The sequence below is a fragment of the Gorilla gorilla genome, chromosome 2 (genome assembly GCF_029281585.2).
Source record: "Gorilla gorilla gorilla isolate KB3781 chromosome 2, NHGRI_mGorGor1-v2.1_pri, whole genome shotgun sequence".
NCBI lineage: Eukaryota > Metazoa > Chordata > Mammalia > Primates > Hominidae > Gorilla > Gorilla gorilla.
The window spans coordinates 9,134,375-9,379,656 of record NC_086017.1 but is presented as its reverse complement, the minus strand read 5'-3'; the positions used below and the strand labels follow the sequence as shown (position 1 = coordinate 9,379,656).

At 46.1% G+C, this 245,282-nt stretch overlaps 2 protein-coding genes and 1 long non-coding RNA gene across 13 annotated transcripts; 2 read left to right on the top strand and 1 right to left on the bottom strand.

The window, feature by feature from the left end:
- Positions 1-10,972: 10,972 nt before the first annotated feature.
- LOC134756370 (MORN repeat-containing protein 5-like) lies at positions 10,973-25,964 on the bottom strand. The gene is made up of 4 exons (XM_063703508.1): positions 25,816-25,964; positions 18,935-19,082; positions 16,079-16,190; positions 10,973-11,361 (listed from the first exon to the last, which is right to left on the bottom strand). Exons 1-4 carry the CDS (start codon positions 25,860-25,862, stop codon positions 11,141-11,143), a joined length of 528 nt encoding a protein of 175 aa, XP_063559578.1. The 5' UTR covers positions 25,863-25,964; the 3' UTR covers positions 10,973-11,140.
- Positions 25,965-26,049: 85 nt separating this feature from the next.
- Positions 26,050-227,805, top strand: LOC129532709 (NADH dehydrogenase [ubiquinone] 1 alpha subcomplex subunit 8-like). 9 transcript variants are annotated; one of them, XM_063703550.1, is made up of 6 exons: positions 26,064-26,208; positions 33,337-33,500; positions 37,491-37,656; positions 135,933-136,029; positions 143,443-143,576; positions 160,822-160,953. In XM_063703550.1, the coding sequence occupies exons 1-6, from the start codon at positions 26,158-26,160 to the stop codon at positions 160,936-160,938; spliced, it is 729 nt and encodes a 242-aa protein (XP_063559620.1). In that variant the 5' UTR covers positions 26,064-26,157; the 3' UTR covers positions 160,939-160,953. The 9 variants fall into 9 exon arrangements, with proteins under 9 accessions (XP_063559623.1, XP_063559620.1, XP_063559622.1 ...); XM_063703552.1 differs by lacking the exons at positions 135,933-136,029; positions 143,443-143,576; positions 160,822-160,953 and adding exons at positions 227,515-227,572; positions 227,666-227,805; XM_063703553.1 differs by lacking the exons at positions 135,933-136,029; positions 143,443-143,576; positions 160,822-160,953 and adding an exon at positions 41,379-41,699 and having other exon boundaries at positions 26,050-26,208.
- LOC129532309 (uncharacterized) lies at positions 193,983-224,481 on the top strand. Of its 3 annotated transcripts, none has more exons than XR_010132723.1 (9): positions 193,983-194,230; positions 203,681-203,876; positions 206,860-206,925; positions 209,071-209,129; positions 210,216-210,731; positions 215,223-215,345; positions 217,355-217,846; positions 218,691-218,755; positions 224,391-224,481. It is a non-coding gene; the product is annotated as an uncharacterized lncRNA (long non-coding RNA). The 3 variants fall into 3 exon arrangements; XR_010132722.1 differs by lacking the exon at positions 224,391-224,481 and adding an exon at positions 217,196-217,312 and having other exon boundaries at positions 217,650-217,846; positions 218,691-218,910; XR_010132721.1 differs by lacking the exon at positions 224,391-224,481 and having other exon boundaries at positions 218,691-218,910.
- Positions 227,806-245,282: the final 17,477 nt, after the last annotated feature.

The window sequence follows — 245,282 nt, the reverse complement described above, 5'->3', positions numbered from 1 at the left end:
AGTCCCAGCTACTCAGGGAGGCCGAGGCACGAGAATCGCTTGAACCCGGGAGGTGAAGGCTGCAGTGAGCCAAGATCGCGCCACGGCACTCCAGCCTGGGCGACAGAGCAAGACTCCGTCTCAGAAAAAAAAAAACAAAAAACGCTTTGAGAAGCTGCAGAAGCGGCTCTGCCTTTGACCCCGAATGGGCATCTTTACTCGGGTCCATCATCCCCACAAAGACAGGAAATCTGATGCCAAAAAAAAAAAAAAAGTCATTCCAGGTGTCAGTAACCAGGCGCTGCCTCCAGCCCCGCCCCGCCCGCCGCCCCGCCCCGCCCGCCGCCCCGCCCGCCGCCTGCGCCAATCCCCGACGGGCCCGTCTTCCAGCCCCTAAGCGGTCACCTCCTGACCTCTAGTGGCAAGCGCGGGGAACTGCGCCCCGGCCCGTCCGCCCGCCGAGCCCGGGCCGTGCATGCCCTGCCCGTTGTTCCTTCGCAAGCCGAGTGAACCTCCCGATGCATGGACTCTGGCTGTCGTGGACGCAGACTCTCGTGCACTGCTTAACCCCGTTTTGCTGCCATGTGACGGCTGCAGACACTGTCCTCAAACTGCAGTCCCACAGACAAGTTTTGTATTTTGGTCTGACCTACCCGAAGGTGTCCTTTTTAAGTCTTATTTTTTAATATTTATAATGACATATAATCCAAAGTAAATGGAAACTTCATATTGCGATCTCATTGCCTTGGCGAGACTCTCACCTTTTAATAGATTTGAAGGGGGTGGGGGCGGTGGCTCACGCCTGTAAGTCCTAGCACTTTTGGAGGTCGAGGTGGGAGAATTGCTTGAGGCCTGGAGTTCGAGACCAGCCTGGTCAACATGGAGAAACCATGCCTCTACACACACAGACACACACACACAATGACAATTAGCCTAGCGTGGTGGCACACACCTGTAGCCCCAGCTATTCAGGAGGCTGAGGTAGGAGGAGGAGGATCGCTTGAGCCTGGAAAGTGGGGATTGCAGTGAGCCGAGATCACGCCACTGCACTCCAGCCTGGGCAACAGAGGGAGACCTTGTCAAAAAAAAAAAAAAGAAAAAAAGAAAAGAAAAAAAGATTTGGAAGGGTAGGAGGGGAGGGTGGAAAGACGGAGGAAAAGGCAACTGAAACCTACTCCGGATATAGTCTTGTTACTCTTCACCAGGAACCCATTTGAGGTAGGCCCTCAAGTTACAGATGGGGAAACTAAGGCCCAGAGAGGTTAAAATACTTTTACAGAATCACACGGCTGGTCGATGGCAGAAGCAGGATTCAAACTGAGGCAGCCCAAGACATTTTGCACCAGGACCTGTCGACCATGCTGTTGTCCACTCATCCAACAAACAGCCGTGGGGTATTGACTAACGCCAGCCCGTCTGAGGCTCCAAGAGTCGTACATTTTGGAAGGTAATTTAAGACATGTACTGCTTAGGTTTGGAGGGAAAAAAATAAACCTTCCTAACCACAGATTAGTGTATTAGGACTAGTAGCAATCCCCACACTTTCTATTTTCATTCCACCTTGTTAGAAAATGTCGATCAATTGTTGAATACAGTTTATTGTACATCATTCTTTAGGTCAGAAATTTCTCAAGATAAAAGCCTTTGCTTTCTAACATCGACTAACGAAGAAAATGTATGTCATTGAATATGCAAACCTCTCAATCTCTTTCCTCTATGTCCCCCTTCAGGGTCAGGGTCAGGGTTTAGGGTCGGGGTTAGGGTCTAGGATCAGGATTAGGGGTTAGGGGTTAGGGGTTAGGGTTCAGGCTTGGGTTCGTACTAGGTCCGGGTCCAGGTCCGGGTCAGCGTTTCGCATTTAGTCAGGGTTTGGTGTTCGGTTTTGGCCGGGTTAGGTGGGTTAGGACTCGGGTCATAGTTTTGGGTTGGTGCGGTCGGCATCCGTGCTGGAATTTCCTTTCTGGCTGTCACCGTGACCGTAACCTGTATTCTGGCTCCACTGCTCTCCCCTGTCTAATTATCAGGGCTCTTTTCACCGCTGGCTCCATTCATTGCTCGCTCCTCCTGCTTATCTCTCCTGTCCAATCTGCAGAGCTCCCCACCTTCTTGTTCCGCCCTCTTTTCCCTAACATCCAATAGCAGCCTTCTCCACAGTCCTTGCTCCTACCACTCCTGTCTCTTGTCCAATCAGCAGGCTTTACCAATGCTTACTCAGCCCACTTCTCTCTCTTGTCCAATTGGCAGGGTCTCCTCAGTGCTCGCCCCACCTACTTCATGCCCGTCCAATTGCAGGATCTCAGTGCTAGCCCCGCCCGCTTCTCGCTCCTATCCAACCAGTAGAGACTCTACCAGTGCCCACCCTGCCCACTTCTCTTTCTTATCCAATGACAGGATCTCCTAGTGCTCACTCCGCCCACTTCTCTGCCCCATCCAATCAGCGAGCTCTGCCAGTGCGTTGCGTTCCTGTCCTTTGGGGAGGGAGTCCGGGGTCTCTCGGGGAAACGGAAACGCAGGCTCAGATGTGCGGGTCCAGTTTCGAGGCAAAGCGGACAAAGCGCTCTTCCAGCACACAGTGGTTTTGTGGGGCAAAGGCCGCGCGATTCTGCAGGCCCTGACCCTGCAGGGACTCAGGATGGCCCTGGGCGCTTTGTCCGGGTGGAGCAAGGGGTCGTGTGCGGGCGGCTGCGCAAATGGCCCCGCCGGCACCGCGCGGGCCCGGGTATGGGGGCAGCCTGGGGAGGCAGCGCCTGCGGGTGCCGCCCACGCCGAGCGCTCTCTGCCTCCCCGAGCACTCGCTGCGGACTCCAGGGCACCGTGCACCGAGTGCCATACCTGCTGTGCGCACAGGGGCTCGGCTGGGCTCCCGCTCCCTCTCTCGGTGGAATGAGCTGTCAGAGCCGCCTCTGCGCACTCCCGTGCTAAAGGAATGGAAACTGGGCTCCATGCCCCGGGAAAAGGGTGTTTGGCGCCACCAGCGACTGGCAAACCGGTTGCACAGTTGCTCAGCTGTCAAGCTCATCTGAAGGACAAGTCCCCCGACCCCCAAACAACAAAACCTCCAGCCCGGCTGGAAGGCGGAGCTGTGGCTGCTCATTTGCAATCCGAGGTCACTGTGTGGCAGGGCCAGGAGCTGAGCTGGAGACGAGGGCATCGTGTGGCAAGAGGAGGGTTCAGTGAGTATATTTGAGAGGTGAACCAAGCACCAGGATTTGGGGTGTCTTGGATTAGTAGTAATGGATTGTTGGTTCAGACCAAAGACCTGCGAAGAAAGCAAGAATATTTGGATGGCCCCGTGGCAACAGCCTTTTGCAGCCAGCAGGGCTGCTCTTGCTTGCTGGGAAGGAGACTGGCACCCGGACGGAGTCTCACTAAGCCTCCCCTCCCATCTCATCGCTTGCAGAGGGACGTGAGGAAAAGGGGCCTCCACAATCCCCAGAGACAATCCAAGGACCGTGGGAGCCGCTGGCCTTAGCCTCGGGCTTTCCTGGAGCAGAGACAGTTTCAGAGCCACTGGCTGCCAGGTACTATCATCCCATGGCCATGGGACCAGCTCGTGATCAGTTCCTCTCCCTCCTCAGATGGAGACTGGAGCGTGGAGTGGGTGTGCCGGTGCCAGGGCCCCGACACGGGGACAAGGTCAGACCCCAGGGATGGGGAAGCCACCAGCAAGGAGCCCACGTCAGGGACTGGGGTTGGGAGCTTCCTCTGACCCCACACTGCTCCTGCACCCTGACTCATCACCTGAGTTCATGTCTGTTTTGCAGAATGAGGGGACAGACTTCGAAGGAAACACATGCAGGCCTGACACCTAAAGAGAAAGCCAGCTGTCCCTGTGGTTTATTTCTAGTATTTTGTCTGATTGCTTTTCAGTGAGTCAGTGATAGCCAACGTCTTTAGTTCCTAGTACGTACCAGTGCTGTTTGAACACTCTCCCTGCGCTCTGTGCTCTTCCTATGATGAAGTGAAAACTTCATGTAAGGACAGGAAAAGTGTATCCTGGCCAGCTGTGGGGCTGGATCCACGCGGGGTCAGCCCATGGCATGTTTGGCCATCACACCATGCTCACTTCTGCTCCTTCTTTTCCTTGTACTGTTATGACATCAGCGTCTCTTCTGAGACCACCTGTGCCTGCTCATATTTAGGCCTGATACTGCCCAGGTGTGTGACCCTAGGCAGGTTCTCAAACGTCTCACCTGTAAAATGGAGATGGTACTAGGACCTTCCATGGGGTGGTCGCGAAGGTTAAGCGGGGGTGGTTAGCCAAAGCCTAGGAGCATCAAGGAGCACCATTGAGACACAGTGAGTATTTGTGGAATATTAATTCTTAATTCTTTAATAATTCTCTAATGAATTATTTACTTAATTCCTTTAGGATCAATCATCATTTATTCAGTCAACTGTTAGGCTCTAATCATTTTCAGTTAGGTTAGACATAGCATAGGGTTATGACTGTTAGGGTTAGGGTGGGGATTAAAATTCTATATGAGATTTGGGTTGGGAAACAGAGTCAAACCGTATCATCAGTTCAATATTTTATATTAAGAGTTACAGAGATGTTGAACTCATATTCCTCATGGAGGTTAAAAACTCTATATGATGGTGAGAAGTTGTAGTTAGAAAATTTATTTATTCTATAAATTTATCTTTGTACACTAAGGACCCGTATTCATTAAACTAAAATAAAATATTCTGAGAACTGTGTGATGTGACTAAGCTATGACCATACCAGCTCATTTAATCCTTACCAACTGATAACTATAGTGCCCACATTTTGCTCATGAGGAAACAGAATTAGAAAGATAAAACATCTTGCCTAGACTCCCAGCTAGCAAGTGACCTATGCCAGGCTTGAGTCTACGGACAGATCTGAAGTCTTGGACTTTTAATTACTATTCCTATTCAAGTCTATCATTTTGGATGTATTTTCTGGGTGACAGGGTGAGACCCTGTCTCAAACAAAAAAAGAAACCCAAAAAGTTTGTTTGTGAAGAAGGAGGAAAACTAGTTTTATGTGGTGTCATCAAGAAGTGAGAAAGGAAAATGTCTTGATCATAGAGCATGATCTGATACTTTAAAAGTTGCCGAGAGGTCAAATAATGAAGGCAGATGGGACCTTTTGAGCTTACTGGTGACCTTCATATGAGCAATTTCACTGTTGGAGATGAAGCCATGTTGGTGTTCAGTTACTCAACATTATTCAACATCCCTTCATGCTAAAAACTCTCCATAAACTAGGTATTGATGGAACGTATCTCAAAATAATAAGAGCTATCTATGACAAATCCACAGCCAATATCATACTGAATGGACAAAAGCTGGAAGCATTCCCTTTAAAAACTGGCACAAGACGAGGATGCCTTCTCTCACCACTCCTATTTAACATAGTACTGGAAGTTCTGGCAAGGGCAATCAGAGAAAGAAATAAAACATATTCAAATAGGAAGAGAGGAAGTCAAATTATCTCTGTTTGCAGATGACATGATTTTATATTTAGAAAACCCCATCGTCTCAGCCCAAAAACTCCTTAAGCTGATAAGCAACTTCAGCAAAGTCTCAGGATACAAAATCGATGTGCAAAAATCACAAGCATTAATATACAGCAACAATAGACAGAGAGCAAAGTCATGAGTGAACTCCCATTCACAATTGCTACAAAGAAAATGAAGTACCTAGGAATACAACTTACAAGGGGTGTGAAGGACGTCTTCAAGGAGAACTACAAACCACTGCTCAAGGAAATAAGAGAGGACACAAAACAATGGAAAACCATTTCATACTCATGGATAGGAAGAATCAATATAGTGAAAATGGCTATACTGCCCAAACTAATTTATAGATTAAATGCTATTCACATCAAACTTCCAGTGACTGTCTTCAAAGAATTAGAAAAAACTACTTTAAATTTCATATAGAACCAAAAAAAGAGCCCGTATAGCCAAGAGTACCCTAGGCCAAAAGAACAAAGCTGGAGGCATCACGCTACCTGACTTCAGACTATACTACAAGGCTACAGTAACCAAAACAGCATGGTACTGGTACCAAAACAGAAATATAGAACAATGGAACAGAACAGAGGCCTCAGGAATAACACCACACATCTACAACCATCTGATCTTTGACAAACCTGACAAAAACAAGCAATGGGGAAAGGATTCCCTATTTAATAAATGGTGCTGGGAAAACTGGCTAGCCATATGCAGAAAGCAGAAACTAGACCTCTTTCTCACACCTTATGCAAAAATTATGTCAAGATGGGTTAAAGACTTAAATGTAAAACCCAAAACCATAAAAACCCTAGAAGAAAACCAAGGCAATAGGGTTGGGGTTAGGGTCAGGGTCAGGGTTAGGGGTTAGGGTTCGGGTTAGGGTTAGGCCAGGACCAGGATCCCAGATCACCTATCCCATCACCCTGAGCCCATGTCCTTCACATGCTTCTCTCTCGCATCATCTTTCCAGAAGTATCTCCTACCTAATCTGACCTCCTTTGGCCTCTTCTCTATATTTAATCAAAGAAGTCGTTTTAAAGAACAAATGAGTTACTATGTTACCTGCCTAAAGCCTTCCCTTGCTCCCCACTGCCTTAGGGTGAAAGACAACCATAACCTTTGTCCTCACCCCCCCACCTCTTGGGCTTCGTCTCTTCCCCTTTGTCTCCTTTCATACTGTTAGCTCATGCTCCTGAATTAATTGGAACTCCCTATTTATGACGTGTCTTCTCCCAGCTGTAATCCTTTTGCACATGCTGTCCCCTCTGCCTTTAACACTCTTACCAACCCTGCTGCATTTGTCTGTTCTTTTTTAGGTTACCGAGTAGATCTTTCTTTTTCCAGGTAACCTCCCTGGCTTGCTGGCCTCCAGGGTAAAGTAATCCCTACTGAGTTCTCTGGGAGCAACTCTATGCTGTTATGATCTGTGTTACCACCAGTTTCTCCTGGCTCCTGAGAGAAGGCTGGATATAGAAGATAATGCTGCCATCCATTAGGAGAAAGGGAATGCTGTATGGAACCCAGCAGTTCTCCAGGACACCTCTTGGTACTTCCACTGACCACAGTAAACGTTCATAAAAAACTAACCCAACCAACTAAATAACCAACAAAGGCAGGACCACTAAGGGTTTGGACCCTTCAGGAATGAAGGTTTTGATCACCCTACTGGTAAAAAGCCAGAACAATGGAAGGGTGGGCTCAAGGCAAATGGAACCTGGGATGAATAATGTAAGAAGGAATTTATGAATATTAACTACAGCATTGTGACCAGTTACAGAAAGAGAACTATAGTAGTGATACAGTTTTTTCTCCTTGTTTGTATGTGTATGTCTATCTGTATCTATGTCATCTATCTTTCTATTTATTAATCTATATGCACATTTTGTTTTGTTTTGTTTTGAGAGGGGGTCTCGCTGTATCACCCAGGCTGGAGTGCAGTGGTGGATCTCGGCTCACCACAACCTCTGCCTCCTGGGTTCAAGCAATTCTCCTGCCTCACCCTCCTGAGTAGCTGGGATTACAGGCATGCATCACCATGCCCAGCTAATTTTTGTATTTTTAGTAGAGATGGGGTTTCACCATGTTGGCTAGGCTGGTCTTGAAATCCTGACCTCAGGTGATCCGCCTGCCTTAGCCTCCTAAAGTGCTAGGTTTACAGGTGTTAGCAACTGCACTCGGTCTGTTTTGTTTTAAGAGATAAGGTCTTGCTGTGTTGCCCAGGTTGCCCTCAAACTCCTGGGCTCAAGAGATCCTCCTGCCTCAGCTTCCCAAGTAGCTGAGGTTACAGGCACAAGCCACCATGCCTGGCTAGCATATTTGTTTTTATTAACTAATTTTTTCTTTTGTTTCCTCTTTTATCCTTGTTATTTTATAGAAGGATTATTGGCAGGAGCTTGTAGGTTATAAACTCTTCAGGCAGAACTGCCAAGGAATAACCTCACTCAAAAGATGGGTGCAGTGTGTGTTGGGGCTTCCTATCTCCCCTCTGTGGGAGAAGGGGAGAGGGTCTTGTGTTAATATGAAGGATGCATTGAAACTTGTTATACAAAAAATATACATTTATTAATGTAGTACAGAAGACTTAATATCTGTAGAAGAATGTGTGTGGATGCTGAGCAACAAAAGGGGTGGCTGGGCCAGTGAGAAGCTATTGACACCTGGTTAGGTGCAGTGTCAGGTAATTCCAGCACTTTCGGAGGCCGAGGTGGATGGATCACCTGAGGTCAGTAGTTCAAGACCAGCCTGGCCAACATGGCAAAACCCTGCCTCTGCTAAAAATACAAAAATTAGCTGGGCATGGTGGCGGGTGCCTGTAATCCCAGCTACTTGGGAGGCTGAGGCAGGAGAATCACTTGAACCTGGGAGGCAGAGGTTGCAGGGAGCCAAGATCGTGTCATTGTACTCCCGACTGGGCAACAAGAGTGAAACTCCATCTCAAAATGAAAAAAGAGAAGCTACTGACTCTCAGCTCCAAACTGAGCCTTCTATACTTAACTTGGCAATGGTGGGACTGGAACTGTCTGAATTACATTAGTTTTGCCAGCTGGCTCCTTGTTAGGGGCTGTCAGGCAGACAAAGATACACTCCTTTCTGTTGTCTTTGTTGTTCATGCCAATGTCATCTCATCAGTGTCATTTCACTTCCAGTTTCCAGTTTTTTCCACACTCCTAGAATCAGCTTCATCTCTCTCTTCAGAGGCTCCACTGGGCAGTGCTCCCCCGCCAGAGGTCTGGGTCCCAGCTCTGCAGAAGCCCTGATCTGAGCTCCCAGGAGCCAGCCCCAGCTGGTCTCTGCTCAGGTGTCTGGGTTGCAGGTCCTGGGGGGTCCCTCTGTTGACCTTCTAGGTTCTCACAACCTAATCTCTTACTATTGTCCCCAGTCCTTGAGGGGGTGCCTGCATCCTGCAGTTACTTTCTCTGTTACCTCAATGTCTTCCTTTGCTTTTCTAGTTCCCTGGTAGCCACCAATTTCCTGATATTAAATTCTTTCCATTTTTCTTTTTATTTTTTGAGATGGAGAATCACACTATCACCCGGGCTGGAGTGGAGTGGCGCTATCTTGGCTCACTACAACCTCCGCCTCCCAGGTTCAAGTGATTCTCCTGCCTCAGCCTCCTGAGTAGCTGGGATTACAGGCACCCACCACCACGCCCAGCTAATTTTTTGTATTTTTAGTAGAGACGGGGTTTCACTATGTTGGCCAGGCAGTCTCGAACTCCTGACCTTGTGATCTGCCTGTCTTGGCATCCCAAAGTGCTGGGATTACAGGCATGAGCCACGGCGTCCTGCCTCTTTCCATTTTTCTAACTGAACTCTTAGTGATACAAGATAATGCAGAGTTCCTTCTCACACGGATCCTACAGTCCAGTGGGAGAGACAGATATTAAGCAAATAATTACATTTAATTATGTTGAAATAAGTGCCATGAAGGAAAAGTACAAAGTTTATTAGCATATTAAAGGCCCTGAGAAGTTCTGCAGTAAATAAGCCTGGTTAGCATTGTTTAGGGCAACATCTCCTTATTTTATTTGACCAAGAAACTTCATGGTAAACCTATTAGCACCCAGCAGAGTTAGCGTGCTACATAGTAGTGCATTGTGCAAATGGAAAAGGGAAGTCATTGAAGAAATGTGAGCTGGGGGACTTGGAGTGTGAGCATTTGCCATGTTCCTCCAGTAGCATCCAGTGGGTTAGGGGCATCTTAGCTGCAGGATTCCAGTCATAGGATCAACTGACAATTCTCCTTGCTCTTTTCTTTTCTTTTTTTCTTTTTTTTGAGACAGAGTCTCGCTCTGTCGCCCAGGCTGGAGTGCAGTGGCGCGATCTCGGCTCACTGCAAGCTCCGCCTCCCGGGTTCACGCCATTCTCCTGTCTCAGCCTCCCCAGTAGCTGGGACTACAGGCACCCGCCACCACACCTGGCTAATTTTTTGTATTTTTAGTAGAGACGGGGTTTCACCGTGTTAGCCAGGATGGTCTTGATCTCCTGACCTCATGATCCGCCTGCCTCGGCCTCCCAAAGTGCTGGGATTACAGGTGTGAGCCACCGCGCCCGGCCTCTCCTTGCTCTTACTCTAGCCCCATGAGGCACCTTTCTGGTCATCACCGACTTACTGAGTAAATTTCCCTATAGGGAGAGGATGCTCTCATTCACCAGCACAGATGTTCTGGTCTACCTGGCAGTTTCTTTCTCATTATAGAGCAAGGTTTCTTGACCTAGGTCTTTAGAGGGACCATCCACCCCTTAAGACTATCTGCAAAATGTGTGTGTGTGTGTATGCATGTGCGCGTGTGGGCGCACGCATGTGTGTGTGTGCATGCATGGACATTTTTCTGGCAAGAGGGTCCATATCTTTTGATATTCCTAGTGGGAGTGTGACTTCAGAAAAGGATAAGTTTAGGAATCACTGCATTAAAGGAAAATGTTCTATTATTTGTGTATTGATCTCCTGTGAGTGTGGTCACTGTAAATGGTTTCTTCTCCGTCTGATCAGCCTTGTGTTGACTCACCAAACTGAGGTTCTGGATCCTCCAAGGTACCTACCCCCCTGGCTAAAGGATGAACCAACCTTCTTGGACCTCAAGGGATCACTCCCCTCTAGGCCGTTGCCTGTGTCATTTCCTCTCACTGGGAAACCCTCTCCCCAGGCCTTGTGGTCAACTCCCAGTTATTCTTCAGGTCTCAGCTTAGAAGTCATTTCCTCCTTGAAACCTCCTCTGACTAACCGCTTCGGGATTTGATAGCCCTTATTTGTGCTCCCACAGCTTCCGTCCCACCTCTCTGGGGCCCCTACTTTCCCTTCCCACAGGACCATGTTTTTCCCTTCATTGTGTCTGTTCCATGATACAATTAACTGTTTATAGTACTTCTCTGCCACTTTTAGAATGCAAGCTCCACAAGGAAGGGGGGCTGTGTCCAGCTTTGCTCTGCTTTTCCCCCAACACCAAGCACAGTGTCTAGCATATATTAAGTGCCCATTAAAATCGAAGGAATGCATACAAAAATAAGTACCTTAATCCTTTCAGTGCGACATTTATGTGCCGTCACAGCTAGACCACGAATGTCCTTTTACCTCACTCTAGGACTATGTACAGATTTGCCAGCCACGAGAAGTCCAAAAAATAAAACATCCAGGTAATCAACTTTCATCTTCTATCAGCAAAAGCTTCTTTCTCGTCAAGTGTGTGCATACATTTGTACATACAGATGCACATACTTATATGTGGGTGAAGAGAAAACGTGCTGCAGTGTCGGAAGAAACCTACCTGTGTTTCTTAGAAAGCGGTTCCTATAGTCCTTGACTACCCTCGTGACTGGGTTATAGAAGCCATCTCCACAATCGTAATAGCCCCTGGGGATTTTTCTAGGTGGGTCCATATTGGTGAGTTGAGCCATACCTTGAAAGAACATAATGGGCAATTAGTTCACCATCAAGGTCAAATCCAAACCCAGTGTTCCCATAAGGTCCACTTGTGGCTGGTGGCTCATGTGACTATCTGGCTCCCCTGTTGAACTAAATACCCCCTACTCAGGGCAAGAAGCAAACCCAGCAGAAACGGTGCCCCAAAGGAACTTTCTGAACATGGCTCTTGGGAACAGGGTCTTGGGAACGAGACCCTCTGTCTTCTTGTTCCTTTGACCCCATCCTCCTCCATTTCTTCGGATACCATGACAAAGGGCACAGGTTCTGAAGTTAGACAGATGCTGAGGGTAAGTCAGAGTTGGCAAATGGATAGGAGAGCATCAGATCCAGAAGAGGGGTGGCATTCAAAGCGTGGGCAGAGGCCAGAGGCATGGATCCTTAAGCCCCACTCTGGAAACCTTGTAGACCAGAGCACGTATGAAGGAGAACAGCAGAAAAGAAATGGATCAGGTGGACAAGGGGCAGGTGGTGGAGAACTTTGACTCTTGCCAAAATTACCACGGTGGCTGCCACTCATTGAATGTTTATTATGTGCCAGGCATTGTGCTCCTCTTTTATTTAATCCTGAGAGCAACTCTGTGGCTCCATTTTACAGATAAGAAAACTGAGGCTCAGAGAAGTTAAAGTAACTTTCCCAAGGTTATCCAGCTAGGAGGCAGTCCAGCTCTGGAACCTGTATGTTCAGGTGCCAACATCAGGAGAGGAGACAGCCTAGGTGCAGCCACAGGACCAGGGACACTGAGATCTCTGGGAGAGAAAGAAGATTGAGTGCACCTTTTAGGTCATGCACGCTAGGTATGTGTATCTTGAAACGCCATGGCTCAAGTAAAGGGAGAGGTTGGAATAAATAACTTCTCAGGTTCCTTCTAACTATAGTTGCTATAGTTCCTTGTTCTCTAGACTGAGAGCTGGATGCCCACTGAGCACACAGCACCACGCCCACAACCCAGAGTCTTGCACACAGTAGGAACTCTTGTGTTGCTTAATGACATGCCTAACCGTAACCCTGACACTGACCCTGATCCTAAACCTAACCCCATATGTACTGGCTAATGACTACCGAGAACTTACTCCATGTCAAGCACTTTACAGCCATTCTCTCACCAAAGCCTCATGCCAATGCCTATCTCACAGATGCTCCAAGAGGTCACGGGGCACTTTTAACCCTCACCCTGCCTTGCAGGCAGGACGAGTTGCCCTAACAATGCCAGCCCCGAGAGGTAAAGTGTGGAGTGACAAGGGAAGGAAGTAGCTACTTAGAATCAAGTTGCTCTTCTGAGGGTCACAGGAGAAGTAGGGGAGAGCCAGGCAGGTTCGGGGAGAGCCAGGCAGGTTCGGGAAAAGCCACCACGAGACTGGCAGAGGCTTAGCTTTAGCAAAACCAGCCATTGTGTGAGAGCTAAGGCTTAAGGCTGAGGGCTTTTTGCCTACAGCCTTAATTGGGGTGAAGAGCCCATGGCAAAGTCCAGGCCTCCCATCATAACTAATCTGGGAGGAGTGATTTGCAAGGTTCTCAAGCTGCAGCTAGACTGGCAGCTCTTTGAAGGGAGAGATGATGTCCTCTTAACTCTGGTCTCCCTGGGTCCAGCCAGTGTCTGACATACAGTAGGAGCTTAGGAAATATTTCTTAATGTCATTGCCTTAACTCCCCTAAGCACATACTTCACCCTGCACTGTGATGTCAATATCATTATCCCTGTTTGACAATAACTCTTTAACGAGTACCCACTGTATGCCAGACAATGTGCTAGGGCCCTGCCCTCATGTTGCTCACAGCTTGGGAAGACGAGCTGAACACTCACGATCCAAGCCCTGGGAGGAGGTCATGGCTGCTGTGATATGCCACAGGGAGACCTTACCTAGTGTGGGAATTCAGGGAAGGGGCTCCCAGCTTCAGGACGTTGAGCTGAGACCTGAAGGACGGGAAGGAGTTATTTGGGTGAAGTAAGAGGGTTAAAGTATTCCAGGCAGAGAGAATGGCAGGAAAAAGTGTGGTCTCTTTGAGAAATAGAGAGAAAGCAAGCATGGCAAGAGGGGAGAGAGAAAAACCTAGAAGGGTGGGTAGCCTAGGATGAGGCTGGGACATGAGCAGGAGCCAGAGAATGTCACTGTTTCTGAGAATTTGAAACCTTATCTTGAGGGTATAGGGAGCACTCAAGGGGCGGGGTGGGAGGGAGGCAATCAGATTCACACTTTAAAAGATGTAAGCGGCCGGGCATGGTGGCTCACGCCTGTAATCCCAAGTTAAGGAGGGAAGGTTGCTTAAGGCCAGGAGTTCTAGATAAGCCTGGGCACCACGGCAAGACCCATCTCTACAAGAAACTTAAAAAAAAAAAATTAACCAGGAGTGGTGGCACATTCCTGTAGTTCCAGCTACTTAGGAGGCCAGATCACTTGGCAGGAGGATCGCTTGAGCCCAGGAGTTCAAAGTTACAGTGAGCTATGATCATACCACTGCACTCCAGCCTGGGCAACAGAGCAAGACTCTGTCTCAAAAAAAAAAAAAAGATGGAAGTGACTGCAGAATGGAGAATGACCTCAAGGGGGCCAAGTGGGGATCTCTGGACTCAGGTCATCAAGGGGAAAGATGATGGAGGGCTGGAACAGGGCAGTGGCAAAGAGTATGAAGAGAATGCTGCCTGGCACATGGAAGTGCTCAATAAATATTTGTTGAATAAACAAATAAAGTCTATATTTCAGAGGTAAAATCCATAGGACCATTGCACTTAGGGGGCAGGGGAAGGGAGGATTAGGCTTACCTAGGTGGATGGGCATGACATTCAGTGAGGCAGCCATCACGGTGGGGGTGACAATGAATTCAGTGCAAACAAGTTGAGAACGACCAATACAGGTGTCAGGGAAGCTTGATGCAGGGATCTTAGGCTCAGGGATTCTGATTTCAGTTTAGAAGCCGATGGTAGTTGAAGGCTTAGAAGTGTATCAACTTGTTCAGGAAGAGCATATAGAATGAAAACAGAAAATGCCTAAGCCAGAGAGCCCCGGGAACCTCAATGTGAATAACTGGGGGTGGGGGGATGTTGAGGAGGCAGTGGCAAAGAAGCCTGGGGATAGGAGGAAAATAGCAGAGTAAGTGTCAGGAGGGCAAAGGGAGAGAAGGCGGCTCACCCAGTCAACTAACTGACCCAAGGTCATGAAACTGGGAAGGGAAGGAGATAGGGGTTTGAGCTCAGGTCTGCCTGACTCCAGTGCCTGGGTGCTTCCTGGAGGCTTCTGCCCTGACGGAGGTTGACTTGTGCAGGCTCATCCAGCTATAGACAGAGAATGCTAGGACTCAAACCCACAATTTCTGGCTCCATGCTCTGTCAACCACAGCTCATGGTCTCTCACAAGCTAAGTTGGGATTGTTTTCATAGTATACAGAGTTGTTTCCCCATCTGTCATTTTGGATATATTATCTCTGCTGTGCCAAAAACTACACTCTTCTTTTTTTATTTTTTTATTATTTATTTTTTTTTATTATACTTTAAGTTCTGGGGTACATGTGCAGAATGTGCAGGTTTGTTACATAGGTATACACGTGCCATGGTGGTTTGCTGCACCCATCAACCTGTCATCTACATTAGGTATTTGTCCTAATGCTATCCCTCCCCTCCCTTCGTCTTGAGGCTCACCTGACCTGGAACACGTCTCAAAATTTTAAGGTGCCACTCTCTGAATCCAGACTTATAGTCCAAATGTAGCCCTCCGTGATGAAACACGGTTTTTGCAGGGAGGTAGCATGATACAGAGGACCTCAGAGAGGAAGACTGGGCTGCCAGTGTGAGCTCTGCCACAGGGAACCATGTCTGAACTCCACAGCCTCAACCTGGAGTGACATGGGACTAGGAAGGCTGACTGGGCAGGGTCATCTGGACATTAGGGAGACAAGGATTACAGAGAGCCTCCCCCAGCACCTGATACACAAAGCACATGCTCTGTCAGTACTGCTTTCGTCCTTAACTCTTTCTTTTTAAAATATTTACATAATTTTAGTGTTATAGTAGGTACCACGAATAAGAACAGCTGACATGTACCGTGCACCCACATGCATTCAAGGCATTGTTCTAAACACCTGACATGAATTATCTTATTTACAACAATCTTGGGAGGTAGGTGATGCTGTTGACCCCATTTTGATTTTTTTTTTTTCTGAGACCAGAGTGTCGCTCTGTCGCCCAGGCTGGAGTGCAGTGGCGTGATGTCAGCTCACTGCAAACTCCACCTCGTGAGTTCAAACGATTCTCATGCCTCAGCCTCCTGAGTAGCTGGGATTACAGGCATGCCACCATACCCGGCTAATTTTTGTATTTTTAGTAGAGACAGGTTTCACTATGTTGGCCAGGATGGTCTGGAAGTCCTGACCTCAAGTGATCCACCCGCCTTGGCCTCCCAAAGTGCTGGGATTACAGGCATGAGTCACCACGCCCAGCTGATTGACTCCATTTTGAAGGGGAGAAACTGAGGCACAGTGGGTAAAGTCCCTTGCCCATGGTCCTCTGGCTAGCACAGTGGAGCTGAGATATGAGGACTGGCCTTCCTGGCTCCAGGACCTGGCTCTTTTGTATTCTTCTACGCCTGCTCAGTTCCTCTTCCCCTTTAAGTTACTTCAGTAGGACACAGTCCACTTATCCGAAACTGTGTTAGTTTCCCTCTCAGTTTGGGTATGAAGGAAAGGGTGGGTGCCTGGGTACCTGCAGGCTTCAAGCCATTGAGGATCTCTGTGTAAAACCTCTGATCATAGCCGTCGCAGTAATGCCAGTTCTTCTCATCATAGTGCAGCCCATCTGCGAAGGTATATGTGCCCTGGAAGACAAGGAGCACACATGTGCATCTGAGGAAGCTGAAGGCTTTTGGCCAAGAGGTTCAGATATCAAGGGAAGTGGGGGCCTTTCTGATGGCTGCAGTAAAGAAGTGGTAACTATCACAATTACTATGGTTGTGACGACAAGAGGGAATGGGTATAAGTGCCGAGCCCTGTCCCTGCCGCTCAAAGTGGGTGAACTCACTTTGGCAGATGAACTTGGGCAGATGACCCACTCTCTCTGGCCCTTCATTTCCTCATTTGTAAAATTAAGTTAATGATAGTGTACATAAAATAGGGTTGATTGAAAATTCAATGAGATAGCACACTTGAAGCATTTAGCACAGTGCCTGGCTGTGATGGTTGATTCTGTGAGGCAACTTGACTGGGTTAAGTGAAAGGGATGCCCAGATAGCTCGTAAAACATTTCTGGGTGTGTTCATGAGGGCGTTTCTAGAAGGGATTCACATTTTAATCAGTGGACTGAGCAAAGAAGTTCCACCCTCACCAAAGTGGGTGGGCACCATACAATCCGTTGAGGGCCTGGATAGAACAAAAAGGCAGAGGAAGCGCCAATTCCCTGTCTCTGCTTGTGCTGGGACATCCATCTTCCTTGCCCTTGGACATCAGCATTCCTGGTTCTCAGGCCTTTGAACTCTGACTGGGACTTACACCATTGATCCCCCTGGTTGAGGCCCTTGGGTTTGGACTGGAACTACACTAACAGCTTTCCTGGGCCTCCAGGTTGCAGAGGGAAGATTGGGAGGCTTCTTAGCCTCCATAATCTTGTGAGCCAATCCCTAATATAAATCTCTTTCCATACATCTCTGTATATCCTATCGGTTTTGTGTCTCTGAAGAACCCTGACTGACACACTGACACAAAGTAAGCCCTCAATAAATGTTATTATTCTTTTATTATTATTATAGCTGGAAAGGTCAGAGCCATCAGCCACGGCCCTTTGTCCAAATGCATACATTCTGCCTTTGCTGCCTTACTGCTAAAGGAAGCCTCAGGATGTAGAAATTGCATTGGCCTGGGCATCAGGAAACACGGGTGGAAATTCCAATGATACTATTAATTCACTGTGTGACCTCGGGAAAGTCACATCCCCTTCCTGGGGCTTAGACTCTCCAAGCTATAAAACAAGGAGCATTTCTTAACCTTTTTTAGGTCATGAGTCAGGCCCCAAGATGCTCTTAGTGAAACTGATGAAAGCTATAGATGCTTTTCCTGGAGAAAAACTTAGTCCCCTTTACACAGAAATTTCTGTATGTAAATCAAGAGGTTTCAGTGACTCCCTGAATTCTATTCATGACTCACAAATACCAGGGGGTAAGAATCCTTGGATTAGGTAAGTTATAATGATAGTAGCAGTGATGGTGGTAATAAGAGCTAACACTTATTGAGTGCCTCTTGTGTGCTGGGAACTTAGCAAAGTGTTCACATATATATATTGAGGTGCCTTGTACTATTGTGGTAGGCTGAATAATGGTCCCCCAAAGATGTCCCTGTCTGCTGCAACCTGTGAGTATGCTACTTTACATGGCAAGAGGGATTTTGCAGATGCAATTAAATGAAGGATCCTGAAGTGGGAAGATTATTTGGATTATCTGGGTGTGCCAAATATGATTGCAAGGTTCCTATGAGAAGGAAATAGTAAGGTCAGGGTGAGAGAAGATGAGATGACGATGAAAGCAGAGGGATGAAGGGTGGCGTGATGATGAAAGCAGAGGTCGGAGTGATGCGTGGCCATGAGCCAAGGAATGCAGGCAGCCTCTAGAAGCTGGAAAAGGCAAGGAAACAGGTTTTCCCATAGAGCCTCTGGACGGAATGCAGGCTTGCTGACCTATTTCAGACTTTTGAGCTCTAGAACTGTAAGATAATACATTTGTGCTGATTTCAGACTAAATCTGTGGTAACCTGTTATAGTACCAACACATAACTAATGCAACTAACTGTCCCGAGTTGATAGGTGAAGAACTCTCAGGGAGGTGAAGTCGTGGGCCTAAGATCAGGCAGTAAGTGGTGTAACAGATGCAAACTCATCCTGGCCTCTCCACAGATCCTTCCAGATCTAGAGGGAGAGGATTCTAGAGCCCTGGGAGATCCAGAAGCAGGGAGAAATTAGCCGGGCATGGTGGCACATACCTGTAATCCCAGCTACTCAGGAGGCCTAGGCAAGAGAATAGCTTGAACCCAGGAGGCAGAGGTTGTGGTGAGCTGAGATCACACCACTATGCTCCAGCCTGGGCGACAGAGACTCGTTTTCAAAAAAAAAAAAAAAAGGTCAGGTGCGGTGGCTCGCACCTGTGCACCTGTAATCCCAGCACTTTGGGAGGCCAAGGCGGGTGGATCACAAGGTCAAGAGATTGAGACCATCCTGGCAAACATGGTGAAACCCAATCTCTACTAAAAATACAAAAATTAGCTGGGCATGGTGGCGCATGCCCGTAGTCCCAGCTACTCGGGAGGCTGAGGCAGGAGCCTCGCTTGAACCCAGGAGGTGGAGGTTGCAGTGAGCCGAGATTGTGCCACTGCACTCCAGCCTGGTGACAGAGTGAGACTAAAAAAAAAAAAAAAAAAAAAAAAAGAAAAAAAAAAAGTTGGGGGAGTAGGGGAGAAGCAAAGAGAAGAGTGAATGGAACGAGGTGGGCACCAGACAGGGACGATGGGGCGCCAGAGGGTGAGGCTCTTCTTGCCCGAGGATCTCTCCTCCACAGCACCCGCCCCCCCAGCTGATCACCTTTATGGCCAATCCGTTTTCCCAAATGGCGTCGTATTGGCTTCCACTGGGGAGGTACATGGTTCCTTCGCCGTGAAACATGCCATCCTTCATTTCCCCAACATATATTGTTTCGGTAGGGAGGATATACTTGGCTTTGCCCTCCATCCTGTAAAGACACAGGGAAATCACTGAGCCCTGTGTGACAGCTGGAGGATCAGAGCTGGCAGGCAACAGAGTGAGCAGGAACCCCGTTCTCAGCATTCTCATCCTTCTCATCCCAGCAGTACTCTGCTGAAAACAAAATTTTTGTTTTGTTTCCCTCAAAAGCTCAAAAACGAAAAGAGGGGAATAGAGTTTGCTCTGTTCATTCTCCCCTTCACCTAGAGGCTCACTCTCACCTTGGAGTTCACACTGCTCCCTGAAATAAACCCCCTTAGTAGGCCCAGAGAGTGTAGAGATGTGCCCAAAACCACACACAGTAAAAACTGTGGACACTAGAGCCCAGGTTTTCTGGCAGCTGGTTCTGTGATTTCTCTGTCCCCCATGACCAATCCATCCTTTCCTATTATGCCACAAGTGGAATATTAGGGAAAATATGAAATTTAGAGACAGGAGTAAGGGTTTGAAGCTTACCACCATTATATATATATATATATATAAAATCGTGGATATTGATATTGGTTGGCTGTGTCCCCACCCAAATCTCATCTGGAATTGTAGCTCCCATAATCCCCACATGTCATGGGAGGGACTCAGTGGGAGGTAACTGAATCATGGGGGTGGGTTTTTCCCATGCTGTTCTCATGATAGTGAATAGTCTCATGAGATCTGATGGTTTTATAAAGGGCAATTCCCCTGAACATGCTCTCTTGCCTGCTGCCATGTAAGATGTGCCTTTGCTCCCCCTTTGCCTCCACCATGATCGTGAGGCCTTCCCAGCCATGTGGAACTGTGAGTCCATTAAGCCTCTTTCCTTTATAGATTACCCAGTCTTTGGTTATGTCCTTACAGCAGCATGAGAACAGACTAATACAGATACTTTCCCAAACCTCTTTGCTTGTGCCTCCCTCCCTTCCTTCCCTTCCTTCTTTCCTTCCAAACAGGTATTTACAGAGCACCTACATTTTGTCAGGGACTATGCTGATGGTCCAACTTGCTGAATACAACACAGATTCAACAGTGATCAAGGCAGATGCAGTCCCTGTCCTCGGGGGCTCACAGTCTAGTGGGTGACAAAATTGAGTGATTATACAATGTGTGATAAGTGCTATGCAGGAGGAAGACAGGCTCATACAGGAGAACAAGGCAGGGACACCAGCTTGACCAGTTGACTAGCTTCTTTGTTTTGTTTTTTGTTTTTTTCCCAAGACCAGATCTTGTTCTGTCTCCCAGGCTGGAGTACAGCAGTGTGATCATGGCTCAATGCAGCCTCAATCTCCTGAACTCAAGTGATCCTCCCACCTCAGCCTCCCAAGTAGTTGGAACCACAGGTGTGCCCCACCACGCCTGGCTTATTTAATTTTTTTTTTTTTTTTGTAGAGATGGGGTTTCCCTATGTTGCCCAGGGTGATCTAGAACTCCTGTGCTCAAATGATCCTCCTGCCTCAGCCTCCCAAAATGTTGGGATTATAGGTGTGAGCCACTGCACCGGGCTGACCAGTTTCTTTATGGGTGAAATGGCTGCAATTAATACAGGTAACATATAACGATTTTCCTAGTAAAGGGCCTGACATATAGTGAGTGCTTAATAAATATGCTTTCATTCATTCCTTCTCCATTCCTCCTAACAAGCTGAAGGCTCCTCTCCTAACTCTGACCTTTTTAAGGCTTTTGCTAGTACCTCTGTCGGGATGCGTAACACTTTCTATCTTGTTTTGTAATTAGATATCTTATCTCCGGTATTTAAGAAAAGCTTCTTTAAAGGAAGACTTTGGTATCCTCAGCTCCTAGAACCACTAAGCAGGTGCTTCATAAACGTCTCCTGAGTAAAGAATGAAGGAAACAGAAAGAGTAGTCAGTGAACAGAGTGGATGACAAAGTTGTTGAGATAACTGAGTGAGACGATGGTTGTGAAACTATAGCAGAATGCCCGGCATAGAACAAGAAATTGAAAACTATTTCACTTTTATTCTAGTGCAAGACATGGGGGGAAGGGAGAATTCCTCTTCTCCTTCCCTCCTGTACTCTTTGCTTGAGCTCACATCTATCATTTCTAAGCACCATCTCCATATTCAAGTTCTACACCCTTCTCTGAGGTTAGACCCCACCCCTTTTCTTACCTCGAACTGGACATCACTGTTCAGACCTCTCACAGACATCTCCAACTCGCCTAAAACAGAACTCATCTCCTCCTCCCCTAAGCAGCACCTCCTTAGAGTTCTCTATTTCCATGAATGGTATCAGAATCCTCTGGTTCAAGGCCAGGAGCTGGGCCCAGGGCTGGGGCTGTAAGCCATCTCTGGACGGGACTGGAGCCAATCAGCTGCCAACTCCTGGCAGTAAAATCCCCAAACCTCTCCTACATTTTTCTCTTTCCTGCAGCTTCACTGCTTCTGCCTTGGCCCAGGGTTCTGCTGCCTCCTACTGGGACAACTGCAGTGAGCTCTGAGCTGATCTCCCCATCTTCACTTTTCCTGCTTCCCTCCTCTCTGTCCCTCCTTCTCTCCTTCTCCTCCCTTCTTCTTTTTCTCCTTCACTCTCTCTCTCTCTTTCCCTTCCTTTCTCCCTCCTTCTCTTCCATTTTAAAAAATTCATTCAAGGCGAAAAGCCTGCCTTCTAAATTCAAAGTAAGTTAAAAAGAAGAAAAAAACCACTTTATAGTGAAGGCTTCAATCCATAATAAGGATATGATTTCCAGATCTCAAATACCTATCAATTAGCTGGGCATGGTGGCGCATATCTGTGGTCCCAGCTACTGGGGAGGCTGAGGTGGGAGGATCGCTTGAGTCTGGTGGGGTGGACATTGCTGTGAGCCAAGACTGCACCACTGCACTCCAGCCAGAGCCCTCCAGAGTGAGACCCTGTCTCAAACAAACCCCTCAAAACCTATGATTCATTCATTCATTCATTCAGCCAACATTTACTGAGTCTCTACCACACATATGCATTATGAGGAGAGTTACAGAGATGAACTCTGTAACTTTTATTTCCTGATGCTTGGCCCTACCAGGATCTATCAGTGGTTCCTCCACCACCAGAATTGTGCATGGTATTGAAATTTCTTTGCCAGAGCACAGACCGCCTGTCCAGCTTCCCTTTGCATAACTCCTCTGGGCACAACCCACTCTCCTGCCAAACTGAACTGCCAGCTCTACTCCATACGTGCCCTCTGGGCTATTGCTCATGCTGTTCCCTCTGCCTAGAAACTTCTAGAAAAAGAATTCTTCACCTTGCATCTCCAACCACCTAAATCCTACCCAACCTTCAAGGCCCATTTCAAATACTATCTCTTCCACGAAGCCTTTAAGGACGGCTCCGACTGTATGTGGCCTCTGAAGGGCCCCAGCAGCAGGGCTCTATTGTAGGAAGCACGTGGGCTTTACAGTCTGATCGACCTGGGTTTTAATACCTGCTCTGCCAAATGCTAACTGGGTGACTTTGGGCAAGTTTACTCCGAGCGTTACTTTTCCCATCTGTAAAACAGTATAATGATATCTATCTCAAAGAGTCCCTGTGAAGAGAAGATGCAGGCAAAGCCACCCAGAGCACAGTAGTTACTACATAAATGCTATGGGCATCCCTTCCTCCCCTGTGTCTGTAGGTCTCTTCTGGCACTTACCTTGTGGTGCTTTGGAGTGGAGTTATCTAGAACTCCATTGTGCGACTACTCCAAAGAAACCATAATATTGAGGTCAGACAGATACTACATTAACCTTTTTTTTTTTTAATATTCACACGTGGTACAGGGAAATCATGTCTCTTTTAAGGTTTTTTTTTAAGTAGATTTATTGAAGTGTAATTGACATACAATAGGCCACGTGTTTAAAGTGTACAATTTGACACGTTTTGACATCACCTGGGAAAACATTATCACGATCAAGACAAAATATCTACTCCCCACAAAAGTTTCTGCATGCCTTTCTGTAATACTTCCTCCTTGCCCCTGCCCACAATCCTCATCTCTAGGTGACTACTGATCTACTTTCTGTCACCATAGATTTGCATTTTCTAGAATTTTACATAAATGGAATCATACAGTGTCTACTCTTTTTTTGTCTGGCCTCTTTCACTTAACATAATTTTTTGAGATTCATTCATGTTGTTCTGTGTACCAATAGTTCACTCCTTTTTATTGCTGAGTAGTATTCCGATGAATGGATATACCACAATTAGTTTCTTCATTCCCCTGTTGATGACATTTGGGTTTGTTTCTAGTTTTGGTTATTATAAATAAGGCTGCTATGAGTACTTGTATACATGTCTTTGTGTAGATATACACTTTCATTTCTGGGGTAAATACCTATAAGTGGAATGGCTGTTTAACTTTTCAAGAAACTGCCAAACTTTTCCAAAGCAGTCGTACCACTTGATGTTCCTATCAGCCATGGAGAGTCTACATAAACTTTTTAAACCAAACGTTAAATATCAACTTCCTACTGTATAGAGAGGTTACTCTATTCATTTAAACTCCAAGAGGAAAATATCCCCTCCCTAAATTAAAAAAAATCGATTGAGTATCTACCATTTGTAAATAACACCCATATATGATCATTACATATTCCTTGAAACACTGCTGCTGAATGTGCATTGCTTTCCCATTTTACAGATGAGGAAACTGAGATATGGATGGTTGATTAAGTGTACAACAAGCAAATGGCAGACTTGAGCCCAGACCTGTCTCATGCTCTCATTACATGCTGAAATTTGAGATGCCCCAAATAGAATTCTAGTTAACTGTTGTTAAAAACACAAAATCAATACAGAATAACACATATCCAACTTATGAAAAGAAGTATAACAAGTGAAAAACTGCTGACTTCTTGCTAGTTATGGGAAATTGGGAAGCCCTGTTCAGGTCTGGGAATCCCTATTGTGGTTACAGAGGTACCAGACAACCTCAAGCAAAGGCCAAATTCCTAGGGCCAAAGCATGGAAATGGCTGATTTGGCACAAAAACCCAATGAAAATACACAGAAGGCCAAAGGCAAATGGTTGAAAGCCTTCCCTCTTTTACCTTGTCTGTGTGTTTCTCTCTCACCCATATACAGCCCATCAAAAATTAATGTAGTTTCTCAACTTTTTGTGCCTGAAATGCCCAATACCCCATCTCTATCTGCCAAAATTCTACCACCTTCACTGTAGCAGGGCCTTGTGAAAAGTAAGAATGTGGTTTGGACAGAGGATTGGGTTCAAATCCTGACTCTGTTACTTCCTAGCTGTGTATCCATAATGGTGGGCCAGTCATTTTGCTTCTCTTAACTTCTGTTCCTTTATTTGCAAGGTCAGCCTGAACTATCTCACTGAGTAGTGAGAGGGAGTACACACCAAGCACCTCTGCCACTTACCTGCTGAGTAGGATAAGTGTCTCAAGCCCTGTAAGGGTCACCTTTGTTACCTGGAAAGATAATAACATTTTCCTTGCAAAATTGATGTAATGATTAGAGAGATAGCATCCCATAGCATTCCTACCACCCTCTCTAGGAATCTATCTCCTATCCCTGTCCAGACCACAGATCCCTCTTTCCTATTAACTCAAAATGCCCTGGAATTCCACCAACTTGTGAATACAGAGCCCCAAGGTGGGAGTGCTTCACAGTCCCGACAACTAGCACTGGTTCAGCAAACCACTTCATATCGTCCAGCCTTGGTTTCCTCAGCTATAAAAACAGAGATTCCACTTTCTTCATCCAGGGTGGTTGGCAAAAAAGAGTGGCCACCTCTGTGTTTCCTCTGCTTCTCTCTACTACAGCTCTTATCACACTGAATCGCAGTTATCTGTTATGTCTACTTGTCCCATCATGTTTGAATGAACTTTCTGAAGACAGGGATTGTGCCCAGAGTCAATTCCAGGGCCTGGTACTCGGTAGCCACTCAACATTGTTGAATTGCTGGGCACGGTGGCTCATGCAAGAGGATCACTTGAGCCCAGGAGTATGAGACCAGCTTGGACAACATAGCAAGACGCCGTGTCTACAAAAGGCGTTGAAAAATTTGCTGGGGGTAGTGGTGCACACCGGTAGTCTCAGCTACTTGGGAGGCTGAAGCGGGAAGATTGTTTGAGCATAGGGGGTCGAGGCTGCAGTAATCAGTGAACAGGCCACTGCACTCCAGCCAGGGCAACAGAGCGAGATCTTGTCTGAAAATAAAACAAAAACGAGAGAGAGAGAGAAAGAAAGAGAGCAAGGTAGGAAGGAAGGAAGGAAGAAAGGAAGGAAGGAAGGAAAAGAAAAGGAAAAAAAACTGTTGAATTGTTTTTTACTACTAGTCCACTACACTGATTTGTGTATAAAATCCTCTATAATAATCCCTAGATCGTGAACTCCTCCTGGAAGGAAGCGACCGTGTAGATTCAGATTAGCCAGTCTCTCTTCCCTAATCTTCGTGTTTGTTTTTATAGCATTTACCATTATCTGTAATTATTTTATCACTTATTTGTTTATTGGCAATACATCTCCAACTGGATTATAAACTCCCTAAGAGCAAGGATCTTGACATTTTAAATATTCCTATGTTTAAAACTGGCAGATAGCACACACACACAGTCGATGCACACACACATATAAGTATATATGGAATGAATGCATCTCAGCTTTGCTGCTTGTTAGATACGGTCCTTGAAAAAATTACTCGGGCAAGTTTGTGAAAGTGCCTGGCACAAGGTGTTTCGCAGAAGCAAAAAGCCGTCTTTTTCCAGTCACAGCTATTCAAGGTATAGTAAGTGAATCAAATGAGCCCCTTACCTCCCATCTACATATTCCCCGATATATTTGCTCCCTGTGTACTCCATGGCGCCTGTTTTTAGCTTCCAGCTGTTGGGATCCGGAGTCTCAGTGGATACGGCATCACTATGACAACCTGGAGGGGTGGGCGGAGCCGAATCGGAGCCCCACCCCGCTGGAGGCCGAAGAGTTCTCGGTATTGCGCACGCTCCCTCGCTCGTGGTTGGGCAGGGCAATACGCCTGCGTGTTGCCAGATGCGCATGCGCAGGCGCCGTGTGGCGCTCGGCGGTCGAAAGGGTAGTTCGAGGAGACCGGGGCGACGCGGCTGAGGGCTTCTCGTCGGGGTCGGGGCTGCAGCCGTCATGCCGGGGATAGTGGAGCTGCCCACTCTAGAGGAGCTGAAAGTAGATGAGGTGAGGCTATCCGGAGGACAGGCAAGGGAGACATGGGGCTGCGGCTTCTCGGGCCTGGGCCTAGCCCCGCTTGGGCTCCGCGGATCCTGGGACCCGGGCCCCCCTCCCCAGTCCTCCAACGCATATACAGGTCGACCCCCGGAGGTCCCCTCCGCAGCTTTGGGAGTCGCCTCCCCTCTCTACCCCACCCTGTCGCATCCTGCAGTGGCTCTAGAATCCTCCCCCTTTCGCCCTCCACAGCGACCTGTTTCTCCTTCCGTGAATAATAGTGATACATTTTATTAAGCACCAACCAGTCATTTTCCTTAGCTTATGTCGCTTAATCCTCAAACTTGCATGCGAGGTGAGTATACAACCCTAGGGGCTCACAGTCGAGGGGGACGGTCACCTACCTTAAAGTGGTATCACCGGTGCAGAGTGCATAGAGTGGGGTGAGGAAGCCGCGGGAAAATGAGACAATATTGGAGCGTGCATCTACTCACAGCCTTGGGAAGGTGTTTGGTAACAGGACCCATTTAAAGCATTCGTTTATTCAAGAGATATCATTTGAGTAATTAACGTGTACACGTAACGCTGGAAGAGATATACTTCGTGCTTTCATGGACTTTACAATCCAGTAGGGAGACAGACACATAAAGAGGCAGTCACAGTACAATGTAGTTAGTGCTGTGAGAAGTGAAGTAGAAAGATACCCTACTAATTATAGCTAACATGATCAAGTCCTTTCTAGATACCAGGCAGGATGCTAATTACTTTCCATGCATTAATTCATTGAATCCTCCCAGCAACACTATAAGGTAGGAGATATATATATATATATATATATATATATATATATATATATATACACACACACACAATTGGTCATATATATATATATATATACACACACACACACACACACACACACAATTGGTCGTAACGTTATAAATAAGGAATTAGTCCCTGAGAGTAGAAATGATTTGCCCAAGGTCACGGAGCTCGTAAGTAATAGAGCTGGAAGTGAACCCAGGTCTGATTTTAAAACCAGTGCTTTTCCACTATATTATGGGTGAAAACTCACAAGAATGAGACGGCCTAGCAGAACTTGTGTGTTTAGGGAGCCAAGTACAGTTTGATGTGACCCTAGTGGTGGTGGTGGGAAGCAGCAGGTGCTGAGCCTGGAGAGGCAACTCGGGCTGAGATAGGACTTGGAAGCAGCTTCTACAAGGCCAGACCAAACAGTTTGGACTTGATCCAGTAAGGGAGGTGGTGGGAAGAGGTGGAAGGTTTTAAGGCAGAGGAGTGTCATGGCCGGGCTGGATAGTAGAACAGGCTGTATTAAAGGAGAGGAAGGCCAAGACTAGAAATGATGTACCAGCAATGATATACCAGGCACTATGTTAAGTGTTTTGTTTGTTTGTTTTGTTGTTTTTGAGAGTCTCGCTCTGTCGTCCAGGCTGGAGTGCAGTGGCGCGATATTGGCCCACTGCAACCTCCACCTCCCGGGTTCAAGCGATTCTGCTGCCTCAGCCTCCCGAGTAGCTGCGACTACAGGCGCTCATCACCACACCCGGCTAATATTTTGTATTTTTAGTAGAGACGGGGTTTCACCGTGTTAGCCAGGATGGTTTCGATCTCCTGACCTCGTAATCTGCCTGCCTCGGCCTCCCAAAGTGCTGGGATTACAGGCGTGAGCCACCGCGCCTGGCCATATGTTAAGTCTTCTACCTGCAATGCTTCATTTAATCTTAGATGCCTGTGAGAGTGGCAACTGTTATTTTCCTCAGAGGAAGAAATTATTAGCTATGTTCAGGGACTTTATTATATTAAAGTGACATTTACTCTGAGGTGGCAGAGGGGAGCTGCCATGTGGCCCCCACTCTTTTGTTCCCCCCCCGGTGAACCACCCCCCTGCCCCCACCCCATGTAGCTGGGTTAATCTTGAGTTGCTGTATTTCTTGTTGCAATTTTTATTAGGTTCAACAAACATCTGAAGTTCTACTTCATACAACTGATGTATCTGAAATACATTTGCCTTTACTCTTCACACAATTGAATGAACATACGAATAATTACATAAATAACTAAAATACAAGACAAGGTGTGATTAAATACTATGAAAGGGGGAAGATGTGGTTTAGGAAAAGATTTGAAGTTGTATCTAAATTCTAGGCCTACCTGCCGGTCACCTTGATTACTTGATTTTAGCATTTGCAGACACGGTTATTTGTAAGATGAGGTGACCCCAGCTATAAAATTCTCTGAAACTATAAAGGGAATAGAGAAAGCACTTTTTGGGCATAATGTAAGACATGACTAAATGGCATATGAAGAATGGCATTTATGGGCGGAGATGAAGAGAAGACCCCTCTAAGTGAGGGTAGGGTCCGAGCAAAAGTAAGGAGATGGGAAAATGCAGAGAGTCAAAAAGGAGTTCAGTGTTTTGAGAGAACAGTAAATAGTCCCTTTTTGAAATGTTGCGGGTGAGAAGGGTGGAAAGATAGTTTGGCTCCAGAAGCCTTTCGGTACCCGTTAAGAAGTTGAGGCTTTATTCTGCTGTTAAGGCTGAATGAGAGTTTGGTTGCTAATATAACAGCAGAGTAAAATAAGAATTGTCATTTAGGGAGATCATGGTAGCAGCTGTGTGAAGAATGGATTGAAGAAAGAAAAAGAAAAGCAGGGAGACTGGTCTCAGTGGCTCTTAAAATTATTGAGAAAGATGTTAATGATCCCAGTGTAATTGGTGCTTACAGAGACTGTGCTTACAGAGAGCAAAGAACAAGTATATCTAGAATTGATCAGACTTAGCAATGGATTAGATATTGGAGGTAGGGAAGGTTGAAGAATCAAAGTCAGATTTGCAGCGTGGCAATAGTACTGGTGAAGCCAGAAAAAGGAGCCCGTTTGGAGAGCGAGTTAAATACATTTTGGACCTCATTGGCTTAGGAGTTATGACACATCCCCATTGAAAAAGCAGTCAGAAGCTTTGGACTGGAAAGTCCTTGGACACATTTGATAATTTTGAGTAAAAACAAAAATAGCTAATATTTATGGTGTGCTTTCGATGTGATAGGCACTGTTCTTATTATTTTTATATATATTAACTCATTTAATCTTCATAACAGTTCTATTAAGTACTATTCTCTGTTTTACATAAATTTAGGAAAACTCAAGGCATGGTATAAATAAAGTACTATAAAAAGAGGTACAGACGTAGTTTAAGGAGACAAGGACAGGACTAGAAGGTTGATTGGCTCTAGATGGTGACTTTGTCTCAGTTTCCACACCTGCAGACTGTGTAGCCCTGCTGTGCAGTGAGGCTGTTGTGAGAATAAATGAGAAGGATGTTGAAATTCTGTGTTGTTTGAGACAAAGAGATCTGAATGAATTTGAGACGATATTCATGGTAAACAGCTGTGAAAGGATGTTGTTTCTGTTGGAATTCATCAGTCTCAGTGAAGAAGCAGGTGAGGGGATATGGTGACATCTCAGGCTCATCCACCTCAGTGATGGTGATATAATGGGAAGAAGCCTGGTTGGAGGTCACAATCACTGTGTTCTAGTTCTGGGGTTGCCACTGACTCACTGTGTTGTCTCTAGCACATCCCTCTTTTTCATTAATTATGAAACAGACTCAATGTCTTCCTTTATTTTCCTGTGACAGGGATGGTGTTTTATATGCTCAGCAACATGTGTATACCTTCATTTTGATAAGATTTCCACATTTGTAGGGAAATAAATAATGTGTCAGGCTTTTTGGGCCGTATAGTTTTGGGCCTTTGAATAATTGAATCAGCCAGTTAAAGCTCTTTTAAGGCATATGACAAGTAAATATAACTAACTTAATTATTAAAATATATTAAGCTTTTAGAAAAGTTTGAGTGTTAGTTTTTATTCTCCTAGCTGTTTATAGGTAATAAAACAAGCAAATGTGTGCCAGTTTACCTAAATAAATTCTTTTATTTTCAAAAACTTTAATACAAAAACTTTACAGATTTTAAACATAAATTTATTAGAGTCATCATGGCAGATTTCACTTATGTCATAACTTTATCTTTGATAATTATAACAGTTGCACTATTAATAGACATAGTCATAACTTTATTCTCCTTTCTGTAGTGTATAGATTAATTACTCTTGTCATCTTTCCTTGCCTTTTATTAATAACCTAGCTGCATAAAGTGCATAAAAAATAAAATTACAGCTGGGCATGGTGGCCCACGCCTATAATCCCAGCACTTTGGGAGGCTGAGGTGGGAGGATCATCTGAGGTCGGGAGTTTGAGACCAGCCTGACCAACATGGAGGAACCCCGTCTCTACCAAAAATACAAAATTTGCCGGGTGTGGTGGTGCATGCCTGTAATCCCAGCTACTCAGGAAGGCTGAGGCAGGAGAATCACTTGAACCCGGGAGGTGGAGGTTGCGGTGAGCCGAGATTGCGCCACTGCCCTCCAGCCTGGACAAGAGCGAAACTTGGTCTCAAAAAAATAATAAAATAAAATTACAGACTGTTCTCACACAACAATTTTTAATTTTACAAATCAAATTCAGTAGTGTATTAAAGCATAATACACTGTGACAGACTAGATTTTATTCTAGAAATACATTGGATCAGTTTTACAAAATCTGTTAATGCTCTATGTTACATTTATAAATTAATGAAAACAAAGCCTAAAAATTTTAGTCTTTTCTGGTATAGAAAACAACAGTAAAGCAAAACTAATTAGAATTAGAAAGAAGCTTTCTTAACAAGGAATATCCAAACAACTATATTCCAGATACCAACAGCAAATATTATACCAAACTTGCTTTTAATTTTAGAAAAAGGGAAGGTTGTCTGCTGTCATTGCTCTTCATCTGTATTGTCCTGAAGGGGTTGGTTAAAGCAATAAAATAGGAAATGAGAATAAGAAGAAAAAAATAAAGTAGCAGAAGGGAGACAGTTTTTATTTGTAAATGGCAGTTTTTCTGTTAATCTTCTTGAGTTTTGTGTCAGAACTAACAAGAGTTCAGTAAGATGGCTGGAGAGAAAATACAGTATACAAGTAAGCAGTAAACAGTTTGAAAGTCTAATAGAAAAACTATCCTGTTTAGATAGTATCAAAAGTGCTAAAATACTGAGGAATAAACAAGAAATGTTCAAGGTCCCTATAATGAAGGAAACTAGTTTTAACCAAAGGACAAGAATGACTTGACTATGAATAAATGGAGAGAAATACTGTGTTGTGGATGAGAAGGTGTGATTGATGTATTCATATCTGTTTTCTAATTATTGTATCCCCATTTTCTAGCAAAGAGTGGGTGCTCAACAGCTACTTGTGCTAGACACTATTTTGGGTGCTTGGTGTGTACCGTATTCAACATTATATTTAATTACCATAGCTTAATATAGGGAGAATTGATATCTTTACAGTAGTGGATCTCTGTTGAAAACAAAATCCCTTCCCTCTGGGAGCTTATGTTCTAGTCACACACAGACCACTCAGGGGCTCTTAAAATTATTGAGAAAGATGTTAATGACCCCAGTGTAATTGGTGCTTAATACAGAAACTGTGCTTACAGAGAGGAAAGAACAAGTATGTCTAGAATTGATCAGACTTAGCACATGAATGCTAAGACCAGACCACATGAGTGACCACTGATGACAGCTTATATAAGATGATTAGAGAGAGGCTCTCTGAGGATGTGAAGTTTCAGCAGGCACCCAGTATTATAAAAAGTGCCCATTGTTCCCTAATTTAACATATAACTAAATTTAATACAATTTGAATGCAAATTATTGGGGGAAGGTGTTCATCTGAAAGAATAGCCAAAAAAGTTTTGAAAAGGAAGAATGAGGAGGATGGTTCTCCCAGATAACAAAATGTTATCTTCAGTGACAGTAATTAAAACATTGTGGTATTGGTATAAGAAAAGGTAGTACAGAAAAGGGACCACAGGTCTCTTGCTTAAGCAGCTGTTTGTAGGCCCTGGACAGTTTGCAGTTCTCTCTGAGCTGGCTATATCTACACTGTGTATCTTCTCAAGAAAATATCACTAAAATACTATTGAGCGAAACTGGTGGGCATAGTTAAAGGGATGGCAACCTTGGATATGCTCTGATTTTTAAAAAATTTGTAGATTTTAGTACTTTATTATTAGTTATTACTAGATGGACTAGATGGACTATTACTAGACGGACTAGATGCTCTTTGTGATCTCTTCCAGCCTCATCTTCTGTGACTCCGTAGTCCTCTGGGAGTTTTATTTATCCTTTAATTTAATTTAATTTAATTTTTTTTTTTTTTGAGACAGAGTCTTGCTCTGTCACCCCGGCTGGAGTGCAGTAGCATGATCTTGGCTCACTGCAACCTCTGCCTCCTGGGTTCAAGCAATTCTCATGCCTCAACCTCCCTAGTAGCTGGGATTACAGGTGTGCACCACCACGCCAGATACATCTCTAGTATCTTTACTAGAGACAAGCTTTCACCATGTTGGCCAGGCTGTTCTTGAGCTCCTGGCCTCAAGTGATCTGCCTGCTTTGGCCTCCCAAAGTGCTGGGATTACCTGTATGAGCCACTGTGCCCAGCCTTATATATCTATTAATTTTATTCCAGCAGCAGAAACTCAGCAAAGCTCTCCAGAGTTGGTTCCTCTCCCTGCATCCCAGAAGACTTCATCCTTCTCTACACCCCTTTTCTCTCTACCATAAATAAAGATTCTATTAGGGGTGCCATTTCTTCTGCTCTAAAATGGGAATATTAATCTCTTCATGAGACTATTGTAAAAGTGAAGAAAATAATATATGTGAAAGAGCTTCGTGTTCTCTAAATCACCATAGATTTTAAAGAATCGCTGGGCGAGGTGGCTTATGCCTGTAATCCCAGCTACTTGGGAGGCTGAGGCAGCAGAATCGCTTGAGCCTGGGAGGCCGAAGTTGCAGTAAGCCGAGATCGCGCCACTGCACTCCAGCCTGGGGGATGGGAGTGAAACCCTGCCTCAAAAAAAAAAAAAAAAAATTATTATTATGACAGTGTTTAATTTTCTTGGTAAAGTCAGAACAGTGCTACTTTTGTGTTCTCTATTCTGACCCGCATGAGGTAAAGCTGAGAAAGTGGTATTCTGGTTCACAGTCTGTGGCCTTTGTCCCATCTTTCCTTTCCTAGGTGAAAATTAGTTCTGCTGTGCTTAAAGCTGCGGCCCATCACTATGGAGCTCAATGTGATAAGCCCAACAAGGAGTTTATGCTCTGCCGCTGGGAAGAGAAAGATCCGAGGCGGTGTTTAGAGGAAGGCAAACTGGTCAACAAGTGTGCTTTGGACTTCTTTAGGTAAAAATCTTTGGTATCAGTGCCTACTTGGTTGAAGCATAAAGGTTTAAATGAATAAGTGAACAGCCAGCTAATAATCTGGATTTTATTAGGAAGTACATAGGCTTTGAAATCAGACCAAGGTAAAACATTCAAAGGATGATAATTATTTTTGGTTTTGTTTTTATTATCTGGCAAGTTCTTTTATCTCCATGAATCTCAGTTTCCAAATTGTAAAATAATACCTATCTAGGTTTGCTAAGCAAGTGACTGGTGACCATTTTTGCTACAGCAAGGGGAAAGTCTTTTTGCTGTGAAAAATTTGAAAAGGCACGTAAAACAACCTATCACAGTCCTTTTTAAGCAGGCATTCACTAGGTTTTGTCACTACTACAGAACACAGGTATGATGGAAAGAAAACTGTATTCGGAGTTAGGTTTTAGGTAGGTCATTGTGCTTGATACTTAAGTAAAAAAAAACTAAACAGTGTAATTGTAGGAAAATGTTTTAACAAGCATATTAGCACTCTATTTAAAAGGAGAGAGAGTGAACTCAAAGGAAATTGGCTCTTGTAACTCTGAAGTCCAGAAATAGGGCTGGCATCAGGCAGGGCTGGATTCAAGGGCTTAAATAATTTCACAACTACTTGATGTCTTTTTGCCTCTCCTCTTTTCACAATCTCTTAGTCCTGGTTTTCTCTGTTGACCTCATTTCAGAAAGACTCTCACCTTGCTGTACCAAAAATGGCCACCAGCCACTCGAGTTGCTGTTCTGTTGATACTTGCTTAGCAAACCTAGACAAAGTGTGCCCTTTATCCAGAAGTGAGCAGAAGCTCCTGAACTGAGTCTAATTGTCCTGGCTGGCGGACTTCGTATACGTATCATTGCATCACTTGTGCTTCAGGAGATAAAAAGCTCTAATTGGTCAGGCCTGAGATGGGGAGTGGACTTAGCTTCATCCAAACCACATTGCTGAGAGACAGGGAGGGGTTGTTCCCAAAGGAAAATTAGAAGGATGTTACAGAAGAATGGGGAATGACTGCTGGCTAGGCAGAAACCACCGATGTCCACTACAATGAAGTTAGAGAAAAAAAATAGATACCTTAGCACAGTAGCTGCTTTCCTCCTTTCTTGCATCTGCTGTCTCTGTCCCTATGCAAAGATATTTTTGTGGTTATAATCATAGTATGTATACATTGAGAAATTCATTTTTCACTTGATATTATTGGAAACATTCTTCGAAGTTGCTATATAGTCTTCATGATCATCTTTTTTTTTTTTTTTTTTTTTTTTTGAGACGGAGTCTCACTCTGTTGCCCAGGCTGGAGTGCAATGGTGTGATCTTGGCTCACTGCAACCTCTGCCTCCTGGCTTCAAGCGAGTCACATGTCTCAGCCTCCTGAATAGCTGGGTCTACAGGCCTGCGCCACTACGCCTGGCTAATTTTTTTGTATTTTTGGTAGAGATGGGGTTTCAGCATGTTGGCCAGGCTGGTCTTGAACTCCTGACCTCAAGTGATCAGCTCTCCTTGGCCTCCCAAAGTGCTGGGATTGCAGGTGTGAGCCACCGCACCTGGCCATGATCATCATTCTTAATGGTTATATATTATTCCATCAGTGGATAAACCAACCATAACGTACCTGACCAATTCCTGTTATTGAACATCATTGTTGATTTCAGTTTTTGATTATTTTGGATAAATCTGCAGTGGTTACCTTTGCGTATAGATCATTTTCATCAGTTAATAATTCCTTGGCATAAATTTCCTAACAGTGAGTTTACTCTATAAAGGGCTTTGAACATCATTATGGCTCTTGAACTGTATCGCTTTTTTTTTTTTTTTTTTTTTTGAGGTGGGGTGTCGCTCTGTTGCCCAGGCTGGAGTGCAGTAGCATGATCTTGGCTTACTGCAAGCTCCGCCTCCCGGCTTCACACCATTCTCCTGCCTCAGCCTCCCGAGTAGCTGGGACTATAGGCACCCAGTACCACGCCTAGCTAATTTTTTGTATTTTTAGTAGAGACGGGGTTTCACGATGGTCTCAATCTCCTGATCTTGTGATCCATCTGCCTTGGCCTCCCAAAGTGCTGGGATTACAAGTGTGAGCCACCGTGCCCAGCAAATGCTTTTGTTTTTTAAATGTTGGATCAATTTATGCTGTCCTCAGCGCTGGATTCTGGTATGCATAGTATTTAAATATTTGGGAGGTGCAAATATTTAATTTGCAGTATTTGGGAGGTGCAAATGTTTCAATTTGCATTGATTTGATTACCAGCGAGATTGAGTGTGTGTGTGTGTTTATTTAAACAATTTTTCTTTTTTTTTTTTTTGAGACAGAGTCTCACTCTGTCACCCAGGCTGTAGTGCTGTGGCGTGATCTTTGTTCGCTGCAACCTCTGCCTCCTGGGTTCAAGCGATTCTCGTGCCTCAGCCACCTGAGTAGCTGGGATTACGGGTGTGTGCCACCTGCCTGGCTAATTTTTGTATTTTTAGTAGAGATGGGGTTTCGCCATGTTGGCCAGGCTGGTCTTGAACTCCTGGCCTCAAGTGATCCACCCACCTTGGCCTCCCAAGGTGCTGGGATTACAGGCATGAGCCACAGCATCCAGCCTAAACAATTTTTATTTTCTAAGAGAACTTTTGCAAAGCATTTTTTCCATGGCCCAGTGGTAGTACATTTTAAGGAATGTTTGGATTTCACAAATTCCCAAGGTGCCTAACTGCCTCCATAGAGGAATTTCTCACTGCTGAAGTTGCTGGTTTTAGGCATTAGTAGATAATTGTTAGGTATGGGTAACAGGGTCCAGAACAGGGATCCGTGCTACTAGAGTAGTGGCTTGCAGCCCGTCTGCTGCTGCTGCGTTTTGGAGGAATATAAAACTCCCATTGGAAATGGTTGCTTTCTACCAAAGTGATTCTTGAGTAGAAGTTATGTGGGTGCAGGTTATGCTTAGTATACCCGGAAGGGAAACCTAAGAAGCTGGTGACGTTGGTGGACCTCTAGGAGAGCAACTGAGTGGCTTATTGGGCAGGGTGGAAAGCAGATTTTTCACTGTATACTTCCTTAAGCCATCTCTGAGATCCTTCCTTCCTGATCCATGTTAAACAAGATTCATGTGAGAGTGTAGCTAGATTTCTGGAGTATGACAGGTAAGCACTTAAATAATAAAATTATTATTTCATTGGGAGAAAGAGGTGTTCTGAATTTCACTGCCTCAAGTATGGCTTTGACATAAAATGATGGTATTTTATTCTTGCTTGAACATGCATACTAGCAGGGTTGAATGATAAGATAAGGAGGATTTTGCAAAAAACTGAAACTTATTCTTTTTATACACAGAAGTTAAATTTTCTCTAGCGATTTTTGATGGCCACAGAATGAATTATATGCTAGCCTGCTTCTTAACAGAGAATACCAAATATAATATAACTTTGTTCTTGATAGCAAGGATTAATATCTATTTTTGTTCAATGCGTAAATAAAATGAGGACCTTGAGCTTTTGAGGAGTGGAGTACAGTTTGTCTTTATACTGAATGATCCCAGGATCTTCTGCTTGTTAGTTTGTGTATTTGCTTTTTATAATTCTGTCTCTTCCTTTGCCGTTGTCTGTCGCGTTTGACTTCTATCAGCATGTCCATGATTTAATTATGCCTCCTTCTCTTCTAAATTTGCTAAGCTGATACCCTTAGAGGAATTGGATCTGAAGAAAAGAATAAATAGGCCCCAAGTAAGGAGTTCCCCTCTGAGTAAAATAGGCGTGCATTAGGCTACGCTCTTTTCTTCTTACTATATAAAGAAATTAGGTTTTCTACCTCAGAAATCTTTTTTGTTTACTAACTTGTTCTCAAATTGAGGATCCTGAAGTTGTCTTGTAAGTGAGGTAAGAATATGTACTCACATACCTTTCAAAAAGCAAGGCTATGTATTTGAGATCTGTACCTATTTTTTTCTCACTTTTCTGTTTTTCATTGTTTTGCAAAGAGATGCCCCTAACCCAGCTTTCTTTTCCAGGCAGATAAAACGTCACTGTGCAGAGCCTTTTACAGAATATTGGACTTGCATTGATTATACTGGCCAGCAGTTATTTCGTCACTGTCGCAAACAGCAGGCAAAGTTTGACGAGTGTGTGCTGGACAAACTGGGCTGGGTGCGGCCTGACCTGGGAGAACTGTCAAAGGTAAAAAGGCTTCTGCTGGAGGTCTCACTTTCTGACTCGGGTGGGATAAAGGCAGGAGGTGGTCAGCAAAGGGTCTCTGTAAATACAGATATGATGTAAGAACTTACCAGATTTACCAAACATATTAGGCAGTGATTATGCACAATCCAGAAAGGAATTTTTAAAAATAGAAATATTTCTGGCCGGGCGTGGTGGCTCACGCCTGTAATCCCATCACTTTGGGAGGCTGAGGTGGGCAAATCATGAGGTCAGGAAATCGAGACCATCCTAGCTAACATGGTAAAACCCCGTCCCTACTAAAAATACAAAAAATTAGCCGGGCGTGGTGGTGGGCGCCTGTAGTCCCAGCTACTTGGGAGGCTGAGGCAGGAGAATGGTGTGAACCCGGGAGGTGGAGCTTGCAGTGAATGGAGATTGTGCCACTACCTCCACTCCAACCTGGGCAACAGAGCGAGACTCCGTCTCAAAAAAAAAAAAAAAATTTCTTTAGGCCTTCTAGCATGTGCAGATTTGTTTTTAGTTAATTAGCTAATTAAAGAACAGAAGGGAGTAGAGAAAGATAAAGTATTAGTGAAACACTGTCAGTTGAAAACATTGTGGAGGTTATTGTGGAATTCACTGGGGAAATAGGATCAGGCTTATGCCACATTTTTCAGGAACATATCTAAGATTTTTTTTTAAAAAACTACATTCTTGTAGTTTTAAAAGTGTTTCTCTTTCTCCTATATTTCCTATCTTAGTTGTGACACCACCGTCTGTTGAAACATCAGAGCTAGAAACCTGAATTCTTCATTCCCTACTGATTCCATGCAGTCATCACTTCCTTTAGATTAGCATCTTCTGGAATTTTTTTTTTTAATCCTCTCATTGTTCCTGCTGCTGTTATCTTATTCTTGGACAGGAGTTCTTAACCTGGGGTACATGAATTTCTGGGAGAGGAGGGTGGATCAATGTGGGCTTTAGATGAAATTGAAGAATTGAGGATTAAATTACACCTCCACAAGAAGAGTGATCTGTGTGGAAAACAAATCTTACGTCACTGTGTTTTTAAAAACTGTACGGGGACTCTGCATTGCTGGTGAGATAAAGCATCTTCTCCATAACATGGCATGCAGGCCCTTTATGATCTGACCCATCCCTGCTTCTTCAGCCTCAGCTCCCTCCGTTCCCCGTGGGACAGCACAGGTAGCAAGGCATGGAGGAAAAAACTCAGGTCTCACTCTCTCTCCTAGGCTGGAATGCAGTGGTGCAATCACAGCTCACTGCAGCCTTGACTTCCTGGGCACAGGTGATTCTCCCACCTCAGCCTCCCAAGTAGCTGGGACTACAGGTGCAGGCCACCATGCCCAACTAATTTTTGTATTTTAGTAGAGACAGGATTTTGCTATATTACCCAGTCTGGTCTTGAGATCCTGAGCTCAAGCAGTCCTCCCACCTTAGCCTCCCAGTGTGATGGGATTACAGGTCACCATACCCGGTCTAGTTCCCTTCTCTTTGTGTATAGCATCTGTGAATGGTTGGATTATAAGCTTGGTGTCATAAGTAATAATGTAGCAATTTTTTTGTCTTTTATATCTGGCTTGATTATTTTCAGATACTTTCTGATGTACTGAACATATTATTTTAAATAGTTGATAATTCTAGGTTGGAAAGTGGTAGAACTTATACATGTAACAAATAAAACTACCTTTTCTCATTTCTGACTTATGAAAGAAGAAATAACAAGTCATGCTAGTAAGAAAGCATATTTATTCTTGAATCTTTGTATTAACATTTTTTAAAACTCTGTGAGATAAAAAAAAAATTCTCTTAACTCTTTTCAAAAGTGTATTTCTCAATCAGGTGCCATGGCTCACACCTGCAATTCTAGCACTTTGGGAGGCTGAGGCAGGAGGATCGCTTGAGCTCACGAGTTCAGGACTAGCCTGGGCAACATTTTTTTTGTTTTTCTTTTTGAAGTGGAGTCTCACTCTGTCACCCAGGCTGGAGTATAGTGCCACGATCTCTGCTCACTGCAACCTCTGCCTTCCGGGTTCAAGCAATTCTGCTTCAGCCTCTTGAGTAGCTGGGATTACAGGCACCCGCCACCATGGCCAGCTAAATTTTGTATTTTTAGTAGAGATGGGGTTTCACCATGTTGCCTGGGCTGGTCTTGAACTCTGACCTTAAGTGATCCACCTGCCTCAGCCTCCCAGAGTGCGGGGATTACAGGCATGAGCCACTGTGCCCAGCCAGTTTCATAAATGTCTTTAATTCCTTAAAGGAGCTGCAAATACCAGGGAACCACTAGTGGATCATTAGGAACCATCTGTACTTATGACAGGGCGGTGGGATAACTTTCAAAAGCAAACAAACAAAACTAGTAGGCTTGAAGACTTAGGTTCCAGCTTTAGCTCTGACATTAGTGTGTATCTTATCTTAGGCATGCCAACCTCCCTGGTCTTCATCTGTGCACTAGAGATAATAATGCCTCATAAGGTGGTTATAATAATAATTGTGTGATTGTATACACAAAAGCTCTGTTCCCAATAAAAGGTTTCTGAATTTATACATCTAGGAAGATGAATCTGGTCATTTTACATGAGGTGACTTAAGAGTTCAGACCAGTAGAGGAATAATCAGAAGACTGCTGACAGCTGTGGCCTTATGTCTTCTTACTTCTCTGGGCCTATTTCTTTATCTTGAAAATGACAGCAGTTTCTGCTGGCTTTCCAGTTGAGATTTTTGTGACCATTGGGGGATGCTGTGAGTGTAAATTATCTCTCTCCCTGTTGCAGTTTAGTACTTCACCACTCTCCTGGCTTATTGGCTCAGCTCCCCAGTATGGGTCTTGCCTCTCTCCAGTTTAGCTTTCACACTTCCCAGCCTACAGAGATGGGATTTAGTTACTGCCGTGCTTCAGTGGCACCTGTTAACCATCAGGTTAAAACGCAAACACCTTTGCATATCATTTAATACCCTTTATCATGTGGCCTGTCCACCACTGTAGTGTGGTATTAAGAAGCACAAGCTTTGGAGCAGGCATATCTGGCTTTGGGTACGATTTCTTCCACTATTAGCTAGGTGGCCTCAGGGAGCCCCTGCAGAATGACCTCATAAGAGTGAAAATGGGATGGAATCATGTGCTCAGCATCATTTCTAGCAATAAGTTCTTGGTGAGATGCTTCATCTCCCTCCATTCTTCATGCAGCCTTTGATTCAGCCATTCTGAAGACATGCCTGCCTATCTTCATATGTACTCTTTATTTGGAAAGTCTTTTCCTCCCTTGCCTTTCTGACTGGCTCCTGCTCAGACTTTAAGCTAAGTCTTACCTCCTTAAAAATATTCCAGACCCCCAGCCTTCAGGATGGGTTAGATGTGCACAGTCCTTGCTCCTATAGAGGCAGTTCCTGTCTCCATCATTGCCATTAGGCATCAGGGTAATTTGGAAATCTTGGTTGTTACTCCTGGCTTTCTCCCTCACTAGACTGTGATCCCCTTGAGGACAGTATCTTGTTCCCTTCTGTATCCCTAGTTTCTACCACAGGGAATGACATAAAGTAGGCTTTCCTGAGTGTTTGTTCAACGATTAAATAAGTCTGAATGTGATTTGCTGGGAATTTAAGTCGGGGAGCAGTTGTAGCAGTGGGAGCAATGAGGAGACACCAGGAGGTACGTTGATGGTTACAGATACCTCCACCCTAGCTTTCAACTTTGCTTTTGCCCTCTTCACCCTTCCCAGGTCACCACAGTGAAAACAGATCGACCTTTACCGGAGAATCCCTATCACTCAAGACCAAGACCGGATCCCAGCCCTGAGATCGAGGGAGATCTGCAGCCTGCCACACATGGCAGCCGCTTTTATTTCTGGACCAAGTAAAGATGGGTCCGTGGCCCACACTCAGTCATGTGCCCAGACAATGACTGATGAAAATGCCCATGCAGTTTGCATCGACTGATAGTGTGTTCTTTCTGGGTTCACAAACATTAACAAAAAAGTTAATTTATGTGACTTGGCAGTTATTCTATACCATTTCCTGTCCATTAAAAATTTTAAAGGAAACGGTTGTATTTTATTATGTTTTATGTGACCTTTTGGCCTTTAAAGCTGACTTCCCCTTGCTTTTTCTTCTTGTGGTCCTGCCTGTTCCTCTTGCTTTGCTTTAGGCACTCGCTCACGTGGCTGGGGATCCCTGTTAGAACAGGCAGAAGTGGCCATGTGAAGGAAAGGCTTTGTTACTTTAGGCAGCTCCTTGGGGTGTGTCTGTGTTCACACATTTTGAAGTCTCAGCTCTCTTTCCTTCCATCCAACGTCTTAGGCAAATAGATTTCTCTAAAGGTCATACAAGGGGAGCCTCCAGGATAGAAGTGCAGAAACTTCTTTGAGGTGTGACTCAGGGAATGGGAGGGGCCCCTAGCAGGGTCTCATGCAGTCTTGCTCAAAAACTTCCACCACTTCCCCTTGATATCCCATCCTCAAGCATTATAACCCAGATGTTTTTCCTGATAGACAAGGGAGGTGGAGGCTGAGCTTCCAGCTCCAAAGCCAGGAAGTCTGGAGGTCTGAGTGTCAATTCCAACCTTGGGTGTGTTCCTTAACCTCTTGTGAGAGGTTGAGTTTGAGGACAAACTAAAGGGCACATGCTTATCTACCTCCTGGGCAGGTTAAAGCCACAAGTGTTTATAAAGCTCTTTGGTTCAAAGCACTATTACGTCTTTTTTCCCCTTTCATTCAATTCCTTTTTCACTACTAGGCTGTTTCCTCCACATCTGACTGGGTCATTTTATGCCTTCTGGTTATGGCTTTAAATTGCCTGTGACCCCGCATAAGTCTTCTCAGCTCCCTGGGCCTTGGTTACCTCTTTGCAGCACTCTAAAAAGCAAAGCAGTTGGACAAGAGTCTTTGTGAAGGCCCTTCCAGCTCATTGTAGATTTTCTAAGTGGGGAGATTGCTGTGAGGCACCAGGCAGATGAGGTGCAGGGTCTGTTGCCTGGCGTGCTAGGACAGTTCAAAGAAAAAGCACTGTGTGATCTGCCATGCCCGCTTCTGCACCTGGTGCTGACCCCACAGCCGGAAGCATTTTGGATGCTTCCAGCAGAACCCCCACCTGTTCTGCAAAAGTTACTTGCCAACCAACTTTTGCCTCAGATTCTCTAATGAAAAATAATACTTTTTTTTTGCATTTTTTTCAATAGCTGAGACAAAACCCACTAACCTTTTGGTGGCCAAGTAATTGGAATTCACCTCTGGTGGGTAAGGTATGAGCATGGCTGCAGATTGGTGTTTATATGATACTTCAACCCACATGTTGCTTCCTAGGTTCCTTCTGCAAAGGAAGCTGCGCCTTGCATAAATAATAATATTGTGCACTGTGCTAAGTGCTTTACATGTTTCACCTCCTTCAATGCCCAGAGTCCTTTGAACGAGGTACTACAGGTCATATTCATTTCACAGATGAAGGAAGTTAAAGTTTAGCGAGAGGTTAAGAAGCCCCAGTCTGATATATAAGAAGTGGTAGATACAGGATACAAGTGAAGATTGTCTGGTTCCAATGGCCACACTCCTATTCTTCAAAGCCATGAGTGGTTCTCAGCTTTGAGTGCACATTGGAATCACCTGAGAGGCCTTTAAATCCTGAAGTTTGGATCCTACCCGCAAAGATTCTGTTGTAATTGGTGTGTAGTGTGGCCTGAGCTTGGAATTTTTGAAAGCACTCCCGGCCCATTCCGATGTGAAGCCAAGGTGTAGAACCACATCCTGATTTTAGACATGAGGAAGCAAAAGTACAGGAGGCTACCTGCTAGTAAGTAGTAAGTGGCTAAGCTGAGATTTAAACCCAGATACATCTGATTCCAAAGCCCCTACTCTCAAAATAAATGGGTGTATATGGAGATCCTAATAAAATGATTTTGATTCAGTAGGTCTGCGGTAGGTCCTGAGATTTCTAATAAGCTGTTTCTTGGTGCTAAGGGCACTGGTCCATAGATCACACGGGTAATGAGGGAATAAACCATACCGTCTTTCTGAGAAGGATCTATGACTAATTTACCTGCTGCAACTTCTAGCACTGTTCACTCCCCAAATGTTAATTCACCTCTTTAGAACCAGAGCAACGCATCTTGAACTGTTAATGGTTTCAAATTCAATTCTAGGATGTAACTTTTGCCCAAGTTGGACAGCAGTTCTTGCCTCCCCCCTCCCCACCTTGCTTTGAATTCCTTGAACAAAGAAACTAACTTTTGGCTTTCCTGTACTCTCGATGGGATTACACGACATCATAGCCTTCTAGGACAGAAGAGTCTAAGTAATTAAATATAATAATTTCTTAAGTCTCTCACAACAAGTGCCTGTCTCAATTTCAGTAGGTAAAAGGTCACAGAACAATTGGAAAGCAGTTAGTGGGAAGGATTCCTGAACAGGACTTCAAATAATAGAAACTCTTCCTGGTGGTTTGGCTTGAGAATAATGAGATGAATTCCTTATATCCCCAAAGGAAATTTATCTGACTCCTTTCCTCTGCCAAGCCTGTTCCTGTCTTCCCTATCTGAGTTAATGGTGTCTCCATCCTCCCAGTGTCAAATAACCTGAGATGCATCTTTGACTCTTCCGTTTACTCCAAGTTCCAATCCAACATCAAGTCCTGTTGAGTTTCTTCTGTAATCGCTCTCATTTGCTACTTCCTGTTTTATCTCACTGTCACTTTCCTAGGCTGTTTTTGTTCCCCTTGCCTGGATTATTAAATGACTTCCTAAGTGGTCTCCCATTGCCATCTCCCTCTCCAGTCCATCCTCAAGTTTGCTCCACGTGCCTCTGCTACTCAGAAGCCTTCAGGGGCTCACAAATGGCTGCTAACTAAAGCCCAAATCCTTACTGGCATTCTGACACTCCATAACCTGGCCCTAGCCTAGCCCATTTCCCCATCATTATCTTACTTCTTCTTATGTAGCCTATACTCTACAACATGCTATTCATCAAGAATTTTTAGATCTTCACGAACGCTATCCCCTTGCCGGGAAACAGTCCTTCCCCATATCTGCCTCTTGAAAGTCTACCCATCTCTAAAGGCAAACACGAATGGTGTCTTTCCCAGGAAGTAGCCCCTTCCTACAGCCAAAAATGGTCTTTCCTGCCCCTTTGTTCCCATGACACAATGTAGTATGATGGTTGGGCATGAGGGCTCTAGAGTTGGGCTGTCTGGATTTGAATCCAGGCTCTGGTCATTTAATGGCTGTGTGACCCTAGAGAAGATACTTAACCTTTCTGTACCTTATAGTCCTCATCTGTAAAATAGAAGGGGAAGGAGATGACAGTAATAGTACCTGCCTTCTGGGATGGCTATGAGTATATAGTGAGTTACACACACAAAATGCATAGTAGAGGGTTGATAAATGGTAGCATTGTTATAAGACTGTATTTGAGTAACACCTGTCGTGACCCTGGCTGTGTCTTACCTCTCCTGTTCTCAGCGCTGCAAGAGTTGGACTTCTATCTTATTTCTATTTCTATATCCTAGTGCCCAGTATATGACAAACATCCAGGAAATGATTAACTGTACACGAAGTTTACCTTTCCAGAGGACTTCCAAATCCTTTACGTGCTGTAAAACCACAAACAATAAATTACTTGTAGGTAGAAATGCGAGTAACTCTTTGAGGTTAAATTGCCATCTTTGTAGATATCAAATCCTAGCTGAAATGCTTTGGATATAATAAAGGAATTTTTTTATGCCCTGAAATGGATCATGACATACTTGTGCTTTAAAAAGCTGCTTCTCCTATTTAGGAAGTCTCAGTTTGAGGTCGTGATGCCTTTATGTGTCCTGATTATTTGTGATGTGTGTCACAAGTAATTTAAGTAAGATATTGAAATTTGCAAATTTATTTACTTCTAAAAAATAAGACAGATTCCAGAGACTAGGGAGTAGCTAAGTAAGATGTCCCAGGCTTCATGTATGAAAACTGGTAGATCTGGGAAACAAAATGAAGATTGTCTGTGTGCTTGTCCTTCAAAAGTATTAGAATCTCAGCATTGGATACACATTGGAATCACCCAAGGGGATCCTGAAATACTGATGTCTAGATCTCACCCCCAGAGATTTGGATTTAATTGGTCTGGGGTCAGGCGCGGTGGCTCACGCCTGTAATCCCAGCACTTTGGGAGGCTGAGGCAGGCAGATCACCTGAGGTCAGAAGTTCGAGACCAGCCTGGGCAACATGACGAAACCCCGTCTCTACTAAAAATACAAAAATTAGCTGGGCATAGTGGTACGCGCCTGTAATCCCAGCTACTGGGGAGGTTGAGGCATGACAATCATTTAAACTTGGGAGGTGGAGGTTGCATTGAGCTGAGATCATGCCACCGCACTCCAGCCTGGGTGACAGAGCGAGAATCTGTCTCCAAAGGAAAAAATAAAAATTGGTGTGGTGTGTGGCTTCGACATACAGGCACTGTAATAAGTACTATCGCTCTTGCTCATTCATACTCATAAATACTTTGTTCAGTTGGAGAAAAGGGGGTGTAGTTGCAGCTAGAACTCTGGAAGCACATTAAGTAGTTAATTCATTCAATCAACATTGATTTTGCAGCCTGCCTTTCTAGACATGGGTAGTGAACAAGACAGGGGCCCTGCCCTCGTGGAACTTCCATTCCATTGGTGGAGGCAATAAACAGGCAATTCAAAAACAAGATGATTTCAGGTTGTGATAAATCCTGAGAAGGAACCAAACAGGGTTAATATAATAGTGACTAGCTAGGGGGTGAGGGAACGTTTAAGAAGACAGGCCACAGAAGGACTCTCAGAGCAAGCGCGGTTTGAGCTTCCTCCTGGAGTGTGAAAAGGAGCCAGCCAGTGAAAGAGTGGATGGAAGAGTGTCCCAGTCTGCAGGAACAAACCTTTTGGCAGGAGCAAAACCCCAAGGCAGGGCAGGGCTCACTTTGCTTCAGGAACAGAGAGGAAACTCGTCTGCCTGGAACGTGGTTTTGTATGGAAGAGCCTAATGCAGGTCACAGCCTATCTATAATACTTTCACCTTTATTCTCATGGGGACGTTTCCTGCCATAGGTGTCTCTGCAGTCTGCTGGGTAAAGTCCAGCCTCCCCAGTGTGACAGTCAGTCTCCTTACAGTGTGACTCAGAGCGCTCCAGCTTCATCTCCCACTACTGTCCCCCCACACTCCATCCGTGTTGAGCCCCACTCTGTGCCTTTCCTCTTGCTGTGTCCTCTGCTCAGATGGTCTCCCCTACCTCTTCTTGGTGATCTCTTTCTTGGAGATTCAGCTCACATTTTGTCTCTTTTGTGAAGCGGCTGTCAACATCCCCACCCCCAGCAAGAGAATCACCTCTTCCTCCGTGTTCAGAAGCACCCTGCGCATGACCTGCCTTGTATAACACTCCTTGGGAGCAAGAACTGCATCTCCTTTGCAGTTGTATCTTCTCCTTCGTGTAACAGCAGCCGACACATAGTGCCTGATAACTGCTTGTTGAATGAATGCAGCACAGCCATCACCTCTGCAAAAGAGAGTAGCCTAGTTAATCGTTCAATGTGTATCACTCTATACAGAATAAACACCAGGGCATTTTCTATGCAAAACGAGGCCCGGGATTTTACCTTAATGATTAACGCCATTGGAAAAGATGGGAAACTTGCAAGCTTTTTGCTTTTGTTTTCTCAAAAAGGAAAAAAAAGAAGCCCAGAAATCCGTGTCACAGTCTCAGTAAAAATGCTGTCTGTGAACTGAAGGGAGATGGTTGCATAAAAGGTCAAATTAGGCTGCGGTAATAAGAAATATAAATTACATGCAAGAAATATAAATTGCATGCAAGAAATATAAATTGCATGCCAGTATTCCTTTAATTTGAGGGTTGAATGCAAATTAAGCAGGCATGCCCTTTCTGGAAGCCTTGTTTTAATCAATTCTGCTGCTCTGATGGAAGAGTTGATGCTAGAAAGAAAATGATAATACTGTTCCTTTCCCTTGCTCTCCAAAACTAAGGTATTATGTCATATGACAGTGGTTTGACTTAAAGGCTTTATTTATTTATTTGATTGTTGAACACACAGCACCCTTGGGCTGCTGTGGTTGTTTCCAAGGATCCTAGTGGTGAATTCATACCAAAGAACTTTCCAGAAAGTCCTTTAGCATCTTTTCTTCCATATCACTGTGATGGGCAGCCGGGCAAAGAGGAAAAGCAAGCTGGGCTGCTATGCTGGGCTCCGTCTCTGACCTTGTTATGTGGCCTTGGCAAGCCACTTTCCCCTTTCAGCCAGTTTCTTTAGCTGTAAAATAAAGAGTTGGACCAAGTAGGTATCCAAGCTCTTTTCCATGTCAAGAAATATATGAAACATAGTTTCTCTATTAGCCAGCTTGCTGGGGGAGACAGTGGAGTTTTCATATTTTCTTGAAATAGACCTAATCACCTGGGCAATTCATTCCGGGAATTTCATTAAAATGAGAAGAGCATTTTGGGCTTCTGTTTTAAATAGATCACCCACACTGACATTTGAAGGACAAGATATGGAAGAGATTCTAAGATTTTGTCAACCACTTCCCTCATTAGAAATCATGTGGCTAGGCACGATGGCTCACGCCTGTAATCCCAGCACTTTGGGAGGCCAGGGCAGGTGGATCACTTGAGTTCAGGAGTTTGAGACTAGCCTGGCCAACATGGTGAAACCCCATCTCTACTAAAAATACAAAATTAGCCGGGTGTGATCGTGCACACCTGTAATCCCAGCTACCCCAGAGGCTGAGACAGGAGAATCACTTGAACCCAAGAGGCAGAGTCTGCAGTGAGCGAAGATCACTCCACTGCTCTCCAGCCTGGGCGAGACAGAGTGAGACTCTGTCTCAAAAAAAAACAAAAAAAAAAAAAGGAAAGGAAAAGAAATTGTTTCATGTAACTTTGTTGGCGTTTGAGGCTGAGTTTGTTTAGAGGATTATTATGAGGGCTTTGATCTTAAAAGTTAGAAGAGAAACCTTTTGGAGATCATCCACTACTTGAACTGCCTTTTGATTGGGCCAAATTCGATCTGAATTTCTCTGCCCTCCAGCATTCAGGCTGGCTGAAACTGTGGCTAGTGCTATTGTGTGGAGGAATGGATCGGGAAGATTAAACTACAAGAGTGGGGAGCAGTGCTTGGGACCTTGGAGGAGACCTGAGCATCAGAAGCCTAAAGGGCAGGAGTGGGATCAAAAACTTGACAGAACTGAAGCAGAAAGTTGGGAGATAAACACCCAAATACAAATAGCTGCAAAGGCAGCCGGGCGCGGTGGCTCACGCCTGTAATCCCAGCACTTTGGGAGGCTGAGACGGGCGGATCACGAGGTCAGGAGTTTGAGACCAGCCTGGGCAACATGGTGAAACCCTGTCTCTACTAAAAATACAAAAATTAGCCATGCTTGCTGGTGGGCGCCTGTAATCCCAGCTACTCAGGAGGCTAAGGCAGGAGAATCACTTGAACCCGGGAGGCAAAAGTTGCAATGAGCCAAGATTGCACCACTGCGCTCCAGCCTGGGTGACAGAGCGAGACTCCGTCTCAGAAAAAAAAAAAAATCTACGAACGCTATGAACTGACAGTTTGCAGAACAGAGCATCAGAATGGCCAATAAACATGTGAAAGATGTTTAACCTCAACAGCAATTAGAATAATGCAAAGTAAAACCATAATAAGATGCCATTTAATTAGTTCAGCAAATGTGTAAAAAGTTGATAATATTGAGTATTGACCCAGAAGTGGGGAAATGCATACTCTCCTATGCTACAGGGAGGAGTATAAATTGTTGTATTGATACATTATGTTTGGAAGGTAATTTGGTACATCTATCAAAATATAATGTGTGTACCATTCCTGACCTGTAAACATTCATACCACAGAAGCACTGATTCAAGTACGTTAAGCTGTGTACAAGGATGTTCATTTGGCATTGCTTGTAAAAAAGTGAAGAGAGAGAGAGAAAGAGAGAGAAAAAGCTTCTGTTCATTAGTAGTGAACAGTAAATAAGTTGCAATAGAGCCACACAATGTGATCCCGAACAGCCGTGAAAAGGACGAAAGTGACTCTATTGACATGGGAAATTTCTATGAGGTACAGCTGTCTTGTATGTCAAATTACATGGTGATTATTTGTTTACTGTTCTATTTACCTCCCTTTCTTGACTTGAGCTTCTCAAGGCAGGGACTATGTGTATTTTATCTCTGGCAGAAGCAGAATTAAAACCCAGGGCTAGGCCGGGCATGGTGGCTCACACCTGTAATCCCAGCACTTTGGAAGGCCAAGGTGGGAGGGTCACTTGACCCCAGGAGCTCAAGACCAGCCTGGGCAACATGGTGAAACCCCACCTCTCCAGAAATGAAAAAATTAGCTGGGCATGGTAGCACGTGCCTGTGGTCCCAGCTACTCGGGAGGCTGAGGTGAGAGGATCCCTTGAGCCCAGGACTTCAAGGCTGCAGTGAGCTGTGGTCACGCCACTACACTGCAACCTGGGCAGCACAGCGAGATCCTGTTTCTAAATAAATAAATAAATAACCCATGGCTGTTTGGCTACAAAACCCGGGCTCTTTGCTTCCCTCTTAGTTATCAGTTTCGAGTTGGTGAATTGGATGATTGGTAACGGAAGCATGAGGAGAGACAGGAGAGAATGTGGAGAGTGAAGTGTCTCGCCCAGGCCATGCAGCTCTAAGCATATCACAGTCCAAAAAGCCACTCTGTCTGGTGACTCATGAGACAGTTGAGTCTTCTGTCAGACTTGAGAAACACACTTAACTTCTCTGAAGTTTATTTTTCTCCTTTGAGAAATGAGAATAACAACAGTGCTGCCCTTCTGGGGTGGTTTTGTAGATTCCATGACAAGATGACTATACATTGCCTTGCACCACTAGGTGTGCGGCCAGTGGGACCCCTCAGACTGACAAGTGCCCCCAGCAGGCGGTTTTGAGGCAAGGTGGACAGGCAGAGAGCTTTTCCAGGCAAGAGGGAGGGGCTGGCAGAACACAAAGCCCCAGCCACAGGCTGTCTGAATGGAGGCCCCCAGCACGGTGTTCCCTGTGAGTCAGCCTTGGGCTAATTGGTGGACAAGGGCGTTAATGAAAAGGCCGTGTTTCTTGACAAAAACATCCACCCAGCTTCCAAGCCTGGACACAGCTTGAACCAGTTGTGCAGCTCTCCGCATTTGGGGAGGATTCCAGCCTGCTGGTGACGTGAGCAGGCAGTCGCCCTCTCGTGCCGGGTGAGGGCTCTGACCCATTGCCAAGTCCAGTGTCAGGAATGGTCCGGTGTCAGAGGACTGAACTAACTCATGGAGCGTCGGAATTGTGAGACCCCCAGAGAACCATAAATTCCCTTTACTTCACAGATGGGGAAACTGAGGCCCCAAGATGGGAAGGGTTCAGATAGTAGTGAAATTAGGATTGAGCCTAGACTTCTGACTCCCTCACTGTGGACTACCTGTGTGGCTGCAACTCAATATTAAAAGTTGTGCAGAGTTGGATGCCTGCACAACTTTTAGAGAGGATGGACTCAGAGGCAGGGGAGCAGTGTGAGCAAAGATATGAAATGGGCCTGTAGAAGGCCATGGTGGAAATGATAATTACTGGCGCTTATTAGGTACTTGCTGTTTGCCGAGCACTGCACCAAGGGTTCTACGTTTATTGGCCCACATGTTTCTCACGACGACTTCATGAAATAGGCGTTCCTGTTATTCCCGTTTTATGGATGAAGAAGCTGATGCTCGGAAAGGTTATCTCATTATCGCGGGTCACACAGCTATATATAGTAAGTGGTAGAACTGGGATTTAAACCCAGTTTTGTCTGATTCCAAAACCGTAAGTCTTAACCTACCATACGTAGATAATGCATGCGGAAATGCTTGACACTTAGTAGGCATTTGGAAAAGGTGAATTGACTCTGAATCATGAAAACTGTCAAATCACATTTTTCAAGCCTACCACATGCCAAGCGTTTCCACGTGCGTTATCTACGTGTGGTGTGTTGGCCACCAGCCCTACTATGTTATTACCTCCTTTGATCGATGTGCCAGCTCTGCTAGGTAAGAATCTGTTCCCCAAGTTTTAGATGGAGAGCTCAGGCCCAGAGAAGTTAGGTGGCCTGCCAGCAGAAACACAGCTGGCTGGTGGCAGAGGCATCAGACTCAAAGAGATAAGCATAAAGGATGGCCTGGCCAGGTCTCAGGAGGTGGGGAGGGATGGGGTAGGACCAGGCGCAGGGCAGCAGCCCCTTCCTGGCTTCCTGACAGCGCTATTGTTTGAAGCCGGTTCTTGGACATCCAGGAAATGGGCGACATCACTCCCAACAAAGGGGAGGAACCTGCTTGAACGTCGCAGCTCCACCTCATGCGCTCGCCCTGGGGCTGGAGATGGGAGCCTGGCCAAGGCTGCCTGACCCTTCAGCTCAGCCAAGCCACCCAACCCCCATCCTCAGATCTGGCCTGTTCCCTCTCCTCTCTGCCAGTCCATTCCAAAACTTCAAGCCCTGACCAGCAGACCTGCCTGCCGTAGAACGCATCCCCTGATGCGTTCTCCACTGATTCCCCTCTTTCTGAGAGCCTCTGCCTCCTAGAATCCTGTTGGGTGAGAGTCACCTTCCACCATGCCTCATGGTTGGATAGGAGACTGCACCTTTAATTCTAGGTCTCAAGCCTGGCCTCAGTTTCCTCATCTGTCTGGAGGCAGAGCTGGTCAAGTGGGACTGGCCTGGGTCCTCTCAAAGGGCTCTTTGCCTCTGTACTTCTGAGTCTAAGCACATTTCCTGCCTGGATAAGGAGGAAGCAGTGCCATGGACAGTACCTGGGGTCCCAGAAAGAGGAGAGAGAGGAATTCCAGGTAGCAGAGCTGTCACTGAGAGGGGCACCAGGCAATTAGGTAAAGCAGAAATCAAGAATGGTCTTTCTACTGGCATCTGGGATCAGAGGGACCTGGCTTCAATTCCCAGCTCGGCCACTTATTTATTAGCTGTGTGACCTTGAGCAAGTCACTCCAATTCCCTGAGCCTTCATTTCCTCACCCATGAAATGCAGGAAGTAAGGTCTACTTTGCAGAGTGGTTGTGAGGATTAGATGGAACCATGGGCATGAAAGGGGCCTGAGGCTAGTGGCAAACGTGGTGCCTTTTCCCTCGCTAGGGGTGACTTTCCCAAGGACTGGAGAGAGATGGAGAAATAGACACTGCAGCATCATGGTGAAGAAACTCAAGCCCTGATGGAGCTGGGAGAACAACGACACTTCTATTTCCAGTCTCTCCAAGAGCATGCGTGAAGCCAGGCCCATCTGTCTGTGGGAGAGGTCTGTGCCATGGTATTGGGCAAACTCACAGGTCACCGTAGCCCAGGACTGCAATGTCCCAAAAGCTTGTCTTGATCTAGACTAGGAACCACAGCCCAGCCCATGCGAGCAGGATGTACCCTTAGGGTCATCTGGCTTATCCTCTAATCTAGGGGACTCAGACACAGCAAGTGACCCCTTGCCCCAGTGCCCCTCCCCCAGGTCACACAGCCAGTCAGGATTGGAACACAGGCCTCCTGCCTCCAGCCCAGGGCTCTTTCTATTGAGGAGGGACCTGGGATATAGGAGGCCCCCCCACCTCCCCAGCTCCAGCCTGAGATGAAGGCCAGATTCTTGTCAGCAAGTGGAAGGGAGGCAGGGTCACCTGTGTGTGCTGGCAGAGAAAGAGCCATCCCAAGCACCATCCTTCCCAGTCTTTTCCCTGGAGCTCCCCAGCAACCCCAGCCTTCTCCCACCACCTCCTTCTCTCCACCTCTCTGACCTTGGGCTCTTCTTCTGTCAAATTGACATGAAAAAAGCTCACCTCAAGGGCTGTTGCAGACTAACAGATGGGAGAGCGCCCTAAAACTCGGTAAAAGCAATGGATTGTTTCAGACCTTCAGTTTCCATGACAGCATTAGCTGAATATCTAATACATGCCACATTATTGCCCCAGACCCCACAGAGACCCTGTAAGAGAGGCATCTCATGGGTGAGGAAACGGAGGCTCAGAGAGTGGAAGGGATCTATCCAAGGCCACACAAGTTGTTATTTGGGACTGGAACTCAGTCCCTGCTTCCAGTCCAGGGGGCCCCTCTCCCAAACACCACACCGTTCCAGCCTGGCAGCCCTGCCATCCTGGATGGGAAGAGAGAGGACCAGGGTAGGAAGGGTGGGGGCCAGGGGGTTAAGAGATTCCCCCATGCCTCTTCCCCCCAGCCTCAAATCATAGGGAACGAATCTCCAGGAAGCCCAGCGGGTGGCCGGGTCCCAGCACTGATTGCAGGAGATGGCAGGAGGGCCCGGCGGTTGCCATGGTGACTTCCTGAACCGCAGCGCCTGTTCCTGCTGAGGCTTTAGGAAGTCAGACATACCTGGGCAGCCCCTGCCCCCGACTGGGCCTCTCCGAGGAGGAGGAGCACTCAAGGGAATGCGGCGTGCCTGCTCACAGAGAATGTGCATACACGTGTGAGAGCTGTGGCAGTGGCAGGCGTGTAGCTGCAGCATGCACACAGGTCTAGGACATGGAGACCCACATGTGTGGGCGCAAACCTGCCCGACAGTGCGAGGAGCCTTTAAGGGTGAGAACAAGCCTACTGACATAGGAATGTGAGAAGGGTGTTCTTGGCAGAGGGAAAGGCAGGGTGGTGCTAGAGAGCATGCCGGGAGCTGCTGGCAGGAAGATGAGGTTGGCAGGGCCAGATCATGGGGACGCTCTGCATACTGGGCTAAGGAGCTTGGACCTTCACCTGGAGGCACTGGGGAGCCAGTGAGGGCTTTGAAGCAGGGAAGTAGCGTGGTTGGACCTGAGATCCCTCCAGCAGCCCACGGAGGATGGGTCAGAGGTCAGCCTAGAGGCAGGGAGGTCAGTGTGGTGCCGATCTTCCCTACCCAGCTCTATTCTTTTTCCCCATTAGCATTTACACCTTCTAACATATACCATATACTTGTCTTCAGTTTCTTGTTTATTCTCTGTTTTCCTCACTGGGATGCCAGCTCATGAGAGCTGAGGGGTTTGCCTGCCTCGTTCACTGAAGCGTATCAAGGACCAACAAGAGTGCCCGGTACACCGGGGCTCAGTAGATACCTGCTGAATGAATGGATGAGGCCTGGACTAGAGGAGTGACCTAAGGGAAGGAGAGAAGTGCTAGGGGGGAGTGAGGTGTGGAAGGCGAATTGACTGGTTGGGGTAAAGTGGAGGTGGTGGACACACGGCTGAGCCCCCCAGGGGCTTCTGAGTTGGCGGCTGTGGCCCTATGCAGGTGCTTTTCTGGCTCAGGAATGAGACCATGGGGTGATTCCAGGATCCAAGAGAAAAGCATAAAGGATGGCCTGGCCAGGTCTCAGGAGGTGGGGAGGGATGGGGCAGGACCAGGCCAGATGCAGAACTGGGGGCAGGATAGGGGAAACTGAGGCAGATGCCCCATCCTGTGCACTGGATCTGAGTGCACTGGGAGAGACTGGAACTCAGTCCCTGCTTCCAGTCCAGGGGGTCCCTCTCCCAAACACCACACTGCTCCAGCCTGGCAGCCCTGCCATCTGGATGGGAAGAGAGAGGACCAGGATAGGAAAGGCGGAGGGTGGGGGGCTGGGGTCTGTAGTGTGTTCCAGACCTCTGCTGTCTAATAGAAACGTAGCACAGGCCACAGAGGCATGCCACGTGTCAGTTTACATTTTCTAGTAACACATTACAAAAGTAGACAGAGATGGGTGAAGTGAGTTTTAACTACATATTTTACTGAACCTCGTATGTCCACAATATTATTTCAACCTGTTATCAATATAAAAATTAAATGAGATATTTTACATTCCTTTTTTAGGGGGTACAATGTCTTCAAAAACTGTTGTGTATCCTACACTTACAGCACACCTCAGTTTGGACTTGCCACATGTCATGTGCTCAGTAGCCACATGCGCCAGTGGCTGCTGCATGGGACAAGGCAGCCCTGGGCCCTGGGTCCCACCTGCCAGGAATGAGGCACTGGGAGGGGCTGAGTCTGCAGAGGGGCCTCCAGGGCACCAGCTGATTGAGGCTGGGGTTGGGGAGAAGGCAACCACATGGGCGATGGAAGGCCTTTTTCCTCTGCTTTCTCTTTTGTCAGTTCACTCACTCACTCACTCAACAGACTTTTAATGAACACTTACTATGTGCAGGGCGCTATGCTAGGTGCTAGGTCTGGAATAGTGCATTGGCGTGGAGTAGTAATTCTTATTAGGATACTATTCCTCTCTCATAGATGAGAAAGCTTAGGCTCAGAGAAGTTCTGACTTTCTGGAGGTCACGTAGCTGGTAACCCTCTGAGCTCTTTCTCCTGCTCCATGTTGCATAGATAACTGAGATATAAGTAAAGCCTCCAAGAGGGAGGAGGTTGGGGATGAGGTAAGATCTACAGAGGGATGTCCCCAAGGAAACTCATGCCTCTAGGTCTCTACACCTCCTTAGAGACCTGGTTCCTCCCCCTCCCACTCAGTTTTCTCTCTGCTTGAGCTTTGATGCTCCCCGGGGGCCTCAGAACCAAGACTTCCTGAGGAACTTGAATTTAGACCATCTTCTTCCTAGATGACAGTCCAGCAACCCTGCAGGAGGTGGAGTGACTGGTTACACTGCTGATCTGGCAGCTCTGGAGGCTGGACTCGGAGCAGCCCAGGTGTCCCCAACTGGAAGGCCCGTCCCCACCAAGGCAGCAGAAGAATGGGAACAGAAACAGGAGTACTTGAAAGAGTGGATTCAAGTCCTGACTCTTTTTCTTCCCAGTTGAGGAAGAACCTTGGGGCAGAGGCTTTGACCCTCTGGGGTCAGTTCTGTCTCCATTACATGGGCAGAGTAACCCACCTCCCAGGATGAGGGCCCTGAAAGCAAGTGGTCCATTAAGGAAAGGTCAAACAGGGCTTGGAAAGGGACTGTTTTTCAAGAATGACAAACTCGCGTGAGTTTTGCTTAGAAACACTGACTTGGCTGCCTCCAGCAGGTGGGGGCCTGGCAAGGGTTCCTCATGTGTGAAATCTCTGGAACACGTTTCTGGGGTCTAGGGTCTGGGTTTAAGTCTGGCCTGCAGGTGGGAGGGTCTCTGTGCCTTCCTTTCCTTCATCCTATTGTTTACTAAGCACCAAGTACCGACTGGGTGCCCAGTGATTAAATAGCTCTTCTTTCCAGATGAGGAAACTGAGGCACAGAGAAGTCTGGTGACTTGCCTGAGGTCAACCAGCCAGAAAGTGGCAGAGCTGGGTTTTAAACCTTGGTCTCCTCGTCCAAAGCCATTGCCTCTGGCCTCTGCCCAGCACTTGGAGATGCCAATGGGCTGTTCACCAGGAGTCACTCATGGCAACTGCCTCACAGACGGCCTGGGTCCCTCACAGACAGGGGTCAGCTGTGCATCATGCATTGGGACACGCAGGAGCAGGGAGGCTGCCGGGCCGGGGAGGCAGCAGGGCCAGGCGCGGCCGGATTCACAGGTTGAAGACTGTTCCTCTGGGCTTCCGGACTCCGTGCCTTCCCCCACAGCCCCTTCCCGGGCCGCCTCCCTTCCTGGCCCGGTGCTGGGGTTGACTAGCGGGTGGGGTGGCATCCGGGCTGGGGCTAGAACTGTGAAGAGGGTGTCTGAGTAGAGACTGATGGCCTGTCAGTTGGCTGCCAGCACATCCTCAAATTCTTTGTCTCTGTGTGAAGTGGGGACTGTGGAGGGGGCAGGGGTTGGGCACAGCAGAGGAGGAGGATGCCGGGGTGGGGGCAGGAGAGGGGCATGGCGGGTTGCGGGAGGCCTCCGTGGTCTGCTGGTGCTTATGCTTGTCGGCGGTGTGTGTCTTCGGGAAGTCAGGTCCTTGCCCCCTGCTTTGGGGCCAGAGACAGGAGTTCAGATCCTAGCTCTGCTCCCCACTTGCTGGGGGTGGGGGGGTCCCAGGCCTGTATCGTTCCTGTTTCCAGTCCTAGGCCTCTGTTTCTTCATCCATGCGATGGGTCTATCCAGCTCTGACCTGCTGTGATCTCTGTAAATCTGAGCTGATTAGAACATTTGGCCCTGAAATTCCAGAGGCCTTTAGGCTTCCCTGATGGAGGGAGCATGGGGCTGAGTCTCGGTGCTGTCAGGGAGGCACTGAGGGGGCTGGGGGTGGGGTCAGAGAGGTGGGGAAGGTGAACCCTCCCCACTGCAAGGCCTGGCAGTAGGGCAAAACCAGGCTGCTTATCTCCCCAGCCTGGGCACCCTGGATGACTGTGCTGGGGACATGGGGCTGATGGAGGGGTCGCCAGTGAGGAGGTGGAGAAGACAGAGATGTCATCTGTCCTGAAAGACACAGCCCTTCAGGGCTTCCTGCCCTCTCTGCAGTTCTTGCCAGGTCACCTGGGCCCCAAAGACCCCACAGTTCTGTTCACCAGCCCCCTTCAGTCCTTGTCACCTGGCTACTGCTAGGCAGCCACACTCAGCTCCATGATCTCACCAGCAGCCAAGTAGCTGAACACACCGTCACAGCGCCCCCGCCCACACACACACACAGGCCCAATCCTGTGGCACAGTCACACATGGGCTTGTAGAGTTATAGGTGCCCCCGCGTGCACAGCCCTCCTGGGAGCCAGCACGGGAGATCACGCATGCGTGCCCACCCCAGCGTGTGGGTGAGCCCAGGGCTGTACCCAGCCCAGCTCTTAGAGAACCACTCTGAGGCCTCCCTAGACAGAGTCACAGGAGCCGTCCTAGAGGGGTGGGGGTGGTGACGGGATGAGAAGCTCTCTGTGGGCCTCTGATCCCCTCCTTTAATAAAAGGAGCTAGAAGGCCCCGTCCTCAGCACCCCACCCCCCAGCCTCAGCACCCAAAGCATCCATTATTCCACCCGATGCCCCCTCTAGTTCTGCGGGGTGAGTGCGCTGAGCACATCTTACAGAGGGCAAACTGAGGCTGGGGAGGAGAAGGGGGGTTGCCCAAGGGCAGAGCTGGTGAGGTCAGAAGCAGAATTGCAAGCCGGGGCGGTGGGCCCCCAAACCTGTGTTCTCTCAGGCCGCCCACCCCCATCTGCCGGGCTGGGGTGTGGACCCCGAAGCGTGCCCCGGGCCCCCTCCACCCCAGCACCCAAGGGCCTCCCGGACACAAAGCCACCTGGCGGCGCTCGAGGGGGCGCGCGTGGGAGCGCGCACGGTGGCCCGCGCCTCCGGCCAAGATGTTCCCTCTCCGCGTGATTGACAGGCTCGAGTGCCGAGAAACAAAATTGTTTATGCGCTAATGAATGAGGCCCTGATTGCAAGATCCTGTTTGGAAAATTATAGTGCGGCGGCGGCGGCGGCGGCGGCGGCGGCCCAATTACAGCCCGCGCTGCATATTCATTTCGTCTCTCCTTTGCATCGAGATGAACGGGCGCCCCGCGCCCTGCAAAGGCAACGCCAAATTTAGTCCGAGGTTCAGCACTCCTCCGCGCCATTGTCTGCCCCGGACCACCTGCCTCCTGCCGGCCTGATTGCCCGGGAGGGCGCGAGCAGGGAGGCCAAGAAAGTTGTCCCTACCCCTCCTCCTGGCACCCCCTTCCCTCAGTTCTCTCCGCTCGACTCCCCGTCTCTGTCTCCCTTCCCCTCCCGGTGTCTCTTTCTCCCTCTGTTCTCTCTCTCCTTATTCTGTGCCCCACACTTCCTCTCCTCGCTCTAGGCCTCTAACGGGGTGCATCACCGGTCTAGAATGTCAGTCGCTGTCCCTCCCCCTCCAGCTGCACATTCCCTGCGTTCCTGGGTCCCTGGGGACAGCAGGGGCAGTAACGGGGACTGTCTGCTCCTTGGAGGTCACAGAGGTATGAGGCGGGTCTCAAGACCCCTGCCTTGGCTGTGAGCATGGGGTGGCTTGGCTCGTCCCCGCAACCAAGCTGCTGGGGAGAGAGGCCCCTCCCTGCCCGCTGCCTCTGCCGCCTCCCGCATGCCACCAGACCCACTTAGCCTGCGGCGCAGGCCCCTTGGCTGCCCAGGCTGCGCCCTCACACCTCCCTGCCCTGCACATGCTGTTCTCTTGCTGGCACGCCCTTCCTGTCTTCCCAGACGCATCCCAAGTACAGCTCAGAGCAGCCTTCTCCTGTCCCCACCACCGCAGGCAACAGGACAGCTCCCTCCCAGAGCACGCTGGTGTCCAGGCATGTCCTGCAGGTACAGCAGCAGGCAGGGTACACTGGCATCCTTCTCCCGGGCCTGACCAGCCTGGGGGCTGCCGGTGAGTCACCAGGAAGCTCTGGTGTCCAGCTCAAGGCTGATCAAACGGACACCTCCACTGTGATATGGGGGTATAGTCTCCCTGTCCTTGCTGTATGGTGACGGTGGGCAGGAGGGGAGAGGAGGCTGGGAGGGAGGGACTGGGGGTTTGCAGCACCTGGACCCCACAGACCAGGACTGGCCCTGGGTTCCAGACAGTGACAAGGACAACTAACTGGTCCTTGTCACTGGGTCATTGACTTAACTGACAGGTACCTGAGGCCCGGTCTGGCTGGAGGCTCATGGTGGGGGTGATGGTGGCGAGGGCTCTTCAGAGGATGGCCGTGCTCCTCCCCGTCCTGCCTGGGGCCCCACTGAGTAACCAGGCATCTGCACCCCTTCCTGGGATGGAAATTGGGGTATTCAGACGTGAGCAAAAATGGACAACCACATATACCAACTGGCCTAGACAACCCCCAACCCTGCCGCCAGAGACACACAAAGTAATAGACTCCCACAGTCACATACACACAAACATAGACACGCAGCCTCTCCTTGAAAGACCCACGCAGCCTGAGACACAAAGGCAGGCTGGCCCCTGGGCGCGTGTGGGGCAGCACTGCCCTCTGGCGGCTGTCTTGGCAATCTCTCTGTCAGGCTCTGGCTAGCTTCCTAGAACCACAGCTGAGCCACGATGCGGGTGCCCAGGCCCAGACCCAGAGAACGCGGACTCCCAGGGGTGGGATTTCAGGGAGGAAAAGGAATTTGTGTTCCTAGGGTCGAGGGTCTTTTGAGTTCCAGTTCCCTACCCCAATCTGCATGTACTGCAGAACATGTGAGCAGAACTTGCTCACAGAAGGACCAGTCCAGGGATGGTGAGGGGGCGGAGCTCCTTATCATGGGAGGAGTACGAGTTGGGCTGGGACCACTTGCAGATTGGTGGCCTTTAGTGGCAGAGTGGACAACTTCATAGGCCATCACCAGCTTGAAGAGCCCTGGGAGGTATGTCTAGTCTTCTCCTACTTCACCCCAGCCCAGCCACTCTCCTGTTTGGTTTGTTTGTCAGTCATCAAACTCTGACAGCATCTCAGCACCTCGAACAGCAGGGTGAGATCCTGGGTGGCGGGAGATGAGGCTGTGGAGGGTGGCCAGGCCACCCCTTGGAGGTCTTTGAGGCCAGTATTAGGTGTGTGGGCTTTATTCTGGGGGACAGGGATCTGGAGACAGGCCCAGACAGGGAAGCGACTTGGTCAGATGGGCATGTGAGCACCAGCTAAGGAGGCAGGAGGGCCAGACAGGAGGGATGTGGTGGCCTGGACCAGGACAGGGGCAGGAGTGAGGTGGCAAGAACGACGCAGATCCCGAGCTATTAAGGAGATGGACTTGCCAGGCTTTGGTGAGGAATTGGCCATGATGGGCATGGAGCCGGAAGATGAAGTTACCTTGGGGCATATCAGTGCTGACAAAGGGGCCTGGGGGAGAGATGATGAGTCTGATGTGGCTCTGAGAGCCTGAGAGCCTGAGAGCCAAGGGGATGTCTGGAGAGGATGTCTGGAGAGGTATCAGCCTAGAGCCTGAGAGCCAAGGGGATGTCTGGAGAGGTATCCAGGAGGCAGTTGAAATCAGGCCTGGAGATATTCACTTGGGAGTTGGAAGGTTACTGACAGGTGGTTGAAGGCAGTGCACAGCTGAGGCCACCCAGGAAAGTTCCTCAGAAGCCCTAAGCACCAAAGATATGGTGTTCCCCTCACCCCCATGAGTCAAAAAGAAGGAGTCTAAATTAAATTATAAAATGTAACACTTATATGCCTTACAAAACTCTTGGCCTGGCACGGTGGCTCACACCTGTAATCCCAGCATTTTGGGAGGCCAAGATGGGCAGATTACCTGAGGTCAAGAGTTTGAGACCAGCCTGGCCAACATGGTGAAACCCCATCTGTACTAAAAATACAAAAAGTTAGCCGGGCATAGTGGTGCATGCCTGTAATTCTAGCTACTCGGGAGGCTGAGGCAGGAGAATTGCTTGAACCTGGGAGGGAGAGGTTGCAGTGAGCCGAGATCGCACCACTGCACTCCAGCCTGAGCAACAGAGTGAGACTCCATCTCAAAAAACAAAAAAAATAAAAATAAAAATAAAAACAAAAAAACTTTTGCAATCATCACATCCATGGGTTCACAGAAACACATTTTCCTCCTCGTCTTCCTTGTTTGATGCTCCTGGTCTGATGGTGCCCTGAGGTGTCTACCTGCTTGCCGGCTAGGTGGCCCAGCTCCAAATCCAGGCAAAAACAGGAGGCTCAGGGGGCACCAACAGGCTGGGACCGAGGGGGAAAAGATGCCCACAAAAGAGAGAAGGAACACCCAGGGAGACTGGAGGAAACCCAGGAGAGTGTGGCATCACTGGGGCCAAGGAAGGAGGGGGTTCCAAGAAAGAGGACATGATTAGTCATGTAGAAAACAAAAGGAGGCACGGACATGAGGACTGAAGAGGGGGCCCGGATGTGGCTGTGGGGCTGCCAGGCAGGCTCAGTAAAGCAAAGCTGGTCACCTCTCCACGTATCTCTGCTCAAGGGGGCCAGCCTTTGGTGGGGACACTCGGGTGCCCTTTGCCCTTGAGGAGCCTCCGGACCTACAAACAAGGAGGGAGTAAGACCCTGGGGTAGGGTTGAGGCGAGCTGACCTCAGAAGGAGAAAAGGAGACCAAATATTTCAGTGGACTCAAGGCAGGGGGCGCCTCTGGGTGGCAGTCCCTCCTCTGACCACAAGGGGGCAGCATAAAAACAGGTCCTGCATGGGCTCAGGCTTCTGTAAGGAGTCGGCTTCCAGATGCTGTTTTCATCTTGATGCGTCCTTGGGCTCTCTGGGCCTCAGTTTCTTTCTCCGCAAAATGGGGCAGTTGGACATCATATTCTCTTGGACTCTGTTGGGATCCCCTTCATTTTGCATCCCCTTACTGCCTTCCCAGCCCAATGTGACACCCCCCATCTGACCACAATAAGTGTGTAAAGTGAGTAAGGTCAATGGCACAGGTATAGCATGTAGTGAGAATACAGAATGCTAGCCCGAGGAGGCCTACAGGCGTGTGCAAGGTTAGTTGAGTGAGGACAGACCATCCCATGAGCTTGGGTTAAACCTGCCTGCAGCGACGTCTGTGAAGGTGGCCTCTGCTTCCTCTTACGGGGAGTACTGGGGTGGGGGTGGGGCTGCCTCTGCCTCTTCTGTCTGCCCCCAGGGCAGAGCTCTGGCTCTTTGTCCAGGCTCCTTGTTCTGCCACTGTTTGCCCTCTCTGGGACATGTCAGCACCTGTGCCCTCTTTGGGCCTCAGGGCTCATCGAGACAAGGAGGGAAAGAGCATGAGAGTCTCCTCAGCACTGCTGGTCCTCAGGTCTCTGAGGCAGCCCCGCCCTATCCTGGGATGCCTCCCAGTGCTGCCCTGTGGGTCTGCAGTCCTTTGGTGCCAGTTGGTGGGAGGGGCAATGTGAGGGTCACGACAGTTGATTCCTGGCTCTGGGCCACCATCAGATCTTCAGAGGGGCTGGTGTGCTGGTGGCTGCTGGTGGCCTCAGCTGGGGACAAGGAGTCAGGGTTGGAGCCTCTTTCCATGTCTGACAAAGTGTGGTTTTAGTTGATCACTGCTGGTGGGTGGCAGGGAAGCTGAAGCCAGGGCGGGAGCAAGAGGTGGCCTGGGGAGACAGTACCTCCGTGGAGGGCCCCTTCCCCTCAGAAGCTGGGCCAGCCCAGGGCAGCCGAGGACAGTGACACAGGAGAGCACCCACGGGCCAGTTGTCCGGTGCCAGCTCCCCGGCTGTGTGACCTTGGGCAAGTGGGCAACCCTCTCTGAGCTATGGTAGGGAGACCTATCCAGAATTCAGGAAAGCATGTTATAGGCCCAGGGCAGCCCTGGTATTGGGGCAAAGAAGGGCAGGCACCCCTGGGTCACCGACTTGTCCTAGGGGTCCAGTCCCCGGGATGTGGCCTCTTGGAGCCCACTGGGTGTCTAGGGGAAACTGAAGATGGATCTGACTCAGTTGGGTCCTGGTACCAGCATTTTGGCTTGGGAGTGGGAAAGGGTAATAAAGGACTCTACAGTCACAAGAGCTTGGCCGCTGCCTGGACAGGCAGCCTATGCAAGTCCCCTCCTATCTCTGAGCTGCCATTTCTTTATCTTTCTGAGTTCCACCTGGGGCAGGACCTTCAGCTTCCCAAGTCTCACCAGACCATCGCCTCCCGGGTGCCAGGCTGAGTTGGCTCTCAGGCCCTCTCTTTCCCAGGTGGGCCTCGGGTGGTGCCAGGTGCCACAGGAGCTTCCGGTTGGTGCAGGGAGCTGGCTGGCATGGGCTGTCTGAGGGCAACTGTCTCGGTGCTTAGCTGAGGCCTCATCGAATGGCACCTGTGGCCCGGGCCAGCTGGGATGGGAAAGGGTGGTCTGGCCTCCACCTGCTCAGCTCACTTGCCCACTAGCCACTCTCACTTGAGCCTCAGCCTCATGTATCTGCTGCTGCTGCTGGAGCCCAAGGGGCTGGGGCCATGGCTGGGTGCCCCAAAGACAGGAGAGAAGGAGGTGCTGGGGCCTAGCGCCCTGGAGGGGACAGCTAGAGACTCATCAGGCAGGAAGTATCTCCTCTTCTTGATTCTGATCCTTCACCCACCTATGTCAGCCTCACACCTGTACCTGTGCATCTGTGGGGCAGCCTTCCCCACCTGTGGTTTTCTCCACTTCTGGAGCCCTAGAAGAATATGTAGAGCAGGCTTGGGGTGTGGCCGCATGGAGCACCCCCAAACTGCCTCTGGTCCCCAGGCTCCGGCTTGTGCTGTCCCTTCCCGCTGTCTGGATTTTGGCCTGTCCGTGGGACCTTGAGGAGCCTGGAGCCTGGAGCTGCCAGCTCGTCTGGGCCCTCCAGGCTCCAGGATCTCTGGAGGCCATGGGTGGGGCTGGTGCTGGCCTTGTTGGTGTTGCTCCTGCTGGAGTAGTGGTGCCCTCTGGCATCTGTGCCTTCCACGGCAGGTCACTGGTGCCATTTGCCATGTGCAGTGGGTGCTGGAGTCTAAGCTCATGGAAAACTTCCAAGGCCTGGGCTATGGTCCTCATGGCGGTGCGGCCTGCCTTGACACACACAGAAGGGATACATGCACTAGTGTGCATTCAGGGGACACGTGAACACACCCCTCATATTCAGACAGGTGTAAACAGCTCAGCCACACAAGTGCAGACACAAGCTCCAGCAGACTCACACATGCAGCCACACATATAGACAAGGTACAGGTGTAGCCAATGTGTGAACATTGATAAGTCTGTCAAGGCAGATATGTGCACAGTCCGGAACACAAGACGGGTAGAAAGGCAGACCTACAAATGTGCACAGATCCCTGCCAACAAACATGCATATCCATATATGCACATATGCATACACAAGCTGTCATGGGCACACTTACAGGGGAACATGCCTTACTCAGAGCACAGAGCACTTCTCCAGGCCTCCCTGCATCCACAGCAAATGGGGACACATGTCCTACCCCTCAGCATGCAGGGAAGGGCTGGGGGAGGGAACTTCACCTTTTCTTAGACCCATGGCAATGGAAAGTGGGCACCATCTTGGGTGATGTAGCCAAATGTCTCCTGTTCTGGGAGTCTCGGCACACACAGAAGATTCTGGAGAGGAGGGGGAGGTGCAAGGCATGATCCACTTCAAGCAGCCACCAAGCCCAGTGGGAGCTGGGTCGCTGGGCTTAGCGAGACAAGAGCCCAGGGGCCGAGGCTGAGCTGAGGAGCCTCCAAACCTGTAGACAGGGTCATGCAGTACTAGGGGCGAGCCTCATCCCCTGCAGCCCTGGCCTCTGCAGGGACAAGGGAGAGGAGAGGGTACGTCTGCAGGAGGGATTGTGGATTCAGCCTCCCATGTAGGATATGAACCGACTCAGGCTGAGAGCAATCAGAGATCCCTGGGTTTGTCATGGCGCTGGGGTCTCCTTAGGACATCAGAGCCAGCTGTTACCTGCAGGGAAACCATCCAGATATATTTAGATACACACATACTTAGCATTGCATTACAATTGCTGATAGGATTCAGCACAGTACCATGCTGTACAGGTTTATAGTGTAGGAGCAATAGGCTATGCCATGTGGCCTAGTTGTGCAGTAGGCTACACCATCTAGGTTCATGTAAGTTTGCCCACCAAAATTGCCCGGTGACACATTTCTCAGAATGTATCCCCATATTTTTTTTTTTTTTTTTTGAGATGGAGTCTCACTCTGTCGTCCATATTTTTTTTTTTTTTTTTTTTTTTTGAGATGGAGTCTCACTCTGTCGTCCAGGCTGGAGTGCAGTGGCATGATCTCGGCTCACTGCAACCTACGCCTCCCGGGTTCAAACAATTCTTCTGCCTCAGCTTCCTGAGCAGCTGGGATTACAATCACGTGCCACCACACCCAGCTAATTTTTGTATTTTTAGTAGACATGGGGTTTCGCTATGTTGGCCAGGCTCATCTCGAACTACTGACCTCAGGTGATCCGCCCACTTCGGCCTTCCAAAGTGCTGGGATTACAGGCATGAGCCACTGTGCCCGGTTGTATCCCCATCATTAAGCAACGCATGACTGTGTTCATAAGGTTGTGCAACCGGTCCCACTATGGCGCTCCAGAACATTTTTGTGACCCCACAAGAAACCCTGTGGCCATGAGATGTCACTCCCCATTCCGTCAGCCTCTGCAACCACTAATTCACTGTTCGTCTCCATGGATTTTCGTATTCTGGGCATTTGGTAGGAATGGAATTAGACCTTATGTGGCCTTCCGTGTCTGGCTTCTTTCACTTAGCATAATGTTTTCAGGGCTCTGTGCCTCCGGTTTATAAGTGAGGACACTGGCCCAGACAGAGGGAGTGACTGTCCAAAGTCACATAGCAGCCAGGAGTCAGGCCCCTACACAGTGTTGGCTTTTTTAGGACCTCAGCCTTGGTCCCTGGGGTTGTGGGCTGTGGACAATGGAAGAGGTCACACTTCATCTAAAGGGGCGGCTATTACTCAGCTCTGCCTGGGACAGAATCCAGGGTCAGCACTGCCTAATACTAAACACTGTAAATAATGATACAAATGGCCAGGCACGGTGGCTCAAGCCTGTAGTTCCAGCTACTTGGGAGGCTGAGGCAGGAGGATCACTTGAGCTCAGGAGGTCAAGGCTGCAGTGAGCCATGATTGTGCCACTGCACTCCAGTCTGGGTGACAGAGAAAGACCCTGTCTCAAAAAAAAAAAAAAAAAGTTACAAATAACACCAGCTAACATTTTGCATGCTTCTTTTGTGCCTGGTGCTGTTCTAAAGAAGTGCTGTATAGGCACTTTCTTATTTAATCTCCATGACAATCTTGGTGAAAGTGCTGTAATTATCCCCGTTATGCAGATGAAGGAAGCAGAGCACAGAGAGGTTAAGTAACTCAGCCAAGGACACACAGCAAGCTAGTGGCGGAGTTAGGATTGGAACCCAGGTAGTCTGACTCCAGAGCCCCTGCTCTTACCCACCTATACAGATGCATTCCTTCTTCCAGATTTGTAAAGGAAGGCAGTAATACAGATTTTAACGTGAAACCTCATAAGTTTAAATGTTTCCAAGTGTTGACAACTTATGACAATTGTTTTTTGACACCGTACAGGCTGCAGGCCCTGAGCCTGGAAAGTTTTGTTTAATACAAAGGGAGAGGGCCCTCACCTTTGGTTTCTTCCTCAGCATCACTGCCATTCTGTCCAATACCACTTGGTCATCTTCTCCCTGACATTTCTTGCAGAGGCAGAGAGAGCCTGCCATTGGGCATTCAGGTCCCGCTGAGGGTCATGCTATAGCAGACAGCCCCGTGGCCTGGTGCTGGCCTTGTGCCTGGTGGTGTGACTCTGGGCCAGTCCCTTCCCCTCCCTCAGTCATTCTTTTCCCCTCTGCAACCTGGGCAGGGAAATTTCTCATGGGATTAGATGTGATAACTGGCACAGACTAGTCATTCAACAGCCATGGTTTTTTTTTTTTTTTTTTTTTTTTTTTTTAGAGAGAGGGGTCTCACTATGTTGCCCAGGCTGGTCTCGAACTCCTGGCCTCAAGTGGTCCTCCACCCTTGGCCTCCCAAAGCGCTGGGATTACAGGCATCAGCCACTGTGCCTTACTGCCATAACCATTAGCTGACCCAGAAACAACAGGAGATACAACCTGTTGTATCTGCATAGAGGGCCAACATTTGGGTTGCAGAGGTTTGTTGAGACTAATAATACCATTTATTGAGCACTGAGATAATTCCAGATACAGTGCACATTACATCCATTACCCCATTCAGTCCTGCACTTTTCAAGCCCTGGAGGCCAGCCATTAAGGTTATGGGCCTAAGGTTTGAGCTGGGCGGCTGATATGGTTTGGGTGTGTCCCCACCCAAATCTCATCTTGAATTGTAGTTCCCATAATCCCCACATGTTGTGGGAGGGGCCCAGTGGGAGGTAATTTAATCACGGGGGTGGTTACCCTCATGCTGTTCTCATGATAGTGAGTGAGTTCTCACGAGATCTGATGGGAGGGACTTTCCCACCCTGTGCTCAGCACTTCTCCTTCCTGCCATCATGTGAAGAAGGATGTGTTTGCTTCCCCTTCCATCATCGTTGTAAGTTTCCTGAGGCCTCCCCAGCCATGCTGAATTGTGAGTCAATTAAACCTCTTTCCTTTATAAATTACCCGGTCTCGGGCAGTCCTTCATAGCAGCGTGAGAACGGACTAATACAGCAGCCTTCTTAGCTGTCAGACCTTGGAGAATTACTCAGCTTCTGAGTGTCTTTATTTCCTTCCCCAGAATATGGGGAGAATAATACCCACCTTTAGGGAAGCAGCAACGATACAATGAATTTAAACTTAAAACATGTGTAGCACTTAGAACAATTTCTCACATTCAGTAAACAATGCAAGTTAGCTTTTGTCCTTATCACAATTAATTCCCATTTTACTGATGGAGAAACTGAGGTCAAAGAAAAATAAGCGACTTGTCCAAGGCAGTGGTTCTCAACAAGGGTGATTGTACTCCTGGGGGGCCATTTGTCAATGTCTGGAGACATTGTGGTTGTCACATCTCAGGGGGTGCTGCAGGGATGCTGCTAAATACCCTCCCGTGCATGGGACACCCCGGCAGCACAGATGTTTCTAACCCAGAATGTCCTGGTGTTGAGGTTGAGAAGCCCTGATCTAAGGTAATGCAACCAAAAAGTGACATAATCAGGGTTTGAACCCAAGCTGGGGGCTCCAACCTTGCACTCTACCGCCCTTGTCATCTCCCTCCAGGGTGAGTCCTGGGCAAGGCCAGCACTGTCTGGAGCTGAGTGCCAGCTTCTGGAAGGCCAGGACTGGGGTAGTCACAAATCCTCAGCGTAAGTCCTCACTCACACGCATTGCTTCTGCACACAGGGGCTTCGGTGAGGCAGAAGGTGGGTATTTAGGGTTGATGTTACCAGAGGGCAGACTGTGGGGAGTCCAGGTCTCACAGCCCAGCATGTCAGAGCTGCAAGCATCAGAGAGACCATCCGGTTCTCATGGGACAATGGAGAAACAGAGCTCCAAAAGAAGGTCACACAGCCCAAGGTCAGGAGCTCAGCCAAGATTGAACCCCAGCTTTGGAAGCCCACCCCAGACCTTTCCCTAAAGCCCCTTCCCTTTCTACAGTGACCAGCAGGTACCAGGAAGCAGAGATTCATGGAATGCATGAGGTAACCTACCCCATTGTTGGCAAACCCCACCCCCTCTACCATGTATCTCAAACCCAGTCATGTGGAGAGAGCTTTGCACAGCAAGAGTGATGCTTTTCCCGCAGGCCCACTGACTCAGGGCCTCTGTGTGGGGCGTGAGTGGCTCTGAAGGGGCTGCTGGCTAAATGGTAGCCCTGGGGTCACTGGTTGGACAGCTGGCAGGGAGAAGATGCCTTCCTCCCGTAAGCAGCCTGGGCCACAAGCCCCAGAGAGCTGGCAGAGGAAAATTGGCCTGGCATGGTGCTTCTGTCCTGGGCTGGCTGGTGGGAGGGCTGCAGACAGACCCCGCAGGGTTCGGTGGGCTTATCTGTCCAAGCGCTGAGTGCCTCCTCTGTGCAGCCCCAGGAACAGGGAGCTCACAGTCTGATGGAGACAGACCAGGAAGCAAGCCTGAAGGACTGGGGTTATGCAAGGGGACAGCCAGGGTTTGGGGAGCACAGAGCTGAGAACAACTCACGTTTTCCTGAGGAGAGGCCACTGGAGCTGGCTTGAGGGGCAAGAAGTGGCAGTGGAGCAGAAATACCAACTGGAAGGAACGGCAAATGCTGAGACAAGAGCCAGGAGAGGGAGGAGCATGTTTGGGGCAGCGGAAGTCTATTATGGCTGCACAGAAGGTGGGCAGCTGGAGAGGCAGGTGCTGAAGAAGGCTCCAGTGAGCAAGTGTGGGCTTATTTTAAAGGAGGTGGGAGCCACAGGAGGTTCTTGAGCAGGAATAAGCAGGTCAGAAGCTCATCCTGTGATGGAGCAGGCTAGGATGGGTGGGAGGCACCAGCCCCAGGCCAGCAGGGCAGCGAGGAGGCTGGCACTGCACATCGGGCTGGGAGGATGAACCCTGACCCAGGGCAAGGGCAGGAAGAGGGGAGCTGAGTTCATAGGATGTATGACTCAAGGCCGCAGTAGGGGAGGATAGGAGCCTAGAGTGCTTCTCTATCAGGCACATGGTGGCTGTGCAGAAAATGGTCATATCCAGAATGGAGTGCTCCCTGCTCTCACCAAGACCTGGCCTCTGCAGCAGAGGGGGCGAGGGGTCCATCCTCCCCCAAACTTCAGAGGCCAGGAACCATGGCCAGGACTGGGGTAGGGGTTTGGAACATTTTGGAGAAAATGGTGGTTTTCCAATCACTAGACTCAGGCAGTCTCTGCTTTTTTGGCTGAACAGAAGGTGACAATAATGAGAAGAGAAAGAATAAGAGAGAAACAGAATCTGAGGCAGAAACAAAGAGACAGACACAGACACATTGGGCAACACAGTGAGAAAGATAAGTTGCTCAAAACATTCTAGAGCACACTGAGACAGAAAGACACAAAGACAGAGAGAGACATAGAGAGAGATAGAGGCACACAGACAGAGACACACAGACAGAGATGCAGACAAGGATGCACATGGAGACTCTGCTGAGAGAGGCAGAGACTGGGCTGCTGTTTGGCCACTCCTCCAGCCGAGGATGCTAACCCTGCCGGGACCTCTGCATCGGGAGTATGTTGGTGGGTGGTGACGGGGACTGCTGTCTCCTCTCTGTGTTGCGCTGAGCTAGCCCATGCCTCCTTAGGTGCCTCTTCCCCATCAGGACCCTCTCTGTCCAGGATAGCCCCACTGAGATTTGAAAATGGAGATATCCATTGAATGCCCTGTCTTTTCAACTACAAATTTATTGAGCACCTACTGTTTGCTAACCTCTATGCCAACTTTGCCTCCTTAAGCCTTCCAAATAACCTTGGTCAGGAACTTGAGACTCAGAGAGGTTAGGCTGCTCACCTGAGGCCACACAGCAAGTTCATCCTGAGATAAAACTCAAACTCACATCTGGCTGACAATCCAAGGATTTTTTTTTTTTTTTTTTTTAAGACAAGGTCTTGCTCTGTCACCCAGGCTGGAGTGCAATGGTACAATCTTGGCTCACTGCAGCCTCGACCTCCCAGGCTCATGCGATCCTCCCATCTCAGCCTCCTAAGTAGCTGGGACTACAGGCATACATCACCATGCCTGGCTAATTTTATTTTCTGTAGAGAAGGGGTTTCACCATATTGCCCAGATTGGTCTCGAACTCCTGGGCTTAAACAATTCACCCGCCTCACCCTCCCAAAGTGCTGGGATTATAGGCATGAACCACCATGCCAGGTGTGATCCAAGGATTTTTTTTTTCTATTGCTCCACTGCTCCATGGATTTAAATGCCTCTGCCTCAGAATGCTTTGGTTTGTCTCAGTATTTTCAGGTGTTTTTCTCCTCTCCCATTTCCCAGGTTTAGTTGGAAAGGGGGGGAACATGGAGGGGTTAGGAGTAGGTGTCTGAGGTCGAGGGGCCTCCTGTGCCTTCCAAATTGTGCCTGGATCCTTCCACGGAAGCCTGGCAGCTTCTCCAGGTGCCCCCTCCCTCCCTGCAATCCCCTGGCCTCTTAAGAAGCTGGAAGAACAATTGCTAATCAGCTTCTGAGAGAGACAGGAATGAATGGAGGAGCCAACAATGAGCCTCAATTACTGGCAGCTGGTCCCCTCCCCGTGCGGCAGAGCCTGGCTCCTAGCTCTCCTTCTCAATTCCAGTTCTTCCTTCCTCTGCCTGATTCCTTCACATCCTGATGGAGCCACAGGGGTTGAGAGCTGACTTCTTAGGCCCCCTTCCTTCACTCATCTCCCCATAGTGAGGTCTCCAGAATGCAAATCACATTCTCATCTCTGAGCTTTTGTATACCCTACTCCTTCAGCATGGACAGCCCTCCTCTATCTGGCAAACTCCTACCCATCTTGCAAAGACCGGCTTCCATGTCACCTCCTCTGTGAAGCCCTCCTGTCAGAGGAGTTTGAACCAGAGCAACTCCATCTTGAGTAGGGGCTACGTGAAATGAGGCTGAGACCTATTGGGCTGTATTCCCAGATGATTAAGGCATTCTAAGTTACAGGATGAGATAGGAGGTCGGCACAAGATACAGGTCATAAAGACCTTGCTGATAAAAGAGCTTGCAGTAAAGAAGCCGGCTGAAACCCACCAAAACCGAGATGGCAACAAGAGTGACCTCTGGTCCTCCTCACTGCTACACTCCCACCAGCGCCATGACAGTTTACAAATGCCATGGCAACGGCAGGAAGTTACCTAATATGGCCTAAAAAAGGGAGGCATGAATAATCCACCCCTTGTTTAGCATATCATCAAGAAATAACCATAAAAATGGGTAACCAGCAGCCCTTGGGGCTGCTCTATCTCTGGAGTAGTCATTCTTTATTCCTTTACTTTCCTAACAAACTTGCTTTCACTTTACGCACCTCCCTGAATTCTTTCTTGCGTGAGATCCAAGAACCCTCTCTTGGGGTCTGGATTGGGGCCCCTTTCCTGTAACACTCCTAGACCTTTCCCACTCTTCCCAGGCAAACTTCCCTCCCTGGGCTCTCATAGCCATGTCCACGCTGTAACACTCATGGCATGTTGTGCCCAGGACAGGGCATGGCCATACAGGCGGTCAGCATGGCAGCATGACGTTATGGGAAGAGCACTGGGCCTGGAGCTTAGTGAGTTCCAGCTGCGGCTCTCACTTGGCGTTGGGCAAATCGCTAGCTTGTGCTGCTTCTCCATCCTGACCCACCTCTATCTGGCTACCATCCCCTTGTCCTCCAGGTCTCCGACCCTCCCCAAAGTCCACCTTCCCAGGGTTCCCTTTCCTCTCATCTGCTCTTTAGGAACGACTCACTCAGGGTCCCTGGGCTCCCTCTGGGCGGCGGTCCTGAGTGCGTGGTCACTGCTGCATCTCCAGCACATGGGGACAGATGAATGACTGAATGGAACGTTGAATGTCTCATTTGTTAACTGGGGGTAGTAGTAATTCTGCCCTCCCAGGGCAGCTGTGGGTATGATCAAAGTTTGCTTTTTGCTGACTCTCAGTACACGCACTCTAACTATGCTTGTAAATGTTTATTGAGGGGAACTGAATTCCCCCAAGGCTGTTCTAATGGGATTCCCTCAGGCAGAACACCTGGAGAGTTCCCCAAAGGAGCAGCCTGCATGTCAGGATGGGAGGAGGGGAAGGATGGGGAGGTGATGAAGCTGGGAGCCACAGGCCCCAACATCCAGAGAGAGCAGGCCAGGACAACCCAGAACTCCAGACTGAGCCCCGAATTACAGCTGCTGCGGATGATCAGAACAGGGGAGATGGAGGGCCCTGGCAAGTGGCAGCTCCCACCCACACCAGGCCAGGAGAGAGGCCGGACTGGGGCCTCTGTGCTGTTTGGGCACCCGGTGCCTCCCCCAGCATGGCCCTGGCTCTTCTCCTGGTGTCCTCTGTCTTTCCCAGTAACTCCCTGACCACAGGGCCTGGTATTCTGGCTCGTCCAGCAGAAAACCCTGCCCATGGTGGGCAGCCTGCAAAGGTTCCTGAGTTGACTGGGTGGAGGACTGGCCAAGAAGGATGGAGACCACAAAACCTGGGAAAGGGGAGGGGCCGCTCGGCTGGGACAGAAAGGACAGGGTAGGGATGATAGAGTCTGTCTCAGGGTAGCCCCTGGCCTAGGGCTGCTGCCGCCAAGAGGGGTCTCCCCCACAATCCGAAATGCCTCTGACAATCAAAGCACAATGCGAAGTGGGAATCAGAAACCAATAGTATTCCTAACAGTCATTATAATAAAAATGTGTATGTCAGCAATTGACATTTGCAGGACACTTTGTGTTTTATTTCCATTTCTTCCCTTGATAAAAACTACTCAAGGTAGGCATGGTTGGTCCTATTTAACAGGTGAAGGAACTGAGGCTGGGGGAGGGTAGGGAAGGGTTGTGATGGGGAAGCACAGAGGAGTCCCTCACCCAGGGGCCCCAATCCCTTTGCCAGGCCTGGACCACAGCCCACTGGCCAGAGGTTCCCCTCTCCCTGAATTCTGTTCAGCTTCCTCGGCAGCTGTGGTCTGGGGTTCAGTCTGGAATATCGTTTTTTTTTTTTTTCATGGGGGCTCAGGCACTTTCCTCTGAGTCATTCTATGGACTGCAGCCAGAGGATGGCACCAGCAGTGGGCCAGGGTGCCAGATGGGCCAGGGTGGGAGACGTAGCTTGTGGAATCAGACTGACTGAATTTGAACTCAGGCCCTGCTGCTAACTGGGCCAGCTTGGGCAGGTCGTGGAACCCAGCCAAGGCTCAGGTCTCTCATCTGCTGGGGACCATAACGGGGCCCCCTCATCCCTTTGCTCAGGCTGCTCCCTTCGTCAGGAATGCCCTTCCTGCCTTGCCCACCTGGGTATGAGCTCAGATGCCAGTCCTGTGGGCTGCTTTTTCCAACCTTCACTTAAAAATGTTCTCTCCCTCCCTCCCAGGTGTCCCAGGAGCCTGAACGTCCTGTCCTCAGCATGGTTACTGTGTGCCAGGCACTGTGCTGGGCTCAGAGCAGGAACCAGTGCCCTGTTTCATGGAGCTCACTCTCATGCCAATGTGGGAGGCTGTTCAAATGCCATGTCAAGTGTGATGAGGACAACAAGAAGGCCCAGGGCGCTGGGAGATCTACTCTGGGGTTCAGGGTTGGCCTCCCTGAGGAGGGGACTTTGGAGCAGAGACCTGGAGGATGATGGAGTTGGCCAGGGAGGATGATGGAGGTGGCTAGGGAGGATGATGGAGTTGGCTAGGAAGAGGAAGCTTTGGGTGTCATGACCTTGAGGAGAGAGGCCAGCATGTGGGAGGAAGTGGTGTTTGGAGCAACGGCCGGGAAATGGAATGTGAGGATGGGGTTTGAAGAGGGTGGGGGAGCAGATCATCCAGGGCCCATGAGCCACCTTAAGGTATTTCTGGGGGCCAGGGTTGTGACCAACTGAACTTGGGGTCCTCAAAGCACAAGCCATTTGAAGATTGAAAGCAGGTGGCAGCTCCAGGGCCGGGCAGCGGGGCATACATAGATGTGGGGTCGGGGGTTGCAGCCTGGCCAGCCACCTTGGCTGCCATGGGTCAGGTCGGGTGATCCTGAAACCCCCAGACCCGGTCGTCCAGGACCCCAGCTGAAAGGAATCCCAGGTTATACCGTGCTGTGGGAGGGAGGCTCCCAGCTGGCCAGGGGCCCGTCAGAAAACAGAGGCTGAAGCTTGGAAGGGCAGGTGGAGCAGAGCTGGTGGCAGCAGAGTGGGCTCCGGGCAGCTGGCACTGGGCAGAGCTGCAGAACAGCTGGCCGGGCCCCGCTCATTCTTATTTTCTCTGGGCGAGGCAGATACAGTCCCTGCTCCCATGACTGGCTTGTCAAGCAGTGGCCTAGTTTCTCTATGGTAGAATGGCGATGGTCTCGGTGCCCACCTCACAGCACTGAGCGAAGGGTCAATGTCAATGAGGTGGAGCCCGTCACACTACCACAGCACCCGGTGCCCAGGAGGTGCTCAAAAAGCATCCCCTGTTGCTTCAGACTGGGTCTGCTCTCAGAGCTCATGGCCTCTTGGGGGAGCCTGCCCTGCCATGAATAAACCTGAGACCAGGGTCAGAGAAAGGGATGCAGGAGCTCAAAGGAGGGAGCATCACTCTGGCTCAGGCAGACATAGGGAGAGAAAAGGAGGTGCAGTCAGGGTAGGCTTCCTGGAGGTGGTGTCCTTGAAGCCTATCCTTGCAGGGTGGATAGGACTCCCACAGGCAGACATTGGTGGAGGCAGCCCAGGAGAATGGAAGTGTGATGCTTGGGGGCCAGTGTGGGCAAGAGGATTTGTCTGTGTCCAAGTGCCTGGCTCAAGTCTGTGCTTGCTGAATGCAACAGAGGCCTGGGATGCTGGGAGGAACCTGAAAGGTCTCTCATGCTGCCTCACTTTGACCTCCAAATAGATTTGACCCTCATATTAGAACCAGAAATGGGATGAGGTCAGGGGAGTGGAGAAAGTGAGAGGTATTAGCAGACACAGGCCCCTATGTCACTGGCATCCCCTGTGCAGAGGGCTCCCCTTCAAGCCCCGCCCACACTCCATGGGGAGTGACAGGTGGGCAATAGCATGGGGCTGGTTGGAAACCCCAGCCCTCAAGCACCCTTTCCCTGGGGACCAGGCCAAAGCCAGGCCCAGGAAGCCCGTGGCCAGCTGTCTCTATTCACCTGTTGGGGACGTGTCCTGAACTGGTTTGGGGTGGTTTTCTTGGAAAGGCTGTATTTTGAGGTGGTGGTGGTGGGTTGTTGCCGACCTGGCCTATCTTTTTGGGACTCTGGGACTGGGTATCCTTGAAGGTGGTGGTGCTGGGGGCTTAGTCAATTCCCCCTGCCTGAGGGCAGCCTGCCTGAGGCAGGGCCAGGTGGGACAGGCCTTGGTTGCTATGCAGTTCCTCACTGGACCTCTTCCTCCTGGTGCAAAGACGGGACCTTCACCCCTGGGGTGCCCAAGCTGTCCCCTCACCAGGCTTCCTCCCTCGCATGCCAGTGCCCTCCAGCTGCGTTCCTCTTGCCGGCCTCTGTTGCCTCCTGGCTCTCCCAGTACACCCTGCCACCTCCTTGCCCCACCCTGCACAGGTACCTGGCTCCCAGGTTGGGGGAAGAGAGGATCAGTGGGTGGCAGCACGCAGCCTCAGGCACTCACCAGGAGTGGGGGCTGGGGGTGGGGGGTGCCCAGTTGATCTGCTCTGGCCTTCCTGACTCCTCTCCTTTCTCCTCGCTCCCTCCCGGGACACCTGGCCTTTTAAGATTCTTCCTGTCCTGGAGCTGAATATGCATCCCCAAACCTCTGGACTTGGGCCCTAGCTGCATCCAGGGCCCAACAAACTAATAAAAACATCAGTCACTTAGAGATCGGATGTTATGGACCTGGCCTCTTGCTAACAATTTTACCTGAACTGTCTGGTTTAATCCTCAACAATTTTATCAATCCTATTTACAGACAGAAAATCGAAGCTGGAAGGTCAGTCTGTTCCCTTGCTCCATGGCTTCCTTTGGAGGCATACAGACTGTCAAAGACCCTCTCCTCCCTGAGATTCCTCAGCCACACCCGGCTTCCTCTCTCTCCCATCCTGTCTCCTCTGAACAAGCAAATTCCCACAGGTTTTCCCTACTCTGCCTGGGCATTTCCCTGGAGCTTCTCTGGCTCCAGAAATATAGACCAGGGAAAGTTGAAGACAGGGACAATATCTGACAACCCCAACATCCAGGCTATTGTCACACAGCACTGAAGCAAATGCAGGCTGGAGAGGTCTCCACTGCTCCGCAGACATCTCAAACCAGCACTCCAAGACTGAGCTCACTGTTGTCTCCCAAACCTGCTTCTCCTTCTGGTTTCATTTTAGCCAATAACACCATCCATCCATCAGTTGGGCAAGCCACAGCCAGGGAGTCCCCTGGACTTCCACCCCTTCCTCACCTCCCACCTTACTTCCCACATCTCTAGGTCTGTGCCCTTCTGTCCATCCCCACGGTCCAAACTACCCCACACTGGAAGCAGTGCCTGGCACGCAGTGGGTGTTCCATGAACATGTGTTGAATGAATGAATGCCTAGTTCAGGCTCTGGCCAGCTGCCTCCAGACTCCCTCCCTCCAAGTCTTTCTCTACTCAGTAGCCAGAAACACATGGAAAAGCTCGACCTAGTCCTGTCCCGCTCTGCTTCCAAACCTGCAGTGCTCTGCCGCTGAGTGCAGGCTTTTGCTCACACTCACTCTCCAGGCTTGCAAGACCCTGTGTCACTTGCTGGCCCTGCCTGCCTCTGAAGCCTCCCCCGTCCACTGCTTTATATGGATGTCCCACATAACACTGTTCTTTTTGGCCACCTGCACCAGGCTGATTCACACTTCTGTCTTTGCACGAGCCAGCCCCCCTACCTAGAAAGCCTCCCCACCTCTCCCCATCTGCCTGGTGAGCTCTCCCTGCTGCAGATGCCCATTCAAAGGTCACCCTGGCTAAGAGGCCCAACTTGACTGCCCTGTTTGTCTATTATATCACTTCAAGCTCTGCCGTTATTTATGGATGCACCTGGCCTCTCGGTGGACAGAGAAAATCACCAGGCCCCAGGGGCCTTGTCTTACTCATCCCTGTGTGGAGCTCCCAGCACAGGCCTTGGCACAGAAGGCCGGAGTGAAGGAAGCGTCAGTTGAGCCTGAGGCACCTGGAAGGCCAGGTACTGGTGCAGGAGCATGCATTATGTACCTTTATCTTGTCCATCCGGTTCACCCCTTAAACCAACAAGGAAAAGGATTTCTTCTCAAATTGGGCCACTTGGGAACACTTGGATTGATTTTCCTTTGTTTATTTTTATTTTTACTTTTAACTTGCTTTCCAAAGTTAGGTTAGAATTGAGCTATCAGTGGTGGATTTTTCCTAGCACAATTCCACTGACACATTTCAACAGCCCCTGCTTCTTGACCTGAGTGAGGCATCTCTCTTGATTGCATGCAGATGATTGCTTTGTAAAATATTTTTAAACCCTGACAGCTCTCCAAGAGAGAAGGCTGTTGTTAGGAGAGTGCGGTTACTTTCAATTTCTCTCGACCTTTTAGGAAAAGTTGTTTGAAATTTAATGTTTATTCTCTGCCTTCACAGAGTCCTTGGAGAATCTAAGATGGTATCGTGTTGTCAGTTATTTTCTTTCTAGCTTACTGCTGCACAAACCTGGCCTTTATTCTGTTACCTGTAGATAGAGTATGGTGCATCTCCTCTTCTTCCAGTGGCTGGCATGTGAGTCCAGTGAGGGAGACGGGAAATCATCCCCTAGGCTTAGTGGTGATGGCACAGGAATGCCTGGTGCATGGAGCCTGGCCAAAGACGCCACATTTCCCTATCATCTTCTTTACCGATTTGTAAAATGTCGGTATAGATAACAGAGCTCTTAAGGGGTGATACAGTTTGGCTGTGTTCCCACTGAAAATCTCATCTTGAATTGTAATCCCCATAATCCCCACGTATCAAGGGAGAGACCAAGTGGAGATAACTGAATCATGGGGGCAGTTCTCCCTTGCTGTTCTCATGATAGTGAGTGAGTTCTCACGAGATCTGATGGTTTTATAAGTATTTGGTAGTTCCTCCTGAGTTCATTCTCCTTCCTGCCACCTTGTGAAGAAGGTGCTTGCTTTCCCTCTGCCTTCCGCCATGATTGTAAATTTCCCGAGGCGTCCCCAGCCATGCTGAATTGTGAGTCAATTAAAACTCTTTCCTTTATAAATTACTCAGTCTTGGGCAGTTCTTTTTTTTTTTTTTTTTTTTTGAGACGGAGTCTCACTGTCCATCAGGCTGGAGTGCAATGGTGCGATCCCGGCTCATTGCAACCTCCGCCTCCTGGGTTCAAGCAATTCTCCTGCCTCAGCCTCCTGAGTAGCTGGGATTACAGGCGCCCGCCACCACGCCCAGCTAATTTTTGTATTTTTAGTAGAGACAGGATTTCACCATGTTGGTCAGGCTGGTCTTGAACCCCTGACCTCGTGATCCACCTGCCTCGGCCCCCCAAAGTGCTGGGATTACAGGTGTGAGCCGCTGTGCCTGGCCTTTGGGCAGTTCTTTATAGCAGTGTGAAAACAGACTAATACAAAGGGCATCTGTGCCAAACTCTTCATTTGGCATGGGAGAAATGAAAGGCCAGAGGGTGTAGGGCCAGGCCACGGTCTCTCAGTGAGTTAGGACATGGCCAGGAGGTGACTGTATAATACAATGGTGGAATGGAAAAAACACAGACTTAGCATGGACAGACTGAGGCTTGAATTTCAAATCTGTCACTTACTCACTGCGTGGCTGAATAAAAGCCTTCCTTTGTCTCAGCCTCAGTTTCCTCAGTTCTAAAATGGAAACCGTAGTAATCACCAGCATTTGTAGAGCGTTTTTGTGCAGGTGCCATATGTATTTCAACTCACTAACTTTGCACAACATCATTCTGAGGTATTATTGTTATCACCACAATTTTAATTTTTATTAACAACAATTTTTTTTAAGATGAGGCCTCCCTACATTGCCCAGGCTGGTCTTGAACCCCGGGGCTCAAGTGAACCTCCCACCTTGGCTTCCCAAAGTGCTGGGATTATAGGTGTGAGCCACCACACACCCGGCCCCACTCCACTTTTTAGACGAGGAAAGCAGGGGACAGAGAAGTTATAAAACTTGCCCAGGGTTGTAAAGAAGAGTGTAGATTCCAACCCAGGCAGTCTGACTACTCCGTACCGGGGGTCAGCAAACTTTGGTGGGTGGACCAAATGTGCCCCAGTGCCTGTTTTTTTTTTTTAAACAGCGTTATTGAGATATAATTCACATACTATACAATTCATGTGTTTAAAATATACAATTCGTGGTTTTTAGTATATTCAAGACTGTATCCACCACCACGATCTATATTCATCATCCTGAAAAGGAAACCCTTTACCTCCTTTTTTTTTTTTTTTAGACAGAGTCTCGCTCTGTCGCCCAGGCTAGAGTGCAGTGGTGCGATCTCGGCTCACTGCAGCCTCTACCTCCTGGGTTCAAGTGATTCTCCTGCCTCAGCCTCCTGAGTAGCTGGGACTACAGGTGCGTCCCAGGTTCTTAGCCCTGGGACTACAGGCGTGACCAGCCTGGCCAAGATGGTGAAACCCCGTCTATACTAAAAATACAAAAAATTAGCCGGGCATGGTGGCCGGCTCCTGCAATCCCAGCTACTCACGAGGCTGAAGCAGGAGAATTGCTTGAACCCGGGAGGCGGAGGCTGCAATGAGCCGAGATCACACCATTGCATCCCAGCCTGGGCGACAAGAGCGAAACTCTGTAACAACATCAACAACAACAACAAAACAAAAACAAAAACAAAAAAGAAAACAAAAGAGACGCGGTGGTTCTGCTTGTAATCCTAGCACTTTGGGAGGCCGAGGCTGGCAGATCACCCGAGGTCAGGAGTTTGAGAACAGCCTGGGCAACATGGCGAAACCACGTTTCTACGAGAAACACAAAACTTAGCCGGGCGTGGTGGTGCATTCGTGTAGTCTCAGCTACTCGGGAGGTTGAGGTGGGAGGATCCCTTGAGCTCTGGAAGTTGAGGCTGCTGCAGTGAGCCGGGATCGCGCCACTGTACTCCAGCCTGGGCGACAGAGAGAGACCCTGTCTAAAAAAAAAAAAGAAAAGAAAAGAAAAGAAAAGAAAAAGAAAAAATCGTTAATATCCTCAACTCGAGTGGGACTCTATAGGGGGCTTACCCATGCCCATGACTTCCCCATCCCATCGGGAGCTCCCTGAGAACAGGGAAAAGTGCCTCCCCTCTTATCTGGGGGCGCTCAAAGGACCAGCAGAGGGTTTCTTCAGCGGAACACTCTCTGCTCCCCTAGGGCCTGGGCTGCTCACATCCATCGCACTGAGGAGGGTCCCATTGGGGGGCGCCTCCTCCGTCCTATCGAGTTATCCCAGCGAGAGTTGGCGGGGACTGAGCCTCCTGCTTGAGGTAGTTGTTTTTACTCCCAGTCCCCAGGCTCACGAGCCCCACGCGCGCTCAATCTGCCCTCCCGCTTCTCCTCGCCACTCCGAGTTCTGCGCCCTCGAGATCCAGCGCATCCGCGGGGTGGGCGGGTCCTGGCGGCTCTTTGCCCTCTTCCAACATGGCCGCCGCTGCGTCTGTGACAGGCAGGGTCACGTGGGCAGCCTCGCCTATGAGGTCGCTGGGGCTCGGCCGGCGATTGTCCCTTCCCGGACCCCGTCTCGAGACGGTGACTGCCGCTGTCAACCCGAGCCTGAGCGATCATGGCAACGGGCTCGGGCGGGGAACGAGTGGCAGCGGCTGCAGCGGCGGCAGTTTGGTGGCGGGCTGGGGCGGCGGAGCGGCGGCGGCGGCGGCGGTGGCACTGGCACTGGCCCCGGCCCTGAGCGCCATGCGGCGGGGCAGCTCCGAGAGCGAGCTGGCGGCCCGGTGGGAGGCGGAGGCGGTGGCTGCGGCCAAAGCGGCGGCCAAAGCTGAGGCCGAGGCCACAGCGGAGACGGTGGCGGAACATGTCCGCGTGGACGCGGGCACGGCCGGGGAACCGGAGTGCAAGGCAGGGGAGGAGCAGCCCAAGGCCCTGGCTCCGGCCCTGGCCCCGGCGCAGCCCAGTGCGGCTGAGGAGGGGGACACCCAGGTCCTTCAGCGGCCGCCGCCCACGCTGCCCCCGTCCAAGCCGAAGCCGGTGCAGGGCCTCCGCCCGCACGGGAAGCCCCGGGGCAAGGGCCGAAGCTGCAAGCGGAGCTCGGGCCACGGTTCCAGCGAGAACGGCTCCCAGCGGCCGGTCACCGTGGACAGCTCCAAGGCCAGGACCTCCCTGGATGCCCTGAAGATCAGCATCCGCCAGCTCAAGTGGAAAGAGGTGAGGCCCGGCCCGACCCGGCCGCGTGGGCACAGTGGGGTGGACAGGACGACCTCAGAGGTCTCGGCACGGCCCAGGTCAGGTCGGCGGGCGAGGGCTGAGCTCCTGCGGTGCACCACGCTCGGGCCTGCTTGTCAGCCGCAAACTGCTCATCCTTCAAGGCCTACCCCCCAAAATCACTTCCTCCAAGAGGGCCCCCCAGACCCCTCCAGGTCAAGTTAGCCACTCACTCCTCTGCCTCCCTGCAGCTCTTTTTATGTCTCAGCCATCAGCATTTGCCTCTGCTTGTAGATATGTGTACGTCTGTCTCCTCCACCAGCTTGTGAGCCCCTGGGGCCCCGGACCCGCTCTCTCACTTCTTCATTGAAGTTATATTTGTTTAGCACTTGCTGTGTGACTCTTGGGCAGAGGAACAGTTTTTCTTTTGGAGGCAGACAGGCCTAGGGTCTCACTACACTTTGCTACTTAGCTGTGTGACCTTGAGTAAGTTGCTTCACCTCTTCGGCCTATTACCTTCTCTGTAAAGTGAGGCCAATTATACTTATCTCATCATCTTGTTAGCATTAGAAGACTCACTGCTTAGTGTTTTATAGCACAAGTCTGCAATAAATGGTAACTTACGTTACCACCTTCTCCTTTCTCTCTTCTTCCACCATCATCACCATCACCACCACCAGCACTACCACTGTCATCATCATCAGTGTAGGCACTGTATTTTATATTCCAGGCTTGGCTTACAGCAGGTGTCAGTAAGCAGTGAATGAAAGGGTGAATGAAGACATGAGTTATCATCCCTGAGCCCATTTTAGACTGGCAGGGGATGGGATGTAGCACCAGTGACTCTAGAGGTGTCTGTTGCAGTTGGCTGAGTGGATAAAGCCATTTGACTTTATTTGCAGCATATTGGGTATTTAATGTGCTTTCAGGAGTGTCAGGAGTTTGATTAAGGATAGCTGAGTGTGGACACAGCCAGTGGTAACAGGGATCTGCTGCAGGTAACAGAGGACTCAGGTTCTTAGCCCTGTGCCTTGGCTATGGTAGAAGCTTGGTAATGGTTTCACTAAGTTGGAACATACAGAGAGATGGCCACAGAAAGGACTGATGTGGTCAGAGGGTTGATGTCCCAATAGGAAAAAGTGCATTTGGTTTGGAGGGACGTCAAGGATCAGGCAGAACCGACTTCCAGGTGGATAGGGGGTAGCCGTTGGGGAAGTCTGACTCCAAGTGTCTGGGCCCCCAGCCTTGGGGCTTGGGATTCAGAGGGGAACTTTCATGCTGGGGAAACTTGGGGAAAACAAAGGCAGGCTCTCAGTTCTAAAGTATCTGGGTTTCTAGGCAGGGTCCCAGGTCCAGGCCAGAGATATGAGGGCTAGAAAAGGCACAACTGGACAAGTTGTCAGTGCCGTGGTCTTAACGAAGGGAGAATCCAGCAAATGAAACCAAGCTATAAAGTCAGGCTAGGCAGATTGGCCCAAGTGGGGCCTCCACTTAGCTTATCCCTGTGGGAGAGAGAGACATGAAGCAGGCCAGATCTTGTTTGCTAGGAGAGATGGGGCCAGATGGACTAATACATCCCAGCCCAGGTTCGTTCACTCATTCCGTAAATGTCCACTTTGGAGGTGCCAAGTTCTTTGCTGGGCCCTGGGAACCAAACATACTTAAGATGTGACCCTTGCCCCCAAGGACTTCATAGTTCAATAGGGAATAAAACACAAGTAAAGGAATAATTGCGGTCATTACAGGTCATTACATTGCTGCTGCATCCTGAAATGCTCCCTTTTCATTTATTTGCATGGCTTACTCTTGTCACTTCTTTAGATGATACCTTCCCCATCAATCTCCAGCCCTTGGTATTTATTTATTTTTCCATAGTGCTAAACTTCGCCAGGCATTATATTATGTATTGCTTGTTTATTGTCTGTTTCCCTCACTAGAATGTAAGCTCCATGAGGGCAGGGGCTTTGTTTTGTTTATTGCTGTACCCGCAGGTACTTGGCACATAGAAGCTGCTCAATAAATATTTGTTGAATGAATGAATACATTATGTGATGAGTGTTTCTGTGTGAAAGTAGAAATGCTGCGGGAGGTAGAGGAGGGGCACCCAGGGAGGACTTCCTGGAGGAAATAAACCCGAGCTGAGTTGTGAGTGCTGAAAATGAACTGGAGTTATTTAGGGGCATGGACTTTGGATCCCTGGTTGCAGGAGTGGTATGGGCAAAGCAGAGGCCCTTTCAGGACTTTCAGTATGGCCGGATCATAGCCTGGGAGGTGGAGTGGTAAGAGATGGGGCTTCAGAAATGAGCAGGGATCAGATCATGTGCCATGCGATGGGATTTGGACCTGTTTGGGGGAGGAAGGCTATGTGAGCCATTAACAGAATTTTGACGTTCTTCCATTTATCAGGGCAAGTCAGTTAAACCCTTGAGGCCTCAGTTTGCTTATCTGTAAAGTAGGGGTGGGCAGAGCTAATTCAGCGGTTTCCAGTCTTTCTACTTCAGTAGCCGCATAATGGTAATGTTGATCTACATGAGACTGTTGCACTGGTCGACCCCAGTGGGTAGGCTTTTTCCAAGGCACTACCTGTAACTGCTTCTTCCACCTCCAACCCTGCCTTTTTTTTCCCGCTCAGAGAGCACATTGGCATATAGGTGGAGACGTTTATTCTAGTATATTTTAAAACATAATTCACTGAGTGTGGTGGCTCATGCCTGTAATTCCACCTACTTGGGAGGCTGAGGTGGGAGGATCACTTGAGTCCAGGAGTTTAAGGATGCAGTGAGCTATGATTGTGCCGCTGCACACCAGCCTGGGTGACAGAGCAAGACCCTATCTCTCAAAAAAATATTGAAAATTAAAAAAACAATTCACTTGCAACAATAAGACTCTACTATTAGGCTTTTGATTATTACTGTCACCCTTCCTCATTAGTGCATGAAGTCCTGAGGGCAGGGGTGGTATCTGACTTATGTCCCTAATGCACAGCATATTCTAGGTGCTCAATAAATATTCATCAAATGAATTATGGAATATTTGCAACAGAGCTTACATCACATCTTGACACCCTAGTGTGGAGGTTGAAAAGTGCCAGAGTAGCTAAACTTTAAAGTTCCTTCCTGCTTTAAACTATGATTATAGTATTCTTAGTACCTCCTACAAAGTTGACTGTATGAAAACTAACATATACATATATCCCTGGTACTAACAAAGTGCAAACACATGACCTTCTTATGCCTGCCTTTCCCCATCTGTTATGAGGTGATATTGGATGAGATCATCTTGAACTCCCAGCGCTGTTTTAGGAGCAAGAACTTCTACTGGGGGCTGTGGTGCAAGGGTGTGAGCAACAGTATCTCTTGCAGGCCATGCTGTGTTGCTGTGGGTTTGGGGAGTACTCAGGTGGCTGGCTTTGGTGGGAGTGGATGAGTAGCCCCGGTAAGAAATAAGGTCATGAACACCAACCAGAGTGAAAGCTGTGTCTCCTTTTATGGGTGCATAGTGAGGAGCTGTATATCACCGTCCACTTTAACAGGGTAGGGCTGAGCCAGCATGTGAATTCAGAAGTTTGCTCAGCTGCAGGGCACACAATCTCGCTTCCTTTTTCACTTTTTTTTTTTTTTTTTTGAGACAGGGTGTCGTTCTGTCATCCAGGCTGGAGTGCAGTGGTGCTCTCTTGGCTCACTGCACTCTCACTACAACCTCTGCCTCAGAGGTTCAAGCAGTTCTCCTGCCTCAGCCTCCTGAGTAGCTGCGATTACAGGCATGTGTCACCATCCCTGGCTAGTTTTTGTATTTTTAATAGAGATGGGGTTTCACCATGTTGGCCAGACTTGTCTTGAACTCCTGACCTCAAGTGATCTGACTGCCTCGGCCTCTCAAAATGCTGGGATTACAGGCGTGAGCCACCACCCCTGGCTCCTTTTTCACTTTTCCTTATTCCACATATGTTTAACAACAACAACAACATGATAATAAATCTTTATATAGCTCTTACTCTGTTCCAGGTGCTGTTTTAAGTGCTCTACGTATATACAATTATTTGATTCTCCCAACAACTCAGTAAAGTAAGTGCCTTATTGTGTCCATTCTGCAGATGAGAACATGGAAGTACACAGAGGTTAACTTACCTGAGGCCACATAGCTAGTAAGGGACAGAGCTAGCATTTGAAATATGCATTCCATTTGAAACCAGGCTTCAGTTGTGTGCTCTCTATTGGTAAACACTGGGCTGGAGGTCGCAGATGTAGATGTGAACAGGATACACTCCTTGCCCTCCAGGAGCTCCTGGTGTAGAAGGAGGAATACATGCAAACAGACAGTTACAGTTTGGTCTGGGAGTTGAGTGAGTCAAGGATGTTCCATACAGAGTAGGAACAACAAGGCAGGCAGTATGGACCAGGTTTTACATGCAGGATGGGATGATGGCAGCTGAGGGAGCATATAGGGGAGTGGAGAGCGATGAAGAAGCCAGATCACAGAGCATGGTGAAGGCCATGCCAAGAAGCTTGCGCTTCTGACTGAATTTAATCACAGATTGCTTGCCTTATATAGACCCGGCCTCCCTTGCCCACTCTCCTTCAGTCCCAAGTGAACCATGCCAGCCCTCAGATGATTCAGTTTGCAGTCATACCCGTTCTGGCCGGGTCTAATTTAACTGTGTCCACAATGTTAAATTTGTTTCTGAAAGGGAAGGATCACAGATGTTAGCTCTGTAAACTTGTAGACAAGACTGGAGTTACTCTCAAATAGCAAAATCATGTTTACAGAGTCACCACTGAAGTTGCAACATGAAAGAAAGGCATGGTTTCTGGTTCACCACAGATGCTCAATGTTTATGGATTTGTATGGTCTTCTTCCCGTCCTGTGAAGACTCCCCATCTCCCGTGGATTCTTCTGTCATTTTGCTACCCTCATTAAAAAACACCTTAGAGGAAAGACACCATAGAGAGTAGACGCCACTTTTGTTGTGAGCTGCCCTCTTTGGAGATGTAGGTTGTGTTTATGTGCACAGTGGTGCCATGGCCACCAGCTAATGTGAATGAGGGCTCTGAGAGATTTCATAGCGGGACATTTGTTGATGATAGTTTGAATAAGCCCCTGTCCCGAGATCTATTACAGTATAAAGTCTTTGTTTCAGAGACTCCAAATCATGCATTGTTCCCTGAAATTTATCCAGCCTTTCTTTAGAACAAGTATACACTTACTATATTGTCCTACTTACAACTTGTATAATATTAGTTACTGTTTATTAAATAGGGGTTATGTGCAAGGCATTGTACTGTTTTATGCTTGTGAAAAATTGTATTGAGAGGCTGAGGCACAAGAATTGCTTGAACCCGGGAGGCGGAGGTTGCAGTGAGCTGAGATCGCACCACTGCACTTCAGCTGGGATAACAGAGTGAGACTCTGTCTCAAAAAAAAAAAAATTGTATTGAGTATTTACTATGCATTATTTATTTAATCCTTGCAACAACCCTCTAAAATAGACTGCACTGTCATCTTCAACTTACAGATGAGGGAACTGAGGCTTAGAGAGGGGCCGGTACAGGGCCAGCCCATGGCCACACAGATAACCAGTGGCAGAGCCATCCAGGGCCTGGGCTTGTAGCCAGTTTTCAATCATATACCTTCTTCTTTGCTAATCCTTTGCAAAAACCATTGTGCAAGGAGATATTCTATTATCATCACTATCATCATTACTATTCTCAAGTAACAGCAGAAGAAACTGAGGTGGGCACAGCAAGTAAGTGAGAAAGTCAGGGTTCAAACGGTAGCCTTTTTTTGTTCCAAAACCCACTTTTAAGTGTTTTATGATTCTCTACTTCTTAACCTTCCCATTCCTCATTTGACCCATAATTCAAGTCACCTTGGAGTTGGTCAGAATCAGGAGAGCAATAATGCAAATAGGACTTAAAATAAAGCACACTGAAATATATCCTGCCTGGCAGAGGGAGCATTTGGTTCCTGCGCCTTCCAAATCTTGTCTTGCTGCTGCCCACAGGGGAGATGCAATTCCTGTGCCATTTGACTAGCTGGGTTGCCTTCCTCATCTGTGGAATGTGAGCCTGCTATTTGAATCTTTCTGTCTCGGATTCCTTCTGGAAGAAGGTAGAGTATAAAGTGAAATATTGGGTAGTCTAATCTTTCCTCCCTTTCTATTTTCAATGATCGCCATTGCAACTTACTGCCCATTTTAAAAAGAAGCACCATATTTAAAACACTATATGCCCTACTCCATCAAATGTTCTCCTTCCACAGATACATTATTTTAATGTCTAATCTATTGGAATTTTTCCTTTGCAAGTTAAACTTGTCATAACATAAAAATCACAATTCACTACCACTGTTATTTGAACGATACAATCCGTGTAATAGCTTCATGAATCCACACCAACTCCTTAAACAATCCTTTAAAAGACAATAAATTCAAGGGGCTCACATTCAAGCTCTATAACTCCTATAAATTAAACTCGTGTCTGTGTGTTTTTAAGCAGGTGTTGTAATGGTTAGGCTGTTTTCTGTGTTATAAAACATACAGTGTATTGTGCCACAATTTTGGTAGTGTTTTGGATTCTGGTTTTGTATCAGCAGAAGTTTAAGGGAAAAATTTAATCATGCATTTTATTTTTTATTTAAATCTGTTCTTGAACATATTGTAAAAGTAATTGACCACTGTTTAAGTGCCTTCTCTCAAGGGGAAGTGTTGTATTTTGTAGTTGGCATGGGCTTTGAAATCAGACAGATGTGGGTTAAAATCCTTGCCTCTGATTGCTTGTGTGACTAAGCTCTGTACTAAATACAGAACCTCTCTGAGACTCAGTTTCTTCAGCTGTAGCAATGGGCTAGTGCTATCTATCTCACAGAATTTTTGTGAGAGTAAATGAGGGAATGTATGTAAATTGACTTAATCCAATGCTTGGCACACTGTAGGTATTCAGTGTTGATTGTTTTCTTTCTATCATGTAATTACAGGCTTGGTTATTTGATCTATTTTTTCTTAAACAGGGGGAAAATTTAATATAAAATGTAGTCCATATATGTATGTTATTGGTTAGTCAGAGCAGGTGTGACCAGCTAATTTGACTTATCTAATAGATATTTTGAGATCTACTTTGTGCCAGGCTGTATTTGGGATCTTGGGGATACAGCAGATGACACAGCCACTCACAGATGGCTGCAGCGTAAGGGACAGTTGCATTTTGGGTGCATGTCAACTTGATGTAGTCTAGGCTTAAGATGTTAAAAAATAACACTGATTTCATGTTTTTTTCTTTTTAAATCAATTATACTTCTAAAGTTTCCTGAGTCTAATTGAATGTTTTAAAGTCTCCATTCTGGACCTGGTGCCTATGTCATACTTTGTTTTTTTGTTTGTTTGAAATGGAGTCTCGCTCTGTTGCCCAGGTTGGAGTGCAGCAGTGCGATCTCAGCTCACTTCCACCTCTGCCTCCTGGGTTCAAGCGATTCTCCTGCCTCAGCCTCCTGAGTAGCTGGGACTACAGGCGCCTACCACCATGCCCAGCTAATTTTTGTATTTTTGGTAGATATGGGGTTTCACCATGTTGGCTAGGCTGGTCTCGAACTCCTGACCTCAGATGATCTGCCCGCCTCAGCCTCCCAAAGTGGTGGGATTACAGGCGTGAGCCACCGCGCCTGGCCTGTCTCATACTTTGGTATGTTAATTATGTACATCACCACGGGAAACTCATTTTAGCCGTTTAAGTGACATCAGTATCTTGACTTTGGGTTTCACAGGGAAAACAGATGTTCTTCTACATGAAAGTACCCACCAGCTGTGTGGAAAAGATACAAATTTTCTGGGTCACACAGTGGCTCCGTGCCCCTGGACAAGTTGCTTTACCTCATCTCTAAGACTGAGTATAAAATACTAGCTAGTTGTTGTGAGGATGAAGCCAGAAAATCTTAAAAGTGCCTGGCACTTTAAAGTAAGAATACATGTTGGTTTGACTTTCCCTCTGGTGAATCTCTATGACATCTTAATTAAATTTTGTAACAGAAAAATGGATGGTGTGAACAGGCAGATCAGCTTGCCATCCTCTAATTAGGTTTGAACCCCTCCTTTCCTTGTGGTTGTTCCTCTGAAGCCGAGTCACGTCCCCGAGATTCCTCCACAGAGGTTATTGTTTTGCTGGAGAGAACGATTAGGTTTCTCTATTCCAGGAGGACTTGCATCTCTCCTTCCTCCTCGTATCAAATCGTGCCTTGCCAGCTGCTGCCGCTGCCGTTTGCATGCGTGTTTGTTCCCCTGGGTGTTTCTGAACCATTATCTAGTAATTTTTATAAATGCTTTATAAGTCCTTGCAGGCATTTCTGGCGGCTTCCTTCCCTCTCCCATATGCTTCTCTGTCATCTGAATAAAACCTTCGCACCCTTAATGAAGCTGGAAGAATGGGCAGTTTATCTCCTGTGTAGTCTTCCCTGGGTACGGTTTTGCTTTTCAAATAAGTTCCTCAGTACATCTGCCTAGAACTCTGATGAAGGCCAGTTTTCCTATTTTGTTCTTTATACTCATAGGGAGATTCTATTTCTCATTGTGTCAGAACTGTGGGTTATTGGAATTTTAAAAAACAGTGGACAATTTTTTGGACATCTTAGATTATGTATACATAACTTCGTTCCAATTCCAGAAATAATATACGCTTATAAAAATTTATACTGTTCCCAAGCATATAAAATAAAAACTGGAACAAACCACCTACCCCATCCCCCTCCCTTTCCATCCTCCCCTCTAATTCCACTTCTGAGAGGTGACACCAGAATCCCAATTTGATATGTATCTTTACAGACTTCTTTCTTTTTTTTCGAGATAGAGTCTTGCTCTGTCAGCCAGGCTGGAGTGCAGTGATGCAATCTTGGCTCACTGCAACCTCTGCCTCCCGGGTTCAAGCAATTCTCCTGCCTCAGCCTCCCAAGTAGCTGGGATTATAGGTGCATGCCACCACACCTGGCTAATTTTTGTATTTTTAGTAGAGACAGGGTTTCACCATGTCACCCAGGCTGGTCTTGAACTACTGACCTTGTGATCTGCATTCCTTGTCCTCTCAAAGTGCTGGAATTACAGGTGTGAGCCACCGTGACTGGCCCAGATTTTTTTCTTATTCTTGTACATATCAGGATGGCTAAGTTGTGCTATGGTAAGAACCACAAAATAGCAGTGGCTTAATACAACCAAAGTCTATTTCTTGCCCATGCTATGGGTTCAATGGGGGCTGGTGGGGTTGGGGAGCAGGGGTCTCTCATCATCTTGGTTATTGAGATCGTGGTCTCCCATTGTGACACCTGCTTTCATGAGTCACTGAGGGAGGGAAAGAGCATGTGGTGGTGAATTTGCACTGGTTTTTAAAACGTCTACCCAGAAGTGATGCATCACTTCGGCTCACATTTGATTCGCTGAAGCAAGTTACAGGGCCATGGCTAACCTCAGAGGGATGGGGGATGTGCAATCCCACCGTGAGGGTGTAAAGAGGAGAATCAGGCTATTTGGTAAACTGTGCTAATTACCACCATGATATCACATGTAGAGATACAAATATATGCTGTATATAAATATAAATATACACATATTTTATTTTTTCTTTCTAGAGAGGGTCTTGCTCTGTCACCCAGGCTGGAGTGTAGTGGTGCAATCTCGGCTCACTGCAACCTCCACCTCCTGGGCTCAAACCATCCTCCCACCTCAGCAACCCTCGCCCCCCAGGAGCTGGGACTACAGGTGCACACCATGCCCAGCTAACTTTTTATATTTTTTTGTAGAGACAGCATTGTGCTATGTTGCCCAAGCTAGTCTCCTGGGCTCAAGTGATTCTCCTGCGTCGGCCTCCCAAGGTGCTGAGGTTACAGATGTGAGCCACTGTACCCAGCAGCTATTTCATTTTTTAAAATGCTGCAGTTATACCATATAGATAGTGTTTGGCAACTGCTGTTTTAGCAGTACCTCATATACATCTTTCTCTGTTAGTATATATAGATTCATTTCATTTTAACAACCTAATAGTCCATTTTATATACCACAATTTATTGACAGTTGTTGTTTCTACGTGTTTTCTTTGCTATTACAAAGAGTGGTGCAATTAACATCACCCTTCAGACTCTTTTTTTTTTTTTGAGACAGAGTCTCACTCTGTCACCCAGGCTGGAGTGCAGTGGCACTATGTTGGCTCACTGCATCCTCCACCTCCCAGGTTCAAGCAATTCTCGTGCCTCAGCTTCCAGAGTAGCTGGGATTACAGGTGTGTGCCACTATGTCTAGCTAAGTTTTGTATTTTCAGTAGAGATGGGGTTTCACCATGTTGGCTAAGCTGGTCTTGAACTCCTGACCTCAAGTGATCTGCCCCCTCTTGGCCTCCCAAAGTTTTGGGATTACAGGCGTGAGCCACTGCACCTGGCCTTTTCAGACATTTTAAGTGTGTATTTGTGCAAATACTTCTGTAGAATAAATTCCTAGGAATTGTTGGATGAAAGGGCATATGTGCTTTATATTTTGATTGTTACTATCAAATTGCCCTCAGCAGGGTTTGAGACTGCCTGTTTTTGCATATCTGCTCCAATACTATATACTATTCATCTTGTGTATCTTTGCCAGACTGACAGGTACAAATGTGTTCTTTTAATTTACATTTCTCTGATTGTCAACAAGGTTAAACTTTTTGCATAAGTTAATTTGTCATTTGTCTTGCTTCATCTGTGAAATGACTGAATCTATTTTTTGTTCATTTTATCTTTTGGGTTGTTTTGTTTATGTTTTTTCTTATTGGTTTGTAAATATTATGGTTACTTTTTATCTCATATGCATTGTAAATATTTCCCCCTGTTGGTTATTTAAATGTCTACCAAATATTCATTTGCCTTGCATGATCCACATTACAATTAAAAAATTTCTTCTTCTCATTCGCTAAAAACAGTCCTTAATTACTTTTGACTTGTTAGCTCATGAAGGCAGAAGAAACACATAATTCTGCCTTCAGGTGCTATGAAATACCTAGTGAATTAAGAGATTGTGTGGAGAGGCTTAGAGTTTTCCATATCCATGGAACTGGATATTTTATATGAAACTTTCACATAGATTTATCTAACATGACTTTGACTTTGTGCAGTAAGTATGGTAGATTTCATTATTTCTGTTGTACAGATGTCCCTGCATCTATAGATTTGGGTTTGAATCCCCACCAGGTATTAGTTCTGTCACATGGGGCATCATGGTACTTAGGGGGTTATTCCATGTTAATCATATATGTAACATGTATGGCAAAGTCAGTACGCAATCAGTGTTTGTTCTCTTTCAACTCTTCCACTCTTCAGAGGTGTTAAGAGACACACAGCTTAGATCTAGAGGCTGGCTCTCCTGGCTCGTAGGCCAGGTCTTTTTCTGGTGGACTGTATTGCTCCTCTGAAGAGAGTGTGAGTTCCTGGCCCCTTTAGAAATAAGAACATCAGAGTTAGTGTTTACATAAGTCCTTCAGTGCAGGACTGGGCTTTGAGCCTGGATGTTGGTTTTATTTAAAAAGCACATTTCTCACTTATATAAATAATCCTTGTACATTGCTTAAAAATTTGGAAAAAATATTTTTAAAACATTTATAGTCCTACCATTGAGATGGAATGACTGCTTTCACGTTCAAGCATTTCTTTCCAGTATTTCTTCTGGGCATATATATTTTTTTGTTTTACAAATCTGATACAATTTTATTGTATCATTAACATTAATGCCCACATTATAATTTAAACATTTTTCCTTGCTATACAACTTTTTGTTAATGTCATTTTAATTGCTGCAAAATATTTCATTCAGTGGGTTGTATTTCATTATTTATTTTCCTGGTATTAAATGTTTAGATTGAACCCTCTATTAAAAATTATTCAGGAATGTGCTTCCTTCCTATATTTCATGTTCTTTTCTTTTTCTTTTTTTTGTCTTTAGAGACAAGGTTTCACTCTGTCACCCAGACTGGAGTGCAGCAGCATGAACATAGCTCACGGCACCCTTGAACTCCTGGCCTCAAGTGATCCTCCCACCCCAGCCTCCAAACTAGCTAGGACTAAAGGCGTGCGCCCCCATGCCAGCTAATGTTTGTATATATATATATTTTTTTGTAGAGATGAGGTCTCCATATGTTGCCCAGGCTGGTCTTGAACTCTTGGCCTCAACGATCCTCTGGCTTGAGCCTCCCAGATTGCTAGGATTACAGGTGTGTGTCACTGCACCCAGCTTATTTCATATTACTTTCTTAAGCTAACTTTCCAAAAATGAAATAATTAGACCACACGGAATATACATTTTAAGGCTTTTGGAATATATGGCCAAATTGCTTTCCAAAATAGTCTTAGCAATTTATGCTCAGCTCTGAGGGTTCCTATAAATACTTACTTTTGAAGAATATAATGACAAATACTGGAGAAGAGAGTGAAACAAATGAATCTTCTCCAACCTATGGGCCCTGTCTTCACCAAATACTTAATTCTAATCATCAGTGCATAGTTCAAAGTGGGGCATTTTGATATGGCTATTTTGGTGTGGCCATTATGCCTAATTTGAAACAGCCATATCACAATGTAAACTCACTCTTTTTAACATTCAAATAATGTATTCAGTAGACATGCTTGGCTTTCTCTTTATCCTTGACCTTCTTTTTTTATTTTTAAAATAAAAAGAGGTGGTGTCTCACTATGTAGCCCAGGCTAGTCATGAACGCCTAGCCTCAAGTGATCCACCTCGGCCTCCCAAAGTGCTGGGATTCTAGGTGTGAGCCACTGTGCCTGGCTCATCCTTGACCTTCTCATTAGTTCTAACTCCTTATGTCATCCCTGATCTTCTACCCAGAGGTAGGGCTTAAGCATTTCACATACTTTGGCAGTTTTATTGCCAAAAGTTTTGATAGGTGATTTCTTTTTTTTTTTGGAGACAGAGTCTTGCTCTGTCGCCCAGGCTGGAGTGCAGTGGTGCGATCTCAGCTCACAACAATCTCCACCTCCTGGGTTCACACCATTCTCCTGCCTCAGCCTCCTGAGTAGCTGGGACCACAGGCGCCCGCCACCATGCCCAGCTAATTTTTTGTATTTTTAGTAGAGACGGGGTTTCACCGTGCCAGCCAGAATGGTCTTGATCTCTTGACCTCATGCTCCACCCGCCTCAGCCTCCCAAAGTGTTGGGATTACAGGCGTAAGCCACTGCACCCAGCCAGTTTTGATAGGTGATTTCTTAGGTTTTGTCAAAATATTTCTGGAGTTAAAAAAAAGGGGGGGTACATTAAGAGCTGCATTAAAATGTCATATGCTATCATTAGCTATTAGGGAAATGAAAATCAAAACCACAGTGAAATACCACTTCATACCTATTGGGTTATCTATAATAAATAAGACAGATAGTACATGTTGGCAGGGATGTGGAGAAATTGGAACCCTCATACACTCTTGATGGGGCTGTAAAATGGTGCAGCCATTTTGAAAAACAATTTGGCAGTTCCTCAAATGTTAAACATCCTAGCAGTTCTCTCCTGATATATACCCAAGAGAAACCCAAGAGAAACGAAAACATATGTGCACAAAACAACTTGTACACTAATGTTCATAGTAGCATTATTCACAATAGCCAGAAAGTGGAAACAATCCAAATGTCCACCATAAGGTAGTATGCAACCTGATGGAAGCTGTAACAGTACTCTAAACTTTCTTCATAAGAATGACCTTTGTTTTTTTCAGGGAAATTTTGAATATTTTCCTGAAGAACAAAGTTCAGACTCCTTATGAAGGCTCCATATGACGCTTTTCACAACCCAAGATGCATTATGTCTTGGTGGGTGTAAGCATGAGCTCTAGACCTACACAGATAGGGGTTTGAAACAACTCAATGTGTAACTTTTGGCATCTTTTGCTCTGAAACTCAGTTTCTTTTTCTGTAAAATGGGCATAATACAACCATATTTCATGGAGTTATTTATTGCCAGCATAAAAAGCTATAATCATGTAAAGTGCCAGGTACATAATGAAGACTCAGTTGAATACTTAAAAAAATTAACACTTGGCCCTAACCTTCTCTAGGCTTATTTCCCATATTCCTTGAACTTTATGCACTACTGACACCACACTGCATGTGGTTTGCTTGAGCCTTCATGCTGTGCTATTCCTCTTGACCTTTGTTCATGTTTTTCCTCCTCTGAATGCTCCCTCCCTTTGTTTGGCTACCTTTTTACGTATCCTTCAAGAATTAAGTTTTACCTCATCTTTTCCATATATCTTCCCTGACTCCCACACACATGCCCCAGGCTAGGCTAAGTCCCCTTCCTTGGGTCATTTAGAGTATTTTATATGTATCTCAATTTGATTAGTTTTTTCAAAGAAGCAACTTTTGACTTAATTGATCATCTCCATTGTATCTTTTTTTCTATTTCATGGCTTGCTGCTCTTTATTACTTCTTCTCTTCTACTTTTTGAGGTTTATTTTGTTATTCTTTTTCCAATATTAAGTTGGCTGCTTTGCTAATAAAAGCACTCAAGACTACAAATTTGCCTCTAACTACTGCTTTAGCTACACCTATGAGTTTTATTATGCAGTATTTAAAAAATCACCTTGTAGTTCTATGTATTTTACATTTTCATGAAGATTTCTTCCTTGACCCATGGGTTATTTAGATTTGTGTTTCAAGAACATTTCTAAGCAAATAAGGTTATTTCTACTTATCTTTTTGTTATTAATTTCTAACTTAATTTCATTGTGGTTAGAGGATGTTTTTTCTTTCCTTCCTCCCATCTTTTTTTTTTTTTTTTTTTTTTTTTGCAGGTTTTTGCTTTATGGCCTAATACATGGTCAGTTTTTGTAAATGTTCCATGTGTGCTTGAAAACAACATGCATTCTCTAGTTATTGAAAGCAATATTTTATATATGTATGTTAGATTAACTTATGAATTGCATTATATAAGTTTTGTAGCCCTGATTTTTGTCCAATATTTTACATATGTGTGTTAGATTAACTTGTGAATTGTGTTATATAAATTTTATGGCCCTGATTTTTGTCTGATCTATTAAGAGTTATGTTAAAAATTTCTTCTGTGATTGTGATTTCATATCTTTTTTAGTTGATTTTTTTTCTTGTTCATTTTCTCCCTGCACTAGTCTGGAAGTTACATATTCTATTTTTATTCTTCTATTGATTATTCTAGAAAATTTAATATGTGTGTATAATTTCACAAAGCCTAAGGTTACTGTCTTTATTCTCTTTTTAACAACACAAGGATCTTTAGTATGCTTTTTCATTTTGGCCACATCACTTCTGACATATATGCATTTGTTGTCCAATATTTTAGTCCTATCTTATTCTTTTTTGAACTTCACAAATTAGGCGTTATTGGTATTTTATATAGTCTGTGTCCTTTTGAGTTACCCACATTTGCCATTTTCTTTGTTTGCTGTTCTATTTTACAACTCAGACCTACCTTCTGGGGTGATTTCCTTTCTCTTGGAAGTATGTTTTAATAAACTCAGTTTTTATTTGTCCAAAATTACCTTCATTTTCTCCTCGTTCTTGAAAAATAGTGTTGCTGTACATACTGTTCTAAGTTGATAGCTATAGGGTCTCAGCACTTTGAAGATATGCCACTGTTTTTTCATTTCCATTTTGCTGTTGAGAAGTCAGTTGTCAGTCTAACTTTTTCTTCTGCTAGTAAAATGTCTTTCCTTCTGGCTGTTTTTAAAATCCCTTTGTCTTAGATGTCTTCGCTGTCAGTAAGACATTTCTAGGTGAGGATTTCTTCTGATTTATTCTTCTTGGGATTTGTTGGGATTCTTGTCTCTGAGGTTTGGTATCTTATCAATTATGGAAATACTGTCTCTCATCCACTCTTTCTCTTCTGTCTTTTTGGAATTCTGATTTAGATGTTAGGCCTTTTTTTTTTTTTGATGGTGATCTTATGTTCCTTGGAACTTTACTTGCTGATCATTCTTTGAGGCTTAGGTTTCAAGTTAGAATCTTCCTTTTATACAGATGCCTCAGGGGGCTTTACTACCCAGAACACTTAAAACTACATTTTTTGGTGTTAGACTTTTCTTTTGGTTATAGGTGTAGGATGAATTCTGACTCCATACTTGGATAGGAAGGTATCATGGTTAGACATTCTGAGCAGAGACTTATTCTTTTTATTTCCCCTTTCCTGAGGCAAGGCCAAAACACAGAAGGTTTGCTTCCAGTTTCACCCACTGAGGATGTGGCATTTCAGAGGGCCTGGCTTGGTATGGGAATTTCCAGTCTAATTCTTGCCTTGCCAGCAGACACTCGGGGGCCAGACCACATGCAGAGGCCAGACCACTGCCAACATGTACAGGGAGCAAGATAACTACACTTTTAAAAAGATCGCTCTGGTTGCCTTATGGAGGATGGCTTACAGACGGCTTGAAGAGTGGAGGCAGAGAGGCAAGTTAGGATGCGATTATAAACCTCAGGAGAGAGGTGTTGGCCCTGGGACAGACAGAATGGTGGTGGATGGGGAAGATTATTGATTAAGATGATCTGTCTCTTCCCATAGACTGTAAGAAACCCAGCCTCAGGGTGAGTATCATCACAAAGATGTTTTTCATCTCTGAGTCCTTCCAGTGCCTGGCACAGAGAAGGCATTCACAGATGCTGATTGAATTGAACTGTGGAATCAATAATGGTTCTAGAGCTGATTTTTTTCTACCTTCTAAATGACTATTTTCCTTAAAGGGAAATTACATGAAGGGATTCCAGGCAGTGAACTCATGCCTGTCTCTGGCATTGCGAAGCCCAGTCCAGAAATAGAGAGCCAGCTGTTTGTAAGCCCAAAAGCCTTAGGTTTTGGAAGGGTTTACTTTCCATGATAACATAGCTTTCTTTAGCCTGTGCACTTGTTCCTTACTTAAGGAGTCTCAGACTCTGCTTGAGATTACTTACACAAAACCTTACCATCTTACTGGATTTTTATGGCATTTTCTTAGAAATTACTAAACTTTATGACTCTCTAGGCAGGTAGCAAAGATGTTCCTCTAATGATATATTACAGCTATGAAAAATTCTTCCTCCTAAGGCGTTCTTTTTGGAAAAATGCTCTGTGTTTAGAGAATGAAGGGAGAGGCAAGTAGTTCCTGCTGTGTGACAGTTTAATAAGCTTTAGCTGGTCACTAAGAACTGTTATTCTAAGAATGTATGCAACACTTTTCCATTAACTGTGCAGAAGTATTTCTAGAAGGTATGGTAAAATAAAGCATATATATGTGATTTTTAACTTTTGAGGCCTGGAAGTTCTTTATTATTCATTCAACAAATATGTGTTGAATGTCTGCTGTGGCCCAAGGCTTGTGCAAGGCACGGGTCATCACTATCAGACACCATCCCTGTGATCCCTACTCGCCCATCGTGTTCTTTTGTGTGAATTAGAAAAAGGCACCATTCCTCAAGGAAAGAATATTAAATTCGTCAATATAGTACTTACATATCAATAGCAAATTTGTTACAACAATGGATTATTAATGATAAATAAATGTTGGTTATTAATATTTATGTAGCATTGTTGATTTGAACTTGAAATTCAAAAATATTCTGCCACAGTAAGCAAACAGCAGATTATTGAATTACAATATGAATGTGAATCTGATACCAATCAGGGATTTTTAAAAAAATTTAAAGGGACTCATCAATCATCTATCAAATGTCAAAGCAGATCCCTATTTAGAAACACAGACTATTTTAGATATGGTTACATCAACAAGGTCTTTTTTTTTTTTTTTAAGAGACCAGGGTGTCTTGCTGTCTTGCCCAGGCTGGAGGGCAGTGGCACAATATCAAATTCTTGGGCTCAAACCATCCTCCTACCTCAGCCTTCCAAGTAGCTGGGACTAGGCGCATGCCAACCCACTCAGCTATTTTTTTTTTTTTTTTTTTTTTTTTGTAGAGACGAAAGTCTTATTGTATTGCCCAGGTTGCTCAAACTCCTGGTCTCAAGTAATCCTCCTGCCGCAGCCTCCCAAAGTGCTGGGATTGTAGGTGTGAGCCACCATGCCCAGCACATGGTCTCTTGATTATTGAATTTGTCAAAGGGGAACAATACATATTGGCTTATTAAAATAAGACATGACTGCCATTGCCAGAAAATTCTTGTTGTAAATAAAAAAACCACCCAAATATAAAATCATCTGATGTTAGTTTACAAAACCAAAATATTTCTCAATTCCCAGTTTAAATCAACAAGTACCTTCATGATGACAATATGTGTTATACAATAACTTACTTTGTTATCATGAATAATCCATTTGTTATACAGCTTATAATTATAAAAATATTCCATATGTTAAAGTGTTAAAGATGTTTACCTGTGAACAGCATCATGGCACTCTTTTTTTTTTTTTTTTTTTAAATTGAGACGGAGCCTTGCTCTGTTGCCCAGGCTGGAGTGCAGTGGCACGATCTCGGCTCACTGCAACCTCCGCCTCCCAGGTTCAAGCAATTCTCCTGCCTCAGCTTCCCAACTTGCTGATATTATAGGTGCACACCACCACACCTGGCTAATTTTTTGTATATTTGGTAAAGATGGGGTCTCACCATGCTGGCCTAGCTAGTCTCAAACTCCTGACCTCAAATGATCCACCTGCCTCAGCCTCCCAAAGTGCTGGGATTACAGGTGTAAGCCACTGCACCCAGCCAGCATCATGGCACTCTTGTACATGACTTAAAAAGCCACACATGGTGGCCTTGGATGCTCTGTGCTGGGGGAAGCAGACGTAGCTGATGAGTCCACTGTGGGCTGCTAAGAGCCCTATTGGAAGTATGTACAAATATGGTGGGTGACAGAGGAAGGCAAGATGAGGTCAGCCTGGAGGTAGAGAAAGGCTTGTGTGAATGAGAGGCTTCTGGGCAAGTAAGGTCCATGGCCTTTTTAACATATTTTGGCTGTAAGTAGCCTTTAAGCCTTCTTTCCTGGTTCTGGCTACTTTCTGGATACATGAGATAGCTGTGTTCCAGATTGGTGAGGTGTTTCTATCTTTAGATAGACTGTCTGATCTTCTTTCTGCCTGCCTACAGCTTCCCCTGTCTTCAGGTCTCAGCTTAATTCTCACTTTCTTTAAGAAGCCTTCCCGGCTCCTTCCTTCCCCACCTTGGGTTGATGCTCCTGCTTTGTGCTCCTTCAGACCCCATCATAGCATGAATCAACTTTATTGTGGTGATTGCTTGTATGATTTTCTTTCTTTCCCACAAGATTTTATTTTATTTTATTTCATTTTCTGAGATGGAGTCTCACTTTGTTGCCCAGGCTGGAGTGCAGTGGTGCAATCTTGGCTCACTGCAACCACTGGCTCCCAGGTTCAAGCGATTCTTGTGCCTCAGCCTCCCGAGTAACTGGGATTACAGGTGCATGCCACCATGCCTGGCTAATTTTTCATATTTTAGTAGAGATGGGGTTTCACCATGTTGCCCAGGGTGGTCTCAAATTCCTGATCTCAAGTGATCCGCCTATCTCAGCTTCCCAAAGTGCTGGGATTATAGGTGTGAGCCACCACCCCTGGCCACCCACCAGGTTTTAAATTCAACAAGTGCAAGGGCCACATCTGTCTTGTTCATTATTGTTATTATTGGATCCTCATACTGCACAGTGCCTGATAGATGATATAATCAGATTTTGATAAATATTGGCTGAAGTAATTTTCTCATTCATTCCTCAAACATTTTCTAAGCCCTTACTTTGTGCCATGGACCCTGCCAAAAGCTGGGCAAACAAAGAAATGACACCCTGCGTGTCCCTTCCCCAGAGAGCTCCCTCTCTGCTTATTACTATCCGGTGTAGGAAGCGCGATGTTACAGGGAAGGAGGAGGGGAGGGACGGCTGGCTTAGGTTAAGGGTCAGAGGGGTTCTCCTCTAGGATGCACCTCTGAGCTGGATCTGGAGGATGAGGGGTGAGCCAGGGAGCAGGGGGCAGGGGCTCAGCATGGATTGTGGCATGGTGGCAAGCGAGAACACTGGGTGTTTAGGAGACTGCAAACTTTTATTTTTTTGAGACAGAGTCTTGCTCTGTTGTCCAGGCTGGAGTGCAGTGGCACGATCTCAGCTCACTGAAACCTCCACTTCCCGGGTTCAAGCAATTCGCCTGCCTCAGCCTCCCGAGTAGCTGGGATTACAGGTGTGTGCCATCACACCCTGCTAATTTTTGTATTTTTAGTAGAGACGAGGTTTCACCATGTTGGCCAGGCTGGTCTCGAACTCCTGATCTCAAGTGATCCACCCACCTCAGCCTCCTAAAGTGCTAGGATTACAGGTGTGAGCCACCGCGCCTGGCTGACTGCTAACATTTTACTCCAGCTGGATCACAGGATATGGGAGGAGAGTGAAGGGAAGGGATCAGAGAGGTATGCAGGAGCCAAGTCATACAGAACTAAGCTGCAAGCAGAGACCTCTAGGGAGCCATTGGAAGGTATCTATTTTAAACTTTTAGAGGCTGGGTTTTGCTATATTGCCCAGGCTGACCTCGAACTCTTGGGCTCAAGTGATCCTCCTGCTTCAGCTTTCTGAGTAGCTGGGATTATAGGTGCATACCATCATGCAGGCCTACACTGGAAGGTTTTAAACAGGGGTGTGTGTGTGTGTGTGTGCGTGTGTGTGTGTGTGTGTGTGTGTGTGAAAAATCTGATTTGTATATTAGAAAGACCCATCGGGCTATGGTGTGGAGTGTATTTAGGGGTTGCAGTGGTGAGCTGGAAGTGGGGACACCCTCCTTGAGGGCAGAGAGCATTGCTTCCTCCTCAGTCTCTAACATCTGGTGAGTAGCTGGTGTCCAGTAAGCACTGAAGTGATGCTTTATGATGGAGTCAATCTGCAGAGACAGCAAGGTAGGATTCAAAAGTCCTTTATTGCAGAATGGCAGCAGAATCACTGCTGTCACTTTACTGAGTCTCCCGCAACCCTCTGAGTGAGTAGGGGAATAGCATTAGTTCCACTTTTCAGGCCAGGTACCTGATCAGGCCTGACCAGAGGACATGTCCCTGGTCACACAATCTTTGTGGGTGGCAGGTCAAGCACCTTCTCCTTCATCCCGTGCTGCACCTAGGGGCTGGGCTGGGGGGCGGCAGCAGTGCTGGGGAGGGCGAGGCTTGCTGGTGTCTCTCCTCTCTAGGGACCACCCTCCTCCTTTCTGCTGAGGGAGCGGCCCAAAGAGGCATCTCCAGGTTTCCAGCCACAGAGGGCCATCTCACATGTCCCCTCCAGGCAGTGGTGCCCCCTTTCTTGCATCTCCTTCCAGGCAGAGAGAGACGGAGACCCAGGGGGCAGCCGAAAGCTGTCTTCACCAAAGCAGCGGGGAGAGATTTGTGTGCGGCTCGCATTCTCATTGCCTGGGTATCATGCTGCTATTTAATAAAGGCCTCATTGCTTGAAGGGCCATTAAGTAACCAATGACATATTTCAACCTCACCGAGGAGGAAAACGCAGAGTTAAATCAAATTCAGACCGTGTGGAAGTAAAATCCTAAAGAGACTATTCACATGCACACCCTCTCCTAAGGGGAAGGGAACAAGCCATGGGGTCCACTCTAAGCCAGGCACTGGATAGATGCTTTCACATTAGTTTTCTTGCTTAAAAAGTTCCAGCAACACTGACAAGCAGAGACTGTGCTGTCAGTTTTGTAGGTGAGGAAATGGAGTGCCCGAGACACCGGCCAGTTAGAGGTAGAACTATCCTCTCAGCCCTTGGTCTCTGATCACACGGTGCCTGCTCCTTCCATGATACCATGCTGCCCTCCTGTGGAGCCTGTCCTCTCCATAAGACAAGCAGTGATTGCTTTTCGTGCCAAGGCTGAATGGCAGGGAGGTCAGCAGCCTGTGCCCGTGTACACCGTACACCGCCCGAAGGTAGGAACCCCTCGGTCTGCCTCCACACCCTGGCACGATGCTGCACACACAGCCGGATGAAGTTTGGTAGGTTCTTCCTGCCCTGAGGAGGGGAGCGCTGGCCTTTGCTACCCTCTCATCACATTCCTTTTGTCTGTCCTTCCGTCTCCTTCATTCCTCTGTCCCCTCAGAGACACTCGTCCAGCCCTACTGGAAGATCATTTTGAGTCCATCCCAAGACGTTTGCTGGGTAGTAATGAGCAGGTAGATGAATCAGGTTGTGATTCTTCCTCGGGGTGTCACATTTAAAAGGAGACTCTGGATGACAACTTTGTCTGCAGGGGCCAAGGGGACAAGGTATCTCAGGTGGGATGAGGGCTGTAGAGTTGATGTTCTCACACTCAGTTTTTGCTCGTGTCCTGGAAAAGCACCTCAAGCCCTCCCTAGCCAGCCTCACCCCTGCCAGGCTTGCCACTGCCCCCACCCCCTGTTGTGCTGTGGCCTAACAGCCCGAGGTAGTTGTGCCACCAACCTTTGCTCACACAGAGCTCTTGGCCTGGAATAACTTTTGTTACCCTGACTCCCTGCTGGCTGAATTGGAGCCCCTTTCAATATCCAGCTCAGTTATGATATCCATCTTGAAGCCTCACCTGCCCTGCAGAAGGAGCCACTTCTTCCTGTCTTGTCAGAGCCCTTGGTGTGTCCCTCCCTCTATATGTTGCTCTTCATGGGGGATAATGATTTGCTTAAGAGCCGTGTCTCTCACTAAACCCTAAGAAGTTTGAGGACAGAGATAGTGTTCTGTTGTGCGTGTGTGTGTGTGTGTGTGAGATTCTCTATGCCTGGCCTAGAGTAGGTGCTCAGGAAGGGATTGTGACCCAGGAGAATGTGAGAATGTATAAGGTGGGGCCAGCGGTGCCATGATGAGCAGGAGCAAGTCCAGTCCTATTATTCTCCTCTCTCTGTCCTCTGGCCTCCTTCCAGGAAAGGCTGTTTTTGTGTGGGGTCACACTGCTGGGTCTTCTCTGGGGCTGTCCAGCAGGGGTGTTCATCTACCCTCACCTGGGAGAGTGACCAGACTGCACTACCTCGGAGTCCCATCCCTTCTGGCCCTTCTTTTGTTGTTGCTGTTGTTTTTTTGAGACGGAGTCTCACTCTGTTGCCCAGGCTGGAGTGCAATGGCGCGATCCCACTCACTGCAACCTCCACCTTCTGGGTTCAAGTGATTCTCCCGCCTCAGCTTCCTGAGTAGGTGGGACTACAGGCATGCTCCACCCCGCCCGGCTAATTTTTGTATTTTTAGTAGAGACGAGGTTTTGCCATGTTGGCCTCAAACTCCTGACCTCAGGTGATCTGCCTGCCTCAGCCTCCCAAAGTGTTAGGATTACAGGCGTGAGCCACCATGCCCAGCCCCTTCCAGCCTTTCTTGTCTTCTGTCCTGAACCCCTGGCTGACTAGCAGTGAACAAATGAAAACTGGACACGCACGCTTTGCTTTGAAATGTCTCTGACCTAGCCTGAGGAGGTAGGGCTTAAGTACTTGGGGAGTCTCCCACTGCACAGGTAGGGACCATGCTATTCATCTCTGTATTCCCAGCCCCTTAGAACAGTGCCTGACTCACAGGAGTTGCTCAATGATGATTTGTTGAACACAAAGGGGTTTTGCATTTCTTGGTCTCTTGTTTTCTTTGTTCACTGTGTGTATTCACTTGAGTAGGATAAACAGTTGTAACGAGTAGGCCCAAATGTGTAAGGTCTCAACATCTGGAAGTCTATTTCTTACTCTTGTGATATGCACCACTTTCACCTTGGCAGGTTCATCATTCAGGGGCCCAAGATCCGTCCATCTGTGGCTCTGTCATTCTCTGGGGTCTCTGCATCACCCACACCCAGGCAGCAAAAGGGGACAGAGCATGAAGGAGCACATACAGGAGGTTTTTATAAGTGAGCCCAGGAAGTGGTGCATGTCACTTCTGTCCCCATCCCACTGACTGGAACTCAGGCACTTGGTCACACCCAAGTGCCAGGGAGACTGGGGAATGTAGCCCAGTGTTTTGTCCAGGAATAAGAGGAAATGGATTTCAGTGAACACCCCCCAGTATCTGCCACAATGCAGTGTAGAAAAAGCGCAGGATTTGGAGTCAGCCAAAATCACCTTCAAACCCAGGCTCTGCTTCTTACTAGCTGAGTGCATTTGGGTGAGCGATTTAACTTCTTTGAGCCTTAGTTTCCTCAGCTGAGTGATGGGGTATAATAACCCCCACCTTAGAGGAGGGTTGAGAGATAATGTTGGAACAGTCTCAGTGGTACATAATAAGTATCCAACAGTATAACTATTACTATTAATACTATGTGGACTTTTATCTTTATTATTACTGTATATCCCAGTTTTATTGATTAGCAATTTAATAACATGCACGTGATAATGAATTTACATAGTAGACCAGTACATCCCACCTATAGTTCCCTTCCTCAGAGGCAAACCACCTGGAGCAGTTTTCTTGGTCTGTTTCCAGAGATATACATATCTAGGTATATATTGTATAAATAGCCCTTTTTATGTACCTAATGTTTTAATATAATCCACTCGATTCTGTACCTTTTATATAATTTAGTAACATAACTTAGCTATTGTTTTGTATCGTTATATATTGATTTACTGCATCCTTTTTCGTGGCTACATCACATTCCATAATACAAATGTACCATCATTTACTTAATTAATGCCCTATTGACACACCGTTGGCTACTTACAGGGTGTTACCACCGTATGTAAAGCTGCAATGACCATATCCTTGTATATATGTCTTTGTGTACTTGTGTAACAATATCGTAGGATGAAAATCTAGGAATGACATCATACATTTAATTCTCTTCAAAACTAAGGTATAAAATTTGGAATGTTTTCACTCTGGTAACTATTGTGGAGTGAAAGAATTAGGACTTGAGATTTGGCTTGTCATAAGAAGTGGGAAATTAAGTACATTGTTTACATTTAAAACCTTTTGCTCAGGCTGGGCATGGTGGCTCACACCTGCAATCCCAGCACTTTGGGAGGCAGAGGTGGGTGGATCACGTGAGGTCAGGAGTTCAAGACCAGCCTGACCAACATGGTGAAACCCTGTCTCTACTAAAAATACAAAAATTAGCTGGGCGTGGCAGTGGGTGCCTGTAGTCCCAGCTACCTGGGAGACTGAGGCAGAAGATCTTGGCTGTAGTGAGCTGAGATCGCGCCATTGCACTCCAGCCTGGGTGACAGAACAAGACTCTGTCTCAAATAAATTAATAAATAAAAAATCTTTTGCTCACATAGAGTTTTGTATCCTCTTCTCATGGTGCCTTGGATTCAGATTCTGCAGCAGTAATATTGGCAGATTTATAAACCAATGCAAACCTACTCTTAGTGAGTTTATCTTCCCACATGAATAAGTTGTCTACCAGCTTTCCAAAGCCCATACCTGTCAAAGAAGTCGGATTCACCGTAATAGAAACAAAGTGCCTCTTTTGTTTTTGTTTTGAGTGGTAGAGAAGCAAACACATTTGGGGACTTTTCTGTGTTAGGGAGTTTTTATAGGTTATTTTATTAATTCTTGCAAATCCTTTGAGGTGCAATTATTATTCCTGTTTTCCAAACAAAGAAGGGGATGGGTTCACAAAGCTTGAGTGACTTGCCCAAGGTATGCAGAACTAGGATTTGAACTCAAGTCTTGATGTCATTATGATATGGGCTGGCTTTGTGTCCCTACCCAAATCTCATCTTGAATTGTAATCCCCATAATCCCTATGTGTCAAGGGAGAGACCAGGTGAAGGTAATTGAATCATGGGGGAAGTTTCTCCCATGCTGTTCTCATGATAGTGAGTGAGTTCTCATGAGATCTGATGGTTTTATAAGGGTCTCTTCCCCTTTTGCTTGGTACGTCTCCTTCCTGCCGCCTTATGAAGAAGGTGCCTTGCTTCCCCTTCTGTCATGATTTTAAGTTTCCTGAGGCCTCCCTAGCCATGCTGAACTGGGAGTCAAACCTTCTTCCTTTGTAAATTACCCAGTCTGGGGCAGTTCTTGATAACAGTAGGAAAACGGACCATACTACTCTGGACTTAATTAGGGGATTCAGCAGAACATTCCCGGATATCAAATAAGTTTTACTGATTGTGTAGACATTTGCTGATTTGCAGTGCTTCTGAGAGATTCTGTGGCCTCTCTAAGCTTAGTGGAGAAAGGGAGTCATGTCTGTTATGGCCCCAAACTTGGTTTTTAGCATGCTTAGTCCTAAAGTCATGGATCCAGCAATTCTCAGGTGACCAGTCCTGTCTTCATGGTCAGCTCTGCTGGTTTCCGTCTTTCCATGGTCTCCACCCCTTAGTTCTAAGGCAAGATTGCTGTCTATATGACCCTGGACTCTGGCTCAGTGATTTTTTTTTGTCCTTCCCTGTTGTCTCCCACTCCACCCCCTGCACCTTTGATTAAATTTCTCTTGTGTCTTCTCTCTCTTAGTAAAGGGAAATCATTTAAAGCACTTTTTAAATTGGATGACATTATTATTACTAAGATGACCTATAAACCCTACAACCCTACCACCACCACCACCACCAACAACAACAACACTCTGCTCCCCAGTCCACCAGCCTTTGAGCTGGTGTCACTTCAGTCTGTAGTCTGCTATCATTTTTGGAACATGCATTCAGTTCTTACAGCTTCCAGGAAATCTATTACCTAAGAACAAAATTAGCACATTAACGCTCCCCCTCCTTCTACTCCACCCCCATTTAAGAACGTCCTACCCAGAGAACCAAACTGTAATTCAATTCACTCTACACTGGGAAGGGCCTGTTTTTCTGCAGTATAGCTTAGAATCAGTACTTTGTGGCTGTGAATGTCTCTTTTTAAGATTTAATATGTCTTTATTAACTGCTGATTGCATATTAGTACAGTCCCTCTCTTGCTGGGCTATAAATTCACTCTAGTTTTATTATTCATTGACAAACATTTGTTAATGACCTGATAGTGTCAGGCCACCCCCTCCATTATCTCACCTATTCCTCAGAATAAGCCTATGATGGAGGTAATCATTAGCCCCATGTGCAGTTTGGGAAAATGCAGCTCAGAGAGGTTCATTAATTTATCTATGTTTGTCTAGTAAGTGGTAGGTCTGGGATTTGAACCCGGGTTGTTTGGATTCTAAATCCATAACCTCTCCCAGCTGAAAGCCAAGGCTTGTAGTTTCTTATTATCTTGCTGCTTCCGTGAGTCTACTCAAGTCCTTAATTAGTGATGACTGGAAATTAGTAGTGTGTTACTGAGCCTCCTGGTGTGGGAATCAGTTTTGTTTTGACAGAAGTCACATAACCTATACTAAGGAGACATTACTTAATCCAGAATGAGAGACTGTAAAAACCCATAGGAAACCTGGAAGAAAGGAGGGGCAGCATTTTTATTTGACTGGCTGGCTGATTGACCTCTAGAGGTGTTTATTTTTTACCCATTCCTTTTCTTCTTGCAAGGCTAAATTACTTCGAGGAACTCTACCCAGTTCTTAAAATTGGCCAGGAGATTGCAGTTAAGTAAACGATTGTTTTGGGTTTTAGGTTTCCTGAAGCCATAACTTAGCATCTCCCAAACTTGTCTGATCCTAAGAATCACCTGTGGCATTTGTTAAAATGTGATTTCCCAGTAGGGATGGGACCTAGGGACTATTTATTTTTTTTTTAACAAGCCCCTTTACGTGATTCTTCTGATCAACTAGTTTGGGAGACACTGAGCGTCACCACTGGGAATTTGGTCCCCTTTGTGGACCATCCTCTTTAGAATTGAAGCACCAAGGCTCACATTGTCTTACAGTGGAGGGAACATGAATTTTGGAGTCAGAAAGCACAGGTCTGAGAACCCCAAGCTGCCCCTTATAAATTGGGTTAATCTTGGACACATGACTGAGTGTTCTAATCTTAAGACCTCTGTGTGCCATTTCCTCTGCCTAGAAAGAAAAAATTGTTCTCCTTTCTCTCCCCACCTCTTCCCTCCTCCTTTGTCTTCTTACTCTTCAGCTTTCAGGAAAGCATTCCTTGATTCCTCCCAAGCTGGGTCACTCGTAATTATTTTTGTCATGAGTTCTTGTGTCTGTCATCCCCCACTAGATTCTAAGCTCAACAAAAGCAGAAACCATGGCTCTAATGTTTATTATTGCACACCCAACACCTAGCACAGTGCAGTGTGAATGACTCAGAGTCTAATTTGTTTCATCTGTAAAATGGATAAACGCTATTGATCAACAGGCGTATAGGGAGATTAAAATACTGAGCATGAGAGCAACCAATATACCGTAGGCATCTAATAAATGTTAGTTTTTGCCTTCTTTTGAGGAACTCATTTATGATTATTGTGCTGAATAGAATGGATTATAACCAAGGCTTTGAGGGTCTTTGCTTGACCCGCTATCCTAAAAAGTTTCCAGTATTTTTAACATTTTAGAATTTAGCCTTCTTTTCCTCCCCTCCCCCTAAGTCAAAAGAAAGTTTTTCACTGTCTTCTAACTTTGTTCTGGTGACCCATTTTGAGGTCTTTAATAATTTTACTTGATTTCCTGTGGATAGCATATCTTTAAGATTTCTTTATTCAGTTTGGTGCTGAGAAGGAAAATGATATAATTGTAGATTAAACTTAATATTTTAAAAAGATTATGAATGGCAGAATGGATATGAAAGATAGGTTTATGGAATCTCTTTTCCTGGAATTCTTTAGAAGAGAATAAGAACATTGATGTGTGAAGAGTCTCTCTAATCCATTATGAAATCCAGGCTGATATTAAGTGAACAAAATTCAGAATTTTATTGTTTCCTAACACTTAGGAATACCTTTCAGATATATGACTGCCTTTGAAATTTAAAGGGTATGAGAAAGACTTGCTGTTAATAGGCTCTTCCTTCCATACATTGGCAAAAGGAGGCCGCCCCATTGCTAGGGTGACCAGCTGTCCTGGTTTGCCCAGGACTGAGGGGGTTCCTAAGACACTGGACTTCAGTTTTAAAACCTGGACAGTCCTGGGCAAACTGGGATGGATTGGTTGGCCATCCTGTTCTTGGAGAAAGAATTGGAGCAACAGTGAATTAAGCATTAGCATGCTTTTCTGTTGTTTTAAGAAAAAAACAGGAACCATAAGAAGTTAAAATTGCCTTTAAGAAATTCTGTGAAAGTTTTTGAAAATAAATTTTGCTTTTAAAGCCACTAAACGAAATACAGGTGATCTTAAATAAATGTAATGGTTTTTGCACCATTTTTGAACTCAATAATAGTGATTTCAAAATAAATAGTATTGTATTTTAAAACGCAATCTTATTTTTTCTGTACCTGAATGGCTACAGCTAGTGACTTGTTTTCTAGCATTAATATAATTTTCACTGATATGTTTTGAATAGTTCATGTTTGAAGTATTTTCTTCCAGTTAAAAATCAACAACAGATCTGATGTTATCATATATGGATCTTCAAATAGGTCGATTTTGAAGTAAGGGTCTTAACTCACCTAAGTTTTATATTATTTAAATCTCACAAGGTAAAATGTAAAATTATTTTAATATGTATTTATGCCTATTTTGTTCCCCAAAAGTATGTAAAATGGCTTTCAAAAAGACACACATTGTTATAAGTTTTTGGTTTCTTGACATTCAGGTAAAAAAAATTCGGGCAAAGGAGCAATTAAGATGATATAATAAGATAAACTCAGGCCAGGTGCGGTGGCCCAAGCTTGTAATCCCAGCACTTTGGGAGGTCAAGGTGGGAGGATCTCTTGAGCCCAGGAGTTCAAAACCAGCCTGGGCAAGATAGCAGGGTCCTGTCTCTACAAAAAATAAACAAAATTAGCCAGGCGTGGTGGCATGCACCTGTAGTCCCAGCTATGGGGGAGGCTGAGGTGGGAGGATTGCTTGAGCCTGGGAGGTCAAGGCTACGGCGAACAGTAATTGTGCCACTGCATTCCAGCATGGCTAATAGAGTGAGACTCCATCTCTTAAAAAAATCTGGGGAAAGTTAATATCTAGAAATGCATAATATATCGTGCCTGTAATCCCAGCACTTTGGGAGGCCGAGGAAGGTGGATCACCTGTGGTCAGGAGTTTGAGACCAGCCTGGCCAAGATGGTGAAACCCCATCTCTACTAAAAATACAAAAATTAGCCAGGCATGGTGGTGGGTGCCTGTAAACCCAGCTACTTTGTGAGGCTGAGGCAGGAGAATTGCTTGAACCTGGGAAATGGAGGTTGCAGTGAGCCAGGATCATGCCACTGCATTCCAGCCTGGGCAACAGAGCAAGACTCCATCTCAAAAAGAAAAAAGCATAATATAAAGATCTTGCACAGTTCTTATAATGGGATACAGATTTGGTTTGGAGCTCTCTGGTTACCAAGGAAAAACAGAAATGTACCAAGTCGTAAGTCATATCTATCAGATCAAATAGAAGATGTTGAAGAGAAGCTTGGCTTTTCCTAGCACTGAGGCTGGGAGAAACTCCCCCAGAGGGCTTCATAAAAGAGCCCCTGTGTGATGTGGTGAATAGCATCCTCCAACAGCCTCCTCTGATCAGTGCAGCGTCACGGTTTTGTAAGAGATCGAGCCCCTCAGTGCACTCTGAGGTATAATAACAAAGTGCCCATGAGATTGGCTACTATATTTAATATAGCGGGATGTGCCCAGGGTGTGCCCCCATGGGGCTGTGCCTTAGACTCCCCTGGTGAGTATTTTAACATTCAGATCCCCAGTTCCCTGACAGGATTACCTGACAGAGAACCACCTATTCAGAATTTTCAAAAGAAATTCAAAGAGGAAACCCGAATGTCTAATAGACACTTGAAAAAGATAATTCAGCTGGGCGCAATGGCTCACACCTGTAATCCCAGCACTTTGGGAGGCCGAGGTGGGTGGATCACAAGGTCAGGAGTTCAAGATCAGCCTGGCCAATGTGGTGAAACCCCATCTCTACTAAAAATACAAAAATTAGCAGGGCATGGTGGTGGGTGTCTATAGTCCCAGCTACTCAGGAGGCTGAGACAAGAGAATCGCTTGAACCCAGGAGGCAGAGGTTGCAGTGAGCCAAGATTGCACCACTGCACTCCAGCCTGGGTGATGGAGTGAGACTCCATCTCAAAGAAAGAAAACAAAAAAAGGAAAAAAACGTTTTGTTTTACTAGTCTAATCATGAAATGCAAGTTAAAATAACAATGAGCTATCATTTCACATCCATCAAATTGGCAAAAATATTTAGCAATATTTAGTGGTGTTAAAAATGTATCTACTCTTCAACCCCAAAAATTCCACTTCTAGAGAAATTATTGTCCGTGTGCTCAATGAGATACAATAAAGATGCTTATTACAGTGTTCTGTGTAATGGAAAAATTGGAAAGCACTGAAATTCCATCACTAGTGGGATGCATACATCAATTTATGTATAGAGGTTGAATTGTGCCCCCCCCCAAAAAAGATATGTCCAAGCCCTAACCAGTATCTGTGAATATGACCTTATTTGGAAATAGTCTTTGCAGATGTAATTAAAGATCTTGGGATGAGATGATCCTGGTTTTAGGGTGCATCCTAAATCCAATGACAAGTGTCTTTATAAGAGACAGAAAAGGAGAAGACAGACATATGGAGAGGGGGGCCATGTGAAGACGGTGGCAGGGATTGGAGTGATGTGTGAACAAGGCAAGTGATGCCAAGGGCTGCTGGCATCCAACAGAAGCCAGGAAGAGGCATGGAATGGATTCTCCCTTGGAGTCTTCAGAGGAAATCAACCCTGCTGACATCTTGATCCTGGATGTCAGGTCTGCAGAGCTGTGAGAGAATAAATTTCTGTTTTAAGCCACCAAGTTCATGGTAATTTGTTATGGCAGCCTTAGGAAACTAATACACTGATCTTCTCCCATACCCCAGGAATACCTGGAAGAGGGCATAGTTATACAGTTCTTCTTCAACAAGAAAATGGACCGTTGGAGCTAATAATCTCCCACAGTGTAGTTGAAACAGTCTTGTCCTGATTTGAGGCTGAAAGAGCCCTTGGAGACCATGTAGTCCAACTTCTCCCCCCATTTTACAGATGAGGATACCCAGAAAGAGGAAGTGGTTTGCACAAGACCTGGAACTAATGGGTTTGAATCCAAGCGGCAAAACTTGGATTCAAACCAAGGTCTGATTCCTGTGTTCTTCCCACTTCAGTCAAGGCACTGGCACTAGCTTGTGTCTGGTCCTTTTGGATCTATATGGCAGCACGGGCTAGAGGAAGGAGCTCAGATGTTGGAACTGGAAGGCTTAAGTTAACGTCTTGGCTTTCCCATGCTCTACCAGCATGGCAGGGAGCAGGCTATGTAACTTCTCTAACCCTTATATTCCTCTTCTGAGCAGTGAAGCTAACCTTTTCTCCTAGAGCACTGGGATTTCTGGATGGCAAGGCTCATATAACAGACTACATGTGAAAAGGTATTTATTAAATTTTGAATCACTATACAAACAGTAGCTATCATCATTGTCATCTAGTCTAGCCTCAGGAAAGTGAAAACTCAGCAAGTGTGGTGGGAAGAATTGTAAGATGACCTTGAATGATACTCTGCCTTGTATAATCCTCTTCCCTTTGAGTGTGGGTGGACCCTGTGTCTGTGATAAGACATCGCCCCTGTGACCATATTACACTGTAGGGCAAAAGGGAGATATCCCTGGGGCTGATCTAATCAGGCCAGCCCTTTCAAGGAAGAGTTTTCTCTGGCTGGTTGCAGAAGAGGAAGTCTGAGAGATGCATTCCAGCCAGTCAGGAAGAAAGCAGATACCCATGTTATCAATTACCTATGGGGGTCACTATGACAAGCAGCTGTGGGCAGTCTCTAGTTGCTGAGTGTGGTCCCTGGCTGACAGCTAGAAGGAAAATAAGGATCTCAGTCCCGCGGCTGCAAGGAGATGAATTCTACCAACAACCAATGAGCACAGATGATGACCCTGAGCCCAGATGAGTGCCACAAACCCGGCAACACCTTAATTTGAGCCTCGTGATAACCGGAACAGGGAACAGAGAAACCAGTTACACCACGGTGGATTCCTGACCTAAAGGACTGTGAACTAATAAATAGGTGTTGTCTTCAGGCACCACATTTGTATTAATTTTTTGTGCAGCAATAGAAAGCTAATACAGGTTACACATTTTTTTTCTGGATCACAGAGCATTAAGTGCACGTGTGTACATGTCTGTGTATCCCTCCAAGAAACTTCAAGCTTCTCTAGGGCTAGAGCTGCATCTCATTCATCTCTAGAGTCATTTTGGCTGGGTTTGTTCCTGGCTCTGCCACTTATGAGGTTGAAAACTGAGGCAAGTTACTTGACGTCTCTGTGCCTCAGTTTCCTCATCTGTTAAATGGGTATGATAATAGCGCTTACCTGTAGGGTTGTTAGGAGTTTTAAGTAACTTCATACATTGAAAGTGCTTAGAGCCATGCCTGGCACATAGTAAATGCTCAGCAAACATGGCAATAGTGATTTTATTTTATATCCCAGCACTTAGCCCAGTAGCTAGCACGTGATAGGCATTCGATTAATGTTTGTCAAGTGGATGAATGAATTAATTAGGACTGGAATCTCAGTTTCCTGAGTCGTGATCCCGCAATGTTTCTATTAATCATTATTTGCAACAGGACACAGGCTTTTCCAAAGCTAAGTTGACTGGCTTGGTTTCTTCAAGGTGCACTGAGAAAGCATCAGATTTATCACAGCATGGAAATGCAGAGGTGTGTGAGCCAGTCCCAGAGTGCTTAAGGACCTGCAGGCTGTGGATGCTGACTGAAAGCCGTACGTGGCCTAGCTCTGCCTTAATAGACCACGCCAGCTGATCAGGGTGACACACACTTAATGCAACTGCCTCATTATCTGGTCACCAGGGAAATGCCAGCTGTCATTGCCCACTGAGCTGGGCCATCAATCAGTTTGTTCTGAGTTCATTAAGTAAATTAAAAGATATTGCTTAAATACTTAGTAGAGGAGTAACAGCTCTCATGTTAAGGAGCTAGTGAAAGCACTGGATTTGGCCACAGCTATTAGCTGTGTTGAGCTGTGAAAAATGAGAAGATTTGGAACTTATAGCTCAACATCAGAAACAAAAGGAGGCTCCAAAATTTGATAAAGGTGCCCATACGCGCTAGTCCCCTCTCCCATCATATTTGATCAGTTATTGCTGATGATACCTTTTAAAATTCTAAACAGCAGAGTGGACTCTCCCTCTTGCAGCCGGGAGCTGGCCCATCCCTCTTGAAATTAGACCCCACTGTAGTCATATATTTCCTTTCCCCTGTGGTGAGGTGGACATGAACGTTATTGTTAAATCCTTGCCTGGAGAAATGAAGGACCAAATCTGAACATGACAGCTGTAGGCTTGAGCAGTTTCACATTAAAATTGGTCTTGAGGCTTATGGATTCTGTCTCCACTGAGTTCCCTGTCTGTTGCAAAGCCCCGTGGGCAGGCTTTCCTCCCTCCACATGGAGCTACATGCCATTAATTCCTCTAGCATCTGTTTCATGCCTACTCCCTCCCAGGCACTGGGCTAGGCACCAGCAGTATGGAAATCATGAAGGTGTTCCTGCCTCGAGGAAACCTATGATCATGCTCCTCATGGTCCCGTGCCCACACCACTTTCCTGGCTTCTAGACTTGGCAAATTCTACCTCACCTTTGACATTTCTTCCAAACCACACCTTTCCTTCCAGCAGAATAACTCATGCTCTGCTTCATGCTCCTGTAGCCCTTTGGCCCTCACCTGCTAGGACGTGGGTGAATTTGCATTATCATTTGTTTACAAGTCCATCCTGAAGACAGGGACTGAGCCTTATTCTTTTCTGAACCCCTCAGTGCCTGACACTGAGTTGATGCATAATAAAGTGGGCTTGAATGAGAGACTAAGTTCATAAAAGGGCATAACTATTTTTATGTAAGATCTGTAGGAGGGTGGAGGTGGGGATGGAGCCAGAGAATAAATGTGCTTTTTAAATACCTCTGTTACCACCAGAGGGAGAGGTGTGTTTGTAAATATCCCTTTATGTAAGCCTTTTGGTTCTGTGGTCTCAAGGCCAAAGAGAAGCTCAGGGCCTTTCCAAGTGACTTCTCAAAATTTTAAGATGTTTTTACTTCAATTAAAAGTGGATATGATTGGCGGGGTGCAGTGGCTTACACCTGTAATCCCAGCAATTTAGGAGGTTGAGGCAGGCGGATCACTTGAGGCCAGGAGTTGGAGACCACCCCGGCCAACATGGCGAAACCCCATCTCTGCCAAAAATATGAAAATTAGCCAGGTGTAGTGGTGGGTGCCTGTAATCCCAGTTACTGACTCCGAAGGCTGAGGCAGGAGAATTGCTTGAACCCGGGAGCTGGAGGTTGCAGTGAGCTGAGATTGTTCCAGTGCACTCCAGCATGGGTGACAGAGTGAGATTCAGTTAAAAAAAAAAAAATGTGGATTTGAGCTTGAATCGTGTCACCTTACAGCAGATCACTTTCTATTTTCTATTTTTCCCTGGAACACTTTGTCATTTCTTGTTCTTTCTTACTGGAGGTTTAGGAGTGGTAGTGGGAATTTATTCACCGATTTAAATCTACAGGCAGTAAAATGCCATCCTCCCTGAACACCTTTAATACAATAGTGGGGTTTAATGCAATATTTGTTCTTGGTGCCCACTGTCTAGGGCAGCTGAAAGGAGTCTCCTTCCCTTCCCGCCTCTGGCTTTGCTGTTTCTCAGCAATCACTCCAAGAACACATCCACCCATTCAGCACTTCTTTCCTCTATGATTCCTCTGTGAAGCAGACACGTGCCCTTCTTGCCTTGGCTTCTCTCTACTCCCATTCCTGAATTTCCAGTTCCTGTGGGATACCTCTGATTGATGTCCTGTTATCCCCTCTAGCTCAGTTCTTCTAAAAGTTAATTTTTTCTCCCGTTTATACTCCCATTCCCAACACTATTGCATTAGCGGTTCTGTTGGTCACTGATATCAGGAGGTGAGGCTTGACATAGGCATGGACACCCAGGTGGAAGATGCAGTGCTTTGAGTGGGAATGCTGTGGCAGTCTGTTCAGCACTCTGGAGAGCTCCTAGGTGGGGCCAGGTCCCTCCCCTGACTCTTCTCCCAAGAATGGGCCTAGGAACTCAGTACACACCCCATCATCACCGCAGTTCTATGACAGTTAAAGGAATCTCATCCATTTCTCCTAGGCTCAGTTCCATGGGGCCTAAGGATTTAATGAGGCTGGGTTCTAGTCCTTGTTCTACCACTTAGTGGATGCAGTACCAGAGGGTTAAATAAACCAGTTATTTAATTGCTCTGAGTTTAGGTTTTTCACTTAGGTAAAGTGAAAATAATATATCTACCTATTTCGTAGTGTTGTTGTGAGAGTGAATTGAGATAGCACGTGTAATATACACAGCACATAAATATTAGCTACCATTTTCATTATTATTACAGAAATTATTGGTACAATATTAATTTTTGTTAATATGTGATTGTATGACTGGAGTCTCTTGTGGCAGTGGCACATCTCTGGGAATTTCAGGCTGGGTTTTGGGATCAGGAGGAGCAAATGAATTTGGAGGGGGCAGAGCCCAGTCACCTTTAGTTAGTCCTCTAGGAGACCTCTTCTCTCTCCCTTGGGTACGTTATTTTGGCAGCAGTGGATACATCAGGCTCAGCACAAGTCATTGTCGATTGCTGGAAAAGAAGAGCAGCCCCTTGCAGGTTTGCAGAATGGGGGATATCCTGCGTATGGCAAATGGGGAAATAGGCTTGAAGAGGTCTGTGAATGCCCGAGGCAGCTCCGCAAGTTAGTGGCCACACACAGGACCAGCAGCTTGGGCTCCTGGCTTCTCGCCGCTCAGTCTTTGCCCATGCGGTTTGCTTCCTCCTGAGGGAACACCCTCCCTCCCAGTCTTTTGGTAACTTCCCTTTTTTTCGTCAGGAGTCAGTTCAAATGGCTTCAACCTTTCCGAGCCTTGGTTGCTCCTTCTGTGAAATGAGGATATGATGGCTGTTTACAAGGTGGTGTGGAGCTCTGACTGGAAATTTGACAGCATAGGTAAAAAGCTTGGCTGAGATGGTGACTGCAGGCCTTATTTATCTGACTGGTCCACTGGTTCATTCATCTTCCTATGTTCCCCTGTGATGGTTAATACTGAGTGTCAACTTGATTGCACTGAAGGATGCAAAGTATTGATTCTGGGTGTGTCTGTGAGCGTGTTGCCAAAGGAGATTAACATTTGAGTCAGTGGGCTGGGAAGGGCAGACCCACTCGTAATCTGAGTGGGCACCATCTAATCAGCTGCCAGGGCATCTAGAATATAAAGCAGGCAGAAAGATGTGAAAATCCTGGAATGGCTTAGCCTCCCAGCCCACATCTTTCTCCCATGCTGGATGCTTCCTGCCTTTGAACATCGGATTCCAAGTTCTTCAGCTTTGTGATTCGGTCTGGCTTCCTTGCTCCTCAGCTTGCAGATAGACTATTGTGGGACCTTGTGATCATGTGAGTTAATACTTAATAAACTCCCCTTTATCTATCTATCTATCTATCCTATTAGTCCTGTCTTTCTAGAGAACCCAGACTGATACATCCCCCCTTCAGCTTTGCCTGTCACCACTAACCCTCTGCTCCTGTGTGTGGAATGTCTGAGCATTCCCCGAGCATACTGCCTGGCTCAAAGGCATGACTTGCTTATGTGTTGAATAAATGAATTTATGGACTGGCAACACCGTGGTGCCTTTAGACCAATGCTCTGGTGGGACTTTTTATTGGGGAAAGTACTGAATTGGACTGGGTTCCTGGATAGCTGGGGAAAAGCTGCCCTAAGAGAAGTCAGGTGCGACTCTGGATAAAGTTGTCTGATATCCTGGGTGGGAGGTAAGTGTTGCTGAAACGGAAACCTGATTTGCGTTGTTTCCATTTCAGTTAATAAACCATTTAAAGTTTTGATGTGGAAGAGTCTAGGTAATTTGAGGCCTAGTGGTGAATTGATGTAATTTACCAACTGTGAGAAAGTAGAGAACTGGGAGATTACTGTTGATAATTTGCAGGGTATAATGGAGTTCATTTATAATTTATAATTGATATTGGGGCTCTTTTCCATGGGCTGAATTATGATGGAATGGAGTAAGAGTCATTTAAAGAGATTATTTTGTTGTTTGTATCACCCTCATGAATTGGAAAGTGGAAAGAGAACATAGTGCTAAATTGGTATCTAATCTTTTCAGAGCTATTTGCTAAATAAACTGGAATTTTAATTAAAACTGCAAGCCAAGAGGTAAATCGCTTTAGAAGTTTGTGAAGTTTTTCTTTTTCTGTTGCCTAATAATATAATTACTACTAATAAAGATTCTTTATGGGTGGGAAATTAGATAGCAGAATAAATAACTGGAGGAGATTGCTATGGTACGCTGAAATTATGAAAGGGGCAAGGTTATCTTCCCCTCCTACTAATGGGTTTTTTTCCTCCCCATTGTTAAATTGTTTGGTAACAATTTTGATCTCATTAAAAGTATTGCAATCACAAGCGGAAGCAAGGCGGACGATGGGCCTCACCACCGCTCTTCCAGCTTCCATTCATATGAGTCAATTATAATGAATGGATTTAATAAAAAATACAACATGCTTTGGTGATTAACTCAGTGAAGGATGAATGGCACGCTTACCCGGGGTATCATATTTGCAATAATGAAGAAGAAGTGAACAGGAAAAGGAAACTTCATAGATCACAAGAATTGCTACTTTCCAGCAAAAGGTTGTTAATTACTTATCCTCTTGCTATATTTATTGGCTCTATTAGAGGATGAGTAATTATTGTGTTCCCGGGAAACCCACTGGAGCCAGACGGCGCCTTTATTACATGGGAAGGCTCTTCAGAGCGCTAGTTATCTCCGTGGGAGCCTCTCCCTTCAGATTCCCAAACGACTAGGAACCTGGCGGAGGTGAGACAGGAAGGTAGCCCACGGGCAGTAGGGAAGGGCACTGTGAAGTGTGTGAACTGTCAGAGCAGTCCTTGCACGCGGAGCCATGACTGCCTTTACTCTCCCACGCCTTCCCCCAGCCCTGCTCCCTGCGCATACTTTTTTCTGGGCCCAGTCCCCACCCATGCTCCCTCCCCTTTCTCCCAGCCTAGGTCAGCTTCCTTATGGTCCTGGCTGCTCTCAGTCTCTCTCTACTCCTCATCCACTCTCCATTCTGCCCTGGTCTGACACAGCCCTGCTTGGGCACTTCCTCCACCTGCAGAGTCAAGCTCCAGCTCCGCAGCTTGCCCTGTGAGCCTACCGTGATCTGTGTGGGCTGTGTGGGCTGCGTGGACCTCTCCAACTTTGGCTGTTCCCCTGCCCCCCAGGCTTCAGGCACGTGGGACGTCTCTGCTGTCCTATAGTCCTCTGCCTGATTTCCCTTTGTCTCTTCCTTTGCGAAGGCCTACTTCACGCCCTGCTCCAGTGGCCCCTCCTTGGTTAAGTTTTTCTCATCTAGACCAGAAACCACTGCTCCTCCCTCTGGGCTCTCACACAGCACTTTGACACGCAGAGTGCGTTTGCAGATGTGTCGACACATCTGCCTCTACCCCGACCCAGCTGCTGGATTCCTGGTGGACCAGAGCCATGCTTGATGGACTGTGTTTCCTGAGGTGGGTTTGTGGAGGGCCAGCTTCTGCTTTCTCTGCCAGCAGGCATGTCTGGGGACTCTTCCTCTCTGCCTTTCTCACCAAGGGACTTAATTAGGTGAATAATCCAGGAGGCTTGCTCTCAATATTCTCTAATTGGACTAATTTGACTCCTACTGTCTGCCAGGCCATTCACAAACAGACTTTCACCTATGCGGTTGTTTTCACCTTTACAACATCCCCTGTGAGGGAGGCTCTGCTACTCATCTTTCTCAGATGATGAAACCCAGGCCCTTAATAGTTGGCAGGGCTGAGATTTGAATCCAAGTTCCTGAACTCGAGGGAAGGAGCCTTTCTGCACTTGTGGGCTTTCTCCAGAGGTTACGTGCCTACCCATGAAGACTCACATGGCTTTAATACCCTGATTGTACCATGTGCACATTTAAACTTAGGCTAGTCCTGCAAAACACCCCCATCTCCTAGCTCTTTTGGGTAACAGAAAGATGGATGAAGGAAGAGTTTTTAAAAATCTTATCAGTCAATAAGTATGAGGTGAAGAATGATAGGAAAGAATGGAAGAGAAGAAGAAACCAGCATTTTTTGAACACCTGCTATGCATCAAGCATTGTGTGCCAGGCCCCGTGCTAGGTGGTCCAAACATACTATTAATCCTTGTAATAACCCAGTCAAGTCGACATTATTGTTCCCATCGAGGAAACAGGCTTGGAGTTGCTCCCACAGGTGGGCTTCCCCACCAGCCCCATCCAAAGACACTGCAGTCGGGAAGCTGTCTGGTCCCTCACTGGCATGGGGAAACTTTTCTCACCAGCTCCATTTTCCATAGGCAAGAGTGAGCCTGGAGTCTTCCTGAGCCCCTCAGTTGGGGTGGAATTTCTCCTCTGTCTGGGGAGCAATGGTGTTCACTGAGATGTGAGCAGCAAGGCAGAGAAGTGAGCGGGCCTCCCTCTTTCAGGCCTGAAAGGGACATGCCTTCTTTTGATGTGCTCACATTTGGCAGATAGAACTGTGTTCCATCTGGTCACACCCTCCAGGATTTCATCAATTTCCACCAGTATTTTCTTAGTCTGCTTTTTTTCTCGATTGAGGAAGAGTGATAGTTTTTTTTTTTGTCCACTCTTGAAGGGCAGTTGCTTAGTTCTTTCTTTGTCTTAATTGGCCTCTTCTGGACTTTCCTGTGCTATGTTTTTTCTTTTATGATTTTTATTGTTATGGGTTCTTTCTAATTTGGTCTCGAGGTCTCTCTGTTGAGCATGGCCACAGGCCAAGATAGCCAGTCTCCAGGAGAGCCCTGACCAAGGGGAAAGTTAGGTTTGGGTGTGTGTCAGATGAGACACAATGAGGAGGTGAAACAGAAGAAATTTATTACTCAGAGGATCCAGAGAGTTTAGGGGCATTGACTGGGGACTCTCTGGAAGTCTGGAGGGGACAGAGAGCTCAACCAGCGAGTGGGAAGTGAGAGCGAGTGAGTGAGCAAGAGAGAGACACAGAGAGAGAGAAAGAGAGAGAGAAGAGAGACAGACAGACTCTGGTGTTGGTGATTAGGTTTTGTTGTGGTCAGCAGCTGTGGGTGTGTTGGGTTTTGGGTCCGTGGGATGAGCAACAAGCAGGCAGTATCACAAACAACCACATGGGAGGAAAAGTTTTAACTAGGCCAAAGGCGATGTGGTATGGCTGGGTTTCAAATAACTTATGCTAGACCACAAAATGGATGTCAAGGCAGAAACTGCAGGGTATGTTAAAGAAATTTATGATATCTTCTTTGAAGTGTTTGTCACAAATCTCTGCTGTATGTGCTCATTTCATCCATCCATCCATCCATCCCCCTTAGTCGAATTGAAGGAGTGCAGTCTTTGGAGATAAACCAACATGGCTTCAAATTCTGGGTTTGTCACTTATTAGCAATGGGATTATATTTCTTTATCTGCAAAATGGAGGCATTTATGTAAGATACCTGGCACATTGTTAAGTACTCAATAGTAATTACTATATTCATTATATTATAAGGATATATTAATCTTAAATTCCTGCATTCTCAGAACATGTTCTTTCTCTGGGACCTTGCTCTGAAACTGAAATGGTGCATTCATTATCTATTGCTGTGTAACAAATTTCCCCAAAACTAAGCAGCTTAAAACAAAAACATCCATGATCTTACACCATTTTTGAGGGTTAGGAATCTGAGTGTGACTTAGCTGGGTGGTTCTGGCTTAGGCTTTTTCATGAGGCTACAGTCAAGCTGTTGGGCAGAGCCGCAGACCCTGAGTACTTGACTGTGGCTGACGGATCCACTTCCAAGCTCACTCACATGGCTGATGGCAGGTGACTTCGGTTGCTTACCACGTGGGCGTCTCCCTAGGCATTCCCAAAGCAAAGGGGGAGTGAGGAGACTAAGGCAGATGCCGTAGTCTTTTTATAAAAATATCCTAAATATCAGAAGTGATGGCTTATCACTTCTGCTGTATGCCATTGGTCATCTAGACCAAGCCTGTGACAATGTGGGAGAGGACACACAAGGGATTGAATTCCAGGAGGCAGGGATCACTGGGGACCATCTTGGAGGCTGCAGACCACAGGTAGGGGAGAGGATAGAAAGAAGAATAAAATGTCTCTCCCCTGAAGCATCCTGTCAGGTGAGGGAGGCCGTCATGTAAACATTAATGCCCCGTAAGACAGTGGCTATATTACTGGCACCAACAGAATGCCAGGGGAACATTGGAGAGAACTCTATTAACCTGCCTGAAGGCATCATGGAAGGTTTCCCAAGTGCACGCACACCGCAGTGTCCTTACTCAAGAGCTGTCCTAATGACACGCGATATTTGGTTGGCGTCTTTTTAAATTGAAGTTACTTGTTGAGGTGATTTCCTTGGACATTAAAAATAATAACTTGTCTCATATTACAGCAATGTACTGTTTACAAAATGCTTTCCCATGTGTTATCGCAGTCCACATAACAGCCCTGGGAGGTGGACAGGTTTTATTACTATTGTTTTTCTCAGTTGTAGCTGAGCTGCGGAAGCAAAGTCACTGTTGGAGTCTCTGAGTGGGGTGTGGTGGGTTGGGGCTTGAGCTGGGGTCTCGCTGGTCCACGCTTGGTACCTTAGCCATGACAGCACCTTTCCTGTGTTTCCTTTGAGTACTTTGGACCCCTCATCTTAGAGCAGCCATTTGGACCATTTCCCCCCTACAGATGCATTGCACACAGACTTGCTTATATCAAAGCTTATTTGCCACCTTTATCCTCAGTCAGTTGAAATGCTTTCTGTTCATAGAGAAGCTTTATGAAGAAAATCATTTACAAAGTACAGAAATGTGAACTGTGCTTTCATCAGCATTCACTGTGAAATTTCATTTTGCAAAGTCCCCAGGGGGACTTGAATTTTCTCTTTGGGCCATTAGAAGAGGGACCCGAACATCAATTCCTTAAACACAGATTTGCTCAAAGAACATTTAACAGCTTCAGTTGTCGTTTGAACGTGACTATTTTGCAAGTTTGTTTTTAGTTCTTCTGGTCAAGAGGGAAAAGATTTCGGGTCCATCCAGGTGTATACTCTGGGGGAGGAACTTTCTTTGTGACAAAGATGGTAGCATGTAGGGTGAGGGTTACAGTTATTCACGCGTGACTAGTAAATAAGACTATAGCAGTCTCCAAAAAGACATCTGTAGTGCTTAAGTGCATGGGCCTGGAAACTGCGCAGACCTGGATTTGATCCTGCCTCTGCCCTTAATATAATACCTCTGTGACCTTGGGAAAGTTATTTACTCTCCTAGCAGTTGGTGCCCTCATTTGCAAATAGGGTTAATAGTAGCACCTATATCATAATCTTTATTATAGGGTTAATAGCACTTTTATCATGTTTGTGGATTAAATAAGGTAATACATGTAAAGTGTTTAACACATAGACATAGGAACAAGCATTACCTAAATGCTAATGTTAGTGGTGATGATGATGACATGTATTTGAGTGGCTGCTCTTTGTGAGTTCATTTATTCATGAAACATTACTGCAGGCATTGCTAACACTGGTATCTGGGAACAACTAGGGGCTGTAGGGAGTCTTTGAATCTCCTAAGCTCATGTGGAAGATTTTGTGCATGTGCGTGCATTTTTTTTTTTCTGGCAAGAATCTCAAAGGAATTTATGACCTCAGAAAGGTTAAAAACAAAGCCTACAGGGTGCTGAAGACTTGGTGTTAGGGATACACTGATGATCATGGGCTTTCCTTGTGCTTAAGGAGTTTGCAAAGTGGCCAGGTGGACAGATGTACAGACAAGATGTTGCAGAATGGCCTGTGATGGGTGTAGCGACAGAGGCCACAGACAAAGAGAGCTGAGAGATCATCATCACGGAGGGGGAGTGGATGGGCAAGCCCAGTCAGAAGATCCCAGGCGGAAGGACATGAAGAAACCCAGGCCACCAAGTAATAAAGTGCTGTATCCTTAAAGGATCGAAAGTAGTCACAGTGACAGTGCAAGTGCCCAAGAGTTAAGTGGCCCAACTTGAGGTGGGCAGGTTGGCAGAGGGGAGTCTGTGAAGTGTCTTTCAGATGAGGCTTGGAGCTTAGCCTTGATCCTGTGGTCGGTCCACGGGGAGGCATTGAAGAGTTGTAGCAAAGGAGCGATATGGTCAGAGCTGTGTTTAAAAATAAAAATCTGGGCTGGGTTCAGTGCCTCACATCTATAATCCCAGCACTTTGGAAAGCCAAGATGGTAAAACTGCTTGAGGCCAGGAGTTTGAGACCAGCCTGGGCAACATAGCGCAACTCTGACTCTACAAAAAGTAAAAGATATAGTCAGGTGCTGTGCCATGTACTTATAGTTCCAGCTACTAGGGAGGCTGATGCAGGAGGATCACTTGAGGCTAGGAGTTTGAAGCTGCAGTGAGCTATTATCACACCACTGCACCCAGGCTGGCTGAAAGAGTGAGACCCCATCTCTGAAAAAATAAAAATAAAAATAATGAAAATAAAAGTCTCTCATCCTGCTGTGTGTCAGGTAGACTAAAGAGGAGACCCTGGAGGAAGGGAGATGGGGGAGGAGGCTGGTGAGAGATGAGGCCCTGAAGTAAGGCAGAGGCAGTGGGGATTCAGGAAGGAGAGGAAATTAAAAATAAGCTAGGAGATAAGCCAGAGGGCTTGCTGCCCAGTGGATGTTGAGGAGGGAGAAGGTGACATGGGTGATTCTCAGGATTATGGCTTCTAATTTTCCTGTGGGCCTGGGACCTGCCAGATACCTGGTTACACCCCACTGGAGACCTGAGACATGCATATCAAATTGTCCCTAGCCCTAGAAGTGCATAGTGTTAATGAGGGAGATAAGGATTACACATGAAATAACTAAAGAACAGCACAGGCACATCCTAAGCATAGTAAGGGAATCAGGAAGGTGATGGTGTGAACTGGAGTGGTTCCAAAGCTCTCTGTGGCGTTATATCAAATGAGCAGTTTTTAATGTTCATCTTGTCTGACCTCTCAGCTTCCCACCACTCCTTTAGTCTTGAAACACTTTTCCCTTGCTTTTACAACATGTACTCTCTCTCTCTGTGGTCTCTCTTTCCCAGCTGGCTCGCTGGGTTCATTCTCTTCCGGGGAGAGGGGGCGGGGGCATGCTCCAGCACAGGGTGCAGCCCTACCTGAGCTGCCCCCTGCTGAAGTCTCATCTCCACCACTTCCCTCTTGTCCTCTCTGCTGCAGCCACCCTGACCCTCCATCAGGCTTTGCCTTGAGCCAATGACAGTCCTACCTCTGTGCTTTTACACATTTATTTTCTGTCTGAACACCCTTCTTCCCTCATCTCCTAGTCAACTCCCATTCTTCCTTCCAATCTCAGCTCAAATTGCCCATCCTCAGGAAAGGTTGACCATTTTATTTATTACCCAAACTGGGATACATTTGAAAGTGCAATGGGTGTTATGAATAATAACACCAGGACAACAGGCATACGCTGGAACCTTCTGGACAAATGGACAGGTGGTCACCTGACACGGGGTGGCCTTCTCAGGCTCCCCAGATGTGACTGGGTCTTCCTGTGCCCTCGTTGCTCTCTGGGATTCCTTCCACAGCCCCTACCATGGTTTATAGTGATACCTTTGAGCACCATCTGGCTTATCATCTTCTCCCCCGTGGACCGTATACTCCGAAGGCAGACATTTCCCATTGTGTTGTTGGCTCCTGAGACCCTTTGGTGCATAGGAGGTACTTAATCAACACCTAATGAGTACCTGAATCAATGATGGAACTCAGATTGTGTTGTTGTTCTGTGGCATGTACTAAGCCCTTCCATTTCCATATCTTGGTTGGTTCTCCTCGCTATCTTGCCACGTTTCCTCATCTCTATCTCCTGAGGATAGAGGCTTAATTACAATCTCACAGTGAGTGCCAGAGACAAGTCTAGGACTCTCAGGTCTGCTGATCCCAAATCCAGTGCTTTTTCCAAAAGTGTCTGAAGAAGAGAAAAGGAAAGATGACTACCAGATTTAGAACCCGGGAAACTGGGAGGATGGTCGGGACTGGAAAAAGATGGAGAATGGGGATCTGAGAACCATTTGTCAGCTTTCAATGCTCCATGACAATCTGAACAGCATTCTATGCTGCAGACAGCTCAGAGTAGAGCCACAAATGGCCCCTCAGCTGCAGGGGGCGTATTAGTCTGTTCTTGCTATAAAGAACTACCTGAGACTGGGTAATTGATAAGGGAAAGAGGTTTAATTGGCTTATGGTTCGCAGGCTGTACAGGAAGAATGGCTCTGGAGGCCTCAGGAAACTTACAATCATGGAAGAAGGCAAACAGGAAGGAGGTGTCTTACATGGCTGGAGCAGGAGGAAGAGAGAGAAGAGGGGGAGGTGCTACACACTTTTAAACAACCAGATCTCGTGAGAATTCACTGTCACGAGAGCAGCAAGAGGGAAGTCTGTCCCCATGATCCAATCACCTCCCACCAGGCCTCTTCTCCAACACTGGGGATTGCAAGTCGACATGAAACTTGGGCGGGGACACAAATCCAAACTCTATCAGGGGGCTTAAGTAGATGGTGTTTTGTTTTTATTGTGGTAAAGCATACATGATATAAAATTTACCATTTTAACCATTTTTAGGTGTACAGTTCAGTGGCTTTAAGTACAATCACACTGCTGTCCGACCATCACCGTCATGCATCTCCAGAACTTTCTCATCTTCCCAAACTGGCACTCTGTACCCATTAAACACAGACTCCCTATTTCTGTTCCCTTCAGCCCCTGGCAACCACCATCCTACTTTCTGCCTCTATGAATTTGACTACTCTAGGTTCCTCAGATAAGTAGAATCATACGATATTTGTCTTTTTGTGTCTGGCTCATTCACTTAGCATCACATCTTCAAGGTACATCCATGTTGTAGCAGAATTTCCTTCCTTTATAAGGCTGGATAATTTTCTATTGTATTTATATACCATACTGTGTTTATTTCTTCATCCACTAATGGGCACACCTGGGCTTTTTCTACATTTTGGCTATTGTGAATAATGCTCCTATGAATGTTGGTATATAAATATCTGTTTGAGTTTCTGCTTTCATTTCTTTTCTTTTTTTTGAGATGGAGTCTCACTCTGTCGCCCAGGCTGGAGTGCAGTGGCGTGATCTTGGCTCACTGCAACCTCTGCTTCCTGGGTTCAAGCGATTCTCCTGCCTCAGCCTCCCAAGTAACTGGGATTACAGGCGCACCACGATGCCCGGCTAATATTTGTATTTGTAGTAGAGACAGAGTTTCGCCATGTTGGCCAGGCTGATCTTGAACTCCTGACCTCAGGTGATCTGCCCACCTCGGCCTCCCAAAGTGCTGGGATTACAGGGGTGAGGAACCACTCCCAGCCTGCTTTCATTTCTTTTTGGGGATACACCCAGAACTGGAATTGCTAGATCGATCAGCCAGTAATTTTTTTTTTAAACTACACAGCTTTCTATATTCTTAATGTGCAAGGGTTCCAATTTCTCTATATACTTGTCAACACTTAGGTCCTGTGATTTTTTTTTTCTTTTTTTTTAGATAGGGTCTCTATCATCTAGGCTGGAGAGCAGTGGTGCAATCATAGTTCACTATAGCCTCAAACACCTGGGTTCAAGCAATCCTCCTGCTTCAGCTTCCCGAGTAGTTGGGACTACAGGCATGCCACCATGCCCAGCTAATTTTTCAGGTATTTTGCTGTTGTTGTTTGTTAGATGGGGGCCCTGCTACGTTGCTCAGGCTGGTCTTGAACTCCTCCCGCGTCAGCCTCCCAAAGTGCTGTGATTACAGGTGTGTGCCACCTCGCCCAGCCTGTTTTTGATAATAGTTATCCTAATGGGTATGAAGCAGTTTCTTATGATTTTGATTTGCAATTTTTTAAATGATTAATGATGTTAAATATTTTTTCATATGCTCATTGGCCATTAGTATATCTTAGGAGAAATGTCTATTCAGGACTTTTGTTCATTTTGTAAGTGTTTTTTCATTGTTGAGTTGTAGGAGTTTAAAAATATATTCTGCTCATCATCACTGGCCATCAGAGAAATGCAAATCAAAACCGCAATGAGATACCATCTCACACCAGTTAGAATGGCGATCATTAAAAAGTCAGGAAACAACCGGTGCTGGAGAGGATGTGGAGAAATAGGAACACTTTTACACTGTTGGTGGGACTGTAAACTAGTTCAACCATTGTGGAAGTCGGTGTGGCGATTCCTCAGGGATCTAGAACTAGAAATACCATTTGACCCAGCCATCCCATTACTGGGTATATACCCAAAGGATTATAAATCATGCTGCTATAAAGACACATGCACACGTATGTTTATTGTGGCACTAATCACAATAGCAAAGACTTGGAACCAACCCAAATGTCCAACAATGATAGACTGGATTAAGAAAATGTGGCACATATACACCATGGAATACTATGCAGCCACAAAAAAGAATGAGTTCATGTCCTTTGTAGGGACATGGATGAAGCTGGAAACCATCATTCTCAGCAAACTATCGCAAGGACAAAAAACCAAACACTGCATGTTCTCACTCGTAGGTGGGAATTGAACAGTGAGAACACATGGACACAGGAAGGGGAACATCACACGTCAGGGACTGTTGTGGGGTGGGGGGAGGGGGGAAGGGATAGCATTAGGAGATATACCTAATGCTAAATGACGAGTTAATGGGTGCAGCACACCAACATGGCACATGTATACATATGTAACAAACCTGCACGTTGTGCACATGTACCCTAAAACTTAAAGTATAACAATAATAAAATAAAAAAAGAAAAGAAAAAAATATATTCTATTGATCTATTATCAAATATATGATTTTCACATATTTTCTGCCATTCTGTGGGTTACCTTTTCACTCTGTTCATAGTGTCTTTTGATGAAAAAAGTTTTTGATTTTTATCTTTGATTTACCTATTTTGTTTTTTGTTGGCTGTGCTTACGTTGTCGTATCCAAGAAATCATTGCCAAATGCAGTGTTATGAAGCTTTTCTCCTATGTTTTCTATATTTCTAGTGTTATGAAGCTTTTCTCCTATATTTTCTTCTAGGGGATTTAATAGTTTTGGCTCATATGATTAGGCCTTTGATCTATTTTGGGTTAATTTTTGTATATGGTATAAGGTAAAGGTCCAACTTCATTCTTTTTGCCATGGATATTCAGTTTTCCCAGCACCACTTGTTGAAAAGACTGCCCTTTCTCTATTGAATAGTCTTATCATCCTTGTTGAGAATCATTTGATCACACCTGAGAGGCTTTATTTCTGAGCTATCCTATCCCACTGTCCTCTATATCTGTCTTTATGCCAGTACCACACTGATTTTTTTCATTTGTTTTTATTTTCATTTTTAAAGCATTTTTGGTTCACAGCAAAATTGAGCATATGGTGCAGAGATTTTCCCCCACCTGCATTGATGGCCTCCGCCACCATCAAAATCCTGAATCAGAGTGGTGTGTTTTTTACAACTGATGAAACTACATTGACATGTCATCATCACCCAAAGTCCATAGTTTACATTACTCTTCACTCTTGGTGCTATTCTATGGGTTTTGAAAAACGTATAATGACATGTATCTACCATTATAGTATCACACAGAGTATCTTCACTGCTCTAAAATCCTCTGTACTTCACCTGTTCATCTCTTCCTCCCCTCTGGCCCCTGGCAAATACTGATCTTTTTACTGTCTCTGTAGTTTTGCCCTTTCCAGAATGTAGTTTAGTTGGAATCATACAGCATGTAGCTTTTTCAGATTGACTTATTCCATTTAGTAATATGCATTTAAGATTCCTCCATGTCTTTTGTGGCTTGACAGCTCATTTCTTTTTAGCACTGAATAATATTTCAATGTTTGGATATACTGTAGTTTATTTATCTACTCACCTACAGAAGGACTCACCTACTGAAGGACATCTCAGCTGCTTCCAAGTTTTGGCAGTTATGAATACAGCTGCTATAAACATTCATGTGCAGATTTTTGTGTGGATATAAGTTTTTCAACCCATTTGGATAAATACCAAGGAGAACTAATTGCTGGATTATATAATAAGAGTATGTTTAGTTTTGTAAGAAACTGCCAAACTGCCTTCTAAAGTGGCTTTACCATTTTGCATTTCCACCAGAAAGGAATGAGGGTTCCTGTTGCTCGACATCCTTGCCAGCATTTGGTGTGTCAGTGTTTTGGACTTTGGCCATTGTAATAGGTGTCTGGTGGTATCTCATTGTTATTGTATACACTATTTGATTACTGTAGCTTTGTTTTTGGCATCAGGAAATGTGAGACCTCCAGCCTGGGCGCAGTGACTCACGCCTTTAATCCCAGCACTTGGGGAGGCCGAGGCAGGTGGATGGCCTGAGACCAGACTGGCCAACGTGGCAAAACCCAGCCTCTACTAAAAATACAAGAATTAGCTGGGTGCGCTGGCATGTGCCAGTAATCCCAGCCACTCTGGGGGCTGAGGCGGAAGAGAAAGAATCACTTGATCCAGGAGGCAGAGGTTGCAGTGAGCTGAGATTGTACCACTGCACTCCAGCCTGGGTGACGGAGGAAGACTCTTGTTTCAAAAAAAAAAAAAAAAAAAAGGAAGTATGAGAACTCCACTTGGTTCTTTTTTTTTTTTTTTCAAGATTGTTTTTGCTATTTGGGGTCCCTTGTAATTCCATATGAATTTTAGGGTGGATTTTTTTATTTTGAAAAAAAGTTATTGGGATTTTGATAGAGACTGCATTGCATCTGTAGACCATTTTGGGTAGTATTGACATCCTAACAATATTAACTCTTCCGGTCTATGAGCATATGATATCTTTCTGTTTATTTGTATTAATATCTTCTTTAATTTCTTTTACAAATATTTTATAGTTTTCAGTGTACAAGTCTTTCACCTTTTTGGTTAATTCCTAAGTATTTTATTCTTTTTGATGCTATTATAAATGGAATTCTTAAAAACATGTCCTTTTTGGATTGTTCCTTATCATGTATGAAACACAGTTGATTTTTATGTGTTGATTTTGTATCCTGCAACTTTGCTGAATTTGTTTATTACTTTTAATATTTTTCTGTGGAATCATTAGAGTTTTCTACATATGGGATCATGTCATCAACAAACAGATAATTTTGCTTCTTATTTTCTAATGTGGACACCTTCTATTTCTTTCTCTTGCCTATTCTGGCTAGAATTTATAATACTATGTTGATGTTAAATAAAAGTGGGCATCTTTGTCTTATTCCTGATCATGGAGGAAAAGCTTTAAAGCTTTTAGTATTTTACCGTTGAGTATGATGTTAGCTGTGTAAGCGGACAGTTTTTAAAGGAGCTTAAAAAGAGGTAGGATTGTGAAATCCTGGGACTTAATTAAAATTATATCCCCCATATTCCTAGCACCTAGTCTGGCATATAATAATTACTGAGTGAATGGACACATTTTTAAAAATGGTAGTTTCTCAAAACTGAATGAGCTACAGGTGCCTCTAAAAGGAGGGGCAATTTGGTATTCATGAGGGTGGTAAGCATTGAAGAGTGATGAAAAAGGAGATAAGAGTCATTGGGTTGCCCACTGACAAGGTGTTTTTTCCTCATTGTGGGCAACAAAGCAAAGCCACTTTACCCTTTGCTTGGATAGCCTGCTTAATTCTGGTTATTTTCTCCTTCTCTATATTAGCACTTAACAGCTAGAAGAAAATAACATATGTTGTATCTCATTGTATTTATGAGTACTGAATTAACTTACAGCCCATTGCATAAAAAGAAAATGAGCAAAATGCTGTAAATTATAGATAGAAGTTGTTAATGTGAGTAGAGTGTACAACATATGCCTCACTGTGCACGGCTTTGAAATAATGTGACTGATTTAAATGACTTGAGGCTGGCTTCATTTTAATGTGGAATGGATGGAAAGCATTGAGTCACCACCATTTCATTAGTAAGGCTATGTTCTTCCATTGGACCTTGGCCCCTCAACTTGAAGTATATAAAAATTCTGATTACCTATAGTCCTAGAATGGGAAAATCAAAAGATTTTTATTTAATATGTTGGCATATCTATTCGTGTGCACTTTTAACAAGCAAATTCTGAATATGAACTAACATGGCCTCCCTTTTCTCCTTTAACAAGGTCATCTGAGTTACAGATTTAAAAAATATGTTCATTAAATGCAGAGCTTGTTGATAACTTTGAGAAGCAGCAGGATGTAGTGGAAAGAACAGGCCCTTTTGTCTCGGTGAGAAATTTTCTGGCTGCAAATAATTGAAACTCTATAGCTTGTGCCAAACAAGATTTTAGAAGACCAAAAAGGTGTTCTCAGGATACAAGGCTATCTTACAGGCTCACGCGGGTCTGAGGCCACTCAGTCTGAGTTTCTAGGGCCATGTTGTCTCATCTCTGCTTTCCCTCCCACACCTGCTCCTTTCTTGTCTCTCAGCAGACTGGCTGTCTCTGCTCCTGTGCACATAGCCAAGCACAGCTGCCCTGCCCTGGCTTTTTATCCCTGCCAGTTCAAGGGCCAGCAAGAGGCTGCCTGGCATCTCTGATTTCCAGATTCCTGGAAGAGAGAATCTGGTTATCTCATCTTGAGTCAGATGACCACTCCTGATTTGTTCATTTATTAATTCAGGAAGACTTTACGAGTTTTGGGAACTGTTTCAGGCACTGGGATTCATCTTACCCTCATGGAGAATATGTGTGTGTGTATGTGTGTGTGTGTGTGTGTGTGTGTGAGAGAGAGAGAGAGAGAGAGAGATAAAGGAAGAGGGACTCTGAAAGCTTATTCTTTTGGGCTCGGTTGAGGGTTGTAATTTTCAGAGGAAGGGATGTATGGGCTTGGAATTTGGATAGACCTGGACTCTAATCATGGTTCCTCCCCTTACCAGCTCTGTGTGACCCTTGGGCATGTTAAATTACCTCTGTCAGCCCCAAGTTTTGAATCAGCAAAATGGGAGTAATCCTTTATAGGGTAGTTATAAGGATTAAAGTGAAATGGTGCCTGCAAAGCCAGGAGTGTAGTATCTGCCACATGTAATCAGAGCTCTACCACTTGGAACAATTTATTAAACCGGTTTGAATCTGTTTCCTCATCTGTAAAATGGCAAAGAATATCACTTACCTCATATGCATATTATAAGGATTAAACCATGGTAAGTACACCAGGGTGCCAGGAATTTGTACATAATGGATACTCAGTGTGGTCGCTGCTCTTCTTATTCTTATTGTGAGTCACATTTTTTCTCTTCTAGTTCCCATTTGGCCGGCGCTTGCCTTGTGACATCTACTGGCATGGAGTTTCATTTCACGACAATGACATATTCTCTGGTCAAGTGAACAAGTTTCCAGGTATCTGCTGTTATTGTTGACATTTAAACATGTTTCTAGGGCCAAGTCTCAGGTACACTCTTCTACTAAAACATGACAGTTATTTTTGAGATCAGATTTGAGGACTCTTAATTGGGAATTGCTGTGTTCACTAGCCATTAAGGGTTTAAGGATTGGAGACAGGCTTTTAAAAGTTCAAAGACAGGCTTTCTTGGTCTAATGCCACTGGTGGAAGAACATGGTTTCCACTTTTTGGGTTATACATATAATATGGGGTTCTAATGAGAGGAATATATTCTGAAAATGAAAAAATAATAGAACATTTCATTCTTGCGGGAAACAAAAGCACCAAAATTCTAGGCATATGTCATAGAAATGGGGTATCAGCTTCCCTTTTCTTTAAGTATTATATTTGGAGGTACCATTTTTAAAACCAAATATACTGGTCTCCATATTAAGTACTACAGGCTGCACACAGCCTCTGCCTTTTACCTAATGACATTATCTCAGCAAGACTTATCCTGCAAGGAGAAATCTTAGTGCTAGAAAAGCATCATAGCCAGCACTAAGATATCCCTCTCACTCCACTACCAACCTCCCAATACAACTTTTTTGTTTTGCATTTTAATCTCTACCACTTTTCTGAGATGGAGTCTCACTTGGTCACTCAGACTGGAGAGCAGCAGCACGATCTTGGCTCACTGCAACCTCTGCCTCCCAGGTTCAAGCAATTCTCCTGCCTCAGCCTTCCGAGTAGCTGGGATTACAGGCCTGTACCACCATACCTGGCTAATTTTGTATTTTTAGTAGAGACAGAGTTTTGCCATGTCACGTTGGCCAGGCTGGTCTCGAACTCCTGACCTCAAGTGACCCACCTGCCTCAGTCTCCCAAAGTGCTGGGATTACAAGCGTGAGCCACTGTACTGGGTCTCTTCATTATTTTTGATGGCTGAATGAAGAGGATATTTAAGATGGTAGGACAGCTTAGGGAGAAGGAGCACTGGATTAAGCTGGGTATGATGCAGTCAAAGGGCCTTCCACTTATTTTTTAAAATGTTAATATATTACACAGACCATATTGTAATGCCATAATAAATACTTTCTAAAAACAACATCACCCTGAATCCCATATCTCATTTAACAAAACAGCAATATGAATATTTCTATATTTCCTCCCAAACCTTAAGCAAGTTTACTCATCCTTTTTGCATGGTTGCAGTCCTGGTGTAGTTGCCTAAATATACGGTGTTTTCTCTTAGTATTTTATCAGTTTTACCTATTTTAAAGGGAGAATCAATTTACTCTTTCCTTGAAATTCTATCCCACGTCTTTAAGAAAACGCATTGCAGAAAACACAATAGCCATATGTTATACACGGGGTGGTAGTTATGCCACATCCACTAGGGGTTTTCACCTAAGCATGCAGTCTTACAAGTTCACTACGATAGGCCACACTTGGCTCAGATTCCCTTAGAAGGATACAGGGCAGGAAACACGGCTTGCTGGACAGTCAGTGTCAAGCATTTCTCTTCAGTGGAGTATTTGCAAGAGTTCCAGAGACTAGTCTCTGGCTCCTCAAGTGAAAGCTCGGGTGCAAAAGGACAAGATCCACATTGGTGGATATGAGTCTTTCTTGGCTTAGATGCCCCAAAGAAGCCAGTATCTCTTAGAACTGCTCCATAGTATGCCTTCTAAGGTCCCAGCAAGGGTCATATTAAGTTACAAGAATCATTGCACTCAGAAAAGCCTAGAGCTATGACTTTCTACTAGATATTTATGCAATTTACCAAATCAGGGATCATTTTAACCATATGCTTTGTTGCCTAGTAATTCAGCTAACATTCTACCTTCATTGTTTTCTAGGGGAACTGAGATAGAAAGTTAACCCAAGGTCAAATTTATCCTTAGAGAAGGAGAAAGGGTTTTGTTACAGAACAAGAGTAATTCTTGCAGCCAGAGTTCTTGCCCAACAGTTTAATGGGATAGCTATTATTTTTTGTGTCTTGCTGCTCAGAAAAGGATGCTTTGTGATGCCACTTAAAGGACTTATTAGGATATTGGGAGAATACAGTTTGGAAGAGAAAACGCTTTGAATGAGGACAGAGTTCCTAAGACATGAATCATCAAATGAGGCTTCATTTACATTTTCCCCATTTGCTCATGCCTCATCTAGTGGCTCAGAGTAGGAAAGAAGTAGCTATAGATCTACATTTGGAATACAAATTAGAAATATAGAATGAAGTACCCACAAAGGATTAGTTTTATAAAGGTGATAGAATGATATTCATTCCAAAGAAGCAAGTTTGCCCCATCCCATATTCCACATGCTGGTGATTGGAACATAGACTTTTCCACATTACTAACAGAAATTAATTAGTTCTAATGACAAAGCAGACTCTTGAACCTCTAGGCAGAGGAACAGTGCTGCCACACCCTCTACCCTGTGAAAGGTAGTAATCCTCAGCAGAGGGGTAATTCCAGAACAGTCTGTCCTCTGATACCAGTTTGTGTCCAAGCTTATCTTCTGTCTCTCATATATCTCATTATTCTAAAATGCACTTTCTATGCATTGTATATTACTTAGGGTAAGTTCTAGTGGATATCCCAGGCAAGTATAAACGCTTTATGTGCTGGGTCAACTGAGAACGGATATATACAGATGGAAGTGATTAATTTTGTTTGTGTCAGCACATTAGATTTTAGTCACTTTTCTATGGGTAATTTCCTGGTTCAAATTACATTATTATATTTTGGCTGATGAATTAAGACTTTCTATGAAAATAATCTGATTTAGATACGTCTAAAGAAAGTAGATTATTAGATATGTCTACTTTCTTTAGATGTATCTAAATCAGACATGTCAGATTAGACATATCAGATTTAGCTTTAAGAAAGTCCAAAACTGTCCATTCTCAGGTTCTGAGCAGGTCTTTTGCTGAGTTTCAGGGCCTGAGATGTATGGCATCACATGGCAGGTGGTACCTGAGAGCCCACCTGGGGAGGGGGCTTTCTGCTGGAGAGGGAGGGAGCTTCAGTGAGGAACCTGTGGGGACAGCCATCTGTCAAGCATTGGTCTGGGCTCTGGGGCTATAAAGACACAGAGAAAGGCATGTAAAGAGAGAAGACAAATACAGCCTAGGGGCTATGCTGGAGGAAGCTGGAATGCTGTGGGGGTCCGGAGCAAGGGCAGGCAACCTAACCCAGATTTGCCCAGGGAGCAGCAGGGTGAGAGCTCCTGGAGAACAGGACTGGCATGGAAACTGAGCCTCCAGGATGGATGGGCCTGATCCTCATGCCAAACAAGGGAGCAGAGTTGGTGCAAAGACAGAATGCCTTCAGCATATTGCTCGTTCAGCGAAGGGCAAGTGGCCCACCATGGTTAGAGGGCATCGAGTGAGCAGGGCAGGGGAGGGGTGATGAGTAGGAACCCAACTACAGCATTGTTAGAGCCTGAAGGTCATGGGGAGCCACTGAGGAATTTTTAAGCCAGACAGTGACACGGGTCAGCTTGCATGTTAGCAAGATCAGCCAGAGGGACACATTAGAAATGAGATGGCTCAGAGAAGAAACAGAGATGTAGCTCAGAGTCTGCTGCAGCATCCACCCAAGAGATGAATGAATTAGTGGCAATCAGAATAGAGAGAACAGGATGGATCTGAAAGGATTTATTTGTTGTTTGGTGGTTCTAATGTGTTTTTGCCAAGAATTATTGTTATAAATAATATTTTGATTGAATAGCGCTCCAAGTATAGCTCAGTTTTAGTTTGTTTTGTTTTACATTAACTGGGTTAAGTAGGGCTGCATGGGCAAACCTGAGATTGAACTGTTATGCTGTCAGTTAACTTGAATGGGATGAGACCCACCAGGCCTTGAGACTCCAGCGTAGCAGACAGAAAAGCCCAGGCCTCAGAAGGAGGGGCGGGAGGTAAGCCCTTGGTGTCAGAAACTCCCACCTGAATTAGGAGGTTTTCCCAATCGATAGGGGAACTGCCCTCATAGGGACATCTAGGGATAGACCTTATTGAGAAACCTAGGTGAGCAGTCAACCTCAAAAGGAGCTGTTAGGTAGCAGGACCCCAGACACTGGGCAAAAGTCACAGACAGGAGGATTCCAGCCCTTGCAGGGTGGGCTTGAGGGGAACAGAGCAGAGGTTGGAGAGAGGAGGGGCATTGGAGAGAACAAAGAAAAGGACGCAGCTCTGCATTGCTAAGGCAGCCACTCAGGCTCCAGGAGCAAAAGATAAGGTCACCAATATTTGGATACAAGCAATAGAACACCGGAAAAATGGGTAAAATCCTTCTTATCTGATTGGAATACAAAGTCTAGGTCAGACTTTTAGCAGAAGGGAGCTGGGGGTTAGACCTAGAGCTTCTATCTCAGTTCAGAATTGGTCCTAGAGCCCAGGGAGGGGACACAGGTGATGAAGGGTCAGGTGCTGCAGCTGCTTAGGGAAAGGGGACAGGGCCTGGAGCCAGTAGGGCCTGAAGTCAGCAGAGCTGGCCATGACCTTCCTTCTCACAGATTTACTCTGGGAACGCGTGCCCTGGATCAGCTAGAAACCCTGCTACGCTTCTCAGGGTCATAATGGAGAAGATGCCACTCCCACACCTGTCTCTGAGCCACCTCCAGAGGTGGAGATGCCAGAAGCTTCCATGTGGTTTCTAGTGAGGGGCCAGAAACTCTTTCCCCGGTGGCACTGGATAGGAGTACAGCTTAGATATGGAGGAGCAAAGGTTTGGTGCTAAGTGGATTGAGAGAAGTCTATACGCATCCCTCCTGGAGACAGGCATTCAGGCAGGTTTGGAGTGAGCTGCCTCCGGCCTGCAGGCAGGAAGTGCCTGGCTTCCAGGGGTGCTTCTTAAGTTGGCCATTTTCAGTAGAAAACTGCCTGGAGACATGAAGGTAAACTTGGAAACATCTATTAGCTGGTGTGGGGCCTGATGATGCACATTACAGAAGGAGCCATTGCCGATATTAAATGAATATTGACTGAATTTGCTGGACATAGATTTTCACAAAACTTTTCTGGAGCACCCAGACTGCCCTCAAGTACCCACAGCTCTCTGTGTTGTGTGAGCCCTTCTGACCTGCTGAGGGATTTTGGAAGAGAACATTCCCCCGGCACAACGACTTTAAAGTGCAGAAAATACCACAACACTATTTGGTCAGGAGGCATCCTCTACATGGAGTAAGGTGCTGTATTACAGTTAGTTATGAAGGCTTTAAGTTCAATACGGTAACTAAAATGTTAGTAAACCTCAAGCAAAAGGATTCCAAAAAAGTTGAAGTTTTGCTTTGTTTACTTTATGGTCAGCTCTAGTGTTTATAATGCAACAATTCTAATTTCGAGGGAGAATAAAAGGAAATAGCTGTGATTTTCCAGACTCCCTTCTTGGGAAGCTCAGAACAGTGTCCTCAGTGAGTTTTCTTGACTATTGAACAGTCTGTGTTAGAGCACAGTTTATTAGTGCTTTTTAAGCTCCTTTATTTCTTACTTAATCCTTCCCTACATCCTTCTAAACAACAACTAAGACCTGGGCACTGATGTCTTGAAGCTGGGATCTTTAGATTTATTGCACTTTTTAATATGCTGATGGAAGCAAGAAGTTGGTTCTTAAAACTTTCCTTCCCAGATGTTTACCCTTTTCTTCCTGAACGTGGGAATTTAGAGGAAACTCATTCATTCTGACTGCCCATTTGGAATGTGTGATAATTTGGGCATGCCAAGCTGACATGGAACTTTGTATTTTCTATTAAAAATAGCTTTGCCAAGCACATTTCTAGTATCAGTAATGGAACTGTTTGGTCTCTTTCAGGGTAAAGGCCATTTGTAGCCGCCATTTTTGGCAATGATATTTGTCTTAAGAAACAAGCATGATAGCCGGGTGCGGTGGCCACGTCTGTAGTCCCAGCACTTTGGGAGGCCGAGGTGGGTGGATCACCTGAGGTCAGGAGTTCGAGACCAGCCTGGCCAACATGGTGAAACCCCTTCTCTACTAAAAATACAAAAATTTGCTGGGCATGGTGGTGCACACCTGTAATCCCAGCTACTCAGGAGGCTGAGGCAGGAGAATTGCTTGAACCTAGAAGGCGGCAGTTGCAGTAAGCCAAGATCATGCCATTGCACTCCAGTCTAGGCAACAAGAGCGAAACTCTGCCTAAAAAGAAAAAGAAAAAGAAATAAGGATGATGCCAGGCATAGTGGCTTACACCTGTAATTCCAGGGCTTTGGGAGGCCAAGGCAGGTGGATGGCTTGAGCCTAGAAGTTCGAGACTAGCCTGGGCAATAGTGAGACCCTGTCTCTACAAAAACAAAAACAATACAAAAATTAGCCAGGCATGGTGGCACACACCTGTAGTCCCAGCTACTCGAGAGGCTGAGGTGGGAGGATCCCTTGAGCCTGGGAGGTGGAGGTTGCAATGAGCTGAGATCATGCCACTGCACTCCAGCCTGGGCATTAAAGCAAGGCTGTGTTTCAAAAAAAAAAAAAAGAAAAAATGAAATAAACATGCTAAAATTGATAATAATTTTTACCTATTTGCTTAAAATTTGCTACAATATATAGTACTCAGTTTCTTCTCTTGTCAGAGTTACTAATGATGTTACAAGAAAGAAAATCCACCAACCTTTTTTTTTTTTTGAGACGGAGTCCTGCTCTGTTGCCCAGGCTGGAGTGCAGTGGCTCGATCTTGGCTCATTGCAAGCTCTGCCTCCCAGGTTCACGCCCCCACCATTCTTTTAATGTTTTATAACAGTGAGACATTTCAATTCCCTCTGGGCAAATTAATGAGATAGGATCAATGTCAGTGTCAGTCCTTATAACTGAGGAACTCCTACAGATTGCATTTTTTCCCTTGAAGTATAAATTATGGTATTCTTTTTATTTCCTGTCCTTCATTCAAGGAGACAGATTTTATGCTGAAAGATGTGTATTTTCCTATTCCATGCCTTTAATACTCATGAAACAGTAAAAGAAATAAACTTAATTAAACCTCTCATAATGTAACCAGAGTCCACTAGATGATATTCTCTAGGGTACAAAATGGAAGGAATCCCAGAAGCACGTAAGGTGGCCCCAAATTAAAGAAGGTATTAAATTTTAAGTGCAAGATATAAATGCTTCCCTATTCATTACCTAAGGGGGTGACAAAGAATAAAAGAATAAACTAGGTGAAAACTCATTCCTTCAAACTGATGCTTCATTTTTATAAAGAGAAAAGAACACCCGTCTGTTACCTCAAGTTTTTCATTAACTCAGTAGTTCTTTCCAAACCATGAGTCACCGCTGTGGGGAACAACTCAGACCTTTTTTAAAAATCCTGCCTGAAAAAGAGAATATGTCGGGTGGGTGGTTTTAAAAGTCCCGAATAATGGCTGTTTTATAGCTAGTAGCCCACTGTTGTTAAAACCTCACAGCGTCTCTTCTCCCCAGGCATGACGGAGATGGTGCGTAAAATTACTCTGAGCAGAGCAGTGAGAACCATGCAGAATCTCTTTCCTGAGGAGTACAACTTCTACCCTCGCTCATGGATTCTGCCTGACGAGTTCCAGCTCTTTGTTGCTCAGGTAGATGGCACTCCGTCCCCATGACCCCTGAATTATATTATGGTTGCAACTGTGTCCTGGGTCCTGTGTGCTGGGAGCTGGGACAGGGGGTCCCAGGGAGCTGCGACTAAGGGAGCATCTTAGCAGTACACAGTAGGTGTTGGCGGCTATCAAAACAGCTTGCAGAGTTGAACGAGTAGGGTGACAGGTAGGTAAACTGAAGAAACGGGTCTTGACACAAGGAGACAGCCCTAAGGCGGATATCAGAGCTGGATCATGGAGTCAGGACGCTGGGGAGCCGGGGAGCTGGAGCTGGAGCAGGTGGTTGGGCCCCCAGGTAGGATGGGGCCGCTGGGGGAATCCTGGAGCCGTGGCCTCGCCGGCTTCCTGTGGCCTGAGATGTGGGAGGTCAGGCTCTGTTTAAAGGCCAGGGAGCAGGTCTGACAAACTCATGGGGAACCTTTTTAGTGTTTTGCTTTAAACTTGTTCCAGAATCAATTGTCAAGTGACCCATTCCATCTCGAAGCACCAGGTTTGAGCATGTAATACACTGGAGCCCTCACCACTGATTGTGAAGTGGAACTCAGAATTGCCATTTTTGTTAGCCTTTTAACAGTTTCATTTAGGATCCCTTCAAAGCCTTTGTGTACAAGTTTCACAGTCTGTCCCATAACTCTGGGGTAACTATACAACCAATGCCTGTCTAATTGTGATAAGGCTAACACCATTTACTGTTCCTGCTATGTTCCAGGCTTTGTGCTAGAAGTTTAACATTTTTTATTTATTTTTATTTTTGTGTTTTTGAGATGGAGTGTTGCTCTGTTGCCTAGGCCAGAGTGCAGTGGTGCGATCTTGGCTTACTGCAGCTTCCGCCTCGTGGGTTCAAGCCATTCTCCTGCCTCCGCCTTCTGAGTAGCTGGGACTACAGGCGGGTGCCACCACACCAGCTTTTTTTTTTTTTTTTTTTTTTTTGTATTTTTTGTATTTTTGGTAGAGATGGTGTTTCACCATGTTGGCCAGGCTGGTCTCGAACTCCTGACCTCAAGCGATCTGCCCGCCTCAGCCTCCCAAAGTGCTGGGATTATAGGCATGAGCCACCACGCCCAGCCCACATTATTTCTTTTAATCTTCACAGCAATCTTGTGAGGCTGGTTTTATTATTATCCCCATATTATGGATGAGGAAACTGAGGCTTTGAAAAATTTAGCAACTTGCTTGAGAAGTAAGGTTTGAAACCTAGAGCTATTTCCAAGGCATATGCTTTCTATAGTCTATTTTATTGCCTCTGTATTGTTTTGGTTTTAATATTGAATTATAAAACTTGTAATAAAATTATCATTTACTAAACACAAAAACAGCTTGAAGTGATAATTTTTAAAGGAAGTTTTCTCTGAGATGGTGGTCACATGGGTTTATATACATTGCTTAAAATTCACCGAACTATTAACTTAAAATGGATGCATTTAATTGTATGCAAGCTATGCTTCAATAAAGTTAATTTTAAAAGATAACTCTCAGCTGTTCCTCATAATTACCCCCCCCAATGTCTCTCTTCTGTGGCTCTGCTCATGCTGTTGTTGCTATGTGGAATACCTTTCCTTCCCAGCTTTGCATCCAACTACAGTCATGAGTCACTTGACGGGCACACATTCTGAGAAAAGTGTCATTGGGTGATTTCATCATTGTGCCAACACCATAGAGTGTGCTTACACAAACCTAGATGGTATAGGCTCCCACACATCCAGGCTATATGGTATAGCCTATCGCTCCTAGGATACAAACCTGTATAGCATGGTACTGGACTTAATATTGGTAAGTCTTTTTTGTATCTAAACATAGAAAGGGGAAAATACTGTATAAAAGATGAAAAATGATACACCTATGTAGGATACTTCCCTCCACTCCCCACCGTCTCAGGCGAAAGGGTTTGGGGTCAGGTATGTTTATCCTCCACCCCCACCATTTCAGGCGAAAGGGTTTGGGGTCAGGTATGTTTACCCTCCACTCCCCCCGTCTCAGGCGAAAGGGTTTGGGGTCAGGTATGTTTACCCTCCACTCCCCACCGTCTCAGGCGAAAGGGTTTGGGGTCGGGTATGTTTACCCTCCACCCCCACCGTCTCAGGCAAAAGGGTTTGTGGTCAGGTATGTTTACCTTCCACTGACTTTTCAACTTCCGGCTCCTTCATTGCTCCAAAATCCTAACTACCGCAAGGAAAAAACACACAGAGAGGCCGCAGCACAGAATCAAGAGACATGCAAGATTAAACTACACGCCTGACCACACATGAACCCTGGCAGCATGGCACAGACACAGTGAGAGACACGAACATGGGGTCAAGCCCACGCATACGGTGACCAAAGGAACTCCCAGCTTGGTGGCTCCCATTATCCCAAGGGCCTGCACCGAAGCAGGTGAAACCCACAAGGGCCCTGCACCTATGTCCACTGAGGCATAACCTGTGAACCAAGTCCCACATGAGGGTGTGGGTCCCCCAGAGTACACTCAGAGCCACTTGGGAGCATCAGGGAACACACCCACTTGGGTGACCAGAGCTTGGTTGAAGACCCAGCTCTGCTGTAACCAGCATTGAGGCTGGATTTTCACCCCAATCTTCAGGCTGCAAAGCCGACATGCATTCCACAGTGGCAACCCACCACCTGCTTTGGCCTAGAGCTACTCTGCATCTGGAAGCTGATGGACAGTGAGAGTTAGCCTCATCAGTGATAGGAAAAAATGAGCCCAGAGTCCCCCTGGGGGTGCCTGTGGGGCTGAGAGAGGCTCTGGAGGGAGGTGGATGAAGTCCAGATCTGGAATTCTGCACTCCCGCCTCCTGAGCTGCCAGGACTCTGGACTGCTGCCCTCAGCAGGAGTTGAAGCAGTAGGACCACCCACGGTTCTGCCTGAGGTCACCCTCTGTTCTTGGTGGCCCTGGCAATCAGAGTCCCAGGCACTGGTCACCTTTCATTCACTCATTTATTTATTTAAGACAAAGTGTGGCTCTGTTGCCGAGGCTGGAGTGTAGCGGCACCATCTTGGCTCACTGCAACCTCCACTTCCTGGGTTCAAGCAATTCTCCTGCCTCAGCTTCCCAAGTAGCTGAGGTTACAGGCACGCACCACCACATCCAGGTAATTTTTGTATTTTTAGTAGAGACAGGGTTTCGCCATATTGGCCAGGCTGATCTTGAACTCCTGACCTCAGGTGATTCACCTGCCTCAGCCTCCCAAAGGGCTGTGATTACAGGCGTGAGCGACTGGGCCCGGCCACCTTTCTTCTATTCACAGTCTGCCCCTCGTTTTATTGCTTGACTGTTTAACTTACATCTGCCAGGCGAAGAGTCAGAGCCCTGGCATTGGGAAGTGGTCAACTCATGGGTTGGTAAAAATAATTTACCAACAATAGTATAGGTTTGAAAAAGGAAAGTTTATTAGAAAGGAATCACACTGCAAAAGGGTGCAGTGGGGTGCCTTATTGAGAGAGGATTGAGCATGCCGCAGTGAATTTTCCTTAGGAGCATTTATGGAGCTTAAGAGGGGAGCTTGAGGGTAATTTGGGACACATTAGCCACGTAGGTTATAATAATGATTACATTTGTAGACGTTTTGGTGCCTTAATGTAAGCAAGCATTGCAAAATGAGTTTCCACATGGCATTTCAGAGATGTATGGACATTTTAGTTACTTATAAAAGTTGAACGAGGCCTGGAACCAGATGCCGACTTTAGATACTAGAGAAGTTTAATTATTATTCCCAGGGAAGGAGTTTTGCCTCCGGATGGCCTGTTTGATGGTCACCAGGGGGTCTTTGCTCCCTTCCAAATTCCGCAAATTAGGAGTTTTTTACTCCATTCTCTGTTCAGTGGTCACCAGGTGACTTTTACTCTCCTCAGCAACTGCCACCCTTTCTAGACTGTAAATCTTCCTGAAAGCAGGGATCATATCTGTAGTAGTCCATTCTCACACCACTATAAAAAACTGCCCAAGACTGGGTAATTTATTAAGGAAAGAGGTTTAATTGACTCACAGTTCCCCATGACTGGGGAGGCCTCAGAAAACTTATAACCATGGTGGAAGGGGAAGCAAATATGTCCTTGTTCTCATCGTGGCAGGAGAGAGAAGTGCCAGCAGGGGAAATGCCAGACATTTATAAAACCATCGGATCTCATGAGAACTCACCCACTATCATGAGAACAGCGTGGGGGAAACTGCACCCATGATCCAATTATCTCCACCTGGTCCCGCCCTTGATATGTTGGGATTATTACAATTCAAGGTGAGATTTGAGGGGGGACCCAGAGCCAAACCATATCAATATCTGAGCCACCTCTGTATCATTCACACGCATTGCCCCATCGACCCTCAGGACACCCCTTTGAGGCTGAGTTAGCATCTGTCCCCAGGGATAATAGGAGGCCTCAGAAAGCACACATGGCGGCACCGGACAGACCTGGAGCTGGTTCCAGCTCCTCCACTCCTTAGCTGGTGTCTCTTTGTGCAGATTAGTGAAACTCTAAACTCCTCTTTTCTCTTGGGGGTCAGGCGCTGATGTGGAAAGGAGACACAGCAAAGGCTCAGAGTAACTACGTGAGCGACTGTTGTCATGTCCTCATTGATATGACAGGAGGAAACAGGCTTAGTGGAAGGCTTGTCCTGTCTTGCTGCCCAGCAAGGCAGTGGGGGGACCCGGTGCTCAGGGACTCAAATTCATTCCTCTAAGAAAAGTGTGAAGAGGGTACACAGATTCAAAGACACTCTATGTAGTCTGTTCTTCATGATCAGATGAGAAAACACCATGAACGGCGTGTTTCTAAGCTTAGCGAAGAGCAACGTGGAATGAACCCCAGGGGTGAAGGAGAAGCCCTAGGAGGCCCCAGGCAGCCTTCACAAGAGCAACTGGAGGCTTGATGTCCAGCAGATTCCTTTGTCCATGGTGACCTCTCCCTCCTGTCTCCTGACCACTGCCTCAGCCCTGCCTGTTCAAACGCCTAGAGGAAGTGGCTATTTTTCCTGCGTGAAGTCTCCTGGGGAAAAGTCTTTGAATCCTAGTGCCTGGGGGAATGAAAGCATCTAAAGTGACAGCATCAAGGCCCAGAAGGCCGACTCAGGGATGAGGTCTGGGAGGAAATCACTTAAACCTCACCCCTCTGCTGCCCTGAACCTCCTGCAACCTGGACATTGGGGTGGCACCCAGAGCACTGGCTTAGCTGTGAAGACAGGAGTGTGCACTCCAGCGCTCCCTTCTCCTAATAACTGGGTGATCTTGCAGAGTTACTTTGAATCTCTAAGCCTTGATACCCTCCTCTGTAAAAAAATACAGTTTGAGGGATTAAAGCTGAATACTTTTTTAAAGTACTTGCCACAGTGAAGTGATCAACAGCATGAACTTCCTTCCCCTTTTCCTTTTCCCCTCAGAACTCCCCCCTCATAGTTATGGATTCTCCACATCTTCAGGGCAGAGATCTGAAACAGTGGAGGTTGAGGTGGTAGGGGAGTTCAGTCTAGGTTTTCTGTAGCTATGAAAGATGGGTACCATGGTCCTGTTTCCCCCAAACTGATGTTGAAACCTAATGCCCTCCAAAGTGATGAGTTTAAGAGTTGTGGCTTTTTGGAATTGACTAGGTCATGGAGGTGGAAATTTCATGGATGGGATGAGTGACCTCTTCAGAGAGGCCCAAGAGAGACCCTTCATCCTTTCTAGTATGTGAGGACACAGTAAGAAGGCACCATCGATGAACTAGGGAGTGAATCCTCCCCAGACACCGAATTTGCTGGTGACTTGGTCATAGATTTGACACCTCCATAACTGTGCGCAATAAATTTCTGTTGTTTATAAACCTCCCAGCTTATGGTATTTTGTTATAGCATCCAGAGCAGACGAAGACAATGGGTGACTCTTGCCACAGGAGTGTAAAGGTCTCGTCAGTGTAGTGGAGGGGAGGGGTCTCTCCCAGCCCATGGCCTGCTCTGATTACTGAAGCAAGGACCCTTATGCCCTCAACACCATTTACAAGATGGCTCCAAGGCTGCACCTGCCAGGACATATGGCCCCTGCTGGGTACATAGAGAAAGCTGACATGTGCAAACATCACTCACTCGTCTTCCACTCTTGCTCTCTGTTCTCTCACTGTATTGATCAATTCATGTTCTAGATCCTACCAGTGCCAAAATCACCTTTTCTGTTCCCCTTGCTCCACTTTAACTTGTTTGAAAAGAGATAGCTCCTCCCCACCATTGGACAATAATTGCTTTACCTGGGATTGAGGAGAAAGGCAGTGTGAGCTTGCCTTGGAAGTCAAAGCCACTGAGAAACCTGAGCCTGGAGGTGCATCACACACAGGTCCAGAGTTTTCTCTTCTGGGCTATTATGGAGAAATGGCCATCCTGGAGGAAGAAGAAGCTGTCTCCCAGGGACTTCCAGGCCTTGGCGGCCCAGGGAGGCTCACTCAGCAGGCCCAGGCTCAGCTAAGACATCCCATTCTCAAAGCCCTGGGGACAGAGGCAGCTCCCTCTCCCCAGAATTGTCTCCCCAGGTCTCTGAATCCTGGCAGGAAGGGGGAAGAGCCTCAGCATTTTGTAAGAAGAGAAGGGCAGGCTTATGGTTCAGCCACTGGATTATAGACACTGTCCTGGGCTTCCACCCCTGATGATACCTGAACTTACAGCTGAGCATCCTCTCCTGGAGTTCTGTGTAGCTTCTTGCTTTCTGGAACTCCTTCCTGGCTGTGCCATCCACTCAGTTCCCATTTCAAGGAGTCCCTTGTGGTTGACATTTGAATACTACCTTGCAGGAGTCAGCATTATTTCACACCTTCAGCATGGATCATCTCTTTCCTGCTTGATATGCCTTCCTCTCCAGGATTCCAGGATCCCACACACTCCACCTCAGTCTCTTACCAGGTTCCCCTTCTCTGCCCCTTCTCTCTAGGAAGTGTTCCTTTTGCAAAATAATGACCACATCTGTAGCTTCAGCCCTGACTTCACTCCTGGACTCTAGGTTCATTTATCTATCTGCCTCTGCCTCCTCTGCAAGCATCTCAAATTGAGAAGATCCACAAAAATTGTTGAATTCACACATCCAAAAACTGTTTTGCCCATCTTCCTTGTTTTTGTAAATGGCATCATCATGTGCTCATTCCTGAGGCTAATGCCCTAGGAGTCATTCATGGTTCTTCTCTTTCCCTGGAAACACTGGTCTGGCCCATAAGAGATTCTCCTGAATTCTACCTTCTAAGTCTTTTCCTAATCCAGTCATCTTCCCTGTCTCCATTGTGACCAGTGCCATTCAGCATGCCATCATTTCTTGCCTGGACAATGCAACAACCTCTTATCTAGCCTTTCTTTCTTCCCTCTGAAATAAAAATTTATTATTCCCTCAGAAGGCAGAGTAATTTTCTGAAATGTGCATCAGACTGCATGATTCCATTGCACACTGAACATGGTTCTACATGACAGCCAGTCTCCCGAGTTATCCAGCTCACTTCCACACCTCACTGTGTCCCAGCACGCTCATCCTTGCCTTCTTTCAACATCTCAGGGATGTTTCTCTGCCTAGAGTCCTCCCCGCAGGGCTGCACACATAGCCACCCATCTCCCATCACTCAGGCTGGAGAATTACCCACTCAGAAAGGCCTCCAAAGACATTACAATCAGAACCTCATGTTTCTTCCCACCTCAGTCTCTCTCTCTTTATACTCTATTTAGATTTATATTATCTTTCTCTTTTTTCCCTTCTTTTCTGCTTTTTTTTTTTGAGATGGTGTCTCGCTATGTTGCACAAGCTAGAGTGCAGTGACTACTTACAGGCGTAAGCATAGCTCACTATAGCCTCGAACTCCTGTGCTCGAGTAATCCTCCTGCCTCAGCCCCCTGAGCCCACGGACACATGCCATGGTGCCTGGCAAATATTTAGATTTTTTCACAGCACATATTACTATCTGAAATTGGCTCAACATTTTCATTATTTACTTATTTATTGTCTTTCTCCCTGGCAGTAAACCATAGGAACATGTTCTCTGAAGTATGCCCATTAAAAAATTGCGTATATGCCTAACCCAGCTACTCAGGATATTGAGGTGGGAGAATGACTTGAGCCCAGGAGTTTGAGATCAGCTTGACCCATATAGCAAGGCCCCATCTCAAAAAGTATATATTGCATGTATTGGAAAATTATTATAAAATTATTTATTGTATACATTGCATGTATATACTTTGTGTATAGTATGCATATGTAACATGTGCATAACTAACATTTATTATTTTAACCATTTTTAAGTGCACAGTTCAGTGGCATTAAGTACATCCACACTCTTTTCCAAACATCACCATCTTCCATCCCAAAACTTTTCCATTAACTGAAACCCTGCACTCATTAAACACTAACTATTCCCCTAATCCAGACCCTGGCAACTACCATTCTACTTTTGGCCTCTATAAACAGGACTACTCTAGGCACCTCACATACGTAAACTCATACGTTATTTGACGTTTTGTGATTGATTTATCACAAAATAAATGTGGAATTACAAACCAAAATATGGTATATGTATATGTGTGTATATTTACTCATGGATTCGATTTACCAGAAACCGTTATTTTTATATGCCACGGCTTCCAGTTACTCTTTGGGGTCCTTTTATTTAGATTTGAAGGAGTCCCTTTAACATTCTTTTTTGGGCAGGTCTTGTGGCGATGCACCTTCCACCATTTGTGTTTCTGGGAATGTCTTTATTGTGCCATCATTTTTGAAGGGCAGGTTGTTCAGATATACAATCCTTAGTTGAGAGTTGAGTGTTTCCTGTTTGTTTTCTCAGCATTCTAAGTATGTCCTCTGACTGTCTTCTGGCCTGTAAAGTTTCTACTGAGAAATTCCCCAATAGTCTACTTGGGAATCCCTCTTACATGGCAAGTCACTTTCCTCTTGCTCCTTTCAAGACTGTCTATTTTACTTGGTTTAAGGCAGTTTAACTATAATACGACTCAGTACAGGTCTCTTAGGATGATTCTATGTGGACTCATCAAGCTTCCTGAATTTGTAGATTCAAGGATTTCTTGGGAAGTTTTCAACCATTATTATTTTGTAAAAATAATCTCTGTCTTTCTCTATCAGTATCTCTCCTCTCTGAGACTTCCACAATGCATGTGTTGGTTCACTTGTCAGCGCCTTATAAGTCCATGAGCTCCTTTTACTTTATTTATTGTTTCTGTTGTTCCTCAGACTCGTAATTTAAACGACCTGTCTTCAAGTTTATCGGTTCTTTCTTCTCACTCTTTGAATCTGCTGTCGAACAGCTCTAGTATATTTTCCAATTTGGTTACCATATTTTTCAGCTCTAGAATTTCTGTTTGCTTCTTTTTTTATAATTTTGGTTATTTTCTTATCATTTTAATGTATATTTGTATATTGCTTTTCTTATTTTCTTTAGTTGTTCGTTTGTGTTTTTCTTTAACTCTTTTAGCATATTGAAGTGTTGTTTTACTTTTTTTTATCTAGGAAGCCTGATGTGTGTGTTTCTGCAAAGACAGCTTCTGAAAACTTATTTTGTTTTGCAAATGGTTGATGTTTTTCTGTACCTTTGTGTGCCTTGTAATCTTTTGTTAAAAACTGGGCATTTGAAGAAACAGGTACCTCTCTCAGTCTTTACAGACTGATGTGGCATACTTTTGCTAATTGGTGAAAGATGTCCTAAGTCTGGATCAGCCTGGAATAAAGCCTTATGGTCATTTTAGGTATTTTCTGGGCATGTGTCCTCCCTGGGCGTGTGTGTGTGTGTCTGTGTGTGTGCGTGTCTGTGTGTGTTTGTGTGTGTGTGTGCATGGTCTTGTTTTCTTCCCTCAATTTCTCCCATATAAACAGCCGCTTTTACATGTCTTAATGAGCCTCATTCAGCTTCTCTCAGGCTCAGGCCTGAGATGTTCTATTGCATTTCTCTGCCCATGTTCCTTTGCCCCAGGTGTCCACAGTCTGCAGCCTCCCCACCAGTTCTCCCATGCCTTGGTGTCTGCCATTGCTTTTCAAGGCTTCCAGCAGCCTGAGAGCCAAGCCATGGCACCATTCTCCACCTGAGCTCCCAGCCAGGCAAAACAGAAACAAGTCTCTTGGGCAGCCACATACAGAGTAGAATATTACAGATAAATGCTGTCCTTTTTCTTCCAGCCTGAGGGAGGGAACTGGGAATTGTGCTGCAAGATGGCAAGGATGGGTAGCAATTTCACAGCATTTCCTGCTGGCTTAAATGTAACTTTTTCTTAATTTGATGTTTTCTTAGTTGCTGTAGATGCTGGATTTGTTTTCAGAGCTCCTATAAAGTTATTGTAGTCCATCTGTAGTTGCTTTCCTAATATTTCCATGGGGAAACAAGTGTTTGAAGCTTCCAGTCCACTGTCTTGCTGATATCACTCCTGGCAAGCCCATTTTTAAAATTATGGAACTAAGACTCAGAAAAGCTGGTAACTGACAGCACTTTGACTAAAATCTGTGAATGTGAATCTTTAGACTAGTGTTTCTTCTACACGGCTGACCTCAAGCTGTCCTTCTAATAATCAGAGTGATAATAACGATGTGCATACAAATGGCACACTGCAGTTTAAAAACTAGCTTTGTCGCCGGGCGTGGTGGCTCACGCCTGTAATCCCAGCACTTTGGGAGGCCGAGATGGGCGGATCACAAGGTCAGGAGATTGAGACCATCCTGGCTAACATGGTGAAACCTCGTCTCTACTAAAAATACAAAAAAATTAGCCGGGCGTGGTGGCGGGTGCCTATAGTCCCAGCTACTCTGGAGGCTGAGACAGAAGAATGGCATGAACCCGGGAGGTGGAGCTTGCAGTGAGCCGAGGTCAGGCCACTGCACTCCAGTCTGGGTGACAGAGCAAGACTCCGTCTAAAAAAAAAAAAAAAAACTAGCTTTGTTTTCTTGTGAGGCATCTAGAGTTCCTGTTTAGGGTAGTTGGGAGAGAGGGGAACTGTCCCATTTGCTAGATGAAGAAACTGGACTATTTGTCCAAAGTCACATACAAATTAGTGGAAAACTCATATTAGTTTATCTGCCTCCATATGGCCATTTTGGCCTCTGCCCCACACTTTCAGAGGCTTGGAAGGTGCAGGTGGGAAGATGAGGAAAAACATATCAGAGAGGGATATATTGCAGGGCAGGTACCTTACCTTCCCTTACCCCAGAAGGTGCTTGCCATGCAAAAGCCACAGGCCATGGCCTGTGAGAGTTCCCTAGGATTAAGCAATAAAGGGAAGAGTCATGGTGAGGGTCAGAAACCTGAGTTCCAGGTCCCTCTGTGAGCCCCAGCCTCTCTGTACCTTGGTTGTGCAGTATCTGCACTGAGGCCTGACCCCATCTCCTTGTCTAGGACTGCTGGCCTATTCCTCTCCCTCCTCTTTACCCTCCCAGGCTCTGTAGGGACAGCTTGAAGGCTGCCCTGAACCTGGATCCAGTCCCACAGCCAGGACTTCCCTGTGCCCACCTCCTTGGTGACAAAACCTACCCTGGCTGCTGGCCTGGTTGAGGACAGTGGGAGGAGAAGAGGCCGCCCAGCTCTGCAGCTTTTATTCTCTGAAGCCAGAGACCCACCCTGGGAGATTTTATCAGGACTTCTGCTCCCAGATCCCTCCTTCTACAGACACCCTGATCCCCAGGATCTAAAGCCGCCTCCTTGGAACTCTCTTCTCAGTCAATGCCCTGTCTCCTGAGTGGGTCCCAGTCCTCCCTGCTTCCTGCCACCCCCTGGGAGGTCCCAGCCCTCCTGCACATGCCCACAGCTGTGGAGTTGTGCAGGCACAGCCCCTGGGATGTGGCCTCATCGTAGTGTGCAGGGAGGCCCTGCAGTGAAAACCTGCACACTTCTGCACCAGGACGCTGGAGTCTGCCGTCCTCCCCTGGGCTGGGGATGGGGAAGCAGCACCTAAGACTTCCTCACAGGTGACAAGCCTGCAGCCTGTGTGGAGGCCACCAGGTGAAGTTAACTACAGGAGTGGTTAACTGTACAGTCTCTAAAGCCAAGTTATTGTTGGGTGTGGAAAACAGAGAATAGGAGCACACAGCTGAGGCTCTGCAGTGATCACTAATTTTCAAAAAATAATTGGAAATTTTTCTCTAGTTGCTAATTGTTCAAGAAACTTAGATCATGATGAAAATAAATACAAAATCTGAACTACAGTATAATGGTTTCTAACAATCTTGAACTTGGATTTGGTTTTCAGAGTAAGGGAACAAGGGAAAGTGCAAATTAACCTGGGAGGTTATCTGGGCAGCAAAAACCTCTCGGGAACATATGTAGAGTCCAAGGGTGGAGGAATCTGAAGCGCTTTTGGTATGAAATTCTTTTATAAGCAATTTTCTTCGATCCTCTCAGAAGAGACCTCTAACTGTATTCTTTTAGCATGTCAGAAATGATGCATCTAGCTGCTTCCTCAGCGTCTTGTGATTGGCATCTGAAGTGGAGGGTGATCTTGTGTGACTGAGTCCCCAACCTGTGGAATCAGCTGCTGTCTCCAGGTAGATAGTGTCAGAACTGAATTGAATGGGAAGAAACTCAGTTGTATCTGCTGGGGAATCTGTAGGATTGCTTGGTGGGGAAACTCCCCACAAATCTTGGTGACGGGAGGTCACAGAAGTATTGCATGTTGATGGTTGAGTGAGGAGATGGGAAAAGTGCGCTTTGGCTGTCTTCTCCCTGTCTCTCCTTCGAGGGTTTGTCGGCTGTACACCGATCTCCCAGCAGCTTCTGCGTCTTTTCTCCCTCAGATGTTCTCTCCTGTACCCTCCTCCTTCAGTGAGATGTAAACAAGCTGCCTCATGTGTCTTGTCTTGTTGGAAGCCCGGGGCTTGACACCAGATATTTACCATCTCAGGGTGTGTGCACCCCACAGTTCTCTACCCCAAAACTCTTTTTCTCACTTTGTTAAACAACATGATTTTCAGGCATTGCTGAAAATGCTTGACTTTCAAAAAAATATCAAGACTCATCTTAAGATCTGGATTTTGCAGTGCCTTTATTACTTCATGTGTCTTCTGCTTATTCTCATGTGAAATTGTATTCTAGGTACTAATTAATTATGCCAAGGCTTTCTTCCCTTTCTGGATAACTTGCAGTGTTTGGGATGCTAACTGCATGGTGTCCTTACTGTTTTGTCAGACATCAGCCCCTTTATTGCCTTGGTCCATCAAACAAGCCCATGGTCCTTTATTTATTTTCCAAGCCTGGTTTTCCTGCAGGGATAAGCACTGACCCTGATGGTCCCTCTAAGGTTACGTGTGTGGCTGTGAAGAAGTTCAGTGGAGCAAGTGACAGACAGAGGCAACACAGCCCAGTCCAGATCCCTGCCGGCCCTGTCCACAGCGTCTCTGTCTCAACTACTTACTGAAGGAAAGGACAGAATGCCCCAAAGGTCAAGACAAAGCTGGGGCATGTGAGAGCTCTTGGGACCATGGGAGAGTGGACAGCGACCCCAGGAATCTGCTCAACACTGGGTGAGGAAGGTAGACTCTGTTTATCCAATTTGCTAGGTCTTATCTCCAGAATTCATCACAACTGCATAGGAGACCAGGTGAGTGATTGCACCTAGACCCTCCCATACAGTTGGGATTGCACCTTAATTGATCTCGCTGTTGATACTGGTGGATAACTCCATTTGGTTGGCCAAGAAGGACGTCTAAATACACATGACAATGGTGGACGAGGTAGAGAGTCAAGAAAGGCTGGGTCCAAAGTAAAGAAGCAAAAGTTTCTCTGACACACAGAGTGGGTGGAATTTGGGAGCCCAGGCAGCAGAGCCACACAGAAGTATCTTCACATGGAGCAGAGCCCCATTCAGCCTAGGACTGAGGGCTCATTCTCAGAATGGGCTGGTAATACCTAGGCAGTGCTTTGGATTTAGGAGAGCCTCGGGGTACTAGGGCATTCACTAAAGCAGGACCCAGGACATAAATATAGTTCTAAGGATTAAAGCCCAGGGTGGGGCTTGGCTTCAGAAACCACACTATCAGATTCTGGGCACCAGGTCAGAGTTGGGCCGGTAATAAGGATCCTTACCGTCAGGTCCCTGAGTGTGTGGCTGTAGCTGTTGAAGTACTACAGGACTTCTGGTAGAAGGGCTGACACTTTCTGTAGATAGGGATCAAGGGGCTTTGCTATGTTGAGGAGGCTGCACGTAGAGGCCGGAAACTAGGCTGAGCCTGGCAGGTTGGAAGGTCATTCATGGACCGAGCACATGGGCTTCAGTCCACGTGAGCCACTTGGCATTATTTCACAGCCAATGGGTGCTGTTTGTGAATGTTCCTTGAATGCATATTTTGGTCGAATGAGAGAATTCATTCCTGTGAATTAATGAGAGAGGGAGTTGGAATAGTAAGAGGCGGGCACAAGCAGCCACTCATTAAACTCTGCGGAATTAATGAATGACTAATACAAAAAGGATCACCAGCTGGAAAAAAAAGTCACTCCACGCACTCCTCTAGTGAGAGGAAAGAATCATGAGGTTGTGGCACATGGCAGGGTTTGTTGGTGGGTCAATGACAAGCTTTCAGTTTGGAGGATGACCTGGGTACATTGGAGACAAAATAAATCCGTACAACTCTCACCTTTTTGTGACACCTTGTCACACTGCATACCTATTTTACCTTCAAGACAATCTCATGAACTGGGTATTTTTATCTATATTGTAGAGCCCAGAAGCTGAGCCTCAAAGGTCCCTCAGCTCTTGGACACCTAGAACTGTGCAGTTTGAAACAAGCCATGGTGAGAAGTGTTCCCTGAGTCAGGGAGAAGAGACTGGCTCCACAGAAACAAGCCCTTAGCCAGGCAGGGCTCAGGAAGTAAACATCAGTGGCTCTGAAGGCAAGGCTGGTGCATTCTGATGCTGGACACAAGGTGACTTTTGCTCTGCAGGATGTGAGCAAGCTCATTTCCAGGCATGGATGACTTCGGGAAGAAGGTCTACTGGCCCGTGTTTGAGGCAGGAAGAGAAATGCAAGGATTAAATTTATACCAGTTTTGCCACAAAGTAACAGATTGTGAAATCTCACAGATCCAAGTGAGGTAAGCAATGTTCACTGATGCTCATGAAGAGTGACAATACATTTATTATCTCATCTGTGCAACTTTCAGAAGCAAATGTTTGCATATTTAACAACTACCCTAGACCTCAGACATAGCCAAGAACTGTCTACAGCAAGCTGAGACCAGTGGCACCATGGATCTGGGGACTTGGTCTCTGCAGCAGGCTGGGCACAGCCTCAGGACTCCAGGATGCAGAATCCAATGGCAGAGGCCAGATGAGGGCGACATACAGCACACACTGTGGGTCCACACTGACCTCTCTCTGCAGGAATCATCCCCGTTAGACCCTGGAAAACTGTGAGGGGATAACTGAAAGTGCTGAACTCAACGGACATAAGAAAAACTGCCCCAAATTGTTGTGTGACTAAGGCAAGTCACTCGATCTGTTTTGAGTCTCACGTTCATCATCTTTACAATGGGAGTAAATAATTTCTTGCCTGTCTCCCATGAGATTGTTCTGATGTTTGAGTAAAACGATGCCTGTAAAAGTGCATTTTGAAGGGAGCAGTGTGACGCATACGACAGAGCACAGTTCCGAAGCATTATTCATTTCCACCACCACAGCCACACGAGGGAGTGGGAGTGATGTTTCATATCCCTTCAGGGATAACATGAAAGATCCTGCTCCCCAGGTGTAGAGCTTTGGGGGACAAGGTCAGGGGAGGCAGGGCTAGCACAGGTGCTCTCAGAGTGATGTGTGGTCCTAGAGAGCCCAGTTAGAGCGGGGACACTGCAGGAGCCACATTTGGGCATGTGGACACCCTGGGTCTCAGGATTTTATACCTGAGACAGTCAGCCAATATGTGTTATTATAAATATGTTTATTAACACATACTTCAGAAACACCCTGTCCCTAAACTAGAGATGACCCATGGGAGGTGTCCTTTCTTCCTTTGGATCTTACAGTGACACACCAGAAAGAGTGATGGGAAACTCTCTAATCTGCAGAAGAGTCAGAATCTTCAAAGGTGAGGAACAAGTCGCAAGTCATACCAGGGTCTGATCCAGAAGTCATATCTGTCATTTTATCTAAATGAGGGCGAGTGAGACAGGAAAGACCTTGTGTGTCCTTTGCTTCTAAAAGTAAAGGCAATGAGGATTCCAGCAGTACATTCTGGGCAAAATTTACATTTACAGACAGAAACCATACTTGTTTGTTATGCGAAAGTTCTGTAAAAGCTTGGATATGCACTAGAAATTATTTAGGTTGAGACAACTGGTAACAACTCTGGCTATTGCTAGGGGTCATTGCACTTAAATACCAAATGCCCTCCTGCCCAGGGCATCACATTCCTTCTGTGTGAAGCATACAGTGGACTGTTGGTGTATTAGTGAAGTAGAATTTATGCAGTTTTACCCCTTCCAAGGCGCTGTTATCCCTTGAAAGACTTCTCAGTCAACCCTGTACAGAAGGAAAGTTTGGAGAAATGTTGAAGAAAGAAGACTCACAGAGAGTTGAGGGGCAGGTTCTTAGAGAAGGCAGTCTGCATTATCCCTCTACCGCTGTGAACATCACCACAAAATTTAGCATCTTAAAACATCACACATTTATCTCAGTTTCTGTGGGTCAGGAATCTGGGCACAGCTGGGGTGAGTCCTCTGATTATGGCCCTGGAACAAGCCTGCAAACAAGATGTAAGCCAGGACTGGCATCTCACCTTGCAATGGAAAACTTTCTGTGTCTACTTGACGGGATTAAGGGACATCCAGATAGCTAGTAAAGCATTTTTTCTGGGTAAGTCTGTGAGAGTGTTTCTGGAAGAGATTAGCAATTGCATCAATAGACACTGTATTCGCCAGGGTTTTCCAGAAAGACAGAACCAATAGGATATCAATATCTAGATACAGACAGAGATATGCGAAAAGAGATTTATTAGGGGAAATGGATCACGTGATTATGAAGGCTGCAATGTCCCACCATAATCTGTGTGCAATCTGGAGACCTAGAGAAGCCCACAGCATGTCTCAGTCCAGGTCTTCAGGCCTCACAACCAGGGAAGCCCATATGTAACTCTCAGTTCCAGGCTTAATGTCTGGGAACCTGACAGGGTGGTGGGGACTTTGGGCATGGTTCTAGTGGGAGTCCTGGAATCCACAGGCCAGAGAGCTTGGAGTTCCAATGTTCAAGGGCAGGAGAATGGTGTCCTAGCCCCAGGAGAGAGAGTAGGATAATAACCTTTCCTCTGCCTTCTTCTTTAGGATCCTCTCCAGCTGATTGGACAGTGCCTGCCCACAGCCAGGGTGTCTTCCCCACTCAGTCTACTGACTCACACACCGGTCCCCTCTGGAAACAGCCTTGCACACATCCAGGAATAATGCGTTCCCGGTGCTCTAGGTATATCCTAATCCAGTCAAGGTGACACCCAAAATTAAGAATCACACTGAGTAAAAAGAATTGCCCTCGCCGATGTGGGCTGGCATCACCCACAAAACAGAACAGAAGGCTGGGAAGGGTGGATCTGCTCTCTGAGTTGAGACATGCATCTACTCCCACCCTCCAACACAGGGGCTCCTGGCTCTCAGGCCACTGGATGCTGATCGAACTACACCATGGGGTTTCCTGGGGCTCCAGCTTGTGGAGGACTGGCCATGAGGCTGATTCCTCGGCCTCTGTAATCACAATTTCCATAATAAATTCCTTTCTTATCTCCACATATATATCCTAGTGATTCTCTTTCTCTGGAGAACCCTGGCTAATCCACACCTGAGATCTTGGCTGGGGCGGGGTTGTTCCTCCCTTACGTGGTGTTGGCAGGACTCAGTTCTCTGTGGGTTATTGTGCTGAGCCCGTTGGCTTCCTGCTGGCTGTAGCTGCAGGGCACCCTCAGGTCCTGGCCACACAGGCAGCTGCTCATGATGAGGCAGCTAGCATCATACAAGCTGGCAAGGGCGAGTGTCTGTTATCAACAAGGATATTATAATCTCATGTGATTCAATCACATCTGTCACAGAAGCGGCATCCCGTCAACCCTGAGAGATCCTAACGCCACAGCAAGTTGCTCAAGAAAAGGAAATTGCACTGGGCTGTGAATACCAGCAAGCAGGGGTCACTGGGGTCATCTAGAGACCACCTACTGCAGCCTGCCCGCCAACCCCTGGTGATGCCACCCTCTGGCATCCACGTTCTCATGTCACCTTCTCCCCTAAGTGTGGGCAGGACCTGTGGCCAGTTCAACAGCCCACGAAATGCCAACCCTCCAAGGACCACATGAGCTTGGAAGTGGATCTCTTTCTCAGTCAAATTTTGAGGTGAAACGTCCAACCTGAAGGCTCATGAGACCTCCTGAGGAAAAGAACGCAGGTGAGCCCGGATTTCTGCCTCCCAGAAACTGCGAGATGATGATCACAAGGAGTTTACAGCTGGGAAGTCTGTGGAAATGTGTCACACGGCGTTAGATACCCAAGGCACCATCTGCAATTACTCCTCCAATGGCAGAAGCTGCAGACAACAGCTTTGGGATGCTGGGAGGATTTCTGTGCATGTAAACTTCCAGGAGAGACTCAGTGTAGAGATAAACCCTGGGGTAAGTGGAAAGAGAGCATTGCAGCAAGTCTATGCATGAAGCACTGGCCTATGTGATACGGCAATTTACAAGTCCACCGTGTATTATGTAATATTATAGAATACCCCTCTTTTCCGTGGCTCTTGTCAATTTTTTGTATCTCTGAATGATGAACTCTGCACTTGGCAGACAGTTCCTGGCATGCGAATGTAAATGTTGAAGGCACTGATCCAGCCTCTCCTTTCCTTTAAGTTTTCACTCTTTATCACCAGACATCAACTATCCGTTTGAGTTTGGCACTGGAGATGTTGACCTGAGCTGACCTCCTGGGCATAGTTTTTTCATTGGAGGGAGCTTTCACCCTAAAAATTGCATCCCTCTAGCAAGGAGTCATGTGTCTTGAATCCTCGTTTTGGCTCAAATCCTGCCTTGGGGTGCTCTTGGCTGAGGAAATGTCCTCCTTTTCTGCCTTTGAAATGTTTGTAAAGCCCCGAGGCCCCCCAGCCTGGCCTGTTTCCCTTGGGGGGCCTCCCCATGGGCAGAACATGCTGTGTGCTTCTCATGCCTGGCGGGGTTGCTCATGCAGGCTCAGGTGAAGTGATGGGTGATGGAGTCTGGGAAGGAGGGTGCAGGTCCGTATGCTTCCTGCCCTAGTACTCCACAATTCTCCTTGGGACTCAATTGGCCCCAAATATTGGCATGCACCAGGAAGGATCCCAGCACAACTTGGCTGGCCCCATGGTCTAACTCGTGGGCTTCACGGTAGTGAGGGCTGGACAGTCACACTCCCACGGCAGTCCAGCAAGGCCCAGCAGAGGGGTGGGTGGTAGGATGGCAGGGCTTGCAGGTCACAGCATTCTGATGGGCCAGGGGCCAACTTGAGCAGGGCTGCTGTGTGGGCCCATATTCACAGGCATTGCTGTGGCTTCAGCCACACATGCTCCATGTGTGAGCATCAGGAAGCCCCTCCTCCTTTAGGGAAGATGGACAGTTACCCCTGAGCAGGGCCATGTGGGGTAAATCACAATGGTGGTTGTGAAGTTTTTTCAGAGACAAGATGCTGTGGCCACAACACATGTGGAATTCCACTGCAGGAACACCCAGTGCCACGTTAAAAGACACGTGAGTTTGGAGTGTATGTGGGTGTTGGCTTAGTGGTTTCTCTCCATCTTCTTTGTCTACTTTTCTCTTTCTCCTCCTGCTTGCCATGAGTCTGAGGGCAGGGCCTGAATCCAGCAGCACCAGAACCCAGGTGGCCTGGCTCTCAAATAATTGGAAAAGAAAGCTGGGTGGAAATATGGAGGACAATGGTAAAGGCCTGGATTACAATTGAGTGTTTACAGATCTGAAGTGGCATGTGTCCAGGTGCTGAACTTAGTCCATCCTATGCAGCTCAGTGGTTCCAGACGTCAGCCACTCCCAATCCCTGTCCTGCTTGCCTGCAGACACCAGGCTCCCTGCAAGGCCCTTTCCCTCTGCCCTTGATCTAAGGGCATTCATGCCTCCCTGCTCTGTTCGGACACTATCCTGCACAGAGCACAGCTAAGCACACGCTTACTATAAGAGTCAAGCTGCATTTCTCCCCAGCCCCAATTCTGGCCCTCACTCCTCTTTCTGGTTTCCTCTCTCCAACCTCTGAGCCTCTGCACTGCTTTTCCTCTTGTCGAGCACACCCTTCCCCTCCGTTCCACACATTACAATCTTACTCACACATCAAGCCTGAGTACAGGAGGATGGGCCTGACCACTCGGTGAGTTCCCACTCCTCTGAATTCCTGTGTTATTAGATGAGCAGCCCTCTGATTTTGTCCTCAGTTGTAGTTGGACATGACTGATTTAAGCAGCAGAGGCATTTGTCTAGCTTCATCTCTAGACTTCAATCTCCCTGAAGACAGTGAGCAAATGTTGTGCATCTTCAATGTGTCCCTGCAGTTTGCATGGTGTTGGCGAGTAACTGAGCCTGGCATGTGCAGTGAGGTGGATGGGTGGACAGGTCTAACATGATCCCCAACAAGAGGGAGAAGACAGGCAGGAAAGTGGCGAGGATGCAAAACAGACAAAAGCTCAGGGTGAAAAATACTATCTAGGTGGGGGTGCTGGGGCTGCAGATCCTAGAGTTTCTCAAAGGCAACTCGATGTTTTGTAATTACATCCAGTCTCCAGCACCACTATGCAGCCTCAGCATGTGTGCTGTCCAAGCAACTCCACCCCTGGGGGAAGACGGGTGCCTCCTTCAGAGGGTGTCCGCAGGAGGACGTCAGGACCCTGGGGGAAGACGGGTGCCTCCTTCAGAGGGTGTCCGCAGGAGGACGTCAGGACCCTGGGGGAAGAGGGGTGCCTCCTTCAGAGGGTGTCCGCAGGAGGACGTCAGGACCCTGGGGGAAGACGGGTGCCTCCTTCAGAGGGTGTCCGCAGGAGGACGTCAGGACCCTGGGGGAAGATGGGTGCCTCCTTCGGAGGGTGTCCGCAGGAGGATGTCAGGACCCTGGGGGAAGACGGGTGCCTCCTTCAGAGGGTGTCCGCAGGAGGACGTCAGGACTCTGCGGGGCCTGTGGGTGGCCTGGTATCTGGGGTCTGGGAGTCGTGCTTGGCAGCAATCAGATGATGCCTGGAATCCTGGGCTGGCCTCCTCCCTGTCTCCTAAGAGCTCCATGGAACTTGGTCTCCCATTAAGTGGTTTTTGACCCCAGTTTTCCTGATTCTCAGATTCATCTGGCATGAAAGCCAGATAGCTTTACTGCATTCTGAAGCTTTTTTTCCCACTGGCAGTGAGTTTATAGGAGTGCTTCTGTGCCGCTATTTTATTTTTAACAGGCAAGGATGAGTGACGCCTGGGGGACAAGCACACAGGCTGCCTTTGGCTCCCAGGCAACAGGAGGTCAGGCTGGCTTTGGAGGTGGGAAGAGCTTGACTTCACTTGTGTGGGACCCTGAGTCTATTTTCTTATCCAGAAAACAGAGGGAACAATGGAATCCAGGGCTGGAGTGGGGAGGGATGGCCTTGCTGAAGTGACTGAGGCCGCCTCACTCCTCCGAGCCTCAGCGGTCATCTGTAGAAGGTTGTGTCCATAGGGCTGTCCCAGCTCCATTCCAGTCCGTCCTGATGTGCTGATGGGCACCTCCCTGGCCAGGCAGCCATCCCTGGCTCAGCAGTCCAGCATGGGAACAGGTGTGTCTGAGAGCTTGGTGGAGCAGTAGACCATGTACTCCCCCTTCACCCCATTTCCCATCCCCAAAGGTCTCTGCACAGAAGCAGGTAGCACATTTGGGAACAGGAAAAAAGAGCAAAAGCAATCAAGGCTTCTTTTGAGATCTGTGAATGAGGGTAGTAACAGTTATTAAGCTCCTACTGTGTGCCAGAGAATTCTAGGAGATGCTCCATGAGTGATGAAAAACTCAGACCTCACAAGAGCCCCAGGAAGGGCTGCTCTATATTCTACAGAAGTGGAAATTGAGCTTTAGAAGAATGATCCGACCTGCCCATGACACACAGCTGGCAGGCAGAGCCGGAACCTGGGCCTCTCACCTGCCCTCCTCAACCCCGCTGGATAGTCTTTATTCCAGCAGAGCCAGTGCATGGCACATGTGGATGGTGGATCTCACCCCACATCCTCTGAGACACCGGCAAGAGACAGGAGTGACTTGGTGGGTGAGGGGCTGGCGTGAACACCTAGCACAGTGCAAAGCAGGCAGGCGGGGCACCCCAGGACCCTCGATGGGCAGCAGGGGTACGGCTTCATCCATTCACTTCTCACCCAGCCATCTTCCGAGTGTTTGCTGACAATGTGCCATCCGCCGGGCACCAACTGATCCTCCTGGGTGTGACTGCAGACTGTGCTGCTCGGGGAGCACATGTCCCCAAGCAAGCCTGTGGGAGAAGATGGATGACACCAATTCTTGCTCCAGCCGACCTGCTTCTCCTCCCCCGAGCCCCGACCTGTCCCTCTCTAGGGGAACCCCTGCCCTCCAGTCTCCTTCACCCAGACAACTCAGCAGCCCATTCTCCCTTTCTCCCTTCCAGGGCCCTCTGAGGATAAGCAACACCAGGTTGTGTGCACTGAGATGAGAGCTTCTGACCCTTTCTCCTCTGTTCCCTGGAGATCTGCATTAAAAGGTCTGGGGCAGGAGCCTGGGGCTTAGCAAACAGGTTTCTGAAGGGCAGCCAAGGTGCTGCCCTCTGGGCTTCTCCAGCAGCCTGCCTGCCCTCCTGCACCTCTGCCCTCCCCCATCCCCTGTAACTGCCCAGCCTTGAGAGGAGACAGAGCTCCCTCTCCGAGGTCAAAGCCTCGTGTGCACCCACCCCTGAAGGACAGGATGTCTTGAGGAGCAGAAACCCTCTCCAGGCCTGGGATGAGCGTGGCAGCCGCAGGAGTGGGCTGTTGGGTGGGACAGGGTCCTGGGAATGGATGTTCCCACACATTCCTGCTGGTGAGGGGCAGGGAAGGAGTGTGAGGCCATCGGGAATGGTCATGGGGGTCAAGAATGAAGACACACTGGACAAGGTGAACACAGGCTACCGCTCCCGCTGAGACAGGACAGAAGCGTGTGGCCTGCGTGGGGAGTGGGACCGTGCAGGGCAGGGAGGGTGGCATGGGGGAGTCAGAAGCTCAAGGACCCCTGTCATCTAAGCGCCCTGTGGTGCCCCCTGAACAGCTCGGTGTGGAATGTTCAATGCCTTTGACGCTTTCCGGGCCGGGCTGGAACTGGAAAGGCTGATGTCTTGAGTTTTCTACACCCTGCGTCCCTCCCTTGTCACCTAGTGAGGAAGACCTTGGTGGGTGGGGGGCTGGCGTGAACACCTAGCACAGTGTTCACTGTGCTAGGCCTGGAGAGGGTTTCTGCTCCTCAAGACATCCTGTCCTTCAGGGGTGGGTGCACACGAGGCTTTGACCTCGGAGAGGGAGCTCTGTCTCCTCTCAGGGCTGGGCAGTTACAGGGGATGGGGGAGGGCAGAGGTGCAGGAGGGCAGGCAGGCCCCGCCTGCCATGTCCATCAGGACACACGAGCTGTTCCTGGCCAAGGGGCCTGCACTGCCGGGAAGGCTGGTCTCTCAGCATCCCCCTCAGCCTGCCGCAGGCCCCACATCCCAAGGGTTGTTGACCTCTGTTCCCAGCCCTGCTCCATCTTGTGCTGGTGCCCTGGCTGCAAGGACCAACACTTGCTGTCTCTGGTGGCCCCAGGGAAGAGCCAAATACCCCACCAGGCCTTCCTGAGGCTACATAGCCATGATCTCCACTCTCTCCTTCCTCAGAGGCCTGTGGGAAACTTCTTATTCGCTCTCTAGATTTTCAACAGTAAGAAACCCCCTCTAGGAAAATGAAAGGAAAAAAACTTCCAGAGAGACCCCCCCCAGCACAGGGCCAGCTCCCTCCTGTTTCTGCATCAGACCTGCAGAGGCCAGAGGCAACTGAAGGGGAAAAGGACAGGCTGGCACTGGCTTCCCACTGGATGGCTGTTTCCCCAAGAAGGCTCTTTGGATCCTGGATTTCCTCCTGCTCTTTGCCTAGGTCACTGTAGCAAAGCCTTTAAAAGTTGCTCAGCCAAGGTTAATAACTCTCAAATAAGGTTTACCTTCACCTTCACAAACACCCTACTCTGAGGAGGAGACCTCTCCCTGTCCCCGCTGGGATGTCAGCAGGGCTCAGGAGGGGATCTGGGTTCAGGCAGGGCCGAAGGCAGGGCACAGCTGGCCACAGGTAAGCCTGCAGAGCCCTTGGTGTCAGCTGAGAGGAGGAGTCCAGTTCTAGAAGCAAAGCTGCTGTGAGCTCTCCCCTCAGAGGACGCATGGGCCTGTAGTGTGTGGCATCCTCCTGGGCACCTGGCCTGAGGCTGCAGGGTTTGCGTCACTGCCAGCCCTTCCCGTCTTTCCCAACACTTTCTGGCATGCTCCTCCTTCTATGTCTCATTCTCCCTTCTCTTCTCCCCTTACCCATCCCTCCTTCTGCCCACCTTGTTCTCAGGAAGAGGACCTGGAGGGGACAGTGGTGCCCTCCTCCCCATGCCTCCTCTTCCAGCCTCTCCCTTCTGGTATTTTCTGCTGTCCTCCACCTTCCCGATCTCCTCCCCACCACAGGCCACACTTGTCGATCTCATGGAATAAGCCACATGGGTCCAGTCCAGCTTCCTCTGCTGTGGGAAGGAGCCCAGGGCCAGCACAAGCTCTGGAAGGTTCCCTGGAGGTGAGCCTTCACCTGTGGCCGGGTGAGTTCCAGGAGCAGCGGCACAGCCAGAGCCTGGGAGAGTGAGTGTCCCCGGTGCAGCAGTGGCTGGAGCACCGCCTGAGGTCCCGCTGCTGTGAATCGGGTGGGGAAGAAGTCACAGAGTGGATGTGACAGCATGTATCACATCAACGTGGTTTCCCATGTGCGCTCCGCAGTTCCTGTGAGCAAGAAGACGAGAGCAAGCTTTAATCTGTGTCTAGGCAATTTCACACACATGGAAACACTGAAAAGCGGCTCACCAGGCCCTGTGTTCCCAGGTTCCTTTCACTCCATTATTGAAACTAGATGTATCTGACATGGCAGTACTCCTCCCTCCGTACCACCGCATCTCACCATATCAGCTCCCTCTGGCTGCTGTAACAATGACCACACACTGAATGGCTGAAACAGCACACACGTATCATCCTACGGCCCTGGAGGCCAGCATCTGAAGGGTCTAAAATCCAGGCACGCAGGGCTGGTTCCTGCGGAGGCTCTGGGGCAGCCTGACTTCCTCACCTCCTCTACCCTTCGGGTCCTATAAACTATAAACTAAGTTCTTCCCAAAGGTAATTCAGCCTACACCCAGGAATGAACAAGGACAGCTTGGAGGTTAGAAGTAAGATGAAGTTGGTTGGGTTGGATTTCTTTGACTGTCTCCATGGTAATTTTGCAATGGAAGTTTCAGAATCAGTGAGGCCTAAGTCAGTCCTGCACCCAGCTAGTGGTGACCGCGGAGGTGGTGTTGGATGTGTGTGCGGTGGACAGGCTGCATTCCTGTGGAGATGCACATACTGTCAGAGGAGCCCCAGCTCCCATCACAAAATCCAGACACATCTGCATCTTTCCCAGCCTCCCAACAAGCTTGCCTGGTGTTGGGATGTGGGGGTCTCACCCCATCTAAGGCCGACCTGACCTCTCGCTTTGTGCCCCCTGTGCAGACTTGCTGCAGCCACACCCTCTAAAACAAAAGTTTCACTGGATTCTGCATCTCTTTCCAATTGTCCTGTTTTCCTCTCCCCTTCACAGAAAGGCTTTCCAAAGCAGTCCTGGGGCTGCCTTCCCCCACCACTGGGTTCAGTCATCTGCCCAGGCTGCTCTGGGGAGGTGACCACCTCCTCTGTGCCAACGAAGGAATTCCTCACATTTCACCCCTGGATCTAGGGGTTTCAGCCACAGACAAAGCTCCTCCCAAAAGCTTCCATCCTAGGCTCGCGGGCCCCACGCCCTGACCCCACTGGCCTTCCTGCTGCTTTGCTGCTTCTCAGTCTCTGTGGTTGACGCATCTTCCCCTGCAGACCTCAGCAGGCCGGAGTTCCCACAAGGCAGTCCTGGCCATGCTTTCCCTTCTCACACCTTCCCCCTGGATGGCTGCCTGCTTCCTGCCTCCCCAGGCTTTGAAGACCCTCCCAGCTGTGGCCCCTACATTCGTATCCCCAGCCCTTCCCTCCAGCTGGGCTCCACACTCAGCTAGCCCAGATCCAAACACATCGCCACCACACCACACCATGCCCTACCCCCAAAACCTGTTTTTCCCTCACAACACTGCATCCTTTCCCCATAATGTGCCTTCTTCAGCAATGCACCCCACATCCCCACCAAGCACCCCACACACATCACAATGCACCTTTCCTCAACACACTGCACTCTCCTCCCACCAAAATGCACTCTCTCTCCTCACAGCACACCCATCTGCCACAATGCACCCCGCAACACACTGCACCCTCCACCACCACAATGCACCCCCCTTGCCGTGGCAGACCACTTCACCCCATAAGGTCAAAATGCACCCTCCCCCCGACACTCCACCCTCCCCCGAATCTTCCCCATTTAAGATAAATTATATCCATAACAATCTAATTGCTCAAGTTTGCAGTCTGGAAGCCACTCTTGCTTCTTCCCTCTCCTGAGCTCTATCATAAAGTCCTGTTATTTATAAGTAAAATATGTCCTGAAACTATTCAGGGCCTTCGCTCATCTTACCACCGGTCAGATACAAGCCTCCTCATGTCTTGTGTGCACCCTGGTAGAAGGACCCAAGGCCAGCCTTCCCTTCTGTCCCGGAGCTCTGCCCAGCCTGCCAAGCGCCTGCTTCCAGCTTGCCCTACTCTCTGCTTCCCTTACGCTTAGGACTCTCCTGGTCTACAAGGACCTGCCTAGCCTGGCATCTCCCCATCTCTGTGCCTCTCTGCGGCGGCTGCCCTGCCCGCCTTCTCCTCCTCAACCCACAGCTCTCCCACCGGGGTCTCACCTGCAATGTTCTTTCCCTGCATTATGGGGGTTACTTCCTTCCCAGCCGTTGGGGCATATCTTGAATGACACACCCTCCGAATGGGCTTCTTCTGAACAAGGTCTGCCTTGGCCTTATTTCTCAGGGCCACAACTCCCTGGTTCACCCCCTGGGTTTGAGGACTGTGCCCTGCCTGCCTGCACGCTTAGTGGTCGCCACCGCCCCCCCTCTCCCACAATGAAGCCACACCAGGAACGGTGCCTCCCCTACTCCTGCTGCATCTCTGGCAGCTGACACTGTCCCTGGAGTAAAGCAAGTGGCCCACATATTTCAATGACTAAACAAATTTATTTATTAAGTTCATATTGTATCCATGACTCAGGAAATATTTCACACATTTATCTCATACATACTCAAAGAATGAAGAACCCGAAGGTGAGGGACATTTCATGTTACACATTCACTGAACTCAGAAGGAGCAGCACTTGGGCCTGAAGTTAGGTCTGAACTTAGTTCCAGTTGCTGAGTACAGAGCAAGAGCTGCCTGTCACTCGAGAGAATGGCACACTGCTGCAAGACTGCAACCAGGAACAGCACAGCTCCCCTGAGGCTACACTGGGATAAGGAGTCAGCAGCATTATAAGTGAGGGCACTGATGCCCAAGAAGTTGCTGAGCTGCAGCTGTTCTGGCAAAGGCCATGCAGGGAAGCTGAGGGGAACCTGATGGAGTGGAGTCAGCAGCAAGCCAGAGCATCTGACGGAGTGGAGTCAGCAGCAAGCTGGAGAAGGAGCAGGGCCAGGAGTGAGCTAGGGCAGGAGTGTGTGCAAGGTGGGTGACTTGCTTCACAGGCTCTCTTCCTTCTGCTTCTCAGTCTCATATCAGCACTGTCCAGGGACAGAGGCCTCCAAAAATAAAACTCAGAAAAGAAATAACTGAAAGTTGTCAGGCAAAGCTCAGACCCCTTTTGCAGTCTAGGAAAGTGGGAGATGCAGAAATCAAACTGCCCAGAGCAACAGGAAGCGCAGACTAGGCTCTGCAGTGCACCAGGGTCTGCCTGTGACCACTGTCCCAGGAAGGCTGAACATTTGAAGAGAGGGGCAAAGGGACCACTGAGGTTTGGCTTGACCAGCTCCCAGGACACAGTGGGTGCCTAATGCTGGGAGTGGCTTAAGAAGCTGTTCGTGGCTGGGGGAGGTCAGTGTGAACACCCCAAACACTCTCCTCCCTGAGGCCAGCTTGAAGCTCAATGCAAGTGTGGGACAGTCCTGGACCTCGAGTTGAAGCAAAAAGGAGTGAGGGAAGCAGAGGTGCTGAGAGGAGGATGGGGCTCTTGTGAGCTGAGCAGGGAGACTGGGGAGGGACTTGTTGGGGCTACATGACCTCAAATGCCCTTGTGGTCTTTAACATGCCCACATCACCAATCTTATCTTCCTTTTTGGTCCTCTGTCTTTTTCTACAGATGTCTTTTTAACTAAGATGCAATAAAGCAAGTCCAGGACTTCTCAGATGAGTTGCATAAGATGTCCTTTGAGATAAATACTCCATCCCCCCATTTCTTCTGTGTTGTGTTAAATAGCCTTTTTATCAGGCTGCTGAGTTGGACTCAGCTCCTGTACTGGGGCCCAACAGACCAAACCAATATGGAGTCATTCATGCTAAGGGAAACTGATAAACCTGGCAGAGTCCTCATGTGCAGGATGGCTGAGCTTGAGGCATTGGCGGCGGCCAGCAGGTTCTAACAAGCCTATCAGGCTCCACGTAGCACTTCCAGTTTCTGCCCTGGAGGCTGCCTGACCACGCTGCTGGCCAGGGTTCTTTGAACCTGTTCTGGTTCTGAGGGCTGCTTGATTCTAGAATCATGAACAAAAGCCAATGAAGTTCTTTAAATTAAACTTGTTATAGTGCTGTCTTTTGACAGTTGCTGCCACTGAGATCGTACGTGTCTTGGGAACTGAGAGTCTTTCAAACTTATAGAGGTTTTTTTAGTTAAAGAAGAGGAGAAAATGTAAAGAAAAAGGAAAGGATAGGAATAAAATAGACCTTGAAAACCCAATGGAAACAAACCAAATTTGGCTTCTGATAATATAATTTCATAATGCTTCATTGAAATATCATGTACTTACAGAAAAGCGCTCAGTAGATTTTGAAAAACCAAGCTCACCCTGTGGCCATTACCTGGACAATGGAGCAGGGTGTGAGCTGCCCACAGTGCTTCTGTGGTCCCTCCAGCGTGGCCTCCTCCAGGGAAAACACTGTCCTTACCCCAGCAGCACAGACTAGTTTCTTCATGGAATTTCTTTTTCCCAAGGACCACAAAGGAAGCAGGGAGGCAGGGAAGGGGGGGCAGTTTCCCTTCTTAAAATGATGTGACTGGAGGGAAAGTGGATACAGGCGGGAACCCTCAGCAAGCTCCAAGGAGCCCCATCACCATTCAGCATCCGTCACGGAATAGCCACAGTGAGGCCAAAGTTGCAGCTCACATTAAGAGCAATTAGCAGTTTTACACCACTTTTCCACATTCTTTTTAAAAAATTATGTTCTTGCATTATTTTTCCTATATGGATTTTTAAACATGAGAGTGTTTAAGTCGATTGGATGGAAGTTCAATCTGGTCTTGATTACCTTTGACTTCGTGAGTTAATGAGTGCTAAGTAACTCACCTTTCCTTTAATCTGGAAGCAGTGGCCCTGCCTGTGGGGTGGGGGACACAGGCTGAGAGTGGACCACAGGCTCTGAATCACCTCTTCTGGTGCATGTGTCCTACCCTCAGGCCACAGATCCACAGGGTCAGGCTGAGCTGCGGGGAGTGTGTCCCCACCCTGTTTCCCTTAAAGCAGGTTACAGAGGACTGACCTAGTGGGGTCACAGAGAGCACCGTGAGCCTGAGACCCAGGCTGTGGTCCTACCTTATCACGAACTCGCTGTGGGCCTCAGCCTGGCCAGACCTCTCTCAGGGTCTCTGTTTCTGCATCTGTATAATGAGGCCCCATCTGCAGTGTTAGATGGAAATTGAGTAAGGACTAGAGGGGTTGGGGGTGATTCACCAACTCTTTACCCCTCAACAGAGCAGAAGGACAGCTTCCAGAGTGTGCTTCCAGAGGGCCTTGGGCCCGTTGAGTCCTAAGAGGAAGAAACCCCCATCATCATGGTACATGCTGTGTAACCCCACAGCCTGGCTCACTGTGTCCGCTGGAACCCACGTCCTTGGGGTCAGCAACCTGGAAACAGCCACTCTGTTCACAGAGAAGCAACCTTTCAGTGTTTTCCTTTCCCCTTACCACAGGGATGGCCGTGTTAGAATTACACTTCTCTACACCAGCCAGGTGAGTTACTGCAGCCTTATGACTTGATAGGTCACCCGGCATGCATTTGTAACAAAATCTATGATGTGATAAAGCAACAGACTCCATTGCAAAAAACATTAGCAATCTCTCCTCACTAAATCACAACTTTGATAAAGTGATTTCTATTCAAAAAGCTTAGTGCAATTATGGTGCAGAGCTGAGATCCCAGCACAATTTCATTTACAATCAACCTGGCATCTCCAACACACTAACTGAAGCATTATCACTATTGTCTTCCGTATGAAATATGCGCAAAGTATATTTCTTTCCCTTTATCCCCTCAATAAATAGCATATTCTGGACATGTAGCATTTCAATGAATGTGGCAGTAGGCCACGGGGACCACTGACCCTCACACCTGAGAGGACACTGAGGCCCATGGAGGTGGAGAGACTGCCCAATGCACACAGCTTATGTCAGTGCCTCTGTGATGGCTTTCCCCCCAGGTGACTGTCACCCCAACATTTTACTGACACACACAGAGTTCCTGGCTCTGTCCTCCCACCAGCAAACTCTGTGCATAGCCAGAGTCTCCTCCCACCTGTTGCACTTGGGGTTTATAGAGAGCACTTAGGCCTGCAGTAGCTAAGATTGCACGACTGCACTCCAGGCTGGGCAACAGAGTGAGACTTCATTTAAAAAAAAAATCCACAGCTAAGTTGATGCAAGAGCAGCATCTAAATCATAGACTAGAAAAAGCAGCCATCACATGTGACAGTGAAGCTTCAGAAACTCCCTTTGGGAGGTAGGAGCAAGGCAAAGATATGCCCATCTACCCTTTCTATGCAACCTCTGGTAGAGTTACCGGCTTGTGCAATAATGCAAGAAAATGAACTAAATGTGGAAAAATGGGTCAGGAATAAAAGGAAACCATCATTCTTTATTGACCCTATAAAAATCTACATTTTAAAAGGTCATAACAAATAAGAGAGTTCAACTGGACACAAGACTAGTAAACAAAACTATCAGCAGTACCCAATTCATAATTATAAAAAGCAAACAATTTCATTTGACATCAACAAAAGTTATCAGTTACCTAGGAATACATCAACTAAGACAAGGGTAATAACTTTATGAAAAAATAAAGATATCAGTGAAGAATATTTTTAAATATGTCTATAAATAGGGAGGTGTGGTGAGACCTGCATGGTAAAGCGATCAAGTCTCCCCAAGTGAGGTGATGAATTTGACGCAGTTCCCACCAAGCACACACCCATGGGGACACGTTCACATGCATCTGTTTACATGTTTTTTCAAACTTGACTGGCTGACTCCAAAAACAATTCGGGACAATAATAACCAAGATAATTTTAAAGGAGAAAAAGTAAGTCTAGGATACATTACACCAGATACAAGCACACCACATAAATCCATTGCAATTACAGCCACATGATATCTTGGTAGAAGAGAAAAATAGACCAATGGAAAAGAGTACAGAGCACCAAAGAAGACCCTCTTCTGTGTCGAAACTTAGTCTATTAGAAAATAAATAAAGTGCCCAATCGTTTGGGCAATTGGCTCTTCATTTGGAAAAAAGATACCTTTAGATCTATACCTCAAGACATACACAAAGGTTATTTTCAGGTGGACTGAGAAACTTTGTAAATATAGCAAGACTCTTTAGATGAAAATATAAGAAAATATATTTTGAATACATTTCGTGGACTTTGCAAAATACATAGAAAAATCACATGATCAAAAGATTAATAAAATTGACTAAAATTTAATAATAAATATATCTATAATAAATTTTTAAATAATAATAATAAAATCTAAACTTTCCCTTCCACAAATGATATGGAGACTAGGATAAGGTATTTGTAAAACATCTTGTGAACTAAAGATTTCTATTGAGAGTACTTAAAGATTTTTAAGTGATGCTGGCTCCCCTCTTAGGGGACTCTCAGTTCAAACAGGTTTCCTCGCATGGCCGAAGTGTTGAGTGCCTTTTCCACTCCCATTCTCTCACAAGTGTGCAGAGGCAACTGACGTGTGATGTCACTGCAGACTGAGTACAGAATTCCACATGGGAAACTTGTTTCCCAGGAGCCAGGCAGCAGGAGCATTCACACATCTGAACAATGCTACTCCTGTCACCAGTTTCTAAAGAAAATATAGTTATTTTCATAACATGTTATGTTATGAACATAACATAATCCTTGATGTTCATTAGCATAATGGATTCATTATGAGTTTTCACTAATTGGTTACTTAATGTGATGGTTAATATTGTCAACTTGATTGGATTGGAGGATGCAGAGTATTGTTCCTGGGTGTGTCCATGAGAGTGTTGCCAAGGGAGATTCACATTTGAGTCAGTGGACCTGGGAGAGGCAGACCCACCCTCAATCTGGGTGGGCACCATCTCATCAGTTGCCAGTGTGGCTGGGATAAAAGCAGGCAGAGAAATGCGGAAGGACTAGACTGGCTGAGTCTTCCGGCCTTCATCTTTCTCCCATGCTGGATGCCTCCTGCCCTTGAATACCGGACTCCAAGTTCTTCAGCTTTTGGACTCTTGGATTTACACCAGTGGTTTGCCAGGGGCTCTGGGGCCTTCGGCCACAGACTGAAGGCTGCACTGTCGGCTTCCCTTCTTTTGAGGTTTTGGGACTCAGACTGGCTTCCTTGTTCCTCAGCTTGCAGCCTACTGTGGGACTTCACCTTGTGATCATGTGAGTCAGTACTACTTAATAAACTCCCTTTCATATACACATCTATCCTACTAGTCCTGTCCCTGTAGAGACTAGTACACTTAAGATTTTAAATTGTTCTCCATTTTCATCTTTAACATGGTAAATGTTAATAGATAAACAATACTTATTAGGGTTCTCAATTACTTTTTATTATTTTTTTAATTGACACAATATGGCACATATTCGTGGGGTTCACAGGGATGCTGCAGTACATAGAATGAATCAAGGATTAGGTCAGGGTGGCGAACACATCCTTCGTCTCAAACACGATAATTTCTCCTCCTAGCTATTTGAAACTATGAATTATAGTCAACTATAGTCACCCTACAGTGCCAAAGAACCATAGGACTTATTTTTCCCATCCAGCTGTAATTCCATATCCTTTAAAAAATCTCTCCCTATCCGTCCCCTCTCCCTCCCCTTCCCAGCCTCTAATATCCTCTATTCTACTTTTTACTTCTATGAGAGCAACATTTTTTAAAGTTTCCACATGTGAGTGAGAACATTCAGTATTTAACTTTCTGTTCCTGGCTTATTTCACTTACCATAATGTCCTCCACTTCCATCCGTTTTGCCATGAATGACAGGACTTCATTTTTTTTTTACAGATGACTAGTATTCCACTGTGTGTATATACCACGTTTTTTATCCAGTCATCTGCTGTTGGACACCTAGGTTGATTCCATGTCTTGACTATTGTCAATAAACATGGGGTTGCAGATATTGGTTTGATATACCGATTCCTTTCCCTTGGATAAATGTCCAGGAGTGGGATTGCTGGATCTTATGGTAGTTGTGATGTGGGGCAGGTGAGCCCCAAGGTGGAGTTTAGTCTGCAAGGGTTCTTGCCTTTGCCCAGGAAAGAATTCAAGGGCAAGCCAAAGGAAGAAGAAAACAGCTTTATTTATTTAGAGACGGAGTCTTGCTCTGTCACCCAGGCTGGAGTGCAGTGGAGCGATCTTGGCTCACTGCAACCTCTGCCTCCTGGGTTGAAGTGATTCTCCTGCCTCAGCCTCCCAAGTAGCTGGGATTACAGGCACGCACCACCATGCCCACCTAATTTTTGTATTTTTAGTAGAGACGGGGTTTCAACATTTTGGCGAGGCTGGTTTTGAATTTCCGACCTCGTGATCCGCCCACCTCAGCCTCCCAAAGTGCTGGGATTACAGGCGTGAGCCACTGTGCCCAGCCAAAAACAGCTTTAGTAATAAAGAAGCAATGTTACAGCTCTGAGACTGTTCCTGCAGAGCAGGGCTACCCTCTCTGCCCTGTAAGAAGAGAAGAGCAGCTCGGGGCAGTTTTGCAGTCATGTTTAATCCACTTTTAATTTCACACGGATTAAAGACGGTTTATGCAGAAATTTCTAAGGAAGGCATAGTAACTTTTGGGTCATTGAGTCATTGCCATGGAAAGGAGCGGTAACTCCCGGTGTCGCCATGGCAACGATAAACTTCCATGGCACTGGTGGGTGTGTCTGATTGAAAGCTGCTTCCGCCCCAGCCCTGTTTTAGCTAGTCCTCAATCTGGTCCGGTGTTCGAGCCCCACCTCTGGAGTTGAGTCCCACCTCCTACCTCAGTTCTGTTTGTAGTTCTGTGAGGAACCTCCACACTGCTTTCCACAGTAGCTGTACTGGTTTACATTCCCACCAACAGTGTCAAGAGTTCCCTTGGTTATTTTTTGTCTTTTTGATGAACGCCATCACAACTGGGGTGAGATGATATTTCAGCATTGTGGTTTTGACCCTGAGAAGAAACAGTTTGAGCATCTGTGGTGCTGGGAAGTTCTTGAATGCCACCCTCAGGAGTTCTAGGGTCACCCTTCTGAGGACGACAGGAGTGGAGGAAGGGCTTCCAGTAAGGGGCAAACCTTACCAATGAGTAGAACCTGGCAGCAAGAGAAGAACTAGATGAGGGGGCAGGAGGGTCAGATGGGAGAGGACCTGCTCACGGCAGGTGCCCTACCCGCAGACGCTGCAGTCCTCCCCGCACTCCAGGCCCACCGCACCACAGGGCACAGCCTGGCAGCCTTCTCTCAGCCACGGTCCCACTCAGCACCTCTTGTACATGTGGAAGAGGCTCCATGCTCTGCAGAGGAGCAGAGGAAGGGGAGATGTAGGGAAAATACAGAGCGGTGGAAAACTGGGTGGGCCACAAATGGCCAGCATCTTCCCTCAGCCATCGTGTGTGGGCTGGGTGGTCACAGTGTCCTCAGAGCCTCGACATCTGCACCTGTGAGATGACACCTGCCTGCCCACCTCTGAGCATCCCAGTTGTGCCCACAGCCCCCGGTGAGGGCAGGGCTGAGACTTGTGCCCAGATTGCTGTATTGATGTTGAATAGACCTGCTGGAAAGGGTTCCAGACGCTATCACACATGGAGTGGGACAGGATGAGCATTCCAACCTTTCATTGAAAGTTCTGTTTATATGTAGCTGCCAAACACCTTGGTGAGTGGACTATTCTTCCAAGATGGAAAGGAACTTGTCCCACCCAAAATGGGGCAGTGCTGTGGCTCAGCAGGAGACTGTCACACCCCCAACCCAAAGCAGGTGTGTGAGGAGGGGGTGGCAAAGGGGATGCATGCCCCTATCACAGTGGGTTTTCATTCACAGCAGGACTCCCCGGAGGTCCTCAACCAGGTGGCACCTGAGTCGGGGCCTGGGGACTGGCTAGAGTCAGCTGACAGCAGCTGGAGCACACGTCAGAAAAACACGACCCACTGGCCTAGAGCTCCCGTCCCTGCCCTGTGTCTAACTTGGCCTTTGATGCCTTTTATTTTTCTTTCCTCAAATGCACATTATTAACTGCAGATGCCCAGCTGAGAAGATGAGAAAGTTAATGAAATTACACGAGTGCTTTGCTGAGTTCCCTTTCAAACTATAGCTTGTTAAGTTAAAACAGCAGTGTGAAGGGTGTAGCTCTCTGTGAAGTTTCTGGATGTGGCCCTGGCCTCAGGGAGCCTTGTGGGGTGGTCAAGGAAGCCTGGCAGAAGGTAGTTCATGGCAGAGACACCAGCCACATGTGGGCCTTCCTGTGTGGGCCTTGCCTGTGTGGGCCTGTCTTTCCCTTGCTGGTCTCCTGTCTCAAGTTCTCCCATCCCTGCTTCTCATGTCTGTGGGCCTGACCACTCACTGCTTTGATACACCCAGCTCCTTGCCCTCCAGCCTGGGCTCAGGTGCACTGTCCCGCAGGACTACAGGGTCATTTCCATGACTCAGTTCCTGGTTTGCCTGTCACCCCCCACCTCCCTTTCTGCAATTGCCTGTCCTCCCACCCGGTTTTATTTTCTTCATTTCCAGTTTTTATTTCTCATACTTTTTGTTTCTTTTCCCTGTAGGAGTGTGAGCCCTGAGAGGAAGGAAACCCCAGCTCATTAGGCATTCATTAGTGTGTGACCTTGAGCAAGTTGCTGCCATCAGTCAGATGGGTAACATGGTGCCTGCCTTTGGGGCTGTGAAGGGGATTGAATGAGCACAGCTGTGTGTTTGAGAGTGCCTAGATGTGAAGTGTGTTAGTCTTAGAGCATCGCACATGGTAAGCACTATTATCATGACCATTGTCAGCATTCACTGCTGTGTACCCAGCACCTTGCATGGGGCCTGGCATGTGGGAACCCCCGGTTGACAGAGTCCAGTGAATGGAAGAATGAGTGAGTGAGTGGGTGAGGGATGGTGCCCTGCACAGGGGACCTCCCCCAGCACGATGCAACCTGTGCTCTCAGGCCCAGCCTCTGTCATTTAGTCACTTTTTGTTTCAAGTTCCCAGAGTGAGTAGTAAATACTTCAACCAGTCAGAGTTCTCACAAAAAGCTCAGTGAACATGTGTAATGATTCATTCAGCATTTGCTCAGTGCCTACATAAAGTAGGCTGAGGCTAGAAATGGCAACTAGCACCTACACCATGCCCTCGGGATCGAAATATAACAGAGGAGAAAGCCATGTAAAATGAATTTTCAAAGGCATTTGAGACCTAAGATCTCGGGGAAATGACTGTGGGACGGTGGGATTACTGGCGTTCCTTCCAGATGCTACAGATGATGCCCCGTGGCAGCTCTTCCCACAGTGGGTGACTTTTATGAAGTCCTCAGGGGCTGCACCTCAGCATTTGGCAGCCCAGCTTGAAGCCTAGCCCCTTTACTTCACAGCTCTGAACCTCACTTCTTCAACTGTGAAATGGGAACAGGAATGGCAAAGCCTGCCTTGGAGGCTGCCTGAGTACCGAGCGACCCAATCAATGCGTGCAGCGTGCGTGGCAGCGCGGGAAGCTGCATACTGCTCATGTCTCCTCCTCTTCTCCAACAGTCCTTATGTCGTCCATGGCATGGGCTGGCCAGCACTGGACCTCAGTGCTTCTGATTGTGCCATTTCAACTTCAGTGAGATGCATTTTTTTCCCACTGACAGCTCAGGTAAGTCCCTTACCTCCCCAAAACAGCACCCTGTGAAATCGCCTTCTTGCAGCCGGGTCAGACAGTTCGCTTTGTAGGTTTAATGAACGGTCTTCTGCATTTATCTCAGCTACTGCAGCCCAGTGTCTGGGGAAAGGCTGAGGGTGGTCTGAGGGCTGTGCTGGGCTGTTTTTCAGGCTGCCAAAGGCTGTTCTTGAGAGACAGCTGACCTCATCAAAAGGAGCTCAAGCAAGGGGCTGAGGGGCCGCATCTCCCGAGCACGGCAGACCTGGGGAATCAGTCTGGCCTTCCTTGTTCAGGTTGGGGACACCTCGCCCCATCACCCATCCCACCACACTAGGCTCTGCATCTCCGTGTCTGCTCCTTTACAACAGTTTACTATGGAATGCCCTCAGGGATATAGGAGTGCATCCAGGTGAAGCCTGTGGGGGAAATCCTACCACGTCTGCCATTTGCTGACCTTCTCAAAACTTAGCCTCAGGACCATTAAGTCTCCCCTGGTTGTGGTGGGGATGACCAGCTTTATGCCCCATTTCCTCATGCTTGGGCATGCGACGGACAGGACACTGACCTCTCCATTCCCAGTGCAGGCATCTGGGGGCAAATACTCCCTGGCCAACTTTGACTCTCAGCTGGCTGCTCCATGCTGCCCGCGTCTTAAGACCAGGAAATACTCCATATTTGCCCCTTTCTATTGGCCTTTGCCTGAGCCCAGCTTAGAACATGCAAAACCCAACTATTACTGTAACATAATTAATTACTCCTATTCCTACGTCACTGTTAATAAGATCTCCTAGGCCTTTTCCAGGTCTCAGGCCTAATGAAAGTGCTAGAAACGCAGAAGAGAAGTAAGATACACTGTGCCAGCCTTTGGAGGCTGCCGAGTAAATGACCCTGGAATGTTCCCTTTTCCGCACTGCGCTGACATGCCAGTTAAATGACCCTCGGTATTACCTTTTCCACATTGCACTTGACAGAACACCGATTTGATCACAGAAAAGTGCTGAACTGACTCATAAATTTGGGGCAGGTTCCCTACTTTACTTTCGCCTTGGAGATGAGCGCACATTTGTTTGTGAAAGCTTCAGAGAAGTTTTGCAATAATCAATCACTTTTACTCAGGGTTTCCTGAAATTTCCTGATTATAGAAAACAATTTTTAAAATATTTTTTGTAGAGTGATACTAACATTCCTCAAAATACTGGTGATCCACTAAATGTGGATCATGGCTACTGTGGATTCAGTGTCAGAGACAAGGAAACCAGGGCTTCTGAGGCAGAATTCACTAGGTTCACCTTGGGAGTCGACTGCAGAGTGAAATGAACCAGAGGGCACCCTCGCCCACTCTTACATCTGGGCCTTTATGTCCCCACCTTTTCTCTGTTTTTACTGGTGTCTGCACACTGTATTTGTGTGGCGTGTCAAGGCACAAATCTACAGGGAACATCAAATCAGAAAAGTTCACTCTCTGCCTTGGCAGCTCTCATCTGCAGGAGTGTGTGTGCACGGGGGTATTGGTGCAGCCAGTGAACACAGCACATTCAGCTGGCAGCACCCCGAGATGAGGATGAAGTGACTGGGAAGGTCACAGGAGAGGAGGGCTGCAGATCCCAGGTTCTTCATGGAGGACAAGGTGTTTGTATGGGGTCCTGGAGGAGAGGCACGAGGACCTCTGCTTTATCCTAGCTTGCAGCAGGCTAGAAACACCCAACAGATAACTCCCCAAAAGGGAATAACATGGGACAACTTTGCCCCTTTGACCCTACAAATAGGTTTTATTTCCAGTATGATGAGCAAGCACGCTGAACTGTCTTGCAGTTGCCCGATGGGTTCTTCCCACCCACTGTACAGACAAAACCAATTCACCGAGACTGTGGTACTGCACTAAAGAAACAGTTTAATTGATGCAGTTAGCCACGTGGGAGAAGGAGCTGCTACTCAAATCAGTCTGCCAGAAGACTGGGAGGTTTGGGTTTTTCAAGGATTGTTTCTTGGGCAGAGGACCAGGGAGTGGGTGCAGTTGATTGGTTAGGGATGCAATCACAGGGTGTACAAAACGATCCTCTCACGGAGTCTGCCTCTGGATGGGGAGGTGGGAGTGCATAGGACCAGTTGAGTCATGAGCCATGGGTCTGGGTAGGGTCAGTCGGTTGGCAGAATGCAATCTGGAAAACAGCTGAAAAAACCAATCTCAGGCTCTACAATAGTGTTGTTATCTACAGAAGCAATTGGAGAAGGTACAAATTGTGTGACTTCTAGCCATATGACTTCTGAACAATAAGGAATTTCAGAAACTATGTCTACATTTTAGCAGAGTTCAGGCTCCTCCCGAAATCCTAATAACGTGGCCTTTCATTCGTTTTTGGTCCCCAAGGAAGGAGGGCTTTAGTTTTAGAGAGGGACTAGTATTGTTCTATAACTTAATTTCTCCCTGGATTAGTTTAGCCTGTGCCCAAGCATGAGCAGGACAGCCCGCCTGTGAGGCTAGAGGTAAGGTGGAGTCAGTCATGCGTGACCTCCCTCGCTGTCATAAGCTTTGCAAAGGTGGTTGCAGTCTTTCTCTGGTCAGAACACATGGTGCAGCCATCTGAGATCTTTGCAAATGGACAGTAGCAAGAGAAGTGGAGAAAGAGGCCAGACTGTGGTGAGTTCCACCTCACTGAAGGCCAGCGGGGGGCATGGATTGGCAGGATAGTATCCAGTGTGGAACACAGGAGGTGCACCAGTGAAGGGAAACCAGGTCGGGAGCATCAGCCGTGGGAAATCATAGAGGGAATCCTTGTTCTCCTGCTGCTTCCTGGGGTCTGCAGTCTCCCTGTCCATCAGACGCTGGCCCTCCTCGTGGCTTGCTGACTGTGCTTTATGAAATTCATGCTCACATTTCCCCATATTTTCTGAAGCAGTGGTGAGTCTGGTTCTTGACTGGTTTTGTTTCCAGACGGGTCCCTTCTGTCTTTTTACTCCCCACTTCCAGTGGGCACGTGGGTTTCCCAGGGCCTCAGGCCTTCTGTCTGCTCTAGGGGAAGCTGGGGACGTCTGGACTGTCCTCATGGAAGCAGAGACGTTTTGCTGCACCTTAGGGAATGGGGAGCAGTGGGGAGTCTTATGGAATCCTTGGTCTCTACTCCACCCCCGAGCTCCTGCTGAGAGGCCTGCTGTGCCTGTGCCCTCCCTGGGGGTGGCACAGTCCAGGATCTCCCCACCTGGCATCCTCTGAGGTGGATGCTCCTGCCTCTGAGACAGGCAGCCCTCTGCTTGATGGCTGCTCCCCAGCATCTGTTTCTGACTCACTGCGCAAAACGGACAGGAAAGTTGAGGGTTCCTGCCCAGTGTCTGTCTCCAGGCACAGAGTCTCAGTACCAGCTCTCAAAACTCTGTCTGCTCACCTGGGCAGCTCCAGGAGGTGGGGGAGGAGTCAGGAGCACAGCAGCCCCTTGAAACTTCCCAGGATGGCTGGTTTTGGGGGTTTATCACATTATTTTTGTCCTTCTGGTTTTAGCCCCTGTAGGCCAGTTTGTTCACAGATTTTTACCAACTTTGGCTCATTTCATTACCTTATCAGAGGTGGGAATTCTGAGGTCCCTAAGCCAGAGGCTTTCAGGGATGTGGCTCCCTCTGCCGCCCTGGCAGGGAGGGCGCAGGGGTCCCAGGTGGAGCCTTTGACCTAGAGCCTTTGGCTCTAGAGCCTGGAGCCTTACCGCAAGGCTGCCTGTGGGTTTGGCGTCGGCCTGGAGCCCAGGCTGCTGGTTATCTGGAGACAGCCTCCCCATAAGATTTCTCTGAGACAAGAAACAATTATGCAAATTATCCTAATTCTGTTTTAAAGAATAGAGAGATTGATTGCAGAGACAAACCATTTAGGCAGGCAATGTAGAAGGTGTTTCCATGGCTAATCTGCCTTCAAAGGAGAGGGATTTTGTTTGTAAACTTCAGACCCAGAAAATTGATTGTTCTGTCAACTTTAGATAATTATCTGTCCTCCCTGAGGCCCTAAGCTTAGCAGAAATGTTCTTTCTCTGAATCAGTACTCAGCTTTGGATCTCTGTTGGGTTCCCTGTGGAGTGATAAATCAGAGATTCCCCCAAAGCAGTGGATCAGGAGCCTTCCTCCAGCCACAGTGCCCATCCCGCCTGCAGAAGAATGGACAGAGGGATGGGAGGGCTGCAGAGCTGGCACTGTGTCCCTGGAGGGGCTGGTGGGGACTCACTGTTCGGGGGACAGGGGAGGCAGAGTCCACACTCAACTGCTGCTTGGAGATGGGCATGAAGGGCAGGCAGGTCTGGCCTTGGCCTTGCGGTTTGTTTCCATTAAAGACCTTCAAGACCAGAAGGGACCAATAGGGCCGGACTATGCAGGGAGAGAAGAGGCTCTAGGGAACTGAGTTCTGAAGTCTTCGTCTTCTCACTGTGCAATGGGGTTCGCCTATAAAGCAGGCTGCTTGTCCTCGGGAGAGCTCATTGTGGAGAAACATCACTGGACAGAGCCCCTCCTTATCTGCATCAGACTCCTCTGGTCTCCCCGGTTGCCTTTTTCTCTGCCCCTAAGGGCACCTGTCCCTGGAGAGGCTCTCAGGACAGTATCCTGGACACCCCCTGCCTGGACACCCCTTGCCTGGCACCCCTCCTCTCCACAATGTCATCAGAGAGCTCCACCTGCCCTTCTAGCCCCCTGATCCAGCACTGCTGGTCGTGAGGTTTGGGCCCTGTGACCTGCCCAGATCCAAGCTGTGGGGAAAGTTTGCTGAGACCAGTTTGGGGAACAGAGGGGCCTTGTTGTACTATTTGTTCTGGGCACAGGGGACCTCCTGCATCGTCTATCTCCTCCATGAGATGCTAGTTTCAGGGATTCCTTGGGGACATTGGAGAGCAGGGCTGGCTTAGGCAGGGGCCTGACCATAGTCCAGACAGTGCAGACCCTACATGAGGTGCCACATGGGCCCTCATCAGTCTTCTCTTCACACAGTGGAGTCACTCCTGTGCCTCCCCTGTCTGCACTCCATTGAGCCGGGAAAGGCCTGCAGTAGCCAATGCCCACATTTGAGTTTCAAATGTGAACATACCCAGGGATTGCAATTTACCAAAAGATGAAGGAAAAGGCCTCTCCCAGTACTTGGTCAACATTATTCTGTGGTATTTTTCAGATGAAATTAGCATTTAAACCAGTATACTTTTAGTAAAGCAGATTATGCTCCATAATGTGGGTGGGTCTCATCCAATCAGTTGAAGGCCTTAAAGGAAGAAATACTGACCTCCCAGGGGAAGAGGGAATTCTGCCCCTGGACTCAAGCCACTCTTCCTTGGATTCTAGCCTCTGTAATCACACGAGACAATTCTGGACATCTCCTCCTCTCTTTTCTGTTTCTCTGGAAAACCCTGACTAATGCAATTCTTGTTAAGCTGCTTTTAAGAAGTGTGAAGAAAATATTAAAAAGATGTAACTAAGAATTTTGAGTGGACGATCTAATTATTTCACACTGGCTGAGATCTCCCTGCTGTTGACATTGCAATGACACTGTGCACTTCTTGGGGTAAGAAAAAGTGCAGTCTCAGTATCCCTCCCAGTAAATAGGAAGGCAAATTGCCATTTCCCAAAAAGTCCAGAATAGTAAGTAGGTTGACGAGTAACTCTTGAAGTTACATAAGACAAATCAGTTGCAACAGAGGATCATAAACCCCTCGTGTATGGAAGGAAAACAAGTTTGTCAATGTGCAAACTGTAAGTCTAAGTTCCTACTTCTGTAAAAAGTAGAGTTTCCTCTTCAAAGACTTTCCTTCCCATCTCATTAGAAATAAATAGTAACTTCTCTTAGAAGCAAAATTTATTCAAAGACCTTTGCTAACATTCTTAAATATCTGCTAGCCCTAATAAAGAAATCAATGTACTTTATGTTCTTAGCTCCCACAATTTAGCCTAAATATTTGCCCTGGCATGCTTATACTAGTCCAAGCAAGCTTTAGGTCATTGCCTGTTCCTCTTCTTTATTCGAAGGTGTTTTTACTTTCTTCAGCATTTCACAAGTTACTTCCTCCTTCCTTTGTTCTCCTCTGCCTTTTCCTCTTTAAAAAAGTTCTAAGTTGCTAGCCAATCGGGACAAATACAGAATGTGAGGTCCCGTTCCAGCCACTGGAAACTGGACACAGCAGTAGGGTGGATGCGTCAGGTTATAAATGACCCTGTCTCCTTTGCTCAGTATACTGTTGTGGGAAAACTGCTGGCGAGTGTACACTTTCTGCAGAAATTAAAAAAAAAATAAAAATGACCTTGCCGAGGAAATTAAATTTACATTCAAGTGCTATTTCTTTACTGCACTGGGAACAAGCATTTCAAGCAATTTCAACCCTGCTGGACCGCATCATGTGAGGGCCGGGATGGAAAAGCGGCCGTGCCGAGGTGCCCCGGAAGCAGCCTCCAGAGTGTGCCTCAGAGTTTCTGGCCATTTCAGCTAAGACTTTTCTTCTGACAGACTAGAAGTGAAAAAAAAGAATTATTTACTTTGCTGGGAAATGTGACAAAAGGTTAAAATTCTACTAGTTCATAAAATATTTGAAGCTAACTTTGTTTTTATAAATAAAATTGTATTTACAATTTAAGCTTTAGTTCTCATCCTTGCTGTTATAAAAGTTATTCTAAGTTATGTCAGTCTTTGAGGGTAAATGTAGAGTATTTAAAATAGCTTATATTTGGAAAACTGAACGGTGTTTGTTGTCATGATTTTACTTTGTTCTTGACTACATTGGTCCCAGAGAAAGTCAAGGTCTTCACCCACGGATTCAAGATTCTTGTGGCAGCTGCTGAATTCTTTTCCAACAATGCTTGGGCCTCATCAGCGTCATGTTTGTGCACTACCCCAGCCCCAACCACAGACATGGGCAGGAGGAACAGAGCTCTACCGTGTAGCGTCACTGCCAGTAAGAGTCTGGCTCTCCCATGAAGCATTACTCTTCCTCTGCATGTATCTTAGAATTTCAAAAGCCATTTGGCCTCCATTTCTTTAGATTGTGGATAAGATCCATAAACTAGTACTGGGGTCACTGTTCCTCCAGCCTCTTTAGCACGTATCTGCAGTCTCATTTCCAGGCTGTTTCCTCTATGGGCCACTGCCTGCAGAATTCCCAGATGAATCCATTGCCCATTCCCTGTAGCCACATCTCCAAATCCACAGCCGTTCTCAGCAGCTGCCTTCACACTCACATCCCAGAGGTCAAGTTGCCACAGCTGGTGTGTGTTTCCAGCCACTAGGCCACCCCAGGTCTTCATCTGAGCACCCAGGGCCAGAAGTCTCACCCTGTCCCCCATACCATCCCTTCCCAGCCAGCCACAGTTTCCTTCCTTCTGTTGCTCACACAGTGCTCTCAGTCCCAGATGCCCTTCCTGACACTTCCTCCCAAGGAAACCCAAGTCATCCATCAGGGTCCACCCAAATGTCCACACCCTCTGGTAGCCTGCCCAGCCCCAGAGGCTCCCCTGAGCTCCCTTCCCCCATTAGAGCCTACAGAGGCAGTGCTGCCCAGCAGACATCTCCGCTGGGAGTCAAACAGAGCAAGGCTATTTTGGTCCCTCTGTCCACTCTATGTGACCCTGAAATGTGCCCTGGCCTTAGGAAACATTCAGCTACATCAGAGAACGTGAGTATGCATGTGGTTTGTATAACACAGGCAAGACATGGTTTTTAGATACTTTCAGAATAGATAGTTACAGAGGACAGGTATGTTACATGTGGGAAGGAAGAGACACAAGGGCCAAGAGATACTTAATATGCATGAGGCTCCTGGGCACTAAATGTTCAATTCACAATGTGCCTTTATACAAGAGACACCTAAACATGCAGAACCATGGGGCCTTTGTTCTCCACCATTCCTGGTGCCCATTCTGGTCCCATGCGTCCTCTGCCCAAGAAACACGTAGAACCCATGGCAGTGCAACAGCTGCTTCTTGGCAACTCCACCATGATCAGGCACACTTGTCCCATGTCTGTCCCGTTGAGCTGGTGTGTGTCATAAGCCCTTCAGCTGTGAGCACTCTTGCCCAGACCTCGGCTCTGGTCCTCGTGGCCACACCTGAGTGGGTGAGGTTGACTAGCAGAGAAAGAAGAGAACCGATGAATGTTGACAGCACAGGAATCAGGTCATACGGCCCTCCCATCTCCTTCCCTCAGCTTCTTGCTGTGTTTTGCGAATGGATTTTATAAACCTGTGATTCAAGCATCCTCAGTTGCTTCTCGAGCCTTTCCGCTCCATGAACTCTGGGACAGCTTGCCTGGTACTGCAACTGGAGGACATCATTGCATCCAGAGAGCTTCCCACATGACAGTCTGTGAGCAAGGGACTTCGCCTCCCTGGGTGGTGGTTTTCTTTTATGTAAAAGATGTGATCGTAGTCTCTATTTCTCAAGGGTGCTGTGAGAAACACACAGAATAAGGCCACGTGAAAGTGTGTGGAAGGTAGCGGATGCTCAGTAACGTGAAGCCTGCCCTTCCCGTAGCCTTTCTCTTCCTCCACTGGGTCTAGACTTCACATTGTCCCATGGTTCGAGATCCTTGGTTCATCCCGAGTCTTATCATCATCCCAGAAGCTTGGAGGGAGCTCCTGGGGAAATCCAGCTTCACGGTCCCACACTGATCACTTCCCCTGGGTATGGCCTGGTAAATGCAGCTCAGATCCGCTCCCCAGGCAAGTCAAGGAAGTTGCTGCCCAGAAACCAAGTGAGGACATTTACAAGAACCGGCAGCAGCAGCAGCAGCAGCAGCAGCAGCAGCAGCAGCAGCAGCAGCAGCAGCAGAAGAAGAAGAAGAAGAAGAAGAAGAAGAAGAAGAAGAAGAAGAAGAAGAAGAAGAAGAAGAAGAAGAAGAAGAAACTGGATTTGCTTTTTCACCAGAGGGTCCAGATTTCCCTGCGGCCTCGCAAACAAAAAAGAAGGAAGAAGGAGCAGCACAGTCATCCCTTTGTGAAAAAGGCATTCAAGTAACTGAGTGACTCAACAAGCCTGGGTCTTGGGGCAATTACGAATACCTGGTTGAAGGGCAGTCCTCAGGCAGAGTCCCTGAGACCTGTTGAACTCTAGAGTGTGGGAGCAGAGGAGATTCAGGGCCTGCCCAGGGGCAGTGTCCACAGGGGCAGAGTGCCCCCAGGACTCGCCCTGGCTCAGTTAAGGACTCCCCTCAGGATCTGCAGAGGTGCAAGGCAGGGTGCATCTCTGCCTGGACTGAGCTGGAAATGCAGCCGTGTGGCTGAAGTGGCCACTTCCTGCTTTCTGTAAAGCAGCCACAGGGACCTGTGAACAGGTAAGACCCTTACTCTTGATTACTGAAGAACTAGAACCCAGGCTCCCTTGACCTTCTCTCCAAAAACCCAGATGACACGAGGACCGTCTCCCAGCTGAAGGGGCAGATTCATGCTTTAGAGTGTGGGGAGTCAGCTTGGGGGCACGTGAGTGTTTAGCTTAGGTGTGGGCCTCACAAAAGAGTCAAAACAAGTCAGCCAGGACTCCAGCAGCCTTCATTGTGTGAGAGATGCCAGCACTGTGGCCACAGCCTGACAGCTGCGCAGGCCACATAATATGTGGGGCCGAGTGGAAAACGTGGGGTTTTTTTTGTTGTTGTTCAAAATCATGAGCTTCCAGGGGCGGCAGCAGAACCTTAAACTGCTCTGAGGCCCTTCTGAGCACAGGACTTGGTATGACTGCACAGGGATACCTGGCAAGCCAAGTGCAGGGACAGAGCGATCTGCCCAGAGGCCAGCAGGTCCCCAGTCAGTGTCTGGCACCAGCTCCCTTCATGACCTGTGCTGGCTCAGTTTCACGGGACTCCCAAGGCTGGAGGCTTCCCCGGAACACCATCCTCAGGGATTTCCCAACAGGAGCAGCCTCTGGCTTCAGATCTGTCCTTGTTTGACTCATAAATTATCACTCAGACTGAGAAAATTAACACTCAGTGATTCCTGAAAGGGTGCCCAGTGCAATAGATAATTTTCAAAGTGAGTTCATCGGGGATTTAATAGCCAGGCAATGTCCATTAAAACAGTGACAAACATGGGGAGAAAAGGAAAAGTTCCAACTGGAAACTCATGCTGGCTTGACAGTTGTTCTCAGGGAGCAGAACAGAAGTGGGCATTTTCATTCTGGTTACACCATCAGCGATACCTCCACGGAGCCTCTCAGCTGGTTCCTCCTGGGTCTGGGCCACAGGCCTCCCAGTATTGCCGGTCTCAGAAGACATCTGTGGGCAGGTTCTGTAGAGGGAATCTGAGGCTGTGTGGGATGAGCTGCAGGACCCCATGTGGGGAAAGGCAGGAGGCAGCACCAGCTCCTTCACCAGGACCTGAGGGTACTGTGGCTCATCAGGGGCCATCGAGGACATGGAGACCCTGCACAGTGTTTGAGGAGTCCTGCTACATCAGTTTATTCTGGTTTAGGTGGTTGAGGGGAGACTCAGTGAAGTCTTGGGGGTACAGGGCTACACTGCCAGCCTCTGGGACAGCAGCCCCAGTGTCCCCCGACCCAGGCCTTGCTCCTCCCTGCTGATGAACGCCCAGTCTGCTCCCAGATGCACATGTGTCCTGAAGACACCCGGTTCTCATGCTCTTCTCTGCAGCACCTGAATTGGGCATTCCTGGGTAAAGCAGTTTAAGTTACTTTCACTTTTATCCACCTTGTTTCCGTTATTTCAACCATGCATGTCCCTTGTGTATGTAGGATAAAGGTGTCTAAGAATAAAGGTCCATGATTTAAAGTTTTTTCCTCTTCTTTCCCTGTCCTGACCACCTGATCATAAGCTTGTAGAAATAAATTCTGTCTCATGTTGTGTATCTTTTGATGCATCTAGAGAGATGGTTATATTCATATAAATAAACGGGCACATCCAGCACATTATTTCTAGTTGTCGTCTGCTAATAAGTTTACATCTGGTAAATGCCAGTGTTTCTTCAAATGGCTGCATTGCACATGAGTCAATCTGTGTAACAAAGAATGTGGCAGGTTTTGTACAGCCTTTGTAAAGACATTCTTCAATGCTGCCTTTTAAAATAGAAATGTTAAATCCTGTAACTAATCAACCTATGCCTTGTTAGAGGGCTGACGTTTTCAATAATTCCTTTACAAAGGGTAGTGAGATGCATCAGATCCCCCAGTGGCCCCAAGTAGGGACAGTGACAGTCAGCAGTTCTTTACAGACACCTGCTCCGTGGCAGGTTCTCTGCCGGCCCTGGCTGCGGGCGGCCCTCATCTAACAGGATGCTTCGGTCCATGGGTGGAGGACAAAGGCCTATGGGCTTGGGGAGCGAGTTCTTTCGTCTCCTACATGACCTTCATCTGCTCGCGTTTCCCACGAAGTGCATCTGGGTTGGAAGGAGATGGTGGTTTCCCACGGAAGTCTGGTCCCTAAGTGACGCCTCTGCTGCCTACATCAAAATCTCCCCGGCTTGCTCCACAATGGTCCCGTCACGTGGTGCAGACTCAGGCGCAGTCTTGTGTGTGCAGAGGCAGGCTTGGTCTAGTGTGCTCTTGATCATGCACCTAGTCACATCTGTTCTACAGTGTTGCATTCTTCTAATTTCCATGCACATCTTTGCATAGGCGTGTTCCCATTGTTCCCATGCGAATAAGTGGTGTGCAAGGTTCCAGAGTGCGCCAGTATTTCTTTAGTCGGTGTCATGCTGTTGGATATTCAGGTTTTTTAACCTAGTGTAAATAACATTCACATTTCTAAAAACCAGAAGAGTGTTTGTGATTAACATATCATCTTAGTGGATATTAAATTGCTGCATCTGATTTCATTTCTCTTTCCCAAATAAAGAGTCAGTTGTGTGGGCTAGTCTCATTCTGAAACTGCACACTCCCATCCCAGAGGTAGAAAGCGAGATCTCCTGCCTGCATTTCATGGAGCATGTGATTATGGAGGTGTCCAGTCCCAGCAAACAGACCCCACATTCTTTTCCTTCAGTGACTCAGACGCAATATGTGGAGAGTCCCAGACAGTATTGCTCCCTCACGTTCATTAACCTCCAGAGATTAAACATCACCTGATACACAGAACTGTGAGTTCCCCGTTTGGCTAAGCATCAGGTGCAGCCAGGTTCTTACCTAGGTGCACGTGACAAGGTGCTGCCAGGTGCCACCAGCGCAGACAGTCAGTGAGCCCACCTCGTCAGAGGGCACGAGATCCCCAAATGAGAAAGAACTCTAAGGAGCCAAAATCTGCCAAGATGGGTACATTAAAGCTTGCAACTTTGCACGTGAGTGCACCCTCAGACTCAGCCAGTTTATTCTCCTTTGCAGTCCATTCTGAAAAGTCCAGCCAGATGATGGCTAAAGACTAGAGAATGGAAGGTGGAAGGCGGTTGCTGCTTGCAGAAGAGGCACGCTGGCAGCATTGGCAGGGAGGAAGAGACTGGAAACTGAGTAGCAGATCCGAGAAACCAAAATGCTCAGCAAATGAGGGCAGGTGACATGGAGCTACTTCCCTGGGTCCAAGAGCCTAATTACCTTATTGTTCCATAGGTTCATGGCCTGCGGTCATCAGGCAAAATAAAACACTGACTGGGGGTCAGTCTTTTCTGTTTAGAGGGGGCTCCCTGAAACCTCCCCCTCCCGGGTTCAAGTGATTCTCCTGCCTCAGCCTCCCGAGTAGCTGGAACTATAGGCGCCCGCCACCACTCCCGGCTAATTTTTTTTTGTTTTTTTTTTTTTTGTAGAGACGGGGTTTCACCGTGTTAGCCAGGATGGTCTCGATCTCCTGACCTCGCGATCCGCCCGCCTCGGCCTCCCAAAGTGCTGGGATTACAGGCGTGAGTCACCGCGCCCGGCCTCAGCTGGTTTTTCAAAAGTCATGGCGTGTAATTGTCAGAACAGTGAACTTCGGAGATCCACCGGAGGGGCGAGGCCACAGCTCAACCGCGAGCACCTGAGCATCCTGCACCGCCTGCGACGGCCGTCAGGGGGCGCGATGCCGCCTCACAGAACCTCAAGAGGCGCCCGGGTTCCGGTACAGAAGCCCGGCGGCTCCAGGGGGCGGAGCCGAGCCGCCTCCTCAGGACCTACGCAGGAGGCGCCGTCATCCCTACAGGGACACCTGAGAGGACCCAGCCTCCTCCTCCTCAGGACCCACTCGGGAGACGCCGCTGGCTCTATAGGAACACCTGGGGACCGTGGCCAGGGACCACCCAGCCTCCTTCTCCTCAGCTCCTCAGGAACCACTGGGGGAGCTGTGGCTTCATGGTCCCCGAGGCTGCCCGAGGAAAGGTGAGGAAAAGCTTTCCGTCCCGGCTCAGTGCTGAGGAGGCCGCGCTGCCTCGCGCTCCACTTTCTCAAGTTGTATTTATTTTATTTTACAAAGTGGCCCATCATTAAGTGGCTTTGTTATTCATTATTACAGCATACCTGAGTTGTTTCATTTTTTAATTTTTGACCAATTTGGGTTTGTTTGGGGTGGATCCGGGACAGAGAAGGGAGAAACCCTGAGGGCAACATGGAGAGCCCCAGGGAGACGCGCACCCCACGACTTGCTTTTATTTGCGTTCCAGTGGCTCGTTTTTCTTAGAGTGTTAAAGTACTTGAAAAATATTGAAGACCAGATGTAGATGTGAGTTTTCACAACCGTATTTTAAGTGTAAATACTGGACTTTGTCTGTTAACAGGATTTTAGGTAAAATAAATTTAAGCGGAGTTTATTTCGGCAAAGGAATGGTTCATGAATCACGCAGGAAGCACCAGAACGGAAGTCGGCTTGGGGCTTCGAGCTCTTAGGGTGGCCCGTAAGTGAGGCTCCTCAGTGGCTCCAGCTAGGCGACCGCCTGTGGTGGGGATGCTTCCCTCAGCGTCCCTAGTCATACAGCCAACTGGCTGCTGGGCTTTTTGGCATTGACTGTGGTTGGTTTGTGAATTTTTTTAAGTCAGTTCACATGCCTCCAAGTTCGGTTTCTGTTTGCTTAGGGAAGGCCTCAGGCTAACCCCCGCCGTATTTGCTTTAACATGTCAAAACCATAATTTATTTTTCATTTTACTTTCCTGGCATTAATAGAAGTAAATTCACATTTGTGCGTTATTCAGAAAGTCAGTTTAATTGGCAACCTATTTGTGATGGTGCATAAAATAATGTCTTTTAATCATTGGCATCTTAGATTAGATGAAATATGTTAACTCTCTTAAGCTTTGTTATTAACCCATAACAAGAGTTAAGTTTCTTTTTTTCTCCTAGGCTTTGACCATTTAAAATACACTCAGGCATCTCGTAACGATGTTATACTTTCTGAGAAATCTGTCCTTAGGTGATTTCATCTTTGTGTGAACACTGTAGAGTGTCCTTATAAAACTTAGATGGTGTAGCCCACTCCACACCTAAGTTACATAGTATAGCCTATTGCTCCCAGGCTACGAACCTGTACAGCATGTCTCTGTACTGAATGCTGTAGTCAACCATAACACCATGGTGATTGTAGATTGTGATCCCAGAATATCTGGGACAGGTCTCAGTCAATTTAGAAAGCTTATTTTGCCAAGATTAAGGACACGCCCGTGACACAGCCTCAAGAGGTCCTGACGACGTGTGTCCAAGGTGGCCAGGGTAGAGCTTGCTTTTGTACATTTTAGGGATACATGAGACGTGTAAGATGTACAGTCATTTGGCCCAGTAAGGCGGGACAACTGGAAGCAGGAAGTGGGGGTGCTTCCAGGTCAGAAGTACGTTAGAGACAAAAGGTTGCATTCTTTTGAATCCTTCATCAGCCTTCCACTGAATACACAATTTAGTCTGGCTCAATGAATCTGCATTTTTACATAAATAATAGGGCAGAGGAAGCAATCAGATATGCATCTGTCTCAGGTGAGGGATGACTTTGAGTGCTGTCTGTCCTTTGTCCAAAAGGAAATTCTTTGTGGGCAAATTGTGAGTGAGGTATGTAGCTTTTTGTCTTTGTAGCTATCTTAGTTAGGAATAGAATGAGGGCAGATTTGCCTGACATAGCTCCCAGCTTGACTTTTCCCTTGGCTTAGTGATTTGGGGGTCCTGAGATTTATTTTCCTCTCATGGTATCAGAACAGAGAAAAGGTAATGCATTGAGCCATGAGCTTATGACAAGATGGCTAGGAAGGAATTTTTCAGCTCCATTTTTATCTCATGGGACCACCATCATATGTATGCAATGCACGAGTGTAAAATCACATTTAGTTAAGTCAGCTTACACTAAGCTATGGACCCAGATGGTCCTGGGGCCTTTTTCCACTGGGAGATCTTTAAGGACCTTTCTTAGCTTTTCTATGCTAATTGGTATATTCATAGTTGCCTTATTTCAGTGTCCATTTTGTTAATGTGTATTTTTACTAGGAAATCACCCATTTTTTCTAGGTTTCCAGTTTGATGCAATTATTTGACTTTTAATTTCTCCTCTGTTTTTAGTTTTGTACATAATTTTCCTATCTACTTTTGCACTCTTTTTTCCATCAACAATATTTTTAAAATATACTTTTTAGCTTTTTTTGAAGAATTGTTATGTTTGACAATTTTTTATGACCTAATCATGACCGTAAATGATTTTTAATTAATTTCAGCTTAATGTCTTTTGTAGGGCACAACTGTTAAAATACAAAATTACAACAAATGTGGGTTTGCAGATCTTAATTGGCTTTTTTTTGTGGTTCTAGAATCAGGCAGCAGTCCAGACCAAAAATGGTTCAGAATGATCTGCCACACAACATGTGCGGGTTATATTTATAGCCAGAGAAAAAAAGTGACATACAGAAAACAGAAGTGAGGTATAGAGGTGGCTGGATTGGTTACAGACCTGGTTACAGCCCGGATTTGCCTTCTTGGAACTTGTTTTGAACAGCTGGCTGCCGGCCATTGACTGACACTCGGCTGATGTGATTGGCTGAACCGCCGCAATTTGTTACCATGATACATTCCCAAGTCAGATTTTCAGTTTGTTTCTATACTAAATTAGGTTGCGATTCTTCTTCTTCTTCTTCCCTTTTCTTTTTTGAGGCGGAGTCTCGCTCTGTCACCCAGGCTGGAGTGCAGTGGCGCGATCTCAGCTCACAGCAAGCTCCGCCTCCCGGGTTCATGCCATTCTCCTGTCCCGGCCTCCCGAGTAGCTGGGACTGCAGGCTGCCGCCACCAAGTCCGGCTAATATTTTTGTATTTTTTTTTAGTAGAGACTGGGTTTCACCTTGTAAGCCATGATGGTCTCGATTTCCTGACCTCATGATCCACCCGTCTCGGCCTCCCAAAGTGCCGGGATTACAGGCGTGAGGCACGGCGCCCTGCCGCGACTCTTTACAAGGACTCCTTGGGAGGCTTCTAAAGCCTAAATGTTGTTTGATGTAAGACTTCCTCCCTTTTGGTCAGCCTCTCAATTTTGAGATATTGATCAAAACTTTGGGCATTGGTGTCACTCTTTGTTATCGTAAATTGAGTTATTAGAACTTATTTGCTTTCAGTGTGGCATTTTCAAGTTTTATTTGGTCTCAGTGCCCTCTGGGCAATAGCAGAACACTGTGTTGTGTAAGGCGGAAATAGAGCAATAGAAAATAACAACTGATTTGTTAATATCAGATTACTTCAAGTTACTTGTTTTGGTAAGAATTAAAGCAGAGGGGACTTCTTTATGCTGACTCAGGTAGACTGGAATCTCTTCAGGGAAAAAGGGAGCTCTTTTGGGATCTATTTACTTCCTTAAAGTTTCAGCTTTGTTGTGTGTCATTCAGCGTGAGTGTCTCCATTCTGGTTTTGCCTGCTCAGTGTGGCCTAATGCGGGAGTTGTGACCAAAACAATGACCTCCCGTAATTTGTTCAACAGTTCTCCCCTTTTGGTTAGGTTCCTACCTAGGTGAGGGTGTGACTAAAAACTTAGGGCATTAGCAGTATTCTCAGTAACTATCATTTTAGGTTTCCGGTCTCAACACATCATTTAAGAAGTCAGTAAAGCTTTCTTCTATTGTGACAGCATATTTAATACTGAGAAAGAAAAGAAAATTTCTATCTTGCGAATGTGAGCTTCCTCTAAATTATCAGGTCCAGGGAGGCGTGGGAATGAGGCAGCAGTCACGTCCCATTTCCCTCTTAGCTAAGTAATCATATCTTGAAGCTGCTTGCTATGTAGACTAGACTGACTGTCATCAGCTATAGATTAACCTAAGAGTGTCTTTGAATATTTTTTTCCAGTGGCAAATATTTGCTTCTGTTGTATCATAGCTGAAAGGAATGCTGGGAAACAAAATAAAGACAAGCATTCATTAGAATAAGTGATCCAGTCACAAGGAATCAATTTGAACTTTTTTTTTTTCACAAAGTCATACTTTGAAAACGTCCAGCCATAAATTGAAATAGTCTCCAAAATGTGAATTTTTTTCCCTGGTTCTAAGATGACCAGCTTTCTTAGAGAGTGAACTACACCGTAAGAAAAATGATATGACCATGTTTACACGTATAGGTTATCTTAACATAAAACATGTAAAAGGGGCATTTCTTTGAAAGTATATATTAGTCTGTATAATTTACTTTGCAGTATCATGAATGCTCTTATTTTTAAAAGTAGGAGTAGTTACTGTCAATTACTAATTTTTAGTACAAATAATTTAGCAGATATCTGAAAAAATTACAATTTTTAAATAGAGGTTTTATTTTAAATTAGTTTTAGATTCATACAGAAATTGGGAAGAAAATGCAGATTTCCCATGTAGATGCAACCTAGTTTCCCCTCTTTTTAACATATCAACATGTATCAGATAGGTTTAACATCTTTTTTTTTTTTCCCCAGACAGAGTCTCAACCAGGCTGGAGTGCAGTGGCGTGATCTCGGCTCACTGCAACCTCTGCCTCCCAGGTTCAAGCGATTCTCCTGCCTCAGCCTCCTGAGTAGCTGGTATTACAGGCGCCTGCCATCATGCCCGGCTAATTTTTGTATTTTTAGTAGAGATGAGGTTTCACCACGTTGGCCAGGCTGGTCTTGAACTCCTGATCTCAGGTGATCCGCCCGCCTCAGCCTCCCAAAGTGCTGGGATTACAGGCGTGAGCCACCACTCCTGACCAACATCTTACATCATTTCTTGTCATACTTAATGACTGGGTATTACTATATTATTAAATAAGCTCACATCTTATTTGGTTTCCCTTAGTTCTGCCTTTTTCTCTCCCAGGATCCTATCTAGGATCCCATAGGACATTTAGTCATCATGTCAGGCTCTTCTTGGCTGTGACAGTCTCTCAGACTTTACTTCTGAGGACCTGGAACAGTGTTAGGAGGATTGGTCAGGTATTGTGTAGAATGTCCTCCATTGTGGTTTACTTGGGGTTTTTCTCATAATCAGCCTGGGTTTAGGGGTTTGCAGGAAGCAGAGCAGATGTGTAGTGTGTCCACAAAAAGAGTCAAAGACTGTAAAATATTTGAAGAGATGTATTCTGAGCCAAATATGAGTGACCATGGCCCTTGACACAGCCCTCAGGAGACCCTGAGAACATGTGCTCGAGGTCGTTGGGGTACAGGTTGGCTCTATACATTTTAGGGAGATAGGAGACATCAATCAAGTGTATTTAAGATATATATTGGTTCGGTCCAGAAAGGTGGGACAACCCAATGGATTAGGGTGGGATGGGGCTTCCAGGTTATAGGTACATTTAAAATTTTTCTGATTGGCAGTTTGTTGAAAGACTTACTATCAGTAGAAAGGAGTGTCTGGGTTATGATAAGGGGTTATGGAGACCAAGGTTTTATCATGGAGATGAAGCTTCCAGGTAGCAGGCTTCAGAGAGAATAGATTGTAAATGTTTCTTATCAGATTTAAGGTTGTGTTGATGTTAAATGCTGATTGGCTTTTCCTGAATTCCAAAAGGGAGGAGGGCATAATGAGGCATGTCTGACCACCTCTTTCCCATCATAGCCTGAACCAGTCTTCCAGGTTAACTTTGGTGTCCCCTGGTGGAGAGGTGGTTGTGGGAAAGATCTTTGAATTTTATTTTTGGTTTGCAAGTGCTAGTGTAGTCACTTCATGCTGTCACTTCATGCTCTCAAGATGTGTTATCACCATTAATGTTAACTTTTATCACTTGGTTGAGGCAGTGTTTTCAGGTTTTTCACTGTGAGGTTACTTTTTTCCCATGTCTATATTGTATGTATGCTTTTGGAGGAAGTCATCGTGCAGAGCTCATACTTAAAGGAGTGGGGAGTTAGCCCCACCTCCTTGATGGCTGTCTATATCAGGTATTTGGAATTCTTCTGTATAAGAGATTTCTATTCAGCCCATTTGCATATCTGTTTAATCATTTATTTATACCAGTATGGGTCCACAGATAGTTACTTTAATCTTTTGGTTATCTAATTGTACAGTATTTTGTTGCTCTTTGTTCATACCTGTGGCCATTGGTAGCTCTTTCCACTGGCTCCTTTTACATAATTTCATGTTTTTTTTTTAATAATTTATTTCTGTTACTTCAAAAGTACCCTGGCTCATATATTTTCTGTCCCAGTCCTAGTTTCAGCTATTTCTTCTAATAGCCCTGATTTCTTTTGTTAGAGAATGGTATGAAAAACTTACATCTGGCCACTAAATGTGGTCATTGCATCATGACACTTACAGCTGACAGTGCAAAGAAATATATGTGTGTCTTCTAACTTATATGTACCCACTTAATTATAAAGGTTTCTATGTGGAATCATCTATGTATATGTTAAGCTAAATGTGAATTTATACTTATGTTGTATATATATATTCTGACTCATTATGACAGAGATCATTCTAGGCTTCCCTATTTTTTATCTGTGACTTCTCACTGTAGTAGTGAGGAACCTGGCTCCTACTATCTGCCATTTATTTCATCCCTTGTACCATTGGGAACAAGGAATTCATTCTTGATCAAGATTCCAGGTTGGGACTTAATAAGAAATATATGTTTGGTCTGTGTCTGCAGTTCCTGGTACAGAGCTTCTAAAACTATTATAATTTCCTGAACAGTAGGGGTGCTAGGAGCATCTTGTGTTCTAATATTTGGTCTTTGGCCCTGGTTCCTGACGCAGAGTTCCTAAATCTCTTGGAATCTCCTGGATAATAGGAATGGCTTCTGTTCTAATAAGGACACTCTGTGGGTTCCTGGATGGTTTCAGGATGGGGATGGTCACCAGAAAGACCAAGCCATGATAAGAAGGTTGTAACTTTTAGCTTAACATGCAATCCTTTGAGGGTGTGAAGGGACTGGAAATGGAGTTAATAATCCGTCATGTCTACATGATGAAGCTTCCATAAAAATTCCTAAAATATGGAATTTGGAAAGTTCCAGATCAAGGCTGACAGATTTGATGTCTAGTGAGGGCTCATCTATCATAGATAGTGCCTTCTAGCATGTCGTGACATGGCAGAATGGGGAAACGGGCTCCTAGATGCTTTTATAAGGGCACTGGTTTCATTCATGAGGACAGCACTCTCATGATCCGATCACCTCTCGGTTACCTCTGAATACCATCCCTTTGGGGATTACATTTCAAAATAGGAATTTGGGGTGGGGGTGTACACACATTGAGACCATAATAACTAGTAAACATAAGTAAGTATTTCCTAGTTCCATAAGCCATCATAGCAAATTGTCAAACCTGAAGAGGGGGTGTAGGAATGCCTAGTTTCTGGCCAAGTCATATAAAAGTTTGGGTAAACTGGGGATTCACTACTTGTGATTGGCATCTGAGGTTGTGGACAGTCTGGTGTTACTAAGCCCTTAACCTGTAGGGTGTATACTAACTCCAGGTGATCAGTGTCACAGTTGAATTACAGGATACCCAATTGTTTTCCAGAGAGTTGGAATATTGGTTGGTATGGGAAACACCCCCCACCCCCCACAATTTGCTGGTAAAAGTGGAGTGTTGATAGTATAGAGGAAAATCATGGTTATTTTTCTTTTTACAGATATAGTAGTTTCAAAATTAACTATTATCCCTATGGGAAATAACTTTATAAAATAGAGTCCACTGTTCGTGTATATAGTACGTTTTGTTTTTAGTCTATGGATTCTACTCATTTCCAGCTCAGCACCTTTGGCCCACCACTTGCAACATACATTGGTAATACAGTTAGATTCTTGGTTGCACTCTGTATTTTGTCCTTAGATACTTCCACATCCTAAATAATTTAATTTGTGTAGATTGTGATTTGTTCTTTGTGCATTAAAATTCTGTGGGTTTTATCAAATGCATAGTGTCAGATATCCACTACTGAAGTAGCATACAGAATACTTCAAATCCCCACCCCAGACAGTCACTGATCTGACTATCATCTCTTTGGTTGTGCTTTTTCCAGAATGTTATATGAATGGAGTCATACAATGTATAGCATCTTCATACTGCCACCCTTTACTTAGCAACATAGATGCAAGATTCATTCATTTGTTTTCATGGATTGACAGTTCATTCCTTTCTGTTGGTGAATGGTATTCCATTGCATGGTTGTACTTCAAATTGATTATGCATTCAGCTATTGAAGAACGTTCTGATTACTTCAAGTTTTGGCCATTATGAGTAGAGTGGCTCATATATAATTACATGCTAGTTTTTGAGTGAACATAATTTTTCAAAGCAGCTGTCTAAACATACACAATTTAGGGGTGCATTTGTTGGATTGTAAGGTAAGACTTGTTTATCTTTGGGAAAAACTGTCAAACTATTTCCCAAAGTGGCTGTACCCATTCATGCATTCTGCCAGTAATGAATGGCCGTACCTATTGTTCTTCAACCTCCAATTGTTACTGTTGAGATTTTTTAAGAGTCCCACAGTTGTACTAGGTGTGCAGTGATATCTCAGCATTATTTTAATTTGCAGTCTCCTAATGAGATATATTGAGCATCCTTTTGTGTGATTATGTGCTATCTGTGTATTTTCTTTTTTTTTCTTTTTTCTTTTTTTTTTTATTGAGATAGAGTCTCATTCTGTCACTCAGGCTGGAGTGCAGTGGCATGATCTTCGGTCACTGCAACCTCCACCTCTGATGTTCAAGCAATTCTCTTGCATCAGCCTCCCAAGTAGCTGGGATTACAGGCACCCACCACCATGCCTGGCTAATTTTTTGTATTTTTAGTAGAGAGGGGGTATCACTATGTTGGCCAGGCTGATCTCAAATTCCTGACCTCAGGTGACTCACCCGCCTCAGCCTCCCAAAGTGCTGGGGTTATAGGCATGAGCCACCACACCTGGCCTGCTATCTATATATTTTATTTGGCTGGATGTCTGTTCAGATATTTACCCAGTTTTATTTGGGTTTTTAGTTTTCTTAGTGTTCGTTTGAAGAGTTCTTTGTGTATTTTCAATACAGTTTTTAAAACCACGTTTGTATTTTGTAAATATCTTCTCACAGTGTGTCTTGTCTTTTTGTTCTCTGAATAGGGTTTTTCATAGTAGAAAATTTAGTTTTATAAAGTCTGTTCTCAGTATTTTCACGAATTGGCACTTGATGCTGTGTGTTAAAACTCAACACCAGATCCAATGTCTCTTAGGTTTTCTTTTAGATTGTTTATAGTTTTGCCTTTGAAGTTGCAGTCTCTGGACTATTTTGAGTAGGTTTTTCTGTTTTAATTTGTGTATAGAGTCATTTCATTCTATATGGCTTCCAAATAATTCTTCCATCACCATTTATGGGAAGGGTACGGATATAGTGGCCTTTACTTCGGTTTGAATTTCCAAAATTATGACACTGAATAAACTGAATATTGAATTTTATAGGTATTTCAGGACAGCCAGGAGGGGGCGCACATCCGCCGAGAAACTGTGAGCAAGAGCGTCTGTGCTGAACCACGGAGCCACCAGAGGGCGCGCGATCCCGCCCCAACCAACTTCCCGCGGAGGTGCCAGAAGCAGCGAGGAGCTTCAACTTCCTCAGGGCAGCACGAGGGTCGTGTTAACTTGGTGTTCTTCATTGGTGAGTAAAAAGCTCCTGTCCACGGCCCTCAGTGCCAAGGAGTGAGTCTTTAGAGCACTCAGCAGAGGAAGAAATCCATCTAGAAAAATAAAACCCCCAAATCTCACTGTTTGGAGTACACCCTAACATCATTGTCAATGTCCAAGACACAGTGGCTGCTAATATATATTCTTACAGTGGCCTCTAATATAATAATCACACTGTGCCCTACATTACTATGATATCCACACCGTGCCCTAACACCCATATAACATGCACAACATGCCCTAACACTGATGTAATCCACACCATCGCTTCCAATACAAATGTAATAATATCCACACCATGCCCTATCACTGATCTAGTCCACACCATCGCTTCCAATACTAATGTAATAATATCCACACAATGCCCTATCACTGATCTAGTCCACACCATCGCTTCCAATACTAATGTAATAATATCCACACCATGCCCTGTCAATGATCTAATCCACACCATCGCTTCCAATACTAATGTAATAATATCCACACCATGCCCTATCACTGATCTAGTCCACACCATCGCTTCCAATACTAATGTAATAATATCCACACCATGCCGTATCACTGATCTAATCCACACAATCTCTTCCAATGCTAATGTAATAATATCCACACCATGCCCTATCACTGATCTAGTCCACACCATCGCTTCCAATACTAATGTAATAATATCCACACCATTCCCTATCACTGATCTAGTCCACACCATCGCTTCCAATACTAATGTAATAATATCCACACCATGCCCTGTCAATGATCTAATCCACACCATCGCTTCCAATACTAATGTAATAATATCCACACCATGCCCTATCACTGATCTAGTCCACACCATCGCTTCCAATACTAATGTAATAATATACACACCATGCCCTATCACAGATCTAATCCACACCATCGCTTCCAATACTAGTGTAGTAATATCCCCACCATGCCCTATCACTGATCTAATCCACACCATCGCTTCCAATACTAACGTAGGAATACCCACACCATGCCCTATCACGGATCTAATCCACACCATCGCTTCCAATGCTAAAGTAGTAATATCCACACCACGCCCTATCACTGATCTAATCCACACCATCCCTTCCAATACTAATGTAATAATATCCCCTCCATGCCCTATCACTGATCTAATCCACAGCATCACTTCCAATACTAATGTAATAATAGCCCCACCATGCCCTATCACTGATCTAATCCACACCATCGCTTCCAGTACTAATGTAATAATATCCACACCATGCCCTAACACTGATCTAGTCCACACCATCGCTTCCAATGCTAATGTAGTAATATCCACACCATGCCCTATCACTGATCTAGTCCACACCATCGCTTCTAATACTAATGTAGTAATATCCACACCATGCCCTATCACTGATCTAGTCCACACCATTGCTTCCAATACTAAGGTAATAATATCCACACCATGCCCTATCACTGATCTAGTCCACACCATCGCTTCCAATACTAATGTAGTAATATCCACACCATGCCCTATCACTGATCGAATCCACACCATCGCTTCCAATACTAATGTAATAATATCCTCACCATGCCCTATCACTGATCTAGTCCACACCATCGCTTCCAATACTAATGTAATAATATCCACACCATGCCCTTTCACTGATCTAATCCACACCATCGCTTCCAATACTAATGTAATAATATCCATACCATGCCCTATCACTGATCTAGTCCACACCGTCGCTTCCAATACTAATGTAATAATATCCACACCATGCCCTATCACTGATCCAATCCACACCATCGCTTCCAATACTAATGTAGTAATATCCACACCATGCCCTGTCACTGATCTAGTCCACACCATCGCTTCCAATACTAATGTAATAATATCCACACCATGCCCTATCACTGATCTAGTCCACACCGCCGCTTCCAATACTAATGTAATAATATCCACACCATGCCGTATCCCTGATCTAGTCCAGACCATCGCTTCCAATACTAATGTAATGATATCCACACAATGCCCTATCACTGATCTAATCCACACCATCGCTTCCAATACTAATGTAGTAATATCCACAGCATGCCCTAACAGTGATCTAGTCCACACCATCGCTTCCAATACTAATGTAGTAAGATCCAGACCATGCCCTATCACTGATCTAGTCCACACCATCGGTTCCAATACTAATGTAATAATATCCACACCATGCCCTATCACTGATATAGCCCACACCATCGCTTCCAATACTAACTTAATAATATCCACAGCATGCCCTATCACTGATCTAATCCACACCATCGCTTCCAATACTAATGTAATAATATCCACACCATGCCCTATCACTGATCTAGTGAACACCATCGCTTCCAATACTAATGTAATAATATCCACACCATGCCCTATCACTATTCTTGTCCACACCATCGCTTCCAATACTAAGGTAATAACATCCACACCGTGCCCTATCACTGATCTAGTCCACACCATCGCTTCCAATACAGCTTCCATGCCCTTCTGTTTTGTATTTTTGGTAGGGACGGGGTGGGGGTGGGGCTAGGGAGGGGGGTTTTGGCTGTGTTGCCCTGAGGTCAAAGTGATCCGCCTGCCTCTGCTGCCAAAGTGCTGGGATTACGGGCGTGCACCACTGCACCTGGCTGCTGTAAAGTCTGATTTCACACAGCTGAGACATGTTTTAGGAAGTTTGCTAAAAGACCCCTGGAGACCGCCTTATTGTGACCTCCCTGTTATTGTGTTTAATTTGATTGAACTTTTCTGCCCTCCTGCTTTTCACCTTCTCTAATAGTCTCCCATTAAACCAATTCTAAGAACCACCAAAAAGGGGAAATTTTTTCTTGAAAGCAATAAAATGATATGGACTGTTAGAATGTAAAATATATGAAATGAGTCATTATACGTTAGTGCTGCTGTGACATAGGGACGTATTATTGAGAAGCAACTTTTGCTTGATTTTCAGAGAAATGGAATCATCGTATCGCTGATCTACGTAAACAAATTGAAGAATTGTCTGAAAGAAAATATGGTATGTCTAAACTGGAAAAGTCCTGTAATCTTATGTTCATGGGCGTTTACACAATGAGTTACTGTTCATCATGGGGGTACCGTGGACAATCCCAGGGCTGCCGGCGAGTCATGCCATCCTTACACGTTTCTCCTTGTAAGGTGCTTTGTAGTGTCTACACACTTTGTTTCTAGATTGCTGCAAAGCTGAGGAAAAGTTGTATTTCTTTAGTTATTAGTTAGCATTTCTTTTAAACTTTCAGTATGGAGATTGGAAATTTATTTACATATTTATTGCAAAGCCCTGGATCTTAGGGATTTCATTGAATTATTTATTTATTTTTTTTGAGACGGAGCCTCACTCTGTCGCCCAGGCTGGAGTGCAGTGGCACGATCTCAGCTCACTGCAACCTCCGCCTCCCGGGTTCAAGCAGGTCTCTGCCTCAGCCTCCCGAGCAGCTAGGATTACAGGCACCAGCCACCACACCTGGCTGATTTTTGTATTTTTAGTAGAGACGGGGTTTCATGATCTTGGCTAGGCTGGTCTTGAACTGCTGACCTCCTGATCCGCTCACCTCAGCCTCCCAAAGTGCTGGGATTACAGGTGTGAGCCGCCATGCCTGGCCAAATATTATTTTTTAAAATGAATTGTTTCTCTTAGTCTGCTTTGTTAAATTTGGAATTCATCTGGGTGCGGTGGCTCACACCTGTAATCCCAGCACTTTGGGAGGCCCAGGCAGGCAGATATCTAGGTCGGGAGTTCGAGACCAGCCTGACCAACATGGAGAAACCCCGTCTCTACTAAAAATACAAAATTAGACGGGTGTGGTGGCGCATGTCTGTAATCCCAGCTATTCGGGAGGCCAAGGCAGGAGAATCGCTTGAACCCAGGAGGCAGAGGTTGCGGTGAGCCGAGGTTGCACCATTGCACTCTAGCCTGGGCAAAAAGAGCAAAACTCCATCTCAAAATAAATAAATAAAATGTTCAGTACTCAGCAAGGTGCCCCTATTGTCTCTACCTTTATCTTGATGCATCACTGAATTGATGTTAGATTTCAAATTCATCATCGCCCTGATACTATTCTATCCTGAAGCCACCTTTATATAGTGATGAAAGAAATTAGCGATTTGTTATTATCCTCTCTCTGTTGGTATATATCAAATGCTCACCTAAAAAGAGCAACAACCAGTGGAAAACATGATGTTTTTATTTGGGTGACTATTTACTTGTAACCTACTAGCAAACTATAAAATTGTATGATATGCAGAATTTTAACTGAATTGCTTTAAGTGAACATTTAAACATGATAAACAATATTGATGGTATTTATGTTAATGTACTTAAAATGAACATTTTTCTTCATTATGAGTAATATAACCTACTCGTCAATGAAAACCTAGCACTAAATTTGCTAATGAATTCAATAACATTTCCATAATATTTTTAGTTACATGCTTAAGGTTCTCTTAGTGTTTCTCCCACTTTTTAATAGCTTATGCCTTTTTCACCTTTGGTTTATTTTGGTTCATTTTAAAGTAAAAATCTCACAACATGTGATATCTGGAAACACTGTAACCTAGTGGTAAGACCATAGGCCCTGGGGACACAGGCTGGCCACGTCTCTTCTCCTGTCTGAGCTTTAGTATCCTCTTTTGTGGTCATGAGAACTGAAGATCTGTCCCGAAGATTTGATAAGATAGTAAAGTGCTTCACATAATACCAGACATATACACAGTAAATGCTTCCTCCTTATATTTTTATTGATTGATTGATTGAGACAGAATCTTGCTCTCTTGCCCAGGCTGGAATGCAGTGGTGTGATAATGGTTTCTGCAACCTCCACCTCCTGGGTTCAGGCAATTCTCCTGCCTCAGCCTCCCGAGTAGCTGGGATTACAGTTGCCTGCCACCATGCCCAGCTAATTATTGTACTTTTAGTACAGACGTGGTTTTACCATGTTGGCCAGGCTGGTCTTGAACTCCTGACCTCATGATCTACCTGCCTCGGCCTCCCAAACTGCTGGGATTACAGGTGTGAGCCACTGTGCCCAGCCTGTCTTTTCTCTTCACACCCGCAGTTCATGATGAAATATTAAATATGTACTAGTGGATATTACTTTGCTGAATATTGCCTAGTGAATATTAAGTATTTATTCTCACCTTTCAGACATGAACTTATGAATTCAACAGGTGAAGATTTACAACTTGATAAATCAGCTTTGTGAGGTACGTCTTCAGTCTTAAGTCAGATTAGAAGATTATGTGAGGTAATTAACACTTAACATTGATTTAATGGTAGCTTCCACATGAAATAGTATGCCTCTAAGTATTAATTATGTCCTAGGACAGGAGAATTCATGTTGTCAAAATTCTCATACTCTCTAGAACAATAAACATTTTCTTTTTATTAGTAAATATTGCATTTATGGGTAGACAAAACTGAACGAACAATATTTGTTCTACTTTTGAGATGCAAGATTCATCTGGCATAATGCATTGAACAGGTTATTATTGAAGTCTACACCAGTCAACTGAATAAGCATTCATCAAATGTCCATGATATGCAGGACATAAGTTTTCTTTTAGAGTATGGAACCATGCATATTATCTTTTAATTAGATGATTTAGTTAGATATGTTTTTAAAGAACTAGAAACATAATTGATTTTCTTGTTTTGGCTCTGGAGTGGAGTGGGGACGAAACAGAATGGATTCACACTGTTTAGATTTACTAAAATGGAAGGATTGCAGCAGGATCATATCCCTAGTCTCCCCATAGCAAATGTCACCTGCTAGCTGTTTTTTTTTTTTTTTTTTGGAGGTCGAAGTTTTGTTCTGTCGCCCACGCTGGAGTGCAGTCGTATGATCTCAGCTCATGGCAAGCTCACCTCCTGGGTTCAAGCAATTCTCCCTGCCTCAGCCTCCTAAGTAGCTGGGATTACAGGCCTCTGCCACCACGCCTGCCTAGTTTTTGTATTTGTAGTAGAGTTGGGGTTTCACCATGTTGGCCAGGCTGGCCTTGAACTCCTGACTTCAGGAGATTCACCCGCCTCAGCCTCCCAAAGTGCTTGGGATTATGGGTGTGTCACTGCACTTGGATTTAATGGGATATTTCACTACAGACTTTGGTAAACAGAATATTAGCATTTTTGGTGTTCTTTTTATTTTACTCATACTATTTTTCTTTGGACTCAATCACAATAACAGAATTAAAGATCAAAGTGTAAAAGTTAAAGACCAGTACAGATTCAATAATTATTCTTTTCTACATACTGTGTTTAAATGATATCCCTTTTTCTTTTTGTTCTTATAGCTCGAGCTGTAAAAGCCAAAGGTCTGGTGATGATCCCATACCCTTTTTTCCAGTCTCATGTTGAAGATTTTTATGTAGAAGGCCTTCCCAAAGGAATTTTTTTTTGAGATGGAGTTTTCACTCTTATCGCCCAGGCTGGGGTGCAATGGCGCAACCTTGCTGGTCACTGCAACCTCTGCCTCCTGGGTTCAAGAAATTCTCCTGCCTTAGCCTCCCAAGTCGCTGGGATTACAGGTGCCCACCACCACACCAGGCTAATTTTTGTATTTTTAGTGGAGATGGGGTTTCACCATGTTGGCCGGGCCAGTCTCGAACTCCTGACGTCAAGTGATCTTCCCGCCTCGACTCCTGACATCAAGTGATCTTCCCGCCTCAGCCTTCCAGAGTGCTGAGATTACAGACGTGAACCCATGCCTGGTCAGGAATTTTGTTTTTTAGGAAGGCTTTCTACTAATGGAATTCCTGGCCTTGAGAGGATGTTACTTTCGAAGGAAAGGATTTTTTTGTTATTAAAAGGTAAGATTCCTGGATTCTTATTGGACTGTTATCTCTGTTATGAGTAATCCATCTTCAGTCATTCACCACTAGGGTTGTATTTAATTAAGTCTGAGTTATTTTATGGTAGTTTTGTTTTGTTTTGTTTTGTTTTGTTTTTACCGAATTTCATTCTCATTGCCGTGGCTTGAGGGCAATGACGTGATCTCAGGTCACCACATTCTCTGCCTTCCAGGTTCAAGCAATTCTCCTGCCTCAGCCTCCTTAGTAGCTGGATTTACAGGCATGCGCCACCATGCCTGGCTAATTTTTTGTATTTTTAGTAGAGATGGTGTTTCACCATGTTGACCAGGCTGGTCTAGAACTCCTGACCTTGGGTGATCCACCTGCCTTGGCCTCCCAAAGTGCTGGGATTACAGGCATGAGCCACTGCGCCCAGCCTGGGCCTGCTTCTTTCTCTTTTTCTTTTTTTTTCATTAGCAGCTTAAAATTGGTGCCTTATTCAGACACAAGCAAAAGGACATTAGCCCAGCTTTGGAAATAGGTGAGAGCCCATCTATGATTTTCCTAGTTTCTCCTCCCCCTTTGCTTTTTGCTCTCTTGTTAGTATATTAATTGTTTTCACTCTCTGAATCTTTTTTCTCCATTTCTTTGGCAGACATTTTTACTTGTCTTGGAAGAGTAGGTGAAGAGCTGTTTTTAGGACTCTTTGAAAGGGTACAGTATGGGTGACAGTCTTGGCTAATGGTAACATCCAGGGAGCTGGGGTCAGCGTGAGCTGGAATCAGTTCAAATTAGCAAAGCACTGGCACTCAGTGGCAGGAATACAAGTGACTGCAAAGTGTTAAACACATCTGGAAAGGGATACTGACATCATCCTCAGAATCTGTGGGGAGTTCACATAGCCAGTTAAGACCCATTCCTCTTTGACCCTATAAAGATTCTTTAAAGAATAATACCCTTAGTGGTTTTCTAGCCAGCTTGCCTGCTCATTTATCTTTGAGGACGACATGCCTTGTGGAGCTCCACAGGCCCCAGAGGGGTATGGATTCTGCATTTAAAAGTGCTGAAGCTGAGAGACTGGGTCTTGGTGGACCCCGAGAGTTCTGTTTCTCCTCTACTCATTGTTCCTTTTTTCCCCAGCAGCTGGCATTGCTGTTTAAATGGGTTGTTCTTTGCTGTTTGAAGTTGTTTCATAGTGGTGTGTCAGGATTTGGGTTTTCTTAATACTTTCCAAGCTGGTGACTTGAGTGGTGGTTAGGGAGGAAATGTTTTAGGGCTGTTCTGGAGCTATTGAGGTCAGGTGTCTAGATACTCCCAGCTTGTCTGTTGAGGAGAATGCTGTTCTCATTGTGCTGCCTTTGGTGGTGCTGTGTGTGGCTCTTTAGATGTGGGTGGAGGTGAGCTGGGGGAGTTAATGAGATCTTTTTTAGGTGCTTTTGATAAAGTAGCCTGCCCTACAGGATTCACTGTGACTTTTTTCCTTAACCTATGCATTTCTCTCTGCTAGCTTTTGCTGTCTTTCTCATGCCTTTGATTTTCCCAGCTCCTCTTAGTTGAATTAACCTAAGTGCTCTGCTATGGTTTAAATGTATCCCCCAAAGTTTATGTGCTGGAAACTCAATCCTCAATGCAACAGTTGGGATGTGGGGCCTAATAAAATAGCCTTCATGAATGAGTTAATGTTGTTATTGTGGTAATAGATTAGTAATCACAGAGTGGGCTTATTATAAAACAGAGTTCAGCCCCTTTTGCCCTCTTGCTTTCTTGCACTCTCTTTTCCTTCTGCCTTCTGTAGTGGGATGATGCAGCAAGAAGACCCTTACCAGATGCAGGCCCCTCAACCTTGGACTTCCTAACATCCAGAACTGTTAAGAAATAAAATTTATTCCTTTCCTTTCCTTTTCTTCCTCCTTTCCCTTCTCTTCCCTTTTCTTCCCTTCCCCTCCCTCCCTCTCTCTCTCCCTCCCTCCCTCCTTCCCTCCCTTCCTCCTTCCCTCTTTCTCTCTTTCCCTTCCTTCCTTTCCTTCTTTCCCTTCCTTCCTTTCCTTCCCTCCTTCCCTCCTTCCTTCCTTTTTTCTTTCCTTCCTTTTTTCCTTTTTATAAATTATGCAGTCTGTGGTATTCTTTTATAGAAGCATGAAATGGACAAAGACTCCATTTTCAAGAGCAAGCACTTTTGTAGTTTCTGAGCGAATTATGACTGCAAAGGAAGTTCTATAGGTAGCCTCAGATCCACTACCTAGGAAGCATGCTACCAAGCAGACCTAGGATCTAGGATTTGATCGAGTGCTGGGCAACATGATACCTCTGCAATTTAGCACTTCCCTATATACCTCCAGTTGGCTCAGCCCATTAGGGCTAAAACTACCCCTCATATCCTGGTGTGTCTTGTAGGCAGAAGCCTTGCCTAAACCCTAAGCTGCTTGGCTCATATTCTGTCTTGTGGTTTTTTTTTGTAGGGGGTTCAAATATACACAAAAGAAATATGTTGAACCTCCGTGCACCCAACCCTCAGATTAAGCAGTTACCTCCATTTTTCCAGATTTGTTTCGTCTGCTTCAATCTCCCTAAAAATTTATGTTTGTACAGGAAAGACTGAATAAATAGCTAATTCTCCACCCTACCTCTCATCTTAAGTCACTTTTCAGAGTAGTAAGTTAGTGACCTAGTAACCTTCCCTCTAATGACCAGTAGTTTTTTTTTCTGAATACCATTATGAACTCATAGATTATTGTTTGCATTTGATGTATTTCAGGCCATTGCAGTCTTTATTGTTCTGGATGCTTACATTGTCTCATCTAGGTTAATAATTATCTCTTCAAGTTGACTTTCATGTCTTTTTGACGTGATCCTGTTGGACTTTGATGGCTTCCTTGCTTTCTGGCAAAAAAGATGTTCCAGGATCAATATACTGCACCATACATGGAGTCAGCCATTTCTCTAGGGAACCTTGATTCCTTTTAGTAGAGAACAGAGTTTGAGGTCTTGGACTGAATGACTTTTGTGAACCTCCTCTCCTGAGACTACAGGCTGCATCCCTGCATATAGCCCATTTGGAGCTCTTGCTGGGCACCAACAGATCTCCTAAAACTGCTATATAGTTCTGCCTCACTCTTACAAAGATTCATCTCTTGAGAGTTTTGTGCTCTACCCCCAGATGTGGTCTTTCTGGTTCTGAAGCTTTTGCTTCAGTCACCCTGAATTTTGCCAGCCCTATGCATGCTATACCTTGGATTGCCAACTTGCCCTCACTGAAGCCAGTTTCTCTGGTTAGAATAGTTGCCCAAACCCATGCCTAATACTCTAGTAAACAAGGTTCTACCTAAGTTCATCAGCCTCCATAAGTTCTGGAATTACAGGCTGCCACCATGCCCGGCCTTCACCAACATTTGCCATTATCCGTTTTTATTTCTTCCTTTATACCTTAAAGCAGTATAGGAACAAATGTCTTCAATTATAGGAAACAGTATAATCCCAGGGCATTGGGAGGCTAAGACAGGAAGATGTCTAGATGCCAGGAGTTTTTTTTTTTGTTGTTGTTGTTTTGTTTTTGTTATTATTGTTGTTGTTGTTTTTGACAGAGTCTTGCTCTGTCACCCAGGGTGGAGTGCAGTGATGGGGTCCACTGCAACCTCCACCTCCCAGGTTCAAGTGATTCTCCTGCCTCAGCCTCCTGAGTAGGTGAGACTACAGGTACATGCCACTACTGCCCAGCTAATTTTTGTATTTTTGATAGAGTCAGAGTTTCACCATGTTGGCCAGGCTGGTCTCGAACTCCAGACTTCAGGTGATTTGCCTGCCTTAGCTTCCCAAAGTGCTGGGATTGCCAGCATGAGCCACCATGCCCAGCCTGATGCCAGGAGTTTTAGACTAGCCTGGGCAACATAGCAAGACCTTGTCTCTACAGAATATTTAAAAATTAGCCAAATGTGGTGGTGCCTGTGTATAGTCTCTCTCCCTCTCTCTCTTTTTTTTTTCTTTCTAACTTTTTGTGACATGGTCTGGCTCTGTCACCCAGGCTGAAGTGCAGTGGTGTGATCATGGCTCACTGCAGCCTGAAACTCCTGGGATCAAGTGATCAATCCTCCCACCTCATCCTACCAAGTAGTAGGGACCACAGGTGTATGCCACCCAGGTCTTGCTATGTTGTCCAGGCTGGTCTTGAGCTCCTGGCCTCAAGCAATCCTCTCACCTTGGCCCCCCACAGTGCAAGGATTACAGGTATGAGCCACCATGCCTGGCCCCTACCCTGCCTACTGAGAACCAAAAGAAGGACCCAAATTCTCCTTAGCTCAACTCGAGCCATTTCCTGATTGCTTCATCAGCAAGGAGCTGGTTATTGGGCTGTCCAGGCCTCCCAAGCAGCACAGAAATGAGGTGAAGGAGTTTTCCTGTTGCTCCACTCTGTAAGGAGTTGGAGGGTGATGTTTACTCGTTTGCAGAGAGAGATGCCTTGTAGGCACCTCAGGATGGAGAGGACCCTGATTCCAATGTCCTTTTTTTCTTCAGAAACAGGACCTTGCCCTGTCACTCAGGATGGAGTTCAGTGCTCCTATCATGGCTCATTATAGCCTCAAACTCCCAGGCTCAAGCAATCCTACCATGTCAGCCTTCCCGTAGCTGGGACTACAGGTAAGCATCATGACACTCAGTGAATTTTGTTTTTATTTTGTTGCAGAGATGGGACCTCAGTATGTTGCCACAGCTGACCTTGAACTCCTGCACTCAAGGGATTTTCCTGCCCTGGCCTCCCAAAGTACTGGTATTACAGGCATGAGCCATTGTGCCCACCATCTCTGGTTCTTAACCTTCTGCCTCCCTCTTCCAGTTTTAAAGAATGCTTGTAATTACATGGGCTCTCCTAGATACTCCAGGATAATCTTGTTTTAAGGTCAGCTGATGAGCAACATTAATTTTATCTGCACTCTTAATTCTCCCTTCCTATGTAATTGTGCTGTGTAACATAGGACATGAGCAATTGGTGGTGGTGGGGGTTATTACTTTGGCCACCACAGTAACTATTTTATGCCAGGTACTCAGCTAAGCACTGGTGAATTAAGCATGAATAACACACACTCCCTAATCTCCATCCATTCATGGGAGGAGCACTTCACCTGCCATGCTCCTGAGAATCTCGGGAGTCAAAGAAGTCTTCTATGAGGAGGTGATGCCAAAGCGGACAAGTGACAGAGGAGTCGAAGCTAGCTAGGAAGAGAGTAGAGGTTTAAGGGGAAGCATATTATAAGCAGAGGATATTACCCACTTCAGAGACTCCCAGAGGAGAAAGAGTGTGTGTTCAAGGGGCAGATGAGGCTCAGCTGGACTCCATAGCAGATGAAATGGAGAGGGGCAAGCAGTGAGGCTGCCTTGCAAGGCAGGGCAGAGCAGGGGCTGTTAAGGAGTTTGGACTTAATCCCTGAGGCAAGGAGAAGTGATGTAAATGGGGGAGTAACATGATGAGATTCATGGATTAGAGACATGGCTCAGGCTGCTGTAGAGAAGGCACCAGGGAGAGCAGATGGCTCAATGGGTGTGCAGGAGACCTCTCCCTGAGTTTAGGGAGAGGTTTTTAAAACAGAAGAAGTTTGAGTAATTTAAATGATGATGGGAAGGAGCTAAAAGTGGGGGATAGGTTAAAGATACAGGAGAGTGGGAGGAAGAACCGACAAGTGAGGTTCCAGAGAGAGCAGGAGAAGAGGAGATTCCCATAGGGGGATTAACACTTTCTTTTCTTTTTTCTTTCTAAGACAGGGTCTCACTCTGTCGCCCAGGCTGGAGTGCAGTGGCACAATCTTGGCTCACTGTAGTGTAGACTTCCCAGGCTCAAGGGATTTCTCCCACCCCAGACTCCCAGGTAGCTGGAACTACGGGTGTGCACCACCACCACACCTGGCTAATGTCTCTTTTTTTTGGCAGACACAGAGTCTCACTATTTAGCACTGATTGGTCTCCAACTCCTGGCCTCAAGTGATCCTCCTGCCTAGGCTTCCCAAATTGCTGGGATTACAGGCATGAGCCACAATGCCTGGCCTCTGCTAGTTCCGTATTCTCTAGAGTTGTCTTTACTTTGTGCTAGTGTGTCCCTCATTGTGCTGATCCTCTGTAAAAATTAATCTTTTTTTTTTTTTTTTTGAGATGGAGTTTCACTCTTGCTGCCCAGGCTGGAGTGCAATGGCGCTATCTCGGCTCAGCGCATCCTCCACCTGCTGGGTTCAAGCGATTCTCCTGCCTCAGCCTCCCGAGTAGTTGGGATTACAGGCATGTGCCACCATGCCCAGCTAATTTTGTGTTTTTAGTAGAGATGGGGTTTCTCTATGCTGGTCAGGCTGGTCTCGAACTCCTGACCTCAGGTGATCTGTCTGCCTTGGCCTCCCAAAGTGCTGGGATTACAGGCATGAGCCATTTTGCCTGGCCAAAATTAATACTTTTTATATTAAATTTACATATATACATATATATACGTTTTTTCTTTTTGATACCAGGTCTCACACTGTCACCCAGGCTGGAGTACAGTGGCATAACCTCTGCTCACTGCAGCCTCCACCTGCCAGGCTCAAGCAATTCTCCTGCCTCAGCCTCCCAAGTAGCTGGGATTACAGGTAAGTGCCACCACACCCAGCTGATTTTTGTGTTTTTTGTAGAGACGAGGTTTCGCCGTGTTTCCCAGACTGTTCTCAAACTCCTGAGCTCAAAGCAGTCCACCCACCTTGGCCTCCCAGAGTGCTGGGATTACAGGTGTGAGCCATCTTGCTCATTCTAGTTTAAACTTTTGAGTGGTTTGTGTCTCCTGATTGGACTCCTACAAATACAGAATTGATGCTAGGAAGGGTACCAGGAGATAGACGCACACAGATGGGATTTGGGAATAGGTTTGGTTATCCAAGGAGCAGTGCTGAGCTCCTTGCTAATGGGATATGGGATGCTGGTGATTTCCAGGAAGTGAGCTCACAATGACTCAAGCTGCCACATACTGTTGATTGTGAAATGCCAGTTGAAGTATATGTCCTGCGAGCTTAGGGGTGCTACAAGTTGACCACTGCAGCAGTAAAGATGACTCTGAAGAATGGCGTGGGGTGGATCCTTTCAAATGCACTTGAGCAGCGGTCTCCAACCACAGGGCCACAGAGCTGGAGGTGAGCAGCAGGCGAGTGAAGGGAAACTTCATCTGTATTTCTAGCCCCTCCCATCGCTTGCATGACCACCTGAGCTCCATGTCCTGTCAGATCAGCAGCAGCATTAGATTCTCATAGGAGCACAAACTCTGTCGTGAAGTGTGCATGTGAGGGATCTAGGTTGTGTACTCCTTATGAGAATCTAATGCCTGATATTCTGTTACTGTCTCCCATCACCCCAGATGGACAGTCTAGTTGCAGGAAAACAAGCTCAGAGATCCCACTGAGTCTACGTTATAGTGAGTTGTAGAATCATTTCATTATATATTACTATGTAGTAATAATAGAAATAAAGTGCACAATATATGTAATGCACTTGAATCATCCTGAAATTATTCCCTCACTCCCAGTCTGTGGAAAAATTGTCTTCCACACATTCACTCTGTTTTTTGGTAGAGGCAGGGTCTTAATATATTGTCCAGGCTGATCTCAAACTCCTGGCCTCAAGTAATATACCTCTCTCAGCCTCCCAAAGTGCTGAGATTACAGGCATAAGCCACCACCCTCAACCAAGACTTTCTTAAACCAAATAAAAATTAAGTGAGATTACTTGAGCCCAGGTGGTCAAGGCTGCAGTGAGCCTGATTGCACCACTGCACTCCAGCCTAGGTGACAGAATGAGACTGTCTCAAAAAATAAAATAAAATACAAATTAACCCTTTATGACATTCCCAGTAACTTCCTAAGTGTTCCCCAGAAGTCTTTGAATTCTGTTTAATTTTCACATAACATTTAAGACATTTAAGAATTTATGTCTGTCTGTGTCATCCGTTTATGTCAAAAGATGTCTTTTTGTCACTTCCAGCTGGATCTACCATGAAGGACTTCTGAATCCAGGAAGAGAGACTGACTGGGCAACATGTTATTCAGGTACAAAAAGATTTGGACTGTAACTTAAAAATGATCAAATAATAGTGCATGCATCAAGTGCAATGGGAAGCTCTTCTGGAGAGTGAGAGAAGCTTCCAGTTAAGGTGACATTGAAGCCAAGTCCTGAAAGATGAGGAACAGTTGTATGAGAGTGGGGAGGGAAGGGGGAGTTGGAGGGATGGGGAATGGGCCGGGATGGGATAGCGCAAACTGCCCGGGAAGGGAAACCAGCACTGTACAGACCTGAACGACGAAGATGGCGTATTTTGTTCAGGGAATGGTGAATTAAGTGTGGCAGGAATGCTTTGTAGACACAGTAATTTGCTTGTATGGAATTTTGCCTGAGAGACCTCATTGCAGTTTCTGATTTTTTGATGTCTTCATCCATCACTGTCCTTGTCAAATAGTTTGGAACAGGTATAATGATCACAATAACCCCAAGCATAATATTTCGTTAATTCTCACAGAATCACATGTAGGTGCCACAGTTATCTCCATTTTATGAATGGAGTGATGAAGCCTTAGGAATAATGAATGATTTGTGCAGGCTCACCTGGATATTAAGACTGAGTCAAATGTTGGGTCTGGTCTGACTTTAATGTTTGCTTTGTTCATGAGCACCATATATTGCCTCTCCTATGCAGTTAAGCAGGTAGGTGACAGAAAAGCCCATGTTTGTCTCTACTCACACACTTCTGACTGAATGTATGTATGGAGTTTCTACACCAAATTCTTCAGTGCTCTGGATATTAACTGGGTATCCCATGACTTTATTCTGACACTACCTGGAGTTAGCACAGACCCCACAAGTTAGGGGCTCAGTCCCACGAGGCCATCCTCACTTCAGATGCCAATGGCAAGTCCTAAGTTGTCACCATACTTTTGACCAACCTGTTACCAATCGGGGGTTCCCATAACTGTCTTCTTGGGTTTAATAATTTGCTAGAACAGTTTACAGAACTCAGAAAAACAGTTTATTTTCTTTTTTTCTGAGAGAGAGGGTCTTATTTTGTTGCCCAGGCTGGTGTGCAATGGTGCAGTCATAGCTCATTGCAGCCTTGATTGTCTGGGCTCCAGTGGTTCTCCCACCTCAGCCTCCCTAGTAGCTGAGACTACATGCCTGCACCACCACATCTGGCTAGTTTCTTTTATTTTTTGTACAGATGGGGTCTTGTTGTGTTGGCCAGGCTGGCCACAAATTCCTGGTCTCAAGTGATCCTCCCACCTCAGCCTCTGAAAGTGCTGGGATTACAGATGTGAGCCACCACATCTGGCCAGTTCATTTCCTATTACTGGTTCATTGTGAAGGATACATCTCAGAAACAGTCAATGAAAGAGACGTGCATGCTGGATGCAGTGGCTCATGCCTGTAATCTCAGCACTTTGGGAGGCCAAGGTGGGAGGATCGCTTAAACTCAGGAGTTTGAGACCAGCCTGGGCAACATGGTGAAAACCTGTCTCTATAAAAAATTAAAAAATAATAATAATAACCGGTGTGGTGTTGTGCACCTAGAGTTCCAACTACTAGGGAAGCTGAGATGAGAGGATACCTTGAGCTGGGAACTGGGGAGGCTTAGGTTACAGTAAGCTGAGATTGTGCCACTGCACTCTAGCTTGGACAAAAGAGCCTGATCCTGTCTCAAAAAAAGAAAGATACCCAGGGCAAATTAAGTTCGGAGGGGCACAGAGCTCCCATGCCCTCTGTTGAACATGCGACCCTCCCAGCATCTCCTGTGTCCAGCAACCCTGAAAGCTCTGCAAACCCCGTTCAGGGTGTTTATGGAGGCTTTATTATGCAAGCATGATTGATAAAATCTTTGGCTGTTGGTGATTAAGTCGGTCTCCAGCCCCTCTTCCTCCTGGAGTTCAGTGCATGAGGCTGAAAGTTCCAAGCCTCTTACCATGTGGTTGCGTGGTAATCAGCCCTCCTCTTGAAGAAATTTAGGAGCTTGCAGTCACCCAGTCATCTCAACAACATCCCCAAATGCATTCTTACCATGCTGGAGATCCCAAAGTTCTTAGAGGCTCTTGTGTTAGAAACCTGGGACCAAGACCAAATATTAAAACAAAAGATGTTTCTGTCACATCTATCACTGAGGTCTTTGTAAGAGCTTTAGAAGCTCTGTGCCAGGAACCAGGGACAGAGATTAAATATATATTTCTTTTCTTTTTTTTGAGACAGCATCTCCTGTGTCATCCAGGCTGGAGTGCACTGATGTGATCATAGCTCACTATAGCTTTGGCCTCCTGAGATCAGGCAATCCTCCCATCTCAACCTCCCAAGTAGCTAGGACTACACATGCATGTCACCCATGCCCAGCTCATTTTTGTAGAGTCAGAGTTTTGCCATGGTGGCCAGGTTGGCCATGTTGGCCAGATGGGGTCTTCTTTTGTTGCCCAGGCTGGCCACAAATTCCTGGGCTCAAGTGATCCTCCCACCTCGTCCTTGTAGAGATGAGATTGAGTTATGTTGTCCAGGCTGATCTCAAACTCCTGGGCTAAATCGATCGTCTCACCTCAGCCTCTCAAGGAGCTGGGACCACAGGCGCATACCACCATGTCGGGCTAATATTTATTTTTATTTTTTTCTAGAGGGGGTGGTCTCACTGTTTTTCGTGCTAGTTTCAAACTTCGGGCCTCAAGTGTTCCTCCTGCCTTGACCTCCCAAAGTGTTGGGATTCTGGGTGGGAGCCACCATGCCCAGCAATCACAAGGGTCTTTATAAAAAAAAGAGAGTAGGAGACTCAGAATTGGAGCAGGAGATGTGGTGATGAAAGCAGAGGTAAGAGAGGGAGATTTGAAGGTGCTTCACCTCTGGCTTTGAAGATGGAGTCAGGGGCCATGATCCAAGGAATGGGGGTGGCTTCTAGAAGCTGGAAAAGCCAAGGGAACATATTAGAGTCTCCAGAAGGAATGCAGCCCTGCTGACACCTTGACTTTAGCCTTAATAGACCTAGTTTGGGTTTATGGCCCCTAGAACTGTAAGATGGTAGATTTGTGGTGCTTTAAGCCACTAAATGTAGGAAACTGCAAACTATGTTGCAGCAGCAAGAAGAAATGAACATGAAGCCAGGCATGATGGCTCATGCCGATAATCCCAGCACTTTAGGAATTTAGGCAGGAGGATCACTTGAGGCCGGGAGTTCAAGACCAGTCTGGGCAACATAGTAAGACCTTGTCTCTACAAAAAATGAAAAAATTGGCCAGGCATGGTGGCTCACGCCTGTAATTCCAGCACTTTGGGAGGCTGAAGCGGGCAGATTACCTGAGGTCAGGAGTTTGACACCAGCCTGGCCAACATTGTGAAACCCCGGCTCTACTAAAAATACAAAAATTAGCTGGGCGTGGTGGCACACACCAGTAATCCCAGCTACTTGGAAGGCTGAGGCAGGAGAATCACTTGAATCTGGGAGGTGGAGGTTGCAGTGAGCCGGGATCGCACCGTTGCACTACAGCCTGGGCAAGAAGAGTGAAACTCTGTCTCAAAATAAAATAAAATAAAATAAAATACTAAAAAATTTAGCCAGGCATGGTGGCATGAACCTGGAGTCCCAGGTACTCGGGAGGCTGAGGTGGGAGGATCGCTTGAGCCTGGAAATTTGAGGTTGCAGTGAGCTGTGATTTCGCCACTGCACTCCAGCCTTGGTGACAGTGAGATCTTGAAAAAAAGAAAGAAGAAAGTAAAGAAAGAAGAAATGAGCATGGTGGGCATGGGGACAGATGGCAATGTTAAATAGAATGGTCAGGGGTGGCCTCCTAAGTGAAAATTGAGTAAAGATTTGAAGGAGGGGAAGGAGGTGGCCAAGGTGCTGAGGGAAGAGGATTGTAGGCAGAAACAATAGAATAAACTGTCTGAGGTGTGTCTCTGGCTCTGGAAGGAGGCCCATGGAGCAGATGGAGAGAGGAAGAGAATTAGGGGAGGGAGCCAGGGAGTTGCTGGGTGGGGATCAGTACAGATCACATAAGCCCTGGGAGGTTATTGGTGGGGCTTTGGCTTTTACTCTGACTCAGATGGGAACTGCGGGAGGGTTCTGAGCTGAGAGGCGACATGATCTGTCTCCCGATTTAAAAGCATTCTCTGGCTGCTGAGTTGAGAAAGACTGTGGGAAGATGTGATAGAAGCATGGGGGCCAAGCTTTGGCAACATCCAGGCGGGAGATGATGGTGGTCCTGACCAGGGTCGTGGTGGTGTTGAGAGATGGTCAGAGGGGAGAAGTAGGGGAGGAGGCCAGGGAGTTGCTGGGTGGGGATCTTTAGTAGATGTCGAAGACAATCAACAGGATTTCCTGACAGACTGGATATGGGGTGTGAGAGAAGGCAGCGGTCAAGGTTGAGTTTGATTGTTACTGAAATTATTAAGTAATTTTAAAAAACACTACTGCCTTTCCCAATCCTACCAAGTATGGGATGCTAGATTAAAGAAATCTCTTCAGGCTCATTGCAATGGCTCATGCCTGTAGTCCCAGCTCTTTGGTAAACAGAGGTGCGAGTATCTTTTAAGGGCAGGTGTTCAAGACTAGCCTGGACAACACAGCAAGATCTGCTCTTTACAAAAATATTTTTCAAAATTAAATAAATGTAGCTAGGCATGGTGATGTGTACTTGTAGTTTCAGCTACTCAGGAGGCTGAAGTGGGCAGATCTCTTGAGGTCAGTAGTTTGAGGCCAGCTTGGGCAACATAGCAAGAACCCTCACTCTACAAAAAAATTAAAAAAATAACCAGGCATGGTGACACTCAACTGTACTACCAGCTGCTGGGGAGCTGAGGCAGGAAGATGGCTTGAGCCCAGGAGGTCGAGGCTGCAGCGAGCTGTAAATGCACAGCTGCACTCCAGTCTGGGTGACAGAGCAGTACCTGTCTCACAATACAAATAAAAATACAAGTAAAATAATATCTCAAGTCAGAGCCTTTTGGCTCTGCAGCCCTTGAAACCCCTCAGCCATGCAGTGGGGTTTGCATCGCTGGGAATGAGGAGACCCCTGCCCGGTGTTGTTGCCTGGCTAATCAGTGTTTTAAAACATACATTAATCGGGGTGGGCGCGGTGGCTCACACCTGTAATCCCAGCACTTAGGGAGACCCAGGCGGGTGGATCACCTGAGGTCAAGAGTTCAAGACCAGCCTTGCCAACATGGTGAAACTCCTTCTCTACAAAGAAAATACAATAATTAGCTGCACATGGTAGTGGACGCCTGTAATCCCAGCTACTTGGGAGGCTGAGGTAGGAGAATCACTTGAACCTGCGGGGCGGAGGTTGCAATGAGCTGAGATTGAGCCACTTCACTCCAGCCTGGGCAAGAGAACAAGACTTTGTCTGAAAGAAAAAAAAGTATTATATCAACATGTAATGGTTTTATTATTAATATGTAATGAATATTAAATATTTTTAAAATCTTATATCAACATGTAATGGCTTTAATATGTGATGAATAATATTTAAAAATTTGGGTCTTATTTTCTAGTTTTAATATAATTATCTACAGAAAGAAATAGTCTTAGAGATCTTCAATAAAGTTAAAAAAGTTAAAGGGATGTTAGACCCCAAAAGACTGAGAATTTCTAGTTTACAAATATTCAGACTAAGCCACACACAGCTTGCTACTTGAATTACTTTTTTTCTTTGTTTTTTATTTTAGGAGATGGGGTCTCACCCTGTCACCCAGGCTTGAGTACAGTAGTGCTATCACAGCTCACTGCAGCCTTGAACTCCTGGGCTAAGGGTACTCCAACCTGAGCCTCCTGAGTAGCTACGACTGTAGGTATACATGACGATACTTGGCTAATTTTTAAATTGTTTTGTAGACATGGGGTCTCACTTTGTTGGCCAGGCTGGTGTCAAACTAATGGCCTCAAGTGACCCTTCCACCCCTGCCTCCCATCCTAGAGGTATGTGCCACCACAAGGGGCACTTGTTCAATTTTCTAAAGAAAAAATTTCTAAAGTAAGGCTGTGGGATGATGGCAGGAAGATAAAAGAAAAACGAAGAATAAGTTAAAATGACTTATTCACACATATTCTTTTGACAGCAAGAAGAACTTCTAGTATATACATTCCTTACAAACAAACAAACGGCAGATAAACAATGTTGTATAGGAACTTCAACACACACTGTACAATATTCCCACTTTGCTGACATAAGTTATGGAAATTTCGTGGTTTACTTGAGTGTCGCTACCAGTATTTTGCTTCTCTGATGATTTTTATCAACTTCCTCATCTGTTAACTTCTCTCCAAGGTATGTCATGTCACGACATACTGCCGTTGCACGAACACGGCCAGTGTCTTCCTACTAAACATGTAGAATGCTTTCCTAATTTCTCTTTTTACTCTCTGTCTTTGTGTTCTGCATTTTCCTTACTTTTGTTGTCAGAAACTCCAGAAAGTCAGTCGTACTAATTTATCACGATTTGCTTTATTTATTTATACTTTGCTTATATGGAATTTTGCCCAACAGACCTCATTACAATTTCTAACCTGTTTTATTTTGTTTTTTTTTTTTCTCTGAGACAGGGTCTCACTCTGTTATCCAAGGCTGGAGTGTAGTAGTGCTATCGCAGCTGACTGCAGCCTCAACCTTCCAGGCTGAAGCGATCCTCCCACCTCAACCTCCCACGTGGCTGAGACTACAGGTGCTTGCCACTATGCCCAACTAATATTTGGAATTTTCGTATACGTGGATTCCAGAGAGGTGACAGCGAAACGTGAGTAAGCATGGATTTTGGTATATGCAGAGATGGGGGCTGGAACTAATTCTGTATACTGAGGGACGGCGACTGTATATGTTTTTACAATTACGCTGTAGGATACATACTGTTGCGTAGCCTTGAAAATAATAATTTTTAATTGAGTGGAATAATAATAATATTGCTAAAAGTAGCAGCTGGCCAGGTGTGGTGGCTCACACTGGTAATCACAACACTTTGGGAGGCTGAGGCAGGAGGATGGCTTGAGGCCAAGAGTTTGCGATAGGCCTTGGAAACAAAGGGGGAGTCACCATCCCTACAGAAAAATACATGAATTAGCCTAGTGTGGTGGCATGTTCCTGTATTCCCAGCTACTTGGGAGGCTGAGGTGGGAGGATCACTTGAGCCCAGGGAGGCTGAGACTGCAATGAGTCATGATCAGGCCTCTGCACTGCAGCCTGGGTGACAGAGTGAGACCCTGTCTCAAAACAACAAAAAAGTAGCAGCTAACATCAACTGACCTTTTATACCAGGTGCCTATTGATATCATAGTTTAATTTCTTAGAACTGTTTCTTATTTCACTTACCAACTCTGTCTTCAGTTACTCCCAGATTTTTACTGTGTTTGTACAGATGACCTTTTGTTTAGATTGAATTGTCTCCCCAGAAGTAAGATTACTGTGAAACATGGTGAATGGACATTCTCATTACCCTTGATGTAAATTGACAGGGTTTTGGGTGCCTCCCAGCTATAATCTTAGCACTTTGGGAGGCTAAGAGAGGAGGATTGCTTGAGGCCAAGAGTTGGAGGAGGCAGTATGGCAGTATGGTGAGACCCTGTCTCCATTATTTTAAAAAATTGACAGGCTTTACCCCGGAAGGCTTATACACAATGTAAACACCCCTCATAGTATAAGAAAGTGCCCATTTCACTGCACCTTTGCCAGCACAGGGTATTATAATTTAGTAAGTCATTTTTTGTTTGATTATTTTAAATAGACAAAAGACCTCATGTTACTTTACTTGTCATATTTCAACATCTTTCCTCAGCTTATTAGCTCTATCTCTTTTCTGTCTGTAAACGGTTGTTGTTGTTTTGTTCTTTGAGACAGGGTCTTGCTCTGTCACCAGGCTGGACTGTAGTGGCATAATCATGCCTCGCTGCAGCCTTGACCTCCCAGGCTCAAACTTCAGCATTCCGAGTAGCTGGGACTACAAGTGTGCACCACCCCTCCCAGCTAACTTTTTTCTTCTTTTGGATAGAGACAGGGTCTCACTGTGTTGTCCAGACCGGTCTCTAGCTCCTGGCCTTAAGCAATCCTCCTGCATTAGCTTCTCAAATTGCTGGAATTTCAGGCATGAGCCACCATGCCTGGCCTGGGCTAGTCCTGTATTCTCTAGAGTTCTCTTTACTTTGTGCTAACCAATCTCTCATTATGCTGTTCACCTGTTATAATGAATAATTCTCCGTATTAAATTTTACCACTTTAAACTTTTGAGTGGTTTATGCTTCCTGATTGGACTCTGACTAATATGTTAGGAAGGGTCCCAGGAGATAAACCCACACAGATGGGATTTGGGCATAGGTTTGGTTTCCCAGGGGGCAGTGCTGAGCTCTTTGCCGGTGGGAAATGGGATGCTGGTGATTTCCAGGAAGTGACCTCACAATGACTCAAGCTACCACTTACTGTTGATTGTGATGAAATGCCAGCTGAGGCACATGCCTTGGGAGCTAAGTGGTTGCTGCCCTTGACCACTATGAAGACTGGTGTGGGAAGGGTCGCTTTGGATGCACTTGAGCAGGGGTCCCCAACCCCCGAGCCATGGAGCCGTAAGGAGCCACACAGCAGGTGAGTGGTGTCGAGTGAGGGAGTGAGGGAAGCTTCGTCTGTATGTACAGCCACTCCCCTTTGCTCACATTCCCGCCTGAGCTCCACCTTCTCAGATGAGCAGCAGCATTAGATTCTCATAGGAGAACGCACCCTGTTGTGAACCGTGCATGTGAGGGATCTAGGTTGCGCTGTTCTTATGAGAATCTAATACCTATTGATCTGTCACTTTGTCCCATCACGCTCAGGTGGGACCATCCAGTTTCAGGAAAACAAGCTTAACACGCCCACTGATTCTACATTATGGTGAGTTCTATAATTATTTTATTATATATTCCAGTGTAATAATGGAAATGAAGTGCCTAATAAACGTAAATGTGCTTCAATCTTTTGGCCCAGCTCCTACCTCCCGGCAGCCTCGCCAGGCCCAGAACTCTCTCCAGTCAGCCTCTACAGACCAAGCTCATGACTCACAATGGCCTATTGAGGCCCATACCCTACCTCACGGCAGTCTCCGCAGATGAGCCTACTGCCTCACAACAGCCTCCACAGGCACAGCTCCATCGTTACAATGGCCTCTTTAGACCCAGCTCCTGCCTCCCAGCCTTCTCTCCAGGCCCTGAGCTTTCTCAAGTTGACTTACCAGGCCCAGCTCATGCTTCTTTGCAGCCTCTCCAGGCCCAGCTCCTGCATCTTGGCCCCTCCAGGCCCAGCCTCTGCCTCCCGTCGGCCTCTACAGTCCCAACATCTACCTCACAGCAGATTCTTCAGGCCCAGCATCTGCCTCACTGTGGACCCCCCAAGCCAAGCTCCCAACCTTACAGTAGCTTCTACACACCCAGCTCCCGCCTGCCAGTGGCCTCTTCAGGCCCATGGGGCTCATTCCTCACCACAGCCTTTCCAGGCCCAGTTTTTGCCTTCCGGCGGCCTCTCTGGGCTGAGAACCTCCTCAAGTCGGCCTCTCCAGACCACTTGCACCCTCCAGGCATCCTCTCCGGGCCAAGCTCCTCTTCCTGGCTGTGTCTCCAGGCCCAACTCCTGCCTGTCAACAACCTCTTTGGACTCAGTGCCTACCCATCTCCTGGCTGCCTTGGTTGGCCCACAGCTTCCTCAAGCCACGCTCCCCAGGCCCAGGTCAGGCCTCACGGTGGCCTCTCCAGGATGAGCTCCTGCCCTCCGATGGCACCTGCAGGCCCCAAATGGTCTCCGGTCGGTGGGCTTCTCCACGCCAAGCTTGGGCCTCCCGGCGACCTCTGCAGGCCCAAGTTGTCCTGAAGTCGGCATCTCCCGGGCCTGCCTCCCAGCAAGTAAGCAAGCTCTTTTGGCTCAACTCCTGCCCAGCTCCCAACCGCCTTTGTAGGTCCCGAACTTTCTCCAACCAAGTTCTTCGGGCCTAATTCCTGCCGCTCGGTGGCCTGTACGGGCCCAGCAATGGTTGGAGAGTGGCCTCTGCAGGTCCCACTCTTGCCTCCCAGGGGCCTCTCCAGGCCCATCTCTTGCCCCCACGGCGGCCTCCCGGGGCCAAGTCCCTGCCTGCCTCCCAGCAGCCCCCATGCGGCCCAGCTCCTCCCTCACGGTGGCCTGTTGATGCCCATGCCTCTGGTACACTGCCCAGAGGCATGAGCCCCTGCCACACACTGGCTCCTCCCATGCTGAGAGAGGTCAGCATGAGCCCCTTGCCTCACACGGGCCCCTCCAACGCTGACAGAGGTCAGCCTGAGCCCCTTGCCTCACACCGGCCCCTCCCACACTGACAGAGGTCAGCCTGAGCCCCTTGCCTCACACCGGCCCCTCCCAGGCTGACAGAGGTCTGCGGGAGCCCCTAGCCTCACACTGGCCCCTCCCAGGCTGACAGAGGTCAGCGGGAGCCCCTAGCCTCACACCGGCCCCTCCCACGGTGAGAGAGGTCAGCGTGGGCCCCTTGCCTCACACCGGCCCCTCCCACGCTGAGAGAGGTCAGCGTGGGCCCCTTGCCTCACACCGGCCCCTCCCACGCTGAGAGAGGTCAGCGTGACCCCCTGCCTCAACAGGCCACCGTGAGGGAGGAGCAGGGTTGCACGCAGGCTGCTGGGAGGCAGGCAGCGACTTGGGCCTGGGAGGTCGTGGTGGGGCGAGAGCTGGGTCTGGAGACACCCCTGGGAGTCAACAGCGGGGCCTACAGACTCTGTTCTCCAGCCGGAGCTGGTACTGTTCAGGTACTGGGAGGCGGGATGTGGGTCTGAAGAGCTTGGTTGCAGAAACTTCGGGGTGTACAAACGCAGGCGGGAGCTGAGCCAAAAAAGCTTGTTTGCTGGGAGGCGGGAGATGCAACCAGGAGAAACAGCTGTGCCTGCAGAGGCCGCCATGTGGGAGGCGGAGGCCGGGCCTCCTCAAATCGGCCTCTCCAGACCCACTTGCAGCCTCCCGGCGTCCTCTCCGGGCCCAGCTCTTCCTCCCGGCTGTGTCTCCAGGCCTGACTCTGGCCTCCCAACAACGTCTTTGGACTCAGCTCCTGCCCAGCTCCCAGCAGGCCCAAGTCGTCGTCAAGTCGGCCTGGAATTGGGCCCGGAAGAGCAGCAAGTCGGCCTACCCGGGCCCAGCTCCGTCCTCTCGGCGGCCTCTCCAGGTGCAAAACTTCCTCGAGTCAGCCTCTCCAGGCGCAGCTCCTCCTGCCTCCCAGTGGCCTCTTTCAGCCCAGACCAGCTCATGGCTCTTGGCGGCCTTCCCAGGCCCCGCTTTTGACTTTTGGTGGCCTCTTCAGGCCCAGAACTTGACCTCCAGTGGGCCTTTGCAGGCCCGGCCTCCTGCCTCTCGAAGGCCTGCACGGGCCCGGACTCACAGCGGACTCACAGCAGACTCTCCATGCCCAGCTAGCTCTCGCCTCATTGCGGCCTCCCGAGTCCAAAGCTCCTGCCTCTCGGCCGCTTCGGCAGGCCCAGCTCCCGCCTGCCAGTGGCCTCTTTAGGCCCAGCTCATTCCTCACAACGGCCTTCCCAGGCCCCGTTTTTCCCTTCCGGCAGCCTCTTGGCCTCTAATTTGTTTATCTTTTGTGTATAAATCCCAAAATATTGAATTTTGGAATATTTCCACCATTATGTAAATATTTTGGTAGGTGATTTATTTGGGGTGAGTTTCTGCACCAAGCCCGAATTTTTTATTTTATTTTACTTATTATTTGGTGTTAAACAGGTTTAATGACGGTCATGGCAACTTTTTGGCACAATGAAAAATATCGCCCATGATCAACTTGTTCTGTTCTGGGGAAGGGGGCAAAGGCAGGGTGAATCACTTTCTTAAAAAGTATAGCTCAAGTTGGGAGTGCAGAGGGAATGGGGAGAAAACCCTCCCGCTGCCTGTGTCGAAGTGCAGGAGCCCCCACCCCCATACTCACCTGAGTCCAGCCCCTCTGGGGAAAGAAGGGGTGCATGAACTCCCCCTAGTCCACAGGCACCTCCCTGTGGCCCAAGGCCCTCTTCACACTCCATCTTGTAGCCCCTACAGGAGCTATTTTCCGAAAAGTGAAAAGCTCTGAAGGTCCCACTATTCATGGTATGTACACCTCCCTCACCAGGGGCTGCAAAGTGGCCTGGAGCTCCATACTGAGTAGAAGTCTTTGGGCTAGAGTCAGCATCTGGCTGACGGTCCGGATATCCTGGTTGGAGTGACCCTGGTGCTCCCTGCCAGGGCCTGGTGCCGCTTGCTGAAGATCATGACCGCCACTCATGGGCCACCGGATGTGGTCCTTGTCCCATTTGTCGGGGCTGCGTCCATCCTTCTCAGAAGATGAGTCCTGTTCCTTGCGCAGGGCACTGAGGGACTGGGCCTGACATCATCTGAGTGGTAGAGGCAACTGGGTGTCAGGAGACATGATGGAGAGGAAAGCATCATCATGGTCATTCTGTGTCTCACTGTTCAGCAGGGACTCCCCTGAGGGGCCCAGGGCTCCTCCTCCATGGTGGGAGGTGAGCTTTTACCAGCTTCCACCACCCCCATAGTGTGTGGGGTTGCGGTCCCTGGGCTTTCAAGGCAGGTGGCTCCAGGGGGCCGCCCAGGGTCAACACTCCCTGTCCCACCTGGTGGACGCTCATGAGCAACAGCTGCCAACTTGGCAGGTTGTTTTCTTTGGTTGGAGGCCACTGAGTGACTGGCAGGTTGCTGGGCCTCATGTGGCTGCAGGGAGGGGTGAGGAAGGGGATGGAGTACCAGGGGAACACGGCCGCAGAGTGACCTTCCGCATTCCTCCACACGAACATGCTGACGCCATGGGAGGCCTCACTGAACGCAGGCCTGGGGGCCGAGTACTTGGTCCGGGCAGTGGGTTCCTGGCAGGGGCTCACACCTCCTCACCCCCTCCTCAGCCAAGGTGGCTTGGGCCCAGAGAAGGGGAGGTTGGAGAGGAGCAGAAGGTCAGGCCTCAAGTTTTGTTTTTTTTGTTTGTTTTGTTTTTTGTTTTTGAAATGTAGTTTGACTCTTGTCACCCAGGCTGGAGTGCAGTGGCACGATCTCAGTGGCCTTCATACCTGGCTAATTTTTTGTATTTTTACTGAAGGTGGGGTTTTGCCATGTTGGCCAGGCTGGTCTTGACCTCCCGACCTCAGGTGATCCACTCACCTCAGCCTCCCAAAATGGGATTACAGGCATGAGCCACCGCTCCCAACTTCATTCATTTTTACTTGAAAAACTCCATTAAGCATTTTTTGAAGGTAGACCTAGTGGTCCTGAATGCCCTCAGCTTTGTTTGTCGAGGAAACACGTTATTTCTTTTTTCTTTCTGAAGGACAGCTTTGTCAGACATAGTATTAGTTGCTGGCAGTTTTTTTCTTTCAGCACTTTGAATGTATTATTCGATTCTGTCCTGACCTGCAAAGTTTCTTTAACTTTTGACTATTTGATTATATTGTGACTTGGTGAGTATCTATTTGGTTTGAACCTCTTTAGGAATCTTTAAGCTTCATGGATTTAGATGTGTAAATCTTTCCCATGATTTAGGCAGTTTTCAGCCATTCTTTAAATAAGCTTTCTTCTCCTTTCTCTACTTTCCTTCCCAAACTCCCATAACCTGACAATGGTTTGCCTAATGGTGTCTTGTTGGCTTTCTTTTCTCTGTCTCTTTTTTTTCTTTCTTTTTTTTTTTTTTGAGACAGAGTCATGCTCTGTCACCCAGGCTGGAGTGTAATGTGTGGTCTCGGCTCACATTGCACTCCAACCTCCGCCTCCTGGATTCAAGCGATTCTCCTGCCTCAGCCTCCCAAGTAGCTGGGACTACAGGTGTGTGCCACCACACCCGGCTAATTTTTGTATTTTTAGTAAGATGGGGCTTTGTCATGTTGGACAGGCTGGTCTTGAACTCCTGACCTCTTAATCTGCCTGCCTCGGCCTCCCAAAGTGTTGGGATTACAGGCTTGAGTCACCACACCCAGCCTTCTTTTCTCTTTTTTATTCTTTTTTTCTTTGTCCTCTGACTGGATAATTTCAGAAGATCTATATTCAAGTTTACAGATTCTCTCTCCTGTTGAAGTTTACTATTGTGCTATATCACCCAGTCTGGTCTTGAACTCCTGGGCTCAAGAGATCCTCCCACCTTGGCCTCCCAAAGTGCTGAGTTTACAAGCATGAGCCACTGCATCCAGTCAGTCCCAGCACTTTGGGAAGCTGAGGTGGGAGGATCACTTGAGCTTAGGAGTTTGAGACCAGCCTGGGCAATGTACTGAGAACTTGTCTCTATATTTAAAAAAAAAAAAAAGTCTTTGGGAGGCCAAAGCGGGAGGATCACCTGAGGTCAGGAGTTCGAGACCAGCCTGGCCAACATGGCAAAACCCCATCTCTACTAAAAATACAAAAATTAGCCAGGTGTGGTGGCACACGCCTGTAGTGGTGGTGCATGCCTGTAGTCCCAGCTACTCAAGAGGCTGAGGCAGGAGAATCACTTGAACTGGGAGATGGAGGTTGCAGTGAGCTGAGATCGCACCAGTGCACTCCAGCCTGGGCAACAGAGTGAGACTCCATCTTATAAAAGGAAAAAAGAAGAAAAGAAAAATTCCATATCTGAGTGTTTACTCCTGAGTTTTTGAGATTGTTATTAAGATTGTGCTCTACTGTGATGATTTGGGTTTGTTTGATAATCAGAAAAAAGCATATTCTTTTGGGTGTTCAGCCACACTGCTTTGGTGTCACAACTGCACATTGGTTTCACAGCTGCAGGACAAATTCGAGCATCCTAAAATGATTCAACAGGAGGAGATAAGGAAGCTCGAGGAAGAGAAAAACAACTGGAAGGAGAAATCATAGATTTTTATAAAACGAAAGCTGCCTCTGAAGCACTGCAGGCTCAGCTGAGCACTGATACAAAGAAAGACAAACATCGTAAGAAGCAATAGTTTCTCCTACTATTCTGAGAGCCTTATCATTCTACATCCCATCTTCCTGTGAGATTGTCTTTGTAGCATTTAACTCTAATTGCAGTTCTCTTTTTAAAAATTGGCTTGCTTATTGTATATTTTCCCCAACTAAAGCGTGAACTCCTAGCAGGTCGTGGTGGCTCATGCCTGTAATCTCAGCACTGTGGGAGGCTGAGGTGGGTCGACTACCTGAGGTCAGGAGTTCGAGACCTATCTAGATAGGCATGTGAAATTATCTAGGAAATCAAAGGATTGCAGATGGAATCAGAACCACGTTGCTACAGTTTCATTCTGGCTTCAGCCTTGAGTACAGTATGGAGTGAATGGAGACTACTAAGCTCTCAGCCATCTGCTGCGTTCTGGTAGTGCTCTACAATCATGTGTCTCTACTACTTCTTTGCAATGTAAATACTAGTGTAAAACTACTCAGCCACAAGCTCTGAGAGAGATCGAGAGATGTCCTTCTCTTAATAGAGATAAGTCATTTGGTGGAATAACTCTTCGAGTCAACCAGTGTAAGTAACAGAGACACCAAAAACCAGCCATTAGTTTAGTTTGCTTGACCCAGCAATCTACCTCTTAGTATATGCTTTGGTGACACTCATGTACTTATGCACCAGGTGGCAGGTGTGTACTAGAATTAAGATATTCATAGTAGCATTGTTTCAGATAGTAAAAAAGTGTTATCCACAAAAAAATGGATGAATTATCAGTGAAAATTACTGAACTTTGGACACACACACATCCTGCCAACCTTCATCAAAAAAAGTATTATTTCTTATTCTCCATCCTAACCTAGATAAGTGGAAGAGAAGAAAGAATTTTTTAAAAAAAGTCCTGATAGCTGGAAAACTTCCTTCACTGTATCCAAAGTTATGAGAACTCTTTGGGTTGTGTCTCCAAACTGAGATTCAGAAAAGCAATCACAATTAATCAATAAATTATCATTTTCATAGGACATTTCTAAATTTCCAAAGTGAATATAGCCTTTTATTTTTCAATCCAGCTAGCTAGCTAGGTCCATCCATATCCATGCACATCATCTGGTTTAATAGATTTCTCATTATGCTGTATTCATCTGTATATATTCTAATGTTGGAGAATTTTCTCAAATTTAAATATGATTTAGATAAACTTAACAGAGTGTCAGCAGTACTTAGATAAAGCAATTTTTTTTTTTTTGAGAAATGGTCTCTCTGTCACCTAGGCTGAAGTGCAGTGAGGCAGTTATGCCTCACTGCAGCCTCAACCTCCCAGGCTCAAGTAATCCTCCCACCTCAGCCTCCTGAGTAGCTGGGATTACAGGTGTGCACTACCATGCCTGGCTAATTTTTGTATTTTTTTTTTGTAGAAATGGGGTTTCACTGTGTTGCCCAGGCTGGTCTTTCTGGGCTCAAGCAATCCACCCACCTCAGCCTCCCAAAGTACTGGGATTACAGGCATGAGCCACTACATGCAGCCTAGATAAAGCAAATGTTTAAATTGATTTGATACTTGATTTTACTCATAAAAAAAAAACCTGAATGCTAATTGTTAACCAACTATTGTTAAATTTTAAGGGCAGTTGGGTAGCATGGTCTTAGGTTTGATTATAAAGGTTTGTCTTTTTTGGGAGCCTGTGATTTTTTCAATACAAAGCAGCTTTTAAAACATCTTGTGAGAACGGTATTTAGGAGGAGAACAAAAAAGGGAATTCTGAATTGTAATGACAGATGTAAACATGTCTTTCATTAGGGTTCACTTTGGTTTTCTTTTTCTTTAGTGGTTTTTGGCAAATTTGTCATATCAAGAAGCACTTTCAGACACACAAGTTGCTATAGTTAATATTTTATCTTCAACTTCCGGTAAGAAATTTGTCTTTAAAAATCTGCATTATAAATCAGTGTATGTATTTCTGGTATATATATGTGTACATGTACAACATTTTAATCTTGTTATAGCTTCTTACATTAGTTCTAATATACATTAGTCTATTATAACTGCCTTTTAATCTGTATACAGTCAGGTGCTGCATATGATGTTTCAGTCTACAACAGACTGCATATACGATGGTGGTCCCATAAGATTATAATACTGTATTTTTACTGTACCTTTTCTATGTTTAAATATGTTTGGATACACAAATACTTACCATTGTGTTACAGTTGCCTACAGTATTCAATACAGTAGCATGCCATACAAGTTGGTAGCCTACAAGCAATAGGCTTATAGCATATAGCCTTGCTGTGTAGTAGGCTATACCATTTAGGTTTGTGTGAGTATGCTCTATGATGGTGGCACAAGGATGACATTGCCTAACGACACACATTTTCTCTGTATTTATCCCTGTTGTTAAGCATGACTGTAGTTTCATGCCTTAGCCTGTGCTATTTATGTTCCTTCAAATACTTTACAATATTTTTTATATAACAACATATTACAGTTTTATAGGCTGGCCTTTTGTATTGTAGTTGCCTTTCCCTTCACACATCCTTTCCAGAGATCTTTTTCTAGACCCTTTGGCTAAAATTTAATTGCTTATTTCAGAACTATAATTTGCCCTATGATAGGTGTTTTATTTTTAAGATTGAATCACCTTTCAAATCTGGAAGACAAAAGTATTTTTAAAGCTATAAAAGTAACTTTAGGGACACAGGCTTGATTATGATGAAGTCAGCTTGTTACTCTGAACAAGATTTAAGTTTCCTATTAGTTTAAAATAAATAGGACTGTACTTGATCTGTACTGTTGAAATAAACATGGTTTAGTTTGGAGGCTATTTTATGCATGAACTTTAAACATTTCAGTCTAGTCATTACTTAACTGCAGTCATTTTCTTAGTTAAGAGTGACAAAAATAATTTGAAAGGTAGGTATATAATTTGCTTATTTAAACAATGAAGTTGGTAGTAAAAATGTTGACAGTATTTAAACTCATGTACCATTTTTAAATTCTTTTCTCCTCATAGGACTTTTTACTTTAATCCTTGCTGCAGTATTTCCAAGTAAGAGTGGAGATAGATTTACCCTTTCTAAACTATTAGCTGTAATTTTAAGGTAAGCATATAGTGTGATAGCTAGTTTACTCTGCTTAAAAATACAATATTACAATTTCTGATAGTGGCACCAGGGTAGTTTGTATTGTAAGAGCAAAGAAAGATGTGGATAAAAGAAGGCTTTAAGTGGACATGATGCTACTTAGCCCTGTCACATCCTGCACTAGGTTTCTAAACCTTCCTGGGTAGGGTAACCAGAGGGAAAACCCCAAGGCTGCTTTGGTTCCCATTCATGTGTCTGCAGACTCATCACCTATTGGACTGACGTTCACACTTAATGTGGCAGCTTAATCGTCATAATCTCCCAAGTTTCTATTTCTTTTTCTTAAGGCAATTTCCCCTCTTTGTTTTGATTTTTATTTCTCCTTTTTCTACTTCTCTTAGAAAGCTAACATTCAGTTTTCTCTAATTGTCTAAGCCTCAGGTGATGTTTCAGTTATTTTCTGTATAATTCATTTGGCAGTTTTGCACTACTGCATAATATGAGTGTTGCTGATAACTATACTTAAATATTTTAATTTAACTTTGTGTATGTTTGTCTTGTCTTCCCTACTGGTTTGTAAACCCTTGAAGGCCATAGCCTTGTTTTATATTTGTGTCATCAAAGACCTAGCATAGGGCTTTGCCCATAGACTGTATTGAAAAAAGATGTGTTGGTTTAATAAAACTTATTTTATGAAACAAAATCAGAGAAGGTAGCAGGATGATTTGATGGAGAGTAGTGTTTCTTGGTTATCAAAGCTGAGATTGAATAAGAGCTCTGCTGTTTGCCCTGGGGCAGTTTCCTTAAACTCTGAAAGGGTTTCCTAGTTGAGAAAATGATATCTATTTTACCTTGCAGCCTTGTTTTAAAGTTTAGTGGTAATAGCTATGAAGTGTCTGGTATTGGGCAATCATAGAAGACTGGTAGCTCTTAATATTAAATGTTTTTCTTTTTTAGTTATAAGGGTAAATTAACCACGGTTGCTCCAATGGGCAGCTGGTTGATCCAACTAATTTATCATTTAGACTTTATGGCCACTAGGGATTTATTCTTTTACATGGTTTACTAATGTTTTAAGCCGAGCAAATTTTTGCATTAGGGAAATATGTTTGTATTGGAGAAGTAAATGAGGTTTTATTTAACTTTATTTAAAATATGTGCTAATTTATAACTTTTCTTCGTGGTATCTTAATAAAGACTTGATAAAGAAGGAAATGGATATAAAATATTGAACTTGTAAGTATTTTGACAGAGTACATTACTTCTTCTCATTAAAGTAGGTAGACGAACAGAGGTTGGCAAACTATGTTGGGTCAGCTGCTGGTTTTGTAAATCAGATTGTATTAGAACACAGCCACTCTCATCTATTTGCAAATTGTCTATGGCCATTTTAGCACTACAGAGGCAGAGCTGAATTGCAATACCATGTGGCCCAGAAGCCTAAAATATTTACTATCTGTACCTTTAAAAAAAAGTGTTACTTAGAAATTTTTTGAGTAAGTATATGTTCTTAAGAATTATGTATTAAACATTGTTTAATATTTTGTTTTGAATTGGCATTTTACTAAGAGATTCAATTTCTGAGGCTATAAAAAGAATTTTACATAGCAACAATCTTGAAGGGAATCTAAGCAAAGAAATCTCATTTCATCAATTGAGAGACAAGAGTGTGGCCTCAAGCCAAACAACTTGGAATCCAATCCCATCTCCATCATTACTAGTTTTGAGATCTTGAACAAGTTCCTTACATTTCTGTGCCAATTTTCTCTTCTGTATATTGGGGATAATAATAGGATTTCTCTCATAGGATTATTATGAGGATTAAATGAGTAGAAGTTCTAAAGTGCTTGGAACAATGTCTGATACGCAACAGGAGGTGCTCACTATACTTAGCCATTATCATAATCATCATCATTTAAATGGAAACAAAATCCCTGGTTTCTAATATATTGTGGATACTCAATAAATAATAGCTGAATCTGAATATGAACAGTGATTATTACAGAAAATTGTGATGATTTAATTGAAGGGTTTGCATATTTAATGTAAGGACTACACTTGAGTTCTGATGACTTCTTTCCGTAAGGGAATACATATTTTCTTTCATCTTCCTCTCCCACTGCCACACTGGTCTTTCTCATCAGGGTGAGAGAATTAGGCTAATTTTTTTTTTAATTAGCAATATCTCATCTACTTGAAAACGTGTTACAATTTATAAGATTCATAGAAATAGACAATGTAAAGAGTTCCCTGAGGACAGGAACCACATCTGTATTGTTCACTTCTGTAACCCAGTGCTTTGCCCATATTAGATGCCCAGAAAATAACAGTTGAGTTTATGAATGACCTCTGATATCTCTACATCCTTAATTCAGTCTTATTTTTATCCACTAAAATCATGAGATTAGTGAAATTGTTTAAGCACGTAAGGATAGTTTTACTGTTAATTTAGATTTTACCAATAAGCAAGAGTAGTACCATTGGTGGATTTATATGGGTTTGATATATTTGTATAATCCAAAAGAAAGATTGGAAAGGGATGACAAGTTGGTTAATTCATTCTTAACTGAAAGACAGTGGATAGCATAGCACATAAAAGCACTGGACTCTGGAGTAAAACTGCCTGTATTTCAGTCTCGGCTATGTGATCTTGGTCAAGTTACCTTACCTCTTTATGTATTAGCTTTCACATGTAAAATGGGAATGGCAGTAATAAGACTTCCTTATAAGGTATAATATTGTACATTTTGTGAGGATTAAATGAGTTAATACAAATATAACACTATATTATATTGATATTGTTAGATATTATTATTGAAATTGCTAAATTATTTGATAGTTTTACCCAAAGTTGAGATTAGTCTTGATCACTTATAAATAATTTTTATCTTTATGATTAGCCTTTTCAGAATTCTTTAGCTCATCATTAATGACTGTTATTCTCATAGCATTGGAGGTGTTGTACTGGTAAACCTGTCAGGGTCTGAAAAATCTGCTGGAAGAGGTACAATAGGTAAGTACTTGACTCTGGATTCTCTCTGTTAGAGTAAACAAGAAAGTTACATGTGCGTGCTCATGTGCACAGATGAACGTACGAAGGGTAGGCACTAGCAGGGTGTTTTTTTTTTTTGAACTTTTCCTTTGGAAATAACATAAAAAAATGCGTAAATAGTTTAGTGAATTCTCATAGCCTTCACCCAGATTTTTCAAATGTTAACAACTTACATAAATATTATACAGTTATAAAAATCAGAAATTAACGTTGATTATGATACTGTTATCTATAAAGCCTTTTCAAATTTTGCCATTTTTTCCACTAATGTTCTTTTTCTGATCCAGGATCATTTATTGCATTTAATTGTCGTGTTTCCTTAGTTTCCTTTAAATGCAGAAGTGTTCCTCAGTCTTCTTGTCTTTTATGACCTTGACACTTTTGTAGGGTACCACCTAGTTGGTTTGTAGAATGTTCCTCAATTTGCATTTGTCTGACATTTTCTTTGGTTAAATTGAGGTTGTGCATTTTTGGTAAGAATATAATGGAAGTGATATTGTTTCCTGATCAGTGCATTCTACCAAAAGGCACATGATATTGATTTGTCCTGTTGCTGGTAATGTTAATTTTAAGGTGGTTAAAATTAACCACCCTACTCCAGTGTAAAGTTACTAATATTTCCCACTGTAAGTAATAAGCATCTTGTGGGGGATACTTTGAGGCTATACAAATTTCCTGTTGCTGTCATATCTTCACCCACGAATATTGTCATTTACTCTTGATTCTTGATTCATAGTTACTGCTATGGTGAACACTTAGATTTTGATCCATTGCTTAGACTTAACAAAAACAAAAGTAATCAGAACCTAGCTGGGCTGAGCATGGTGACTCATGCCTGTTATCCCAGTGCTTTGGGAGGCCAAGGTGGGAGGATCGCTTGAGGCCAGGAGTTCAATACCAGCCTGGGCAGCATAGTGAGACCTCATAATAAAAAATAAACCTAGATTAATTATTTCTCTTTGAATACTTCTTTAGATATTTGAGGTTTATTGAATAGAACAATGCTTTCTGAATTATTCCTAGCTACTACCCAGTGAGCTGTGCTTTGAACCTCCTCACCTCCTTCTCACCCAGAGCAGCTTTGTGTATATAAAACAATGTATGTATTTGGTATGTGCATGTGTATGCAAGATTTTGTTGACAGGCTTTTCCTTAGCTTTAAAAAAAGTTTGAAAATAATAAAAAAAAGTAATAAAACATTCGTCTTCTGAATAATTGATTAAAGTATTGAATATGACCACTTGGCAGAACATTATTTAGCTGTTTGGAAAAGTTTAAATGTTTTTGAGAGTTAATAAGGAGAATCAGTATTTATTATTCATGTACTGTGAGATCTGTATTATGTTAGCTATTTCGGAACATTAAAACGTATAAATTATGTGTTTGCAGTTTTCAAGGAGTTCTTGATTTGGAACAATATGAGATTTATAAAATGAAGCTACTAGGGATTAAACTAATACCATACTTGACAATAGTAAGTATTGTCTAAAACAGAAGACAGGACAGAAATACAGCCGATTAGAAAGAGGATGCTTTGTGGAAGAAATGGAACTTTAACAGAGCCTTTAAGATGGGAATGGTAGTGCAATACATATTAAGAATGGTATACGGGGGTAAGGAAGACAATACAAGCAACAGCTTAGTGATGGAAAAAAACATTTGTTAAGTTGGAAAATGCCAGGTGTCAAGATTGTTTATGTAGGGTAAAATAAGAAACATGCATTTCTAAATTAAAAACAAAGTGTTACTTTGGAGTTGTATTATTATAATATGTATAGGTTTTGGTCGGATCATTGAGGTGAATGCTTTTGCATTTATTTGTTAACACATTAAACTCCTTCCTGTACTCCTAGAAGACTTGGATGGGGTAGGCTATACCTTTTCATTATATATCTTTATATCAATATAAAGGTGATTTATATCATTATATATCTTTTCACTTTTGTATATTCTTGCAATATTATCTGACACATTATTGGATTTTAAGCGTATATTGAATGAGCTAATGAGTGATTGCTTTAAATCACGTCCATTTTTACAGGTTCCATTTGGTCTCTTGCTGGAGCCATGCTCTATGCTGTCTATATTGTTATGATTAAGAGAAAAGTAGATAGAGAAGACAAGTTGGATATTCCAATGTTCTTTGGTAAGAATATATGTAACTTGGGAGGCTATTTACTCTAAATGATTAACACAGGGTTTTGCTTTTGTTTTTTGGAGGGAATAGGGAAGCCTTTTTTTTTCTTCCGTATGATTCTTTAAAACCATTTAAAGATTATGAAGGCCAGTCCCAATGTTTTCCTTACTTTATCCTGCATAGTTGTGCACCTATGAGGGAGTGCCCATCTCCTCAGTGTGAGACAGAAAGTAACTCCTAACACTTTTTTCAAATTGATGTCTTCAGACTGCAAGTCAGATATTTATCTCACTGATAGGACAGATTTATGCTCTTATAAGCATGTGAGAGTTTACCTGCTGTATTTTACATTTTGCCATTTTTGAATAGTTAGCAAAGGACTGGGGAGACTGCCCCCGAATTATATGTTTAATGCTGTCGCAGTCTATGTACTTATGTACATTAAAAATTGTGGGCCATTTAAATGCTTTCCATTTGCATTTTATCTTTAAGACACAGACACTTTTATAACATAGATTCATTCTCAAATTACCCAATTATAGTTTCTGGATATGGTTTATAAATTTTCCTTTGCCTGACATCAGTTCAGGAAAGAACTTGCGATATCTGTTGGACTGCAGACGAAGAACACATTGACAAGATAATCTTTCAAAAGATATCTGAATATAAATAGATAAAGAAGCTCCGTGATAAGAGTTCAAAGTGCAGCTTACAAGGAGTCAGGAGACCTGGAATCCATTAGGGAATAGGTAGGCTTCTGGGATGGTTGGAAGGAAATACAGTTGCATGCAGGGGTCTAGTTCTTGGACTCCTTTGCTGCTTCACCTGTGGAACAGCTCTACTTTGTTGAGCATTTTGCATTAGAATTTAATTTATAGTAAAGATTTTTCTTATGGCTGGGCATTGTGGCTCACGCCTGTGATCCCAGCACTTTGAGAGGCTGAGGCAGGAGGACTGCTTGAAGCCAGGGATTCAAGATCAGCCTGGGCAACATAGGGAGACTGCATTTCTATTTAATTTTTTTAAAAAAAGACTATTTTAAAACTATTTTAAAACTAAAAATAGATTAAATACTTGTACCTAAAGACTAACAAAAATAAAATGTTTGAAAAGCCATGAGGCTGAATGATTGCTTAAATTCTTTTTAAATATAGAATTCAAGAAATATAGCATAATAGCCAGGTTTGGTTACATGTGTTTGTAATCCCAGCTGCATGAGAGGCTGAGGCAGGAGAATCACTTGAGTCCAGGAGTTCGAGTCTGCAGTGAGCTATGATTGTGTCTCTGCACTCTAGCCTGGGTAACAGAGTAAGATGCTGTCTCTTAAAAAAGAAAAGATAATTTTAATGATATTTTATTTGAGAGTCATAGAAAATTTTATTTGGAATGGAATAAAATGCTAGTTTTTTTTAGTGTTATAGGTAGGTGGTTGGGTCAGTGGTACTTTTTAAAAATTTATACATTGACAACTTGCAAGAAAAATTGCTTAATTTACTCATATTAGGGAGAGTGCATATAGACATGTGGCTTGTGTTGGTCCTGTTCATATGTGATGTGATATGTAAAGCAATATTGATCTGCCCTGGGCTTTAGAATAGACAGGATTTGGAGAAGTTAGGATTGGGATGTTGGGGGCTCTTCAGGCAAGGGAGTGTGAGCAGAGGCTTAACAGGGAGCAGTGAGTAGATCTGAATGATTGTGCTGGAACTTCGCTTTGTGGAAGAAGAACAGAAAGGCATGTGGCGCCAGATTCTGGGCAGTCGAGGGAATAGGTGGGGTCATTGGGACTTTTGTCTCTAGGTCAAAGGATGTTAATTTATGTGGGATTTCATAGACTCAGCACTTCAGGGACTAGAAAATAGATTTAGATCTTGGTAATGCCACATTCTGGTGTTTCATTAAAACAACTTTGTAATGTTATTTAAGCATTTTAGGTCATGTGTCCTTGCTGTATATGCGTTCTTTTGTTGTTGTTTTTTTAATCAATAGATGTAAGTTGGTGTATTAGTCTGTTTTCACACTGCTATGAAGAACTACCTGAGACTGGGTAATTTATAAACAAAAGAGGTTTAATTGACTCACAGTTCTGCATGGCTGGGGAGGCCTCAGGAAACTTACAATCGTGACGTAAGGTGAAGGGGAAGCAAGGCATGTTTTACACACTGGCAAGAGAGAGAGAACTTGAGAAGGGGGAACTGCCAAACACTTTAAAACCATCAAATCTTGTAAGAACTCACTATGATGGGAACAGCATGGGGGAAACCACCCCCATGATCCAGTCACTTCCCACCAGGTCCCTCCCTGACACGTGGGGATTACAAGTCAAGATGAGATTTGGGTGGGGACACAGAGCCAAACCATAATAGTTGGGCTCCCTAAAACAGGATATGAGATGGGGAATTTGTGTGGGTGATTTTTTGTGGGGAGTTCACTGAAGGAAAAACTTGCAGTGAAGGAAGCAAGATAGAGAAGGGGAAAGAACCGTGTGGCGCACAAGTATAACTGAGGTTTGGCCCAATTCATTGCAGGTACTGAGGCGGGGAGCAGAGGGAGAGCAGCTAATATGTCTGGGCCTTGAGTCGTGATGGCTGGCCTCGTAAAGCCTCCATCAGTTAGTCATGAGCTGCAGAAGATGGGGTGGAGTGGAGGGTGGGAACTTGCTGGGAAAGGCAGACTTATTTGCCACCCTTCACAGAAGTGGGGTGGCTGTGAGTCTTTAGCATCAGACAGAGAGTGGGTGCTCCTGCCCTGTTAAGATTTAACTAGGCATCCTAATGACTGGTTTGTTATTTAGGTGACATAGTAAGTATCAATTATATATCTACTGTAATTTAATTTTCTTTTAAGAAAGCTGTATAGTTACATAAATCGTATAGCAAATTTGTGACATAAACTGTATAGGAAGTACAACAAAATTTATTATAGAATTGTAATCTTTTTTCTTTATATTCTTTACTTTTACTTGTATATAGTCATATATAAACTTAATTTCTATAATAATATTAGCTAACTTTTATTAAGTGCTTACCATGTGCCAGATACTATGCTATATTGTATGTGTTTTGTCTAATCTTCCCAGAAACCTAATTAAATATTATTAAATGTTATTTTATGCTTATAGATTGGAAAACTGAGGCTTAAAGAGGTATAAGGCTTGCACTACTATTGAGTGATATATAGAGCTGGGACTGGACCCAGGCAGTCAGACTGCCGAGTACACACTTAACCACTATGTGGGATGGCTTTCCTTAATAACTAGTCAGTGGTACTTTGCTCATACGTTGAATAGCTCTTTGTGTGTACATACTTTCTCACTAGCTAGTTAGAGGTCTGGGAATGCAGGAACCAAGAGTTTTATCTCCTTTGGAACCTTCTTCCATTATTGCTCGCAAAGCACAAGTGTTTTGGACATAAATAATTGAATCAGAGAGCA

Bases quoted from the DNA above. Each gene is read 5' to 3' on its own strand.
- LOC134756370 (XM_063703508.1), bottom strand. From the start codon at position 25,862: ATGGAGTACACAGGGAGCAAATATATCGGGGAATATGTAGATGGGAG. The intron at 19,083-25,815 runs GTAAGGGGCTCA...GTGTCTTTACAG, and splicing joins GGGGAATATGTAGATGGGAG to GATGGAGGGCAAAGCCAAGT. The intron at 11,362-16,078 runs GTACCCAGGCAC...TGTTCTTTCAAG, and splicing joins CAATGGCTTGAAGCCTGCAG to GTATGGCTCAACTCACCAAT.
- LOC129532709 (XM_063703546.1), top strand. From the start codon at position 81,993: ATGGCCGCCGCTGCGTCTGTGACAGGCAGGGTCACGTGGGCAGCCTCG. The intron at 82,731-135,932 runs GTGAGGCCCGGC...TTTCTCTTCTAG, and splicing joins GCCAGCTCAAGTGGAAAGAG to TTCCCATTTGGCCGGCGCTT. The intron at 136,030-143,442 runs GTATCTGCTGTT...TCTTCTCCCCAG, and splicing joins TCAAGTGAACAAGTTTCCAG to GCATGACGGAGATGGTGCGT.